We start from the raw sequence: 288358 nt of genomic DNA on the forward strand, positions 1-288358 counted from the left end.
TCTGAAATGAAGATCCTCGGCAGCAAATACAGAAGTCTCCATTGGTGATGTGGTATATTGAAAACTGTTACAATTTCAAGCTCTCTTTTAAACCTTAAGGGATTTCCTAGTCCTGCTTGCAGGCCAGGAAGTTCTGTAGGGAAGAGTGTAATCAGAGTCAGCCTGCAAAGAGCCAACCTACAGCAAAGTGAGGTGACTTGTGCCTCTCTGTTTTAAAGGGGGCATTTTGCTTTGTTATCTCTATTCTTGTGTGGTATTCTGCATTCTAAGAAACAGAGAAATGTCATGTTGCAGTCTTCCAGCAAGAGCATTTTATGTTTTTTATCTAACTTCTCCCTTTGTATGTCATGAAACATAACACCAATTGTTGCAAAATAATGGACTTTCATGGGAATGTGGAAGACCACTCTTTCGGGGTGAAATAACAAGAGAAGAGAAGCAAAGCAATACAATTATTCTAATAAATAAAACCTACAAAGCAAATTAACAAACATTTGTATCAAGTTTATTATTTTAGTGAGGTTTTAAACCATTAATGTCATAACCAGTAAACAGATTTCATTATGTTTAGCATTAACATATTATGAAATAACTTGTAACTTTTATAATATTTTATATTCATAAACAATACCCATTAGTTAATTTTCAAGATCACAACGTATCAGTCATACTGGCTATCTTGAATGGAATTTAAATACAACTCCAAAAGACATAATAAGGACTCGTATATTTTACTTCTTTTAATGTTGATGCTTTCTCTATTACACTTAATGAAAACATTCAATTAAGCAAAAATTTGCCAGAACAGAAAATGTCACTGGAAAGTAATGATATTAATGAATTAATTTACTGAGAAATGCAAAGACATTAGCTCATGAATCTCTTAAAATTACCAAAGACTAAATAATATCATTAATGGATTATTATTCTTTTTTGGGGATTGTTATTATGAATATTTTTCCTTAAATAAATTATAACTGAACTGTTAATATGTGGATGAGTTGCTTGGTTGGTTTTAAGCCTTTTGTGAATATAGAGGTTATGAAAGATACAGCTGTCTGATCCTTCCTGGAAATCTATCACAACCCTTATTGAAGCTATGGGGAACCCTTACTGATGGAAGACTAGAACCCATCAGAATATGAAGTAATTCAGCCTTTTAGTTCTGTATAGTTGTCTGATTGACTTAGCCAAGGATAACCTGGAGTCAAGGGTTATACTAGCACAATACAGCACAGAAGAGCTTGTGCAATTTAGCAGTAGGAGTTTCCAAAGTGCTTAGCGTTGGTTTCTGTTGACTTCAAACAAGAGCCATGTTAGGGCTGATACCAGATACTTCGGAAAATCCAACCCCTGAAGTTCAATAAAAACCATCAGATTTAGCTGAATATCATCAGTCCAGATTTTAATCTAAGACACAGAATATGCCATGCTGAGTATCTTTTAAGAAGGGGAGGGGGGGAATGGGAGAGTGGAGAACCAAACCAAAAACATGCCACAGTGTTTACAATTACACATAGTATATTTTCAAGGTATGCTACAGCACGTAATCTGAAGCCCCATATCCTAGCAACTGCACATGCACAACTCCCATTGGCTTCCAATGGCAGTTGTGTGCATGCCACTGATGAGATAATCAGGCCTATGAGGTTATTTTCAATGTGCCTTGTGCTTTTTCTATTAGGTACAGAGACCTTTATCTTTTTATCTGTCTTGTCTATTTAGATTCCAAGTTTTTTGGTACAGGGGTTGTTTTCACTCAGTTTGTATGGCATAGTGGGGTCTTGATCTTCACTGGGACCTCTTGGAGCTATCATAAAAAAAAAAAATTCTGTAGGTGACAGAGGACTTGGAAGTACACCTTATGATAAGTGTTCATGCTTGCTTGTCTGTGCCCAGCCAAATGTGCTAGCCAATGAAGTGGGAGCATGGGCACACCTTTTAACTTCACCTCTAACTGGATATAATGCTGTCCTTGGGGGCCAAAAAATCTTACCGCATTATAGGTGAAACTGCGTTATATTGAACTTGCTTTGCACTCCACCGGAGTGCGCAGCCCCAACCCCATGGAGCACTGCTTTACCGTGTTATATCCGAATTCGTGTTATATTAGGTCGCGTTATATCGAGGTAGTGATGTACCTCTCCCTACCCACTTTGTGAGTGTCTGGCAACTGGATATGCAGGGCACATGTAGCTCTTATGCTTAGAGTGAGCAGGACCTGGAATTTTGCCCAGCTACTGTACATGGGGCACAAGGGGCCCTTTGATTTCCTCTCCAGTGCACATCCGGCCCTTAGTTGTTTGTCAGTTGTTTGAGATTCCTAAGAATTAAGTTGCTGTAAAAGTATACATCAGTATTACAAATCTGTTATTTTTTTAAAGTCTAAATGTATTAAAAGCTCCCAGTAATGTGCAATGTATTAAAAGTCTTCTGCACAAGTAACTTAAGCACTATGGGTAATGCAGAGTTCTTCTGAGATTGACCTTTTAAGCTCTTCACAGTGATTTAAAATTGTTTATCCAATTAATATTTTTGGCATGTGTGTCTATGAGTTCAAGGAAAGTACATCTGATGCTACCAATTATTTCTATTGAATAGTCCTATCCTAACCCATCTCCTAGAACTGGAAGGGACCTTGAAAGGTCATCGAGTCCAGCCCCCTGCCTTCACTAGCAGGACCACGTACTGATTTTGCCCCACATCCCTAAGTGGCCCCCTCAAGGATTGAACTCACAACCCTGGGTTTAGTAGGCCAATGCTCAAACCACTGAGTTATCCCTCCCCCCTGGCTCTTGTATTATCAGATACCTAAAAGGACATAAAAGGGATGTCAACATATTTAGGCTGCTTAATTTTTCTAAATTTTCAGAAGCATGTTTGCATATATATGCTTTTGAACTGATGAAGCCTAAATCAGCAAACAAATGCATCAGACTTTTGAAATGCACAGGTTCAACAGATTTTTGGCTGAAATGGGTCATGATTTGCCCAAATTCCACTCATGATTGTGTTTAATTTTGTACAGGAAAAGAAAAATAAAGAAAATGGAACACTGAAAAATACTTATTCCTCCAGTTCATTGAGTGCTTCCCAGTACATTGATTTGTCACTACCAAGCTATTTTAGTGCACATGTTGCTTGAATGCTTTTCAAAATGTGGTTAATAAATGTGTCATTATGCAAATGTTTACTATTATTGTTACAGACTGAATTTGTCTCAATTATGTTGCTTCTCTCCCAACTGCTTGCAAAAATACATACGCTATCCATCTGCTTAATAGCTGACTAATGTCACAATGGTGTTTTGTGTTGATAGTGGTACAATAGGTGTCTCTGGTTACACTGGTCTACAATTTTTGAGAAGTCGTCTGCTTCAGAGATAAAATGTGCTATTTATTATGTATTTTGATGTGCTGAATTCAAATATGACAATTAAAACAACTGAGTGGCTACGTTTCTAAGATATTTAAGTTTTTACATTTTATGTCTATGTATATTGTGTAGATAGAGTTTTAATCATAAATTGTAAACCTAGATCTTGTCATGTGTTTATGGTTGCTTTACATGATAATATTTCACCTGTCCTGTTTATGTAATACTTTAAAAATCAGCAAAAGGGTTATATTTATATATAAATATAAATATAAATATAAATATAAATATAAAGAAATAAATAAAATTTATTATGAAACAAAAGGCAAAAAAATATTATGTACATAGTTTAGTCCTATTCAGTGTCTACTCGGTGCTTCTTGGCTTGTCTCTTGTATTCATTAAATGAAGCATCTCCTGTCACCGTCCAGCAATAGCGTGCAAGCACTGATGGGCTCCATTTGCCCTGATAGCGTTTCTCCATTGTTGCAATGTCCTGATGAAATCGCTCGCCGTGCTCGTCGCTCACTGCTCCACAGTTCGGTGGAAAAAAATCTAGATGAGAGTGCAAATAATGTCTCTTTAGTGACATGTTGCAACCAAGGCTTTTGTATGCCTTGAGGAGGTTTTCCACCGACAACCTGTAGTTGTCTGCCTTGTTGTTTCTGAGAAAATTTATTGCCACTAACTGGAAGGCTTTCCATGCCGTCTTTTCCTTGCCACGCAGTGCATGGTCAAATGCATCATCTCGAAGAAGTTCACGAATCTGAGGACCAACAAAGACACCTTCCTTTATCTTAGCTTCACTTAACCTTGGAAATTTTCCATGGAGGTACTTGAAAGCTGCTTGTGTTTTGTCAATGTCCTTGACAAAGTTCTTCATCAGACCCAGCTTGATGTGTAAGGGTGGTAACAAAATCTTCCTTGATTCAACAAGTGGTGGATGCTGAACACTTTTCCTCCCAGGCTCCAATGACTGTCGGAGTAGCCAATCTTTCGTGATGTAGTGGGAATCTCTTGCACGACTATCCCATTTGCAGAGAAAACAGCAGTACTTTGTGTATCCAGTCTGCAGACCAAGCAAGAGAGCAACAACCTTCAAATCTCCACAAAGCTGCCACTGATGTTGGTCATAGTTTATGCATCTCAAAAGTTGTTTCATGTTGTCATAGGTTTCCTTCATATGGACTCCATGACCAACTGGAATTGATGGCAAAACATTGCCATTATGCAGTAAAACAGCTTTAAGACTAGTCTTGGATGAATCAATGAACAGTCTCCACTCATCTGGATCGTGAACGATGTTGAGGGCTGCCATCACACCATCGATGTTGTTGCAGGCTACAAGATCACCTTCCATGAAGAAGAATGGGACAAGATCCTTTTGACGGTCACGGAACATGGAAACCCTAACATCACCTGCCAGGAGATTCCACTGCTGTAGTCTAGAGCCCAACAGCTCTGCCTTACTCTTGGGTAGTTCCAAATCCCTGACAAGGTCATTCAGTTCACCTTGTGTTATGAGGTGTGGTTCAGAGGAGGAGGATGGGAGAAAATGTGGGTCCTGTGACACTGATGGTTCAGGACCAGAAGTTTCATCCTCTTCCTCGTCTGACTCAAGTGAGAATGATTCTGGTGCATCAGGAACCGGCAGTCCTTCTCCATGGGCTACTGGGCGTATAGCTGATGGAATGTTTGGATAATGCACAGTCCACTTTTTCTTCTTTGACACACCTTTCCCAACTGGAGGCACCATGCAGAAGTAACAATTGCTGGTATGATCTGTTGGCTCTCTCCAAATCATTGGCACTGCAAAAGGCATAGATTTCCTTTTCCTGTTCAACCACTGGTGAAGATTTGTTGCACAAGTGTTGCAGCATATGTGTGGGGCCCACCTCTTGTCCTGATCTCCAATTTTGCAGCCAAAATGAAGGTGATAGACTGTCTTAACCAGAGTGGTTATACTGCACTTTTGTGATGCAAAGGTCATGTCACCACAAACATAGCAGAAGTTATCTGCACTGTTCACACAAGTACGAGGCATCTCTGCTCACTTTGGCTAAACAGAAATGTATGATTTCTAGAGCTGATATAGGGCAATTTGTTCAGCAGAGTGATGTAAGCTTCGTTATGATTGCATCATCCGTGACTTCTAGGAATAACATGATGCAATTCATATCATGTATGACACAATACCAGCTTCAGATTGCATCATTCATTGTTTTGCCTAAAAAGCAAGTACTGTCCAAACCCAGTCATAGATTTATTCATCGATCCAGTCAAAGATGTATTTTAGTCATTTCTGGTTTAAATTGAGATCCCTTCCCTTTATAACTCACTTATCCTCCACCATTCCCAAGTCAAGGGTCGTATATACTGACCCAATAGCATATCTTGAAAACTAGAGCTAATCAACAATTTGAAGCATCATTTTTGTTCTCAGTGACCCAGAATTAGTGAAGTTTACTACATTTATTTCAGAAGCATTTTGGCTGTAGAGCAGTGTTATTATTTCTGTTTCCTTTGGGTACTGAAACAATTTTTCTATGAAGTTGTGACAAAGTGGGAATGTTCTTAATATTTTCTCTGTGTGTACCTTAGTTTTCCCTATGTGTTACTTATTCAGGTATCTAGGTGATGGGGGAAAGGGTGTGTGATCATTGCAGAGACCCGTAGAGGGCAGGTGTGACTGCCAACTGACTGCTTGGGCACAGAGAATTGCTGACCGTCTGTATCTTGGCAATTGATATCTGGGGCCCATCTCCTGCAAGAATCAGCAGGAGATGCTGGAGAACAAAGGGAAAGGTGCAGACTAGGTAACCCTTTTGCCTGGGAAAGGGACAAAGGACAGCAGAGGAGTAAAAGGGGTGTCTGAGCTGAGCTGCTGGAAGCAAGTCAGTCTCCCGATTTGGGACTCAAGAGGGAGGGCCCAGGGCATGGAGGGGGAGCATGCTCCAGTCCTGTTTAAACGTGAGGTGCCAGTTCTGTAATGTCCCTTGTAAACAAGTGGCCTCCTCCCAGACACCCCCTTATGGTAGCCCTGCAAGTGGTCCCTCATGGGTTACCTAAAGGACTCTACTTAAACGAGATCCCTGCTGGGGCCACTTTATTGCAAAAAAACTAATGCAAATAGTCTAACACAAAAGTTCCAGAACCTAGTCCATATCACTGCAATGTATATAGTCCTTGTTCTCACCATATCCCAGCCTAGCTTCCATCAAAGCTAGGCTCCTTATCTGTCCTCCACCGTGTCCCTCTGCCAGGATGGCCCTGACAGTCCTTCTGGGGTGCAACCCTGCTCTTCCCATCAGGAACTCCACTGCCTCTTTGTTGGGATCATCCTCGACAGGGGAGCATCCCCCACTATCCTGGCCCTCTGATTGTTTCTCTGGGTCTGGGTCTCTAGCAAGGAGACATCAATGCGTAAGGCCCTCCACTGCTATCCCTTCTTTCTGCCATCTCTGGCCCTTGATTCCAGCTCTCTGGCTTAAAGCTGGCAAGTATCTCCCTCTCTGCTGCTGCTCCTCCTACCTGCAGCCCTCTTTAGCCCTTGGTCTCTACCTTGGGGACGCAAGCCAGGAAACCCCTTGTATGGCTCCCCTGCCTTCTTCAGCCATTTTTATTTTTCCCTTGTGGGCTTGGTAAAAAAAATTACTTTAATTTTAAAATTACCTGGTTTACCAGAGTTCTTTTCATAATCTCTTACTCCTTTACAATGACACACTGATGTCTCTCAAGCACTTCATGTACTTAGTGGGAAGCAATGTCCAAATTAAGACTGACAAAAGAAAATCGGCTACCTGATAGCTGGAACTAGCCAGTAGAGCCCTGCATTGGGACTATTGTTGGATCCCACTCACACTATTTTGGCAGCGGGTTCCTGAGGACCTGTGAGATCCCAGTCTCACAGCAGGGCTCTACTAGCCAGCCAATGAAAATAAGCATCCTCTTTCTTGAATTCCCCTATGGAACAGGTGTCCCAGGCCCTTACCTTCCAGTGAAATCAAAGCAAACTGGGAGCAAACAACACATTACATGATCAGGCCCCAACTGGGTTTAAGTAAAAACATATCTTGCATTTCTTGACTTTTTAAATGTGCAACTTGTTCCTGTAGTGATCTTCATAAAGTTCAATAGAGGCACACAGATGGATCTCCAATATCCATGGCCTATCTTCTCTCCCACTGATGTACAGTAGTAGTATTCATTAGACCTCTTCTATGCCAGAGTCATAACCTTATTCTCAAATTACAGATTGATATTGAGAAAGGAGGTATGATCCCAGAATGAATTTTATATTCAGAAGAGAATTCAGGAAATGGAATATTGTTTTTAGGCCCCTTTCTTATTTAAAAGAGAAGTGACTGCTCAATAATGCATTTTCCCCTCAGAGTTCACCAAGATCCTAATCTGCAGGAAATTTTAGGAAACATTACAGGGCCCAGTCCTGCTCCCACTGAAGTCAATGACATAACCCTGGTTAACATCAATGGGAACAGGCTTAGATCTGCATGGTATTTTTATAATGCCCATGTCCTTAAATTCCTGCAGAATCTCATAGAACTAGATATATTCACTCTTTTAATGATCTTCAGTCATTGTAGCTACTTCAGCATGTCCCACTTCCTCCCCCTCTGTCATATCACCAGGGTTAATCAGTTATTGGATTACCGCAAGAATCCATTAAAACCCAGGACAATCCCTGCTATGAAAGGACATCTGATCACATAACATAACGCTACTAATTCTTGATCTAGTAAACCAATCATGAACAGATCAAGAAAAGTTAAATAGAAATGTTAAATACAACAGTGCAGCCATTTATCACCAACCCATGCATAAAGCAAATATAGTGCTACTAATACTCTGGCAATCCATTATGCCTGACTTTTTGTTAAACAAACAAACAAACAAACACACACACACACACACACACACAAAACTTGCTACTACTGAAAGAGGACAATAAAATCCAATGTACACAGCAACCCTCATTAACATGAAATCCTTGGGGCAGGAGAAGTAGCAAGAACATGATAAAAACAGGGCTGTAAAAGCATGTGCAGCATTTCTTTTTCATTCTTTGCTTTCTTTAACAAAATAGAGAGGAGGGGCATTCAGGGCCAGGCATATTAATTGATGGTAAGTTTAAAAAGGAAAATAAGGAAGTCTGAAGTTTTTCCTCAGTGTATATTAAAGGCAAAGTTTAGGTCAGCAACAAAGACAACTTTTATATAAAGAACTTTTTTATTTCCACCTCCTTGTTAATAGAGAAATATTCCTGTCTATTTACGTATCCAGCTAAACCAGCTCAATGATCAAAATATTTATTTGAAATGGGAAAACTTCTTTAACTGCAGCAAAGTACCAATGAAACTGAAAATGGTACAAGAGACAGGAGTAAAGCTTTTTTACGTGAACAGCATATGTATTCCAAATGAAAGTTATAAATACAAAGTGACATTCAAAAGAAATGCCTAGTGAGAGGCTGAGTAACTGGGATGGGGTGGGGGGAGGAAGAGGGGAGGGAAAATAGGAAATTAGGCTTTTTCTGTATTTATAGCAACTAAAATTCTCTTTTGTAATTTTTCATGTTCATTGGGCCAGAAAAAGTGTGTGATTGAGTCTATAGCTGAGTGTTTAGGGCCTACACCTGGGATGTAGGACTCCAAGTTTAATTCCCTGACCTAATGACTATTTATCTACATGAAGTGGAATGGCTTCAACAGGAGCCAATGAGAAAGCCCCATCTTAGAATATCTCATCATCCAGTGGGGCTAGGGTACTCTTCTGAGAGGTGGGAGATGTGGGTTCAAATCCTTCCTCCAAATCAGAGAGATTTGACCTCAGATTCTTCTGAGAATGCCTACAGATTGGGCCCTGCAGGTAAGATAGGTAGGGGAATGCCAGGTCTGAAGATCTCATGGGGGTTAGGCATGAGTTAGGCACTAGGCATCAGGACTTAGATGGCCACTGGAAGACTAAGGAACCTAGGGAACTTTAGTACTGGAAAGTTAAATGTCATGGGAATTTAGGCACCTAAAGGGTTAGATGGCAGCTGCGCAGGGGTTTTGAGGATCTAAACTTTGGACTCAGGCTATGTCCCTCCCGTCAGCATAGAGCAGCTACACGGGAGATCTTACAGCAGAATAATTGAACAAAGAATAATTGAACAAGTAAGGCCATGTTTTGAATACTGTCCATGTGCCATTTTAGAAACCTCAGGCCAAATTCTGCTCTTATTTACTCTTATGTAAATCCAAAATAATTTAAACTGGTGTTAGATTTGCACTGGAGTGACAGAGAACAGAAACTGACTCCTATTTTTCTTCTTCTCTCTCCATATTCCCATCCCCTTACTTCTTACTTTTAAAGAAAGAGAGATAACAGAAATAAGAATGATGCAGAAGAAACTAAGGGTACGTCTATACTTACCTCCGGGTTCGGCGGTAAGCAATCGATCTTCTGGGATCGATTTATCGCGTCTAGACAAGATGCGATAAATCAATCCCGGAAGTGCTCGCCATCGACACCGGTACTCCTGCTCCGCGAGAGGGATACGCAAAGTCGACGGGGGAGCCTGCCTGCCATGTGTGGACCCACGGTAAGTACCTTGTAATTCGAACTAAGATACTTCGACTTCAGCTACGTTATTCACGTAGCTGAAATTGCGTATCTTAGTTCGAACTGGGGAGGTTAGTGTGGACCAGCCCAAAGATAAGTTGCATGGAAAAGGCAAAGTAAGGGCCAATCCAATTTATTCAAAGACTCCAAAGGGAAATAAGATTGCAGACAGTTTATGTTTCTGTGCTTTTCTTCTTCCCCATGTAGCAATGTCACTGGATTATGATGGCATAGTATTTAGTGTATCTCTAGTGTATGCTTTTTAAGTAGTGAATTTGGGTGTAAAGCATTTGAGCTGACCATTGCAGGTAAATCTAGTGTACCAGTTATGCAAATGACAAAGCGAAGTTGTTGGGTTTTTTTTTTTTTTTTTTTTAAACAGGTAACTACAGTAGCAGTTGCAACTACCGTCTTTTGATTTTAGCACACATTATGCATCTAAATAAGTGGTGCTTATAACAAGGACCAAGTTATATTTAGATCAGTGTTCTAGTCTGAGGCTAAATCACTAAGCGAGGACAACAAAAAGTATTTACAACTCAACATACCAAAATCTCATAAGCTGTTCAAGAGATTTCAAATCAACATGGTGAAAATCTCAGGCAATCAGCTATTCTTGGGATATCTGCCATCTCAAACTGAAATCTGCAAGATTGTATTTGAGAGAGAGGGTTTTTTTTTTTCCATATCAGAATGAGAACCAAAGTACAAGTTACTAGTTTTGGATAGGATTCAGAAAAAAACCCATTAGTGGCAAGTGAGGATCTGGTGAATGACCTCTGAACCTTGCTGGGGTTTGTATTTGAGCTTTCATTCTAGCTCTGTACATACTTCTATTATCTTACTATCATATGCAAGGGAGCAAAGCTTTAGATGCTATAAATGACAGTACACCACATCTCCCAATAGTCCTTAATGGTTCTATGTGATTGCAAAGCTAAAACTACTAATTTAAATTCCAACCCCCCCCCCCCGCATCTTTGATACATCTGCTTTGCTTTAATATCTAAACAGTTTGACTACTTCAAAACCAGTACAGTACAGAAGCTCCAAACAATCATCATTCCCTTTCCACATAATTAAAATACATTTACCTGCAGAACAAATGATAATGAAACCTGCTTGTTCTAATTAGCATTTTATTAAATGAAGGAAGAATTATGGATATGCTACATTCCCCCATCACAACTTCAGGGAGCAGATGTAAAGGTGAAGGGAAATGGGATGCAGTTAATAGCTGATGCTTCCTTTACACTGATTATTTTGACCCTGGGGCACAGAAACTAAAAGCATTTGCCATACAAAGCACAGACATCAGGTTTTCTCATTCCAGAAAGCATATTCTAAGCAGCAGGGCACCAGATCCATTGTTTCAGAAATGTCTGAAATCTGTGAGTCTATAAAAAGTGAGTTTGTCATTTTTAAAGGGGCACAAATCGTAATGATGCAATAAACTCTCCTAGCAGCGTCCATCATGAACAGGGACTTCAAACAGCTGAGGTCAGGTATTCCCCCCGCCCCAGAACTTTTGATGTAAAACAAACCAACCAAAAACAACTCAGATTCTTATCAACAAGAAAAAAAATGATTGAAGGAATGAAATATAAAATTAAAGATAAATCTAATGTAAAGGGGAGGGAAAGAAGGATAGTTTAGAGGATCTAATGTACAATGTATATTTTTCACTGAGCCCAGTTCAGCTTTCTGAGATACACTAAGAATACATGACATCAATGGAAGCTGCATAGTTGTAGATAAATGCAGAAATGGACTATGCGGACCACATTCTGATCTCAGTCATACTAGCATAAATCCAGAGCAGTAGGTTAGTGGAACTGAGTATGGAATCATACCTGCAAGATTTACCACTGTTCAATGTTAAATAATAAGAACTGGTTACTGGTTGTCACTGGTTAGGAAGTTTGAGAGGATTTTTGTGTTACTTTGGAGAAAATATTGAAAAGTAGGTCAGGTATCACAAATGTAACTTCCGACAGCTAGTCAAGGAAAGGGATCAACTATTCTAGGTAGAGGTGATCTTAGGTGTTCACAACTACTATTTACTGATGGCCTAAAAGTCTTTGTAAAGGTGACTTGTCTCTGTGGAAGTTATTCTTCTGCAGACGTTACAGGCATTTCAATAACTTTTAAATACATTTTGATTATGCATATCCTTTAGAGAACTACAAATTAAGGATCAATTTTTGGCAGGTCCTTGCCTGAAAGCACCAGGTTTCTTTGAGGGAGGGAGGTATCCTGCACAGGAGCTGGCCAGCTTCAGACCCCTGCATTACCCTGTTTCCTATCAGCACAGCACAGCTGCCCACCAGCTGAGAGGACCATGTGCTGCACCTTCTTAAGGATACGTGCAATTGGCATGTTCTTCCTTCACATCTGTGAGCCATGTGAAAATTAAATTCCACAATCTGAATGTCAAAGGTTTTTTGGGGTGGACATATTATAAGTTGCTATATTTTATAATAAGAGAGCATTGAAGCAGCTGATTTTGGAGATCCTCCCCCTCTTTACCCTAAAATTTGAAAGGACTTTACAAATAGACCAAAAAAAGGGGGGAATATTACAAATGGATAAATAAAAAATAGTTTACATATGAACTTTAACAGCTACTCTTTAAGAACAGGATTACTTGTGGCACCTTAGAGACTAACATTTATTAAAGCATAAGCTTTCGTGGCCTACAGCCCACTTCTCCGGAGGCATATAGAATGGAACATATACTGAGGAGATATATATACACACACATACAGAGAGCATGAACAGGTGGGACTTGTCTTACCAACTCTGAGAGGCTACCCTTTAGCTTACTAAATAAAGGCCAGATCCTGCATTTCTTGCCCGCTCAAAACTTGAATCATCTACCAGTGGAAATGTTAGGCACCCAAGTAATTTCATGAGTGGGCCTCCTAGCCCTTAAAAAAAAACGGTACTTATTGCATGCAAAATTAAAAAACAGTTAATACAAAAGCCAATATAGAGCAGAAAATGTTTTAAGAAAAAAAGCCAACAATACTAAAAGTTAATGTAGTATGTCTGAAACAGCTGTGTGTGTGTGAGAGAGAGAAAGAGAAAGAGCGCGCAAGACGGAAACTGTTTAGAAAGAAAAACAAGATAAGCTTCTTTTAAAAAACAGATCCAGTGGCCTATTCTAGTTATATTTTTTTGTTAAGCCACCAAAAGTGGTAAATGAGAAACACCATTATAAATTAATCTTTCAACAGATGTTGTCTGAAACAAAATAATTATTCTGATTGTTCAAGAACAAAGTCTAGGAACTAAATAGGTAACATTTTCTCACTTGAAAGTATGAAAATATAATCACTATAAAAAGAAAGCACTTTTTACAGCAATGGTCTAACAGAAATGCTGACAATAGTGATCCTACAGCATTAAGGGCTATTAGTGTAGAATACTGTAGTATGGTTTAGAACGAATGCTTAAGATGAAAAGAAATCAATAAAACATTTTAGTGGAATGTATACTTGAGGCTATTTTTTCCAAAAATAACAGAACAGCTCTTTTATACCAAAAAAGGTGATTGTCACTTATACTGTAAGAAGGAAGCATAAAGAAAAAACAAACATAAAAGCACTCAGAAAAAAAGCTACAACCTTTATATAGAAGTTAAAAATAAATCTCTTTTAATTTTGAGTATCAGCAGCTTCCAAAAGAGGAATGCAGGAGCTGGCAACAGCAGATCATATAGTACTCCAGTGATTAGAATCCTACGCAGATACAAAATGTGTATCCTCATCCAATCTATGATCTGCAAATATGGTCCATGGATATCCGCACATTTGCAGAGCTCTACCAATGAGGTTTTTTTACAAACAACGTGGTAGGATTTGCAAGAGGGATCAACACTGGCCCAATTTGCTGCCATTGACGTTCTATTGCTTTTGGAACAAAAATTAAACTCCCCAGAACTTAAAAATTATTGATTTGAGATTCTTCCTTCTTTTACAGATTTATCAGCATATGAATAAAATGCATACACTCATCCACCCCTATTATCCATCAATGCACTGATGAAAGCTAGATCTCTTGGGATGCTTTCTGGGTGAAGAAAAACAATGTATTGTCCTTACTTTATGGGGTCCAAACAAAATAGTTGCTATACCATAGATAGTGCAATGCCATAATTATTTCTTTTTCAGAATGCACAGGATAATATTGAGTCACCTCAAATCCTGTGGTGTGATAACAGTTTATAAATGTTCAGTTTTTAATAGTGGCCACTTGAAAAGTGCTGCTTTAAGTGTGTGTCATTTCTCTCTCTGCATCCTCAATTGTGAAGCCAGCTCAACTTCTTTGGGCTTTAGTATGGAGGCTAATGCACATATCTATGAATTGATGTTACTTCTACCTGGCTAAACATAGTGAGATAAGGTAATGACAAAAGCAAACCTGAAGAAATAAGATCAATGTTTGGTGATGTGAGCAAAGAGGTGGTCTGCAAAACTACTGATGGATGAAGAGAGGAACACAGAGAAACTGTGCAGAGAGTATTTGAAGCTTGGGAAGTAACTTTTCTTGTGGTATCTTGACAACCTATATAGCATCTAATCAATAATTATTTCTCTTTATATTGTTATGCTGCATTTTACACAAAAATAAAATCAGGCAGGAGGTCTCCAATTTGTGGCTCAGCCCTTGGAGGAACTTGATTTGAACAATATCTGCCTTCTATCTATCAGACATAGAATATCAGGGTTGGAAGGACCTCAGGAGGTCATCTAGTCCAACCTCCTGCTCAAAGCACAACCAATCCCCAGACAGATATTTTTTTGTCCCTAAATGGCCCCCTTAAGGATTGAACTCACAAAGGGTTTAGCAGGCCAATGCTCAAACCACTGAGCTATCCTTCCCCCGATCTTATTTCATCTTCTGGAAGTTATTATAATAATTACTTAACCTTTGTGTAGGGTGCTTTAAATAGCAAATAAAACCACAGTGAACTCCTGAGTACACTGAAGTCAATGGGAACATGGACAAGATATCCCCTATAGTCTCTGCTTCAAAGAAATTACAATCTAAACTGATCATGCCAAGACAGGGTACTGGGAGAGAGAACAGCCAAGGAAGGAAGGAAGGAATACATTTGAAGAAAGATATGATTCAACTATATATCATACCAAGGTTGACAGTCTTTAGCTACGTGGTTATATACTATTTCCCACCCCCACAGGACTCCTGCCTTGTTCAGTGCATAGAATGGACCAGCTTTGTGGATGAAGCAGGGTTGTGTATTGAGTGAGGCTGTTTGTAGGACCCCTGCTTCATTTGTTGAAGAAATTGGAAGGTTGCAGTGAACGAGGCAAGGGATTGCAGGAAAAGAAAATGTGATCTGATGGTTAAGAAAGTTATTTAGCTTAACAAAGAGGACATTAAGTGTGACTTGATCAGTTTATAAATACCTATATGGGGAAGAAATATTTGATAATGGGGCTCTTCAATATAGCAGACAAAGGTATAATGAGATCCAATGGCTGGAAGTTAAAACTCGACAAATTCAGAGGGGAAATAAGGAGTATATTTTTAACATTGAGGATAATTAACCACTGGAACAATTTACCAAGGGTTGTGATGAATTTCCCAGCACTGGCAATTTTTAAATCAAGACTGGATTACCTCCCCCCCTATAAAATATGCTCTAATTCAAACAGGAGCTATTTTTGGGGAAGTTCTATGGCCTGTGTTATGCAGGTCAGACTAGATTATCACAATGGTCCCTTCTGATGGTCCAATCTATGAATGCGGCCTCAGAGGACTGGTTTCGATCCCTACCTCTGCCACAGAGTTCCTGTGTGATACTAGGCTGGTGTTTAACTAAAATTTTCACAGGTGCTCATTACTGATGTGTTCCTCATTTTCATGTGTTGCACATTTCCAATGTGAAATATTTTGGGCCAGACTTGCAGAAGTGCTAATCACAACTGCAACTGAGGTCAACTGAGCTGTGATTTGAACTATAAAAGTGCTATAAAAATACAAATTACTCAGAACAGTTTCCAGAACTCCTATTGTGGAAGCACAACTACACTCCATTCCTTACAGAGAGTGATCCTTTAAGATCCAGTCTAATCCTCTGTAAATACATCTTAACACTTACATTCTTCTACCCAGTTCCTTCGCTTCAGTAGTACTTTCTTTGTATTGAATAATCTTTTGCAACTGGTAAATGAGAACATGCTTAGAAATAGTGACAACTGGTTGAAAAAAAAAAAAGGCGGGGGGAAGAGAATCACTAAATATTTTCCTTTTTATTTATTTGTGGGCACTGAGATTTTAACATTTGAAAAAATTCAACCAACTCTAATAGTAACAGTATTTAGAATCACAAAATTCACTCACTGACAATCAGGTAAAGAGGTTTGAAATGCATGTATGTGAACAAGTTTGCACCAAGTAAAACATTTTTTAATGGGAAAAAAAAACAAATAGTTCTAATCACTTGAAGCCCAATTTTGACACCCTTAACAACACTGGTTAGTACTTCTCTCTGCAAATAAACCCATTCATTTCAGTGGGACTACTCATGCTGTCAGGTACTAAAGATGAAAGAGCATCAGAATTAAGCCCATTATTTTAGTTCAGAAGTGGAAATTAGGTATTCAGAACAATGAGCCTGATTCTCTTTTCACGTCTGACAGCGCAAACCCAGAGGTTAATTACTGCATGGAAGTCAATGCAATCTTACCATGTATAAAAACAGGTGTAAGTGAAAGGAGACTCCAGAGCCAATATTACATTGCTCTGTATGGAATTAAGGGAGCATTAACTACTGCATAAATGACTAGTCAGAGACTAGCAGTCAGGCCACATTTTCAGCGTTGTGCATCCTTGTAATCCGTTTATTACAAGATGGAAACTTGCACTTCAGACCATCACCTCCACTAGGCAGCTCACTAGCTTATACAATCTTCTGAAACAGCTACGAGTTTCCAGTAAACATTGCATCAACCTCTTGAACACCATTTTCTGTTAGACAACTGATTTTGTTGGTCTGTACGTGCTTCACATGTTTTACTGTATTAAAGAAAAAGAATACTGTAATAATGGGAAAGCCAAGTAATACAAGGATCCAAAGATTTCAGGGGTTTATAGTGATTAGAGAAGTAGGAGCAAAAATTCACCTTTCCAGTTCCCACAGAGGTCCAGTATTGCATATTCTCCACTCTTCCATGCACAGTACTCACTCATATGAGTAGAAGCTCTGAGCATGGACCAAGTACAGATTATTCACTGAGAATAAGAGAATCACAGAGTGACTCAGAAAGGAGAATTTTTATCTCAAAGCTTTATGAAACAAAGAGAGCAACCAGGCTATTTGAAGAAGGCTACTACCAATCACAACACTATAAGACAAACTTCAGCCCAGGAAAGGCACAACAAAGCATGTTAGATCAAATAATTTTATACAGGGCTCAGGTCTGCTGGCTTTGCTCTCACACACCTTTAATAAGAGCATTTAGATTTCTAAAATAATGCATTTATCCTTTAATCTTGCGTACCTGTACGTTAAGAAATTTTACAACGCAAACCAATAACTTATGGACTCTACCCACCTATCAATCTGGCAAGACTAACAAGTACGAAACCCTATTGCCCCACTAGGGAATAGGAAAGGTCTTCAGTTTTTCCAAATGCAAAATGTACTTGAAATTATGTTAATTTAGATTTGTGTGTGTTATCATAATTCATAGTAGCCACAGTATTTTGCACAAGTGACATTTAATTAGCACATTACTGTCTATACACTAAAAGCATAAATACATATACAATGTATTTCTTATTGTTGCCTCTAGTAGTTTAAAACAGTCTTTTAACTGCTTCCTGTGAACCAAGTCTTGTAGTCTTAACTCAAGCTAAATTCCCATCAGATATTTGACAAGTTGAAGGAAATTATTTTAACATTTTGTGAGAAGATAGTGGTCAGGCCATGTTAGCAAACCCAGAGGCAATTCTGCCAAAGTAAGGGGCTGCAGGACTGGAGCCATAGGGAATACTTAAAAGAAAATAAGAGCAGAAAATCATTCAATTTTTCCTTTAGGGGCTAGCCTCTGGCTTTAGGCAGAGCTTTCTACCACCCCAGGAGTAGCCCTGATGGGCATTGTGTCATGGAGTCACCACTGTAAGTCACAATGCCTCCCCTGATTCCGCCTAACTCCTGCGAGTTCTATACCAGTAGTAAATTATTCCCCCCAGCGATGGCTTAGCTTACAGGCTAGTGAATAGTGGTGGTGGTGGTGCCAAGGCACAAATTATTCCTTACTTAAAGATCATTTTTAAGGCGTTAAAAAGTTTGTCATCATTACAGAATCCCCACTGAGTAACACACTAACAGAAATAGGGCAGGAATACTTTGGTGGCTTGAATCCCAAACTTTACATTTCCTTTAATGCAGAAAGAAAAGCCACTTGATTTATTATAGCAGAAACAGTGGAAGTTAAGAGTCTAATTCAACCCTGGAATAAGCAGATACAACTCCTATTGACTGCGCTTATGTCAGGTTGAACTTGATCCTAAATAGTTGATATTTATATTATTATGATAAGATCTGTTCACCATGAACCAGATTGTGACTTTGGACATACCTGCACAGGGGAGTAATGGGGAGTAAGAATCTGCCCTTTGAGCCCATGTGTGCTACCTGCACCTTAGGTCCCAGTCACAAGAGTAAAGGGGTGCCATGCATGCACATGGCCAGAGAGTGGCAGAGAATGAGTAGAATCTTAATTCTGGCCCCTGCAATGCAGTAAGCACTACAGCTGAGTCAATGAACAGGGTGTCAATTTGTTGCCGGTGTAGACTCAAAGCAAATATTAACTCCCTCAAGTTAGGCAAAAGCAGGAAGGGAACTGTGCTTTGAAGGGATGTCTTTATGACTCAGTATCTCCTATGTCTACTCTTGAGTGCTTCAGTTTATGCACCACCCCTTATACAGGCTGTGATTAAGGTCACTATTTATTTATTTTTGTATTCTTAAAAAATACAAATGCTCATCCAAGGTTCCAGAAACCAGATTTTTAAAGGTATTTAGGTGCTTAATTCCCATACCTTTAAAATACAACCTAAATATATCTTTAAAAATCTGGCCCCGGGTACCTTAACATAATTAAAATCACACAATACATACAATTAAATTAAACCTCAACAGCATTGAAATCAGCTCCACAGAAACTTGGCCATCCAGCTAGCCACCTACCCCCATAATCTGGGAAGCATACCCCCAGCCTTCTCCAAAGACGCAAGCAAACATTTATTTTGCAGCGTGTCAGGAAAGCCACCATATCAAGGGTATTTTGGAGTCCAAAATTTGGACCAAGCAGGGAGCAAGTTCTAGAACCCTGGAGCCTTCTCAGAAAACACTCTGCCAGCTGCTCCATGAGGTCATGTTGCATGACAGTACTACATCTTATTGTGGTAATGTACATACCAGTATCGCAATAAGCTAATTGCCAGTTTTTACAGCTTTCATAGTTTTCAAAGATGTAAATAGTATTGCTGACAGCATAATCAAGACTCTGTAGATATACCCCCACACAGATGACACACCCCAAAATATTAAGTGAGTCCCACAAGTATGACATCTGAATTCTTAAGTGCTTTATGCAAAAGTTGGGTGCTCTCTTAAAGGACTGACCAGATGCAGTGGTACATTCACTGTGGTTTAGGTAGCTTAATGTAGCATTATGGAAAATAGGCAGCCTGTTTGTAATGTCATCTAATAGTATGAGAAAAACTGAAAATAATTAATTCAGGTGCAATCTGGTAGTGTTAAGACAGTGGCAGCTTCATTAATTGAGATCCCCAAACAACTGAGTTGCCCAATATCACTGCCTTAGCTCAAAGCACTGTCATTTTCCCTCCATTTTGAAAAATGATTGATAGTTTAGAACTCTAGTCAGCAGAAATATGATTTCACAGGTGCCAGCTCTGTAGGTTTCATGGTACAACAACTGGGAAAGGGGTATAAACCAAATTCTGCTGACTTTTCTTTGGCACATATAAATGAGATCAGAATCTGACCCTGACCAATAGGGAGAGGATCATTTTCTTTTCTTTCACATGACTCATTTTGTTATTTGCCAAATTAGAAAGGAAAACAAAAGCACTTCACTGAGTAAAAATCTAATGCATAACCAGCACATTATTTAACTATTTTATTCCACAGAACAAATATAAATGGAATATGGCAGCAGGTTAAAGTTCCCAACCCATAGAGAGATTACTGCTAAATTCAGATGGTGTCAGAACCATAACTAAGAATTTCTTGAGTTTTAGCATCTATATAGAGTTTTAAACAATTTTTTTGTTTTATTGTCATTCTTTTAAAGGACCATATATTCTCATTATTTATCCTAACTTTTTTTTTCTCTAAGATTATATTGTAGCAATTTTCAACTCTCCTCAAAATAGGTAGGGGCTACATTAAGCATGCCTTAGACTAAATCTAATTTTCTGTGGCCAAATGAAAATAAATAAATCTATATATCTATCTATCTCTCTCTATATATAGCATACCAGTGCTAAACCTAACTGTTCTGGCCCCTAGAAGAACTCTAGGTGCACGGAGGGTCCTCTAGAGGTGTAGAGCCACCATAGTTGCTGCTGTGTCTTCTATTTGTGGATGAAAGCATAGGGAGTGATATTACAGGGAAGCACCTGGCCGGGGCTTGTGTAGATCCTAGGATTCCTGGCTGCTTGGCAACTGGCACAGATTAGGGCAGCCTCTAAGCTCCAGGGGACCAGTCTGGTGTAGAGCAGCCATAGGATCAGAAGAGCAACAGTAGACACCTTTGTACTCCACTTACATTCTCTATTGAGATTTATTATTGTGACCCACATTTGTGATTATTATGATGACATTTTGTAACTTAAAGAAAAATGAAACCAAAGCTTCCAACCCTACCTGTGTTCATTTGTAAATGAATCATGCTAACTAGAGGGCATTAGTACTATTATTTGAACTCATGTTGCTTTAAAGCTAAAAGCAACATATTTTTCAAAACCTGGTATACCATTTTGCCCATGTAAAAACAGAGCAATACACCCTGAACTTTGGAAACGTTTCCATCTAGATCCAGATCTGAACTTCACAAAGAAATGACAAGATCTCCACACCCTTGAACTTGGATCTATCCAAAATAAAATGGTGTGCCTTGAGCAGAGACAAAAACCTTGAAAAAAAGGAATGTTAGAAGGTGTAGGAGAAGTACTTCTTTACAAGTAGCATTATGTTTATAGGAGGAGAAGGAACATTACAGAGATTAGGATGAAAATGGCTGAAGTTTAAAACTTAATATGGATGTAAGGCATAATCCAACTCCCATTAAAGCTACCGCCATGGTTTTAAAGGTATTGAAAGAACAACTCCCACAAGTCCATTGATTGTATATGAGTTAGACCTAAGCCACAAACCAAACTGAGGAACAGTACCTTTGAATATTTGGGGGGCAGATGAGTGGAATAATTTAAAAATTAAAAAAAGTTACAAGCCATTGAAAAACAGAGCAAGCTCAGTAGCATCCGCTAAAATGTTATCAGAGCTTAATAAAGACCCATCCCTTTAGGATATCACTGCTCGGTCCCCCTGCCTGACCTGGTGATGAGACTTTGGCATACAAAGGGGCTGTTGCTCTCATGTTGCTGCTGAGAAAACAGAGAGACTGAACACAAATTGTAAATCATCTGTGGCTCTGCAAAGGAGTGACAGAGGGTCATTCATTGGTTACGGTTTAAACTCATGCTGAATCTGGAATAAAGTATGCTTGTAAGCTTAGATACAATCAAGAATTTTAGTATGTACTATATTTAATTAAAATCCCATTTATTTAAGGTTCCTGTTAAAGCTGGCAATTTTAAATAAATTCCTGTACATATGCACTTTTATGATATAATTCAGCATCATTTAAGTGAAAGATTTATGGATCAATTAATACCAATGAAGGAATGCTATTATATCAGTGTATAATCAGCCATGGTATGGACAGGATTTTGATTACTTTGGTGACTTTAATGCTTATTTTTGTCATGATGATTCTATATGATATAATGTACTTGGCAAAAAATGGTAAGATGAACAATGGCCTACTGGACGGCATGTGTCCAGTACCATCAAGTTATTACAGACACTGTCTTCTGATTCCATGACAAATATAAAACAACCTGGATGTACCCTCACTCATGACACTGGCATCTGATCAGCTGTGTGTTGGTCAGAGAGCGGGACCTATGAGATGTGTGCATAATTTAGGTATTTTGCAGAACTGATTACTGGACTGACCACCATTATGTCTGCTCAAAACTTTCCCTTTCTATTTGGCTGAAAATGCATACAAGCCTATCAGTTAAGCATGTAAATATTCTCTGGGTGAAAGATGTGTCAATTGCTGAACAATTTTCAACATAGCTAACTACTATTTTAGAAATTCTTCCAATAATCAGTGATTATTTCTCTGCCAAATGGGTATCCTTATTAGACACAAATCTATAAAATTGCATGTACAAAATGTAATCTTGCAGACTGGTTCAACAATAATAATCCTGAAATACTGAATCTTCTATGCCAATCGACAAGCACATACTGCACTCTTAGATGACTCACTTTCTGAGTTGGAAAAGGCCAGCTATAGGGCAGCTTGCAGTACGCCCCAGTACAAACTCCACCAAATGCAAAATATGTGGTTCGACTGTGAAGCAAATGAACTATAGGCCCTTGCTGATAAACATGACTCCAAAGGTTTCTACGATGTGATCAAAGCCGTGTATGGCTCTATCCTCTCTATCTTGGCATCACTTACAAGTGCTAATAGTGAATCTCTCATCACAGATCACACTGCCATCCACCAACAGTGGCCTGAACATTTTAGTGAACTACTTAGTCATTTATCTACTGTTTCTGATGAACTGTTGGTTTATGTCCACAAATTCCCCACATATGTACTTGCCAATCCACCCAAATTAACTGAGGTATTGAAGGCTGTTCTGGTCCTGATGTCATTCCAGCTGAAGTTTTAAAACATGGAGGAAATCTTCTCATTGACAAGATTTTGATTTTTTCTTACATGTCTGGATTCAAGAAATTATACAGCAACTACTGAAAGATGCTACCACCATTATCTAGAAGTCTTAAAGAGCAACTATAATAAAGACTATGGTGTTTCTTTTCTCTCTGTAGCCAGCAAGATTTGTGCACAGATCCTCCCTGCCCACTCCTGACCCAAGTCATTGACAAGGTTCTATCCAAGTCACAATACAGCTTTATGTTCAGTGGAACACTGTTTATATGATTTTCATCATTTATCAACTACAGGAAAAACATCACAAACAGCACCAACCTTTGTACATCGTGTTTCTTGATCTAACCAAAGCATTTGGTCAACTGCACCATCCTCCAAAAAATTCTTGCTAAATTTGGCTATCCAGACAAAATTTATTAACGTCATTTGGCAATTCCACGAAGGCATTGCTGGAAGAGTTAGTGTTGATGGTGATCTAGCAGACCAATTTCCAATCAAAATGGGGTGAAGATAGGATGTGTCCTTGCTCTTAGCCTTTTTAGTATATCCTGTCCTGCGACACTAGAGGTGATCCTTTGTGGCTCTTCCGAAGGTCTCTTTATATGCCTCCACACTAGAAAGTTTTTTTGAGTTTCCCCATTTGCATGTGAACACCAAGGGGATAGAAGCATCGATCCAGGAACTACTCCATGCTGATTATTATGCCTCGACAGTGCACTCTGAAGCAGCGCTACAAGATCTTACAAACTGCTTTGCTGTGGCAGCTCATAATTTTGGCCTTACCATCAGTCAAACAAAAACTGAAGTTACATATGAGCCAGCTCCTCAACAACCTTACCAAGATCCTTCAATAAGTTTGGAAGGTATCTCACTCGAAGCCATCCAACAAGTTTACTTATCTTGGCAACATGTTGAGCAAGAAAGTGACAAATTGACCGCAAAGTGGATATGCGAATTAAAAAAAAGCCAGCACCACACATGGTCACCTTTATCACAAATAGGGAAACAAAGGGAATTGGTCTACAGACAAAAATCAAAGTCTGTAATGGTGTTGTCCTCATGACATTGCTCTATGGTGCAAAACATAGACCTGTTATCACTGGCACATTAAGAAGCTTGTCAGTTTCCATTTGCGACACCTTCGATGATTTCTGGGCATCAAATGGCAGAAGCATGTTTCTAACACCGAAGTCCTGGTGAAAGCTGGTTTGGTCAGCATCCAGGCTCATTTGATTGGTGCCTAGTTGTGATGGCCTGGCCACATAATTTGTATACCTGGCACCTGTTTATCAAAACAAGGTATATACCAAATCAAGCTCTGCTGATCATAAGCATGGAGGGTAGATGAAATTCCTCAAGCAAAATCTGCACAAAATGAACATTTCTGACTCTACCTTTGAACAAGTGGCAACTGTATTGTATGACACCACATTGTACGGGTGGGTGGTCCATGATTGCATCAAGCAGCTAGAAATGCAGCTCCAGACATTGAAACAATGTGCCGCTCAATCAACACAACTAGGCAGATGACTCTGTGGCCAGTACGGGAAACTGTTGCTCTTCCCAAATTGGTCTATGGAGTCATGCAAAGACCCACGAGTACACACTATGATTGCCAACATCATCCCAAAATTGATGGGACTAGCATCCTATTGTCACAGGCCCAAGGACTCCCTCCCTCAGTGGGTCCCATGGGGAGGCAGATCACCACTGTATGTTGCCAACGCAGTTGCAAGCATCGCAAGGCATTTCGGGGGTGGGTCAAAGGTATAAGTGAATGTGGAATGGAAGATTCCTTTGCAGGTTGCGAGAGGCCAAAGGGGGAAGAAGGAAGAGAGCAGAGAACGGGTTAACTCAACACTGTAGCTCAGTCCAATAATAAGACGCTACACTGGTCCCAGTTCAAGGTCACTGCGCCAGATGAGAAATTATTATTTATTTATTAATAAAGCTTTAAAACTTAGACACTTGGTGTGTTTCGTCATCTCCTCCCCAAAAGATCCTGTGGCCTCAGCCTGATCACCTGACCCCTCAGTCAGATTGGTAACAGAAATCTGTCACAGTTTTGGTGGAGAATTGCAGTGTGGGGGGAGCCCTGCGGCGCACACCAACTGCCTTGCCCTTGGTATTTGATGTTTGCTCTGTCTGGCACTGTTGGTATTGCATGTTGGGAATTTTATATTTAAAGGTGAGCCCCACCCTCAGTCGTAGCATGACAGAGAACCAGAGGGAGGTTTAGTATTCCTCTCTCCACCCCGGTTGGTGGGGGAAGGGTGCAGGTGGGTCTACCCCGGTCGTAAAAGTACCGGGCAGTAGAAGGTAGGCTTAAAGACCCTTGCTCCACACAACAAGTATCCTCAGTGCATATGCCCTCAGTCGTAGTAGGACTGAGTTGAAGAGGAAAACATAGGGTGTCTCGCTCTGCCCAGGAAGGGTTGTGGTGTATGTACCCTTGGTGGGATCAGACTGAGTGATACAGAGAGAGGCTTAGCGTCTCTCCCTCCAGCCCCACAAAGTGGGGGGGCGGTGAGCATTGTAAGCCCCAGTGCCGATGTGGGCAATGTAAAAATCTCAAGTAATTAAAAGACCTTCAGAGTTGTACTAAGGGATTGTGACAGCATGCTCAGGAAACAAGGGTACAGCTGTGGACTCGGGAGTCCCGCAGTCGTGGGCGATGGCATCAACAATGGGTTCAAGGCCGGACTTACGGGCATTAGGGACTGTGGACATGGTAGTCCTGCTGCCCGGTTGGCTGGGGTCACGGGAGGCAGATGGACCTGATGCCCAAGCCACGGGTGAGGCAGCAAAAAGGGACAGAACCCTGTTGCCTCTTTCACAGGGGGGTGAGGACCTCTCCTGGCTGGAGAGGGCTCTCACCAAGGTGGGATACAATCCCTGGGGTTCAGTGACGGATCTTCAGAAGAAACTGCAGACTTGGCAGGATTTGTTGGACCTGTATGCTGAGTATGAAAAGCTGAAGGGCAAAAACCTAGGGGCAGCTGGGGAATTAATTTGGACTGCAGCAGCCATGTGGTATCATGTTGTCGGGACAGAAAGAGGAGTTGGGGGAGAAGGGACGAGGCGTATACCTGACAGCTGATGGAAATTGAGCAACTGAAAGCACAGATCACCAACCAGGCAGCAACCCAAGCCTATGCCCAGGACAAGTTGCAGGCCTTGAGACAGGACTTCCAGGTGGAAAAAGTGAAACGCACCAGTCTGGAAGCACTGGCTAAGCAAGTACCTGTCTTTCAAGGACTTGTCAAAGATTTAACCATTCATGCTCAGCATACGCCACAATGGTAGTGTGGTTGCCATGAAAAGAAAATTAAACAGTTAAAATGTCAATTGGCCGTGTGTTTGGTCCAGGTGGCGAGCCTGGGTGGGAATGATTTGGGTGACCGTTGTGAGGGCTTTGATCTCTCCCTTTGTGAGGATCCTCAATTTTGGGCAGAACCTTGTTGCACCCCTATAGCAGCCCTCATTAAGGCTGAGAAGAGGTCCAGTGGGTAAAGGGGGAGAAGGTCGTATGTACAGCTCCCCCAACTACAAAGAGAGCACCCTGTGGGGTGATTATGAAAAAAAAAGGGACCAGGGGGGTGGGGGCTAGTTAAGGAGCCCACCCTCCTTGCTAAGTTGGTAGTGGAACAAAGCCCATGAAAAGGAACAGTTCAACAAAAAAGCAGGATCGGGCCCAGCCAAACAGGCAGGCAGCAGACAAAGAAATAAAAGAATGGGTTGAAAGCCCTAAGGGCATAGTGGCAGGAGTAAGAAAGAAGTAAGTGCAGACATGGGGAATTTAAATCCGTAAAATAGTACTTGAAATAGTAAAATCTGAGTTAATTAAGGTCTCATTTTGGAAAATAAGTAATTTAAGGAAAGAAAGTAAAAAGTTAACTCTGTAAATGCTGGAGGAAACTAAGCAGTTAAAGGTTGTAAAAATGTTTTTTAAAAAATTCTTGGTTTCTTTGCACCCATTCTGAAGGAAAAATGGGCTTTTTTCCAAAGTAATGTCTGTAAATAAGCCAGGCAAAAACAAAAACAAAATCTGATTTAAATCATTTGACTATAAACAATTTAGTCAAATTTGCTAAAAAACATAAGGGGTGTCTATTGAAACGTAACTGCCCCAAAATGAATATAAATGTAATCTATGTACAGCTGTGTAAAAATTAAAGCAGTGTAAGAGGTGTTAAAAAAAATGAACAAAATACATTGGTTTTGTTTTTAAATAATACCACTAAAATCCATTTAAATATTTCATTCAAAGTTGCAAAACCAAAAAATGTGTTTTGCCGAACTCAGTTAACTAGAGTGTTGTTTGGCTTTGGTATTTGGCATTTAACCCTTAAGGGGTAACTCGATGCTTTACGAAATTTTAAATGTTTTTAAATAAAGGCCAAAGTGATGGCTGCAGCAGGGCAGTCAAAGCCAGAAAAATGGAAAAAGACTTTAAATTTGTTTTTTGGTAACAAAGTAGCAAATAAAAGCTGTGGTAAAAATTAAAAAAAAAAAAAACGACAGTGCCCCACACTGAGCCTTAAAGTGGCTCTGGGTAATCAAACTGTCACTTTGCCAAGGGTACATAAAAATTCTGTAAGCACAAAAAAAAGTTACACCTTATGTAAAAATTAATATGGCTAATGTTAGAAAAATTAAATTATAAAAAAGTGCATTTCCCCAGAACATTTGCAATGTATATTGTAAAAGGGGTAAAAGAAATGCAAAGCTACCATGATACTTAATTAAAATCCTCTGAGGGCTCCAAAGGGAGCCACAAAAGGTTGTTTTCTCCTTTTCAAATCACTGTGTGTTTTGGAAGCAGGACTTAAAAGTTAAAAGTAATCAAAACTCTGGTAAAAGTTAATTGTGTCCCTTTTAAGACAAAGTCTCTAACCTGCAAGCAAGCCAAAAGGCATCTGTGTTAATACAAATTACCTAACTAATAAAGGTAAAAGCCATTAAAACCTGGTCTGCCTATGGAACAAACACAGGAAAATATGGGGGTAATTCCTCTGTTTTGCCTGCAATCAGCAAGGGTATTTGTAAATATATATTTTAAGCAAGAACCTGCCACCCCGAAAGGGGTAGAAACATGGTCTTTTTGTCTTTCAGAAAATCAGAAAAAGCTAATACCATCTGAAGAGCAACCCAAAATACCATGAATTTACTGTCACAATAGAAATTGTGTTTTGTGTTCTATGTTTTGTCTTGCGTTGTTTGTCTTGTTGCTAGCACTGTTGTGTAGTAAATGCTGCAGGGAAACATCCTCAAGTGGCAACAACATATTAGGAAAAATTGGTTTTGGAGCAGGGATTATACATATTGTAGACCTGGAGGTAATTACAAATAAATTAAGCTCTCTGTCCCAGCTACAGGGCAGCCTAATACAAAAACAAATTGGAAAAAAGGGGCCACTCCCAGGAATCAAAATGGACAGGACCCTATGCCATAATGGACCGCCTCAGCCCACTGGTATACCATAGTAAAAACAATAAAAAAATTAAAATGGGTACATGTTTTACAATTTTTTTTTTTTTTTTTTTTTTTTTTTTACACACACAGAAAAGGATTCCTGGAATTCAAAACATAAAATGCTGCTTAACCACTACCACTTCAAACCCCATAAAACCTCAGTATAAGAATAATTTGGGGAAGATATCTTGGGGAAGCCCACTGCCATCTCTCCCCTGGCCAAGAATAATTCCCCTACCACATCCTTTTAGTCATCCAATAATGTGGGATAATCTTTGAAAATGATTTATTCTGGACGTCTAGTGGGTGGGTCCGTACTCCATTGTAAATCAGATCTCCCCAACAGTGTACCAGTTTCAGCTACCAGGCAAACTAAATTGGGCGCATGCCAATTAGCTCAAAATATATGTTTCTCCCTAGGTTTCTGGCCTTGGCTGTGAACCAGCCACCTGCCTGGACCATCCAGGTTTCCAGCTATCCATGGGATTATCTAAATAATTACAATTATAAGAAGAAAAAGTACCTCCAAAGGCTCTCCATGGTTCGAGCCACCGATGGGGTTTGAGCCACAGTGTGGCGCAAGACTGGAGGGGAGGAGCCATGGAGGCAATACATAGTTCAAATAAACACAGAAGGGCCACAGCAAAATACCTGGTGGGTGGCCCCGGACCTCCCATGGATCCCAAAGGGGCAGACCCTGTTCCTCATGTGGTGGCCTGAAACAAAATGGAAGATCCTTTGGCAAGCAACAGTAGCCCCTGATCCCTGGATGCAATATTGTTGTTGTGACGTCTTAAACCAAGAAAACAACATCCATAATGAAAGCCCGGAAGGGCAGGAACAAAAAAAACTAATAATGTACAAAATTTATCCTCTGTGCCTCAGTTTCCCCAATAGAAACATTTACGATGTGTTCTTTCTTTTTTCTTCTTCTTTGCTTTGCTAACAGAACCAGGCAGTAATAACGAGAGCCCAGGGACACCCTAAACAGGAATGGTGGGACTGCTCTTGCTGCTTCAGGCCGCAAAATTAATTAGTGTAATGCAATGTAGGTATGGTGGCACATGTCTATGGGAATCCTTGGGTGTCCGATGCTTTTATCCTCCTTTGTTAATTTTACCACTGTTCAGAATTGGCCAGTAAAAAAAAAAAAAAAAAAAAAAGGTTGATTATTCATTGGCGGGGGGCAAGTGTGGCTTAGCATCCTCAAAATGTGGCATCACGTATTGCCTGACTGTTTTCCCAGGGGAGACCCTGCCAAGAGCCTCAGGTCTGCCAGCCTTGTGTGTCCCTCCCCAACTGGATCCCAGACAGGATCAACCCAGAAGGGCCCCACGCCTCCCCAGGCAACGCTCCGTGGAACAACAGTACATCCCATTGCCACCTAAATACCCCTTCCAAAAGAGTTTGTATCCATCTGGGAACAATGGCCCCTACCTTTGGAGAAGGAAGACCTCCATCCATACTGTCAACGTTTACGGTTCCACTGGGAGGGAGAAATCTGGAAAAGGTGGCTCGAGTGGACAACCAATGGGAGGGTACATGGAAAGGTATTCAAGATCACGGAAAAATTTAACATGCCATCCGAGTCAATGCTCCACATTGACAGCTGGCATCAAAAGGTAATTGCAATGTTAGCCCCCAAGTGATGTACAGTTCAACCTAACCCCCACAGTCCCAAATGTTGGTATATCATGCATATCACTCACTTATCTGCACACGTGATCCACCAGTGTGGGAAGGTAAATATTACATGCCCCAAATGATTTCCAGCACCTTTTCTAAATTGTAGCCTTCTCCGTTTAGCCACTAGTCTCCAGGAAACAGTTCTTGGAAAGCACCTCCACATCTCTCCCCACCAACGGTGATGGCAGATGTTACCTGCCACTAAATGGGAGGCAGCCACTCAACACTGGACCCTCCTAGATGCCACCTTGGGAGCTTTAAACATTTACCTGCCCCTGACACGCTCTCAGGTCCCAGCCTTCCTTCCCAATTGTACCGGGGGGTGGGGGAGAAGCACCCTCCAACTCACTCTCCTCAGGCATACGGTGTCTTTGTCCCCCCTGGAAAAGGCGGACCATAGTGGGCTCCTTGTGCAGTGGACCATGAGAAACAAGCAGTTAAAATGATTAAAAACGGCCATGGGACTGATCATAAGTGCAAAACTCACCCACCTGTCAGTGGCCACCGCCACCCTCAAACAGACTGCCAAATTGGCCCTCCACATGCGAAATACCTTGCAGGGACTGATTAAGAACATAACTGAGGCCGGGAACCAACCAACATTGAATTCGGTATGTTCCCAGCTGCAACAATATTTTACCCAACAAGTCTGTAGCATTTGCGTGCTATATTGCTGTGTGTGTAAAAGCACAATAGTAACCCTAGGCACCATGTCAGAGGGAGGGTGGAAACCGAAATGGTGACCACTCACAACAAAATGTTGATTCGGGGTCAAGGAGGGGGAGGGGGGCGACTCTCACAGGCCCAAGGACTCCCTCCCTCAGGGGGTCCCATGGGGAGGCAGATCAGCACTGTATGTTCCTAATGCGGTTGCAAGCATCGCAAGGCATTTCGGGGGAGGGTCAACGGTGTAAGTGAGCGTGGAATGAAAAATTCCTTTGCAGGTCACGAAAGGCCAAAGGGGGGAAAAGGAAGAGAGCAGAGAATGGGTTAACGCTACACTGTAGCTAGCTCAGTCCAATAATAAGATACTACGCTGGCCCCAGGCCAAGGTCACAGCGACAGACAAGAAATCTGCAGAGCTTATCTCACTCAGCCACAGACAGCCATAAACAAAAAAAAGTACATTAAACCGGGACTGCAAAGATGGAACACACAGGCAAGACGACAAGGGCGGGGAGCAGAGCTGCACGTCCCTGGAACTCAGGCAGATAGTGTGACAGATTTCTGTTACCAATCACATGGATGAAATTTTCAGTAGTAGTCACCCAAGTTGTGCAAGCAAATTAGGTGTGTGAGAGCACAGATGTTTGTGGGAACAAATATGCAGTTGCAATCATGTTTATGCTTTATGCAATCATCTGTTTTGAACATGCAGGGGTATGTTCTTCATACACAGTTACCTCTCTGTACTCCCACAGTAATAGGAACTTTGCCATTGACTTTAGTAGGAGTGGGGTCAGACCTCTGGAACCTGTTTGCATCATATATGCCTAATTTGATATATTGACCCTTATTGGATCTACAAACCCTATGCATTTGGATCACCCACTTCCAACTTGCCTCAAAATAGCCTATATGCTAGCTAGTGTATGGGGGGAGAGGGGACGAAGCTTAATACATTTAAAAACAAAATTGTAAGTATCTATCATTTTCTATAAATTTTGTTTTATTGCTACAAGAATGTATTCATGTTGTGCCACTTCTTCTCATTATAATGATTTCCATGAGACTACATTCATGTGGTGTCTTTTTTCTGTTCTAATTATGTTTGTTATTAAAAGGAGGCACCCACTTTGTGATGTGTAGCGCAATCTAAAACTAACACTATTAGCTGGTGCTAATTTAACAATAGAAATGGGATTATCTGAAAAGGTTTCAAAGGTGAAATCCTGGCCCCAAGAAATTCAATAGCTAAACTCCTATTGACTTAGATGGGGCAAGATGTTATCACATTTTTTTTAAACACTTTTTAAAATGTATTGCTTTGCAAAACAAACAAGCAGAGGAAGAAAGAAAAAACATGAAACCTACTCAGAGTGGTCTAGAAATATGTTTTCTTAAATAAAAAGGTTTATTTTACACCTATTGACTTGAAAAATAAACCTAGTACCCTGTTTCCCCGAAAATAAGACAGTGTCTTATATTAATTTTTGCTCCCAAAGATGCGCTAGGTCTTATTTTCAGGGGATGTCTTATTTTTCAGAAATGAAAAATGCCTTATTATCGGTGGATGCCTTATTATCGGGGAGGTCTTATTATCGGGGGGATGCCTTATATTACAACGAGAGGCAAAACTGTAAGTAGGCCTTATTTTCGGAGGATGTCTTATTTTCGGGGAAACAGGGTATGACCAGTCCTGGACACACCACCACCAGAGCTAAATCAAGCCAGTGTATTAAGAACCACCATAGTTTACTGTATTCACTTGGCTTAGAAGTGTCCTTAACTAGTAACCACCCATACCTATTAGCCATATCTTTACCATGCAGTATTTAATAGAAGGTGCCTTTGTTTGGTAGCTGTAGCAATATTAAAAGAGTACACAAGTATGATACTCATTATTAGTAACATTTAGGCATCAGTTACCACCCCAGTTACACATTACAAAAAAATCAAAAATAGAGTTGAACTCCCTGTCCCGATTACATATTCAAAAAAAGGCTAATATTAGACTCTGAAACTGTGTACGTACATTTTGTAAACACACTGGTTATATCCAACTAACCATCTAGTCCAATATCCTGCATCTGACAATACCCAGTACTCAGTGCTTCATAGGAAGGTGCAAAAAGTCCCACAGTGGACAATCATGGAAAAAACTAATCATAAGAATAGTTTCTTTCTAGTCTCTGTTTGTCTGTGGTTGGCATATGCCACTTTTTAATAGGTAAAATCTCTCTGGTGAGGGGGAAGTACCCCTCTCAGGGAAAAAAAAGGAGCAGTCTGCCAGAGCTTCGAAGAGCCATCAGCCATGGAGGCTAATTTCTTAGGGCCAGTTAAAGCCCCTGCAGAATATTACAACAGTATTGACATTCAGATTTGCTCTAAGGGCTTGCAAATTGTTCTAACATAAGAGTTCATTTCAATATCTCTTGAATTAATAGTGAAACAGCTCACACATATACATCAAAATAATTGGTTATACAGTCCATAGTTGTATGTGAATAGTAAATGCACCAGTTCTTTTGGAACTAGGCAAATGTATGTGAGATTCATCTGCAGAAGAGAGTGCAAACTATCAGCCTGAGGGATGACGGTGCAATATTTTTGCAGTAGACAGATATTTTCATATTTTCTCTGATGTAATATTTGTTCCATTCCTGCACATGCCTTGCATCAGTGTTCAACGTTCTATGGTAATTTGTTTTATGTCACAAAAGGAAAAATTGTGGTGATAACTCTTTACCTCACAATTTTTATAATTTGATATGGCAGACACTACCACTGTAAAAGAAGCCTATAGTAATATTGTGGCTAGCCATCATAATAAGTTTTGCATATAATTAGGTGAAATTAGAGAAGTTAATTCAAACAATTAGGGACAAATCTTGACTTGAAATATGGCCCCTTTGCACCACACCTAAATCTGCAGCTGAGAATTTCACTGGTGAGGGGAAATAGTTGGCTAACGTAAGTTCTATTTCACCCGCTCTTTGATCTCCTGGCAGAGAGGAAGTGTGGGAGCGCTGGTGATTTCCTGCTGCACAATGGCCTCTTGGAAGCCATTACTTAAGCCAACCTAGAGTTACACCACAGACAGAACCAGCTTCTGAGTGCCTTGGAGTCTAGATAACCAGAGCCACCCTTTACACAGAGCTCTGACAACTAAAGAGCTGACCCCTATAAAAGCAAAGAAAAAAAGGAATACAAATTCTGCTCTCATTTATGTGCTGTAAATCCAGACTAAGTCCATGCCATCGGAGGAGTTATTCCAGATGTACACAATGTTAATGAAAGAAGAATTGAAGCCATTTTATTTTACCATCCAACATGTCAATACTTTCTTTCATTTCTAACAGGGAGTTTCGCAAGGGAGTTCTCCAGGTGAAGGAGGAGCAAATACAGGACCCTTGCGGTAAGTGACTGTCTGTAGTGTGTGTGTGTTTGTGTTTGGGGGTTACTTGCTGTATTCTGAGCTTGTGTTTGTCAGTCTGTTTGTTTGGTTGATTGAAGGACCGTGTGCTGTGGCTGGCAATTGGAAGCTGTGAGCTTCAAAGGAAGGTCTGAAGGCTAGAAGCCTCTGGTAATTGGCTGCGCCTTAATCAGTGGCCAGGGCATTCACCCAGGCCAGGGCTTTATAAAGCAGTGCACAAGCGACCAGGGAACTTTTGCAACCAGGGGCTGCTAACAGGGAGTTTCGCAAGGGAGTTTAGAAGGGGAGCAGGAAGGGAGCTTGGGTCCCTTGCCGGTTCTATCTTATACCCTTTATTCCACTTAAAACCTATAAACCAAACTACATTGAAAACTTCTTGCTTTAAACAACCCCTTCATTAACTAGGAGACAATGCAGGCAAAAGCCCAGCTGCAGAGTGGGGGCTATCCAGTTTATTGCACTGAGTGTAGCATGTATGATTACCTGTCCTGTGGGTGGGTGGCGTATGTGTGCATTCGGTGCAAGGAGCTCCTGGCCCTCAGAGACCACATACGGACTTTGGAGGCAAGGGTGGCCGAACTGGAGGAGCTAAGGGAAGCAGAGAGGTATGTTGATGAGGCTTTCCGGGACACTGTAGCATTGTCCCACCTCCGGTCAGACAGCCCCTGCACTGTTGAGGAGGATGAAAGGCCCAGGGAAGCAGAGCAGTCAACAGGAGCAGAGGGAAACCTTCCCATAGTTGGGACCCTTCTTCCAGAAGGTGCTGGGGTTGCCTCTTGCACTGAGGTTACCTCTCTGGGGGAGGAAACTCCAGTTGCTAGGAAAAGGCAGGTATTAGTATTGGGAGATTCGATCATTAGAAACGTAGATAGCTAGGTTTGTGATGACCGGGAGAACCATATGGCGACTTGCCTGCCTGGTGTGAAGATTGCGGATCTCTCGAGGCATCTAGACAGACTTATGTGTAGTGCTGGGGAGGAGCCAGTGGTCGTGGTACATGTAGGTACCAATGACATAGGGAAGGGTAGGAGAGATGTCCTGGAGGTCAAATTTAGGCTGCTAGGGAAGAGACTGAAATCCAGAACCTCTATAGTGGCATTCTCAGAAATGCTCCCAGTTCCATGCGCAGGGCCAGGTAGGCAGGCAGAGCTTCAGAGTCTCAATGCATGGATGAGACGATGGTGTAGAGAGGAGGGGTTTACATTCATTAGGAACTGGGGAAACTTCTGGAATGGGGGGAGCCTATACAGGAAGGATGGGCTCCACCTAAACCAAAGTGGAACCAGACTTCTGGCACTAAACATTAAAAAGGTTGTAGAGCAGTTTTTAAACTAGGAGATGGGGGAAAGCTGACTGCTGCAGAGGAGCATGTGCATTGGACAGAGACTTCTCTTAGGGGAGAGACTAATGATAGAGAATCTCCAGGTTATAGTCAGGAGCAGAGGATGGAAGAGGATAATGTAAGGGCCAGATCAGATGATAAACATTCACATAAAAAAAGAATCTGACACATCAGAAAAGGGCAGACAAAGAGACAGTGACAAGTTTTTAAAGTGCTTGTACACAAATGCTAGAAGTCTAAATAATATGATGGGTGAACTAGAGTGCCTTGTGATAAAGGAGGATATTGATATAATAAGCATCACAGAAACCTGGTGGACTGAGAGCAAATCAATGGGACACAATCATTCCAGGGTACAAAATATATTGGAAGGACAGAACAGGTCATGCGGGGGGGGGGGGCGGGGGGGAGGGGGCGGCAGGGGAGTGGCACTATATGTGAAAGAAAATGTACAATCAAATGAAGCAAAAATCTTAAGCAAACCCGCACGGTCCATAGAATCTCTATGGATAGAAATTTCATGCTCTAATAAGAATATAACATTAGGGATCTATTATCGACCACCTGACCAGGATGGTGATAGTGATGATGAAATGCTAAGGGAAATTAGAGAGGCTATCAAAATTAAGAACTCAATAATAGTGGGGGATTTCAATTATCCCCATATTGACTGGGAACATTTCACTTCAGGACGAAATGCAGAGATAAAATTTCTCGATACTTTAAATGACTGCTTCATGGAGCAGCTGGTACTGGAACCCACAAGGAGAGAGGCAACTCTAGATTTAGTCCTGAGTGGAGGTCAGGAGCTGGTCCAATAGCAGGACCACTTGGAAATAGTGACCATAATACAATAGCATTCAACATCCCTGTGGTGGGAAGAACATCTCAACAGCCCAACACTGTGGCATTTAATTTCAAAAGGGGGAACTATGCAAAAATGAGGGGGTTAGTTAAACAGAAGTTAAAAGGTACAGTGGCTAAAGTGAAATCCCTGCAAGCTCCATGGGTGCTTTTTAAAGACACCATAATAGAGGCCCAACTTCAATGTATACCCCAAATTAAGAAACACAGTAAAATAACTAAAAAAGAGCCACCGTGGCTTAACAACCATGTAAAAGAAGCAGTGAGAGATAAAAAGACTTCCTTTAAAAAGTGGAAGTCAAATCCTAGTGAGGCAAATAGAAAGGAGCATAAACGCTGCCAAATTAAGTGCAAGAATGTAATAAGAAAAGCCAAAGAGGAGTTTGAAGAACGGCTAGCCAAAAACTCCAAAGGTGGTAAAAAGTTTTTTAAGTACATCAGAAGTAGGAAGCCTGCTAAACAACCAGTGGGGCCCCTTGATGATCAAGATACAAAAGGAGCGCTTAAAGACGATACAGTCATTGCGGAGAAACTAAATGGATTCTTTGCTTCAGTCTTCATGGCTGAGGATGTTAGGGAGATTCCCAAACCTGAGCTGGCTTTTGTAGGTGACAAATCTCAGGAACTGTCATGGATTGAAGTGTCATTAGAGGAGGTTTTGGAATTAATTGATAAACTTAACATTAACAAGTCACCGGGACCAGATGGCATTCATCGAAGAGTTCTGAAAGAACTCAAATGTGAAGTTGCGGAACTGTTAACTAAGGTTTGTAACCTGTCCTTTAAATCGGCTTCTGTACCCAATGACTGGAAGTTAGCTAATGTAACGCCAATATTTAAAAAGGGCTCTAGAGGTGATCCCGGCAATTACAGACCGGTAAGTCTAACATCTGTACCAGGCAAATTAGTCGAAACAATAGTTAAGAATAAAATTGTCCGACACATAGAAAAACAAACTGTTGAGCAATAGTCAACATGGTTTCTGTAAAGGAAAATCATGTTTTACTAATCTATTAGAGTTCTTTGAAGGGGTCAAACAAACATGTGGACAAGGGGGATCCAGTGGACATAGTGTACTTAAACTTACAGAAAGCCTTTGACAAGGTCCCTCACCAAAGGCTCTTATGTAAATTAAGCTGCCATGGGATAAAAGGGAAGGTCCTTTCATGGATTGAGAACTGGTTAAAAGACAGGGAACAAAGAGTAGGAATTAATGGTAAATTCTCAGAATGGAGAGGGGTAACTAGTGGTGTTCCCCAAGAGTCAGTCTCGGACCGATCCTATTCAACTTATTCATAAATGATCTGGAGAAAGGGGTAAACAGTGAGGTGGCAAAGTTTGCAGATGATACTAAACTGCTAAAGATAGTTAAGACCAAAGCAGACTGTGAAGAACTTCAAAAAGATCTCACAAAACTAAGTGATTGGGCAACAAAATGGCAAATGAAATTTAATGTGGATAAATGTAAAGTAATGCACATTGGAAAAAATAACCCCAACTATACATACAATATGATGGGGGCTAATTTAGCTACAATAAGTCAGGAAAAAGATCTTGGAGTTATTGTGGATAGTTCTCTGAAAATGTCCACGCAGTGTGCAGAGGCGGTCAAAAAAGCAAACAGGATGTTAGGAACCATTAAAAATGGGATAGAGAATCAGACTGAATATATTATTGCCCTTATATAAATCGATGGTACGCCCTCATCTCGAATACTGTGTACAGATGTGGTCTCCTCATCTCAAAAAAGATATACTGGCACTAGAAAAGGTTCAGAAAAGGGCAACTAAAGGGGTTAAGGGTTTGGAACGGGTCCCATATGAGGAGAGATTAAAGAGGCTAGGACTCTTCAGCTTGGAAAAGAGGAGACTAAGGGGGGATATGATAGAGGTATATAAAATCATGAGTGATGTGGAGAAAGTGGATAAGGAAACGTTATTTACTTATTCCCATAATACAAGAACTAGGGGTCATCAAATGAAATTAATAGGCAGCAGGTTTAAAACAAATAAAAGGAAGTTCTTCTTCACGCAGCACACAGTCAACTTGTGGAACTCCTTACCTGAGGAGGTTGTGAAGGCTAGGACTATAACAGAGTTTAAAAGAAAACTGGATAAATTCATGGTGGTTAAGTCCATTAATGGCTATTAGCCAGGCCGGGTAAGGAATGGTGTCCCTAGACTCTGTCTGTCAGAGGGTGGAGATGGATGGCAGGAGAGAGATCACTTGATCATTGTCTGTTAGGTTCACTCCCTCTGGGGCACCTGGCATTGGCCACTGTTGGTAGACAGGATAGTGGGCTAGATGGACCTTTGGTCTGACCTGGTACAGCCTTTCTTATGTCCATCACATTAACATATCACTCTAGTGCCAAAACCAATACACTGATTAAACCTTCACAGTCCCTAGTCTGCAATCCCTTTGTATGGGATATCCTTCAATGAAAGTTCCACATGTAGAACAATTACATCATCAAGCCTAGAATAGTAATTCTTTCTGTATGTTTTATCTAGTTAAACTCTGCAATAATTGGAAAACAGTTCATAAGATTTTTTTTTTTTTAAGTGCTGAAAGCTAGTTACCTAATCAAGTACTTAGACATACTTGTGTACATCAGTGATACTTACACTTTTCATACTATGGACCACTTCTTGTGGAATCCTTCCTTAGGTACCTCCACTCAAAATCCCAGTTGCAATGTCATGCCTTCTCTACACTAGATATGGCATTTGGTTACACTAACAAGAATAGGACAGAATGAGGGAGATCAAATGAAAAATAAACTTGCTTTATAGCAATAATATATTGCTGCTTGGTTACATCCACCCATAAAGTCTGGGGTTTTTTGTTTGATTTGGGTTGGGTTGCGGTTTTTTTGAATGCAAGTATTTATGGGTGAGATTTCAAAAACAATCAGTGTTTACTTAGCTCTGCCCCCATTGGTGTCAATATGAATTTTGACATGAACTTCAGCAGAGGCAGAGTTAAGCCTCAGCACATTTGAAAATCCCATTTTATATTTATTAGGGCCTAATAGAATTGGTGAAATCAGTTTTAAAAAGTGGATCATAGATAATTTGATGAAGAAATGTGACAAGTTAGTTCACTCTGGACAGTAAGAGCAGAAACATCAGATGACTTAACAGCGTGGACAGCAAGCAGCTGTAGTGGGCAGTCAATGTTTCCCCATGAATGTTTTTCTCACCCAAGAGGTGAGAGGTAGTGAGATGTCCTTTCTTCCCCAGACAGAGGCATTTTGAAAGGGAGAGGGATGCTCCTCCAACACAATGAGAGCGTTGGGAGGAATTCCCTCCACCACATGCTCAATTATTGCCAGGGAAAAGAGTTCAGTGTGTCAAGAAAGAGGAACCCAGAGCAGTGCCAGTTTTGGGGAGCAGGAGATAAATGTAATTGGGGTTATGGGTTTCCTCCAGATGAATGCATGGAGCTCCAGGCATGGAAGCAGGAGCAGGCTAGGGTTATCAAGCATGGCAGAGACCATGATACTAGCAAGAGTGCTAGATGCTGCCTTATTTAAATATAAAGGCTTCACCTTTGAAATTTGGGGATTTAAATGCTGAACAGGGAGGTGAATTTTGATAACTGAAATAACTTGCTCATGCTTTCTTTAGCACAGTTATTCACTGGGGAAAAATAGCTGGATAAAGTCAAATTTGGAAGCACTTCTAGAATAGTAGTGAATGATTGACTTACATGAGAAAATGAAGCATGTCACTTATTGGATTCCTCATACTGATAAAAAATGAGTTTGTAGAAAGAAAGGTACCAGTTTATAGAAAGCATGCATGCTCAGAGTAAAACAATCAAAAGTACATTTGAATGTAAAATTACAGTCATCTCCGCTATGAAGTTATGTTCCATGTTTTAAACAATACGGTGCAGGCTTAATGAATATCATTTTTCAAAACACTCAAACTTTTAATTGCTTTCTTTTCAGCTTCATTAGTGAAATGGCAAATCTTCAGTCTTTCAAAATTAGATGCAAAGCATCCTGCCAGTTTGAGTTAAGAAACATGTTACAAAAGTCATTAACTGAAGAGTCAGACATACTGCTTTTCTAGTATATACAGGTCCACAGTAATTGGTGTGCCAAATATTACTGCCTTTAAATAAGGTGAGAGGATGCATTTGTGCATTGAGAGCCTGATTCGCCTCTCACTTGTTCAGGTGCAAATCAGGAATAACTACTAAAGTTGGTGGAGTTATCCCATTGTAAAAGCAATGTAAGAGACATGAGAATCCGACATTTACACTGATATCAGATCATACAGTTTTATGTATTGCTATTTATTAATTTGTTTGAGGGTTTCTTAGTCACATTAATAGAATGAATTCAGAATTAAATGAAAACCAGTTGGACAATGTTTTGCCATCACTGAACTGAGCTTTCAATTAGCCTTCATTCACTCTCAGAGGTCTCTAACCACCATAGACATACTGCTTTAGTCCTCTCTCAAGATGGGATATGGGTGAGCAACTGCACCCCTAGCATGCTATAGATGAGAACTCTAGATTAGCCCTGGGTTAGGCTATCATGAAGACTGATAGGCATGGGCCAGGAGAGAGGTTTCTGGATAGGTGATAACAGACAATGGCCCCCAAACCCTGTATTGTGGAGGGGAGCTGCCAATAGTCCAGTGCACAGATTAGTAAAGTAAGCAGCATTTCAGACCCACTGCCTGCCTGTTGGTAGAAAGAATAGATTTAATCCCGTTCTCTACCCACTCACCCTTTCTCAGTTTCTCAGGCTTTGAGTGGGGATGGGTGAATTTCCTGCATGGTCACCCAACCAAACTCTCCTCTCAAGCACAGTGGGCAAAAGCTTACAATTATCTTGTCACTGAATGTGCACACCTAAACTACAGAAATTCAAGAATGTTAATGAATTTGGAATTTTTTTTTACTGTTTTTAAAATTTAAATCCATGTGTGAAGGACACTTGCAGATAATGTTCAAGTTACTTACAGGAGCTGTTTACAGGTGCTTTTTTTCCCCTAGTTACAGACAAGTGGAATATGAGAGAGCAAGGAGTGCACAGTGGTTTATTCTTTACTAAAAAGAAAGTAGCAAGAAGACAGATTGCGGCAGCGTAAGCCAAGCTACAGCCAGTTATGAAGTAGAATTATAGAGTAACCAAGGATGATAGGGAGTCAGAACATTTTTGTCAAAATGTAATTCTGTCAAAGCCAAAACATTTCACAGAGCTATATTAGTTTTGACAATGTTGTTGAGAAGGTTTGAGGTCCAGGGTTCTCTGGTCACTTTTGATGAGCTAGAGAAAGAGAAAGAGAGACGCCCAAATCAAAAACCTGAGCTTTCTTATCCAAAAACAGTTGTTTTGACAGAATACTGTTTTGCAAAAATGTTCCAAACATTTTGGTTTTGTTCCAATGATGAGTGGAAATAATTTTTGAAACCTTGAAATTTGTCATGAAACAGAATTGTCATTTTCTGGCCAGCTGTATTTGCTCGACATCAGGTGATAGCTAATGAGGTATTCAGAGATAGTTTCTTAAGAAAGGATTGGCAGCTCACCTTCCTTTTGAACCTGAATCTGTGCTCTATCACCTGCATACTGATTAACAGGGATGGAAGAATCTTAAAACCAAATCTAAGGAGAAACCAGCAATCTTCTCCTTTGTTCACTCAGTAATATCTAAATAGAATTATTGTTGTGTAATTCAAGTGAATGGAAAAATGTATTTTACAAGAGAGAAAATAAGCTGAACAAATCATTTTAAATATACTGTTATATTATATGACCCTTGAAGGTAGAAAAATGGCAGGTTGGAATTTCTTGTGGTACATCCCGAACTGCATCTTTCAGCAGTAAATTCCAACTCTTTCCTCTGGCCCATCCCTTCTTCCTTCCATCTCCCTTCTGTCTCTTACTCCTGAACATATTGGACACAAAATAATCATTAAGGAGGAACCTGAACATCTTCCTCTGTGACTTCATACTGTAATTAAGAGAGTTAGTAGCTAAGCAGGGATCAGCAATGTGTCTATGGTAAAAATTTTGAGGTCTGTGGTAATTTTTCAAAAAAATTGAATGACTGAATGACATACCCCATCCACCCCATGTCCGTCACTAAGTATGGTAATTTTGTCAAATGTCCGTCACATAACATGGTGGTGCTGACCCCTGTAGCTAAGTTGTTGCAATTATGGCAAGATAGTCCTTGGATGCCATTCCAGGGGAAGCTTTATATTGAGAAAGGAGAGCCTGAGAGCACCAATCCCCTCATCTTCTCCTGGCTAGTAAATGGGAGGCAGAGAAACCACTTCCCCAGGCACACTCCACATGTTCTTTCAGGTGCAAGGGGTTCAGCACATACTGGAGTATGTCTGTGTGCAAGCTCACACCTCTTCACTTCCCTTCCTAACAAATGTCCATCCCTGTGCTGGTCTGACCAGACTTCTCTCCTGATAAGATAAGGAGGGGCCTGATACACTGGCAGCCTATTCAGGTAATTTTTATTAACTTGTGCTATCACTGTATGATTGATACCACAGGAAAGTTTGGTTCTGCATGGCAAGAAACAAAAGCAATTTGTTATCCATTATAATGGATCTTTTTGTAAGACATACTAAGTTTTAATATACTAATAAGCATTTTCTTAACTCCTTTCTGAAATGTCTTTCAAATCAGATTGAGAACCATGTCACTATTGCAGACAACACCTTTGTAGCACCATCACTGAATTCTCATTAGGACTGCCAATACCTGCTGAATGCAAATTCTAAACACTCCATGCAATAGGAAAATGATATCCATTAATCTATTTTCCTGACCTAAAACTGAATTTATGGCTCACTGCTGCTGCATATGTTTAATGTCCTGTTGAAAATGAATATCAATCATTTGTATGTATTGCAGCTTTCTAGAGCCAAGGGCAGCCTTCTGTTTTGAAGAGCAGTTTCAATACAAGATATAAGATGTTACAAGCTAACTTATACATAAATATGTACACAAATTAGTTCGTAACATCTTACATCTTGTATTGAAACTGCTCTTCAGAATAGAAGACTGCCCTTGGCTCTAGAAAGTTGCAATATGTGCAAGTGATTGATATTCATTTATCACCAAGACATTAAACGTGCAGCAGCAATGAGTTGTGAATTCAGTTCTAGGGAAAAAAACAAACCAAACCAAAAACCAGACTAATATATGACTAAATACACATATTTTATATATGGTGTAATTACACACTCTGTGCTCTTTGGTGAAGAATTTACCTTTGTTTTTTAATGAGTTTTTAATTTAAAATTTGTTCGGAGTAAAAGTATGCATTTGCTCATGTGTATGAAAAAACATAACATTCACTTGGTGATTTTGCTCCATTAACTTTTTCTCAGGTCCACATATGGAGTTCTGGTTCTCTACCTTGCACCTATCAAAATATTGCAGGCAGTAGCTCAGAACTCATTCTTGGCTGGGCTCCAAACTAAAGTTGAAAGAAGCTGCTATATATTCTCTGAATTGCTCTAATCCTTACCAGTCATGTCACAGATTGACTGAACTATCGGACGCCCACAGATCTTTTAGGAATTGAAAGCTCTCTCATTCATTGTAGAGTTCAGACTACTGAAACAATCCATTTGATTCATAATTACTGCAGCCTGAGCTATGTTGTTTATTAGGATATATTGTTTATTCTTTGCTGCAGTCTTGTAATTGGTCTTGTTTTGCTTGAATGTTTCAAATACAGACCAAAGTGGTAAGGATATGTATAGTCATTTAATTTTTTCAGATTATCCTTACTTTCTATGAAAAGGCACCTAAAGAATAAGTGCCTGAATACCTCATAAATACTGCCTTTGATCCATACTAGAACTCTTACTGAAGTTTATGGAAGCTGCATACATATCCTGATCAGAAGATGAACCAAAGGATTTTATGGTCAATGCTATCTCAAGCAAACTAGCAGCCAATGAGGTTGCAAAGATTTTCTAAAACATGAATAGTACTCCATTTCCTTTTGACATTTTTAGGTCTCTCCTCACCTATTTTACTGGCCTTGTGAGGTAGTATGAAATGCATAATATTCTTCAAGAATTTAGTACACAGGGGGAAAAAAACACTCATCTCTCTCTCTCTCTCTCTCTCTAGTGCTAGTAGTTTATGTAGAATTTTTTTTAACAAGATATTGGAGCTTCCAATATATCCAGGGAAGCCTATGGTCTGTGCACTCCTCCTTTAGCACAGGTGATTTACATGTAATTTGAAGTTTGTCGTATCGACATATGGGTGCAATTTTGCTCTCTCCAGTGTTCTTGTGTGTGGATTCAAGTCACTTTGAAAAGAAAATGAAACACAATGGTAAGAGTAGATTGGAAAGTGTTGACATATATTGTCAATAACAATTTAAAGCAAGCACTAACTAAACTGAACAGAAAAGCAATGACAGTAACGACAGGTGCAGAGAAAAGATGTAGTATATAGCAATTGAAAACTGAAATGGCAAAGAAGGAGTTCTAGTTGTGTCAATGGTTTGACTGAACAATGAAGTTCAATTCTTGTATCTTCCTTAAACCAGTCTGTTAGAAGCACTGACAAAGAAGCAGGTGAAGTTCACAAAATTTAATTAATTTGCTGCAGAAAAACAAATATAATCTGGCTGAGGAAGTGTTACTATACTTGGGGAACAAGCAAAATTGAAACAATGTCAAAGGATTTATGTACTGCTGTTTGTTTAATTAAGTGTTGTCTTTTCAGATGTTTCTCTAGATTAACTATCTGCTGTAGGGACACGGAATAAATTTCAATAGCAAAAACAATACAAATGACAAGCAAAGCAGTGCAGGTTTTTCCAGAGATTTCATATTACTAGGTGTAATGAGAAACATTTCAACCCAAATTAAAAACTTTACTTTTTTCTCACTGGTTAGACACAGCAGTAAAGGTAAGTCTGCCAATGAACTGCAACTTATTTACAATGAAATGATCAATCCTATTAACTCTATTTCTAAAAGGGTATCTGTGGCAGTGAAAAAACAAAACAGCAGGACTGGCCCACTGCTGTTTTGCTTTGGGGAATCAGGAAGCATTCAAGGAAGACAACAAGTACAGTATTGGATAAAGGTACGTCTACACAGCCTGTGGAAGTGAGCCTCCCAGCCCAGGTCAACAGACTTGGTTTAGCACGGCTCAAGCTAGCACTCTTAAAAATAGCTGTGTAGACATCACTTTGAAGTTGAAGCCGAGGCTAGCTTCAGAGCTGAAACTTGAGCCTGAGTTGCAGCTTCAAAGAGTTATGTACACAACTATTTTTAGAGTGCTAGTGCAAGCCCAAGTCTGTCAACCAGCACTGGAAATCTCACTTCTGTGGGTGGTGTAGACATGGCCAAAGTATGCTGGAATGTTCATTTCCCCAGGAATCAGTGAAAATGGTGGATGTTTTCTTCAATTAGATGATTCTCTCTCTCTCTCTCTCTCTCTCTCTCTCTCACACACACACACACACACACCCCTACCTACCTTATTAAGGTGAAATTAAGGTTGCATGTACATCAGTGGTTTGGGTTTGAGTGTACATTCCCTTTCAAGAATATTAGATATAGAAGAAAACAGAAAAAAACAACAAGACATTTAGAAATGCAGGAAACACAGAGCTGAGGAACCATTTTTCGAACAATGTAGACAAACTATTTTAATTCTACCTCATCTTGACCATGATCACTCCGCATTACAACAATTGACTTATTTGTATCACGATGGATCACTTCAGTTTGTTCAGTGCTTGGAACAAGGTGTCCATCCTGACTGAGGAGTCGGGGTGCCACTATAATAATATGTATGTTAATAAGTCTTCAAGCTCTCCCCACCACTATTGTCATTATTTGAAGCCTAAAATAGGCTAAGTAGGTCATTTATTGAAAGCTTGTATTTCATAATCCACATCACCCCAAGGCAGCAGTGGAAAGGTTATCCTTTTCTAGAGAAGAAAGCGGAAAAACTGAGAAATATCAAAAGAACCTACTGAGAATTACATGTTCACCTATTGTCCTGGATCAGCAGATAAAAATCAGGTTTTGCCAAAGGATTTATTGTAACGATTTATCATACAGCCATGGGAATAACCCATGGGACTTGGTGGGAGGGGTAGGAAGTAATAAGACTACCCTGAGGAATAAAAATAATGATCTTACAAATATTTTTAAAGAGCTTCTCTTCTCAATATAGTTGCCTAGAAGCAAAGGGCTACAGCTATCGGTTTTTGTTGTTGTTGTAAGTAAATAAAGTCTGTGTTACAGCAAAGCCAAACACAGGAAACAGAATGGTTACAATCCTCTCAAGTTATGGAAAAAGGACAGAGGACTGAAATCAGTAGAAACACTCCAGAGAGGATCAGTCCCAGAGTAATCAGTAAAAACCAATACAGAATACATTTGATCTCAACTGTTAGCTTTCTGAAGGATATTAATTGCTAGTGTCTCTATGGCTTTTTCTCCAGAACTATTCTCAGTCAGTAACAGCTTGGGGAAAAAAATTACAAGTATAAAATTCAAAATGGGAGAAACTGAAAACACCGATATAAACAAAACAAAGTTCAAAAGACACAAATTACTTTAGAATAAGCTAGAATGAAAACAAGACACATGAAAACTCTCCCTTTATTTTATAGAGTGTAATGAAATTTACAAGGTTCTGATTCAAAGTCCACTGAAATCAACAGTGACTTCAAGAGACTCTAAATTTCCTTTCTTCCACAGTTTTAATACATCTGTAAGAAGCAGAATAAAATAAGAATTCTTTTAATGAGCTGCAGGAGAGGATTGTGTATTTATAGTCTGTGTCAAGAATGGATGAATTGACTAAGGGAAAGAACCATCCTGCACCTCAGATTATTTAAAAAAAATAATAGAAGAAATAAAAGACAACAAAAAATGTTAGATTTAATACACTCACTCATAGGTGCTGACTCTGTGGGTGCTCCAGGGCTGAGAAAAATTAGCAGGTGCTTAGCACCCACCAGCAGCCAAACTCTCCCCTCTCACCCATCCCCCAGCACCTCTCCCCCGCCATCAGCCCCGCTGATCACTCCTCCCCCTCCCAGCACCTCCCGCCCACTGCAAACAGCTGTTTCGCGGCATGCATGTTGGCTGCAGGAGGGTGGGGGAGGAGCAGGGACAGGGTGCACTCGGGAGCAGGGGGCAGAAAGAGTTGGGGAAGAGGCAGGAGAGGGGTGGGGCCTGGGAAGGGGGGGGCACCTCAGGCACCCACCAGCTAGAGGGGAAGTCAGCATCTATGAATTTATCGTTCCCTAATTCTCTACTATCTCTGCTGAGATTATCTCAAAGGTTCATCAGGTCCATCAACCTATACTGTACCAGCAAGTGATAGGCAGTGTGTAAGTATCTACATGGGGAACAACTATTTAATCATGGGCTTTTCAATCAAGAAGAGAAAGGTGTAACAATTCAATGGCTGGAAGTTGAAGCTAGAAAAATTCAGACTGGAAATAAGGTGTAAATTTAACAGTGAGTAATTAACCATTAGAACAATTTACTAAGGATCATGGTGGATTTTCCATCACAGACAATTCTGAAATCAAGGTTGGATGTATTTCTAAAAGATATGCTCTAGGAATTATTTGGGGGAACTTCTAGAGGAGGTCAGATTAGATGATCACAATGGTTCCTTCTGGCTTATGAATCTATGAATACAGAGAGGACAAAAGCTGCAAATCAAGTTGGGGTGGGGAAAAAGAGAAGGAAAATAGTAGATGGGACAAAGATACTGGTGAGACTGGGATTGGAGGAGGTGGAGGAGAGAAACTGACTCTGTCGAGGGGCGGGGGCGGAGCTGGGACTGGATGGGCAAGGGGACTAAGATTGGTTTGACAAGCCTGGGAGTCTGTAGCTAGGAGAATGGGACTGGAACAAAAAGTCAGCAGTGGGCAGGGCTGGCTCTAGGCACCAGCAAAACAAGCTGGTGCTTGGGGCGGCACTTTTTTAGTGGTGGCATGGCCAGCGCCAGAATGCCGCCCCTAAAAAATGTGCCCCGGCTGCCCTAGCTCACCTCCGCTGCTGCTGCTCGCACGCTGCTTCTCCCCCTCCCTCCTAGGCTTCAGAGCCTGGGGGGAGGAGGGAGGGCTGGGGATTTGGGGAAGGGGCGGAGCTGAGGCGGTGCCGGGGGTGGGGTAAGAAAAAAAATGGGGGAGGGGGGCAGCCAAAATTGTTTCTGCTTGGGGCGGCAAAAATCCTACAGCCAGCCCTGGCAGTGGAGAAGAGACAGGACTAGAGCAGGTTAGATGGGGCAAACCAGAAGAGAGCAAGATTTGATGGCGGGGAGGGATGCAGAAGCATTTGTGCTGACTAAAGCACACTTCCCCATCCAGTGCTTGGAACGGTATTTAAGTTTCCTGAGTCTCAGCATTCCTCTACTCTCAGCAAATATCTGTGAAACCCACTAGCAAAGTGTCTCTCTCTTCCCCTCTAGTGCACAGAATAAGGTAGGGTTCCGGGGTGGGGAAAGAGGAAAATAGTATGTGATCATGTAACCAAGGACTATCAAAATGCACATGCATAAGGGTTGTAAACAACAACCACCACCTCAGTTATGGTATGTCCTAACTTTTGAGTGCTTGACTTTGCAACCAAATGTTATTTTAATGTAGTTAAATGTGTAATAAGTATATAATATATGATTAAGATAAGGTACATTTAGTAGTTGAATGTTTTTGCCTTTATTTGTGTGTAGATCTTAGTTCTTCTGGACATTTTGATGATCATGATTCTACTCCCTTTGATGTCAGTAAGACTTCTGCCACTGACATAAATAGGTCCTTCGACACCTTATCTAAAATCTTCATCAGCTCATTTTACTGAATTTTCAGTTTGCTTTTCCAGGTTTAGATAGGCTCTGTTTGTCTTCCAACATGCCTTTTCATTTCAGACAGTACTGCTATTCATATGCGAGTGTGAATCTCTTTTCAGAATGCTCAGAAGTCATAACATTTGTGTGTGGTTTTTTTTTAAATTGGCAAGGAGAAAACTACTACATTTATTTTATACTAAATTGATTATAACTTAACATTAGACTGTATTCAATTTTAGGGAAGTTGTTATCTCAATGATTTGACTCATTAAACGCACCTCCATTTCATACACTAATGAGTAAAACCTAGAAACAATACTGATTTTCCCTGAAGAGTCTCACTAATTTCCTATCCTGCTAGGAAAATCAAATGTAGCACAGAGCAACTTACTGTAGTTAATGTCTCTAAACATCACACTGTGCATCAGATTACAAATAAAACCATCAGTAGGAATATTGCAGAGAGTGATCATATGCACTGTAAAAAAGCCCATTCTTTTTCTTCCAGACTCAAAATGGAGATTAATATGGTAGTGCAGTTATTACAGTGGTCTTGTATCCACCCTTTTCAGCCCAGGAGCCAAAGACATATTTCCAAAAAGTCAATGGGACACAAACAGTGCATTGGAGCAGATTGTCTGGGCTATTCTGCCCCCTTTGTACAGTTCAGGTGTCACATAGGAAGCAGAAGATGCATGCACGTTTCCTGCTGGGGACCCCTCCAGTGTATGGCATTTCTCAGTGGGCCCAGAGCCAGTGTATTTGGTGCCTATACTACTCATCCTGTAGTAGCCACTAGTGCAGGGCCCACGTCACAGTGTGTGTGTGGAGTGGGAGGGGGGCGCGAAGGAGGAGTGTCTGGTGTGCCTTTGCTAACACAGAAGCTGGGTGTTGGTTCTTAGTTTCTCTTTTCCTCTCCCCTGGGCTTCCTTTGGTGACTATGTAGAGGTGAGGAGGCATTCTTTGCTAGATGCTCCTATAGGCTTAGGTAGTACCAGTCAAATGCCTATTCTGTTTCCTCTGAAGCTCCTAAAACCCAACTGGAAGGCAATGGAGATCTCTCTTCTCGCTCCCCTGCAATTGCTTGCAGCAGTGTTCAGAGAGGAAATTTCTGAGCCGCTGCAGCAGAGAAGGGACAGCAGATGAGCAGAGCGCTTCCAGGTGACTCTGGGGAAGGGGAGGGAAGCAACTGGGGACATTGCACACCATACCTCCTTTACATGATTCAAAACACTTCAGTTTAAAGTCACAGGGGACAGCTCCTGGAACATGTTCTGAATTCATAATCAAGTACAAATATTCTTGGCACAGCTACCATCAAGGACTACAATTTAGAGCCTCCAGGACCACAAGCAACCCCTCCAGGCCACAAATTGGATACTTCTGATCTAGTGTGTTCACTGCATGTTTATACACTCTGTCAACCATTGTAAGATGTCATATAGCATTGAAGCACACATGATTACCAAATATCAGAGGGGTAGCTGTGTTAGTCTGAATCTGTAAAAAGCAACAGAGGGTCCTGTGGCACCTTTGAGACTAACAGAAGTACTGGGAGCATAAGCTTTCGTGGGTCAGAACCTCACTTCTTCAGATGCAAGTAATGGAAATCTCCAGAGGCAGGTATATATCAGTGTGGAGATAACGAGGTTACCAAATGATTACCAAAGTATTCTGCAGCAAAGAATGTAGGAATCAAAGCCATGGTTCCAGGAATCTTACTCATGAGATATCCAAAAGAGCTGTAAGTTAGATATTCTTTAATTACTACTAAAATGTGGACTAGTCTATGTACTTAGTTACATGCTACCTACAGTTAAGTCACTAGCAAACATTCTCTTTTCACTTGTGTATTATGGTGTATGCCTATGGTAAACTCAATTTGTGAAACAGAGACAACATATATAGTGAGTGAGTGATCAGTTTATGGAGATAAGTAGGAGAAACCCCATATAGCATTTTCTTCCATTAGGTCCATCATACAGCTCTTCAGTGGGACGAAGATTCATGCTTAGTGTAATGCAGTTCATTATAGAGGACTGAAAATAGAACTATTGCTTATACACCTGGTCTGACATACTGAAATCATATCATGATATAATTCTTAAGAAAACAAAGCTGTTCTATATTACCATAATTATCATTGCAAGTCAGCTATTGCTAGAAGTTTATTCTGCAACTTTAAGAACGGATGAACTTTAGTATCATTAGTGACAAAGTGGTGAGTGAATAGGCTATTAATAATTGTGCGTCCAAATATCAGACCCTGGATCTCTCTCCCACAAGTGATCTGGGAGATCACTCACTTAGCTAGGGACTGGCCTAATGGCATTTTTACTTAGCCCCACTTCCAATATATTTGAAGCCAGCTGAGTTTCTCCATCCTGCATCTTCTGGGGTAAGCCAATTGGTCCACTCCCCCACGTCCTGCAGCCTCAGAGAGCAGCAAGGTAAGATACTCTCTTCCCATTATCCTTTCTTCATTAATTTTTGGGAGCAGACAGCTTTTTTATTAGCAGTAGGTGGAGTGAAAAACATTGCTACTCTTTCTGACTCCAGTCCTGCATTGCTCCTTTAAGTCTGGGATTGCAAGCTGCCTTTAGAATGCAGGAGGTTAAAAGGAAATTCTATTCTCACATGAACTCATTTTAGTCTATGAATTCTAATTCATCGCTATTCTTATATATAATGAATTAGAGATATTTGAGCTGTTATGGGTTATGCAGCAATGGTTGGCTTCCTTATCTTGTGACATACATGGACATGATTATAGTTTACTGGCTTTCCTATTAGCCCTCTATTTTTTTCAAGCATTCCCCTAACCATAAAAGGTCACAACCTTATGTTCACTAGTCCTGTCAAACAAATTTAAACATCTGCAAATATAACCATAAAAAGAAATGTAAACCATTAATTTATGTTCATTCTGGATAATCCCTTCTACACATCTCAATGTCCGGTAAAGAGAAATCAGAAAAGTATTAAAGAGTGGTCATATGAAGTATATAAATTAAGCAGAAGTTTATCTAATATAAAGCTATAAACATAAGTTTGTATTTTCAGCACCTGAGTATTTAGTAAACCTGTGTGTAGAGATGGTCACAGAACATACTACTTCTAGAAATGCAGCAGATGCACCATGTATAGATTACTCAGGGTGTTAGATCTGTATTTAAATTTGAGTCACGTCTATTAAGCCAGTGTACTTTTGTTTTGTTTGTTTTTAAACTTTTTAATGCTAACCGTAGCAGCTCTCTTACAGGTGCTCTTTAGAGTGACCCAGAGTTTTTGGCAATACTGGTTGAGCAAATGAAAGATTGCCAGGGAAGAATATTCTTATACAACTTGACTGAAAATATCTGGATGGTCTACAAAAAGGCAAGGCAGTTGTTTCCCAAATTTGGTGGTATGGCAGCATGTTCCTTTACAAGTTAGACAGCTTACATGTTCAAGGGGACTCATCCGCACCCATGATTTTAGATGCATGGTCACTTGCCCTCACATGGGGCAAAATTGAAAGAGTATTTACTTCTGCAGGTTACAAAGCTAAATATCTAGTTTGTAGGTTCAAGTTGTGTACACATATTCTAGCGTCTGTAAACTCAAGTGATTGTGGGTGCAACATGGTTGGTCAGACAGAGGCTTTCACTGAAAATTTTGCCCTGAAAGATTTTTATTTTAAAAAACAAACTTCCATCATTGACAAGGATTTTGGCGGTATGTGATTTACATCAGGGGAGTCAATGAACTGAAATCAATTATTTTGGTTATAAAATGGATAGTCTTAAAGTAATAAAAAGATCCCATGTATATTTAATCCTCATCTTCAAAAACATGGAATATGCATCAACTATTCTTATTATGTAAAATAGCCAGTCTAATCAAGGTCATTTGTCCTTTCCTCTGAGCTAATGTTTGATAGCGCTGAACAAGATCATTAAACATTCTATAAAAATTGAAGAGCAATTACACCCTGCACAAGAAATGCAAGCTGCCATACATTCTGAGCAGCCACAAAACCTTCACAATACTTGGGTTTCAAGACATTTCCCCTCTACATTATTGGCATTATTCATAAAATAGCAAAATTAGAGAGATAGCAGTTCAAAGGTCCAGTTCAGAAAAAAAATTCAAATATTCAAATGGCTACCTGATACAGGGGTGTCTGCAAAAGGGAGATATGATTTTTCAGAGATGCTAAATGCTCATAATTCATTTATGTACCTAGATATGAATTTAGGTGCCTAAAGGTGGGCAGTCAAGTTAAAATATTTTGGCCAAAGCACCTACTTGTTCAAAGTAGTCTCACTGACAAAATGATGAATATTAGAAGAAATAGAATCCAGAAGATTTCCCCCCCCCAACACTGTACAACAATTATAAATGTTGCTCTAATTTACTGTATTAATTTTTGAAATCAGCGTAGATACTAGAAAAAAAAGTAACCTTTTCCCCTTGCCTGGAGTTCTTATACAATTAATTATTCTTATAGAAGACTAGTCTGTGTGCACAGCACTTTTTCTCTATTAGAAGCAATTGCCTAGCTCTAGTGTACTGCCCCAGTATAGTTTCCTGTCCTTGCCTTTGTTGAGTCTATTAAAATTGGGTGTATTTTCATTTAGGATTTTCAAATTTTGTATTTACTGTCATCTCTAAACTAAAATCTGTACCCATCATTGAACACAAGAAAGAACTGCTATTAGCATTTTAATGAAACTCTTTATATTATCTGGACTCCTTTGGCAATAGGAGAGAAGTAATTGAAAAATATGCAGGGAAACCTATTTACCAACTGAGGAAAGAAAAGGAGATTGTAGGTTGAGTTTGCCAGAATGCCTGAAAATCAAAAGATCCTGTTTAAAATAGATTGGAGTAAAGAACCATATATATGTAAATTTAGACAACATCCTAGCCTAAGGGGAAGGGGCGGACTTTCTTTATCAAGGGAATGCACAGTTAACGTGTAACTGAAGAAAAAAATGAAAGGATGATCTGGATTCTAATCTTACTTAAACCCTTGTACATCAGGATTAATTGCACTAAAGTAAATTGTGTGGTGCCAATTCAAAATGTGCATAGTCAGATCAGATATAGGCCCATACCTAAAAACCAAAAGGGAACTGGAGAACAGCAATGTTACAACCCTGGGTACTGCTCACTGACAGGAAAAGCAACATAGTTGTTGTTCCGATGATCTATTAAAAAATCAACTAAGAATATGGTTACAGAGGCAAGCCCCAGCAAAGAACCAGTTCTCAGCAGCACATTGTCTCTAGTATTCGTTATTTTCCTCATGGTTAATTTTGTAGTGGAAACAACTACAACAACCACCACCACCACCACTGAATCAACTGTAATAAACAGTTAAAAATACTAGTAGACACATTAGAGAGGCCTAATACAACTACATGCAGACTAATTATAGAAATCCCAAGACCGTTGCAGACATCCCCATTTCAACACTATTATGTGTCACCAGCCACAGTTTCAGGTCATGTACATAACCCAGAACTGGGGTGGGTGGGGGTGGGGGGTGAGAATGTTCTGATGCTCGCACAAGTCATTCGTTTTCTTTGGAACCTTTAAAAATGTTCAAATTATGTAAGGTCACACAGTATATACATTACAGTAGGTTTTGATTAGAAGTGTGGAAGGAGCATTTTCATTCTTTCCTAGATTTCTCTCTTCCTCCAAAAAAGGAGAGAGGAGTTCTCATCAGAAAATTAGAACAGAGTAAAACATTTCTGAAGCAAATCTGTGAAGTCACCTTTTATTTTACATGACATAACTCACCCCTCCAGAAAAGGTACTGATCAATAAGACATTTTGCTTAAAAATAGCTATTGGTGTTACTGAAGTTTAGTTAATGTTTGTTGGCTGGTTTTCATATGCCTTGTTAAGCCCTTCTTCCCCACCCTCAGGTACCTCTATGGGGCTATGTTAAATGACAGCTTCATTGAACTCAGGATCTACAAGGTACAACATAATTTTTACATTCTTTAATAATTGTAACTTTATCTGTTTATTATATACATATTATTGACACAAGCAAATCAACTGCTTCATTTAACAAACATATGAATCCGTCCACAAAGAGAGTACTCTGAAAGCACTGTGATATAAATAGGATTGAGACTATGAGCATCAATTAAAAATACAATGTTGAGAAATGTTATGTGGAACAATAGGGCAAAAAAAAAAAAAAAAAAAGGTAATGGCAGTAATTCTGCATCCAACCTAGAGGCAAAGTTATCAATGAAAAGAACTGGGCAAAAAAAGCAGTTACATTTCAATGAACATTCTTTAGAGCTTTTAAGGTCCTGACATCATAGTATCCTTGGAAATCAGAGTCCTTCCATTTTTCATATATTGGACTGGCCCCATATGAATTCACTGAAACTATTTTCTTGCCTCTTTTGTGGTTACATTCCATTAATATTACTTCAAAGTGTGAGCCACCAAAAATACCCATAGGGAGCAAATTTTAAAGGTGCATATACAAGAATTAACAGATGCCAAATTTTAAATTACAAATGTACGTATTAGCACCAGAAGAGCTTGTGCGTTCATCCAAACAGAGCAAAATTTTGTCCAATATATCTGACCTATCACAAGTAAGCTATGCAGCTTAAATTTTGAATAGTCATGATCAAACTATAAAGTAAAAATATTCTCAAAGGTGTCATTTAAATAAGTTTGAGCAAGTTTCAATACATTTGTAGATATTCTGTGAGTTGAAAGAAAGGCCAAACTCGCTGAATAAATTGCTAATGGCAAATTATTCACTCAGTTCTCATGACAACACACTATGGACAAGGATAGCACATTGAAATGAAATAGTTTTATTTTTATATTGCCTTCCCATCAACATCCTCAGAGCTGTATTTCAGAGCATAAATAAATACAACTTGATGCTATCAGTTATACTACTGCCATAAAGAACAAATTATAAAAGGGGTTTAATATAGTGTGATGGTGTGAAATCGACCCTAAGGCCCCAAGCTGCCTAGAGAGACTGCGTGAGACATAGCCAATCAGGGTCCCACAGGCCCATATAAAAGAAGTTGGAGGGCTAAAGTGAGTTCAGTCTGCTTACAGGGACCAGGGGAGCAAGAGGTGCTCCTGGCTGGCTGCAGGAGCTGCAAGGGCCAAGGCAGGTAGTTGCTGGCAGGGACCGGGGGAGCAAGGAAGGGACTTGACAATAAGGCCTGCAGAGAAGTGGCCCAGGGAAACACAGTTAGTTAAAGGGATATGGCTGCTACTTAGAGGGTTCCTGGGTGGGGCCTAGAATAAGGTGAGCTCAAGCCCTGCCCCCACCCCCAACAGTCATTGGGGAAGTGGCTATGCCCTGAAAGAAGGGAATTTAGACAGGCCCAGGGAAGGGACTATATGTGAAAGTCCAGAAAGGGGGCCAAACTGAGACTGACCCAGCTGGAGAGCTGGGGTCAGAGGACTAAAGGGCAGCAAAGAACCTCCAGGGAGGAAGCCCTGGGGGTGTGACTCCATCCCAGAGCAGGGACCTTTGCACGCAAGCTGGCCAACTAGGGGTACTGAGATAGTCCTCATTCTGAGGAACAGGGCCTGAGCCTGGGAGGCTGTGATGGGCCCCGTTGGACTGCTAAAGGATTGAGCTACAGAACATTGAGGGCATTGTGATAGGCCTGATTGGGCAGTATACCCTGGAAGGAGCTTGTTTGTTTGTTGTGCACATGAACAGCTCTACGGCTGAGTCACTGGACACCTGCCTGATGAGCACAGTGGCCAACAGGAGGCACTATGAGTGGAGGAAATTGAGAAACTGCAGGCATGCACACACACGTGACCAGGAGGTGTTCACGAGAGGAGGGTGCCACCCCATTCAAAGTGGGAAAAACAGATGGATTAAGAATAGAGGAAAAGATGGCAACATTTCTAAAAAGAAAAAAAAAAAGTATACTTTAAAAATGAATCCCATGACTGACAATTTGGTATTAAAGAGACGTTCACAAGGAGTGGCAATGCACTGGAAATACAAACATGCCAGAATAAAAGACACTAGTCTTCTGAAAGATCTCGTAACTGAAGCTTCTCCTCACAATCTTAATACCATTGAGTCTGCAAACCAAAAACAGTTGAGACTCTTTTACACTCATATGTTAAAATAGTGTCCTGTGAATGGATGTGGAATTCAGACCAAGATGCATGGTACCTCCCAGCTAAAGCATCAGTGGTAAACCATAATTTAACTGCAGTCATAGTCATGGTCGGATTTCAGCTAAAAGTGTTATGTAGCTACAGATTTGGGATCCAATTCTGCAATCCTGAGCAGGATTTGTGGTATTGTCAACCCTTGGCATATTGAAATTCCTGTAGAATTGGGCCCTTAATGAAGCATTTGAATTGTGACTGGATTATCCCCTTACTCTTTGGATGTGAACATGTTTTAGTTCAGTACTTTAGTTGACAGCAGTTCTCATTTAGCCTTTTGTCTTTAAAGTGGTGTGCTAATGCATTTTAATTCAACCTGTGGCCGAAAGCTTGACTGATAACAAGTAGGCCTGCTGCAATGGGAGCGAACCTCAGAAAAAGGTGACGTGCAGGAGACCAGGTTAAGTACTGTCAATTCAAATGCCCTGGAAGAGCACAGCTGTCTTGGTCATGAAGATTATGATGATGGTGAGAGACATTGTTTAAGAGGTATCTCTGGCCCAGCCTACTAAGGGCTTGTCTACACTGGCAATTTACAGCACTGCAACTTTCTTGCTCATGGGTGGGAACCCCCACACCCCCCAAGTGCAGCAAGTTTCAATGCTGTAAAGTGCCAGTGTATCAGCGCTGGTAGCTATGCCTCTCATGGAGGTGGGTTTTTTAGAGCACCAGGAGAGCTCTTTCCCAGTGCTCTGCCGCAACTACAAAAGCCATGTTAAAGCGCTGCTGTGGCACTGCTGCCACGGCAGTGCTTTAGTGTTGCCAGTGTAGACTAGCTTTAAGGGCTCTGAAGATCAAAACAAGGACCTCAATTTGAACCCAGGAGCAAGTATATAGCACAGAACACTGGGCTAATGTGTTCTCCTCTCTTGAGTTGGTTAGAAAGTGGTCTGCCTCATATTGTGCTATCTGGGACTTCTTCATGGTATGCAGAGTTAGCCCCTTGTACAGTGCATTGCTGTAATCAACCCTGGACGTGATAAATAGCGTGTCCGGGTCCACATCCCACAGGAATGGACATAACCTCCAAACTAACTGAAGATTGAAAAATACATTTGTGTCTGTTGGAACTATATCAGTATTCAGGATTAGTACACAAGGAGTCTGAGACTGCCTTATCTTGATAAGAAGGTAGATTGCCCAACCAAAAAAATTCCATACCCTCAGTTAATGGAGAAGCTATCACTTGGGAAGAGAACACTCTCTCTCTCTCTCTCTCTCTCTCTCTCTCTCTCACACACACACACACACACACACACAAACCACCCACAAAAGCAGCAAAACACAGATGCATTCAGCTAGGACCACTGTCAAGGTTATGTTTTACCAGAGAGGGGGAGGAGGGAAACAAGGGTTGATCCAACAACCTTGACAGTGTCCTTTTAATTTAAAGCAATTTTGCATAGATAAAAGAACTAGGAACTATTCAAAATGATTAGTGCTGTAATTAAAGAGCTGAATTACAGTCTGTTGTTCTTAGAGAAATGTGAACAGATGGTACATATGTTACAAAGATTTTAGTAAAACGAGGTGTCTAATTAGTTCACTGCTAATAGTACTTGCTTTACAGAATATATGAAACTTGTGAATTAGATATCCACAGGAATCAAATAATTTTAATGTAAATGTATATTTTACCCTCAGGGTACTACTTTCTGAATTTGAGTGAGATTCTTGAGCTGAAGGAACGTGATGCCCAAACTTCACACAGAAACCTTATAAATAAGTAAAGAGGGATTTTTTGGATACATGGGGATGAAATACAACATTATAATAAAATACTTTAAATGGTCACTGTCATTTCAGGCACCAGATATTTATAATCATATGTAGAATCCAAGACATTTCTCATGACTGTTTTTACAAAACAACCATGGTTAAAAAAAAAAAAAAAAAAAAAAAAAAAACTACATATAACTTAATATGACTTTTCTATATTCAACTTTTATGATTTTATAAGCCACAGGAGAAAAATAGCCACAGTTTATCAATAAAGCTGAAAACTTTCAGACACTACATTCAGTAGCAGTCACTCAGCTAGCACAAGAACCAAAAGTTATTTCACAAATCATGGGATACATTGTCACCTGCATAAGACAGCCTGCACAAAAAGAAATGCCACTGGAAATGCCATTTGGTTCATAGAGTTTCCTGTGAATTGGCCTGTTGGAAGTGGGTAGGAAGAAGAGACAGGGGGTTCAGACCTCTAAATTCATGGATGCCCAGAGATCTATGGGAAATCTCATACATCTCAGAGCATTTTGGAGGCCCTTGACATCCATACAAAGGCACAGTGTTAGTACCCCAGGTTCCCACACTCAGAGCTGCACAGCTGTCTCAGAAATCATGCTCCCTTGTAGTCCTCACCAATGGGCTCCCTAAAACCAATTTCAAGAGAGGTGGGTCACTGTCTTACAGAGTCAGCATTGTTTTATGTAAGGAAAACCCATGAGTTTTGGAGGAAGGGACTGCACTGCAGAGGGCAAATGACCTCTGATCCCATGGAGCAGAAAACCACATTGGGGCTTGGAATTAGGGGAAGTGCCCAGGAGCCACTTTTTATTTCATGCCCCTATGCCACACCACATGTATCTAGTCTTGCTAATCTCTGTTACTGTAACGGAGGGGCTAGGCTGTACTAACAACACTGAGGATGAGGATACATGGATAGAAAGTACTGTGACAAAGTTCTGTCCTTGACTCCATGGGTCCAGCATTTCCTGACAGATTTTGCTAGCCTCAGAGGCTCACTGTGACCCTCCACATAGCCCTTCTCTCTCTAGAGGCAAGGGTCACAGTCTACTGAGCCATTTTCATCATAAGTCAGCAAGGGAGGTGTGGAGAAGCAACCCTACCTCACACAGTCTCTGTTGTCTCCCAGTATCAGTGATTAATCAGGGAAGGGAGGGGGGAGCCCGGGCCCACCCTTTACTCCAGGCTCCAGCCCAGGGACCCTAAAATTAGCAGCTATGGAAACTGACTTTTTGGAAATAGGACATGTACAATACCCTGGGCCACATCCCCACAGCAGCTCCCACTCAATATCTTCTTCACAATTACCTCAGGGCCTCCTTCCTTGCACCTGATATAGACTTGTACTGCTTCATTCCTCCAACAGCACAGCTCCCTCCTATAGCTCCTGTCACCCACACCTCACTGACTAACTGGGAGGCTTTTAACTAGTTCCAGCCAGTCCTTGATTGGCTTCAGGTGTCCCAATCAATCTAGCTATCTCCACTGCCTTCTAGAAGGATCTTAATTGGCCCCAGGTGTCTTGATTAACCTGGAGCAACTGCCATTTGGCTACCATGGTACCAGGGATTTGTTTAGCCTGGGGCTAACATACCTGGGGCTAACATACCTGTTCCTCACTACTTTAGTGTAGCCATCTGGCCTTGCCCCATCACAGTACATGAACTCAGGCTATATTTGCTTGTGTTCCATTATAGACAGTGATCCCCCCCACCCACAAAATTGCAAAAGAGAAAACTATAGGGAGACATTTGTAAGCATTTAAGAGGCCATTAAATCAATGATTAGCAAGTAAGGTGCATCACTGTATCTTTAACCACTAAAAGCAAATAAATAAGTGCAACACTGAAATGTTTTTTCCCTCCGTAGTCAAGTGGTTTAATGTCCCCCTCCCAAAACAATGGGATGATAGAGCATACATAAAAACAAGCCTAAGACACATTTCTATCACTAGGAAGGATCCAGCAATTTGATTTGTTGAACATATCAAAGTGCTTTATAATTTACATTGGCAATTCATGAATTGCCAGAGAAAATATAAAAACAAAGGGGTTAAAAACTTCACTGAGCTTCATCAAGTTATTTGGAGAGTTAGATCAGGTTTTCATACAGATTTTGCACCAATATAACTCTCTTGATTTAAAAAAAAAAAACCCACCATGCAAAACATTAACCACCCAGTACCATGATGGATGAGGCCATACCATCATTTCTTGCCATTAAGGACTTGTCTAAACACAAAAGTTGTACCACTGTAACACTATCGATACAAGAGTGCTTATTGTTGATGTAGCTTTTTCCAGTATGTGAAGGGGAATAAACTATACTAATATATTAAGGCAGCATACTACTGGCATAACTGCACAGTATGGGGGCATTGTACCAGTGTAACTATTTTGGTTAAAACAAAAAAATCAGATGCCTAATTAAAATAATCATATGAGTATTTTAATTAGGAATCTGAATTTTTTTTTAAACCAAAAATAGGGATATGAATAGAGCCACTGAAATCAATGAGGCTTTTCACGTGCTGAAAGTTACATGTGCCTACGTGGCTTGTTGAATCAGGGTTTTACTTATGAGACATTACTTGCCAGTAACATGAGGTGCTTCTACAGCCAATGAGCTGCCCATAGCTCCTTTAATTATTTTTACAGGAGGAATTTTATTTGATTAAGGTGTGCCTGAACTGCAAAGTTCAAGTATGTTCATATCAGTGTTTGATTTGGCCCATTACAGAAAAGAATTAGCCATAAAGTTGAACCTAGAGTCCATTCCAAACTGCCATGAAGCTCTCAGCACAGAACTCGCAGCCATGGGTGGGAGGGCGCTAAGATGACTTTAAGCCACCTTTGCACGGTCACGTTTCTGGGCTGCTATAAGGCCAATATGGCAACCGGCACAATTTAGAGAACAACTGAAAGCCGAAAGTTGCCTAAGTTACAGCAGCCTGGCTCTGCTCCAGCCCGTTGCTCTGACCCACCTCTCCTACGCCACAGCTTCACCCCTAGCCTACGCCTACACTGAAGTTTGCAAGGGAGTACTCAGAATGACAGTCTTCAGCTAGTTTTCTCAGTTCCTACAGCACAAAGGGAATTATCCCCTGCCTAAATCTGAGGCTTTTAGAGATTCCTCACCCTGCTCTAACCCTTTTCAGGGACTGGAGTGAGGATGGGAAACTTGCCGGTGGTGTCCAGATTTAGGGATTAGCCAGCGTTTACTTTCAAATCTTCATAGGAGTCCTTGAACCATCTCAGTTTGTCACTAACATCAAGGACATCGCCACATATTTAAGAACCATATCTTGTAAACAATCTACCTTCCATACTTCACAAGGAGTTCCGCTCCTCCTGCCCTTACGACTTTGAGGAATTGAAATGGACTGCCTGTTTTGCTGATTTTAGGCATAATGGTGTTATTTTCTGAAACACATGAACATTGATGGCTATCCTTGCACACTACTAGTTCCACTGCAGTGAGTGGGCAAGCAAAGATAAACACTAAGACCATGACAGTAACGATACTAGTAAAAGTGCTTTGGATAATCCCTTTCACCTCACACTTTTTCAAAGAAAGCTGAATACTTTGCTAGACTGATCTCTTATCAGAGGCCCAACCTCCTGTCAACTGTGAAAACAGGATTATAAAGTCGAACTGGTAGCCTGTGATTCACTGCTATTATGATTGGAATTACAAGAGGAAGAAATAGCTACAGGAACTCATCCTCTGGCTAGGGTTGGACATTTGCAAGTTCCAATGTTTCTCTCTCTCTCTCGTAAAACTAATTCAGAGGCATAACGTTATTTGGATACTTCTCCAAACCAAAAATTAACATATGGCACTATACAACTTGAATGTGTACATTTAAAGCATGCCACCATCCATTTCTGGTGGTTTTCTCCACATTACTTACCTACCTTACACACACTGACTCCCTATACATTAACAAAAATATATGCCGCAAGCAACATACAATTATTATATAAATCACTCACACAGGAAACTGCAACTGCAACCCTGCCTATTCAGCTCCAAAAAACAGCTTAATGGGATCCCCCTTTGTGGATAGTAGTAGTACGTTCCATATCCTATCTGTGGGCCAGTTACTAGAAGGCAATATCATTCATGCACTACCTTGCCCACACAACCTGCTGGCTGCCCTGTCTCCCACCAACCAGTAGATGGGTCACCCATCTGCTAGTGGTTGCATGATTTACTCCCAAGGAAGAGCAGAGTACATCAAGAACTACAGTGGGAGGTAAGGCAGGTGATAATGCAGAAAAACAGATGACTAGTTTCTAAGGCTCTGGCTGCTTCTCTTCCTATTCCAGACAATAAGAACAATTCTGCAGTGGAAGGATTTGCAGCTGTCCTCACATTATCACAAAGTCTTGCATATTCCCCCACCCTTCTTTTGTTAAAGTCATAAATAGAATTAGAGGGACCAGTAGGAGATCTAGCCACCAAACCAAATGATGTGGGACTTCAATGTTCTCTAACCAGCTATTGTAAGACATGAGTGAAATTAATGGATGTTAGACATCTTAATGCCTTTGAGGATCTGGGCCAAATGCATTATTTTTGTCTCAGCCACAGAAATCTTAAACACTATAATTGTTTACAGTTTAACTACAGCAATACTATTCCTTGGTTTGCCAGTCGACTCGGGGTCCAAGAGCTTTTGCTCTACTGAAAAGCAATAAAAGACACTGTGTTATGTAATTGGATTCGCATTATTACATCCCAGCCCTCCAGAATTCACCATGAAAACTGCAGCTTGACCATGTAAGTGATTTGTAAGGCTTTGACATCCCACTATCTACTACATAAAGTTTAGTGGTAAATAAATTGCCTTGATAATGGAAACTACGATAAAAGTGGCACATAATCCTCAAATACCAAGGAATTCGGAGTCACAGAAAAAGGCATGCTGTCTTGCTGCTACATGTTGGCTACAAGTAGCTTATCAGAAAGGAAGATTAGAGTAAATAAAGTTTAAATCCTATTGTCAATGCTTATTGGATAAATCATGCCTTTGGGTCACAAAATATCATGCACTAAGGGTGAAATCCAGGAACCAGTGCTGAGCTCAAGCAAAGAGCTGTGCATTAGTTAGCTCTGTGTGGTCTGAAGGGAAATCTAATCCTCCCTTTTGGGGCCACAGAACAGATGCACAGCTGTTCTATCTCTAACTAGGCTCACATCACCGTTTCAGCTGCTCCCCATAAGGCTAATTCAGTCCAATAGCTGAGAGCCTTAATGGCCTTAACAAGGAACATACCCTGCAATGGAGAATTCTCTGAATGCCCACTCATCCCAAAATACTGACTCTGCCCCATGCAAAGCACACATAGGCTATGTGCAGTCTCCTCAAATCCCATCCCTCCTTGCACAAGGAACTACACTGGCTCTGCTGCCAGTGGGATCTCGACAACTACAGAAACGGAGCCTGGCTTTGGCACTAAGGGGGAAAGTGCTCTGCCTAGTATTAACAAAGCCTCAGTTTGCATGGCTGCAAATGATTTCAGCCACACTTTCCATCCACAATTATTTCCATCCACTGTGTTATAAAGTTCTTCAAGAAGTGTAGTGATGCCACACTTCCTGTGCACTCCAGGTAGTCTTTGGTTACCTGTGACACATTTCTCAGTGAGTTATTACAGGATACCAGGAGTGGAAGGGACAGCGTTCTGGAAGAGCCAGTGAGAGAGGTAACATCAAAATAGCTATTACAGGGCCTGTGTAACTTCAAGTAACTTCCCCACAAGCCCTGAAAATCAGAGGAAAGGCTGACTATGCTGGGAAACAGTTCAAACAGCAATTTGAGCTGTATATGAAAGCCACAGGAGCAAATAAACTGGACGATGAGCAAAAGATTGCTCTGCTCTTAACAGTAGCAGGCACAGAAGCCCTTGATGTACATAATGCATTCTAGATGGGTGGTGCTGGTGGGGAGAGAGGGGAAGGCTTTGCAGGAATAATTAAAAATGTTTGAGGATCATTGTCTCCTTAGGAAGAAGGGAAACAAAGGTGCTACTCATGATGGATGTGTGTTTAGGATGAGAACACAGAATGAAGGGGAAACCATAAATGAAGGAATCACAGACTTAAAACTGAAAATTCAGTGAATGTGGAATATTGAAAGATGCTCTCATTAAAATCAGATTCTCCTGTGGTGTAACAACAACAAGAAGAGTCTGAACAGTTACTAAGTGAGATGGATGACTAAGTGAGAAAGGGCAAAACAGACACCAAGCAGCAAAACACATAGCGAAATGCACAGAGCACATGACTTCCTCTAAACCAGCAAAGGAAAAGTTCACAGAAATTAAATTGCTTGAGGACAGAAACATGGAATGCAGGAAACAATGCCGGCAATGTGACAACCAGCATGAGTATAGGAAATTACCAGCATTTGGGCACATACATAGAAACTGTAATAAACCAAACCACTATGCAAAGAACAGCAGGAAAGTGTGTGTTTGTCGTACATTGGAGAGGAAGAACTGTTCTAAAGCACAATAAGGGAGGAGGCTGAAAACTCAAAAGAGGAGCTAATTTAAATGTACACAAACGGAACTTGACACAAGTAAAAATGTAATAATAGTGACTGAAACAGAGATGTAAAGAGCTCCTAAAAGTAGAGGAGTCAAAACTTTCTATGAAAGAAGAATTCCAGTGTCAAGAGACTGCACACTGACATTTAATACAAAATGTGAAATGATAAAACAAGAGCGCCTGGGATGCTACACAAAGACTGGCAACAAGTCTTGGGCCTACACATGTGAGGTGCTTGGTCTCGTTAAGATGTATATCACAGTCAGAAAGACAACTTAGTGCCAGATATCAAAGTATTAATAGCATCATTTGAAGACGCTATAGGGTCTAGCAGGTGCGAAAATGTAAATTGAAGACAATGATTTGGGGCAGCACTTCCACTGGAGTTCAGGAATAACTGAAATGTATGAAAATTGTGAGAGCTAATAACCCTAAACTGAATAAGGCCGAATTCAGTTTCAAACAGTGGAAATAACATACTTGAGAGAAAGAACAGGAGTACTTGTGGCACCTTAGAGACTAACCAATTTATCTGAGCATAAGCTTTCGTGGGCTACAGCCCACTTCTTTGAATGCATAGAATGGAACATATATTGAGGAGATATATATACACACACATACAGAGAGCATGAAAAGGTGGAAGTTGTCTTACTTGGGAGATACACTGACCTCCAAGGGAGTCTTGCTTGATTAATCAAATATTCAGGCAATACTGAACATGCCGAGGCCTGAAGATAAAAAGGGAATTCAAAAGCTGCTAGGCGTGTGAATCACATCAGTAAATTCATACTTCTCTTAGGTGAGCTGTGCAAGCTGTTGAACTATTGCCTCCACTGTCCACAAGAGCATGGGCTTGGATACCAAAGCAAGAAAGTACAATAGTTTAAAAGCACATTCTGACTTCAGCTCCAGTGCTGCAATTTTTTGACTCACTAACAGATATTAAACTCTTCACAGATGCTTTGTAAGGAGGTCTGGGGGTCGTACTATTACAGTATCATGGAACTGATTGGTTGCCAGTCTCACATGCATGAGACTATGAAAGTCACCGAGAAGATCTAGGCACAAATTGAAAAAGGAACACTAGGTCTGACACACAGCTGTAAAAGTTTTCAAGACTTTTTTTAAATGGTCCTAGCTTCAAAGCAGAAACTGATCACAAACTACTGATTGCTATACACAAAAAGAGAATTGGAGAAGCACCACCAATGATGGAGTTCCAACCTGGGCCTGTTTAGTATTAGCAGAACACTCAATACATAGCCTGATGATCAAGAACAAGCAACAAATATACATGTGAACATGATAAAAGCATCACATACTGCATCTCCAGGCACATAGGATGAATTGGTGACAGAAACAGCTAAAGATGAATTGGTACCAAAGATAAGTAAAGGAAGGGAAAAAACCACCCCAACACTTCCCACTTGCGTATTCCCACTACAGAAATGAGCTTTCAGTCATCTCAGGAGTGCTTTAAAGGGAACACAGCTTATGGCTCCCACAGTGAGAAGAAAGAAAATATTGGAATGAACATTGAGGGCCTCTAGGAATGACCCATTCAAAAAGGAAAACTAGAGAAGTTTTATTATGGCCATAGATGAATAGTAATATCAAAGAAATTAAACAGGTGTGGACCATACAAGTAGCACAGAGATTCCCAGCAGTGCTACCATGCAAATAACTCACAACTCTATGGTACAAAGTTGGAAATGACATGTTCAGCTCAGGAAGACACGATCACCTACCTGGCAATAATGGACTACTTTCCCATAAGCAGTCACACTTAAAGATACCACAGCAGCAACAGTTATCAGGGACATTAAATCTGCATTTGCATGTCATGGAATTCGAAGGACTGTAATAACTGATCCTGGAGTTAGCTAAAATGGACAACTTTCATCATGAGACATTTAGTCCCAGATATCCTCAAGTCAACAGATTAACTGAATATGGAGTAGTTACCCTGAAGAACTTGCTTGAAAAACCAATGAATGCAAGAGAAGATCCATACTTAGCCCTTGTCAAATATAGAGTTACACCGCTGCAGTGGAAAGTCACCCGCTGAACTTCTTTACAATAGACGTATAAGTGCTCAATTACAATATGGGACAAAACACAAATGATGACTAAGGAGAATGAGGGAAAAAAGACGGGGAAAGTACAATCAGACAAAATATTACAATAAAAGGACCTCTTTCTCAGTTAAAAACTAGACTCATTGAGAATTTGACAAGATAGGCACTGGCCAATCAAAGCTACAGTGATGAAATAGGAGTCACTTCATTCATACTCGGTTATCATAAGTGAAGGCAAAAATTTCACAAAGAAATTGTAAGTATTTGCTCAAGATACATGATGACTGGGCTGAGATAAATGAAGTCAGAGCAGACACACAAGTTGGGAAAAAAACCAAAAACTTACAAACTGATCCTGTTATTGACCACGAGTCTGTTACAAAGAAGGATTTGTCTGAAGAGGGTTTACAATACAGCAGATCAGCAAGACCGCTAGAACGTCCTAAGAGAATGAACAAAACATGTTAACATTGTGTTAAAGAAACCTAAACAGTATATTTATGCTCCAGTTCTGAATAATTTATAGGATTTTACAAATAAGTGTGGCATTCAGTAAAATAAATGGAGTATGACTGTCAGGGAATTAAAAGAGGTGGCTCAACCATTTCTTCATCTACCTTTAGACATATGAAGGCTTATATGCAAATCCAGATTAAGTTTACTGAAGTCTTAAGTGATCATCATGCACCTATATCAGGATAGAAGTTTCAGGTCCAGGATAGATTATACAGCAGTGCTCAAGATTTATTCTCTCAATCTCTCTCATGTGCATTAATGGGCAAATCCTGCCCCGAGGTGAAACTTATGCATTCCCACTGTATAGGGGAATGGAGTGAGGCAAGATCTTGGGACACTGTGTGTTCTTGGTACAACCTGAAACCCAGCTCCCCAAGGGCTCCCTGTACAGCAGTTCTGAGGAGCGAACCAAGGAATGGGCAGGCCTGAGGATTTGCTATTGCATGGATATTCAGGTCCTGCCTTCATGTGGAGGGGGCATGCTACTCTATGGTAGTTATTGTGCTGTTGCTGGTTCATGGCCTTGGACATTCCTCCACCTTCCTCTTGTGACACTGGCAGGCCACATGCCAGTTCTTGCCCAGGCTGCAGGCATTAGCTAAGAAGTGACAACCTCACAGCTGGAGACCTGACCAAGTCACACTGAATGTTAGTTTTGCTCAAAATAGATATTAGTCTTATAAGAAGGTATTCAGTGTTTAAACTCCATGAAATTCCACATGCATTAATCTAATACCTTATAACATGGGATATAGATAACATTAGAATGTTTGCTCTGTAACTGTAAACCCCCTAGGAGGGGAGCATTACCAAGTGTGAAATACTAGGAAGTATTTTTTCACACAATACAGTCAACCTGTGGAACTCCTTGCCAGAGGATGTTGTGAAGGCCAAAACTATAACAGGGTTTTAAAAAGAACTAGATAAATTCATGGAGTATAGGTCCATCAATGGCTATTAGCCAGGATGGGCAGGGATGGTGTCCCTAGCCTCTGTTTGCCAGAAGCTGGGAATGGGCGACAGGGGGTGGATCACTTCATGATTACCTGTTTTGTTCATTCCTTCTGAAGCACCTGGCATTGGCCACTGTTGGAAGACAGGATACTGAGCTAGATGGACCTCTGGTCTGACCCAGTATGGCTGTTCTTATGTCCTAGTTTGCCACAGGAGATTCTCTCCTGCCCAACAAAAAGGTCCATAGACACCAGACAGATAATTGTGGAACATCAGAGGACAAAAGTTTTTTGATTGGTTCCTCACCCACCCAAAAAGATGAGACATGCACATGAACTCATCCCATCATCTTGAACTCTGGGGGAAGGGAACAAAAATCCCTGAATAGAAGAAACTACATCTTTTTGGCTGTTCAAACTCTGAAGGACTGGAGACACCCTCCCCACAGGGTTGCCTCCTGGGTCTGCCCTGAAAGACACTTTGAATTGACAGATCACTACAACTCTGTCACTCTTAGGATTTAGATGGTGACTCATCTGTGTGCATATGTTTGCTTGCTTTAACCTATAAATAAATCATTTCTTTTTCCTAATTAATAAACCTTTAGATAGTTTATTACAGGATTGGCTACAGGCATTGTCTTTGATGTAAAACCTAGGGGACCAATTGATCTGGGGCAAATGACTGGTCTCTTGGGACTGGAAGCAACCTGAATGTGGTGTGATTTTTGGTATAAGTGACCATTTATCACTAAGTCCAGTTTTATCTGGGTGGTGAGATAGACTGGAGAGTTACTCCACGGTAAGACTATTACAGTGATCCAGGAGTTCACATTTGTTACTGGCTTGGTGAAATCTAATATAGAACACTCCACCAGTCTGGAGTGTCTGGCCTGTTTTGGACAGTCTGCCCTGAGGTGGGCACTCACAGATATGAGTCAATCCAGACAGCGTGACACCTCTAACTGAAATTCCCATTGCCCGCTTGGGATACTCGGGCTGGGGAATGGGAACTAGATTTGCCCCAAGTCATAAAAACTTTAACGTAGAACAACTAAAGGATTGACCATCAGAGATATTCCTCCCAACATCCATGCTTTATTGTCAGTTATAGTGCAGATCGCTGAAAGTAGTAATTTGAAGACAATCAATGTAATGCACATTGTCCTGATTGTACTAACAACAACTTTTGAACTGTCCATAGCAATTTAAATAAGAACAGGAACACACACAGTGTATAGCTGATCAACATTTTCTGAAGCATTAGCAAATCTCATTAAAACAAAGTCTGTCGTACTGTAATCTAGAACTGGAACATCACATTAAAACTCAGGAATGTTTCCCTGTTCCTGGAGGCCTGTTTATGAGCAAATTTCTCCCTGCAAAGGAGACTTTCAAAATTATTCCTGAAACTCAACCCACATTTGTGTGGTGTGAACTTTTTAAAAGGTAAAAAGCATGATTGGCAAACTAGCATTTTCTTCTAAATCTGTAAGAAGTGAAAATCTATTACTTGTTTGATTAGCTACTGCTTAATGAACTGGGCCCAATGTTAAAAGAAATGCATTTCTGAAAATGGCAGAGCAAGTTGGTTTGCTATAAAATATGTAAACACTACTGAAACAGTGGGAGAACTGCACACGGCATACTTACAATTCATTAGTGAGGCATGGCTACACCAAATTGAGCTTTACACCATCCAGTTACATCAGTAAAGTTACAATTTCAATTTATGTAGAAGTGTTTGTGTATTCAAAATATAAGGAAAAACATTAATGGTATTTCAAAAGAGAACACTGGGAATTTCAGGAAGCCCACACAGATGTGCACTGAAAATATAATTATGAAAAATTGGTAGGGAGTATGGTCCAATGCTCAGAACTGGGCACTGGGGGACAGGACTCTCATTCTATTTCTGGCCCATCTATTCACATGCTGTGTGACTTTCAGCAGCTCAGTTAACCTCTCTATGCCTCAGTTTATTCATGAGGGATACTACTACTAACTTACTTTAGAGATGTTGTCATCATTATTTCCAGTAGTACCTGTGGTGTGCTTGGTGCTTTTCAGATCAGAAGGCAAAGAAATCACTGCCTTTAGGAGCTAACACTGAAGACCGAGACAGATGGTAGTGGGACAGGCATGTGCCCCATTTCAAGTTTATCAAAAAGGTAGCAGCAAGCCACTTTCAACAACAATCTTTGTCAACAGCCTAAAAATTTCCCAGATGGCAGTACTGGTTTCACTGTTAGATCTGAAAGTCTTGGACAGAAGATAGATCCAACAGTATTAATGGAGTCAAAGATTCTACCTCTAGTAAATTACAGCAGTTTATGAACCCTACTGCTTCTTAGGGGACCCAATGAGACAAAGATGCTCCTGGGAACATGAGTTCTGGTGTCTCATATTAAAGGGCATAGAGGTGACAGAGAGCCTTTTCCAAATCCATGGTGGGACCCACCTCGAGTATTTTCCACACCTACAGCATTCCTTTTAGTTGGACTTTATTTACTCAGTGAGGTGTAGAAGGAAGCTGCATTGGCTCAGATTTTGACAGTTTCCCTGGTGGCATTACTAGCACAGGCCTTGAGGCCAAGAGCTGATATCTAAAGGAACTGTACAGCAAATGAAGATTTCACTGGCATCTGTCCCCATATTGGAGATTGTTTTCTCCCTCTAGTCATTTGGTGCCTCTTAGGATCTGCTGAAGCCCAGACCATTCTCCTATTGTTAGTTTGCCAGAGATTAATTTCCCAAATATGCTATGTGACACCTCAAAAATGAGCTTTCACACTAAATCTCAAAGATCAAATGAAATTTATTAAAAGAAGCTTCTAGGACTGTTTTTCAGACAAGTGGCAAAAGAGCATTAAATAAAATTTCATAACATGACTAACACCTATCGGTTTTAACCCAGTATCTCAAAAATGGATTGCTAGAACCCTCAAAGTTGAGCAAAGCGTCTGCAAACACACACATTTAACATGATTTTTAAAAGAATCTGGGAGAGGCTGGAGAAAGGGCAAAAATCAATTTTCTAATGGAAAGCATCTCAACCTTAACTATAATGGGCTACTACATTTTAATAATGAGAAGTTAAAGGATGCAGTATGTTAACAGAGATTTTACATTTAGAACTCTGGGTTCTATAGCCCATGAGGGAAATGAAGCTATAACACAACAGTAAATCTCTTCTCAAAGGAGTAAGGAATAATAAGATGAAGTGGTAGAGACATCTCAATCTTGCATCATAAGACAGGCTCCTTGCTGCCCATGCACAGCAAAAACAAAAAATGCAAGAAAGCGCATAATGAATTTGATCATTAGACTCTTGAAATAATCCACTCTGCATCCCTATGGATATTGTGATATTTGAATAAAAGTTTGTCTTTCCTGAAAAGTTTAGAGAGCAGTAACCTATAGAAGAATCCTTCATTGGACTTTCCTCTCCACTGCTGAGTTTGCATTGTTGCTGAGTTAATGACATACAGAATTACAGAGATGAATGGAAGTTATTGACCTGCGCGCATCAGCTTGCTGAGAATGACATTATGTCCCAGGAATTCATACTACACTTTAATGGTTCACTGCAGCTCAAAACCTGAGTGAAGTATCTGAATTAAATTTAGGTAGTGGCATGATTGTCAGTTTGAACAGTTCAAGCTTATCAGAGCATTTACATGTAAAAGCTTCGGTAAGCTTGAAATCAGCGATTTTGGCCATGCATTACAATTTAACAAAACACTTAGATTGCTTTGGAATAATCCCAGTTGGTTAAAGCCTAAAAACCAATGTTATACGCAGCACTAAAACAAAACAGCTATTGTCTTCCTATTACATATTTGTTATAAACCCATGATATGAATGATCTTAGGAAACATTTAATGGAGGATTGAACAATTTCATCATGCACAGAAAAGAACAATGCTGAGGAATTCATCAGCAATTTTTAATCAATGGTTTGTCATGGGATATGTCAGCAGTGACATTTTGCTGGACCTGCATCTCTCCCCCTTCGTCTTTCTGCCCTCCCCCCTATCCCCCCATTATCCAGATGATTTGGATTTTAGGTTTCAAAATAAAAGTCATACACCATGTGATAATGATGGGCAGTTTCCTGTGACTGACTAGAGTATAATGTTACTCTGTTTTTACTTAGACCCAGATCCTTTAAAATATGTAGATGCCTAACTCTCCTTGAAATCAATGGAAGTTAGGTGCCTAAGTACTTCTACAGGAAGAAAGGGAAAGGCCACATAGATGTAAGTGAAATCAAAGCATCCATGCTCCATGGACAGGTTGTAGTAGATATAGACCTAGCTGCAGTATGCATATATGAAAGCATGGGTCAAAGACTGGATGGACTATTGCAGAACACCCAGAAACTATATCTGCGACAAACCATACAATATGCCTGCCTGCTAGATAAGGGAAACTGACATGATCACAACACACCAGTACACTCCACTCTGTGCTGGTTACCAGTTAAAAACCAGATGCATTACATTGTTCAATATCAACTGGACCTTGTCTAGACTAGGGGAAAAAATAAAGTTTTGCTGGGGTTTCTGTTTTTGTTTAAAAAAATTAGCTAATGTGTTTTAATTAAGAGCTATTTAAATGTGTTCCCATCTAGAGTAGACAAGCTTTAATATTTTTATAGACATATTCCCTATGGTAGACTATGACCTGCTAGCACATTTTAAAGATGCTAAAATCTGTCTACACTAGATGCTAACATCTACCAGTATTTCCCTTCCATTTCCTTAGGCCTTGTCTCCTCCATTGTCAACTACCATCTCCTTTTTTCGACCCCTTCTTGATTATCTCTGGTTTCATTCCGCCCTTCCTTTCCCCTTTCCTCCTTGGATTACATCCCAAACATACTGTTGCTGGTACCTTTCAAGGTACACCTTCTCATTGCTGTTTGAGCACTTAAAAAAAACCTCACCTCCTGATTAGTGGAAATATGGTGCTGGTCAAAAATATACTTTAAAATAGTGGACATAAAGCCTAAGTTTGCTGGTGACTCTTATCCATGCAAAAAGAACTGCTTTTGAGAAGCATGAACATCCATTCCATTTTTTTTTTTTTTTATATTTGTAAAGTGCCAGATCCTGCAAGGTGCCCTGAGTCTCACCGGAATCAATTGAAGTTGAGGATATACTGAGTACCTCCTGCCTCTAATGCATGGAATTTATTTAAAGTGGGTCTTTTCTGCAGGAAAGCAGACAGTAAAAACAAAATCCCTGATGCACCTGGGATTCTTGCTATCCATTCACAAACACAGCTATGGTATTTGGAAACCTGCCCATCTCTGCCTTACTGGAAGTCACTTCAGGAGGAAAAAATAAATAATAGAATCACAGGTTTCAGAGTAGCAGCCGTGTTAGTCTGTATCCGCAAAAAGAAGAACAGGAGGACTTGTGGCACCTTAGAGACTAATAAATTTGTTAGTCTCTAAGGTGCCACAAGTCCTCCTGTTCTTCTTTTTAATAGAATCACAGAATATCAGGGTTGGAAGGGACCTCAGGAGGTCATCTAGTCCAACCCTCTGCTCAAAGCAGGACCAATCCCCAACTAAATTATACTTTCAACCCACTTGTGTAACTTTTCAATGTGATGTTTCATCCACCACAAAGGCACTGAAAATATACTTGAAACTCATATCAGCCTGCTGTAAAAGAATTTTTAGGTCTATCTCCCCTTGTAAGTATTCTCACACTTCTTATCAAACTGTCTGTACTGGGCTATCTTGATTATCACTTCAAAAGTTTTTTTTCCTCTTACTTAATTGGCCTCTCAGAGTTGGTAAGACAACTCCCACCTGTTTATGCTCTCTGAATGTGTGTATATATATCTCCTCAATATTTATTCCACTCTATATGCATCCGAAGAAGTGGGCTGTAGTCCACGAAAGCTTATGCTCTAATAAATTTGTTAGTCTCTAAGGTGCCACAAGTACTCCTGTTCTTTTTGCGGATACAGACTAACACGGCTGTTACTCTGAAACCTATAAAAATCATGGATTCCATCCTACATCTTTTACTTAATTAACTCCAATATGCGTGGATTACGAACAACGATTTGGAATGGTAATAATGGAATTGATACCATAGTGGCTTTCTTGGTATGTATTGTACCTGCAGAACAATCCTATCTAAAGATGAAGCAAGTCATATAAATCCAGCAATAAAACTCCAAAGCTACTTGCCTTGAAATCTACTTCACAAAAACTGTACAGTAGCTGTTCATGTCAACTTGCAAAATTAAGGTTTAATGCTTACATTAGAGTTTAAGGACCCTGTGACAGTGTACCCCATAAGGCTTCATGGGGGTGCTCATAAATGTATGTATGATATAACTGGAATAAGGTTTTGCTACATATGTCATGTAACATATCTATGTAAAGGTTATGATCTACTGGTTATGTTCATCCTAGTTGTATGCAGGCACCATTTGTGTGTTCACAGTTATGAACACTGGCTGTATAATTGCTTGATTTCTAAGTAGCCTTAGTTAGAACAGGTCACTTCTTGGGAAAGGAATGTGCAAATTAGGTGCTCAATCAGGAAGCACTTAACAGACAAAAGAGCTTGGAAGACTCCAATCCACATAAGTCTACCTGAGGACATTCAAGGTAGCATGTGGGTAATGGCTACTACCTGCAAGTCCTGAGTCATGCATAGGCATGTGACTTGCCCATGTGATTCCGAATCTCCATTTTGTGACTGGATTCTACACAGGGTGAGGAGGGGGTCTCCACCCACAAGAGAAAGTCTATATAAACCCCTGGTAGACCCCTCCATTTGGTCTTCAGCTGGCTAAAGAAGGAGCTTCTCCACCCTCCCCACCCCCACCAGGATACTTAAAGGAAACTGAAACAAAGGACAGTAACTACAGGGGGTGAGAGTAATTGCTGGACTCAGGCTAAAAGGAGATTAGTCTGTAAAAGGGAGCATTCTGGAACTGGTGAGGATCTTATCTATATTTAGTTTAATTAAAATAAAATACGCAAATCTATGTCTATTTTGCTTGGTGACTTACTTTGTTCTGTCTGTTACTACTTGAAACCACTTAAATCCTACTTTCTGTATTTAATAAAATCACTTTTTACTTATTAATTAACTCAGAGTATGTGTTAATACCTGGGGGAGCAAACAACTGTGCACATCTCTCTATCAGTGTTATAGAGGGTGAACAATTTATGAGTTTACCCTGTTGAAAGCTTATACAGGGTAAAACGGATTTATTTGGGTTTAGACCCCATTGGGAGTTGGGCATCTGAGTGCTAAAGACAAGCACACTTCTGTGAGCTATTTTCAGGTAAACCTGCAGTTTTGGGGTAAGTAATTCAGACCCTGGGTCTGTGTTGGAGCAGACGGGAGTGTCTGGCTCAGCAAGACAGGGTGCTAGAATCCTGAGCTGGCAGGGAAAACAGGAGCAGAGGTAGTCTTGGTACATTAGGTGGCAACTCCCAAGGGGGTTTCTGTGATCCAACCCGTCACAGACCGATACTGAACATGTCAGTCCGTGGATGGGTTGCTGTGCCTGCAGAGATGCAGTTAAGCCAATGAGGTTCCATGTGGATTCAGCAGTCCTCCTGTACACTGACAACCTAAACTATCATATAGCTTAGTTTTGATCAATCAAATCATATTCAGAAACCAAGACCTCTGGACTCTGTTTTCAAGGGGAAAGGTTTGTTTTATTTGAGGGGGGAGGGAGGGGTTGAATGTAAATAATTTACATTTCTCTTAGTTCTACTCCCCATTTTGAGAATCTCAACATTCTGCAATACCCAAGAACCAGCATCCACAAGATTTCAAGTTTGTATGGCCTGGAAGACCAAATATAATTTTGATCACACTGGGCTCTTAAGAAAGAAAAGCTATAGGGCAAGAAGATCTAATTACGGTGACAAATTCTAAAGTTACAAGATGGATGATAAGCAGAACAAATGGAAGGTTCAAAACATCCAGACTGTATATTGGATGAGACTGGGGAATAGAGAAATTTGGGGGATTTAGGAGATATCCACAAGATGTTCTGCAGCATTAGAATAGAGATTTTCTTTAGCATCAACTTCTATTGGCCATTCTGAGACAAATTCAGCCCTTATGAATTATATTACATGGAGCCAAGGAAGGCCAAAGAGCAGAGGTGGTCTGGGACAAGGAAAGGCTGGAACAGAGGGAGCAAGAAGGATCAGGTTTTGTGAGGGACAGAAGCAGAAGGCCCTGCAATCACTAGAGGATGCTCTCCTCAGAGCCCAGAATTGAACCCAGGATTCCAGAGTCTCAGCAATCTTCTGTTGTCAGCAAAAAAGCTTGAAACCCACTGACAAAATATGTGCCTCACATCCTCCACATTGGCCAGCCACTAGAGGGAGGAGAAACTAAAACTGCTATCAGTTGTCCCATTAGCCCAAATGACAGATGTATGTGGTGAAACTAAAGATTCTAACACGGGTGAATAAGGTGGCAGTTAGTGGGGTTCCATATGATGGACATCCTGTTATTTTCAGGTTGCCTTAAAAAATAAATAAACAAACAAACTAGCAAACTACATACAAAAAGTTACATTTTAAGATGTTAAGATTGCAAAGTATTCAAAAGTTAGGAAATGTCAGAATTAAGGCTGCCCATTCAAACCTTAATTCAGCCCCTTGTGAGTATACCCTATGATACAGTCTTTAACTGTGTGATCACATACTATTTTTTTCCACAGGATCCCTGTCTCATTCAGTTTACACTAAATGTTACATAGTCACATGGAGTAGATACAACCTATTAAGCCCATACAGCACTGGACCAGCTCCTGAACCACTCCTGAAACAACTGGCATATCTCTAAATGGAAATGCATAGCAACTTTTGAACAAACAATACACTCATCCACCAAAAAGCTTCTGAGTTAAAAAAGTTACTGATGCATGCCTGAAATGCATGTACAGTAAAAGAAAGGAGGTCATTCTTAGGAGAAAAGAAAAATCTGCATTAATCAGAAGTAATGTACCTCAAGATCATCTTGTTTACTCCATAAAATATGAATGGACGTGGCTTCTTTGTGAACCAAGGTAAAAGGCAAACTGGATTATACTAACCCAGTGACATAGGTATACGTCTTGATAGAGACGATCTAATGAGCCTGTACCTGGCCTTAGCAGACTCTGCAATGGAGGATTAAGTTCCTGTGCTCAAGAAACACAGGATCTACTTGCTCTTACTGCCCTCAGGACATAAGAGAATCTAAGGAGGCAGGACTATGTTCCCACACCCATTATATACGTATTCAATAGCACAGCACATCCCATGTTCACCAGAAGGGATTGTGCCTTCAAACTATCCATTGGAATACTATTGTGCCATACCATCCTCTACCTCAGGGAGGGTTGTATACAAAATATACAATCTGACCTCTCTATCTCATGGCATTATATATGGTTTAAAAGACTGAATATTAAAGAGCATTAACCTCAGTAACAGAAAATTTTATTGGCTCCAATCAAATTAAGCAAGATTGCTTTTGAGGGCACATAGAGCATATGAAAGCAAGCATAACTCATTCGAAGTCACCATTACTTTCCTGGTTTAACAAGTACCTTGAAAAATAAGTGGTATCATCTTACCAAATAGTTACACTCCCTGCAGCAGTGAGGAACTGCCAAAACAGATGGGTACTACTCAGTTTAGAGTCTTCAGAATGAATTATATAGAACAGTTATAGAGAACAATGTTGATAAATACCCTTGCACACAGGGAGAAGTGAGTGGTATTCAATAAAGATGACAGGCATGTCTAAAAGATTTAAAAGAGTACGAAGGAAAAACAGCACAGATTATTTTGACACTAATAACATTTAATGAGTCATAAAATCCAGCCTGAAAAATTATTTGTTCGGATCTGATTCACAAATGCATGCTATGTACAATGTGTCACAGTGTCATTCATAGTTATGAATTTACAGTGCTGAAAGAAAACAAGCCTAATTTTTGAGACATTATTTCTCCTTTCTAATAGCTGATGAAAAAAAAAATAAAAAAAACCTTTCTTTATGCAACAATTACGCATATCCTAAAACTCTTGCAGGCCAACCAATACCTTCCTCGTTAAGAATTAGAGCTGGTCAGAAATTTTCCAACAAAATGTTTTTCCATTGGAAAATGCTGATGCAACAGAATCAAAATGTTCTATGGGAACATGTTGATTTCATTGATACCTGCCTGGTTTCCTACCAGCTCACCCACCCAGATCCTCACAAGCCCAGCTAGCCGGCTGATAGGGAGCTGGGAGCCTGGAAAGCCTTTGGATCCTGAACTCCCTGGGTCCTCAATACCCCAGACTGAGGCTTCTGGCTCTCTACCAGAACAGGGTGCCCCTTTCCTCAGCATCCCGGAAGCCCTGAGAAACCAGGTTACCAAGGCACTGAGCAGCTCAGGGAACCTCAAAAAATGTTCCAAAAAGATCTGAGCAAAATGCTGTTTAGAGTTTTTCTAAACAAACTTCTGGAATTCCCAGTTCACTGGAAAACTCCATTTGGTATTCTATTTCTGAATTTTATTTTAGAATTTCAGAATTTCCTATGTAAACAAGTATACTCACCACTAGTTGTCCCGTTGTGGCCAGGCTTGGCATTGCAGATCTCTCACAGATAATTGATCCAGCACTGTGGCAGTTCCTTTGCCTGGTAATTCAGCCCTTCAAGCTGGGTCACCATCTTTAGTCCATCTCTTCTGGGATCCAGCTGTCTCAAACTAAGAGTACAAAAATGTCTTCAACAGAAACAAGTCCTTTCACCATCTCTGGGGCTTGTCTTCAGCTGAACCTGCAGCCACCTTGCTGGGCATGGTAACCCTTTCTATAGGCATGTAATCCCACCTTCCTTGGAACTAGTAGGGGAACTCAGTCCCAACCTTGACTCCAGGTTCCAGACCAGGGCCCTGTACTAAACAGCTATATCTGCTCCTTTACCTTTGCTGTGGTTTTCCCTTGCCCACTTTCTACCTGGTCTCAAGTTTCCCCTCTGGGCCTCCAAGTCACTTTCTTGACTAGTGAAGGTCTCTCCCAGGGCCTCCCTACATGGTAAGCTTTTCCACTCACCCCTCCACACACAGTCTCTCTCCTTATCTGGAAAACTTCCCTTATTGTTCTGAGCTTCCTGCCTATTTCTCACACTAGCTCTTTCCCCAGCTGGGCTTTATCACCTCTTAAACCTGGGCTCTTTCTGGGGAATTTCCTATTCCTTCTCAGGTGAGGCTCATTCAATCAGGTTGGCTTAGCCCCAGGCTCTCCAGCCCCTGGGGTAAGCCACCCTGTTACACTGTGGAACAGAAATCCAGTTTTTAGTCAACTCTATTAAAGACAAAATATACAAATGGGCCTTAATTTGGCTTCCATTTGTACAGGTAGTTTGTACCGTGCACAAAAGACCTTCACAGGAACTTTTCAAGCATTAACATCCATGTGGCAGTTGATAGAGTCTAACAACTACCAAATAGAGGCTACTTTATGACAGTTGAGCACTCCTTACTCCAGCAAAATCCATGATGAGGCCCAAGGGAATTTTGTCTGAGTAAGGAGTGTGGACTAGTGTCCTCAAATGCAACAAAATCTCCAGTAAAAGTGCATGGAAACCAAAACATTCTGCACTCATTCAGAAATATAGACTTTGAAATTAAGGAGAGGCTGAACAAAGTTGGGAGGAAATTGGAGTGAAATGTCCCTGGGCAAAGATATTATTTTGCTTCTGCATTTCTACAGAACAGTATGTGTGTGAGGGAGGGAATAGAGGGGGTGTCATTGCAATTGCATTCAGAAGTTCCACTGCCAAAAACCAGGACTTTACAGGCTGAGATTAAAGTCTTAGATAAGTTGTTGTCTATGGAAAGCACTGCAGCAAGGCAGGCTCTGCTCCTGCCTTTCTGCACCACAGAAACTGGCTCAGACTGTACTGATAGCATATGGACTATGCTGTGTATTTGAGTTCCATCCTTCAACATGCTTACAGGCCTGTGAAACAGTCTATTTACAATATCCCCTATGGTTTAGGCCATCTCCTCAGAATATGAGAGAAGCAAAAGTCTCCCTTCTCTGAGGCCTCTGTGAGGTTACACTTAGCTAGCTTTGTTCCCCTACCTCTGGCGCTTTGTTCCTCTGCCTCTTTATCCCACTAGGCTAATGGACTAATGTGCTCTTTATCTCACCCAGTTCACGAGCCTGATTATCTAATTACCTCAATCAGCTTTCTCTGGGGGGAACTAGCTAGTGTCCCAGGCTCACCTCCCCTAAGCAGGGCCAGCTCCAGGCACCAGCCGACCAAGCACGTGCTTGGGGCAGCACCTTGGAGTGGGGCGGCGCTAGGATTTGTATTTATTTATTTATTTTGGTTCGGCGGCGGGGTGCTCGGAGGGGCGGGGGCTTGGCACAGCACGTCGCTCAGAGGGGGGGCGGGGGCGCAGCGCTCGGAGGGGGCTTTGGGCAGTGCGGCACTTGGAGGGGGTGGGGCTTCGGGCAGCACGGCACTTGGAGGGGCGGGGGCTTGCCGCGGCGCGTCGCTCAGAGGGGGGGCGGGGGCTTCGGGCGGTGCTTGGAGGGGGCGGGGCTTCAGGTGGCAGGGCGCTGGGGGGGCAGGGGCTTGCGTGGCGCGTTACTCAGAGGGGGGCGGGGGCTTCGGCCGGCGTGGCGCTTGGAGGGGGCGGGGCTTTGGGCGGCACAGCGCTGGGGGGGCGGGGGCTTGGCACGGCGCTCGGAGGGGGCGGGGCTTCAGGCAGCGCGGTGCTCGGGGGCGGGGCTTCGGGCGGCACGGTGCTGGGGGGGGGGGGATTTCAGCCGTGCTGGTGGGGGCAGGTTCGGCTGCACGTCGCTTGCGGGGGGTGTACGTCGGGGCGGCGCTCTTCTTTTTTGCCTGGGGCGGCAAAAAAGTTAGAGCCGGCCCTGCTCCTAAGGAGGTGTTATTCTCCCCAATAGGTCCAGTGTATTAGTAACTCAGGTGAAATGCAGATGCTAATTCACATTACCCCTGAACCATTTCACTTTTCTGTTGCTGAAATAGGGCTGTGCTGATTTACACTCACATGATATGCAAAGATTTGCCTACCCTCTTCAAAGATGTCCATGCTGATAGGCACTACAAAAACTAAAAACTAATTTCCCCCTACTGTTACTCACACCTTCTTGTCAACTGTTTGAAATGGGCCATCCTGATTACCACTACAAAAATGATTTTCCTCGTGTTGATAATAGCACACTTTAATTGAATTGTCTCGTTAGAACTGATCCCCCACTTGGTAAGGCAACTCCAACCTTCCTTAGAGGTTTTTAAGGTCAGGATTGACAAAGCCCTGGCTGGGATGATTTATTTGGGAATTGGTCCTGCTTTGAGCAGGGGGTTGGACTAGATGACCTCCTGAGGTCCCTTCCAACCCTGATATTCTATGATTCTATGATCTTTTCATGTACTGTGTATATATATCTTCCTACTGTATTTTCCACTCCATGCATCTGATGAAGTGGGTTTTAGCCCATGAAAGCTTATGCCCAAATAAATTTGTTAGTCTCTAAGGTGCCACAAGTACTCCTCATTGTTCATGTTGATAGTATTAATTTAGTCCTAAAATAATGCATGCTTGTTAAAAATGCAAGGCACATTACAAAATCAGCATGCACAAAGTTTATTGGGCACATTGGAAAGTGTATCACCTGGGAGCTGTTATTTCTTGCAGCCCAATTAATAAGTGTTAATATCTGTCCTCATTCTTCATCTGAAAGGTTTAAACTGCAAATCATGGTTGTCATTTCACTTTTATATCATTGATATTGCAAGGTGCGGTCCCTGCAGGCAAAGCACAGGAAGGAGATGAAGGATTTGATGGTCATTTTAGCTCAGACTTATATCTCTGAAGGAAAACAATTTCCCTCTTTACTCAAAGGACACTTACAAGCAGTGCTGGATTTGTAAATACAGATGACCTCAAGATTCATTGTCTATCTCTATTTCAATAATGAGTTTGAAACCATCTAGCTTTACACTGAACACCAGTGTAAATTAGGAGTTACACCTGGAGTCAGAGGGTCTGATTCTCCACTACCTTGCACTTGTGAAGTCATTGATACCTATATGTCTGTGCGATAATACCAGTCTGACTGGCGTAGACAATTATGCAGGTGTGATGCAGTTGGGAACCAGACCCAGTATTATTGAACCCATCTTAAGTGAAATCAGAATTAGGCCCATTGTTCTGATATTAATCACTCATCTTTGACAAGTGCTGGGAACCCAGAACTTCCTGACTTCAGTAGGACTTGTTGGCACTCAACATTTCCATAGGACTTTACCCATTTAGCATCCCTTTTCCCTTCAACAAACTTCAGGACAATCTGTCAAAGATCTGTCCATTACAGAGCACTAGAGAAGTCAGCTGTAAGAATTTTATATTGTTCCAACGTGAAACCCACTTTTAAACTGGTTTCAGAGTAGCAGCCATGTTAGTCTGTATCTGCAAAAAGAACAGGAGTACTTGTGGCACTTTGCTTGCCCCTGTGTAACTCTGATGGAGCTGGGAGATGTGGAGACAGTGTCTATCCTCTGGGAAAGGAGTGATCTCAACCAAGAGCAATTAGGGCAGTGCTAAACATACTTTCCCCTCCCTCCCTCACTTGCCTTCAGCATGTGAAGGGAGCTACTTCTTTCTTTTTCCCCTTACCGCCATTCCACATGCTGCATCTGAACCTGGGCTCCAGAGCCTGTCTGACTTACCACTGCTGCCATTGGGCAGTGGGGGTAAGAGTGGTGCTGGGGCCAGGGCCGGTGCAAGGAATTTTTGCGCCCTAGGCTAAACTTCCACCTTGTGCCCCCCCCCCCCCCCCCCCCAGCTAATGCCACCCCCCCTAGCACCAGTAGAAAAGAGGAATGGGTTGGTATTTCCAGTCAGGGCAGGCCTGGCAGTGTAGAGGGATATGGCCTTTATACCCACTGTCAGGTGTATATTACCTGGTGCCATTGGTGCCTGTTGAGTTCTGCACTGGAACAACCCGCCAGGTAGTTAGAGATGCATTATTCTGGCTAATTTTAAATAGAGTTGCAGCCTCTGCATTTAATCATACCATAGTGTTCACGTCTGATTGTTTCTGTGTCCACATCAACGTTTTTCCTTCACTATAAAATGTGCAATCTAACCCTTTTCTGGCTTAAATATGACACCTAAGAACAGTCATTTTCCCATTAATAAGCTGCCTAGTAAACTGGTACATGCTGTACAACCTGTCTCAAACTGTGAACTTTTGGCTTGTGTACAATGTCTGCTCTTTTCAGTTATAAATCATCCAGCATCTGATGTACAGTAGCTTTGAAAGAAGTGTCATGATTTATATTTTAAGTACTAAGGTAAACCCATCAGCGAATCAGCTGAGAAGTAAGATTCTCCCAGGAGCCAGTGTGGACAGAAAAAAATTGTGGGATCAGTGTCATAATTATTGTATTTGCTAAGCAATTATTAACTATTTCTTGGTGACACTAAATCCACATGTTGTTTAAACCACACAGTATAACACAAAGACATTCTAAACCCTCAAAAGGTCAATGTCTTGACAATCTAACAAGCTCCTAGATTACCTATTCCAGCCTTTTAAGGTAATTTTTTCAGTTCAATGGCCCCATGTATCAACTATGGTAATATTAAGAAAGCACGTATTCTCTACATTTATTCTCCTCCGAGTTCTGTTTCCCAAGACCTTAAAAAATCTTTTATTTTACTTATTTCCACTCAGTAGCAGGCAAGAAAAAATTGTTTCCAGTTTCTTGATTGCCTCTAATTTCCAGACAAGCCCATGGGCTGACCTGCTAACTTACCCTCTATAGCGCTGTCTTGATTTGCTTCACTTAGTGGAAAATTGATTTTAAAAATGTAGTCAGAGAATGAGGCTGCAGCACAGCTGATGCAGGTCTGCCAGTTTCTGTCTGATTTTAATGTGGCTCTGCCAGAGTGCAGAGGTCGGCTTATCCAATTGTATTACTGGGTCTAAGTTTAAATATGGCTTTCAGATAATATATTTAGAAGCACTGCAACATTGGTGGAATTTTTTAATAAAAAATCCTGGACAACTGAACCTCATGGGTAGAGCTATGCAAATAACTGATATTTTCAGTTCAAAAATAAAACTGTTTCCAATCGCCCCAACACCATATTTTTTTCCAGAATTTTCAGCAAATTGAAAAGTCACAAATAATTTCATTTTAGGTCAAACAAAAGGTTTCATTTAACCCCAAACTAAACATTTTGTTTTAAATTCAGGCATTTTTAACCTTTTTAAAAAAAACTGGCAAAAGGGTCAGAGTCACAAGGGGACTTAGGCACCATCAACATTCACAACATAGAGAAATATGTTATACCCAATAGCCCAGTGATGTTGGCATTCAGCTGAGAGGTGGGAGACCCGAGTTTAAATCCCACTTTGGAACAAGGAATTTAAACCTGTCTCCCCCTTGCTAGGTAAGTGTCCTAACCACTGAGCTAGAGAGTATTCTGGAGCAGGTGTCTCTCATTCTCTCCTGTTACACAGTTTTACTTTGTATAAATAATTCAATATTCACTGGAATAGGGATTGGATCCGAGGAATTCTCTCCTGACCTAGGCAAGTGTCCTAACCACCAAGCTACAGAGTCAATCTCAATGACAACATGGATGCCAGTTGTACCTACCGCCCCTTGTGAATCGATCCCTAAAATCAAAATGGTTCATTTCAGAAATGTTGAAACACACAAACAAACAAACAATTAGTTTTGACATTTTCCCCCCTTTTTTTTCCTCCAACCAAAACAATTAGCCACAATTGACATGAAGTTGCTCAATGTTTTGGTCAGCCCAAATCCGCATTTTTTCTTTTAGAAAATTTCAGATAAATCCCAAAATTCACCAAGTTCTACCCAGGGGTTCTATTGTTGGTTCTATCTCTGGCCTTATGTGTGACTGTGGGCAAGTCACTATAATCTCCCTGCCCCCTGTCTCAGTTTCCCTTTCTGTCCAAAGGGGATAAAATGCCTCCTTTGCAAAGTGCAATGAGATCTACGGATGGAAAGCATGATATGAGCACTAGATATTAATTATTACAATTACATTTGAAATTCAAACAATTAAGAATCTTTCAATTACTCAGCAGTATCTTGCAACAAATGACAAAAACTAGCAATAGGTCTAAAATTGTTCTCTATCACCCATACTGAGGTTCACCTTCTTCCAAGCCTCTTTAACATCTTGTTTTTCTTATGGTAATCCCTCCCTTACTGATCTCCATTCAGGCCTCCACTATAGACAATGTCCCATATTTTAATATATTAATCTTATTTATATTTTAGCAAGGGGCACTTTTGGGTGCTAACTATCTTTTCGAGCTAGAATTGCCTATATTGATGTTGCTTTATCTGGACATTATAAACTGGTGTAATGGAATATTAAGTATAGATAATGTATTGGGGGGGGATCTATAAATTATGTGGTCTCAGGAATCATACTGGGTGCAGGAGACCAAGCCAGCAAATTATGGTGCAGGATAGAGGCTTGTATGTAGCTTTGTCATTCTCCAGCTTCTGTCAGGAAAACTGTATTGAGCCCTAATCGTGCATACAATTATTGTGAAAGATGGGACCTGATCCAAAGCCCATGGAACTCAATAGTAGTCCCAGCGATTGACAGAAGCTAACAAATGAAGAAAAAAATAGACTGTATTTGTTTATAGACACAATACATGGTTTGACACAAATGGGATGATTCTAGATAGTGAGCAATCTATTTATATATATTATGTATATTTTGCTGTGATGTAACAGATAGAGTGCAGATATTTGTTATTTTAAATAAACTATGCTGCACTGGAAAATAATGTGTCAGAAAAATTAGAAAATATTAATCATTTTTAATTCAGGCTCCTTGCTAAATTTCCTGTAATGAACTAAAAAAAAGAGATCGAGTTTTTAAATCTTTTTCATCTAATCTGAATTAATTGTGTTTCAAAAGAACATACAGTGTAAATGTAGTTCATATCACAACATAACTCTCAGCAAAATACAAACCCATCTTCAGGCAACACAATGAAACAAACAAGAAAAATGGATACACTATAGGTCACCTCCCTAGTAACAGACTATATCCTAAAGTACTATGTCAAATGACTATCCATAGTGTTTAAATCCTTATAACACAAAGAATGCAACGCAAAAGGGACAGTTAGATGACTGTATCTTAGAGCAAAAGAATGATCCACATTATATTTCATGATGAGAATAACATTCTTTCCATTAAAAGCAGCAAAGAGTCCTGTGGCACCTTATAGACTAACAGACGTATTGGAGCATGAGCTTTCGTGGGTGAATACCCACTTCGTCGGATGCATGTCGGATTCTTTCCATTGATTCCTCTTCTTCCTTTTATATTTTTGATCAACCAAAGAATGTATTTTATAAGTGAGAACCCTAGGTTATGTTATTTTTTTCTAAACCTATGTCTGCGTGTAGATTGTTCCATTAATTCCTATCTAAAATGTACTTTCTGTAATTATGCAAATGTAATGCAAATAAAATTTACTTTCTGTAATATGCAAATATAGGAATAAGATTTTACCACGGTAAACAAACTTATTGAAAACCATCAAAAAATACCTGCAGGGGTATCTATTTAATAAAATGTCAAGTTACATTTGTTTCACCAGCTAATATCCACAAAGGTGTATATGCTGTAGAGCCCCGGATTGGCATACATTTTCACACAAGTAATCCTGCAGTTGCTATATAAAGAAAATAAAAATGAGGGTTGACTTTACATTTAGACCCTGATCCTGCAAGGACATATGTAGAATATATGCCCAACAATCCTCAACATAGAATGCTTTTAGAATCTACAGATAAAAAATGCTATACGAGTTAGGTATTATTATTATTATTCCATTTACAATTGAAAGAATTAAGAACATTTCCTTTACTTTGCAGCATCTTGCAATAAACAACAAAACTGTAATTGCCACTAGTTTACAATGGCCTCCTAGAAACCACTGTAGCAGCTAAGAGTAGCTAGACTGCAGCAGTAATCTGACCACTGGCTACATCCCCATTATACCCACATATGCTAGAGCTGCAAGAGGGGCAGTATTCTGTCCAATAGGATGGAAGAAGTTGGGCACAGAAGGTTGATATGGGGTGTAAATCTTTAGAGTACGCTAAGGAAAAGAAATACTAGGAAGAATATAACTCTACTAAAATATGACAGCAGTTTATAAGTTGTCTATGGCTAGAGCAGCAGACTAAAGATACAGGGTATGTCTACACTACGAAATTAGGTCGAATTTATAGAAGCCGGTTTTATAGATATCGGTTTTATACAGTCGATTGTGTGTGTCCCCACATAAAATGCTCTAAGTGCATTAAGTCAGCGGACCGCGTCCACAGTACCGAGGCTAGTGTCGACTTCCGGAGCGTTGCACTGTGGGTAGCTATCCCACAGTTCCTGCAGTCTCTGCCACCCATTGGAATTCTGGGTTGAGATCCCAATGCCTGATGATGCAAAAACAGTGTTGCGGGGGTTCTGGGTACATGTCGTCAGGCCCCTCCCCCGCCATCAGAGCAATCGCAGACAATTGATTCGCGCCTTTTTACCTGGGTTACCTGTGCAGACAACATACCACGGCAAGCATGGAGCCTGCTCAGCTCAGCTCACCATCACCATATGTCATCTGGGTGCCGGCAGACGTGGTACTGCATTGCTACACAGCAGCAGCTAATTGCCTTTTGGCAGTAGACGGTACAGTATGACTGGTAGCCTTCATCGGCGATCTGGGTGCTGGCAGACGTGGGGCTGCATTGCTACACAGCAGCAGCTCCTTGCCTTTTGGCAGTGGATGGTGTATTAAGATTGGTATCCGTCGTCATCATACTCCCCAGTGAGTTCAATCAGAGGCACCCGGGAAAGTTCTTCAGCAGATTCCTCTAAGAAATACTGCACCAAACTTTCCACTCTGGGCATCTGATTCTTGAGGATGATGGCTATCAGTCATAGTACATCATTTTCTGCCAAGCACCCAGAAGATGCCGATGGCTATCAGTCATGCTGCACCGTCTGCTGCCAGCTTAAGATGTAAAAAATAGATGGACCAGATTTGTTCTGTATTCATTTGCTTCACCCTCCCTCCGTGAAATCAACGGCCTGCTAAACCCAGGGTTTTGAGTTCAATCTTTGGGAGGGCCATTCTGTGTGACAGTTGTTTGTGTTTCTCCCTGACGCACAGCCACCTTTGTTGATTTTAATTCCCTGTACGTGTACGCCATGTCGTCAGTCGCCCCCTCTTTCTCCATCAGTTTCGCGCCTTTTTTCAGACCAGACGCCATAGCACTGGTATCATGGAGCCCGCTCAGATCACCGCGTCAATTATGAGCATTATGAACACCACGCGCATTGTCCTGGAGTATATGCAGAGCCAGGACATGCGAAAGCAAAACCAGGACCAGCCGAGGAGGCGATTGCAACGCGGCGACGAGAATGATGAGGAAATTGACATGGACATAGACCTCTCACAAAGTACAGGCCCCAGCAATGTGCAAATCATGGTGTTACTAGGGCAGGTTCAAGGCGTGGAACGCCGATTCTGGGCCCAGGAAACAAGCACAGACTGGTGGGACCGCATTGTGTTGCAGGTGTGGGACGATTCCCAGTGGCTGCAAAACTTTCGCACGCATAAGGGCACTTTCATGGAACTTTGTGACTTGCTTTCCCCCGCCTTGAAGTGCCAGAATACCAGGATGAGAGCAGCCCTCACAGTTGAGAAGCAAGTGGTGATAGCCCTGTGGAAGCTTGCAATGCCAGACAGCTTCCGGTCAGTCGGGAATCAATTTGGAGTGGGCAAATCTACTGTGGGGGCTGCTGTGATCAAAGTTGCTAGGGCAATCAAAGACCTGGTGATATCAAGGGTAGTGACTCTGGGAAACGTGCAGGTCATAGTGGATGGCTTTGCTGCAATGGGATTCCCAAACTGTGGTGGGGCAATAGACGGAACCCATATCCCTATCTTGGCACCGCGGCACCAAGCCATCGAGTACATAAACCACAAGGGGTACTTTTCAATGCTGCTGTAAGCAAGTCCTGGTGGATCACAAGGGACGTTTCACCAACATCAACGTGGGATGGCCGGGAAAGGTACATGATGCTTGCGTCTTCAGACACAGTGGTCTGTTTCGAAAGCTGAAGGAAGGGACTTTCTTCCCAGACCAGAAAATAACTGTTGGGGATGTTGAAATGCCTATCGTTATCCTTGGGGACCCAGCCTACCCCTTAATGCCATGGCTCATGAAGCCATATACAGGCAGCCTGGACAGTAGTCAGGACCTGTTCAACTATAGGCTAAGCAAGTGCCGAATGGTGGTGGAATGTGCATTTTGATGTTTAAAAGCACACTGGCGCAGCTTACTGACTCAGATAGACCTCAGCGAAACCAATATCCCCATTGTTATTGCTGCTTGCTGTGCGCTCCACAATATCTGTGAGTGTAAGGGGGAGACATTTATGTGGGGTGGGAGGTTGAGGCAAATCACCTGGCTGCTGATTACGCACAGCCAGACACCAGGGCGGATAGAAGAGTACAGCAGGGCGCGGTGCACATCAGGGAAGCTTTGAAACCGAGTTTTGTGACTACACTGTGAAACTTCTGTTTGTTTCTCCTTGATGCCCCCCCCCAGTTCACTCTACTTCCCTGTAAACTAACCACCCTCCCCTCCCCCCTTCGAGCACTGCTTGCAGAGGCAATAAAGTCATTGTTACTTCACATTCATGCATTCTTTATTAATTCATCACACAACCAGGGGGATAACTGCCAAGGTAGCCCGGGAGGGGTGGAGGAGGAGGGAAGGAAAAAGACACACTGCAGTTTAAAACTTTAAAACTTTAACACTTATTGAAGGCCAGCCTTCTGATGCTCAGGCAATCATCTGGGGTGGAGTGACTGGGTGGCCGGAGGCCCCCGCCACTGCGTTCTTGGGCGTCTGGGTGAGGAGGCTATGGAACTTGTGGAGGAGGGCTGTTGGTTACACTGGGGCTGTAGCGGCGGTCTCTGCTCCTGCTGCCTTTCCTGCAGCTCAACCACACGCTGGAGCATATCAGTTTGATGCGCCAGCAGCCAGAGCATCGACTCTTGCCTTCTGTCTGCAAGCTGACGCCACCAATCATCTTCAGCCGCCACTTGCTCTCTTCAGCCTGCGATTCACCCTGCCACCTCTCCTCTCATTCATATTGTGCTTTTTTGCACTCTGACATTGACTGCCTCCATGCATTCTGCTGTGCTCTTTCAGCGTGGGAGGACATCTGGAGCTCTGTGAACATATCATCACGAGTCCGCCATTTTCTCCTTCTAATCTTCGCTAGCCTCTGCGAAGGAGAAACATTTGCAGCTGGTGGAGGAGAAGGGAGAGGTGGTTAAAAAAGACACATTTTAGAGAACAATGGGTACACTCTTTCACGTTAAATTTTGCTGTTCACATTACAGAGCACATGTGCTTTCATTACAAGGTCGCATTTTTCCTCTTATATTGAGGGCCTGCCGGTTTGGTGTGAGAGATCACTCACTCAGTGCCAGGCAACAGAATTCAGCTTGCAGGCAGCCATGGTAAGCCACAGTCTTTTGGCTTTTTTAACCTTCATAACATGTGGGAATGGTTTCAAACAGCAACGCCCTCATTTCCCATACCAAGGACCCATTGGGTTGGCCATTTAAAATGGGTTTGCAATGTAAAAGGAGGGGCTGTGGTTTCCGGGTTAACATGCAGCACAAACCCAACTACCCCCCCGTCCCCCCACACACACACTCAATTCTCTGCGATGATCACTTCACCCCTCCCCCCACCACGTGGCTAACAGCTGGGAACATTTCTGTTCAGCCAAGCAGGAACGGGCACCTCTGAATGTCCCCTTAATAAAATCAACCCATTTCAATCAGGTGACCATGAATGATATCACTCTCCTGAGGATAACAAAGAGAGATAAGGAATGGATGTTGTCTGCATGCCAGCAAACACCAGGACCATACGCTGCCATGCTTTGTTATGTAATGATTCCAGACTACGTGCTACTGGCCTGGCGTGGTAAAGTGTCCTACCATGGCGGATGGGATAAGGCAGCCCTCCCGAGAAACCTTTTGCAAAGGCTTTGGGAGTACATGAAGGAGAGCTTTCTGGAGATGTCCCTGGAGGATTTCCGCTCCATCCCCATACACGTTAACAGACTTTTCCAGTAGCTGTACTGGCCACAATTGCCAGGGCAAATTAATCATTAATCATTAAACACACTTGCTTTTAAACCATGTGTAATATTTATAAAGGTACACTCACCAGAGGTCCCTTGTGTGCCCTCAGCGTCTGGGAGCACACCTTGGGTGAGTTTGGGGGTTACTGGTTCCAGGTCCAGGGTGATAAACATATCCTGGCTGTTGGGGAAACCTGTTTCTCCGCTTCCTTGCTGTGAGCTCTGTTCATTGTCTTCATCATCATCTTCCTCATACCCCGAACCCGCTTCCCTGTTGCGTGTTTCTCCATTGACGGAGTCAAAGCACACGGTTGGGGTAGTGGTGGCTGCACCCCCTAGCATCGCATGCAGCTCCGCATAGAAGCGGCATGTTTGCGGCTCTGCCCCAGACCTTCCGTTTGCCTCTCTGGCTTTGTGGTAGGCTTGCCTTAGCTCCTTAATTTTCACGTGGCACTGCTGTGCGTCCCTGTTATGGCCTCTGTCCTTCATGGCCTTTGAGACTTTTTCTAATATTTTGCCTTTTCGTTTACTGCTATGGAGTTCAGCCAGCCTGATTTGTCTCCCCATATGGCGAGCAGATCCCGTACCTCCCGTTCGGTCCATGCTGGAGCTCTTTTGCGATCCTGGGACTCCATCATGGTTACCTGTGCTGATGAGCTCTGCGTGGTCACCTGTGTTCTCCACGCTGGGCAAACAGGAAATGAAATTCAAAAGTTCGCGGGGTTTTCCTGTCTACCTGGTCAGTGCATCTGAGTTGAGAGTGCTGTCCAGAGCGGTCACAATGAAGCACTGTGGGATAGCTCCCGGAGGCCAATAACGTTGAATTCCATCCACACTACCCCAAATCCGACCCGCAAAGGCCGATTTTAGTGCTAATCCCCTCGTTGGAGGTGGAGTAAAGAAACTGGTTTAAAGGGCCCTTTAAGTCGAAAAAAAGGGCTTCGTTGTGTGGACGTGTCCAGGCTTAATTCAATTTAACGCTGCTAAAGTTGACATAAACTCGTAGTGTAGACCAGGCCAAAGATAAGAGTACGTGTACTCATATAGGCAGTATAGCTAAGGATTTCTTCAGTAACCCACGCCCCTTTCATGTTAAACTCATAGTAGTATGTTATACTGTTCAGGATAGTCAATCTAAGTAGGCAAATAGATTAACTGTCATTATTCTCAATAATAATAATGACTATCAGACCTGCTGTCATAATTGGTGTAGTTAGAACGTCCTCTGAAAAAAGAGTTTTATCTTTGAATTGCTTCCCCTTCGCTAAATCCTATACTGAAGTAAACAACGTGCCAATGTGATACCTTTTTCTCTGCAGATTCTCTAGTGCATTAATTCTAATTCATAATACATTTGGAATGCTGTTTGCCAAAACAAAAACAGCTTTTTGTTGTCCCTGATGCCTTCTCATAGTAACGAGGAGCCCTCCAGTGCATACAAGAGTTAAAGAAAATTCTGAATTCTAAATACACTTTAAAAAATATCCTATTGATTTATAAAATGTGTACATTGACGTAAGATGCAGCCCAGGGAAGAAGAAACACCCTACAGATTTGGGTTGAAATTAAGGATGAAGTTTCTTGCAAAAAACGGTCAAATAAAAACTGTCAAGAAAGTTCCTGTCCCCTCAATACATTATGTACTGAGGTTCTGGCTCCAAAATCACTCCCAAAGCCCACAACAAATGACTCACAAAAGCTCATATCTCTTGTATTCTCTCACAACAGAGTAATTCCTTGTATCTGAGCCTCTATTGACTGGGCTCAGTGACAGACTTTTCACCGAGGGCAGACATTTTTAGTAGCTTCTCAGTTCAGCAGACACTTTTAGTAGTTCCCTGCTGAACACTGCATGGGGACTATACACTTCAGCACATTATGCACTGATAGAAAAATTATTCTGTGGCAATTATCAGAGTGACAATTGTGCATCTTTAGGGGGTTGAGAAGGATTGATAACACTGCTCTACAGCCAAAATGTTTCTGAAATAAATGTAGTCAAACTTTACTAATTCTGGATCACTGAGAACAAAAATGATGCTTAAAATTGTTGATTGGCTCTAGTTTTCAAGATATGCTATTGGGTCAGTATATATAACCCTTGACATGGGAATGGCGGAGGATAAGTGAGTTATAAAGGGAAGGGATCTCAATTTAAACCAGAAATGACTAAAATACATCTTTGACTGGATCTATGAATAAATCTATGACTGGGTTTGGACAGTACTTGCTTTTTAGGCAAAACAATGAATGATGAAATCTGAAGCTGGTATTGCATCAGACATGATATGAATTGCATCATGTTATTCCTAGAAGTCATGGATGATGCAATCATAACGAAGCTTACATCACTCTGCTGAACAAATTGCCCTATATCAGATCTAGAAATCATACAGTGTCATGCTCTCTTATTTGTCAGTGTTTGATTTTGCAAAGGGACACATTTCTGTATAGCCAAAGTGAGTAGAGATGCCTCATACTTGTGTGAACAGTGCAGATAACTTCTGCTATGTTTGTGCTGAAGTGATTTTTGCATCACAAAAGCGCAGTATAACCACTCTGGTTAAGAAAGCCTATTACCTTTATTTTGGCTGCAAAATTGGAGATCAGGACAAGAGGTGGGCCCCACACGTATGCTGCAACACTTGTGCAACAAATCTTCACCAGTGGTTGAACAGGAAAAGGAAATCTATGCCTTTTGCAGTGCCAATGATTTGGAGAGAGCCAACAGATCATACCAGCAATTGTTACTTCTGCATGGTGCCTCCAGTTGGGAAAGGTGTGTCAAAGAAGAAAAAGTGGACTGTGCATTATCCAATCATTCCATCAGCTATACGCCCAGTACCCCACGGAGAAGGACTGCCGGTTCCTGATGCACCAGAATCATTCTCACTTGAGTCAGACGAGGAAGAGGATGAAACTTCTGGTCCTGAACCATCAATGTCACAGGACCCACATTTTCTCCCATCCTCCTCCTCCGAACCACACCTCATAACACAAGGTGAACTGAATGACCTTGTCAGGGATTTGAAACTACCCAAGAGTTAAGGCAGAGCTGTTGGGCTCCAGACTACAGCAGTGGAATCTCCTGGCAGGTGATGTTAGGGTTTCCATGTTCCGTGACCGTCAAAAGGATCTTGTCCCATTCTTCTTCATGGAAGGTGATCTTGTAGCCTGCAACAACCTCGATGGTGTGATGGCAGCCCTCAACATCGTTCACGATCCAGATGAGTGGAGACTGTTCATTGATTCATCCAAGACGAGTCTTAAAGCTGTTTTACTGCATAATGGCAATGTTTTGCCATCAATTCCAGTTGGTCATGCAGTCCATATGAAGGAAACCTATGACAACATGAAACAACTTTTGAGGTGCATAAACTATGACCAACATCAGTGGCAGCTTTGTGGCGATTTGAAGGTTGTTGCTCTCTTGCTTGGTCTGCAGACTGGATACACAAAGTACTGCAGTTTTCTCTGCGAATGGGATAGTCATGCAAGAGATTCCTACTACATCAAGAAAGATTGGCCACTCCGACAGTCATTGGAGCCTGGGAGGAAAAGTGTTCAGCATCCATCACTTGTTGAATCAAGGAAGATTTTGTTACCACCCTTACACATCAAGCTGGGTCTGATGAAGAACTTTGTCAAGGCCATTGACAAAACACAAGCAGCTTTCAAGTACCTCCGTTGAAAATTTCCAAGGTTAAGTGAAGCTAAGATAAAGGAAGGTGTCTTTGTTGGTCCTCAGATTTGTGTACTTCTTCGAGATGATGCATTTGACCATGCACTGCGTGGCAAGGAAAAGACGGCATGGAAAGCCTTCCAGTTAGTGGCAATAAATTTTCTCGGAAACAACAAGGCAGACAACTACAGGTTGTTGGTGGAAAACCTCCTCAAGGCATACAAAAGCCTTGGTCGCAACATGTCACTAAAGAGACATTTTTTGCACTCTCATCTAGATTTTTTTCCACCGAACTGCGGAGCAGTGAGCGATGAGCACGGCGAGCGATTTCACCAGGACATTGCAACAATGGAGAAACGCTATCAGGGCAAATGGAGCCCATCAGTGCTTGCAGACTATTGCTGGACAGTGACAAGAGATGCTCCATTTAATGAATACAAGAGACAAGCCAAGAAGCGCTGAGTAGACACTGAATAGGACTAAACTATGTACATAATAGTTTTGTGCCTTTTGTTTCATAATAAATTTTATTTATATAACCCTTTTGCTGATTTTTAAAGTGTTACATAAATAGAACAGGTGAAATATTATCATGTAAAGCAACCATAAACACATGAAAAGACCTAGGTTTACAATTTATGATTAAAACTCTACTATCTACACAATATACATAGACAGAAACAGTAGCCAATCAGTTGTTTTAATTATCATATTTGAATTCAGCACATCAAAATACATAAGAAATAGCACGTTTTATCTCTGAAGCAGACGACTTCTCACAAATTGTAGACCAATGTAATCTTTGCTGTGTTTTTCTCTTATCCTATAAATGTGAGAGAGATACAGTAAGATATACAAGAATTCTGAAAGCACCTATAAACATATAAGGGCAAATCCTGCTATCTTTACTAAGTTAAAAATTTCCACTGAACTCATCATCATTTTTATTTATTTATAATTTTTTTACAGTAATACAGATTCCTTGATCTGAAGATCTAATTTTAGGTGTGATAGAATGAGTGGGATTAACAAACAGTAAGGAGCAGATGGGTTGAGAAAGGACATGGGTTGCAGCAATGAGATCATATGATTAAATCACTTTGATCAAAAGTAATTTAAAATAGAATAGTAATTCATAGACTTACTTCTTATGGGTATCAAAGACAACATGAGTCTTAAAGGGGTGATTTGAATGAAGAGAGGTCAGTGACTTTGCAGGTCACAGGAGGGAATTAGTTGACAGTTTCCCTGAAGAACTGAGAAGTTCTGAATTTGACCCATAGCATATAATTTGATGGGATCAAGGAATTTCAAGTATTTCACTGTGATGAGAATGAACTGCTGGCAATTATACAGGAATAATTTCTGATTCTATTCCTTGACAAAATAACACTACCACCTCGTAATGATGATTTGATTCTGGGCAGTAATAACTGTGCCTTTTAGATTGCATTTCATTAGTTTATCATTTAGATCAGCTTGAAGTTGGTCAGTTCAATTAAATGAAAAATTGTCCCTAAAGTGAATTTGCATTCCAAAGTCTTCTTGTCAAAGGAAATCTTCTTATAGACAAGAGCCTATCACCTCATCAGTTACTGGCAGACATGACCTTCATTTTGCAGAAGCCACTGAGGCACTCATTTAGCCGAAAAAGTCTTTGGTATTTATTAGCACTTGACCATTTTTTCCATCTGAGTTATTATAACCACTGAACAAATGCTTTAGGTTAGTGGGAAAACAGCATCTTCCTTTTCATGCAGGTTAGAGTCTGAATTTACCACAACATCCATCCTTGTGTGTTTGTATGTGTGTGTAAAAACTGCTAAAGTGTTCTACCTTATGAAGTTGTTCTTGGCACTGATCCCAGATTTTGAGTTAATATATTCAGTGTTTTCACTTGTTATGCTCTCCTTTACTGTTTTCTTCTTTGGCAAGTTTGCTATACATATGACAGGGCTTGCAATTCCTGAACATGACTCAGTGCAATGCATGTTATCTCATTAGTACTCATTTCAGCTTTTTTGTTGCTGAGCTTCTTTTCACTTTTGGTTAGTGGTCCTCTATATTTAGAGATGAAGTTGGATCCAAGAGATGCTCTGTAAGCCAGTCTTGATTTCCTCCACACAAGTCGCCAGCTGGTGTTGCTGCACCCATTCCTTCCCTGCACCAGGAGGAAATGGGTAAACTGTTCTAGGGCCATCATCTCAGCCACTTGGACTCCAGTTGGCATCTCCAGTTCCAGCCATCACCAACAATAGTGCCGGAGACGATGGGCTACCACCCTCAGTCTGGCCCCAGGTGGGTATTGTTCCTGGTGGAAGCGTTGGTGGTATGTCCCTCGGCTAGTGCCAATCTGGTCTGAGATGGCTGCCCTCATTTTCCCATAGTCCAACACCTCCTGGGAGTCTAGGTTTTGGTAGGCAGACTGGACAGGCCCTATCAGATATAGAACCAGGAGGGTAGCCCAGGGCTCTAACGACCACCGAGTGGTGGTGGCAACTCACTCAAATGTCAAAAGGAATGCTTTGGGGTCATTGCTGGGTCCCATCTTCATGAGCCACATGGGAAAGCCAGCCAAGATGTTCTCAGCATCTGACCCCACTGGGGTGCAGGATGGTGCTCTGCCCAGCCGCAGTAGTGCCGCTATCTGCCAGAACAAGTGCTTCTTCTGTGTCTGGTGTTGGGTGGCCAGCTCCCATATCATCTGCTGCTGTGCAGTGATCTTTTGTAGCAGTTCTGTTTGGTGCTGCTGCTGTTGCGTCGCTTGCTGTTACTGACTCTCTGGCAGCTACTTTATAACTTTGTCCATCTCCTTCCCAATCCAGCTCGACAGAAGGCAAACAAAAGAAAAAGGGGTGTCCTATCACCGCTTTCCCTCATTCGGGCCTTTTAGCAAGTTCTGGCATTCTCTGCCAGTTGTTGCAAGGCACATATACCCCATCACCCCCTAGAGGGTGTTATGGCTCTGCAGCTAAATCCAACAGACTGTTTCTACTCTCAGGGAGGTATAGCCTAATGGTCTGAATCAGGGAGGCTGCTCTTAGAGTCAGGGCAATATGGCCTAATGGCCCAAGTAAATGGGACCACCCTTTAGCACAGAGCGGTACAGCCTACAGGCCAAAGTCAATGGGGTCGCCCTTCTGTGTAGGGCAGCATTGCCTAGTGGCCAGAGTCAATAGGTCTGCCCTTCGGTTCAGGGCAATATGGCCTAGCAACCAGAGTTAATAGAGCTGCCCTTCTATGCAGGGCAATGTGGTCTAGTTGCCAGGCAGGGCCCTACAAGTGGTGAGCGTATCTGCCACCGAGTCAACAGGGATCCCTCCAAACCACGCTGACTTTGTTCCTGGTTCCACAACCAGGTCAATGTCTGGTTCCGCAGGGCTACTTCCTACCCTGTCTTCATGCTCCATAGTCCACAGGTCCCCTTGTTCTCCAGGGTAGTTGTCAGGTGAAATTCCTGAGGACTCCTTCCTCTCATGGGTTCTGCAGATAGCCAGATATTCACCTGGGTCTTGGCAAACCTGGCCTCTGTAGTCTGAGGCTCCAACAGCTTTCAGTAGCATCTTGCAACACATGTCCTCTCTCCACCCCGGTCAGGGCAGACTGAGCTGAGCTGTTCCCTTGTATACTGTGGTTCCAGTTGGAGCATGCCCAGCATGGGCGAGGGCACATTCCTTCCTAAGCCCACAGTATGGGGTTAACCAGTTCAGGGCAGATATAACATCTACTGATCATATTTCAGGACAAAATCTAATAAAAACATACAATTTGGCCTCTTATCAAAATGCAAAAAAGACATTCTCCAAAATAGAGCTTGTGACGGGTTGGACCCCACTTCTGGGGTTTCACTGAGCCTCCCCTGCTCAATCAGCCTGGGTTTCCTCTCTTTGCTTTTCTGAATTAGGATCTCCAGCCTCTTGCAGCACACACACACAGGTAGGGCCATACTCCGCTGCAGACACAAACTGAAGTCAGCTCTGTGTGAGAGGACTCCCCCAGCACTCATGTGTTCATCCCTTTTTGGGAGATAAATGCAAAATAATACTGTCTTGCACTGTATAGAAAAATCTGCCCAGAACAAATCCACCCTTTTCCTCCATGTGAAGAGAGATGTGCACACTTCTTGCCCCCCCCCATTAGAAATTGCATAAACTGGGTTTTATTATAAACAAGAAATAAATTTATTAACTACAAAAGGTGAATGTTAAGTGAATATAAGAGATAACAGACAGAACAAAGCAGATTACCGAGCAAATAAAACAAAGTACACAAGCTAAACTCACTATACTTAAGAAACAGGTTTCAAATTGTAATTTCTTACCCTACATGTTATTTTAGGCAGGTTGCAAAATTTCTATGGTTCAGAGTTCCAGTTATATTTCTTTTCAGACTGGACCCCTGTCTCAGTCTGGACTCCTCCTTTGCCTTCCCTTCAGGTGGCTCCAGCATTCTTTCTTCTTGGGCAGACAGACCATGGAGAGGAGGAGTGCCATTTGCCTTCCTCCCCACCCTTAAATGGGATTTACATAAGGCGAGAGTCCTTTGTTTCCCAAACTTGACCCGCCCCTTCCCTTCCAGTGGAAAGTTACAAGAAGTCTCAGGTAATGTTTAGTATCAGGTGACAAGACCATTTGACCTAATAGTATCACAGTTATGTCCCCGGACAGCTCCCAGGAGGGAGAGAGATTAGTATCTTCACAGTCTTGTTGTTTCTTCCTGATGGCTCCTCAAATCTGATGGCCTGTCATCTGGTAGGTGTATTCTCAATACACACCCAGCTGTAATTGTTACAGAGTCCATAGTCCTAACTTTAGATACAGAAATGATACAGGCATACAAATTGGATAATCACATTCAGTAAATCATAACCTTTCCAATGATACCTTACAAGACTCACCTTGCATAAAGTATATCTCAGTTATTTCATATTCATATCATAAGCATATTTTCATAATGAATATGGAGTGAAACGTCACAGAACTGCCACTCACATGTACTCAAGCCCTCTCCCAGAAATCTGGGAAACTATATACACCACCCTGGATGCTCTGATGGGCAATTCTTCTCCATTTACAGCCACTGTTGTACAGGGGTTACAACTAAAAGAATATTATTAGGGGAAAAAGAGGGGAATAACAGAATGAATTTGGGAAAACCACCAATTAACAAATTATCTGAAGTAAGACTCCCACCCTGCAGGGTGTTTTAACAGAAGACCCAACCTCACTTCTCCTTTGGCCATTATGGGTGGCTGATGTGTTCTGGCCACTTCCTTCGTCCCCAGATCCCTACTCACAGTTAGCTGTCCTGGGCTGGAAAAGTCCAAGGATTCTAGTAGGTTAGTGCTGCCTGGGGGCTCTGCCACCTGACCCAGCTGGAGTGATTTCAGCTTTAATTGCTGGGCATAGAGGCCTGCACCAGAGTCCCTTGGGTAGGCCGCTGTTCTCCCTTGACTTCAGCACAAGCTGTTTAACTTCGGCACTGCTCTGCACCATCTATCCCCTAAAAAGTGCTGCCACTGCTCTGTGCTGTCCATCACCTTGGAGAAGCTGTAGCTGCTACCAATGGAGCCCATGCCTATCTGCAGTTCTTAAGCAGCTGTCAGCAGCTCCTCTTCCCGTTCAGCAACAGGTGACAGTACTGAGCTCCCTCTTTTCTAAGTCTTCAGGCCACAGGACTTACATGAGCAACATCCCAATTCCAAAGAAATGCATCTTAGCAGTTCATCCTGCAAAATGAAAGTGAATTTACAAAAAACACAGCCCAAATGAATTTACTTTCATCATGAAGACTACAGACAAACGTTCCTAAACCATATCCTACCCCACAAAACAATATACAATGATAAAGACACTTTTTAAACGAAATGTAAAATATAGACCTTCTGCAAAGCCTTTAAAAAATAAAAAATCCGGTAATTCAAAGGTTTTAAACTCCTTAATGGGTACATTTCCCTTCACCTATATCTCTAGAAATCTAATAGTCCAAAACTTTTAAAAATAATGGTAAACTAATACATATGTTTTTATGCAATGGTTATCACTAAAAAATTCCTTTATCACACAGTAACTTGTAGAAAATCCAATTATACTACATTGCAGTGTTTTATACCAAATGGAATCTATGCCACCTAATCAGATTGCTAGGTGAGCGACAATTTACTAATGAAAATGAAAGGCCATGATTCCACAAAGCATTTAGGCACAGGATTAAGTCTATTCTTAATCAGTAAAGCCCATAAGCATATGCTTAATTTTAAGAATGTTTTTAACAGGTAAGGAGATGCTTATATGTCCTCCTGAAAAGTGCTGCTTTCCTGAATCAGGGCCTTAAACATAAGCTCAGCTTTAAGCATATATTGAAGTCCCATGGATTTCAATGAGAATTAAGCACATGCTTAAATATATACTTAAGTGCTTTGCTGAATCAAGACCCGAAACAAAAAAATGAAAGCTGCTCATAAGCCAGTACTTTTTGCTAGAAGTACAACCTACTACATGGAAAATTAACATTTGATAAACAATGGACTCTGTATATGGTTGTGCTGAGAACAAACATTCTGTTGTGCAAGTGTAATACAATTGCCACTAGATATGTATAGCACCAATAACAGTCAATGATGGAATAGCCTGTTTACTGCATCAGCACTCATACTACACAACAATAATTTTTTCATTGAACATTTAGTGTTACCTTATGTAAAAGAGGCAATGAAAATAAATGTTGCATTGATATTATATAAGCTCAGTAATGTTAAACACTATTAGAGGATTAATATCTACTGTTTTGAAAATAAATATCTTAGCTCATATTTATGCCCCATATGTACATTGGCACTTACATAATAGTAGGAGGCTATGATAACATATCTGATCAATTATTGAAGATATTTGTAGAGTTTACAAGATTTAAAAGATCTTCTGAATGATTAAATGCCTAGATGGACCCTAACCAATTCAGTTTCCAGACTAGCTGTGTCTGCCTTTTGATGTTGAGTCAGCTTTCAGAAGTCTTGTCCAGAGGTGCCATACTTCCAGCAAAGACATCTTAATCTCATGTTGTGAAATTGTTAAGAGATTTTTCTTTCTGGAAACATTACTTCTTGGAGCAACAACTTCAGGGGATTTGTCTACTCATTGCCCAAGAGGTTTGCATCTTTGAGAAGCTTTTTCATCCTCAGTGTCTCTGGGATCCCTAGATGGCATTGTGGTCCAAAATCTTGTATTTTCCCAACTGTATTCGGTAAGCTATTTGTGGTCATTTCTCTGATGAACCATAGTTACTCGGACTGCTACTAGATTGGGTCACTGCAATGGGTTATCCATGAAGAGCATTCAGAAGCTACAGCAAAGTGTCTCTTTGCCCAGTATTCAGGACAAAGAACTAACTTCCCATTTGTGGCTGGGATCAATAATGGACATTGATCTTTAAAGTCTTATATAGTTTGGTTCCTGGTTATCAGTGAGACCGCCTCTCTCCTTATGTGTTACAAGCAGTGAAACACTTTTAATATCAACAGCCGAGTTTCAGTGTTTGGGCGCTCAAGCCCTTGTCTGCAAAACTGACCTGTCTCTGGTCCCCCTGAGTGTGCAATGCCTTTTGAACTTGACAACTAGACCATACTGAAAAGTTTCTAATTTCTGAAATTTTGCTGGAAGCATTTTGCAAAGTTTTGATTTCCCCCCCTGTTTTTCAGCAAGCTTATAGAATGAACAAAAATTTGACAAAACACTTTTTTATTTTCTTTATAAAAATGTTTTATATTTTTCAACCTGCTGTATTCAGGACAGAGAGTGAGGTCCATCACTTTTTTCAGAAGTTGGGGGGGAGGGGCCTTTCCAGTGTCATTGTGAGGTCAAAGTCTCTAGTGTGTACATTGTTCAATGAGTTGTTATATTTCAAAATCTCTACTATTCCTAGAGTCTTCTGTGATAGGCACTTTTATAAACAAACAACGATAACAAAAATTAAATTAGAGATGAAGCAAAGCCACAAAGTTTGAATCCAGACCCAAACTTCCTCACAGCTGGAGGGGTTTTGTATCTAGTGTTCTGGTTCAAATCAATCTTCTAGAGATGGGCCTAAGCAACAGCCTTTGGATCAAATTCAGATTTATTTCAAACATATATATAAAATAAACAACCAACCAAGCTGGCCTTCACCACTTTGGAGAGCCTATGGGAAAGGCTGTTCAGTCACCAGCTATTGTCCCTTATCTAAGCATAACAACATGATTTTTTTTAGTTCATTAATACTCATTTCATTCTATTTTGCCTTTACAAGTGATCTCCTTTAAACAGAGCTCTAAGTTTGTTTACAACAGATTTCTAATTTTAATTGCTGTTATTGTTTGCACACACCATTTTGGAAAAGATGAAAGGAGAGTTCCCCATTGTCATCTTTGAAGAAGGCAATGAGGAACAGTGATGTATGTCTGTCTGTAGAAGGATTTGGTTAATCCTTTTCCTATCAGTAGTCTTTGAGTGTATGCTAATATGTTAATGCTCTGTTGAAAGAGTGTTTATCTGACTGCAAAGAATTTGATTTGGGTATGATGGCATTTCAGTTTGTTTGCAAGACTATCCTTGTAATCTAAAATATTGACTTGCAAAGCTGTAATGTATACATAAAAAAATTAATAGTTTGGGAAAGATTTAAGTGAGTGTTGTATGATAACTGCCAGGTAGAACTAAACATACTTTGTTGCCAAAAACAAACAACAACAAAAAACAATGTAATGCTTAACAATATGCAATTTTTTTGGTCTTTAGTATGCCTTAGTGATGATTTCAGTATCTGGCAATGTTGTCTTTATTATATATCTCAATATATGCAACTTCTAGATGTAAAAATTGCCACTACTTTAAGATAGCTTTGTATAATGATCAAACAACTAAAAATATGTTCCCTAACTCCCTGAGTTTATTAAATTGGTCTATATTTAGGTCTTGATTCAGGAAAGCAACCCTTTTCAGGAAAGCGCTGTTTTACTTCAAAAGAACATAAGAAAGGCCATACTGGGTCAGACCAAAGGTCCACCTAGCCCAGTATCCTGTCTTCCAACAGGACAGTGGCCAATACCAGGTACTTCAGTGGTAATGAACATAACAGGTAATTATCAAATCATCCATCCCGTCGCTCACTCCCAGCTTCTGGCAAACAGAGACTAGGGACACCATCCCTGTCCATCCTCACTAATAGCAATTGATGGACCTATCCTCCATGAACTTATCTAGTTCTTTTTTCAACCCTGTTATAGTCTTGGCCTTCACAACATCCTTTAGCAAAGTGTTCCATAGGATGACTGTGCGTTGTATGAAGAAATACTTCCTTTGGTTTTAAACCTGCTGCCTATTAATTTCATTTGATGACCCCTAGTTCTTGTGTTATGAGAAGGAGTAAATAACACTCTTATTTACTTTCTCCACATCAGTCATGATTTTATAGACCTCTATCATATCCCCCCTTAGTCATCTCTTTCCGTAACTGAAAAGTCCAAGTCTTATTAATCTCTCCTCATATGGAAGCTGTTCCGTAACGCTAATCATTTTTGTTTTCCTTTTCTGTACCTTTTCCAATTCCAATATATCTTTTTTGAGATTGGGCAACAGACCTGCACGCAGTATTCAAGATGTGGCTGTACCATGGATTATTATCTATCCCTTTCTTAATGATTCCCAACGTTCTGTTAGCTTTTTTTGACTGCTGTTGCACTTTGAGTGGCTGTTTTCAGAGAACTATCCACAATGACTCCAAGATCTCATTCTTGAGTGGTAATGCCTCCTCCCCTCCTCCCTCCGCAGGTGTAGCAGCCGCCTCAGTCTGCCACTGGCGCTGCTCCCTTTGTTTTAGCCAGCAGTGGCCAGTGATGGAGTGCAGTGTGGAGTGACAGGGCAGCCCGGGATGCTCTGGGGGAGGCTTGTGGGGGCGGCAGGTGGGACCAGGGAAGAGACCCAGCCCTGAACATTGGTGGAGTCAGATCCCCGTGCCCTGAATATTGCTGGAGCATGGGCACCATGGGCCCATGTAACTCGCCGCCCCCAATTGTTACTCATTTTTAGGTTGATAGACAAAAATCGTAGCCCTCCTATTTTAGATCTTACCTGCCATTGTTGGTGTTTTGTTCTAGAGACTTCATCTGAGCTGGATTTCCCTTATTGTTTGGTATCTATTTTGCTGTATAAAAATAGAAAATACTCTCTTTGTGAAGAAGAGATGTCTTCCTTGGAAAATGTGTCTGATATTGTGCCAAAAACTATAGTCAAAGCTATTAGGAAAATGGAAAATAAAATTGATTTATTTACTGTAAGAGTTACTAGAATAAGAGCAAAAATAGACTCTCTGCAGGGGCAAGTAAATAATAATGCATCTTTCATTCAAATGGTTGCCACTAAAGCAGACTGTTTAACTGAAGACTCTGTGATGCTTATGAAATGGAATGGATCAGTGCAGCCAGGGTACGCCATTGAAAGCTTCCTGCAGCGAAGCCAGTGTATGATAGGTAATTGCCATGTTAGAAAGATGAAGTAAAATAATATATAAGGGAACATTTCTTCAGTAAAGATTTGATAAAGCAATCAATTAGAGATCTAACAGACTTTTAATATCCATGAACTTCTTTGCAGAGTTGTTACACTGTTGACATACTGCAAGAATAATAAATATGTATTCTTAGAGCCTGATGCCATACCCTCATAGGCACCAGCTTTCCCCAGTGGTGCTCAACCCCCACTGAGCCCCAGGCCCCTCCCTCACTCTCTACCCCTTCCCCCAAACCCCGTCCCCCACCCCGCCCCTACTCCACACCTCCTCTTCTCACCCCTGCTCTGCCCCACCCCACCCAGTTTCGCCCCCTCCCCCGAGCACACCCTGTACCCACTTCTCCCCCTTCCCCCAGTGCCTCCTGCACGCTGTGGAACAGCTGATCATGGCAGGTGGGAGGTGCTGGGAGGGAGGTGGAGGAGTTGATCGCCGGGGCCGTTTGCGGGCGGGAAGCATTGGGGGAAAGAGGGGCAGCTAATTATTTTCTGTGGGTGCTCCAGTTCTGGACCACCCACGGACTCGGAGCCTATGCCTACCCTTACTCACAATGAGTAGTCCCACTAATATTATTGAGAAAAAGCTTGAGATCAAACCCTTTATGCTGGAAATAAGGCATCAATTTTTAAGAGTGAGAGTAATTAACCATTGGAACAATTTACCAGTTGTCATAAGACCATAAAAATGGCCATACTGGGTCATACCAATGGTCCATCTATCCCAGCATCCTGTCTTCTGACAGTGGTCAGTGCCAGATGCTCCAGAAAGAATGAACAGAACAGGGTAATTTATCAATTGATCTATCCCTTGTTGTTCAGTCCCAGCTTCTGGCCTTCAAAGGTTTAGGGACACCTGGAGCACAGGTTTGCATCCCTGACCAATTTGACTAATAGCCATTGATGGACCTATCCTCCATGAATTTATCTAATTCTTTTTAAACCCAGTTATACCCAGTGGATTATCCATTACTGACGATTATTAAATCAAGACTGGATGTTTTCCTAAAAGATCTGCTCTAGGAATTATTTTGGGGAAGTTTTATGGCCTGTGTTATACAGGAGGTCAGACTAGATTATCACAATGGTCCCTTTTGGCCTTGGGATCTATGAATCTATGTTAACACAGGGGTTCTTGAGGTATGGAGTGTTGGAGCTTGATCCTCCTTTCTGCTGCCATGAGCTCAGAGCAGACATTGCTACTGAGAAGGCACTCACTTTGCAGCACTTTACTCGAGGATTCTGTTTCCTTACTGGATGATTTATATTGCTAGTAGGAGTGGTTTAGAAATGGTAAGTATTTTGCATTAAAAAATCTGAAAAAAATAAAAATCTTAATATTTTTACAAAAAATTTTCACAGACATTTTCAGTTTTTCATTGAAATAAAAAAAGAGAAAATTTTAATTCAATTTGATTAAAAAAACATCTTTAAGTTTTTCAGTTTGGATTTTTCTCCCTTTTCTCTTTGATCAAAGGGGGGGAAAATCTCCCCTTCCTTCTAAGAAAACAAAAACAAAAAATAATCTGAAAAACTTGTTTTGATTCAAGTTTAATTTTGTTGAGAAAAAAACAAAACATTTCTATCAGAGAATTTTCCTTTGAAGATTTGCATTTCATTTGAGAAGCCATTTTTCATCAAAATAAAAAAGATGAAAAATGTCATCAACATTTCATCAATGCTAATAACTTAACACAGAATTTGAATATTGCAATTGCATATTCATTCAGAAGTTAACTGAATTAATTAAATTAGAGTGTTCATTTTAAAATTAGCTTTTTGAACTAAAGTTATCCCTATACAGAAGACCAACACTAGTTCTAAACAATATGTAAATCCCACTCATGCTTTCAATATAGCTCTTAAGAAGGACTTATGCGGTCCATAGTCCTTATGGAAGTTATCTGAATAGGAGTGAACGTCACCTTTTGCGACTATTCATTCTAGTAAAGATAGAACACTGAAGTGGCTGAACGTAAGTGCCATAAATCTGGTCAAATTGGAAGTTGTTCTCCGCTCTCACACAGATTTACAGATCATTTAGTAGTTGCTGAGCTCCTAACTCTTATCACTCACATTATTTTTCTTCACAGGTGTCCTGTTTTCTTTTACCTACAGCGTTTTACACAATGTTCTTTTCCCATCTGTTCTTTGCTAGGACCACTTTTTCCTCAAAACCCTCTTCTCTTTCATTGTGATGATAAAAAAGCATTAAAATGCATTTACTAAGCTTAGGTTTTCTGTAATGTTCGTTACTTACTATTTCTCTACTTTTTTAACAAATATCAACTTGAATCAAATCCCAGATTAAAACACACCAAACTTTAGGGAAATCCAGTCCAATTTTTAATTCAAACTTTGTTGCTCAGGTCTATCTCTAATTCTGAAAAGATAAACACATAGGAAATATATTTTAAGAATCTTGAGATATTTCCTGTAATAAGCAACAATTAAAAAGTATATTTTTCAATTAGAGTAATTCCTTGAGCATCAATAAGTTATGGTCCCTCAGTAGCTATTAACCAAGATGTCTTCCCCATGCTCCAGATGTCCCTAAACCTTTGATTGACAGAAGCTGGTACCATTCTGTTTATACCCTCTGAAGTTTTGGCACTGTCCTGTCAGAATAGAGGTTACTAGACTAGATGGACCATTGGTCTGACCCTGTATGACCATTCCTATGTTCTTAATCATGGGCTGATATGATTAGACTCTAGTCTAAACATCTTTGGGATTATTAAAATGTCTCATAGGCAGCTACGTGCTACATTTCAAGGGAAGAACAGTAAAGACTTATCTTATTTAGTCAGAAGTTTAAAGTGGTTTATGGGTCCAGTGCAAAGGAACATGATGCAAGTGCAGCTGATTCTGAATGAAATCCTTCTTCTTCTTGTGTCCTTTTTCTGCAGTAATAGGTTTTTCCAGTGTTGGGCACATGATATGGCCTGGTCTGTGGCCCTGGTGAGGTCTTCCATAGTGCATGGCTCCTCCAGGAGCTAGCAGTTCAATTGACATACCATGATACTGCAATATATGACCCTGAGAAGATTAGAAGTGACTACAGTGTTCTGGGAGTGAAGGAGTTGGGGGTGCAGGTGGGGTGCTCTCATTGATCCTTCTGGTCAAGGGTAGGGGCCCAGGCAGAGGCACACATTCTGGAGGTAAATACATAGCTGCACACATGGCATGACCAAGAGGGTTTTGGCTGCCTTGATCATGGGATACTGTTCTGAGAAGGACTACTGAGCAGAGAAGGGGACTACCTATCAAGAAAAGGGAAGAATATCTTCAGATACAGACTGCATAGGAGAGAGAGAAAGTATAGTAAGAGGCCACCCTGCCTTAACCAGGAGATCTTCAATGACCTGAAACTCAAAAGAGAGTCATACAAAAAGTGAAAACTTGGTCAAATTACAAAAGATTTATATATATATAACTTTGTCCTCTGCCTTGGTGGGTCCTGCGCTTTCCGGCAGATTTGCTTGCCTTAGAGGTTCACAGCCCTCAGTTTGGCCACTTTTGCCACTGGATCAAACCTGCCATTCACTCAGCTAACCTCACCACTGGCCAGCATGGGGGAAAGGGAGGAGAACAATCCCTGCAGTCTCTGTTGTCACACCTAGTGGGTCGGGGACAGGCCAGAGACCTTCCCCTCTGATATGACTCACAGTCCAGGTCAACTTCTCGTGTCAAATAGGGAGTTGGGGAATGCGGGGGAACCCGGCCTGCCCTCTACTCAGGGTTCCAGCCCAGGGCCCTGTGGATTGCAGCTGTCTACAATGTCTCCTGTAACAGCTGTGTGACAACTACAACTCCCTGGGCCACTTCCTCATGACCTCCCCCCAGCACCTTCTTTATCCTCACTGCAGGACATTCTTCCTGGTGGCATTTGTATTCCTCCGTCCTCTAGCAGCATGTCCTCTTACTCCTAGCTCCTTACGTGCCTCTCCTTATCTGAAGGGAGATCTTTCTTTTTAACCAGGTGCCCTGATTAGCCTACCTGCCTTAATTGGTTCTAGTGGCTTCCTAATTGGCTCCAGATGTCCTAATTAGCCTGCTTGCCTTAATTGGTTCTAGCAGGTTCCTGATTGTTCTAGAATAGTCTCTGTTATTTTACCCAGGAAAAAGGGACCTGCTTAATCTGGGGCTAATGTATCTACCTTCCACCACTCTCCTGTAGCCCGCCTACTTCCTGGATCCCAATAGGACCACTCTCCTGTAGCCATCTGGCCTGATCCTGTCACAATATATATATCTTTTGTAACATAAAGAACACCTCAAGCATATAGGAACAAAATTTAAAAGGCCAAAACAGAAAATGAGATTAAACTATCTAGTGGTATAAAGGGTAACAAGAAATACATGAGAAACAAGAGGAAGACCAAGGACAATAAGGAGGGAAAGACAATAACAGAAAGGGCAGCAATGGCCAAAGTGTTAAATTCCTTTTTGTTTCAGTTTTCACCAAAAAAGTTAACAATAATTGGATGACTAACATTGTTGAACATCAGTGTAAATGGGATAGGAGATGAGGCTAAAATAGGAAAAGATCAAGTTAAGAATTAGATAGATAGTTAGATGTCTTCAAGTTGGCAGGGCCTGATGAAATAGATCCTAGAATACTGAAGGAACTGGCTGAAGAGCTTTCTGCGCTATTAGCAATTATCTCTGAGAACGTTTGGAGGATGGGAGTGATCCCAGAGGACTGGAAAAGGGCAAATATAGTACCTATGTAAAAAGGGGAATAAGGACAACTCAGGGAATTATAGACCAGTCAGCTTAACTTTGGTATCTGGAAAGTCAATGGAGCAAATAATAAAACAATCAATTTGTAAGCACCTAGAAGAAAATACGTTAATAAATTACAGTCAACACAGATTTGTCAAGAACAATTCGTGTCAAACCAACCTAATATCCTCCTTTAGCAAGCCTTGTGGATGTGGGGGAAATGGTAGATGTGGTATAATTTGACTTTACTAAGGCTTTTGTTACTGTCTCACATGACCTTATCAATAAAAAAAAAACCTAGAGAACTATATCCTAGACAAACCTACTATAAGGTGCATGCATAACTGTCTGGAAAACCATACTCAGAGTAGCTACCAGTGATTCACAATCAAGCTGGAAGGGCATATCAAGTGAGATCCCACAGGGATCGGTCCAGTTCTCTTTAATTTCTTCATAAATGATTTAGATAAAGGCATAGAGTACACTTATCAAGTTTGCACAGTTACCAAGCATGGAGAGATTGCAAGCACTTTGGAAGACAAAAGTAGAATTCAGAATGATTTTGACAAACTGGAGATATGGTCTTAAATAAATAGGATGGAATTCAATAAGGACAAATGCAAATTCCAACATTTAGGAAGGAATAATCAGTTGCACAAATAAAAAATGGGAAATGAATGCCTAGGAAGGAGTACTGCAGAAAAGATATGGGGGTCGTAGTGGATCACAAACTAAATATGTGTCATCTATGTAATACTGTTACAAAAAAAGCAAACATCATTCTCAAATGTATTAGCAGGAGTGTTGTAAGCAAGACACAAGAAGTAATTCTTCCACTCTACTCAGCACTGAAAAGGCTTCAATTGGAATACTGTGTCCAGTTCTGGGCATCAAACTTCGGGAAAGATGTGAACAAATTGGAGAAAGTCCAGAGGAGAGCAACAAAAATGATTAAAGATCTAAAAACATGACCTACGAGGAAAGAGGGATAAAACTGGGTTTGTTTAGTCTGAAGAAGAGAAGACTAAGGGGAGAAATGATGACAGTCTACAATTATGTAAAAGGTTGTTGTAAAGAGGAGTATGATAAATTGTTCTCTTTAACCACTGAGGACAGGAATAGAAGTAATGGGCTTAAATTGCAGCAAGGAAAATTTAGGTTAGATATTATGAAACATTTCCTAATTGTGAGAATGGTTAAGCACTGGAACAAATTATCTAGGGAGGTTGTGGAATCTCCATCTTTGGAAGGTTTTAGGAACAGGTTAGACAAACACCTGTCAGGGATTGTCTAGATAATACTTAGCCCTGCCTCAGTACAGGAGACTGGACTAGATGACCTATTGAGGTCCCTTCCAGTCCTACACTTCTATGATTCTGTGGTCTGTGTTTCACCATAGTCACATTTGTCTGGGTCATTGAAGTAACCCCACTTCTGCATATTGACTTTTGACCTGACAACTCTTGTTCTGAGGTGATTTAAACATCTCCGGGTCGATCCATCCTTCTTTGTGCCTGCAGGAAGGCCACTGATGGGGGGCAATAGCAGGGAGTGTTCATGTCACCCCTTGTCAGCTTCTCTCAATCTGAGTCTTGCTGAACACCTACCACTACAATTCTGAATTAAGTAAGGAGACAGAGAATTTGCTCATCCCAATTATATAATTGTGTCACCACTTTAACATAGCATTAAGAGTGTGCATAAAATCTGATGGTTTCTATCAGACGATGTGGTAAATATTTACAGCTAAATCTAAATTGAATAGCAGTACCCCATGTAATTATGTATAACTCTTTCCTTGTTCCATACTGCCCACACCATGAAAGGGGAAAATCTAATGAGTTTGTAAAAATCAGTTTAATCTAAACTGGGACCACAAACACTAATGTGCCTTAATCATAATTATGAGATAACTGCAGAGTTAAGGTTGTTTGGGTGCCTTAGTTGTGGTTTTCCATCCCTTAACATGTTTGGATTTCTTTTAAGTTTAACCTTAACTCCCTTAGTTTAACCATGCTTCCTCGGTCTACAAGCATTATTTTTTCAAATAATTGCAACATCCCTATAATGTTTTTTACAGTAAGTTATTGCTATATACGTTCAACCTGTCCTCCATCTTACTGTGTATTTTGTCCAGGAATAAAAATAAAATGTATAGGAATGTGTATTCTATATGCCATTTGGTTAATTGAATCAGCAAACCAAAAAAGTGTTCAAATTGGCTCAGAATTTCTGTCTTCGTTGCCAAAATATGTCCCAAAGTAATTGTAAAAGTTAATCATCAAAATCATTGGATGAAAAGCACTGTGGGCCTAACATTGTCACCCTCACTGACCTTTGAGTTCTGTGGGATTATTCACAGAATAAAGGTAGTAATGAATAAATGAATGAATAAATAAAGATGTCAGGATCCAGCCCTAATATTATTATAAAAAAAAAACCCTAGGGATAGCTAAATTGCATATTTCCACAATGGCAATGTTAGCTGCAGTTTTTTAGGGTAAATGTGTCTCAAAGCAACATGCTTTCAAAACATTCTCTATCAACAGGCTGACAATTCTGGAGGAAGCAGGCTTTCATAGAGACAAGACACTGTTACTTTGTTCTCCTCATTCAGCATTGCAACTACAGCACTGCACTTCACTGTATGATAAAAGGGACATACTGCTAATGTTTCATTCTTGGCTATGTGTAGGTGATCATGTGGGAGGATAGCTGTCTGTCAGAAGCAGAAGTTGCCTATAGAAACCGTAAAAATATAAATATCTTTGTGCTGCCTGGTATGTGCAATGCACAAAGTGGGTAGGATTCAACCTGCCACTTTAGGCACCTAAGTCCAAAATTTAGATGTTTCAAAACCCCTGCTCAGCTGCTGCCAAACCCTGTAGATGCCTAAACTCCCTAGGCACCTACATTTCCACTGGCAAAGTCCCCTAGGTGCCTGAATTACTGCTAATGGACATACACAGCTGCCTCTGACCTGACACCACCAAGTAGCTCAGCACTTAACATACACCTAAACTCCACAAGGATTCACAAACTGGCATCTATCTTGCCTTTAGGGCCACATCTGGTGGACATGTTCAGAGGCTGCATCATCATCCTGCCTCTGTTACCCTTTTATCCAATACCACAGTACTTAGAGCACTTACCCAGGATGTGAAAGAGCTGAGATCAAATTCCCTCTTTATGTGATTCAGAGCAGGGACCTGAATGCAGTTTCTCCCAGGTGAGTGCTCTACCTGTTAGGCTATGGGGCATTCTGGGGTACACCCCTCTCTATCACTCCTGTTAAAGAGATTTCACTTTATATGAAGTATTTCAACACTCATTGGAGCAGGGACTTGAACTGAGGCCACTCACCTGTGCTATGGGAAACCCAGCCAGTGGCCAACACAGTCACTCTCTCTCATGTGTGCCATGGCTATTTAAATATTTATTAAAAACAGAAGAGCTTTAGCAGGAGAGCTTGATAGAGGCCCACATCTGAATACCCTATAGCCAAGTACACTCACCTGGGAGGAATGAGACCTACAATCTAGTCCCTGCTCCTCTCAGGCAGAGTGAGCATTTAATTCCAGGTCTTCCAGATGAGTGCTCCATTGGGCTGTTGGGAAAGAAGGGGGCTCCTCCTCAGTTTTTCATGAAAATTGGTTGACCTGACTTAGGCATCCAACTCCAGGAGATGGTTTACAACTGTGAATCCCAAGTGGAGGAGGGTGCCTCCCTCCAGCCTGGAGTTAGGCATCAAGCTCCCCGTAAGGGACAGGGATTAGGCCATATCCTCGTCTTCAGCATTTCCTACTGGCTAATGCAGGCAGCTTCCAGCTCAGCATGCTGGTTTCTGTCACTTTTTTAGGCAAGCATTGCATTGAGAACCTGGATGCCTAACATGGGTGTGTGAATTCCAATTGGCGGCAGGCACGGCACCTAAACGTTAGGCCTTGCGATGCTAGCCTAAGCCCCCGTTGGGTATCCTAGCCAATGTTTTCAGACTGTAGGTGAAGTAAGATAGCAATGTTGACATATGAATCTTTAAACAAACTTTTGTCAGCACATAGTTTAGCAACAGGAATGGACTATCACTGATTATATAACTCCAGTTTAACATTAGTAAAGTAGTTTAATGTGTCCAATATCTGTTCACCCCTTTGATTCTCTTCTAAAGAATGGCAGATGATTTTTTGCTAAACTGAAGGGATAATCCCACCATACGAGCCATCACTTCAGGCTTTTTTTTTTTTTTAATGTAATGGTTGTAGTGTATACCTTGCACCTATTTGGCAACTTACCATTTAGCCATGAATGCACTTATCTGAAGTAACTATCCATTGATCAGTGTCACAAATGTCATTTTTTTCATCCATAAACATATTCGGAATCAGTTTTTTGAAAAGTCTCTCACTAGCTAATTATGCTGTAGTAAAATAAATTGGAAACCAGATGTTGTACCTTTACGTTATTAATATATTTCAAGATTAATCATTTTATGCTAATGTGGAGTAGAATGTACCAATGAAAATGATCTAAGCACTCCACTGCGGTACTGCATTTTCTTATCTTTCTGCGTGACTCTATAGTCTAAACAAACATACGTCATTTATAGCTCTTCTGTCAGAGAACCCAAGCTGCATTGTTTCAGAGAATGTTTACTTTCAGTGATTTCTGAACATGATACCAAATAGCTCCAGATAGAAATGGATTCACACAAGGACAACACAGCACCATGGGTTGTTCCTTACAGAAAAAGACCAACCTTGAAAGAAATATTGCTCTGACACTGGTTATTGGCAGCGGAATATTAATTATGACGGACCAGATCCTCTGTTGCAGTGAAAATGCAGTGTCCAGGTCAGCAGGCAAAGTTGGTTTAAAGCTCATCTTTCTGCTCCCCTGTACTTGGTACTACTCTGTGCATAGCCATTCCCCTTAGCTGTTAGAGCTGCTGCAAGGCAGGGAAAAGGGGTTGTGACTTAAGATAAGATGGAGTGATTGGAAATGGCCAAGGCTGTTCTAACTTACTTTGTGCTGCAACAACCATGAGGGGATGAAAACAAAACCAAAGATTAGTGTGGCATAAGGACATCCCAGCCACTCCCCTTTTTCCTACAGCTATACCCCCTTTTCACTGCTACGCCAGTACCTGGGAAGGTGTGTCGCATAAGAGACTGTTCCTTGGTGTTGAATCACTGGAGCTCACACTTATATTGGAATATTTAACTGCTCCACTAGGAAAATATGCCTTTATAGGCGTTTTGGTGACATGATGCAAAGTGACTGCACTATGTGGTCCACACAGGAAGATCTGGTCGAATATGCTGGATATATTATCATTTGTGACTAGAAAGTGAGCAAGGTAAAGAGTCACAGCTTCATTCATTGTGGTACCAATTCTCAAAGATAACCAAGGGACCAATTCAGTTTCCACTGAAGTCAATAGAAGTCTTTCCATTGGATAAGGTCCTAAACTGATATGAAGATACACCTCTACCCCGCTATAACGCGGTCGTAGGGAGCCAAAAATCCCTACCGCATTATAGCTGAAACCCCGTTATATCGGGGTAGGGGAGGCAGGGCTCCGGCGGTGATTTAAAGAGCTCCGGGCTCCACTGCAGGGATCCCCAGGCCCTTTAAATCACCAGTGGAGCCCCGCTGCCACAGCCCCAGGGTAGGGGTGGCAGGGCTCCAGGGGTGATTTAAAAGGCTCCCCGCAGCAGCCGGAGCCCTGGACCCTTTAAAGCGCTGCCAGAACCCCGCTGCTACCGCACTATGCGCGAACCCGTGTTATATCGGGTCGCGTTATAGCGCGGTGGAGGTGTACATTCAGAAGAACAGAGACTCAGGCCAAAAATATAGAAACTACATACCTTATACATTACATGTCAAGTTTTGTACATATGGTATTATTACTCTGTCTGCTGGTCCAGTAATTGTGTTTGTAAGTCATTTTAAAAAAACAACTAATCAGGATATATGTCAGTATTTAAATTGTTTGAGAAAAAGAAAGACCATGTACTTTATTACCTGCCTAATACCAAGTTGCACAAAGAAATACATTTTAAAAATTGTGGTTTTCAGTTAAAAGACAGAAGCTTTCCATTTCCCTGGCGAAGTTTTGCAAGTAATAAACCAAGATATTTTTTTCCTTCCATGACTCATAATAAATGGAGGAGGAAGAGGTCAAGCTGAAGATCAGAGATGAAGCAGAGCTCACTATTGACTGGGCCAGCTGATCTTGGTTTGAATCCACATGATCACCAGAGCTTTCTATCATGTGGAGGATGATCAGGGAAGGAAAGGATGATTAAACGGAAGTCTAAAGAATATGTTCAGTAAATATTTGCTCTAACTTTTCTCCCTGTGCAGTTTATAGCACTTCTGTTTATTGCTGTGGGAAACTGGCTGTAGAAGCGAAAATGATTTGGTTTGTTGGCATGAAAAATATGCAAAAGATTTATAGGCCTGTTCCTATCCCCATTGTAGTCAGTGGCAGAACTCCCATACTAGGACCCCCACCTCCAGGAATTTCCTCCCATATAGCCAGAATCTAGCTGAAACACACCCTCCCTTTTAATGACCACCTGACATGTTTTCACAACCCTCTGGGAATCATGACCCTGGGGCTGAGAATCGCTGAAACATTCTAGCACCTTTTCAGGAGTCCTAAGCAGTAATGTGGCAAGGGCAAGTCATGCCTGACCAACCTGATTGCCTTCTATGATGATATAACTGGCTCTGTGGATATAGGAAAAGTGGGGGATGTGATATATCTTGACTTTAGCAAAGCTTTTGGTACGGTCTTCCACAGTATTCTTGCCGGCAAGTTAAAGAAGTATGGATTGGATGGACTATAAGGTGGATAGATCGTTGGACTCAACAGGTAGTGATCAATGACTCGATGTCTAGTTGGTAGCCGGTATCAAGTGGAGTGCCCCAGGGGTCTGTCCTGGGACCAGTTTTGTTCAACATCTTCAGTAATTATCTGGATGATGGGATGGATTGCACCCTCAGCAAGTTCGCGGATGACACTAAGCTGGGGAGAGAGGTAGATACGCTGGAGGGTAGGGATAGGGTCCAGAGTGACCTTAGACAAATTGGAGGATTAGACCAAAAGAAGTCTGATGAGGTTCAACAAGGACAAGTGCAGAGTCCTGCACTTAGGACAGAAGAATCCCATGCACCGCTACAGGCTAGGGACCGACCGGCTACGCAGCAGTTCTGCAGAAAAGGACCTGGGGATTACAGTGGATGAGAAGCTGGATATGAATCAACAGTGTGCCCTTGTTGCCAAGGTGGCTAACAGCATATTGGGCTGCATGAGTAGGAGCATTGCCAGCAGATCTAGGGAAGTGATTATTCCCCTCTATTCGGCACTGGAGAGGCCACATCTGGAGTATTGCATCCAGTTTTGGGTCCCCCACTACAGAAAGGATGTGGATAAATTGGAGAGAGTCCAATGGAGGGCAACAAAAATTATTAGGGAGCTGGGGCACATAACTTATGAGGAGAGGCTGAGGGAACTTGGCTTATTTAGTCTTCAGAAGAGAAGAGTGAGGGGGGATTTGATAGCAGTCTTCAACTACCTGAAGGATGGTTCCAAAGAGGATGGAGCTTGGCTGTTCTCAGTGGTAGCAGATGACAGAACAAGGAGTAATGGTCTCAAGTTGAAGTGGGGGAGGTCTAGTTTGGATATTAGGAAAAACTATTTCACTAGGAGGGTGGTGAAGCACTGGAATGGGTTACCTAGGGAGGTGGTGGAATCTCTATCCTTAGAGGTTTTTAAGGCCCGGTTTGACAAAGCGCTGACTGGAATGATTTAGTTGGGGTTGGTCCTGCTTTGAGCAGGGGGTTGGACTAGATGACCTCCTGAGGTCTCTTCCAACCCTAATCTTCTGTGATTTTATCTGTAATGAATGTCCTACCAACAACTTGCTGATCAGGTACAAACTTATGTAGATGCTAGTCTGTAGCCTCCCTGCCCCGGGAAGAGCATCAGGGGGCATAAACGTTTATAGGAACAACATAGGCCAGATACAGGAAGGGGCCCACTGAAAATTAAGCTCGTAGTAGACTGTCGTTTGACTGAGAAAATGGGGATCACTGACAATATTTGAGTTCAAGGTGGCTTGGCTTTGTACTTCATGAAAACATATTAAAAGGCTCAAAGCCAACAGTGGAATGAGTTGACAAAGAATAAATTGTATGTTATAGAGAAAAAATAGATACCTGCTATAATATGAAATACACCAGAGAACTATTCTGACTATTATGGCCCCAGTGTGGAAGGTGAGCGAGCAGGAGGATTTGAACTTAAGGAAGGAGTTATTTATTTCCTTTTTAATGCAGAGTTTGTTTATACTGTGAGTTACTATGCAGCAAACCAGGGTGTGACTCTTCAGTGCACCAGCGTGCTGTGAAGTAAGATCCCGTATGGACACTGTTATAGCACAAGCAGTAGTATACTGTGTACTCTAGGACTTTCATTGTGCTGTAGCAGCATCTGCACAGTGAATTACTGCATAGCAAGCTGGTGTGCTGCAGATTCACACCCTGGCTTGCCACACAGAAATTGCCCTGTAGACAAGCCCTAGAAAGGAGTAAATTCAGACACTGGATAAATTAAGATTTATTAGTTAGATTATCCTAGTCTGCTTTATTTGGAATATGTACAGATTCTGAGCAATAAACCATAGAAGAATTGTAAATATATTATCATAATTTTCATACTGTGTTTCATTCATTGTTTCTGTTCTACCAGTATGATAGCCGAGTTTCTAAGCTCTGCAGGCTCTCTGCAAAAACACCAACTTTTTTCAACTGGATATGGGTTGTTGTATACTAATAATCATGTAATTCTAACGTGAACTACACATATTACAGGTGAACTGAGAGCATTAAACAAATTCCAAAAGCCTGTATAATTTTAGAATGCTAACTTATTTTTTAATCTTAGAAAATGTTATTGTAATTTGAGATCTAACTCAAGTATGTGCACATCATTCAATAACCAAAATACAAGCCAAAAATTTATATTAAAATGTCATTAGAAAGCACTGCTAGGGGATGAATAATAATTATTTGAGTAATGAGACTATAATTTGTTTCATACTACACCAGTATAGCACTTAAAAAATACTTACAAAAACTACTAACATACTAATTAGAGCCTAAATACAAAATAAATCCTTTCAAATGCAAGGCCAAGCCTTAAAGTAGCTATAATCAAAAGAATATAGATGTACTTTTGTTTGCAACATTAATAAAATGAAATGGACTTTTCATATAAAGGTCATATTATACGATTTATGCAGTATATATAACATAGAAGCCTAACTTAGCAGATCTGTGAGCAATGAAACGGCAGGAGCAAGGTTTAAAATATCACAAAAATACGTGATTTAGGCAATATTTTCAGAACTGTTAATGAAGTGCAATGATGGAAGAAATACCAAGAAGTTTACAAACACCTTACCAGCCATGCAGATCCTCCGAATAAAGTATGATCTCTCCAACCAGCTGATTTGTGCCACAGCAACCTATTTCAATTCCAGTTGCAACATTAGCTAATTAAAACTGGTCATTTGCAGTCATGGGTAGCATCCTCTTATTGGTCATTCTCACATAACACAAGCTGAATACTGCAGTCTTTCTGCACCCAAAATGCCAATTGACTTCAGTGGATATTTTAGGTATGTAGAAAGGTGAAATTCACCCCAGTGTGGAAGGTGAGCATGAGACCTTCTGAGTCAGCTAATGCTTTGTTGCAAATATTGGATGGGGGACAATGGGTTGCAGATGGAACACCACACAGCAGAAGTGGTCTCTGCACTTGCCCCTACATAGACAGGTGCAAAAAAATCAAGAACAAAATACAAGAGGCATAAAGGCCACCTGCACCTTTAAACTGGATTCCATGTTCCTAATCTCCCCCATTTCACTCACAGAGCCCAAATAGTTGGGTTTAAGGAGTGATTAAGGGCTCAAATGAGAATGATAAGAAGTTAGATTTGGACAAGGGGTTTTAACATATATAGCAAGTACCATTTGTTTTCACAAGAAAAGTGGAGGACAGGGTTATGGAAGAAAAATGTCTACATTTATCCAGAAGTGAGAAAAAGGCAATGATTTCATTGTGAAATTCCTAAAAGCATGGAAATCACAGAAATGTCTCAGCTGCAGAATGAAACAAACAGAAGTAGATGGAGGTGAGAGGAGCAGTAAAATGCCTGGCTGTGAAGTTAAGCTCCCTGGGCCAAGGGCCTGTCTTTATAAATACATCTGCAAACCACCAGGCATGCCTATGACCCTAGAGCAATAATAAATAAATAATTTAAAGCCAGGGAACAGATAGCATAGAGAGGGTAATTTCCTTAGTTCTCTGCAGAACCCTACTACCCACCAACAAATAAAGAACTGGCAGCAGGTGTTCACAGTGGGTAGGTTAGTACCTTTGCATGTTTAGTCTGAATTAAAAATAAATGCTATTGATGTAAAAATAAATGAACCAGAACTGGATTACAGTGATGCCAAAGGCAGAATTTCACAGCGTAGTAGGCTTATAGGCATGCTTATAGGCATGATCAGACAGAAAATGAATGATTAAGAGCTGGTTGTTTGCTTCGTTTTCAACTGTTTTCTCCATTTTTAGGGTAAAGTTTTCAAAAGTGCCTGAGTGACTTAGAAGTCTCAATCCCATTTTCAAAAGTGACATAGGCATTTTGGCATAGCCACTCAGCGTTGCAAGGCCAAGGTGATCTAGACAGCCAAGTCCCATTGTCAAACACAACTTAGGCTCATAAATGCCTGTCTCAATGAAAGTCATTGGGATATAGGTGGGATTCTACTTTGCCTCCAGCATTTATAATAGTGTTAAAAATATTTTAAAGTGGTTTTAATTTATAATGGGGAGGTCACACTCATAAGTTTGCTGTGTGAAAGGGGTCACCAATACAAAAGTTTGAGAACCATTGCTCTAGGCATTTTTGAAAATGCCATTAGGCACCTATCTGCATATTTAAGGACCTAAAGACATTTAAAACACAGCCACCAGCTCTTAAGTCACTTAGACCCTTTGAAAAATGTTATCCTTGTTCCACAAGTGGTCCCATTGAAGCCAATAGGGCCACTTGTAGTTCATTATGAATAAGGACACAAGAACTTGGCCTTACAGGGTGTGTGTGTGTGCATGAAGAAGGTCATTTTGCATGAGGAATGTCATTTTGTACTTCAAAACAAAATAAAATATAAAAGCCAATTAAAATACACACAAGGTGGTTTGGATGATGAAGAAACAAAGCAATGAGGGGCTTAGCAGAATCACTAGGACACTTGCTGTGAATGAAAGTTCGGCTCATCTGCGTTAATTCTTATCCTCCTTTATATTTCGATGGGAAAGTTGCAACCCACTTAATAAGATACTTTTCTTCATGTCTAAAAGACAGTTGTTAAACAAAAACATTGCAGCTCACTGAAGGCAGGAGCAAGGCACCTCCAGGCCAGTAATTTAATAATAAATCCTTATTGAAACTAAATATATACAAGAGATTCCAAAGATAGAGAAAATGATTTTAATGAGCAATTATGTAATATAAAAAAGCTAAAAGAGTAAATGACACTTGTGCTATTATTCTTCTGAATGACATGTTATTTTCAAGAAGTCATGCCTGAGATTTTTGTGCAAAATGGTCTTTCTAAGGTTTAATCTGATACACATGATTTGCTTTCTAAAGGAAGATATAAAACACTACACAATTGTGCTACGTGTCAATAGATTGAGACTAGGCCAAGTACTCAGAAAGAAAATTGGTCATAATTGGCTGAATTATAAGCCAAATTGTCTTCACTCACTTTTGCAAGCAAATCTTCGCTCATGCAAAACTTGAGTGAAATCAAGTATTCACACCTGTGCTTTGACACTCACTGGAATTGGTTGTGCAGCCATCTTACAAGTTATCTTGCTGTGGTCTGGGAGTGAACCTGCTATAAGAAAGAACAGAGAAACAGAGTTGTTGTAGCCGTGTCGGTCCCAGGATATTAGAGAGAGAAGATGAGGTAATATCTTTTATTGGACCAACTTCTGTTGGTAAGATGCTTTAACTACTTATGCTAAACAATCTGTTTCACTTTGTATTTAGCTGTGGACTCTTTTCTAGTAATGATAACACAGAAGACAAGGATAGGTGAACCAGAGCACGTAAAGTAACAGTCACCCTAGCTTTCATTTCAGACCTGAACTGAACCTTCTGTTCAAATCATTTTTGTTAAGTTTTAAAACATATTTTTCATTTGCTTAAAACTCCCATAACATTAGGTTTTGAAGGGAGCTGAATTGCAGAGGTGACAGATTGCTGCGCCACAGTAACTCTGATGCTTATATGTCAAGGTGGCAATAAAATGCCCAAATTCACCAGATAAACTTATTCTTCATGTATAATTGTAATCGGTATAAGATAGAAATTGAATCAGAAAGTATCAGAAATCTCATGAGAGTGCCTGTTTTGCAAGATTCCTACTAGGGTGACCAGATGTCCCGATTTTATAGGGACAGTCCCGATTTTTGGGTCTTTCTCTTATATAGGATCCTATTACCGCCCCCCCCCCCCCATCCCGATTTTTCACACTTGCTGTCTGGTCACCCTAATTCCTACCTACTTTTGCAGAGGTTCAAATAGTTCAGATAAACTGTTGAATTTTTGGGTGCTTATCCATATTATAACCTGAAACCTCTTGAGGTTTAATCATCATTAATTAAATAGAACAGCACCCACCAGACTTACATGTGGGACCAAAACACAGGTGCTGGACCTGTCTGAGTCATCCTCATATTGGCAGATTTCTAGCTTGTTTTCCATCCACAACTGAAAGGGTTAAGGGCAATGACATCACAAGCTTTTCCAAGAGAGCCTAGAGGCACTTGTTTGCCAAAATTAAAATCCCAGTCTGGCAATCCTACTCCAGAGTTCTAATGAAATCGGACTTTCACATTGTGAAAACCTCCATAGAGATTCCCATAGGGCTTTGTACTTAGCATCTTCATATACATGATTCTTCTTTCAGAGCTCATCTAAATGCCATCTTTGTATCATACTTATGCCAGGAGCAATGAGATTTATTGCTCCTTAACATCATTTAAATAATTTATTTAGCTGTATTTTGTCTTTTCTAAGAATGTGACAAGTGACCTGAAAATAATTTGCCTAAAATAAGCTTTCAAGGCACAATACCCATTTGTGGATACAATACACAGTAATTCCCTTAACAAATTCCACTGTAAACTCATTACATGTAAGTTAATAGTAGGCGTCTGACTTACTGACTGACATAAAGGTTATCTTTGGTCACATTATGAGTTTCCTTTGCAACTGTGGGGGAAATCCTCATGCTTAGAAAAAGATAATGTGTTTGTGAAAAAGCAAAACTTCACTCCTGCCCTCAAATTATATCTTAAGGGAAAACCCTGATCCCTCCTCCAAGCTTGTGGAGGAACCTCAGCAAAGAAAGTTGCGCAGGATGGAGCTCTGCTCACTACAACTCAGCACCTAGTCAAGGTAGAACTGGCAATGGGTGAAAAGCAAAGACCAAAGGATCTGCTCCTAACCAAATCCTTTCAGAGCATCCATGGAGTCGGGGGAAGAAGTTGCCATGGTGCATAGCTGGCACTGCCCACTTCCATGCCACCTCCCATTCACAGATCCACTGTTTGCTCCCTTACATTCGCCTAAGCAGAAGGGAGTATTTTTCCCTCTGTCTCAAACGCGAGCCTTCTCATGGACGCCTTATGTGTTTTATTAAAACATGACTTATTTCACTTCACCTCCTTCTGCATCTACTTCCCCAATTGTATATTTATGTAAATCCCAGCTGTAGTTCATGTGTTCCCTCAAAATACATCCAGTGTGTGGGGTGCTTTCCATTCCCCTCTGTCTCACTGATTCATGTTAAAAATGAAGAAGTGTTTTAGTATATATTATTTTTAAGTTTTAGCCCTGCCCTTCACTAATGTGCAGTGAATCAAGCAGTAGTACATAGTTTTTGTCAGTAGCTTGCTTTTCTGGAACTTGTGATATTTACCTGCAAGGTGGTATTGAACAAACATGATTGTTACAGCTAAGATATTAGTATTTAAAATGTTACGGATGAATGGTTCTGTACTGCCTTTGCATGCTAAAGCATGATAAGCAGGGCATTTCTGAGTGAGAATTCTCACCAGCCATTGGTGAATGTTTGAGGTTAACATTTGAAATGCACTTCCTGGAGAATTAATTGTATTAAAACATAAAAATAAGGAAAGCAACCATTAATTTAGTGGGTAACCTGGACATGGTTATGAGAACTAGTGGACATCAATGACAATCAAAAAAAGTTGTCTGCACATGCGTCCAGAGTTCTATAAACAGAGGCCAAAATGGTCAGTCTGGGTTTCTCAACTAAGGCACCTACTTCCATATTTAAAGAGCTTTGCAACCTTAAAGTTCATTAAAGTCAAGCCCTCAAAAGTTATGAAATGCCAGAATTAAGGTTGCCTGTGCAGCTCAGTGGGATGCTGAGTACTGAAGCCAGGAGCCTGGAAGCCCCAGCTTTGCAATAGCCTGGCTTCTAATTGCTGGTTCCTGCATAGGCAACCTTAACTCTGGCATTTCCTAGCTTGTGAGGGCTTGACTTTACAATCTTAACTTTTTTTTTAAGATTCATTTCTTACAAACCCCCAAAATTTCATACAAAAAATTAAAAGAATAGTTCAACTCTTTGGCTTCATATTGGCACCTACATGGATCATCAGCAGAGCTGGAACCTTTAGATCCATTGTACACATCTCTGCCACTCTAACTAATGGATAGCAATAGTAGTTGTTGTCTTCAGCCCTACAGGGGGAAGGGATATTTTCCTGATCAGTTCTGACAAAAAAGGAATGGTAAAACAGATCTTGGGTTCTGTTATAGGCTTTGGAGGGGAGGGTGCTCCCGCAAGCAAAGCATAGATACTTCTGCCCTTACTGAGACCCAAGGTCTCCTTGGAACCAACTGGCAGAAAACTTAATGGGTGCACAGGGGTTTACAGGGAGCCCCTGGATCTGAAGTCTACATAATAGTGCGCCAAAGTGACCATGTGAGGTCTCTACCAACATCCAGTAACACACCGGCCACCATAATTATTTCAAATGTATGTATAAGTAATATTTAAGAAGTTATGTATTTAGTCTGGAAAATGTGTTCTTAGAGCTCTGAGTTAAAAGCAGGTCACCAGGAGGTGACAGGTCTTGGACAAATTCTGTTCAGATAGTGGGTAAAAGATGCTTCTTTCCCTTTGTCTCCCCAAGTTAGTATTATATGTCTCATAATGTAAGCCTCTCTGGGTACAGAGCCAGATGCTGATTAAAGGATTGCTAGGTCGGTAAGAAAGCGGGCCACAGGGAAGAACAATCAACAGGGGATTAGGAAAAAGAAAAAGGACTGTCCTGATATATCTAAAGGGACCCAGAGACACTTTCATCCTTTACCTTGGAGATGAAGTGCTAGCACATTCTGTCTTATGAAAGGAGGGTCACAACCTACCTGGATGGAAAATGCTGCAAAGACTTTGGGTAAAGAAAATGGTCTTGTGAGTTAAGTCTAAGGTCTGGGAGGCATGTTATATTTTACATGTAATCAATTGTTTCCAATATTTCTGTCTACTTGTGATTTCTTGACTCTGTTAAATAAACTTAGACTTGTTTTCACTATAAGCAAATCGAAGTGGTGTGAGTTGAACAGAGAGGTGATCCTGAGGAAAAACTGGCAAGCTAAGGTATACAGTTGTTTTTGGTGATAGTGGATCTGAGAATTCAGTGAGTGCCAGTGAAATGGGGGCATATTGTGTAGGGTCCCGCAGGGATCTGTTCTCCATCCAGTTCTATTCAATATCTTCATCAATGATTTAAATTCTAATTCTATTCAGTGGCAGAGCCAGAACCTCGTGTGAACTTTGGTAGGTCACTTCATCTCTCCATCCCTTTGTTTCTTCTTCCATTGTGTCTATCTTGTCTAGTAAGATAGAGTTCCTTAAGCAAAGAGCTGTATAAACACATAGTAGGAGATAGCACCTAGCACAATGGGTCCCGGAGCTTTGATTGTGGCCTCTAGGGCCTATTGTAAGACGAGTACTAAACAATATGAGTGAAGTGGCTGCATCCTTTTCATATTTTTGGAGGTAGAAGAATCATTCAAAGGACATTACAAAACATTTTCTGGCTGTTGGGTAGATTCCATTGATATCAACTTTCAATCTTAATGACTTCTTAAAGAAGCATTTCATTTGCCAATATATTAGTCCATATTTAATTACAGTGGTCATGGAAGTGAGGCTCTGGAACAGCATTATCTATAAACAAACTGTATTTTTAGTTCAAGATTTCCTTCAGTTCTGCCTGTTTACCTCATTCTTGAACTACCATGTGCTTACTTTGCAATGCTGGCTATCTCCTCGGGTAAAACAAGCACAAGGGCTAAGCAAGTAGAGTATAAACAAATTCTGTGTAGAAAGTGAGTGAAGGCCCATAAAAAAAAAACAAAGCTAGACACCCAGAAACACTGTTCAGTTCCTCTCCAACAGTACAATAATGTATCTGATACATTAGGAAAAAAAAACCCCACTGATTACAATTGTTTTTTAATCCAGAATTCCAGGGGCAATAGTTTAGCATTGAAACATGAGACAATCCAATCTCCTAGTCTGCACCTCAAATTCAGAGGAATGTCTGAAAAGGAAAATCTGAAGAAATAGATTGGTAACAGTAACATGGTTCACAAAGCAATTGATTCTGCTGCTCTTTTCAATCAAAGCTTAAACTAACACGATGTCAGAACAACAGAAGTAATTTTCTCTTGTGCTGGTGGATTTATTTAGGCATTAGCAAAAGATCTATTATATTATAGTTATGACAGAATCTGATGAGCTATAATGATTATTTAATTAACAATAAACCCTTTCTCTGGTGAGAACAACAGAAAAGTCTGATTAGCTTTGGTTGGAAAATTAAAATATACTAAACACTACAAAATCTGACAATGTCCTGGGTGAATTTAGTGGCTTAACAAAAAATCAATAGGATATAGCTTTTTTCTGTTTGTTTGAAGCAAAGATTCATTTAAGAGGGTCATTCAAACAAAATTGTATTGCATGTCTCTTATTGGAACAAGTTATCTGATGAGCTCTGTTTAGTTTCAAGCCCACTTCTCCATTTTCACTTAACTCCTTCAAAGCTAAAGTAGCGCTTTTTCCCACAATCTTATTTTCACACCTGTAAAGACCACATGGTCCTTGAATACTTGCTACAGGAAATCTCCTTGGAAATATATATACCGTTGCTACTTACAATCTTCTCCTATCACTCCGATTTCTGGAAAACAAAAATATTTCCATTTAACATAAGTCAGTACAGGGATCTTAATAAATGCATCAAAAAATTCAGTATGTGTCTGCTGTAAGAGTTGATCAAACAACTGTTAGATTATACCATTGATTGACTTACACAGTATATGTTTCCCAAGTCTTAATTCGACTCAGAATAAAAAAACTACACATTTTTAGCTCAGAAATAGTCACTTTTGGTTGGAAGACTGAAGACAGATTCAGCAACACTATACAAACACAAAACAGCTTAGGGACAGGAAATGAAAAAGAATATTCTATCTAATTAAAGCAGAAGGGAATGCTAAATGATGGGAAATACAAGCTACATATGGCTGTAAGAAAATGTATCTTTCAGGCAGGGTTATGAAAAAGGTTTGTATGGAACTCAGAACTCACCTAAATTAGCAATTACACTGCTACCTTGATATAACACGACCCGATATAACACGAATTCGGATATAATGTGGTAAAGCAGTGCTCTGGGGGGGGTGGAGGGGGCAGGGCTGCGCACTCCGGTGGATCAAAGTAAGTTCAATATAAGTTTCACCTATAACATGGTAAGATTTTTTTGGCTCCTGAGGACAACGTTGTATCTAGGTAGAAGTGTACTTATTAAAATTTCTATTTTTAAATAGACAGCCATTAATGTTGTTGTTGTTACCATTTGATCAGGAATCTTGAGATTAACTTCAGCATGAAGGGGGAAATATAGAGGAGAGTATAGGCTACATTTTACAAGTCTATAATTTAAGAGGGGACATAGACTGGTAAGCAGAGGGGAAGCAAAATCCTTTCAAATCAGTATTCCTGATTCCTGAGCAGACTTCTGTTTATCTTCCAGGAATCTCTCTAACATAAGCCACAGCTTTGTGGAATTTCCAAAGAGTTTCAGTTTAAATCTTTGCAAACAGGTTTGTGCACAAAAAGTTGGGGTGTGAGCCCTCAGCTGTGCCAGCATTCCCTATCCTTGAAATATAAATAGGTAAATCATTTCAGTTCCACAATGCCAGGCCTTCAGCAAATTGTTAAGAAGGACATTGTCCAGCAGGTAAGGTATTGGACTATGATTCGGGAAACTTAGATTGTATTCCTGGCTCTTCCACTAAATGGGTTGTAACAGCCAGTCAGTGGTGGTGCACTTTAGCTGTCACAATGATGCTAGAAGTGGCATCCTGCAGTAGTCTGTTTGTGACAGGCCTTCTGTGATGCAGTCTCATTTCATAAAGTTATTTGAAATTACAATAAAACTCAAAAATGCAGTAAATTAAAGTGGCTTTTTTTCCTGATGGTGCTTCTTCTGTACAGGGGGAAGAAAATGAAATGATAAGCCTTATAAATCGAAGGCTTATGTGACTGCAGGCGGTCCACTTTTCCAAGAATCCTGCACCACATACATATGGCTTAGAAGCTGCAAAGCCTTACAGCTAGGTGAGGGGGTATCTAGTCACATCCTGAGGGCAAATTCATACAGTTGCCAGGGTTTTGGTTTCATAAGTACGTAAACTTAGAGTTAGTTATAAATGAGGAGGATGTTACTTACAATGAAGACCCAAGAAAACCTAGGGCTAGCCTGAGGAAATGAATCAAGTGATGGAAATAAAGAAAAACATATTGGTTATATCCTGCCCTTGATCAACACATAGGACTACCTCCAATATCAACTGCAGAGCAAATATAGGATATGACTTGTTGTGTGGGTTAGGGATGAGTGTCCACTTAAGGGGCAGGGGAAGGGGAGGTATGTTACCTGAACTGGATCCACAATCTCAAGTATAGGAACAGGGAGATGAGGAAGTATTTTTAAATACTCAGAGAACATATCTTCAGTCACTAAATTGGAATTTTCCAGACAAACATATGGACAGAGGATAATCTGGTGTCAAAGAGGAAGAAATCATAAAGAACTAACCCTATGGAGATAAGGAGAAAAGTAAACAGAAAATAATGATTAGACCTGAAAGGGAATGGGGCAGGTTACTCCCAAATGACCAGTCATTTACCCCAGGTCAAGTGCATGCTAGATCTCTCACCAAAGACCATGCTTGTAGCCAATCCTGTAATAAAGTAATTAAAGATTTATTAAGTAGGAAAGAGAATACGTTTTTTTAAATCAGGTTAAAGCAGGCACACATATACACACAAATGAGATACAGTCTTAGGTTCCAAAAGATGACTGTAACTGCTATAAATGTACAAGCTTTCTATGTCCTTTAGGACTAACCCAAGCTAAACAGCTGGAGACCTTTTCCTCATGCTTAGAAACCTTGCCCCTCAGAGTTCAAGCAGTAGAGGGATAACAATTTCTCCTTAACAGGGATTTTTATTCCCTTCCCCCAGCATTCAAGTGGTGAGGGGATGAGCACTTATGCACATACCCTCTTCACAGGTGTGAGGGAGCAATCAACAAAGTCTTTTGTTCACTGATGTTCCACAATGGTTTGAGTGGTGTCTATTGACCTTCTTTTTGAGGGGGAAGAGACAAAACCTCTTGTTAAAACACTTGTTAATGCTTCTCCCCTGACAGAGTGGATATACAGTCTAAGCAAACATGTTTCTAGTTACAGAGCAAGCACTTAAATGTTACTTATAATATCTGTATCCCATGTTTTAAGGTAAAATTAATACATGCAGCATTTCATAAACTTTAAACACTAAAAGCATTCTTATAATTGTAATATGTATTTTATGAATACTAAACATCCAGGTGAGTCAGACTGGTTTCCACTTATGCATTTGTCAGTGTTTAGTGAGGCCCAGTGGCCTTGGCATGAGCTGGCACCTGGCCTGCCAGCATCAGAGGTGGCTGGCCCTTGTGGAGTGCCTCCTCATAGCCTGGGTTGGCTCTATGATGCCCTGCTTCAATTTCCCTTCTTGGACACCTCAAAAACTCCAGATTACAGTCCAAAGGTGATAAACACACTCATCTTCTGAGGTGCAATTTATTTAGTCCTAACACACTTTGATTCCTACTCCAGTTCAGAGTCACTCCACCTTGGGTAGGGAGCCCCCATTCCTGCTTCCTGAAGCTGGGTCACATTTCCTTTACTCGCTGAAGGCTTCCCAACACCCCTGACATCTGTTGTAATAACTGGGCCTAAAAATTTACTGTAATTGTGAGTTCAACTGTGGGAAAGTGGATTAAAAGTTTATGAAATGTTTCAATCACATATAATGATAAATGTTAATGGGAAAAGGTGCAAAAGGGAAACAAAGTTTGAATTAATCCAAACAAAAAGGCCTCCTGATAGAATTCAAGGACTGTGTTAAGATCATGCCTGGTAAAACGAGAATTGTGGGACCAAAATCAGAGAACTAAAATTAGGCCTATTTGGTGAACAAAATGATGAGTGGATAAGCTATTCCATCCATCGCTCCTTTTGGGGAAAAGCTGGCTACTGCAACACTGGCTGGCAGAAAGGGGAAGGAGCAAGATTCACCCCCATGGCTGCCACTCCCACTCTTCTTCGGATTAGGCCAGAAAGAGGGGCCCATGACACCATCACTTCCAGCTAAATTCCAAACAGTATCTGGGATGTGAGACTTTGTGTCTCCTTCTCACCCTCCAAGGGTCCACTTTCTTCCCCTCCTCCTGTCTAATAAGAGTCTCGCTCAACACTCCAAGACTGTGTATTTTTCAGCACTGCTGTAAGTCGGTGACCATGAACAGGCAGCTAGAAGCAATGCCAGCCCGACACTGGTACGAGTTTGCCCAGGTCTTAGAGTGGCTAATGAGACCATGGGCTGTGCCTGTGCCTTTCAGCAGTGAGACAACAAGTGAAAGTCAACACCAAAGACAGAAGCTGTTCTTTCTAGGTTTTCTGTTCTTCTCTTTCCCCTTGTGTTTGTGTGTCTGTCTGTCTTGCTTTGTATTCTATGAAATAGAATTGCACTTTAACAACAGCAACTATGACAGATCCAATCCATCTCAAATAACATTTTCTCTTTTCCAAAAAGAACAACTATTACTATCTGAGAGACTGTCAACTAGGGAGTTTTCCTTCTAAAACCTCTGTCCAGTTAAAGGGTAAAGGAATAAGGGATATAGATATAATGAAAGTCTTACTTAATACTTCACATTTCCAGTGTGGTCCCGCCCTTTATCATCTCTAATAAAAGGTTGAAAAAATATTTTAATGGTGTTTGCTGGGGGTATTAAACAAGCTAAGGTCTGTATACCAAACCCTAAACCTTGTTTAAAACTGTTTAATGTTGGACAGTTACAGGGTCACGTTAACACCTTTAATGCTTTGGGCCCCGTATTCAATCTAAATTGCTTTAGGAGTGTAATCCCAGCCTTCCTAAGTAGGGCAACTCCCCTGGTCTCAGGGTCTTCCCTAAAGGCGTCTCTCTCACTCTCTGCAGTTTCTCTATAGTTTCCTCAGCTCCCACCCCTTCTCTGCAGCTTCCTGCTGGTCTTATAGGGAAATCACTTGATTGCTGCTCAGGTGTGCCTGCTTAGTAACTAGGGTTGGCTGGCCTCAGATCTCTGGTCATTAAAAGGGGCAAGCGGCCCTGTTACACTCCTCGATCTCTATAGTTCTCACTTTCACCTTACATTTAGCATTCCAGGAAGCCCTGTATTACCTCCCCTCACTAAGTGGGGGAGGGAGGAGGAGCCACCACGTGCTACTAGCAAATAGGCAAGGGCACTAAACCTATTGGAAGGTCACTGGGAGAGAGTAGAGTCATGTAGTTGTTGCAAGGATTGGGTGGAAGAAGGAAAGGAGCCATTACCAACTTGGGAGCTGGAGAGAATGACACAGAAAAAGAGAAACTTATCTGAACCAATTTGTAAACGAACAAAGGATTATGTTGTTTAATTTTAGAAGGTAAACAAAGATTCGTCCCACTTCTTACTTTATTTGGACTAGACTTTGAACTTCTCATATTGATGTAGTTAATGTCATTAAAAAGGACAGCTTATTTTTCCTTTTAGGAAACACGATGAGCAAATTCAGAGATAAAACTCAGTCAATAAAAGAGCACTTCCTTTGCAAATTGTGGATAATTCTGCAATGACACAAGATTAACTCACGGGGAGCAGAACTCTCTCATATTGGGCCAGCTTCTGGCCCTTGCTCTGGCTACTTTGCCTCCTCTTAAAAAGCCTGTGGACACCTCTTGTACAAAGGGAAAACCCAGGCTGCACAGAGCCCATGACAGCTCCAACCTGACCCCCAGGATAGGAAAGGGATGGGTGTGTGAAGGATGATTCCCAGCTACCAGAAGGGCCCTTTGGGTGGGCAACCAGCCATAAGATGAAGCAGCCCTAAGGTGTTCCAATTTACTTCAGGGATTGGATTGTTGTCCAGCTGTTCCCTGGATCTGCAAAGGTGGCTTAAAGCCACCTTCCCCTCCCCACTCTAAATACACTTAACTTGACTAAAGAATCTGTCCTTTCTGTTCATCTTATTAAATTCACTCTATGTAAAGAAAAACTTATCTGATTTAATGGGAAACTTTGCTTCCCAAAACCAAACTAATTTGTTCCTTATATGCCTACAAAGTCAAGGCATCTTTTTTCCCCTGTTACATCTTCATATTTAATTGATGTGTATCAAAACAAACATTTCTGGCAGAACATCCAAGGATCATTCCAAAAGAGTCTAGCAAACCATTCTGATAACTGAGCCTTCAAACGATAAGAGGTTACATCAATCAACAACACACAGCAAGTGAAGAAACTATTTACCAAAAATCCTTGTGTCCTGTTATAATTACTTGTCAATTGGTGAAGCAATAAACGATTGCCCCTTCAAGCAAATAAATATTTTGCAGCAAATGCTGCACATTGTTCCTGCCACAGCTAAGAATAGCTATTAAAAATTACATACCAGCCAGCTGTGTGAAAAATAAGAGCAAAACTGAACATGGCAATCAGAGGTATTATTCTGGAGTTATATAAGTCTTTTAGATGTGTTGTTCGGTGAAGTACAAGATTCACGATGGACAAAAATTCTTAAAGACTTCCTTTCTTAACAAATACCTGTGCTATAAACAGCAGTGGAATTCAGCTGCTAGAACCAAACTGAATGCATGGGAATGCTTCCATTCTCATTTAGTCTGATCTTCTATTATATGAGGTATTGGGCCTCAGTCCTGCTTGTCTTGAAAATAACTGAAACGCTAGCAATAAGGCAAAGACAATATTAATGCTTTTAGGGACCAATCCTGCAATTGAGTGCATTTGCCTCCCACTGAATTCAACAGGAGTTGAGGGCACTTTGAACCTTCATGGCATTTCTGCAAAAATGATAGATGACGTTTATTTTCACAATTGTGTCCATAAATGCAGTGAAGAAATTCTTGGGACATAATGTGCATGGTCCAATTTCCATTATTGTTTCTTGGTATGGAGGAGATAATGGGTTAAGAATCTGATCCAATCCTGCTCCCACTGAAATCAGTAGTAAAGCTCCCATTGAATTAGGGGGGAGCAGGATCAAGCTGTATTAGCTTTATGTTTCCTTGTGGAGTTTGAACAAAGAATTTCTCTGATGGGGGGCACTAGAAAAGATCTGGTTAGGACTCTTTGATCCAGGTTCTACACCCAGCCTCAGAAAAGATTAATGCAGCTTGTGGGCTGCTCAAACATACATCAGCTAACTACAGCCCTTGAAGGGCCATTTACCAGTGAGAAGTCACCAGGGAGCAATGCCTACTCTATGCCCATTGCGACTGTCTCACACCAGGTAAATCCCCAGCAGGTGAGATCTGGAATAGCAGGAGCCAGCAGAGCCTATTATTTCTGAATTATACTTGGGGCCCAACATGGTCATCACAAAATCTTGCAGAGGTTCCACATCCAAAGCTGTGGAGCCGCAAGTTTTCATAGGAAGCATTTATTTACTATGTAGTTACCATCAATTATATCCACATTTTCTAATAAACCCAGTCTGCTAGCAGGGGAGAAAAGGGGAATTATGACTCACTTTTAATCCCTCCTTCCCCCCCCCCCCCCCCCGCCCAAACTCTAGTCCAAGGGTAGGCAACCAGCGGCACGCAAGCTGATTTTCAGTGGCACTCACACTGCCCGGGTCCTGGCCACCGGTCCAGGGGGCTCTGCATTTTAATTTAATTTTAAATTAAGCTTCTTAAACATTTTAAAAACCTTATGTACTTTACATACAATAGTTTAGTGATATATTATAGACTTCTAGAAAGAGACTTAAAAATGTTAAAATGTATTACTGGCACGCGAAACCTTAAATTAGAGTGAATAAATGAAGACTCGGCACACCACTTCTGAAAGGTTGCTGACCCCTGGTCTAGTCTCTGGGCTCTAACACAACATAGGGACACCAGATTTAACTTGTTATTAAACATTAAATTTTTCTTTTCTGAGATCTTTTTCTTATTTCTCACCATCAGCTTGCCTTATGCAACTTGTGTTTATATATAATTTCTTGAAGAGCTCCCTGCCTGTGGAGAACCATTAGCAGCAGGAGCAGCTCAGAGATAATCAGGGGGTTGGGTAGCAGAAGAGGCTATTTAGGAGGCACCATTTCCCTGCTGTCATTTGCATTGGTGAGGCAGCATGACAAATAACTGAACATGAGCACTACAAAGAGGCGGGCCCACACCTGCCAAAGCAGCAGCAGCACACACACACCCCTGGGACATGCCTGAAGCTGCCAGAGCAGTTGTTGAGAGAGCCAGGCCAGGCTCCCTCCCTCTGCTGAAATTTTCCTTTAGTTTTGTTTCAAAAATTTCCCACAAACAAAATTGAAAAAACTTGAATGAAAAAATGTGTGTGTTTGAAAACTACCATCTCTAAAACTAATATAGGGAAATATTAATAAAATAGATAAAACAGAGAGAGAAAATAGAAGGGCAAAAATAAAATGTTAAAGTAGTAAATAAAGGTTTAAAATAAATTAGGAAAAACAGTAACAGCTTAAAACAGGAAAAACAACAGAGATATGGTCTTAAACAAGCAAGTGGCTTGAGGTGTTGTTTGCCTACCTTGCCTTTTCAGACTGAAGCAATGCAGTTCAGGAACTGTATCTTCCTCTGTCTCTACTGCTCCTACTTCAAAGGTATGTTGGTCCCAGTCTTTTCTGGGGTCTTAGGGACTAGCTCAGTAAGAAAATCAACAATAATTTGTGGTAAAATTGTGCTCAGTTATTAATCCTGATCTCCATCTCCTCAGATAAGAAGGTTGGCCTAGGACGGGAACTGGGGGTCTAGTGGTTAGGGCAGACAGAACTGGGAGGCTTGACTCCAGGGTTCTAGTCCCAGCTCTGGAAATTGAGCACTGCATAGAACAGGATTAGGGCTGTAGGGAAAGATCTTTAACCAAAGTGTAACTGGGTTTAAAAAAGAATTAGATAAGTAATGGAGGGTAGCTCCATCAATGACTATTAGCTAAGATGGTCAGGGATGTAACCCCAAGCTCTGGGTGTCCCTAAACTCTGACTACCAGAAGCTGGTAAGGACTGCTTCATATCATTTGCTGTGGTCCCCAAGGCCAATGAAACAGCACTGATGGACTCAAAGGAAGATGAGGTTGGAAATTTTAAAGAATGGACATGTGAGGGAATCCTTCTTCCTTCTAAGTGAGAAATAAGGGAACCCATGGGGGAACAAAATTAAAAACCCATACAATATAAATTCTCTCTGTTCTTTTGACTTGGATCTTATTAACACGTGTTTGATTAAAAGCTCCTCTGATTAGTGAAAACTGATGGTTCCCAGCCAATTCCTGCTGTGAATTTAACTCATGATAGTCTCCAGTCCATTTGCCTCAGAGTTCAAGAGTTTCACAGATTAAAATGTGTTTTGGATTAGCAGTCATTAGTATTGGTTAGAAAATCATTTGAAATTTAGACCAACAAGCAATTTTTGCAATTGAGAGGAGCAGGAGGTCTCAAATATTTCCGGTGTATTTCAAGTCATTTTGCTCAATAAGATACATATGTTGTTTTTAACCATTGAATACTTTGGGGCAAAAATTATACTCCATTTCCATTGCTGGCACATTTCAACCACAAAAATGAGTTATGAAAACACCAAAAGTTGCTATTTTATGAAATAGCCATCTTTGACATGGTTAGAATTTAAATGCGAGACTGTGGTGCAGCATTCAGAGATGCAGGCTGTACTTTTTTTTCTTTTAATAAAAAGGTTTAGTTATTTTTACTTTTCAGTACAAACATCACAACACAAAAAAATGAAAAGTATAAACCTAAAATTACCATCTATAACATACAGCACCATGTTAACATTCATATGCAACCATCATTTTTATCAACCTTAATTTGAAACTATAAAAATCGAAGAGCCAGCCAGAGACTCCAGCTGATAGGAGCGGAAGCTGCCAAAATCTTCTTTGGTCCTTTGGAGACCATTACTACAGTTATGAATGGACTTTCTCTGCCCTGAGCTAATTGGCTGATTTTCTCCAACCTTTTCCCTTCTCTCCACCTCCCTCATGTTTTCTTCGCCTGAGCATCATCTTTATACTCTTCTTGCCTTCTCTTTATCTTATTGCCTCCTAACTAAACTCACAAAATAAAAAATAAATAAACCAACCATGACACTTACATGCTGCTTGCTGTGATCACTTAGTTTCTTCTGCTTATATGCTCTACTTCTTCCTTCACCCTGTGTCAGTCCTGTCTATTCAAACTGTATGCTCTTCAGGGCAGGGACTAACTGTTCTATGCTTGGAGTCCTGCGTCCATGACTAGGGCTCCCAAGCACAACAGAAATAGAAATAATAAATAATTCAGTGCTTTACAAATAAGGGGACAACACAGACAAGGTAGGAGTGGGATGTGTGACAGCAAGGAAAAAAATGAAGTGAGTGAGGAGTCAAGGGTGAGGAAGAAGAGGTCTGGACTGGCCATGGAGCCTTGGGGTTCCTTAATTAAAATGTTTCTAAAAGCAGAGTCCAGATTTCTTCAACTTGTACAGTTGATCCCTGTGGCAAAGGTGGCCCTGTCTTTGGCCACTTGGTCAGAGAAGTCAGAGTACCATTGTTGTATTCTGTACCACACCCCCCTCCCCCCCCCCCCCCCCCCGATATTGGCTTTTTTATATGGGGTCGGGGATGAAAATAGAATCTATTGGACACAACAATCCATATTCTCCTGGTTGCCATTAAATAGAAGATATTCTTTTCTCTGTAAGGTAGGATGAGTATCCTGAAGGCCCCAATATGGGGTGATCAGTTTCATTAACTTTCTTTCAATTCCCACCCATGAAGGGGTGTTACTGTTTATGTATTGGAATCACAGTGCGAGGCTGGGACATGATACAGACAACAGCATAGTTCTTTTAATAAGAAAGTGGAAGGCCATTGCAAAACAGAAGAACAGGAAACTAGTGATAACTTGAAGTATTTAGTGTTTATAGTAGATGTATTGTTTTCTATACAGTTAGGACAAGATTCTGTAATGCTTTGCTGTAGCTGTAGTCAAATGCAACTGTGCAGAGAGCAAAATAGCCACAAAATAAGAGATTATGGTGGCTAGTTCTGCATACAATAGGAAATCAGGCACTTTCCTTGGTAGCAGAAAGAAAAAAAAATGGCATTTGTAGCCCTATCTGCACTTTCCCAACCATGGTCACAATTTGATTACTTATTTAAATTTAGGCACCTACTTCTTATCCACATTCACGGGATAATCTCGCAATTTATATGATCATGGGGAGCAACAACTCATCAACTAGCGACCATCCAACTATGTTGTTTTAAGACAGTCACCTATGCACATGTATACAATCAGAGAAAAAAATAGTGTGAAAAACATTGCTACAAAAAAAGTGAGGTACAAATGTACCCCAAATGTGTTGCACTGTTATCCTGCATTTTTACTAGTTCTATATACACATTTGCTTCTAATGAGTATCTTTTATCGTAATAGTTAGCATATGATAATTGATAATGCATTGCAGTGACAGTGGGTGCTGCATATAGTCATTCTAAGGTAGAAGGTACTCGAGGAAGGTTGGCCCCTTCAAATCCAGGCTTGTTAGATATATGCAACAGAGTACAGAGATGATGGCTCTCTCTGCCTGGCTTTTTGAGGGAATTTTTTTTTTCCAAGGTTTTGAGCTCCAAACACTGCAGACTCAGGAGACTTTCGAGGAGATTCTGTGTTGTGCAATTCAAGATGGTGAACAAACGGGCACGATAGTCTGCTTCTGACCTTAAAAAATGGATTTGCAATCCTGAAAGTGAGTCGTGGTGTTATAACCATGTATTAGGTGATAGTGATTTGTGCCAGATCATGTTGAGAATTGCTCTGAGAATGAAGACCATGTTCCTGTTAATAGCCGGACGTTAAGGGTCTATTACAGGAGTGGGTGGGTGAGGTTCTGTGGTCTGCAATGTGCAGAAGGTCAGACTAGATGATCATGATGGTCCCTTCTGACCTTAAAGTCTATGAGTTGGAGATAACTTCATCAGTATTCAGCTTGCTGAAGATCTTCTCAGAAAAAATTGGAACAATCCAATAAAATAAGCCAGATATACCCAGTGAGATGCATCCACATCTCACAGAAAAAAAAAAAACCCTCAGTGTTCAGGTTTTCTGGGTTACTCACCCTGGTTTCCTATTTGTCAAAGAAGGAAAAGTCTAAAAATGTTATCCATGATGCATCATGACACGATTGTGGAAGGAGACAAAAAGAAAGCCTACAGAATTCTCCACTACGATGACACTAAAAATGGTGTCAATAACCGGGGCCATCTTACAATAATGTACTCCTGCAGGTACCAGATAAATAGGTGGCCCGTGGTTCCTTTCTTCAGCCTGCTTAATCTTGTTGGCATTGCAAGTTTCGTCATTTGGGTCAGCAACAATCCTACTTAGCACCTCACTCAACCAAGTGAAAGAGGGAGCTTGTTGCATGTAATCTAGGAGAACAACTCAGACACACATATAAAGAGAAGAATCCTTGGCACTCTTCATCTCACCACGCCCATCAAAGCAGCACTCTGATCCCTGGCTACTGCCCAAACCAGTCTCCATGGGATCACTTAGCAAACTCTGTAGTGGTCACTGCCACATTTGCCCAAAGCAGCTGACCTGAATTGCCATAAACAATATGAAGAACACAGTGAATTTGTATGTGCTGATAAGTCCACATTGATGCTGATGTGTCAAAATTGCATATAGGCTCACACTGAATGAGACTCCTGCTACATCTTTCAATTTGCTAGTTAAATAAAGGGTGGTTGTTTTTTTACCTAAGATATTAACGAGTTGTACTTAGTTTCAAAACGCATTTGGGGGACAAAAATCCCCCATACCTCAGTAATGTAACTTTTTTCATGAGACTGGATGAAGGCTAAGTGGTCTGATTTTCAGAAGCTTTTCATCTTTTCTCATAAGCCATTTCTTCTACCAGCCTCTTCATATTTATTTATTTGGTTCTTCTGAGTTTCATTCAGTCTGCAAACATTTTTCTGGTACTGAGATCGGTCAAAATGATTGCAGAATGTTAGGTGTGAAGCCAGAATATGTTGGACTGTAATCCTCCAAAGTCCCTGGTGATGTCTCTGTACGACACCACATTTTTGCTTGATTTATATAAAACAGTTTGAAAACTTGAATGTCCACTGAAACATGGAAATTTTACATGAAGCACCAAAGAAAATATTTAAGATCTACATACTATAACAATGAAATGGAGTACTTCATAATATTTTAAAACGATACAAGAATTTAAACATGAACATTGGTAACATTGGGTTTGAAATAGATCAGAACATCCATGAGGGTAACACATGAATAACATTCTAGGGGCAACTATGCTGCAAACTCTGGATTGGGAAATCCTGAATAATTGAAAAGAAAAAGAGAAGCTCTACAGCTCTTAGCCTCAGCAGCCCAAACACCATAGAAATATCAATAGAATTTACATGGTTAATTACTGATACTTAACATCTTTGACAGGATTTACAGTCTTTGATATTTGCTGTGCCTATGCCAACAGCACACTCATAAGTATTCTCAGGAAAGTCTACTGGTATGACTAGAAAAGTACAAGCCATGCATTTTTCCTGTGCTATAGAAAATTTAAGCAATACAGCAACACGTTTGCTTCAGCAAATCCCGGTAAAAGTATACGCTAAGAGGCATAATGTATGTGTCTCTCTCTTCATGTGTCATTAATGTGTTATGAAAGAAACAAGAGCTGTTTGCTAGAGCTGGTAGAAAAATTCTGAAATTTTGCAAAAAATATTTTTGCTTTCTTTTGACAGCTAAGAGTGGTCAACATTTCTCAAAAATGTCAAATTTCAACAAAAGAAAATTGAGAAAAATGGTTTGCATTTTCAACCAGCTTTACTGTTCACAAACTGTAGAGATCAAAGTGTATCCTCATTTGTCAACCTTTGCATAGCCCTCACCCTTCTACTCTGCCTGCTCCTTACCTTGTCATACAATCGCTTCCATGCCTTTTCTTCCATCTGTCCTTGTATGTTTGGTATGACCCTGAGCACCATCCCTATCTTGTCCATGTTTAGGTTCCTCTTAAAGTCCCAGTTTTGCTATGCTTCTTACAATGAACTTCTTACAATGAACTGACTTCACTTATGTTGCCTACTGTTGTTCCCCTTTCTCTAGCCTCTGTCTGTCCTTAGCTTGTGAAATTATCCCTTTTGGGTGTTTGGAAAGTACCTAGAAGATAGTGAGTGCTATCATAAACAAACAGAAACAACAACAACTGCATGAAAAGTACTCAAAATCATGAAATGCCAGAGTGAAGGTTGTCTGCAGAATCTCAATGCTCTACTGTAGTTTTTTTATGCAGTGATATAGTCTTCAACTACATAATCACATGTTAATTACCCGCACCGTATCCCTGCCTCATTTACCACTTAAATTGGATATGTTTTTTCATCTTATTTATCATGTGGCCACCCTAATTGATTGCATATGCCTGTAACAAATCTACCACAGCCACATGAAACCATCTCCGAGTTAAAATGTGAGCTGTTCAACACAAGCATTTTAAGGCTAGAAATTACAAAGGCCACATTTAACTGCTAATAGTCTCTTGATAACTTTAACAGCTATAAAATATATGATTATACAGCCTAGGCTTGAGGTAATTCTCTAGAATTATTATGTATTCCATTTAATTAATGAGTTGTTACTCTTTTTGATGGTTGTTTTTTCCCCTACTAAAGTCACTGACATCACTACCCTGATTTTTTGTAAATTTCAATTCTATTGAATGTATATAAAGATGAATATACATACCTAATCTATGGCCCTGCCTACAATAGAGAAATTCACACTGGCACAACTACATTGATATAAAGCAAAATAAATTAAATGCTTATGTGACTTACTGGCTTTTGAATATTTTAACCCATAGTCACTCCAATGCAAACCCCTTGTTTAGAGACACTGAACTGATGTATAAATAGGTGTTGTGGCTTTCAGTGTTCCTCCCCATCAGCACCAGAGGGAGGCCATTCTGCCTCGCTACGTCACCTAGCAGCTGAGAGCTAACCAACAGGGAATTAGCAAGGTAAATCAGTAAAGAGTCTAAAGGCCTGGCGCCTTGGGACAGGGCAACTGGAAGTCTTTAGCCAGCTCCCTGGCTGGGCCAGACACCCACCACAGTCAGGCTCAAGCCCTCTGGGCAGGGCAGAGCAACAGCAGTCTGTAGCCAGCCCTCTGGTTGGGGCAGGCAGCATCCAGACACAGGCCATCTGGCCTACGGTGGGTAGGCTGCCACCCCAAGGGTGGGGTTGGTGACAGAGGGTAGGGGAACCCGGGACCAGTCTACTTCACCATGTCCCAGCCCAGGGCCCTACTAGTGGTGTGGAATCCCACCACTGGGTCAGCAGGGATCCTGCTGAAACATGCTGACTGTGGTTTCAACAACACAACCAGACTAATATCTGGTTTCCCTGAGCCACTTCCTACCCTTACCTGTTCATAGGGCTTCATCATTCATGGGACATCAGGCTCCTCAGAGTACTCAGCAGTCAGCAGTTCCAGCAGCTCCTTGGAGTAGTTGCCTGGTGGCAGCTCCTCAAAGTATTCCTCCAGAGGCAAGGGTTGGGTATGGCTCAGTCCCTGGTTCAGAGGCTGGCAGCAGCATGCAGCGCCTTCTCTTGCACTCCATCAACTGAGCTGGAGGCCCTGTCTCTTATACTTCCTGTTCCGCCCCTCTGCTTCCAGTGCAAGGGACAGTCCTGGCCTTGCTCCACCCACCCGGGGGCATGGAGCGATTCCTCCCTGTCAGCCTCAGAGGGAGGCTACTCCACATCACTACAATACGGTTTATACTTGTAGAATTAATCCAGTAAATTAATGATGTAAACTGCACCACTCTAAACCCATTTTACATTGGTACATTTGGGTGACATAGTTAAAGTAGTGCAGATTTCTCTAATGTAGATAGGGTATACATCCATATACAACTCCCTTGCCAATAATTGTTAGCTTTGAGTTAATGTCACCAGAGGGTATCACACCAATGAAAACTGTAAACAAGGAAATAACCAATCAAGTCATTCAACACCTCATCTATAGTTCATTCATCTGATGACATTGAATAATCTGCATCAGATTTCCTTAAACTAGTAATAATTTGAATCTCTCGAGGCTACTTCTCCTATGCATTCCCCTTGCTACAGTGTTTTCTCACTTCCTCAGCGCTGACATCTGTCTACTGCTCGCAGGAGATCTCTCTTATTCTCAGCAAAATCCAGATCTTTAAATGAGATTTTTAAAAGCCTTCAGGAAAAGCAATTTTGCAATTTGAGACTGAGACTTGGATAGGCTCTCATTCACAGAAAGCCATGATGCCAGTATATTATAAAGTGGGTGAAAATGCTTCTGTATGCATAGCAAGCCATTTATTGATCTTAAACTAGCCTTTATAAGTAATTCATGATGTCTGACTTACACTATACATAAAATTGAGTAATTCAGGAGGCCAAATTTCTTATTGCATCTGACATCTTTAAAACTGACTCTATCCCAATTGCCTTTCTTTTTAAATAGCTGTTATGAAATAACTTGTAAGATCAGACATTTGATCTTTAGTTTTCATTCATTTATATCCATTATAAAGGATGTGTGAAGAATTGTTTTTACAAAAAGATGACACTATCTTCCAAATCTACCTCATGCCAGTTGTTTTAAAAGAGAGATTAATAGTAGATATATTTTACTGCAACAATGTTTCTTGACCGTTTCTCATAATGACCCAAACACTAAGAGTTTTCCCAAACTAAAAAGCTTAATTTAAAAAAACAGGCTAGGTTGCAAAGTCACAACAATGTAGTTGTTACCTATCACCTCACATGTATACCAATACTTACGTAACAAAACCCAAATACTTTTGAGCAAGGTAATAAATAGTTACGGGCAATAAAACAAACACATTATTCCAATCAAGTATAAATAAATGCACATTGCAACCTCTGTACTGAACATTTTCATATTCCCAGTTTTTATTGGCTTGGGAGATATTTACTACACATGGGACAGAGTTAAGATTTTTGTCAGCTGTACACTTGTATACAAGAGGGAATAACAGCAGGCATGCAGCAGCTGTGTAGTCCGGAGAAGGAGAGTAATAGCAAGCATGCAGGATTGTGTGCTCTAGAAAAGGGCATAGATAGGGGGCATGAAGAGGCTGAGTACTCGGGAGGCAATATGCCTTCTGGTGCTTTCCCTCTGGAGCAATATGGGATGCATCTCTGATGTTTTGTGAATCATCCAGACCAGTAAGGGGTTCTGTCACGGCCCTGCCCTGTAACCTGGGGGTGCCTTAATGCTGTGCTGCTATGGCTCAGATCACTGACGCCAGTAGCCTGCCATCAAGCACAAGGCCTCACCCTGCTTTCCACCAGCCTAGTTACTCCTTGCAGGTTGGCACCAGAATCCCTTCCAGTCCCGAGTCTCCCCTAATCCACCCTCCCTGCATTATTAGCTATGAGACACTTAGACTTTTCAACTCTGGTTCATCATTCTCAAAAGCATGAAACCAACCCCTCAGTTATCAGTTTACTCTAGGCATACACCCGCCACACAGTTTGCACAACAGAGACCAGCTTGGGGTAAAAAATAAGTAAAAGGTTTATTTAATAGAAAAACCACAGATTCAAGGATGAAATAGTAAGGGAAAGCAAATATATACAAGTTACACAAAATAAAGATGCAACTTCAGGCTTTCCAGTTCTGTATTACATAAAATCCCTTTTCTAATACAAGTTACTTATTGTAAGTGACCATTTCTCAGCATCGCCCCCTAGCCAAATGGAGGTGGTGCATAACATTCACAGACAGGCTTTTACACTAGGGTGACCAGATGTCCCGATTTTATAGGGACAGTCCCGATTTTTGGGTCTTTTTCTTATATAGGCTCCTATTACCCCCCACCCCCGTCCCGATTTTTCACATTTGCCGTCTGGTCACACTAACTGTCTCTCAAGTCCTAGATGCCAAATCTTGCTTCTAAAAGGTGTGTGTGTGTGTGTGTGTGATTAATAGTTATTCAGAGCTTGGAAATCCCCTCTTAACCCAGGAGGATGTCTCAATGTCTTTCAGTTAATTCTAAAATGTCCCATCATCATCTCTTCTTGGCTGGACAATGGGTCGCTACTTGGAGCAGGTTTCCTGTAAACCTCTGTCTTGGCAGGTGCCCTTCCCTGCTGTGAAATTGTAGTGTGGGTTATGAGCACAGTTTTCAATATAAATGAATCTATGAATTTACAACCAATCTGTATTCTTGTGTTATAATGACCATCAAGTTCAGAAAATTACTAGATTTCATAAAAGACCTTACTCAATACACTTAGTTTTATAGAATAATAATACAGTGTGCAATCAGTTGGTTTAAGTGCTCATATGGGGGGTTTAAACCTTCCATTCTCCCCTTGGGGTGTTTGGACCCTGATTGTCACAATACTTTGCTATGGCTTGTGTGCAGTTTGCCCAATCTAGACATGTTCCCCTTACCCCACCCCCACCACATTTGTTTAGAAGTTGGCCCCAAACTGGACAACTCCCCCACCAAATCTTTGGGAAAGTTCAGATTCTGATCTCAATCCATTTCTGCACTTTGCGGTTTAGGGCCATCTCTCCCTTCTATTTTCTTTTCCGGTGGCAACATATCAACTCAATGAGGCTGAATATGTTTATTAAACTTAATCATGTGGAAGATATTTCTCACATTATATATGGGACATCATTTTTCAATGGCTAATTCAAAACAGCCTATGTTTCTGAGAACTCCCACTGAGTTTCTGCAAACTGTGTGACATAATAATAGTTTTTTTCCCTGAATAGGAGCTCACACCTTAATGGAGCTATACTTTAGTTCACTCACCCCATCTCAGCAGGAGTTCCTGGAAAATAAAGCAAAAAAGAACAGGTTACACAGGACATGATTATATTTAGAAAAATGTTGTAATCCTGCCTGTGTATTAGTAAATAATACCAATGCAGTACTATAGCACATTATTAGTAGTAGTAAAGAATACACTGCAGTACTGTAGCACACTATATCAGCAAAACCTACATACTGAGAGATGATCATTTGCTTGGTGAATTGTTGGGATTCTCTTCCTCCAAGATTTTTTCTCATTAATTACAAATAGTTTTGTTATTTCAAGAGTTTCTTTAATGCTAAGATTGATATGCTAGATAGATAATGATAAAGGTTTGAATTGTAGCTCCAGTAGTGTCTTGCAAAGGCAGGTTAAGAAACCTAGATGGTCAATCTCCAAATCATGTAGAAAGATCCCTCTGGAGTTAGAAGCATTGGCAAATGAGCTATTCCCTTCTTCCATGACTGGAATTTTTTGAATTGGGAATGAGACATCCTGAGAGAGAACATCACAAAATCTGTGAGTAATGGATTCTGTGTCATGAAGGCCACGTAAAGATTTCAGTGAAGATTAAGTCTTGGAGCAGGATAGGGTGAGGGGATTAGGGAAGTGCTACTCAGACATTTTAGGTGGGGGAAGCAAGGCGTTCACAGCTTCAAATAGTGGCTAGAGAACAGGCTGGAAAAATAGCACAAAACTTGAGACTGAAGATAGCAAGTCATGAATGAATTTGGTTCCAGAGATTGCCCTTTAACATCTTGTTTAAAAGTCATTCATTGGTTTGTTGGTTGTGGGGTTTTTTTTTTTTTTTTTGGTCTTCCCCTCCTCCCCCAGTAATTTCATTCACTGATAAATCAATACACAAGTAAGCCATTTGCTGAATCAGGTTTGTGCTGACGGAAAAGCCAGAATGATCCACATGTCAGACTACTATTTAAAGAATGAAGTCTGATACACACGAAAGACTGTTTAGTTGGTTGTTTCAGGAATCTCTTCTTCAGCTGCTGGCTCCTGACATTCAGCTAAAGAAAGCTATCAAACAAGTATCAGCTGTAATGCTTCCAATCCCCTTTCTTGCTAGTTTATTTCTGCTTCATACTAAAATTGCCAACAGTCACTTTTGAAAATTATATTATTTTAGGGTTTTGTAGAGCACAACACCAATCACAGCTGGAATGTTTGACTTGATCCCTGGGCCACTGTAAACACACATCCTCGCCTATAGGGCTCCCCCACTTACCCAGACATGGCATTGCAAGGAACTTGAACTTTTATAGCCTTCTGGTGGCCATTTTCTCAGCCACAGTGACCAATCCCAGGCTCTTCTCCAGACTCTCTTACTGGATCTTTTGTGCCTCAGTCCTGTGGCACAATCACACAACAGTTCAGTCTCCTTCCAGGGTAAGTAAAGGTCCAACTCAAAATCCAAATCAAATACCTAAACTAATAGTCCTGCCCTACTGAGGCTCCACTAAAGTCCCCCATTTCTTGGCCCCATCTCCTGCAGAACTTCTCTTACCTTGCTTCTTCTCCAGCACTATTCCCCTACTGCCTTCCTTCCCCTGGGATTCCAAGAGCTTTCCTGAGGGATCTCCCTACTGCAGACCTTCTTTTATAACTCCTCTACCCCTCCTGGGCTTCTCTCCTAGTCCTTTATCCTCATAGACCCTAGCCTAGAAGTCCCCCATAGGGTCTTCCCAAAAGGCAACTCCCCTTATTCCTCCCCCAGCTACTGACTTCCCAGTTCTATTTAAGCAGAGGTCTCCCTGCTTCACCATCACAGCTGGGATCAGTCTTTCTAACTGGTGACCCCAGCTGGATGTAATGGGGCTTAATTAGCCCTTATGTTGCCAGCTTATCAGTGAGGCTGTGAGATAGCTAAAAAGTCACGAGTAAGGCTGAGCTCAGGTTGCCTCAAAGGACCAGCCAGCCTGTGACAGTCATATTCAGGCCTACTTCAGTTCTAATAAAGTCAGTGGAATTAAGAGCTACTCTGGATTAATTAGATTTTTATAAAACCCTACGTTTTTACCATTCGCTACAATCTACTTGATCACTGAAACAGTTCTGCATTCTGTTGTAATCTGGTCATATCCTTCCCTTTCCCAACTTTCATTGGGTCTGATTGGGTGGCACTATTTTGGGGTAGATACACCTGTCCCATGCTGTATTTAGTGAAGGTTGCCACAGAGCAGTATAATTTCACTGGTAAAAATGTATCTCAATTTAGCCATTTTTTACTAGTTCAATATGCCCTGAAGTCCTTGCTTTTTACCACATTTGTTAGTGACCACAAATTAGAAACTGAAAACACAGAGTAATTTAATACTTGTCATGAATTTTCCTGGGAGAGATCTTGAAGAGTGTTGATCCAGAAGTAATTAATTTATCTTGGAAATAATGACTAATTGCTATAATAAACTATGCTAATCTTTCAACAATAATGAATATCACTACAGTGCATCCCTGGAAAATACTAACTCTGAAGCCTCACCAGTTCAAATTAAATCATCATCCAACATAATGACAGCACACTAGAGATCAAATTCTGTGCAGGTGGGTCCAGAAGCACTTCCACTATAGCAGAGCTGCCATGATTCTTTTGTATGGATAATTCGGTACTTTTTAAACACAGTTTTTATAGCAAAGAGGCACTGTTATCAGCAAGCAAACCAACCATGCAGAAGAACAAAGAATAGGAGGGAACATAGATATTTTAAAAATAAAATAAATTGGCAAATGCCTCTAAAAATAGAAAAATTCCTGAAATCTATAAATAGGGTCCTACCAAACTCATCATCCATTTTAGTCAGTTTCACAGCCATAGGATTTTTAAAATTGTAAATTTCACATTTTCAGATATTTAAATCTGAAATTTCACAATGTTGTAACTGTGGGGGTCCTGACCCAAAAAGAGGCCATAGGGGGATTGCAAGGCTATCGTGGGGAGTGTTGCAGTATTACCACCCTTACTTCTGCACTGCTGGTGGTGGTGCTGCCTTCAGAGCTGGGCTCCCAGCCAGGAGCCACAGAGCTACCTGCAGCCAGGGGAGGTTCCTGGGGATGGGTCTGACTCGGCCCCAGGAGCAGCCCCCCTGCAGGGGAAGAGGAAGTCTCGTCCCTCCTCAGCCCAGCTGGGACTAGCATCTGGAAAACGGTGCAGTAAGAGCCCCCAGCACTGCCCCTCCCCTACACCAGACAGATTTCATGGGGGAGTTCAGATTTCACAGTCCGTGATGCATTTTCATGGCCGTGAATTTCATAGGGCTCTCCCTATAAACACCCAATGCCCACACAACCCCACCAAAATTAAATTGTCATAAAATGAAATGAGGAAAACAAAAGCAGATGTTTTCAGTTCCTGCAGGAAAAAGAAAACCCTGAAGTCTCCAGCATACTCATACATACATTAACTCCATCTCTCTCATTCAGTAACACTCACTTATTGTGGGACAAATTCTGGGCCTCATTTCTGTGACAGCATAGGGACTTGCAAGCCCCTTGCAGCAATATAAACCTCCCTCACAACAGGTCACCTGACAACAATCAGTCCCAGGGCACAAAGGAGGAAGAAGACTTCTAGGAGGGTGTGGGGAGATATCATGCAAATAAGGTCCCCGCTGACTTGTCTTCTGCAGATTCTCACCCCATTTAAGACCCATGAGAGTTACTGAAGCTCCTGCAAGACAGAAAGGCAGGGATTAGAGTGTGGTCTCCCTGTAGGATGTGTGTGGTAGAGGCCCTCTCTCTTTTCCCCCAATTTCTCAAAAGGGAGTATTTCTTTGGCTCAGTGGCCCAAGGTTCCAGCGGATAGTTCTACAATGGAGCTGTCAAGCCAGGAGCAGGCTCGGGCACAGTGGCCTGTCCTATCCTTGCCACTCAGATTGTAAAACAGAGGATGCATGTGCCCTCTCATTGACCTAAACCTGTAGAGGTTCTCCACCATTAATTTTAATGTTGCCCCACTCATTTTCCTTTATGTCCATACTATGGAGACTCCTTTCTTACATATGCACAAGCAAATCAAAGTGATCTCCATGCCCACAGGATGCAGGAATTACCCTTTGTGTCAGGTAAGAAAAAATGTGAAGTAGATTCACTGATAAGTGGTGCAATATCTAGTATGCTTCTGACACTACATTAAGAAAATGTGACAAAAGTTCTGGTCCACGTACTTTTACTGTGCACATTAGGCAGATTTACTCAGCCTTTGATACTGGGTGAGCTAATCAGTAAGAAATACATATCATCCCAGTTCCTGGACACAATCGTGTTGTATTGCACATTGCAATATTTTTACTCAAACTGTTCTGTAATTATATAATTAGTATAAATAAGTGGCATGTTCTGTCCATCATCATAACTTATGGAAAAATATCGAGTTCTGTTGATAGGATCTGGGACGATGGAATACTTTGTTATGATGTGCTATTCATTATGGTCATAGTAAAAATAAAAGAAAAAACTTCAATCAAAGTTTGAAAATGACAAACAATAATAAAATAATTTATAAGAATCCGGGTCAAGATTTTCAAAAGTGGGTGCCTAAAATTAGGTTCTAATTTTATTTTTAGACACATAAATAAGTGGCCTGATTTTCAAAGTGGCTGAGCTCCCAGTAGCGCCTGTTGAATTTAATGGGGGGAGATGAGAGTTCAGCAGCTTTGAAAAATCAGGCCACTTATTTATGTGCCTAAACATGAAATTGAGAAGCTAACTTTATACTTTTACAAATATTGGTCCAGATTTATAATCCAGCTAAGTGCAAGAAAAATTGAGAAAAAAATCTGCCATGTTATCCTTATATTCTTTACTTTCATCAGATGTTTTGCATATGTCCAGCAGGGATAAGCACTTTAATCTGAATTCTAGTCTGAGGATTCCTCTATTCAAGTGACATTAGAAACCCTAAATCCAAATATCTCCCTATTAGAAGTTCAGCCTATATTTGCTCCTCTTAGCATGACTTTCCCTGAGAACTGGCCTCTTTTAGCTGAATAGCTGGAATCAATTCACATCAAAATATTCTGCTCCCTCAGCATTATTGATATATAGGCTGTTTAAAAAAAAATTCTTCAGTTTGCACCTCCACAGAGTCCAGGTAGTACACACCTAGTCTGATGCTGCAATAGAATGACATGGGTGACACAGCACCACCACAAATTAAGGTGCAAAGGAGAAGCAGTTGTGAAAAGTTAGCCAGCCTTACTCAACCAAATGTACTACAAAATCCAAGACATCTGTTGTAGAACTCATACCATTGCTTTTACTTGCTATTAAGTAAATAGTAAGAAAGTTGGCCTCACTTAGTTCAGTTGGGAATGCAGATGAGGTAGCAGGGCAGGTACTCAACAAGTCTTACAACATGCATAATGAAGAAGTTAGGGCTCATTCAGCGGTAAGTTAGAGGAAAAATGCAGTGACTAGGAGCAGCTGGCACAGATATAGCGCCAAAAAACATTTTCACCTTTACTAACCTGCAGATGAGCCCTCCTGTCCTCCATATACACGTGTCCATGTCACATGATTGGACAAGACTAAGTGTGCTTGCCACACCTTCGATACTCACAAAGCCCCATAGTCACCAACTTCCTTCTTTCCCAATCACATTCTGCAATTTCTGTGCAGTCATTTGCTGTGAACCAATTCACACGGAAAGTGTTACGTTGTGAACATAAGTTATGCTGGTGGTGTCCACTTTAGGCCTGACTCCTAGCATCTCCACAGAGTCTAAACAGGTCTTTTTGGAAGGTGCGGATTCCCTTTTTTACTTCGACTGCTGCTCTGGCTGCCATATATACTGATTGATTCTTATGGTCATCAACACACACAATTACTTTTGGGACACTGATCAATAGTAATCATATGTAGGGAACAGGTTTGTTCCCCAGCCTCCTGGCACACAGGCTAGTTCAAAGGTCTGAGTACATCATTCACATCTAGGACTCAATTTGCACACACAACTGTTATGATGACAAAGTGCTGGAATGAATAGTGACAGCATTAGTAGTAACATTCAATAAATGAATCTGGCAAACAGATTTTATACCTCTCAGCAATCCACCTGGCTTGGACAGTATTTCTACAGTTACTCCCTCTTTCCATCCTGCCCCCCCTACACTTATGCACATTTGCTACCAGCCTGGCTGATTCTCACTCTAGTTCCCTCACCAAGAATATTGGAGTGGAAAAGGCAGCCATAGGCAGTAAAGCATGTAGAGAGTGAAGCATGTTATGGACAACACTGAATAATTTCTTGGTGGGAAGGAAGGATTGGATTGTGTACTGCCTGGATGAATAGCCTCAAGAGGTGCTGTCACAGCCCTGGGAACTGCTCCCTAGAGCTGGCAGGAGCCAAAGCTAAAGGGGAAAAGAAGGGCTGTTTTGCCCATGTATCACAATATTAGAGTCATCCCCAAAATGTTCACAAACCATAAGAGGAATACAATTGATGGGGGTAAAACTTGGAAAACTGAGTCAAGCTTACACTATTTTCGCCTTTATTTATACAGTTTGAGACAGAATTATTGTCACTTATAGTGTCTGGACATACATTTATTCCAGACAAATAACAGACAAGATGGAACTGATAAATGGGACCAAGTTATCACATTCCAGGGCTCCAGAAGTCTTTCCACCTTCCAGAATAGTTCTTGCCTTCTCTGATATCCTGGTTTGGTCCTTCAGTCTTTGTTTTTTTCCAGTTTGGGCCCATGTTCACTTAGATCTTTTACACATTTTATATTAGAGATTACTTAATCTTTATCCGGTTAGCTTTTAATATACCAGCTCTATGGGTTTCATATATTACACAAATGCAAGATTCAGTTATGCAATTTCTGCATTTTTTTCTGCTTGTTTTGCAGTTTCAGTGTCATGTTTTTCTGTCACATTGTCCTGGATCTTCCCAGAAAAGGTGGTGGTTGTTTTTTAAAATCTCTTACTTGTATCTTCCAATACAACATGTTACCTTTGTTTTGTCAGCAACAACATTTTAAGATGATTAGCAATTCTATGTAAAAGAAGAATTGGCAAATCCATACTCACGCCAGCAAGGCCTTTGTCTAAGTGTCAAGTATCAGAGGGGTAGCCGTGTTAGTCTGGATCTGTAAAAAGCATGCGTCTGACGAAGTGGGTATTCACCCATGAAAGCTTATGCTCCAATACGTCTGTTAGGTGTCACAGGACTCTTGGTCTAAGTCACGGGACTCTTGGTCATCTGTACTCATTCACTATCGATAATTACAAATAATTAAAAATATAACTATCAAAGCCCTTAATCTTACCATTAATAATAGTCATTTTATATTTCAATCTTATAAATCAGTATATGTACGTTATCCTGTGCTACCCTTTTAACATGGGGGTGGTGGGAATTATGGAAAACATGGTGGTTCTTTAATATTGATATTATCTTCTTATCTTATCTTCTTTAAAGATGCATTTTTCATTCAAATTCCAGTTTTGTTCATCAATCATTACAAAGAAACTTTATTAGAAATTTTCCAGTGAATGCATTTTGAAGGATGTCTCAATTTAGGACCTTGATATTTAATTGCTTTTCAAAAGGTACCCCACCACAATATTACATCCTAGTATTTGGGCAATAGAACAAAGTGTTATAGCAGGACAAGGATGTGGTCAGCATGTGCTAGGTGCAGAAATTTCAATGCATTTCAGCTATTCAGTGTGGTTTCTTCGTATACTTTGTGCCCTTCAGAAATACACATGCCTTGAACTATATGCTGAAAAGCTCGTTGAAAGATGGGGAAAGACGCAGGCAAAATCCTGATCCCACTGAAATCAATGGTAAAACACCCATTGACTTCAATAGGGCCAGGATTTCCCCATACTCCTTTTTTGTTTTGTTTTACACAGAGCAAAGACTCCCTACTATTTTATACCTTTGAAAATGCAGATTTCAATCCTAACCACATTGTTACAGATCTGTAGATAGAGCTAGAGTGTGCCCTGCCTCTGAGCGGGGGCACAAAAGGAGAGCGAGCGAGAGAGGAAAAGATGCTGGTGCCACTGGCCCCCATTCAGGAGCCCAACAATCACCACAGACCTTATGGTCTCCTGAACACAAGTGCTGAGAGAAGCTAGCAACTCCAACAGGGCAAGGATTAATGGGGACAAGACAGTGCTCTTCAGTGGAGTAGAGCAGTGCCTGTGTTCCCTGTGGGCGCGGGAAAGGTCTATGTAGGATGTCTAGGGGGGATGGAACAGCTTCAATATGAGAGATTAAAAAAGACTGGGACTGTTCAGTTTGAAAAAGATATGACTGGGGGGGGGAGACATAATAGAGATCTATAAAATCATGAATGGTGTGGAGAAAGTGAAGTGTTGTTTACCCCTTTACACAACACAAGAACCAGGGGTCAACCAATTAAATGAATAGGCAGTAGGGTTAAAATAAACACAAAGAAGTATTGCCTCACACAGTGTGCCATCAGCCTATGGAACTGTTGGCCTTCATAACATCCCTAGGCAACAGGTATAACTGGCTTAAAAAAAGAATTAGATAAGTTCCTGGAGGACAGGTCCATCAGTGGCTATTAGCCAAGATGGTTAGGGACTCAGCCCCATGCTCTGGGTGTCCTAAATCTCTGACTGCTAGAAGCGGGGACTGGATGACAGGGGATAGATCGTTCAATAAATTATTCTATTCACTCTGTCAGAAGCATCTGGTACTTGGCCACTGTCAGAAGACAGGATCCTAGGCTAGGGGGACCATTGGTCTGACCCAGTTTCTTATGTTCTTATCCCTCCAGTGTGGCTCATCACTACCTCTGACAGAGAGCAGTGCTCATAAAGGACAATATAGCACTAAATGTGACAGCTGAGCAATTGTTTCTATCAGAATAAAATAACTGCTATTAATTTTACCACAGTTGAGGCCTCTGTTATCTAGTGTTTAGGCAGTTGCAGACGTAAGATCTATTTTTCTTGGGTGGCCTTGTATGCAAACTTTATCACATGTACAAGAATCAGCTTTCATTCATGTGTATTTGACATTCTTGTAATCTTTAATGGTGCAAGGGCGCTGGCAGTAAAATAAAATAAAACAATAATAATAAAAAATCAAGGTAGGTAGACTGAGTGCTTTTCAAGCTTCCTGAGGCTTGTTTGCTGGGATTTATGACTGCTAATTAGTCCTCCTCAGCTTTGATTTTAAACTTATTTTTATACTCAAGTGCTTTGAGGTGTTATTTCTCATTGGAAGCTGCCTGTATTGTGGAGAAAGATAATGTTTTAAAAGTCTATCACAAACGTAGGCTGCTGTCACAAGTGCCACTGCAATATTTCATTTTTATTTCTATCCGGACCAGTTCATACAGGTATCTCAATGACTCCTAAGTCAATGATTTTATCTTGTGAATGATATGTACAAATATATTTTTAAGCAAAAATGTCGTGGTGTTCAAGCAGTCCAAGTTTTATTACTGTGGAAAAAACTTTTTTCCTTTAACAGGGATATGTTAGATTATAGGAGCCACCCACTGGGAATCTGACAACTTGTATTGTATGGGACACATCAAGATGCAGTGTACATTTGTCATGAAGATCTGCCTAAAAAAAGAAACAGCACGCTGCCATGAAAATTCACAATTTAAACACTGCAGGATATTCATAAATAATAATGTGACAGCATATACAAATGGGGAATAAGTAAATTCTACCTAAGAGTTATAGGGAAAGAATGCCACTTATATGGAGACAGAATAAACGCTTGACCCACTGTATGGATAATATAGGTTTGTGAGTGCAGGTTTTGAGGGGTGTGGGCTAGGCCCAGAGATCTGCTGCTCTGTGGTTCTTTCAGTCCCATGCCCCATAGCAGGGATATATAAAGGTCCATGAAAGCCCTGGGCACCACTTAATTTCCAGTGAAACCCTTAACTCAAGGCTTAAGCAAAGCAATCATTAAGGGTATGTCTACATGGGGATAAAAAAAAAAACCCCACAGCTGTCTCAGGTCAGCTGACTTGGCTTGCAGGGCCTGGGCTGTGGGGCTGAAACATTGCTGTGTAGATAGACTTCATGCTCTCAGCAATTTTTCAGCTCCAGAGCCCGAGCCATGCAAGCTCAAGTCCGCAGACCCAGGCCAGCTCAGCTGCACGGCTTTTATCCCCAGGTAGATATTCTCAGTGTGACTACAGGCTACATTTACTGTGATAAATTTCACCTTGAATATAACAAGCTGCCTTAGTAGCTGTGATTCCCAATATCAAGCTCTAGGTCCAAGTTTTCAAACCTGGCCTCTGAATTTACAAGTGGAATTTTTTGCATGTTAGTTTTGGGGTGCATAATTTTATGCATGTAATTTGTGTGCCCCAATACATGAAAATTTGCAAATAAATGCATTTTGCAGCTGTAAGTTTGGTAGTTAGCTGCTATCAGTCTCAGCTTGGGTTGTGCAAAATTACTGGTCAAGAGTTAGCAGCAGGTTGAGGTCCCTTTGAATGAGACAAAAACCCAGCAATGGTTGTAGGAGGAGAAGGGGACAAACAGAATGACAAGGCAGGCATTACTGGAGAAGTAGAGAGGAGGAGCGGGGATGTGGTTGTTTACAGGGATCAGGGCCGGCTCCAGGCACCAGCTGAGCAAGCAGATGCATGGGGCGGCCAAGGGGAAGGGGCGGCACGTCGGGCTCTTCGGCGGCAATTCGGTGGAGGAACCCTGTCCCTCTTGGAGGGAAGGACCTGCCGCCGAATTGCCGCCGAAGAAGAAGAAAGTGACCCGGTGGAGCTGCTGCCGATCGCGATCGCAGCTTTTTTTTTTTTTTCCGCCACTTGTGGCAGCAAAAACCCTGGAGCCGGCCCTGACAGGGATAAATAGGAAGGAGCAGAGTTAGGTTAGGACGTACCAAAATGCTGTTGTAAATTTAACTATTGCAGGTGGTGAATATCATTGAATGGTATTCCTTTCATGAAGAACATTAGAACAGGTGTAAATCACTGGTCAGGGTGTGCTATCAGTCTGATTCACAGAAGAGGAAAGTCCATTACGATCGCCAGTCAGAGAGCCATATGTAAGCCACTGGTCAGTGTATGCTGTGCATCCTCTTTGTGCCTGATCCACAGAGCAGGAGAGTCTGTTATAGCTTACAGCTGTTAACTCTCTCCAATTTAAGACGTTGTAGAGCATTCTTTTAACTCCAGAGGTCCCTGATTCAGCCCTCAGTATTGGTTAAGATGGCAACAGTCACAAAGGCACAGTTCTGGTCCTAAAATTACCTAGCACATTTAGTCCATTTTTCAGTTGTCAATTCCTTCCAAGAAAATGAAATTATTCACAAGAACATTTGGCAGTAGATGAAGCAAGGAGCTTTAACTTGAAAAAGTTCTAATTTTCCCAGCAGTGAACACATGTATTAAAAAGATCATACCAACACGAGGTACACCAAGCCCAATGTGCATTCCAAGCAGCTATCTTTGTTGTTCTTTAGAGATCATGCATTCCAAGTATTGCATAGTAACAAGCCTATATGATTAACTGATACTAATATTTAAAAAATAAAGGAGATGGCTAGTATTGAATATTTTATAAGGAACACTTGGCCATATAAGACTGAGGTCTGCTTTTCCTTTATTTTATAACTGTTGTTTATTTTGGCAGGAGTTGGGAAGAACCAACCTACGTGGATTACTACTAACTTGTATGTAAAATGTTTCAATAATTAAGGTTGCTAATAGCTGACACAATAAAGGCTACTCTGAACATCGGCTCAAAATAATGAGTAGCCAGCTTTAGCCTTCTCTGAACTATTGAAGAGTATATTGTTTAGTGCAAGAGGTTCTTTCTCTATCCCTCATAGATAAATAATAGTAATGTTAAATGAATATCCATCTTTTTATGGTTCTTGCCTTTGCAGCACTGTTCCACAGGAATGGTTCTATCATCTAACCAAAGACAGTTAATCATTCCCCCGTAAGGAAGTTGATACTGGAATTTCTGGGGCAGTATATAAATGTTACAGCACACATCAAAGCACTGCTTGCTTGTTAAAGCCATTTATTAGTGTTACATTATTTATTTAGAAATGCCTGCAAGTATGAATAGTACTGCTTAAACTCTATATGATATTATTATTTTTTTAAGTATGCTATCGCCATGCCTATTTAGCTTTTACAGCACTAATGAGTTTAACGACTAAAACTATGTTCTGCTTCCTTTGGCCCCATGATAAGCATTTTAAGCAACAAAAGATTCTTGAATATAAGTAAACAATAAACTTACAATAAAACCTACTGATACATAACAGAAAAAGAACAATTTCTGCAATAAAACCTCAAGGTTGGTAGAACAATACAGCAAGTACTGTGTATGCATTGATATACTTCCAGATTTGTTAATCTTGATTTCAGAAACCCGGCACTGCTTCATCTTTTGATGTCAGACTCAAACCCTATCCATAAAATGTAATAAAAGCCCTGCAATACAGACTTCATATTCTGGTTGCAATGGATATTTGAACACTAGAAGTACAAGCTTATGTATCCAGAATTCTTTTCCAGATCACAGCTATGTGGGAGTCTGAATCCCAAAAGGAAAAAAAAAAGCATGCTTAAGATGTAGGCTCTGATCCTGCAATGAACTCTGTACAGGCACCTCAGTTCACCCATGCAAAGCGCATTGACTTAGTCAATCTAGCTTAATTCACAGATCTTCACTTCTAAAAATAAAACAAACAGGTTCAGAATAAAATGGTTTGAATTTTTTAAAAGCTTTTTGTTGGAAGTCAATGGTATATTTTCATTTGAATATATAGCTTTCTTTTTGTGTAACAAATACATTGTGATTGCTTATATTTCACTTAGGCAGTGATCCATCAGCTAGTGAGACAGATAGTCAATCCAGCCCATGCCCTTTTTCTCTGAAGTAATTACTTAGATAAATGGAAGAGATGTCACTGTGGAAACAGAGAAGAGGAAGATTTTATTGTTATGAGAACATTTCTGATTTTTCTCCTTCCCATGAATCATAGCATAATTGAATATGTACCTGCATTTTAGGGTACGTCTACATTACCCGCCGGATCGATGGGCAGGGATTGATCCAGCAGGGGTCGATTTATTGTGTCTAGTCTAGAGATGATAAATCGATCCCTGAGCGCTCTCCCCTCGACTCTTGTACTCCACCGCCGCGAGAGGTGCAAGCAGAGTCGATGGGGAACGGCAGCAGTTGACTCACCGCAGTGAAGACACCACGGTAAGTCAATCTAAGCATGTCGACTTCAGATACGTTATTCACATAGCTGAAGTTGCATAGCTTAGATCGATCCCCCCCAGTGTAGACCAGGCTTTAGTTAAAAAACCCATCTCAGATCATGTGGTGACTAACTCAGCTTTTTATTATTCTTTCAAATCCAAAGATTCACTTTGACAGTCATTTGTACGCATGCTTGACTAGTCAATTTAGAAAAGTTGAAGTGCACTTCTGTTCTGAGAAGTGACTGTTTAATAATGGCACCATCTAGCTCAGTGGATCTGCTTCCTTTGTGTACTCGGTCATATCAGCTTAAGTACTTCACTGACAAAACAACAAACAAGCTTTTACTGATTTTTACTCCTATAGGCACTGGAGAACCAATATACCTATCCTTTTCCTTTCTGTGCATTATGAACAGATTTCTTTATTAAGAATATAATATAGTATAACCTAATACATTTTTAAGAGGACATGTCATGGCCAGGTCATGGGCAGCTGGAACTGGTAGTCAGAGCCAGGGTCCACAGTCATAAGACAGGAGTCAAGAGTCAGCTAGGGCAGGACACTGGGAAGTCAGAAGCAGGAGACAAATTGGAAGTCGGGAACCAGAAGTCAGGAGCCAGGAGTCAAGCCAGGTCAGAATGCCAGAAAATCAAGCCAGGAAAGCAGGAGCGGAGAATGCAAGGCATACAGTCCAGAGCAGGATGGAGCCCAGTTGTTCAGACAGTTTCCTGTTCCTGCTGGTGGCTCAAGTAAGGCCAACAGGCCAATTAGACGGTCTGGGACTCTATCAATTAGACCTCAGTGGCAAAGCCTCATGGTTTTCAGTGAAGCTGTTATTAGCAGGCTGCCAGGTGGAAGGTTAGAATGTGGCTACTCTCCTGAACCTTATGGGCCTGGGTTTGAAGTGTGTGGTCATGAAAGGACAAAATTTGAAGACATTGGGGTTGCACAGGTGCAGGGGCGGCGAGTTACATGGGCCCACGATGCCCAGGCTCCAGCAATATTCAGGACGGAGGCCCAGCTATACCAAGGTTTGAAGCCGGATCTCTCCCCCAGCCCTGCCTGGAGCGTCCCCCGGCCCTTACCTGCCGCCCCCTGTGTGCCTTCCCCGGGCCCCGGAGCGTCCCTGCCTGATTAAAAGCAGGCGGCTGCCCTGCTGCTCCGTGCTGCTCTCCTTTGCCTGCGCTGCCACCTAAGGCTAGGCTACAGCACAAGAGCAGGCTGAGGCAGCTGGCAGCTGCTGCTGCATCAGAGGAGGGGAGGAGGTGCACACATGATTGGCAGCCCTCCCCTCTCCAGCACCCAATGGGAGGAGACGCTGGAAGAGACCTCTGGACCTCACTCATCTGAGCAGCTGCTGGGGCTTCCTTGAGTGTCTGACCCTGTGATCCTGCCCCCCCCAGCCCGCAGCCACAGGGCAAGGGGCAGCCCCCTTGCCCCCAGGCTATGGTCTGGGGCAGCAGGCTGCAGCAGGGGAGGAAGCCACATGTGATGGCAGACCTCTCCCCTTCCAGCACCGACCCACCATAGAGGAGGTGAGGGGGCTTCCTGGACCTGAGCAGCTGGGGCTTGGATGAGTGTAGTGACACCCTGTCCCCTCCACCAGTCACTGCTTCTGCCCCACCCTGGGCAAGGGGCAACCCCATCCCCCACTCCCAGTGAGGCTACGGTGAGGGGCAACAGCTCTGGGGGGAGAGGGTTGGGGGGAGTCCTCCTCTCTGGCCCTAACCCTGGGGCAGCCTGTCTGCACCCCAAGCTCCTCATCCCTGGTCCACCCCAGAGCCTGTGCCCCAGCCAGAGCCCTCACCCAAGGCACTCCAACCCTCAGCCCCATCCCTGAGGCCCCTCCTGCACCCCTGCCCCCGTCCAGACCCCTCACCCAAACTCCCTCCCAGAGCATATCCCCCACACCCACTCCTCCTTCCCCAGCCAAGACCCCACACCCCAACTCCCTCCCACAGTCCATCCCCTGCACCCCAACTGCCTGCCCCAGCCCAGACCCCATGTCCCAACTCCCTTCCAGAGCCTACCCCCCACACCGAAACACCTTCCCAGAGCCCACTCCCTGCCACAGCCTAAGCTCACATCCCGCACCCAAATGCCCTCCCAGAGCCCGACACCTCCCCCTCCCACACCCAAACTTCCTCCCAGACCCTTAGGGAGGTGAGAGGGGAGGGGCGCGACTCGGACCCATTCTGGACACCACCAAAAATTATACAAACCTGCTGTCCCTGCACGGGTGTCTGCAAAACTTTCATTACTTTTGAGTTGTGAAGAGGAAAGAATCTAACCTGCCTCTTGGAGACCCAGCTGAGTTGGCAAGGCTAGCAATCACAAAAACACTTACTTGTGATCATCAGACATAAAACCGAGTATATGGTCTGTAGTTTCAATGATAACTGGCAGATTGATAATGAGACCAAGTTTGGGAGGCCAGCCACTACCAAATATACAGAAGTTCAAGTACATAGGTTTGATAGTGCAAGGTAAAGGTGAACTCAACAAAAACTTATAAGCAGAATAGGAAAGGAGTGAGTTGAGTTATCTGTGATAGGAGAATGCCTATCAACTTGAAAAGTAAGATCTACAGGACAGTAATTAAGCCTGCACTTTTGTATAGTTCTGAATGCTGGACACTGAGAAAGAGACAGGAGCAGATCCTGAATAAACATAAAAGGTTGTTACAAGGAGGAGGGAGAAAAATTGTTCTTAACTTCTGAGGATAGGACAAGAAGCAATGGGCTTAAATTGCAGCAAGGGCAGTTTAGATTGGACATTAGAAAAAACTTTCTGTCAGAGTGGTTAAGCACTGGAATAAATTGCCTAGGAAGATTGTAGAATCTCCATCATTGGGGATTTTTAAGAGCAAACACCTGTCAGGGATGGTCTAGATAATACTTAGTCCTGCCTTGAGTGCAGGGGACTGGACTAAATGACCTCTTGAAGTCCCTTCCAGTTCTATGATTCTATGATGCTAATAGAGAGGAAATTGAAAAGTTAAGATGGATGTTTGGAGTTACAAGTATGTACCATGTTCGGAATGAAGTGTGAACTGTGAACATAGTACCAAATATAGAAAAGCTCAGGGAATCCAGGTTTAGATTTGGGCATGTGAAAAGATGATCAGAAGAATTTATAGGAAATCAGAGTGGAGGGTAACAGAAGGTTTGGAAGACCCAAAAACTAGATGGATGGATGTCATACAAAAATATTTAATTAGCTGTAGTGTTTCGGAGGAACTGCTTCAAGACCGAATGGAATCGAGAAGGAGGACTTAGAAGGACTTAGTCCCATTTAGATAAGACTAAGGCTAGAAGAAGATGAGACTTGGGAACTGAGTACAATTCACAAGAAAATAATTGCGACAATAAACAGGGAGCCCCTGATGCCACTTTCACAAAGTCACATTTTAGAAAAGAATCGCACACCAAGCTCTGACTGGGCTAGCTGAGGTCATATATACCATATCAAGGGGAAAAAAGAGTTAAAGCCCCATTGCAGTGATACTGAACCAGTGGCTAAAGCCACATGTGGCTCCTCAGGGATTTAAATACAATTCTAGCAAAGTCCACAGGTCTGATGGAGTCTGCTCTCTTTTTGGCCCCTGGCACTCATCACCAGAGCACTCCCCTTACTTCCTGAGGAGTGCAAGGCAGTACAGGGAGAGCTGCACAAGTTCAACAGAATCAGCCCCCTTCTGAAGGTGCCAGTAATTTAGCATTATCAGCATCCTACCACTGAGAGATGTCTTTTCATACAGCTCTTTGGAAAATGATAGCTACATCATACTGGTGGCTGAAGAGTTAACACAAAAAACTATTATATTTTTAAATTGCATGTGGGAACACCACACATTTTAGACACGTGCTGCTTATTTGATTTCATCCCTCCTACACATTGCATAGAAACTCTAAAAGCAACCATGAGAAGTATTGTCAGATAGAAAACCTGGACTGAAACTAGATATAGCTGATCCATAATAACGTAAACAGGGAATGAAGTCAGCAAAATAATTAAAATAACTACAATATATAATGGTGAGTAACACCAGTGAGCACAGCTAACTGCGAGGCAAGAGACAAAATACTGATTATTTCCATAAACTAGCAGATAGTTCTGTATTTGCAAATCCTGCCTTTCCCCTTACAGGGTCATAGACCCAATATACAGGTTCCTAGCATTGCAGGCTGGTGCAAAGTGTGATACAATCAGTGGCTGTGTAACATTCAACAGCTGAACACATACAAGTGTCATACGGGGAGGGCATAGTAGCTGCAAAAGGCAATTGTAACTAGGGTAAGTGTCTTTCAGCAGGTTAAGGGAGGAGGAAGATTTCATTTCCAGCACCAAGGAGAAGAAAATTTGGCCACTATTTCTGCTACCTAAATCATTCTTCCAGCTTCAGGGGTCATTTGGTATATAATGGTATTTCCTTGGGAATGTCTATTGGGGAAAAAAGGTTATTCCTCCTATACAATTCTGAAGAGAGTTCACATCCTTGAAACAACAGTGTGTCACTTTGAACATTCATTTCCACCCCTTATAGCAGGTGAGTAAGAATAAGTCATTCAGTTATTCAGCCCTTGTCCAGGTTGGAAATTTTGACATCTACAGATCAGAAGCTTACTATTAGAGCATGGCACAAAACAAAAACAGGAATCGAACCCCTCCGTAGTCAGGGCACAAAACTATCCATCTTTGGTTTCCATATGCAACTATTCACAAGTTAAATCTGACATTTTTGTACTGATAATTTGATCCAGTATGAAATTTTCCATTTCTGGGCAAGAGTGATTTTTTTGTGGATTTGGATCAGGCAGAAGTTTTCTATTTTCTCCTTTTTCATAGCAAACCGTTTTACTTGGGGGGAGGGAAAAACGACTTCCTGCCCTCAGTAAGGCTTTTTCCACTAAACTCTAGTGCTGAATTTATGCTACAGCTTCAGTTTTACTTAGTACACAGGTACTGATTTGCTCAAATTTATGGAAAATGGTGATCAAGGCAATAGTTTCCCAAATTTGAGACTAAAGGTGTCAGCATGAAAGCTAGATATTGGTACAGGTAATAAAGTTTACCTTCCTAACTTTTTCATACTTGTTACCTGGCCAACAGCAATCTACATGTCAGATTTACCTCAGAGTGTCAAGTTCTCTCAAGAATAGATTACAAATCAAATACCCTCCTATTATTATTTATTTATAATAGAGGCCTGAACTGAAATGAGAACCCCACTGAATTAGGCACTGTTCATACAGAAAGCAAGAGAGAGTAATTTCCACCAAAGAATTTACAACCTAAATAGATAATTCAAAGGGTGAGAGAAAGGAAATATCCCCATTTTACGGACAGGGACTAGGGCAGAGAGTACTTAAATGTTTAATCCAAGATAATATAGGAAGTTTGTGACAGAACTGAGCCCAAATCTTCTGAGTCCCAGGCCAATATCTTCACCATAAGACCATCCTTCCTCTAATTTTCTCATCTGTAGCTTTCTTTCTGTTATAATCCCTTGAACAGAAAATGCAGGTGTTAGAAGTTCTAAACCCAAGCTCCACATATATTTAAGACTCCAGCTGGAAATAGAACAGTGCACATCTTTGTCCTTTACCATATGGCCCTTTTACAAGCTGAGAGAAATGCAGTTTGAGTGGCAGCCTTTTTAGCCCTCCCCACACCCATCAACTAGCCAGTAAGATGGGAACAGACAGTGATGGGGAAGGTAGAAACATTGGACTACAGTCAATCATCAGAAACATTACACTTGAATCCTGGGAAGCAGACAAAGAAAGTAGTCTAGTCTCATCTCAAAGTGTAGCACCAGAGAAGACTATGCTAATAGCAATTACTTGATGGTGCTTAGCTAAGAGCATGTGCCTCCAAATCCGAATATGAGCTTGAGAAAATATTTCTTTAGAACAAGTTAATAATGCTTCCATGAACAAGATTAAGAATTGCCAAAACCAACCTCAGAGAGAGCTCAAAACAAATAGATTAAATGCATAACTGTGATTGTACTTTAATAAATGGCACTAAAACAAAATTATCAAAGGAAAACTTTAAATGATTCCAAGTGCCAATGTGCTCAGGAGCTTTTTTTTTTTTTTTTTTTTAATAGTTTTGATGTGTTACAAAATGGAGAGTTAGACTTTGAAAACATTTGTTTCACAGCAATTTATTCATAATCCTATAAGAGCAGATTGTTTAACTAAATATAAATTTTGATCAACTTCCAAAAGAGCTGTCGGAGTATTGAGCAAATATTTATAACAGGCCAAAATGGCTTTTTAATATGTCTATATAAAGTAAATTTCTTGTGCAATAATTACACTGTCACCAGAGTGTATTTTTTGTGTCTTGCTAATTGTGTACGTGTTAAGAGATTAATTTAGCAGCACCTCATCTGTTAAAGTTTTTCTGTTCACTCAGATTTTGGCTGAAAATGTTGCCCTCAAAGGTAATGAGTTCACCTACAAAAGTCAGTGTTTGGTACTGCAGGCACAGCATGGTGAAGAATCAGAGAGGGCCGTTCAGAAAGGGGAAGAAAATTGGCTGCATGTGACCCCTAGAAGAAGAAAGAGAACCCATATACCCCCAATGCAGATAGAGGTAAGAAACCATTTTCAGACTCTCTGCACGGGTACTATGGCAGAGAATGGTTTGGAAGAGTCATCTGAGGGAAGGGGTCAGAAGGAGACCCCATCGACCAGAAGGACGGGATGCATTGTCTTAGGGATGGGGGTTCCATGACCACCACTACCAAGACGAGAAGGGGGTCGGGGACTCCTCCTAAAGGGGACAGAGTCCATCTGCCGTCCAGACCGGGAAACTCGAGAAGTGTGCTGCTTTCCTGGAACTAGAATTCAGGATGTGACGGAGTATCTGTCAGATGGAGTATCTGCCTGGAACTAGAATTCAGGATGTGACTGATCAAGCCCTTGGATCGCTACCCCTTCCTACTTCTCCACGTGGGCACCAGTGATACTGCCAAGAAGGATCTTGAGCGGGTCACTGTAGACTACATGGTTCTGGGAAGAAGGATAAAGGAGTTTGAGGCACAAGTTGTGTTCTCGTCCATCCTCCCTGTTGAAGGAAAAGGCCCAGGTAGGGACCATCGAATTGTGGCGGTAAATGCGTGGTTGCCCAGGTGGTGTCAGAGAGAGGGCTTTGGATTCTTTGACAATGGGATGTTGTTCCAGGAAGAAGGATTGCTAGGAAGAGATGGGATCCACCTAACGAAGAGAGGGAAGAACATTTTCGCAGGCAGGCTTGCTAACTTAGTGAGGAGGGTGTAGCAGTGAAGACTCACCCCTGCGGCATCTCCTGCTGGTCGTCTAGGGGAATTAGCTCTGCCAGCCTTGGAGTGCCCTCTGCAGGCCGGTGATCCACCTTGCCGCTGGCCCCATGTCCCTCCCAGGATCCCGGTGCCCTTTCTCTGGGTGCTGCCCCCTGGCAGTACCCCCTCCCACAGTTCTGGGTCTCCCCCTCCCAGGGAAACCCCCACCCACTATCCCCACCTCGCCTCAGTATCAGGCTACTGCCAGTCATCGTCTAGCCCCCGCTCCCTGGGGCAGACTGCAGTATCAGCCTACTCATCACCAGCAAGGTTGGGTTTGGACCTGCTGCCTTTGCCTACCCCTGGGCTGCCCTCTGCAACCCCCAGTACCTATTTGCCTTATGCTAGGCCGCAGCCTGGGGCTTTCCAGGCTGGAGCTCCCCGGCTCCTCCGCCTTTCCCCAGCCCTGCTCCATTCAGGTACCCTGTCTCTAGCTCCCTGCAGCCAGGCCCATCTCCCTCTACAGCTAGAGAGAGACTGTTTGGGCTTCTGGCTCACAGCCTCTTATAGGGACCAGCTGGGCCTGATTGGGGCATGGCCACAGTTGTTACTGCCTTCCCCAATCAGCCCAGGCTTTCCTTCCCAGCCTCAGCCCTCTCCCAGGGCTGGCTTTAACCCTTTCTGAGCCAGAGCGGGTAACCACCCCACTACACAGGGCTTTAAACTAGGTTCGCTGGGGGATGGAGACCTGAGCCCTGAGGTAAGTGGGGAAGTGGGATACTGGGAGGAAACACAAAAATGAGGGTGCAACAGGGGAGGCCTCCTGATTCAAACTGAGAAAGTAGGGCAATTGGCTAGTTATCTTAGGTGCCTGCATATGAAAGCAAGAAGCCTGGGAAACAAGCAGCAAGAATTGGAAGTCCTGGCACAGTCAAGGAACTATGATGTGATTGGAATAACAGACTTGGTGGGGTAACTCACATGACTGGAGCACTGTCATGGATGGGTTTAAACTGTTCAGGAAGGACAGGTGGGGAGAAAAAGTGGAGGAGTTGCACTATATGTAAGAGAGCAGTATGATTGCTCAGAGTTCCAGTATGAAACAGGAAACAAAGCCTGTTGAGAGTTTTTGGGTTAAGTTTAGAGGTGAAAGCAACAAGGGTGGTGTCGTGATAGGCATGTGCTATAGACCACCAGACCAGGAGGATGAGGTAGATGAAGCTTTCTTCGGACAAATAACATAAGTTTCTAGATCACAGGCCCTGGTTCTCATGGGGGACTTCAATCACCCTGACATCTGCCGGGAGAGCAATACAGCAGTGCACAGACAATCGAGGAAGTTTTTGGAGAGTGTTGGAGACAACTTCCTGGTGCAAGTGCTGGAGGAACCAACTAGGGGCTGTGCTCCTCTTGACTTGCTGCTCACAAACAGGGAATAATTTGTAGGGGAAGTAAAAGTGGGTGGCAACCTGGGCAGCAGTGACCATGAGATGGTTGAGTTCAGGATCCTGACAAAAGGAAGAAAGGAGAGCAGCAGAATATGGACCTTGGACTTCAGAAAAGCAGACTTTGACTCCCTCAGAGAGCTGATGGGCAGGATTCCCTGGAAGGCTAATATGAGGGGGAAAGGATGCCAGGAGAGCTGGCTGTATTTTAAAGAAGCCTTATTGAGGGCGCAGGAACAAACCATCCCAATGTGCAGAAAGAATAGCAAATATAGTAGGCAAGCAGCTTGGCTGAAAAGAGAAATCTTTGGTGAGGTTAAACACAAAAAGGAAGCTTACAAGAAGTGAAAACTTGGACAGATGACTAGGGAGGAGTATAAAAATATTGCTTGATTGTAGGGGTGTAATCAAGAAGTCCAAGACACAATTGGAGTTGCAGGTAGCAAGGTATGTGAAGGGTTTCTACAGGTATGTTAGCAACAAGAAGGTCAGGGAAAGTGTGGGACCCTTAATTAATGGGGGAGGCAACCTAGTGATAGATCATGTGGAAAAAGCTGAAGTATTCAATGCTTTTTTGCTTCAGTATTCACAGACAAGGTCAGCTCCCAGACTGCTACACTGGGCAGCACAGTATGGGGAGGAGGTCAACAGCCCTCAGTGGTGAAAGGTTAAGGACTGTTTAGAAAAGCTGGACATGCACAAGTTCATGGGGCCGGATGCAGTGCATCGAGGGTGCTGATGGAGTTGGTTGATGTGATTGCAGAGGCATTGGCCATGATCTCTGAAAACTCGTAATGATCGGGGGAGGTCCCGGTTGATTTGAAAAAGGCAAATATAGTGCCCAACTTTAAAAAGGGGAAGAAGGAGAATCTGGAGAACTACAGCCCTGTCAGCCTCACCTCAGTCCCTGGAAAAATCATGGAGCAGGTCCTCAAAGAATCCATTTTGAAGCACTTGGAGGAGAGGAAGGTGATCAGGAACAGTCAACATGGATTCACCAAGGGCAAATCATGCCTGAACCAACCTGATTGTCTTCTATGATGAGATAACTGACTCTGTGAATATGGGGAAATTGGTGGACGTGATATACCTTGACTTTAGCAAGGCTTTTGATACAATCTCCCACAGTATTCTTGACAGCAAGTTAAAGAAGAATGTATTGGATGAATGGACTATAAGGTGGATAGAAAACTGGCTAGATTGTCGGGCTGAACAGGTAATGATCAACGTCTCGATGTCTAGTTGGCAGCTGGTATTAAGCGGAATGCCTCATGGGTCGGTCCTGGAGCCGGTTTTGTTCAACATCTTCATTAATTATCTGAATGATAGCAGATAGTTCGCAGTTCACAGATGACACTAAGCTGGGGGGAGAGGTAAATATGCTGGAGGGTAAGGATAGCATCCAGACTGACCCAGACAAATTGAAGGATTGGGCCAAAAGAAATCTGATGAGGTTTAGCAAGGACAAGTGCAGAGTCCTGCATTTAGGACGGAAGAATCCCATGCACTGCTACCGACTGGCTAAGTGGCAGTTCTGCAGAAAAGAACCTGGGGGTTACAGTGGACGAGAAGCTGGATATGAGTCTACAGTGTGCCCTTGTTGCCAAGAAGGCTAATGACACACTGGGCTGCATTAGTAAGAGCATTGCCAGCAGATCAAGGGAAGTGATTATTCCCCTCTATTCGGCACTGGTGAGCCCACATCTGGAGTACTGCATCCAGTTTTGGGGCCCCCACTACAGAAGGGATGTGGACAAATTGGAGAGAGTCCAATGGAGGGCAATGAAAATGACTATGGGGTTGGGCACATGACTTATGAGGAGAGGCTGAGGAAACTGGGCTTAAGTAGTCTTCAGAAGAGAAGAGTGAGGGTGGATTTGATAGCAGCCTCCAACTACCTGAAGCGGGGTTCCAAAGAGGATGGAACTAGGCTGTTCAAAGTGGTGGCAGATGACAGAACAAGGAGCAATGTTCTCAAGTTGCCGTGAGGGAGGTCTAGGTTGGATATTAGGAAAAACTATTTCACTAGGAAGGAGGTGAAGCACTGGAATGGCTTACCTAGGGAGGTGGTGAAATCTCCATCCTTAGAAATGTTTAAGGCCTGGTTTGATAAAGCCCTGGCTGGGATGATTTAGTTGGGGTTGGTCCTGCTTTGACTTACAGGCTGGACTAGGTGACCTCCTGCAGTCTCTTCCAACCCTAATCTTCTATGAATTTGTATATGTCATGAAGGATTTGTATGAGTGCAGTTGGTGTTCATGCAATTTTGCACCCATGACAGAACGGTTTGATCCCAGTTCCATATTCTGCCACTTTTATTCATACTGACATATAATCCATGAGTAGCTCCATTGTTTTCAGTAGACCTACTCATGGAATTAGGTACTACTCCACATGAATAAGTGTGGCAGAATCTAGCCCTTATTATGATGATCATACCATTTCTCCAGGGCTGCATTTCCTAAACTTTTGAAAGCTGAGCTCCCACTTCAGGACAATTCAACTAATCACACTCTCATTAAGCCCTGCCATGTACTGTTAAAAGGCCTAACAAAAATGAGTGTAGATTTTCATAACATGATGTGACACTGAGCCAAAAAGGGGTTAAGCACTAGCAGGCTAACTGACCCAGATTCAACCTTTAGGAACACATTAGTAGATAATGATTGTGGGGGTTGTGTGTTTACAAATATATTGTTCGAGGTTGACAATGTAGCCAATCTGTTACTGTCTATCCCTGTATTCTGTTAATTCAGAAATCAAAAGGAGATGTTAACATTTAGATGAACCATGAATGTAGTAATATCAATGGCTTTATTTCTTTTTAAAATATGTAGTAAACTATCTGTAAATAGCGGGAGATTGGCAGTTGCCTTATGCTAATCTATTCAGCTAATTACTGGTGGTGCTAAGGAAATAGGAGATTTTACTTCAAAGTCACAATGCTTCACCCAAGGAACACCTGCTGTCAAGAGATTGCCAGAGAACTATAAAAAGAACTCTTGGGCCCCAATCCTGTTCTCTCAGATCTACTTACGCTTTGTCAGGGGAAGTTTGAGGCCTTGTCTACACGGCCACTTTACAGCACTAACTGAAAACAGCTACTCTTATAGTGGAATAAGAATGTCCATAGGTGCAATTATACTGATATACCTGAATCGTTGGTTTTCCAATTATACTGGTATGGGTTCTCTGAAGGCAAGCTGTGACGTTACCTGATTACAATATGACCATATAGAGCATTGTTGCAACCACTGTTATATATTTGCAGCAAATCTTGCACAAAGGTTGTAAAGTGAGGTGCCTATGAAAAGGTTATGATGTGCTGGTTATGATTATGCTATCTGTATGCATGTATTATTTTTGTATGAGAAGTTACAGGTCTGTCTCCATCTTACGTTCTGCAGTCAGCGCCTAAAGCGAAAATTGCATATAGTCAAAATTACATTGAGTGTAATGGCGGGCGGAATCGCCCACACTACAGAAACAGTATTTAAATTGTTATTTTTCTCTCTTTTTTTTTTTTCTGACTGCGTAAATCTGAAATCGCTCATGTTAAACGTGCCTAATATGCGACAGACCTGTATAAGTATTGGCTCTATACTTGGATTTCAAATGTTTGCTCCTGGGGTAATGCCCACAAGGTAATGCCCAGCACATCTTGGAAGGATTGTTCAAATTAAGTGGCTCATCAAGAACATTTAGCTGACAATGGACTATGGGAGATGCCCATCTACACTTAATGGAATTTTCTGCTGTGACTAGGCGAAATGCATGGACATGGGACTTGCCCACGTGACTCCAAACTCCATCTTGTTGTTGTAATTTTCCACAGTAAGAATAATGGGATGTCCACCACATGGCAAACGCTATAAAAAGTCCTGGAAACACTTCCATTTTATCTTCAATCCTGCTTCTTAACTCTGGAGGAACTTTGCTACAAACTGAAGCTCTGAACAAAGGACTGAATGACCCATCCAAGCTGTGGATGTACTCCAGAGATATGACCTAAGCCAGCCATTTAGTCCATCATTGCTACAAGCCTGAACCAAGAACTTCACCATTACTGTATGTAATTGATTACTTTAACCAATTTTAACTCTCATCTTTCTTTCTTTTTATGAATAAACCTTTAGATTTTAGATACTAAAAGATTGGCACCAGCGTGATTTTGGGGTAAGATCTAAGTTATATATTGACCTGGGTGTGTGGCTGGTCCTTTGGGATCAGAAGAACCTATTATTTGATGAGACTGGTTGTAAAGAACCACTCATCTCTGAAACCAGTGTTTTTGTGGTGATATAAGAACTGGAATGCCTGAGAAAACTGCCTTTATTTTTTCTTGTTAGCCTGTGTGGTGAAACAGGAGTTTACTTTTGTGGCTGGTTTGGTATATCTTATAAAAAAATAACCACCAGTTTTGGGTTGTGTTTGCCCTATTTCTCAGCAGTCTGTCCTGAATTTGGCATCCTCAGTTGTGACCCCTAAGGCACGGTTACACAAGCCCTTTGTCAGGATCTACACCTCGTGTCAGGAGTCAGTGACATAGCACAGAAATAGCAGCAGAGACAGAAAACTGGTCATAACTGTAGCCAACCTAGCTCAGTATTCAGAAATATTGTGACTGTATAATGCAGGGCAAGTCTAGTTTTACTTTCCCAGTCTTTGCCTCTAATACCTTGCAAATGTATTTGTCAAATAATGCTTGTTATTTCTCTGACAGCAGAATAACTGCCAGTGCTGTATGTCAGTCAGGTGTTTTCCACCTGGTTTTTCAAGCGAGAATCAGGGAATGTTGCCAGGTCATATTGATTCTGAACCAAAAATATCATGGATTTTTCTTTCCTCATGCAGCACTCTGTACAGATGGCTAGCCCTGATTTTTTCACTATCCAGGACTTGGCCAATAATCAGAAGGAGCTGGTTTGGAAAACAAATGGATCTGATGACCTGTTTGGACACAGATTCTGCTCTGCTGCTGACAACACTGAACTGGGCCACTGTTTACTAGTACCTAGTAACTGAAAGATAGCATTCAGACAACTTTGATTTTAAGTTAAGCCTGCTGCAGCAACCCTAACTCAGGTCCTTTGTAGCCAAGTAAATTGGGCTTGCACAGCAGTCAAGATTTGTTCTAAAATCAAGAGAAAAATGTATGTGTTTGGTTTCACATTATACTGGAGTATGGTGTGCCCAAGTGTACATTTCTGTGAGTACATAGGAAGAAGAGCGACGGTGCAAATTAAAGAAACTGAACACAGACTACAAGGGTTAAAGTGTTACTGAGGCTAGTTGAAACCCAACCCAGATCAGACTGAAGTGATGCTTTTAGTGGGGGAAGCAAACAGAGGAAAGAGAGATACTGTCTGCACCCAGGGCCGGCTCCAGGCACCAGCCGAGCAAGCTTGTGCTTGGGGCGGCAGATTCCAAGGGGCGGCATTCCAGCCGCTCTTTTTTTTTTCCTTTTTCTTTTTGGTTTGCTGCTCTGGCCGCCCTGTAGGGAGCGGCGGCGTGGAGGAGGGGAGCACCCTGCAGCAAACTCGGCAGGGCAGCCCACGTCCTTCCCTCCCAGCCGACTGGAGCGGTGCAGAGCCCTGCTGAAGCCCTGGCCGCTCCCCTTCTCTCTCTCCGCCCCCACTCCCTCCCCCTCCCCCCACTAGACCAGATGTGCACTCTGCTGCACGTCTGCAGCACAGGGAGTCCCCCTGCACCCTGGCTCCATTTTGTTTTGTTTTTTTCTGCTTTGCTGTTCCGGCTGCCCCGCAGGGTTGTTTTTTTTCTTCCTGCTTTGCCGCTCTGGTCACCCCACAGGTGTTTTGTGTGTGTGTGTGTGTGTGTGTGTGTGTGTGTGTGTGTGTGTGTTTTGCCACTCCGACCACCCCGCAGGTGTTATTTTGTTTTGTTTTGTTTTTTGCTTGGGGCGGCAAAAAAGCCAGAGCCGACCCTGTCCGCACCCCATGTTTGGAGGTGCCCTTGTTAGATCCTCACTGGTGGTTGCATGGAGAGCAGCATTTGTGAAGACTTATGCTTGGCAAAAAAGTTGCTCTTTTCATTTAGATGTGCTCATCCATGCCTGTCATAGTTGGATCACTATTGTGCACTCTACATTGAGCTTTGTCTTAGGACCAGTCAGAAGCTGAAAGCACAGCAAGATGCAGCTGCTCACTTACGTAGTATTTCACACAGAGAACACATTACATCTGGGCTGTGCAATCTGCAGGGTCTGCAGTTAGTTTCTACATATATTTATATGTATATCTAAGTAGCTTTGGCTCAGCCAACCTGACAGGCTGCTTTCCTCCTCAAACAATTCTGAGGCAGCCACAATCTGTTTAGACATTTTTTGATGTCTGAGTGGGCTTCTGGCACAGCATTCTTAATCCTAGGATCTGGAACTCAATCTTTCTCTCTGTCCTTTGCTCTGCTAGAGATCAAATGTTCTGACCTTAGGACATGCTACAAGATTGATATATTAATCAGGCTTTTCATAGACTTTATGCATTTTTCCTTAGGTATTCCTTCTAAAATCTGCACATGCTTTAAGAGACTGTTGATCAGTACATTTTTAAAAAAAAGTCGGTTGAAGTTTATTTTCCTTCACAGAAAATGAAACTGCTTCAAACGTACACAAAGGAACCAGAGGAAAGAGTGGAATTACTCTGTGATCACATCTCACTCATCTGTCAGCACTTGAAATTGTTTGGAACTAATTAAATCTCAATATCCCATTTTTAGCTCTGCCTCCAGCATTGGAGATTCCTGCTCAAACTTATATTCTATTTTTTCTTCACAAGGAAAGAATCCAAATGTGTAAAATGAACCTTTGATTACACTGTTAGCCTTGGTCTACCCTACAAGTTTAGGTCGAATTTAGAAGCGTTAGATCGATTTAACCCTGCACCCATCCACACAACGAAGCCATTTTTGTTGACTTAAAGGGGTCCTTAAAATTAATTTCTGTACTCCTCCCCGACGAGGAGATTAGCGCTGAAATCGACATAACCGGGTTGAATTTGGGGGTAGTGTGGACGCAATTCGAGGGTATTGGCCTCCGGGAGCTATCCCAGAGTGCTCCATTGTGACCGCTCTGGACAGCACTCTCAACTCAGATGCACTGGCCAGCTAGACAGGAAAAGCCCCACAAACTTTGAATTTTATTTCCTGTTTGGCCAGCGTGGCAAGTTGATCAGCACAGGTAACCATGCAGAGCTCATCAGCAGAGGTGACCATGGAGTCCCAGAATCGCAAAAGAGCTCCAGCATGGACCGAACGGGAGGTACTGGATCCGATCACTGTATGGGGAGATGAATCCGTGCTATCAGAACTCAGTTCCAAAAGACGAAATGCCAAAACATTTGAAAAAATCTCCAAGGGCATGAAGGACAGGGACCTGCAGCAGTGCCACATGAAACTTAAAGAGCTCAGGCAAGCCTACCAAAAAACCAAAGAGGCAAACTGCCCCTCTGGGTCAGATCCCCAGACATGCCGCTTCTATCATGAGCTGCATGCAAGTCTCAGGGGTGCCCTACAACTATTCCACCCTTGTACGTGGACTCCTGCAAGGGAGTCTCACGCAACAGGGATGAGGATTTTGGGGACAAGGAAGAGGAGGAGGAGGAGGAGGAGGTTGAAGATAGCACACAGCAGGCAAGCAGAGAAACTGTTCTCCCCGACAGCCAGGAACTGTTTATCACCCTGTAGACATTACCCTCCAAACCTGGGCTCCCAGACCTTGAAGGCAGAGAAGGAACCTCTGGTGAGTGTACCTTTATAAATATAATACACGGTTTAAAAGCAAGCGTGTTTAATGATTAATTTGCCCTGAAGACTTGGGATGTATTCGTGGCCAGTAAAGCTACTGGAATGCAGTCAAGCAACATCCGTTCTTTATCTCTCTCTGTGTTATCCTCAGGAGAGTGAGATCATTCATGGTCACCTGGTTGAAATAGGGGAATTTTATTAAGGGGACATTCAGAGGTGGCCGTTCCTGCTGGGCTGTGTGCCAGTGGCTGAAAATAAATCATCCCCGCTGTTAGCCACGTGGTGGGAGGAGGGGTGAAGCAATCATCCCAGAGAATTGGGTGTGTGTGGGGGGTTAGTTGGGTTTGTGCTGCATGTTAACCCAAAAACTGCAGCCCCTCCTTTTAAATGGCCAAACCATTTTAAATGGTCAATCCAACTCTCCCTTTTTTTCCTCCTGCAGCTGCAAATGTTTCAACGCTCCCCCTATCATCTCCGTCCCAGAGGCTAGCGCAGATAAGAAGGCGAAAAAAATGCACTTGCGATTAAATGTTCTCTGAGCTCATGCAGTCCGCACTGAAAGATCCCAGCAGAATGCATGGAGGCAGACAATGTCAGAGTCCAGGAAAGCACAAAATGAATGTGAGGACAGGATGGATGCGCAAGAGGATAGATGGCTAGAGCAAAAGGAGCAGTGGTGGCAGCGTGATGAGAGGAGGCAGGATACAATGCTGAGGCTACTGAAGGATCAAACTGATATGCTCCAGTGTATGGTTGAGGTGCAGGAAAGGCAGCAGGAGCACAGACCACCGCTGCAGCCCCTGTGTAACCAATTGCCCTCCTTCCCCAAGTTCCATAGCCTCCTCACCCAGACACCCAAGAACATGGGGGGGAGGGGAGAGGGACACCCAACCACTCCACCCCAGAGGACTGCCCAAGCAACAGAAGGCTAGCATTCAATAAGTTTTGAAGTGCAGTGTGGCCTTGATCTTCCCTCCTCCACCACCCCACCCGGTGCTTCCCTCCTCCACAACCCCTCCCAGGCTACCTTGGCAGTTATCCCCCTATTTCTGTGACTAATTAATAAAGAATGCATGAATTTGAAACAACAATGACTTTATTGCCTCTGCAAGCGGTGATCGAAGGGGGGAAGGGAGGGCGGTTGGCCTACAGGGAAATAGAGTGAACCAAGGGGGCAGGTTTTCATCAAGGAGAAACAAACAGAACTTTCACACCGTAGCCTGGCCAGTCATAAAACTGATTTTCAAAACTTCTCTGATGCGCAGCACGCCCTGCTGTGCTCTTCTAACCACCCTGGTGTCAGGCTGCACGTAATCAGAGGCCAGGTGATTTGCCTCAACCTCCCACCCCGCCATAAACATCTCCCCCTTACTCTCACAGATATTGTGGAGCACACAGCAAGCAGTAATGACGATGGGAATATTGGTTTCGCTGAGGTCTAACCGAGTCAGTAATCTGTGCCAGCGCACTTTTAAACGTCCAAATGCACATTCTACCACCATTCTGCACTTGCTCAGCCTATAGTTGAACAGCTCCTGTCCAGGGTGCCTGTGTATGGCTTCATGAGCCATGGCATTAACGGGTAGGCTGGGTTCCCAAGGATATCTATAGGCATTTCAACATCCCAACTGTTATTTTCTGGTCTGGAAAATAAGTCCCTTGCTGCAGCCATTCAGACAGACCAGAGTTCCTGAAGATGCAAGCATCATGTACCTTTCCCAGCCATCCCACATTGATGTTGGTGAAACATGCCTTGTGATCCACCAGTGCTTGCAGCACCATTGAAAAGTATCCCTCTCGGTTTATGTATTGGCTGCCTTGGTGCTCCGGTCTCAAGATAGGGATATGCATTCCGTCTATCGCCCCATCACCGTTAGGGAATCCCATTGCAGCAAAGCCATCCACTATGACCTGCACATTTCCCAGAGTCACTGCCCTTGATAGCAGCAGCTCAGTGATTGCGTTGGCTACTTGGATCACAGCAACCCCCACAGTAGATTTGCCCACTCCAAATTGATTCCCTACTGACCGGTAGCTGTCTCGCATTGCAAGCTTCCAGAGGGCTATTGCCACTTGCTTGTGAACTGTGAAGGCTGCTCTCATCTTGGTATTCTTGCGCTTCAGGGCAGAGGACAGCAAATCACAAAGTTCCATGAAAGTGTCCTTATGCATGCGAAAGTTTCACAGGCACTGGGAATCATCCCAGACCTGCAACACTATGCGGTCCCACCAGTCTGTGCTTGTTTCCAAGTCCCAGAATCGGCGTTCCACGGCATGAACCTGCGCCATTACCACCATGATGTCCAAATTGGCAGGGCCCATGCTTTGAGAGAAGTCTGTTTCCATGTCCTCATCACTCTCGTCACCGTGTTGCTGTCGCCTCCTCGCCTGCTTTTGCAGGTTCTGGTGCTGCATATACTGCAGGATAATGCACGAGGTGTTTACAGTGCTCATAACTACCGCGGTGATCTGAGCGGGCTCCATGCTTGCCGTAGTATGGTGTCTGCAGGAGAGCAGAGTGGCAGCAGAAGCGTGACGATGGTTTGCAGCCCTACTGCACCGTCTGCTGCCAGCAGCACCCAGGACACAACAGCGGTGGCTGAGCTGAGCAGGCTGCATGTTTGCTGTGGTACGATGCCTGCGTGGAAAAAAGGCACAAAACTATTGTCTGCCATTGCTCTCACGGAGGGAGGGGCGACTGACGACATGTACCCCAAACCACCCGCAACAATATTTTTGCCCCATCAGGCAGTGGGAGCTCAACCCAGAATTCCAATGGGTGGTGGAGACTGCGGGAACTGTGGGATAGCTACCCACAGTGCAATGCTCCGAAAGTCGATGTTAGCCTCGGTACTGTGGACGCACTCCGCCGACTTAATGGGCTTAGTGGGGACACACACAATCGACTGTATAAAATCGCTTCCTAAAAAATCGACTTCTATAAATTCGACCTAATTTTGTAGTGTAGACATACCCTTATTTATGAATTTGAACAAATAAAGCCCTTGATAAGGCACTCACTATAATATTCTGCTGCTTATTCACTTAGCTGGTGTAAAATGTGGATAAGAAATGCTGTTTAAGAAGTCTTTACTGCAATGCTATACTCTACTTGGCAACAAGAAATTTACCTGGAATTAATCTTGAGCACACTGTCAAAGCAAGAGAGTGATAAGGAATTACTCTGAGAAACCGCCTACTAGAGCGGCATGTACCTAGAAGCAACAGCATCAATACATCCATCACAGCTCAAATGTACATTGAACCAATGTAAGTGTCCTTGTTGCTATAACTATGTACAGGATGATGATGATGCGAACTCCATTGGGAGACTAATTCTGCCCTCACTTATACCACTCTTTCATTGATAAACTCCATTTGCTGTAATGGAGTCAACTCCTGATTTATGAGATCAGAATCTGGTCCATTCAGTAATAAAAGACAACAAGTATTTCTGCACTAACTGAATGTCTTGCATCCAATCATGGTGGGCCAAATGCTGATCTTTATTATACCAGCATTGACATCACATAGTTTCTCCAGGTTTCAGAGTAGCAGCCGTGTTAGTCTGTATCCGCAAAAAGAAGAACAGGAGTACTTGTGGCACCTTAGAGACTAACAAATTTATTAGAGCATAAGCTTTCGTGGACTACAGCCCACTTCTTCGGATGCATAGCGAAGAAGTGGGCTGTAGTCCACAAAAGCTTATGCTCTAATAAATTTGTTAGTCTCTAAGGTGCCACAAGTACTCCTGTTCTTCTTTTTATAGTTTCTCCAGGTTTATACTGGTATATATCAGAGCAAAATTCAGCCCATGTACCCTATGTCAGTCCATTTACTGTTGCCTTAGCATTAGTGCTGGTCAAAAATTCTATCAAAACTGTTTTTCAGTGGAAAACTGGGGTTTTGACTAAATGACATTTTTTACAAGTATTTGCTTTCTGCAGGAAATTTTTTATTTCATTAAAAAACACCTGAAAAACAAAAATATTTCAGCCAAAATATTTTGATTTAGAAATGCTGCCATGGTGCCTCGTTAAATGTAGTTTGGTTGCTTCATATTCCAATTTTCTTGTATGGTCCTGGCTCCCCTGCCAGACTTCATCTCTCACAATATGCTATGGGACTCCCATGATGCACTGCTTCCCCTCACTCAGAGAGAGCCTCTCTCTGGGAGACATAGCCCAACCAAAGAGAATGACTTATGGAGAAGAACAGGACCCTGAGGCAAACTACAATTCCCATGAGACACCACAGCAGCATTTCCAGATCAAAATATTTTGGTTTCATTTTTCACCTGAAGTAATTTGATATTCAAATTTCTGCTACAATTTGAAAATTTCTACAAAAGACATTTTCCAAACACCTCTACTTAAGAATAAAAACAAAATAGCTGCTTTCCCTAGGCCACCTTCCTTTTGTGCTCACAAAACTTTCAACAATTTTTATCATCTCGGGATTAGTGGAAGACAATTGGGATCACACTATCTTGTATGTCCCCTGAGTTAGTCCATGTGTCTCTGGCCTGAGCAGGTAGAATGCTGCCATGCAGCCACCACCTGGTACAATTGTATATTCCCCACTCACTTACCCAACTTTACCAAATCACTTTTGATTGCAAAAATTCAAATTTGACCCACACAATTTGCTGCTATTATTGACAGTCACTTTTCAGCTGTGAAATTACACATTCTTCTGAATTGCTTGTAGGTTAGTTTTCTGTATAACATAACCAGGTTGACACAGAAATCCAGTTTATGTTACTTGAGTGAGAAGTAGAGTAACCCATCAGTGGAGGGATTGCATACATATATCTGATAGTTAAACTCCAGCAATGAATTTTTGATGCTTACATTCCCAATTCTGTCCTTTTGATCTCTGCTCTGAACTTATGTTATTGCAACCCTTAAGTGCACACAATGTTCCAGTTAGAGTGTTATATTATGTCCAGACAGTGTGCTTGGCTCTTTGTCAACATGGATGCACTCAAAGGCTTGTAAAAACTTGCAAGGAAATCTTGCAGAAAAACAGAAGGTAGTTGCTGCCAAACATTTGGTTTAAGAGTACTCTCTGCACGCATGCCATTGGTCTCTCTTCTAATCTGTATTCCATTTTATGCTCCCATTTAGATTTTAATCCCTGTACTATTTGTTGGTCTCTAGCCTCATTAATTTAATTCCACTACTCAAACCACTTATAGCTCCTTAAAACAAATCTGTACATATTGTTCTGTACTGGGTTGCTCTGTTCCTTTGTGCTTGTTTCATCTCATCACATAAATATACACACATTCTCAAATCATGGGCAAATATGGGCAGTTTTGAAACTGCATTCAATCCAGGTTACTTATAGCCAAGGTGAACAAAAGCTAGGTCTAATATTGACTCCTGAGGCAACACTTCTTATCTCTCTGTAAATCTGTATTATGTTTACCAGCATGCCCTACATTCTACTTACAAAATAGTCTATTATTCATTCCAGTAAGTTTCCCTCAGACCATGCTTGAAGACTCTGTAAGGCATTGTTTTATACAGCAATAAACTCCTCTGCAATATAGTTATTTCTGCAGTTTTTCCTCTTCAGTAAGTCTATATAATTAAAATAGCTGAAGCAAGTTTGTCATGTCTGAGCCTTTCAAAACTGCATGCCAGGTATCTAAGCATTCTTAGTTCCACATTACATTGGCAAAGGCAAAAAGTAAATGTTTTGTAAAAACAATAAAATGATGAGAACATTGGACACACTGCACCCTTGCATATCAAGTCACCTATTTAGGTGCTTAGGCCTTGGCTACACTGGCGCTGTACAGTGCTGCAACTTGCTGCGCTCAGGGGTGTGAAAACGCCCTCCCCCCCCCCAGCGCAGCGCTGTAAAGTGCCAGTGTGATCAGAGCCTGCAGCGCTGCACGCTCACTTGCAGTGCTGCAAGCTACTCCCTTCGGAGAGGTGGAGTACATACAGCGCTGCGAGAGCTCTCTCGCAGCGCTGGCAGCACGACTACACCCGTGCATTCACAGCGCTGCCGCGGCAGCGCTGTGAATTCCCGAGTGTAGCCAAGGCCTTAGACAGTGTACTGGGAACCAACAGCTGAGCCAGGACTCTGATCAATTAAACACCAATTAACTCCCAGGGGCAGGACCTGACTCTTCCTAATTAGCAGACTAGAATGGGCTGGGGAGGAGTACACAGCTAATTAGCCCATTAAGGCAGAAGGTATAGAAGAAGGTAAAGGAGGAAGGGTTGGAGGGAGAGGCGGGCTAGTGAAGCCAGAAGCAAGAAAGAACTGTGGGTGATAAGAGCTCTTCCCTCTCCTCCCAGTGGCAGGAGGAAGAACTAATATTGTAAATGCTGTGGTGGGAAGACAATGTAAATAAACACCACCATGTAGGCCTTGGCTACACTTACCCGGTAGTTCGGCGGCGAGCGATCGAACTTCTGGGTTCGACTTATCGCGTCTAGTCTGGACGCGATAAGTCGAACCCGGAAGTGCTCGCCGTCGACTGCGGTACTCCAGCTCGGCGAGAGGAGTACCGCGGAGTCGACGGGGGAGCCTGCCTGCCGAGTGTGGACCAAGGTAAGTTCGAACTAAGGTACTTCGAACTTCAGCTACATTATTCACGTAGCTGAAGTTCCGTACCTTAGTTCGAATTAGGGGGTTAGTGTAGACCTGGCCCTAGTTTGACATCTGAAGTCTTTGATTAGTCTGAGAAGACAGGAATGGGGCCTAGCCTCATCATAGTGCATAAACCAGATTTAAGTGCTTAGCTTTAGGCCAATTTTTTTAAAACTGGGTACCTAATAACCCAAATAACTGACTGAATAGTTGAATGCATTTAAATGTTACCTACATTTACAGGTTAGAGGGGAAAAATGAAGTTTAGATCTTTCTTCAAGTCTTGAACTCTTCATTATTTTGGATCATATGCTGCAGGGCAAACAATGTAGACATTCTGATTTATGCTAAGGCAATATCTGACTGTAGTAATCGTTGTATCTTATACTGAAGTCAGTGCTAAGTGTGCTCACTGTTTGTGTTCAGATTATCTGTACCTTGTGAAATGTGATTGTCACAAATCCTTTTTCTTTTGTTAAAAGCTCTGAGCATGCACAATGTGGACCAAATGTTTCCTGATGTCTGACCAGAGTCAGATTGACCCAAATGCTCATGCGCTTAATAAAAAGTGTTGTTGGAATTTCTCTGTGACCAACCTGTAACCAACAGTAAGTGGATCAGTGCTGTCTATAGCGGGGGTTAGGTTGGCAAAGCTGTATCTCTGAGGGGTGTGGATTTCTCACAACCCTGCGAGCTGTAGCTATGCTGATGTAAGTTTCCAGTGGACCAGCCCTTGTTTTTTTTAAGGAAAGCAGTAAAGGCTTATGGTTTTTGGGCTGGAGATTCATAGTTCAAACTCTACTCATGACCCAAATGGATAGGGCATCAGGAGGGTCATACTTAGTAAACAATAAAGTCATAATCTCAGAAGAAATCAGAGGGTTGTTGAGGATAAGCAGAGATGAGAAGCAGGGTCAATGGAGGAAAAGAAGCTGGATGGGGCAGTGGACATTTACATTGTACGGAGAATTTCCAACATAGGGATAACCATGGTGGGCTCCTTCCCCTCTCCCTCAGTTCTGAGGGACTGATCTAGCACCAACTGAAGTCAGAATCTTCCCATCGCCATCAGTTGAAACTGGATTGGGCCCCAAGCATCTCACTGTAGAGACTAGAGCCAAGACCATTTTTGCATTTACTTATGAAGTGAGAAGTGCATGCAAGAAAGATAAATGTGGTCTCTAATGGTGTAATAAGAAATAGGAAAAGTGATTTAAAAACTACAAAAGAAAGGAGAGAAAATCCATTATAGGCCGGACTATGGCCCCTGCACGGGTAGGTACTAGGGAGAAGATGCAGCTGTGCAGAGAGAGGAGAGCCCACCTCTCAACCTCTGGTGCCTTCATGCTCCAATTGTTTTGAAGAGTGAGGAGAAAATGGCAGGATCCTTCCATAATGAGAATGGGAGATACTGGTTGGGAACGAGGGGACAACATTTCCCTAAAGGGGGAACACCACAAGAAAGAAGAGAAAGATTCCCCAGGGTTCAAGGTAGGAGAAGATGACAAAAACACCCTGAAGTTTGTAGAACAGACTTCCAGTTGGTGGAGAGGGATGAGAGAAGGCCCTTAAACAGGAAGGGTATTGAATGCTTCTGGGTGGGATGGAGGATATATTAGGGAGACCGAATGAACCCCAACTCCACCCCAAGAGGGCTACTCCAAGAAGTGCAGATTCAAGGGAGAACAGAAGAGCATGGCTTCTCTAAAAGAAAGACAGGAAAGAACACCAAGCTTTCAGAAATTCTGGGGGAAAGAGAGGAACCCAGGGTGAAGGAAGAAAGACTCAAAGGGGAAGCAAGGTTGTAGGCGTAAGAAAGAGGAGGAGGACAGGAAGAGAGAGGACTGAGGTGGAGAGAACTGACTAAAGATGAGTGAGATGCTTTGAGGAGCAAGTGAACTGTGACAGGCCTACACCAGTCATAAAGAACACTCCAACTACATTGCAGGACACAATGAGTAGTGAAAGGGCAGTCAAGCCTCCACCCAATCCCAATCCAGCTGCTCCTTCCTGCCCAGCTATATGAGATGTAGGTGTGTGCGCATACCGCATAGCTGCTTAGAAGAGTTTGCTTCCTATGTATGCACAGAAAATGGTGGTATGCTGCAGCAGTGCACAGGACTACTCTCTTATGCCAGTGCAGAAGAGGTCACTCTCTAACCCTAAAGGTCTTAGAAGTCTACCCACTTTTGTTCAGCTGGCTAACCACTCTTCAGGTCCATTAACTGAAATAGCTGTCAACACTGCTGTATGAGACACAATTGCTCTCCCATAGTGACAGTCACTGGTGAGATGAACAGGAGTGCAAAATTTAGTCACTGATGAGATTAAAAGAGATTGCACAGAGATTTTCCCTGTTTTTCTCTTATCAAAGAATTTCCCTGAGCTTCAGGTATACCCAAAATTCTAGCATATCTAAGAATGGGTGTCTCTTTGTTTGACAAATTAATACAAGTTATATACCTAGATAAGCAAGCTTGTTTCCTTTTTTGATTATTATTTGTGATTTTTTTATACAAATCATGCTGACAAATTTCATCCAAATCTGAATGTATTGAGATTTTGCTACTCTGTCCTTCTCTATATAGAGACTCTTGTACTGCACTCATCACCATAGCAGTTGAGTACCTTCCAACAGAGCGGTTAAAAAATGTGACTAATCTGTCAGGTGTTTGTTCCCTCATCTCCCAGAGGGAGAAGTGTGTACAATAGAGTGTTTTGCTTTAGAGTGGAATATTGCACACACTGTTATGTGCTTATGTGAGAAAAATCAAGGTCAAAGAAATGTGTTTTTCACTTAGAGTGGAAGGTGTTGAGGTTTATGATGGTCCCGATTCTGATCGCCCATAAGAAAGAATCAGGAATCACAGCAAAAAAACAAAAACAAAAACAAAAAAACTATCTTTATACACACAGCAGCACTCAGGAATAAGTTTACTCACGTTTGATATGATGGGAAACCTATGCTAAACTGAAAAAGCATATAGAATTTCAGTGAATATATATACAGAAGCTCACTCTCCTTTTCAGGATTTTGATATCTTTTTAAGACATGAAAGTGTGAAGCCCAATGAAGTCATCCCATTTCAATAAGGGGCATTGCTCTAAAATCCTTACTGGTTACACAAATTTCAGTGGCTGCAATAACTCTCTTATTTCTTGCCAGGTGTGTGTTTAACTCAAACTGCCAAAGTGGAACTGTTTTCAGTTCACAGGGAGGCCATAAAACTTAATGTGGGCTCTTTTTTAAAAAGACCTATTTTCTTTCTCCATAGAACTATACAGCTAGCTTAATTCAAGCAACCACAATATGCACTTTACTGCAGATCTTTCCCAGTGACCTCAAGCCTTCATATAGGAGTCATTTTCTCTAAGGAAAAAAGTCTGTCTTACCACTGGTTTAGTCAATATGCTCTCAGAACACTAGTGTCTGCCAAATGTGCTGCACTTTGTTAAATAATCTGGAGTGATTTTGTTATGTGAATTATTTTCCCACCAGTAAAGCAATTTCAGACCAGTTAATTACTTCAATTTTCCTGTGGCTTAGCAATGGAAAAGAGATTTTTTTTTTCTTCTAAGCAAGCCTTTCCCTGTATTTCATATTATTTAATAACAAATATTTTACTCTTATATACTGTCTTTGAATGCAAGAATAATTTGTGCTTCATAAACATAGGCTTGGCATGTATGGCAGGTATTATACCTCCTTTACAGATGCACAAACTGAGACACAGTTCACAGAAAATCAGTAAAAGGGCAAGGAATCAAAATGAGGTATTCTGACTCACAAAAATATGCAGTGGCAATCTGTAAACTTACTGTGGTTCCTCAATTGTTTTTACACTTAAGCACCTCTATTTTGCAATTTTTCTGCTATAGTCTTCATTGGAAGACTCAAATTGCTAAAACAGATGGAAGAATTCTAGTTTGTTTTTGCCATTAAGAGTTTGTAGTAAATATATGTGGATGCATAAGTATCCTATTTATCATGGCATTATTTTTTCTTATAATAAATTGAAGGCAGCAAGGTCAAAATTTTCAAAAACAAATGCTATCATCTAGGCTCCTATATTTATAGTTGGGCATCTAAGTAAGAGGCCTGGTTCCCACAAGTGCTATCCCCTCAACAGTAGAAAATGATATTTAGGTGCAGTATTACCAACTCCAACCTTTCAAAGATTATCTCTTGCCTCAAGAAATTATGAGATTTGCTTTAGAATCTTGAGATCTTAAATATAACTTTTAGCTCCTTTTATTTGTTCTCTGGTGTTGGAAACTTTAGAGTTCCCATTGGCATGAAACTCCACTGCATTGAGGGCTGGAAACTTACCTTAAAAAAAAAGAACAAAAAAACCCCCACAAACCTGAGGAGCTGGAGTTATGAAAACACCATCAAATATTGCAAAGGCTTGCAATATCACAAGGATTGAGAACACTAGGTAGGTGCCTAAAAATAAATTTAGAATCTAACTTTGGGCACTTGAGGTGAAATCCTGTCCCCATTGACGTCAGCAGCAAAACTCCCATTGACTTCAATGGGGCAAGGATTTCACCTCAAGTGCCCAAAGTTAGATTCTAAATTTATTTTAAATAGATTTATAGGCACCTTTATAGGGTCAACCAGGCAAGAGAAAAAAAATGGAGTAAGAGTTTGTATGTTCTTCAAAAGTCTTCAGATTTTCTCAAGGGAAGATTAACTTCTGTGGATGTGTTCTAATGCACACCTCTGTCATGACAATGGATTATAGCTATTCAGGCTTTATCATGAAAATGAGAGCAAAAATATGCTAATAAAGTACAAAATCAAACATTAAAATAATTCTTACTGGAAGAATTCCTTATTAAAACAATCCCCAAAACAAGATTAACATTTATAAAGAAATATGTAAAGCTATTATCTATTTTTGTACCAAAAACTCAATTTCCAAACTGCCATCTTAGAACTAGAAAGCTCTGTGATCCCTTGGGGTTTTGGTTTTTAAGCTTGATGATTTTCTGTTAAAAGGTTTCTTTTTCTAAAAGCAGAATTTTTGATGGTAAAAACATTATGGTTCAGTGCTAATTCATTTTACTAATTAATATCAGGCAACAATTATTTATTCATTGCACAGCTTTATATGTACAATACAGCTTCTGTAGCACCACCTCCATTTTTGTGTAGAATAATTTTCCTATTGAGTAGGTATTACCCAAAGTGTGTTTTGCATATTTCTAGTGAAAAACTAATTAGGACTTTCAGCTTATCAGTCAGCAAGTTTTTCTTCTGCATTTAGTCTTTGACCATGTTGGTCTCATTCAGGAAAGCTCCCCGCGAATAGTGAGACAACTACATACCTTTCACATGTTCCTTGTTTTGAGACATCCCTCATTTTTGTCCAAAAGTTACTTATATTCCACACAAATATAGTGCTCCCTCACTTCTATTGTTAAAAATTTCATGCATCAGAAGTTAAGAATCATTAATTGAGGTTACCAAAAGTTGAAGAAGGGAATCCTACAGTCTAAGCATCTTTCTGCATGAATAATTATGGTGTATACCTCATTGCAATACTTTGTCGTCACACTCTGCATCTCACATTATGACTTTTTCAATAAAAATGTATAGACAGCTTGTTCTCGCTAGGTATGTCTACACTGCAATCATGGGGTGCAATTGCTGCTTGTGTAGACATACCCAAGATAGCTTTAACCTAGCTAGCTCTGGTCAGGTACCAGAGCAGGAATGCCCGGAACAATGGGTAATTATTTGGACAGGCCACCTGCACTGAGACCCATGCTGCCACAGCTTTGCTGTTCCAGTACCTGAGGTAGCTAGATTAAAGCTAGCTCAAGTAGGTCGATGGGAGTTGCAATCACATACTGCATTGTAATGCTGCATTGTAGACATACCCTCTGGCCCTCATTCAGCAAAGCTGAAGGACTTGGGGCTTAACCACGCACTTAATGTGCTTTAGGACTTTAGGAATCCTGCTGTGATTCAAGTCAATGGGAAAACACACATTCATTTTAATGGTGCAGGACCAAGCCCTTAGTGAATTGGGGGTCTATGCTTATTTATAGACAGAGACCTTGCAAAAATGAATGCATTCAAATGTAAGTTTAAGCAGCACCTTCTGATTTATTTGCTTTTCATGTTAGGTGGGGGTTTCACATCTTGATACTTTCTTGTATATCATTTCATTGTATGGTCCAGGCAAAGATTTTTGTCATGTAGTGCTGCAAATAAAAAAGACAAACATCTACTTATTTGAAAACATTATTTACAGTGTAAAATACAGGCTCAGAATTTGTCAGTTCATTACATGATTGCTTTTACTATTGCTGTGTATATTAAATAAAATTCTTTAGTTCCTCAATTTATTAACAGGTCATTATGTTAAATCTGTAGGCACTCATTAACAAATTTTGAAAGCCAAAATATATATTTACCATACAATATAATAATAGTCAGTAATTAAGGTAATCAAAGTCTATTAAGTCTTAATTTAAGTGTTTTGTTTCCTCAATAGCAGTCTCAATTTTTATTTTAAGTAAGCAATATAAGTGTCTCAATTTCCCTCTGATGTTCATGATCAAAGGTAAACGATAGTAAAAATATTGTGTGTTCATCTTACAAATGTTTATGCTATTGACTTCAGGTGCAATTTAAGGACCTAATACTACAATCCCTTCTCAAGCAAAGTTCCCATTGATTCCCAAGGAGTTTTGTCATGACATGTAGGACTGGGCACAAATTGAGTAGTAGTTTATTCTATTGCTCACATTTATTCCGAAACTTAATGTTCAGTTTAATAACACTTTATATATGGACACAAAGTTCTTGAAAGTTTGGTCTATGAATATAGTTGCATATAGACGTGACTGTGCATGCAAGATTTGTTGTAATATGGTTTGAACAGCAGCTTCATATTCAACAGCAACAAAGAATTACCAGCTGTTTGCTCCTATATGCTTATATATTGTAGGGGCAAATTAAGTGTCTATTTTTGAACATTTTGTCCTGTATTTCCATGCATAGTGTTTAAGTGCTATCCTCCTCCCCAGCATAGGCATGATTCCTCTTATAACCAATGGAAGTAGTGAAGTGGGAAGGTAGGTGCAGGGAGTGTGTACCACTTGGCATATCATAGAGCTGTGCTAGGGACTTCCTCTACCCAAGCACATGCAAGTTTAGGAGAGGGCTGGTTAATCTGTGACTAAGTGGAGTCACTGACAAACTCTACTGTGAGGTGGGGTCAGCAGCCATGGAAGCTACTGAAACCCTGCAGCTGTAGTAACAGCAACTCTGCTATCACTCCAATCAGTGGTGGTAGACTATTGATACCTCTCCACATTTTTAAAATACATCTGTAAACCATTCTAGAGCAATGCATTATACCTTTGTCCCCAAGAAATCATTAGTCGGAAAGATTCCCTGGCACAATCCATTAGTTCATCAAGGAATAAAAGTCTACAAAGTAGACAACGACCTGAGTGCTGGTCATCTCCACAAGATTTCTTATGTTCTTTGGGCACAGACTTCACAGAAATTCTCTCTTATGGTGACTCAGATGCTTATACTGCAGGAAAACAGAAATCATTGCACTCTCTCTGCACATCAACAGGACTTGTATAGAGAGTGCCTGCTATGTCCTAAGCCTTTTTTTTTTAATTTTCCCATTCACAGCATCACTCTGAGTCACAATGAGAATTTGGATTCTTCTCAGACACTTAGCAAAAACATAAAACTTAGCCTTGAAAATGGTAAGTGCACAGAATGAAGGAAACCACAAATGAAGTGAGTCAGAGCCACTCACACTTTACTCCCCCACAGACTTTGCAGGTCCTTCTGCTTCATGTGCCAAGTCTTTGAAAAACCTTAGGTTTCACTGTCCCTGAAATTCAGCCTCTCTATTGAAATCTTGTATTGCTGGTAGCTCTTCAAACAACAGTGAAAAGCGGCAATTATTGCTTTTCTTACAGATTCCCCACAAGCAATTAGAAATTAATAATATGGCAGTGATAACTGACTGTATATAACAAAAGGTAACAGCACGTTCTTCCAATATACTTAGCCACAAAGCAACAAAAGATTTTAGTCCATTTGAAACTCTCTGCTTCTTTGTTCATCTCAGGATAGGACTGGAGGCCATGAAAACATCACTACAGATACCCAGCTATAAATAATACCTATAGAATAATAAAAGGGAATTTGAATGTATCTCTAAGTACTGTGCTAACAAACTTGATTATACTGAACACACTATCCATTTTGTCAGATGGTTTCTTTCTGCATTTTTGTAGCATTATAAGGTCTGTTATTATTTGAGCTAATTTGACGAGTCCATGAGGATGAAGGATTGACATATGAACAAAAGTTAAAATGCCTCTTTTTAAAAATGTATATTACAGAAGCCAACTCACCAGGGCTCGCAGTTGGCTGAGGCTCACCTTATAGAAGCAGCATTCACCTGTTGCTTTTCTGCAGGATTTCTGGAGCTTGCAGCTGGTAGGTCTGAATACATCAAAATGTACTGGTTGGCCTGTGTTCAGCATCAGGTGTTATATAAAAGAAACGGGGTAGAGCTGAGCAACTTGCCTTCTCACCTACCAGCAGCTGGGTCTACCTTCTTCTCCAGTGGCCTCTTAATCTCCTCCCCACACCAACAGCTGATGGAATACCAGGCAGAGCAGAAAGAGGACAACAACAAGTATCATCATTGGAGTTGGCAGCAACAGTAGGGAAGGAAGCAATTTTGGAGGCCAAGGTGATCCTATAGCCTGCCTACTTCTCCCATATCATGGTTGGCACAACAGCCAATGTGCACACATCAGGATACCACGAAGTCAGGGTCAGGCACCAAGTTGCAGGCAGCAGGCAAATAGAGTTGGGATTGAGATGGGTCAGGCACCAGCTTATAGACAGCAAGCAAATAGAAAAGTGATAGATAAACCAGTCTAGGGTCAACAACAAGGCAAGGTCTGGAGTAAAAGCAAGCAAGTAGACAGCATTGTTGCTCAGACAGCTCCCGATGATGGCTTCCTGGTTTATATAACAGCATAAGACAATCACTGGGCTGTGAAGGGCTGCCACTCAGGCCCTGCTGGGTAGTACTTCCTGTAGAGCCTAGCTTCACAGGGTCCTGCAGCAAAAAAACTAGCCTATGCTTCCAGTGGTGAAGTGTCAGCAGCCCAAAACCCCCTGTAGTCCCAGGTTTGAGCTCTGCAGGGTCTTATGCGGGCATGGAGACCTGGCTGTGGAACTTTAGCTAGCCTCATCCCCCTCACCCTTACACACCAGTGTGGTGATTTGCCCAGACCATTGTTAGGGTGGAGGGAAGAGTGATCAGAGCACAAGTTCAGAAGGTTGCAGGGTAGGTACAAGATTCAGGGGCCAAAAGCAACCAAACCAGTCACTGGCCAGCTGTAGTACCTTGAATTCACAGTTATGCCTTTCTGCAAGTTGGGTCACTGAAGCAGAGGCCAGATGAGGGTAGCTGCAAGGAATAGCAGGAGTCAGGTTGGTCCCTCACACATCCCGCTAGCTGACTCAGAAGTATATTTTGTTATTCAAGGCTATCCCACTGGATCAGCAGTGCTGGGTATGGGGTCCCTCAGCAGTAACAGGATTCATGATGCAGAATAGTCGGCAGAGGAGGGAAAGGGCAGCAGCAAGATGGACATGCAGAGAGCAGCATCAGTGGGAATGCAATATGGGCCTGGGCTAGCGCCACAAGCAAGTTGGAGCTGAGAGCAACAGGAAAAGGAGAGCACCACCAAGGGTAATAGGTAGAGTGAAAGGGGACCCTACTTCTTATCAGGAGAATAAGCCCTTCACATTGTGCAATGATTGGGAACTAAGATTAGGTGACAGACCTAATGGCTATGCTCTGCATGAATAGTCCCTCCCTGCTTGGCACTGGTATCATCCACTAGATGCTTTATGATGTTCACATGGAGTGCAGCAGCTCCACAGGTTCCCGCCCCAGTAACATCACAGCAGGAACAATATATGGGTGTCTGTGACAGGTCATGGCCCTTGCTTCTGTTTTCTCTTATAAATGACTCTGACACCGCTTGTCTGTAAACACTACTGTGTATTTTATTTGTGTTTTTATCATCCACCATCCTTTCAGACCCATACAGCAATTCTTGTTACAGTGTTGTATGATCATAAGAGATTGCTCCATGCACAGATTGCCCTTTACCTGGCCCTACTGGTCTTCCACCCTCTCCATCTTTCTTTTCCTTCCCTTGCATGGCCTTCCTGTGCTCCTTTTCTACTCTTGCAGTTAACAGGCTAATTAGTTCCTTAGCTCTCTCCAGCCCAGGCTGATCTAGTAATTAGCTATTCCTTCCCTCAATCAGACCCTGGGGTAGGGGTTGTGGTAACTAATTGGATTTACAGTGAACAGGGGCTGGTTCAATTGCTGGTTTTGAGCATTCTGTCAGGGGTCCAAGCAGGTGCTTGACTGAGGTTTCTGCAAAAGGGAACACAAGAAACAGGATTTTTGTTCATTTTATAAATAGACGAGTTACACTAAAAAATACCTGAGACTGTTACCAATTTCTGCTCCAAATGGGAAACGACTTGTAAGGTCCCCCCAAAATCTGATCCTGCTTGGCAAAGGGGTAACAATCAGTGACCTCCTCTCTGCTCTTTCACAAGGCTGTGGAAGAGGATGGGGATAGGAACAAGTGAAAAAAAACTCAGATGTCCTAAAATTACGAAGTCCTTAGACCACTGCTTAGCAGCCTCTTTCATATCTGTGAACATGCTTTGCAAAGAGTACTCCTGATAACTCACTTTAGTTGATTGACTATGGCCAGCTCTGATGCTCATCACTGGTACTTCTGGTGGAGTAGCTTCTCTGCCTACTCTACTACTGCACCCTAAGGGATTAGAACCATAACACACAACCATCTCAGACTTGTAATTGCTCCCCAGAAGGGCCTGCTCTATTAGCTTAACCACTATGGTCAGTTCAGTCCAAGGAAATAATTTTCTAAGGGTTTGTCTATACTACAGTAGCGACAGCAGCACAGCTACAGTGCTGCAGCTGTGCTGCCATAGTTCAGATACTTCCTACGTTGACAGAAGGGATTTTCCCACTGATGTAGTTAATCCACTTTTCTGAGAGGTCATAGCCAGGTTCATGGAAGAATTCTTCCTTTGGCCTAGCTGCGTCTACAGTGGGGCTCTGGTCAGCATAACCATCTCACACAGGGCACAAAATTTTTCACAGCCCAAAGCGATGTAGTTTTTACCGATCTAATTTTTAGGTATAGGGCTGGTCTACACTAGGAATTTACTTTGGTATAGCTGCGTCTCTCAGGGGTGAGAAAAATCCATACCCCTGAGAGATGTAGTTATACCAACCTAACCCCTGGTGTAGACAGCACTAGGTCGATGGAAGAATTCCGTCTTCGCCGACAGGAGATGATGTCCCATTGGCAAAAGTAGTGTCTACACCGAAGCGCTACAGCACACTGTAGCATGTTAAATGCAGATATTCGGCTAGAGCAGGCCTGAGACCAGAATTACAAGGAAAGAGGAGAAATACGTTTGGCTATTTTCAACTTGTAAGTTTAAAATCTTACTGTAATATGAAAGAACTACAATGTTTCTCAGTAAGTTATTTAAGCAATGAATAAAACAAAAAAGCACCTGCTCAGGGTCAGTGCTATAGAAACCTGCAATGAGCCCAGACATTTAAATAAGTAATTTTATCACTTCTGCCTTACATTCATGTGCACAAAAATAGCAGGGACAACAGCAGCAATGCCATAAAAGTAGCATTTACAGGAGAAACTAGAATGTATTGGAAGGGTTTGACTCAGCGTGTTTGTTAATTTCATGATATAATTTCATTTAACTATAGTATTGTTCTGGTGTCTTTTTAAAATACATTTTCTTGTTAAATATTAAATCACTAAATAAAATGAGAGAAAATACCCAAAAGACACCAGAACAATACTACTATAGTTAAATGATATATAAATAACTGTTTATGCTATTTGCCTTCCTTCTAGAGATAGCTGGTAACTTATTCAAGGGTAATATGAGTCATTTCTCTTCCATACAGATTAGCCTCACAAAAAGATTAAATAGTTATGTATTCTCGTTAGGCACAGTAATCTTTGGGCTCATTTACAGAGTCATGAGTGTGCTCATGATAGTTCAAGCACTTCCAAACATACATACGCCACACATTATTTTGGATTCCTAAACATTCTATTAACCACCTGTAGATTGGAGCTGAATAATCTGAAAAGGGAAAGAAGAACAAAGGCTGAACTGGAATCTAGCATTATTTGCATGCCGGGAAAAAGACACATTCTTGGGGGTTTGATAAAAGCATGTAGGTATAGGGAATATAGCAAAACATTTGAAGCAAGCAGAAAGAAAAGAGAGTTTTCAAAAGTAACATTTTTAACCAGTAAATTTAGTCAAGCATGGATTAAGATTAAATGGAAAAGAGACCCACGCAAATTTCAGGGCCAAGATTTCCTTCCAGATTGTTCCTTAATCATCCTACAACCGGAGTCTTCCTTATTGTCCCCATTTATGAACTCCATTTCCCCTTTTTTAGCCCACTTGTCTCTTCCCGCAATCTCTTGCCTGCTCGGGCTCTCGTCTTGATTTCTCACTGATGTACTAATGTGTTGTGTCATCTTAGACTATCAAACTTGATTACAAACATTTGTGTTGTAAAAAGCAAAAGAAATAGTATTTGTCAATTCACCTCATACAAGTATTGTAGTGCAAGCTCTTAATCATTAAAGTTGAACTTACAAAGGTAGAATTATGTAAAAAAAAAACTGCATTCAAAAATAAAACAATGTGAAACGTTAGAGCCTACCAGTCCACTCAGTCCTACCTCTTGTTCAGCCAGTCACTCAGACAAACAAGTTTGTTTACATTTGCAGAGATAATGCTATCCGCTTCTTGTTTACAATGTCACCCAAAGGTGAGAACAGGCATTCGCATGGCACTGTTGTAGCCAGTGTTGCAAGATATTTATGTGCCAGATGCGCTAAAGATTCATATGTCCCTTCTAGAGCTGTCAAGCGTTTAAAAAAATTAATCGCAATTAATTGTGCGATTAAAAAAATTAATCATGATTAATTGTGAAATTAATCATGCTGTTAAACAATAATAGAATACTATATATTTAAGGATTTGGGGATGTTTTCTACATTTTCAAATATATTGCTTTCAATTACAACACAGAATACAAAGTGTACAGTTCTCACTTTATATTTATTTTTATTATAAATATTTGCACTGTAAAGTTGACTTTACAAATGCAGAATTATGTACAAAAAACTGCATTAAAAATAAAACAATGTAAAACTTTAGAGCCTACAAGTCCACTCAGTCCTACTTCTTGTTCAGTCAATCACTCAGACAAACTAGTTTGTTTACATTTGCAGGAGATAACACTTCTTGTTTACAAAGTCACCTGAAAGTGAGAACAGGCATTCTCATGGCAAGATATTTACGTGCCAGATGTGCTAAAGATTCATATGCCCCTTCATTCTTCGGCCAACTATTCCAGAGGACATGTGCCAATGCTGATGATGGGTTCTGCTCGATAACGATCCAAAGCAGTGCAGACCGACGCATGTTCACTTTCATCATCTGAGTCAGATCACCAGCAGAAGGTTGATTTTCTTTTTTGATGGTTTGGCTTCTGTAGTTTCCGCACCAGAGTGTTGCTCTTTTAAGACTTCTGAAAGCATGCTCCACACCTCGTCCCTCTCAGATTTTGGAAGGCACTTCAGATTCTTAAACCTTGGGTTGAGTGCTGTAGCTATCTTTAGAAATCTCACATTGGTACCTTCTTTGCTTTTTGTCAAATCTGCAGTGAAAGTATTCTTAAAATGAATAACATGTTCTGGGTCATCATCTGAGACTGCTATATTATGAAATATATGGCAGAATGAGGGTAAAACAGAGCAGGAAACATACAATTCTCCCCCAAGGAGTTCAGTCACAAATTTAATTAACACATTATTTTTTTAACGAGCAACATCAGCAGGGAAGCATGTCCTCTGGAATGGTAGCTAAAGCATGAAGGGGCATCTGAATGTTTAGCATACCTGGCATGTAAATACCTTACAATGCCAGCTACAAAAGTGCCATGCAAAAGCCTGTTCTCACTTTCAGGTAACATTGTAAATAAGAAGCCAGCAGCATTATCTCCCATAAATGTAAACAAACTTCTTTGTCTTAGCGATTGGCTGAACAAGAAGTCAGACTGAGACGACTTGTAGGCTCTAAAGTTTGACATTATTTTGTTTTTGAGTGCAGTTATGTAACAAAAAAAATTAACATTTGTAAGTTGCACTTTCACGATAAAGAGATTGCATTATATTTCTTGTCTGACATGAACTGAAAAATACTGTATCTTTTATCATTTTACAGTGCAAATATGCGTAATAAAAATAATATAAAGTGAGCACTGTACACTTTGTATTCTGTGTTGTATTTTAAATCAATATATTTGAAAATGTAGAAAAACAACCAAAAATAGTTAATAGATTTCATTTGGTATTCTATTGTTCAACAGTGTGATTAAAACTGTGATTAATTTTTTAATAGTGATTAATTTTTTTGAGTTAATCGCGTGAGTTAACTTCGATTAATCGACACCCCTAATAATTTCTGAAGGTTAATATAAACATCCAAAATTCAGATACTATTCTGGGGCTCATCTGAGTTTCTGGAGCATATACACACATACATCTGTAGTAGAGACAGGAATAAAACCTAGATCTCCCAAATACCAGGCTCCGTCTCTAAGTACAAGGCCAGCCTCTCTTTCCTACAGACACATACATACACATACAACATTCAGAAACCTGATACTTTCTACTTTCTCTTCATGAATTATAATCATCCAGATGTTCAAATTCATCTATCCAGAAACTTCCTCTTTAGAGAGGGTAACTGCTCAACTGATTACTTAGCAAGGTGAGGTTTTTTGTTCATTTGTTTTTTCTCTCTCTCCTGTTTAATTTATTCATTGACCTAAATACAAATGGTCTCCAGAGCTTGTGTTTGTGATAAACAGTGTTTCTCCAAAGAAAACAGTGGACACTCCTGAGAACCCAGCCTGGAGTGGCCCTAGCCGTTTTGCTAGCAAATGCAAAAAACATGCCCCGCCCCATGACTAAGCAAAAAAAGAAAACCTGGAGTGGAAGGAGGGAAAAAAGCCAAGTGGCACAGCAGTTTCTGTATCCTAGAAGTTGGTGCCCAAGTGACTAACTGCTCCCCCACCCCTTAAATCAGCCCTGAGCTCAGTTCTCTTATGATTACATTTCCTTTGCTTCCTTTTCATTAAAATGTATACCACATCGCTCTTTTATGTGCTATAATACAGTGTATTAAGAATATTCTTTGCAGATAAAAAGTATTATTTTCTAATCAAAGCAAGTTGAGGAATGATGTTGTGAGGGGTTCCCCAGGGTGCAACCTGGAACTGGGATACTGCTGAGCCCCATCTTACCAACCTGGGATTCCTCTCACACTGTGATGCTGTGACAAGCTACAAACCTCTCCAGGTCCTGCACTTACACAGCCATCCATAGGCTGTACATCCATGTAGCATCCATGAACCAACAATAGAGAGGCTCCAGCCAATCCCCCCAGATCCCCAACCTAGGACCTAAGGGCTGTACCACCTTGCCCTGATCAAAAGCCTGACCAGTGTAAGTACCCAGTCCACCTCTCCCTCAATGTGGAGAGGAGATGCACCAGCTCTTATTCCTGAGCAGATTTTCCAAGCACTACAAGCCAAAATGCACTGTTTTAGGTAAAATAAAAAGCAGATTTATTAACTATAGACAGATAGATTTGAAGTGATTATAAGCAATAAGTGTACAGCTCAAAGTTGGTTACTTAAGAAATAAAACAAATTCACAGTCTTAGTTCTATAAACTAAACAGGATTTCAATCAAGCAGTGTCTTACCCTGATAGATGGTAGAGTCTCGTAATACACAGGCTGGGATTCTCCTTCCCAGCCTGGGACCACCTCCCAACAAGTTCAGTCTTTGTTCTCTAGATGTGTTTCCAGATGCTGAGTTGTGGGGGGAGTGAGGCCAAATGATGATGTTACTTCCCCCTTTTATAGCTTCTTCCAGCTTGCTGGAAACATGTATGTTTGTGATGTGGCTCAAGCAGTATCCATTGTCTATGTGCTCCCTCTGAGAAGTCTTCAATGGATACAAATCCTGTGATAGTCCTTGGTAGTGTGGATTCCCCTTAATGGGCCATCCACGCTGTCTGGCTACTCTGTTGTTGTACCTGAAAGGCTGGTTGTGGGTGTTTCAATTTCACAACATATTTCAGTAACACACAAATAGCAAAACTTCATAATTTCACATATAATTATAGCACCTACAATCCAGCAGGATACTGATGTTCAACAGACCAAGACTTTTGAAATGATATGCCACAAGGTATACTTTGTACAAAACATATTATTTATGACAGTGGTAAATATGGGGGTGTCAGGGTGTTGCTTTGGGGTACAGAGTGTCACAGACATAAAGCCAATAATCCTATACCTTGAGTTTTACTCATCATGGTATACTTACTGTATACACACGCACAGCTAGCAGCGCACCGCAGGGATCATGGATTCTTCTACTGCACCTCATCTGCTTTTTTAAATAGGACACAAGGATATTCCTCCCTCCCTGGCCATAGGAAAGCCAAGGAGAGAGCATTGTGTCAGGCAGAGTCACACTTTATGTTAAGATTCCATTAATACAGATCTTATACAGGGTCAATAAATGATTGATAGATTTTTTAATAAATGGTTAATTGATTGTTTATAGAGTCAAAGAGGTCAATAGACCACTTATGACTATAGCTTATACACATCAATAACATCATCTAGTGATGTGCTTGTAACCATTTATAGCACCTACTACTCGTCTGCAACATACTCAAAATGTGCATAAATCGTTTATTAACCTTTTATAAAACATTTATAAAGGGATCCTTAATATAAACTGACTGAAGATTTAAACATGTAGAATTAATTTCCTTAGTATTAAAACTCTTTAATCTCAGCTTGATCATTTAACATTTTTTATTGAAATGTGACAAACCCAAGCTGCCATTTATTCCCATAACGTGAATGTGAACAAAAGAGAATTTTGGACAAATAATATTATTTCTAGATCAGTTTCCACATAATCCAGCTGATTTTTTGTGCATATGTCAGGGTTCCCATTAGTCCTTCTGGTCAGGTGCCAACTAGGTTAATTGAACTGATTAACCCCTTACAGGTAAAATGATTCTGTACCTCTGTCTGTACCGCTGGCCGGGAGGGATTTTATGTTACTGCATCCATAAAGGTTGTTACCGTTCCCTTTATATTTATGACAGCATACATGCCCATGATCTTTTCACACTGAACTGGAAAGCAAAACATTGTTCTGAAGAATACCTACAGTGGGCAATTGGCTAAGGATATATATTATAAACTTACAATTTAAATAAGCTCTTTGAGACAGGAACCATGATGTTGTTCTGTGTTTGTACAGTGTGTAGTACATTGGCATTCTGGTTCATGATGGGGACTCCTAGGCACTATCACAGTACAAAAAAATAATAAACAGATAAGTAGTTAGTTCTGTCTTTTACTATTGAAACTGTATTCCTTGGAAAATATAGCACTATAAAAATAGACAAATAAAATAGCTTTGGTTCTCTGCTCTAAAGATCTTTATATCATTATTTCATGCCAGTAGCTGCTAGGTTATATCATTTTGAATACTGATTACTAGTACCTGATTTATCTGACCCACAGAAGAGTGAAGTCACACATGCACAATATAATGATCCTACATGGAGCTAGGCAGGGTCATTGAATATTCTTTGCAGTAAAGCTTGAGTAATTGATCATTGCATAATCTGTGTTTGTCCTTTACTGAAATATGCAATCAAGAGGCCCGATCCTGCAAGTTACTGAAATCAGGCTGTCTTGTGAGATTTCCAGTGCTTCCTGATCCAAGAGGAGCCAAAAGTTCAGTGAACGCAACCTATCTGAGGGGGTTTGTCTGGATTAGGGAAAGAGGTTATGGTTATGTCAATTAATTTACTTTTATGTCATGTAACTAACACATCCTAGCTAACCCTGACCTTTTCCCTGGCGTAGATGCAGGTTAACACCTTTTATCTTGATTTAGTTGGTCAAGATTAATTCTAAACTTCCCCTAAAAGATGACCTCGATTAACTAAATTGAGATGAAAAGTCTGTGTTTGTGTCTACACTAGGGAAAATGTCAGGGTAATTTTCATATGCTAGCTAGCCCTAATATCTATTCCTAATCTAGACAAAACCATGGAGTTTCAGTTCTTTTTTCAGTGCTGACCAAATCTCCTCCTTGCCTCAATACCTCTAGCTAAAAATGGGGATAATGATACTTACTCTCCTTTGCAAAGCATTATAAGAAGCAGGGATGACAATATTTGCATAAGAGCCAAGTATAATCATTTTATTATAGAAATATTCAAACTGCGGTTCCCTGAGCAGTAGCTGGTGGTCCACAGAGAGCTGGCTATTCATCTGCTGCTGACTCTCTTTGTTTCCAGCTGCTACATCACATTAAAAGACAGCTAAAATAATTCAGTAAATACATTCCAAACATTATTTTTCCATATGAACAATCACTGTTGTTCCACAAAATTTTATGCTATATAGAATGGGATGGGGAGATGCCCATGAGACAATCTCTCTATTAAATTGAAGTCCATGCTTGGATAAAATGGAAGAATGTTTGTATTAAAATAAATAATCTGATTAAAATAGCCAACAAAACGTTTTAATGAAGTTTGCCAATGTGTACATAAAATAAGGACAAATCATACCAATACTAAATAAAAACAATCAACTAAATGCAGGACAAAATGAATGGGCCCTATATTATGTCCTGGACTCACCAAATTTGGGCTTTGGTGGACCACCAAAGGGAATGCATTCAAAGATGGAGCCCTTCAAATAACAAAGCCCTGCAATCAGCTTTGGATAATATTACTTGAGGAACTGACAGCAAGGACATGCCAGCTGGCCTTTACTGTTGCCACATAAAATAAGGAGAGAAGAGGGGTTTGTATACCATGGAGAGCTTTCAAGATAGCATCCGAGAGAAAGAAATATGTATGTTGTGTATGGGGAGGTGGGTGAATGTTGGGGGTTTTTTTTGCTTTTTTTCAGTTACACTGACATAGGCCACAATTGCTCTGGGACCAAATCAGGACAAAATATGCTCTGAAAATAAGGACTTTTTTTTCATATTCTTCCCACCCCCAGTTACATTATAGTGGAGCAGTAGCTCTGATGTAGTTAAGATTGAGACTAGTTTACTCTAATGCTTTTACATGTGTTCTAATAACTTGGGGTTTTATGATCACTCTGTGAAAAAACAGGAAATAATGCACAATGACATCAATTGTCATAAACAATCCAGTTATAACATTCTTGGTAGCCCCAAGTGAGACACTCAAAAAATCAAATTAACACAACTGCCAGGATATGCTGAAGACCATTAAACAGAACAAACTGTAATTTGAGTAGTTGGAAGTATAAAATTATGAACAAGGAATCTATTAATTCAATAGTAAAAGTTAAAGATCAGTTGAGTGAGTATGAGATTCAAGAGACAAAGAAGATATAATATTTCATTTGATAGAAGCCTGGAAGGCCAAATTCTGATTAGCATGCACCCATGTAAATCAAGTGTAATTCCACTGACATCAATTGTGTTACACTGGTGTAAAACAAGTGTCAGTGTAATGAGAATCAGTCTCATAAAATGTAAGTATGTTTTTTTCAGGACTATGTGTATCAATTGACTGAATACGTTCAAATATTCTACACACTAATCTCTTTTGGAAAAATTAAACCGTGGTTTTACAGGTAGTCTCTTAGTCTACGTCTACGCCACATGTACATGAAGCTACATGCTGCAGTTATAAGTGTCCACACTGCAGAGTGTAGCTACACAGCTCAGTGAAAGACTCTGGCAGTGGGAGAGATGGCAGGGAAAAGCTTCAGCAGCTCACCACTGCAGGACACTTTTCCTGCTGCCTCTTGGCTGCCAGAGTCTTCCCTTGTGGCAGGAGAAGGCTCTGGCAGATGGAAGCTGGTAGAGCCTTTCCCCACTGCTGGAGCAGGGAAGGGCTCCAGCAGCAGGGAGCTGGTAGCACCTGTCCATGCAGCTGCTTCCCCATGGACAGAGCCTTCCCCTGCTCTTTCCCTGTAGGGGTTTCTGTGTTCTACTTGCCTATGCCACGTCTCACCTGCTACATTGCTATGTATACCCTTGCTAGGGGGGCTACACAGGTACGTACACTGCACACCACTAAAAGTGATATGTGGTGTAGATGTAGTCTTAAAGGAATTGGTACAGGAAGTTAAAATTTAAATAGTGTTTAAAAGTTAAAACGAAAAATATCCCTCATTTCTTTTCCAAGTCAACACAGAGATTAGTGAATTTAAATTGTGGATAATAAATGAGTAGCATGTTGGTGATATTGCCCTGCTAGAGGAAGCTTTAGCAGGGATGCGCTGAATCAGCATGTCTCATTGCTGCCCTAGGCCAGTATTCTCTCTAGCCAGCAACACCTATTTTGAGCAGCTGTGCTGACTGGCTGAAGGAAGAATGAGGATGGCTGAAACTGTTGCAACCCTCCCCCAGGTAGGCTTTCCACCAAGGGATGCTCTGTGGCAAGCTCTGTGCTAATTTCTGCTGACCCTGAATGAATTGGAGCCATTAAATTTTAGAAAGGCTAGAGCAGGGGTAGGCAACCTATGGCACGTGTGCCAAAGGCGGCACGCAAGCTGATTTTCAGTGGCACTCACACTGCCCGGGTCCTGGCCACCGGTCCAGGGAGCTCTGCATTTTAATTTAATTTTAAATGAAGCTTCGTAAACATTTTAAAAACCTTATTTACTTTACATATAACAATGGTTTAGTTATATATTATAGACTTATAGAAAGAGACCTTCTAAAAATATTAAAATGTATTACTGGCACACGAAACCTTAAATCAGAGTGAATAAATGAAGACTCGGCACACCACTTCTGAAAGGTTGCTGACCCCTGGGCTAGAGAGAGAAAAATGGATGAAGGGGAAAACTGCTGATCATATAAAATATTGGAGAGCTTTTGCAAATTATATTGTGTCTTACCCTAATGAAACAGCTGCAACATTTTTCTCCTCTATATCCTTAGGCAATAGATAACTTGATAAGAAACTAGTATAATTTTCAAAATGTACCACTGTTAATATGAGTGCATTTTATTCGGAGATGCACCTAACTAGTAGGGAATTTCAGAAGAATCTATTTTCCATATTATCTTTCATAAAGCATTTCCCATTCTGTATATAATGGAGTTTCTGCAAAACTGGAATTTTTTTGCAGAAAAACATCAATTTTGCAAACAAAAATTGATTTTCTGTCAGGCAAATTGAGGGAAAATATTTAGTTTTAAGTAAGTTTGACCCAAATCAAAATATTTTGGTTTGTTGAACTGACCTAAAACATTTCATTATGAGACAGTTCAACATTAAACTGCATTTTCCTATGATGGCATATCACCTCCGATGTCCCCATTCTCTCTTTTGGACCTGGCTTCCTGGCCAGACTACATCCCCATGCTGCCATGCAGTGTCCCTTCTCACTGAGTAATGTGGTACATCATGGAAATCACAAGGCTGTGGTTGAATCCTTGGTAAAGTCCTGGGCAAAAACAAAACAACATAAAATGAAAAATAATGCATAAAATTAAATAAAACAAAAAACTCACCCTGCAGCTGCCGCAGCTGCCGCTCCAGAGGCTCCTGTCCCAGCTCCCTACTCCAAGTGTTGAATCCTGATGCACAGGGTCGCAGCACCGCTCAGGATGGACCCAGCTGCCCCTCTATCATGATGACAGAGGGGGGCCAAATTTGAGTGAGTGATGCTCAGACCTATGCCACTCACTCAAATTTGAGCCAGTTGCCCCCCATCATGATGAAGCCAGGCCAACCCAAATGGTACTGCTAGTGCCAGGTCACTTTGCCCGGAATGCAGAACTGGGTCCAGTCCCAAAGAATAGGAGATGCCACTGCAGGGTGAGTGTGGGGTTAACTCCGTCTGCAACCCCATCCCCCATTCCCTGGGGGCAGGATTTGGACCCCTCTTGGGGGAAGTACCCAAACCCCTCCCCCAGGATCACCCACTCCCCCAGGGAAAGAGGCGATGCCCCTGAATAAATAAAATAGATAAAACATAACACAACATTCTTTAAAAAATCAAATGAAAAATTATAAAAAAATAAAAAGAATTTCACGGGGCTCTGCTCATGGGAAATATAGTCCAGCCATGCAGCCTGGATCATAGGGGAGACTGGGGGCATTGGGCAACCTGAACTGCAGCTGCCATGAGGCAATGTGCCACAACAGGGAAGTGCAGTTTAGCATTGAACTGACTCCAAACAAAATTTTGACATTTCTGAATTGACATTTTGGAGCATTTTGTAGTATGACAATTTTTGATATTTCAACTTTTCATCCTGACTCAGGACAAAAAACAGATGTTGAAATATCAGAATTTCCTAGGGATGGAAATTCTAATTTTCTCTTAGTTAATAAGACCAACTATAAAAGTGTCATTTTATTGGATAAGGATAGCACAATGATTTTTGCATGACAGTTGAAGTGAGATGAATGGTCTGTCCACTTGAACATATCTGAAGGGAGCAGAAAGAGGCTGCAATGAAGAAATTATTCTCCAAGGCTATCTGCAGCGAACTGAGGTAGGGCAGTGGAGACCTTGTGTTAATGACAGATAAGGGGAAGAGAAATAAAAACGTAAGGAACTCTCTGGACACATGATATCTTGGATAATCCCTTTGTTCCTTTCTGTTGTATATTATAGTTAATTGTAGGCTCAGTTACAGTGTTTGAAAAATCATTAGAGAGAAGGAAAACCTCACACACTGTACATGCCTTACCAGAGGGATCGCTTCAGAGCACTTACATGTAGTTGCCAAGACTGCAATTGATTGCCCAGTAGAGTCTCTTTCCATTAAATCTGTTGCTGTATCCTGTCTGAAAGCATGGAACTTGTATCAGAGCTTTATAAAATAAAGATAATCTCCCTTGACAATCCCTGAGTCCGAAGCTTTGTTTCTTCTCCATTATTGCCTTAAAAAGGAATCTGCACTAGTTTATTAGTTATGGGCCATTTAAATGCAAGAGATTCAGGTGCTATTGACACCTTCTTTCAAAATATAATGGGAAGAATAATAGGGATTCTTTATTACCAATGAGATTGAAACAAACATTTAATATAAATTCCCTGTAAGAAACCATGACGTTGCAAGCCTCTCCCAGTAGGCAAAGGATGACTATCTACAACAAGTGTTTCTACAGTATTGCATGCCAGAAAAGGATAAGAACATAGGCAAAACACTTACAGAATATGTCAGAGTAGTAGTTTGTGTCATTTAGGTAAAAGAAAAAATGCTGCCAACAGAAGAATGAAGGAATCTCATACATTATATACACCACTTACCCTTTTGGCCTATTAATGGCAAACAACTTAACACCGTAGTAGTGTTCCTGCAAAGATGAAGTTAATTGCCATCCCTCTGGTATTTTCCTCTTTTATACAGTGTAACCTTTGGGGATAGGGAGCATAATTTCCAAAACCCTATCCAAAAGATATTACTAAAGGACCCTTTAGAAATTTAGTTGAGATGCCTTTATGAAAAAATCTACTAGAGTGTAACAGGAAATTATAACTTTTCTATGGGTATTTTGTAACCTGCAGAAGGAAGATGATTCTGTATTAAATTCTATAAGGTTTGAGAGGGATTTCCATAGACCCCTATAGGTTTAATCACTAAACAAAAGGTTGTGGGAAATACCACAAAAAGAGCCTCTTTTACAGCATTTTCAATACTTGCACTTATGACTCATAGTTGGAGATGTACAGGTGTGTGGATAAAAAGGATTAAGTGCCTGATCCTTCTCCCATTTATTTCAGTAGGAACTGTGAACTTTCAGCACCTCCGAAAAATATCAAACCACTTTTAATTAAATGTAGATTTAGATGATTCTCTTTAAGCACTCTAGTTTGAAAATTTAGGCATACGGTAATAAAGCTGTTTCAAACTTCAGGAAAAGTTAAGATTGACTTCAAATTTTGAACAAAGTTTGGGTCAGTTCATCATTAATCAAATTGCTTTATTCACCATTACTCTCAGACACTCAACTCACACTTTCGGGGATTACAGGCAATTTGAATTGCCCATTTGTCTGAGAGTATTTTGGTATTACTTTAAAAATAGTATGCAAATGTATCTGTAACAACACTACCACTACCTACCAAAATGGACTTTCAAATTCTCGTGTGCACCATAATGTCCTTCACCTCACCCACTTTGTCTCTCTTATATCCTGGGACCAATATGGCTACAACAACATCACAACCAAAATGTCATGTAGGCAGATGAGAAACTGACGAGAATAGACCATTTCCAACTTTTATCACCGATCTTTTATAAGTAATTCCAGCTCTAAACAACCCATAAGGTATCTGAATTCACATATCTTAATGCTGCTGCAAATGCAACTTTCTGCATACATTCTGTGTTCGTTTCTACTTGCTGCCACCCACTCTTTAGATTTTAAGGGCCAGTATCTCTGATCAGTTAAAGCGGCTTTGTGCAAAGCAGCCTTAAACACTGGGTAACTGGCTAAGGGGGCATTCCTCCAGCATAGAAGAATCTTACAGTAACCAGGGTCACCAAAAGGGAGGCGGAGAGGGGCAAAAGCTGCCCTCCCCCGAGCTCCCAACATATTTGGTAAAATTTTATCTGTGGCTGGTAGTGGTGACTACCTCCTCAGTGACAGTGTGGTGCTGAGCCAGTGGATCTCCTCCCACTGCCCGCAGAGAATAGCAGCAGTGGAGGAGTTCAAGTTTCTACTGCTGCTGGCTGGGCCGTGTTGCCTCTCTGGGGTTCTCTGCATGCTGCCTGCAGTGGAGAGGGGATGCCAAGGAGTTGGAGCTGTCTCAGGAGGTGTCATGGGGAAGGAGGAATGCCAAGGAGCAGGCTCTCGGAATGCCAGTTCCGAGAAGAGGATGGCAGTCGCCTGGGGAATGGCATTGCCATTGCCACACCTTTTATACTGTGCAGCCTGAACAGGCCCCACCCAGTAACCCAACTCTACCGCCAACTCCTAGTAATGCCTGAGGCATGGGGTGGGGCCTGTGCAGGCTGACTCAGTCCCTGGTGTCTCAATGGAGTGAAGGGCCCAGTCCAGCTGCCAGAGGGCACTAGCTTGGAGTGGAGGGATGGCACAGAAAAGCACCAACCCTGACCAGCAAGTCAGGTTTGTGGCTCAGGATTAGATCTGGTAAGACCTGTTCCCCTTCCCCCCTTGACCCACCCAATTCCAGCCCCTAAACCCTTTCCCCCACCTTGGGGACTCTACTCCAGTCTCCTCCCTCCACCACTCACACTATTTGGTAAAATTTCAGGAAACATTCAGTAAATGTTTTAAATTTGACTCTGCCTTCCTGAGACCCCAGATGACATAGGGCCTCTAACAGCTCTGACATCACACCCTTCCCAGTCCCTGTTATGGAGAATGTGGACAGGGAAGAGCAGCTCCTTGCACTTAGCTGATCTCTAGCTGCTAGATCATCCCCAGTGGGCCATTAGCAGTGGTTTGAAATAGAGTAACCCTTCAGGCTTCTCTAATTTACACCAGAGACCGGACCAGCACCAAGCAGCCTTGGGATCAACAGAGCACAAATGTGCTTGAAACCATCTTTGGCTTCTATTGTGTCTTTTCCTTTTTGCAGAACAAACATATTATGAAGGAACCACACAGGGTGTGTGCATATCCAAATAACCATGTTTAATACCTATACACAACATGCCTCACCTAGTTATATATCTAGGTGGGCTTCTTGTTGCTTCTGGAACACTGAAGACAGTGAGAGTCAATAGAGGCTCATAAATCATTTAAAGTGATACTTCCATGTTCCTATGTAATACAGTCTCTCCCTCTGTATTTGCTCCTAGGTGAACTTGGCTGGCTGGCCTGTTTCCTAAAGTCCGCACAAAATGTAGCACTCACCACATTCTAGGTCACAAGAATAGTCAGAGATGACCAGTGTATCAAGGACAGTTTGATAACCAGCTCATCTGATATCTCCTACACTGATTTTAAGGATCCTACCCTTCTTTGGAAAAGGCAGCATAAACCATAGTGGTTTGATAGACTTAGCATTTTCATGTCCGTTTTATAAAGAATTAATGCACATCTTCTCAAAACCCTTTGAAAATAAGCTCTGGTTTTCATCAAGAAATCTATATAGCAATTCTTTTGTTGCTGATTCAAGTTGGCAGTATTGTGTCATTAGAGTTACCTCAGAGTTGAAGAAACATGTTCTTCCCCATTCTACTACTCCTTCTGAACCAAAACCATTTTTCAAGTTTTGATAATTATATGACATATATCAGCACTTTCCCTAGGAACATTCTTCACATTTGGCTACATCCACAATAGTCCTTATGTATTTGAATTTTATCCTTAAGTAATCTCTACACTATCCTTTACTGATTAGAAGAAATACTTACTTCTTTCTGTGCTACCAACTTTTTATTTCGTATGATGCCAGTCAAGAATCTATATAGCACGTCATCGTGATCATCTGTCTGTAGCTAAAAGGAATCAAAAAATCAAAAGCTAATATGCATTCAGTCAGAATACATGCTGCCCTCGATTCCACATTCAATTAATCAATTTCAGTTTGGAATGTTACTGTCTCCCATTTCAGTACAGTTACTCCATCCATATTCACATTCCTCAAGGAACAGTTTTGCAACAACGTATTTCCCCAATCTGATATAAAACTGCCTGCCACGTATCCAACTCAAGCCTAGTAACAGTCAATCATGTATCTGAAATAATAGTACAAGATATACTTTCAGATTCAGAAAAACCCATTCAAAGTCCTAAGTTTGCCAGATCCTAGTTTTTAGGTGCAAGATTCACATTCATTCTCATTAAGTTTTGCTCATCAAATGTAGATTATTCTCAAACTATGAGGATTCATCTTTCTTTCACTAGCATTTCTTTATTTTCCTTTGACCTCAAGTGTCTTGATTCTTATTCCCCAATTTTTTACTATGCCCACTGTGACGGATTCCCTCCGGGGTGCCAGCTGAAACTGGGGTATCATTGAGCCCTCTGACCCACCAGTCTGGGTGCCCTCTCACACTGTGCTGCTGTGGCAAGATGCAAAGCCATACAAGCTTGCACTTTCACCAGCATTGACCCAGGTAGGGACACACCCAGCTTCCCAACCTAGGACCTGAGAGCAGTACAATCCTGCCCTGGTCAAATCTGGTCAGTATATGGGTTTAACACCTGAATCACCTCTCCCTCAATGTGAAGAGGGCCGCCCACACTTGTGATAACCAAGCTGAGATTTTCCCCAGATACCTTAGTCAAATGCACACTGGTTTGGATTAAAACAAAAAATAAGTTTAACAACTATAAGAGGCTAGATTTTAAGTGATAGCAAACAGATCAAAGCAGATTACCTAATAAATAAACAAAACTGCAAACTGAGCTTAACATACTTCTCACCCTGAGTGATAAACGGGCTGGCAGATTCTTAAGGCACAAGTCGCTTTGGCTCTGCAGCTTGGATTTCCCAGGTTTTCATACCCGGGCTAGAAACCCTCATGATCTCATTTCCCCCTTTTATATCTTCTTCCCAGTTGCTGGAAAGCTCTTTTGCTGTGACCTAGTCAAACAGTTCCCAGTGTAGTGCTCTCTCTGAGAGGTTTCTATGGTACACAGTTCCAGGGCCGGCTCTGGCTTTTTTGCCGCCCCAGGCAAAAAAGTCTCCAGCCGTCCCCCCCCCAGTCCCCAGCGCGGCAGGGGAGGGCAGCCGGAGCCCCGGGGGGAGGGTGGCGAGCCCCGGCCGGGGCTCCGCTCTCCCCGGCGGCCAGGGGGAGGGCGGCCGGAGCCCTGGGAGGAGGGCGGAGTGCCCGGCCAGGGCTCCGCTCTCTCCGGCGGCCAGAGCGCCGGGGGGAGGGCGGCGAGCCCGGCCATGGCCCCGCTCTCCCCGGCGGCCGGAGCCGGAGCACCGCACCACGCCGCCCCCCTCCAGGTGCCGCCCCAAGCACAAGCTTGGTGGGCTGGTGCCTGGAGCCGGCCCCGCATAGTTCCTGGGGTAATCCTTGTGCACTGTGTGCTCAATAAGCCACTAACATTCATTGGCCTTTTTACTGTTGTATCTGAAAGGCTGCTTGTGCGTGTTTTCAACATGTTTCAGTAACACATACACAGCCAAACTTCCTAATTTCACATACGATGATAGCACATGCAATCCAATGATATATTAATGTCTAGCAGATCAAGACTTTTAGAATAATACGTCACAAGGCACACTTTGTACAAAACATATCCTAATTACATGACAGTGGTAAATATTGGGGTGCCGGAGTGTCACACCCACAACACTTTTATATTAGATTTTATTCTAAGATCAAAGATTTGAGGTTTAAAAAAAACTGTATTGGAAATGGAAAGAAAGGGAGGCCATCAAACAAGAATGAATTAGGCTTGCAGGGAAAAGGTAAGGACACTAAGCAAACATGAGTAAATCCTGGCAAAAGAATTCAGGAGACCAATAAGAATATTTAAATTATATAATTATATATATATATATATATATATATATATATATATATATATATATATATATATATATATCAAGGGGAAAATGTAGCAGACAAAGAGTTCACCCATTAATAAATATATTTATTTTTACTTCTTTAAAATGCATCCCTCCAAAGTCTTGGTCTCTTATACAGAAATTATTTATAGCAATCTAAAACTATATAATCAGATCAATGTCCAAGACGAAAAGCTCTCCCAAACCCACACCAAAATGTAAACTATCTGCCATCCATTCAACTCTTCACTAGGCACCCAACCCTCACCCACCAACAACCTGGCACAACAGATAAATGTTGACATGTTACCTGGACATCAATCCTTTTGTACTCAGTGGAACCTACTGTTTAAACAATTTTCAGGGTTGAGGGCTAATGCACTGTAATACCCTACCTCCAACCCCATCCCAAATGAACCAAAGAGACCTTAGCTCAACCACCTCAACTGATTGCAAATGCTAAAGCCTCACACAAGGAAAGTGGAGGGGGACAAAATTAATGATAACTCAGCAGTAGCTGAGACTCTGGAACCCTTTTTTTTCAATTTTCCTTCAAACTTAAAGAATGTAAAAGAGGCAAGAACAATAACTCTTGAGAAGCAGCAGATGAGGATTAGGAATGCTTGAAAAATATAAATATAAGCAAATCAATGCTAAAAACAGAAAAAAAAGTCATTTACCTGACCCAGTTGGCAGAACATGAGAGTCTTGATCTCAGTAGCATAGTTTCAGGCTCCCTGTTGGGTAAGGGGAGGTTGACACTAGATTCTAGAATAACTTTCAATTATTATGCAGGATGTCAGACTAAATTTTTCCTAGAATGGTCCTTTCTGGCACTAGAATCTGTGAAAATCCAGTCTGGATGACATGCAGCCTATGACTTTAAAAGAATTAACAAACAACTTTACTAACCCTCTGACAATTATTTAAAAAAAAAACATGAAGACTTGTAGGGTACAGAAGAAGTGGAGAACAACGCAGTATGCACTTGCAGCAAATGGAAGAAGAGTGATGCAGGCAATTGCCAATTATCACTAACAGAGCAATGGAAAATTCTTTGAGAGAGAAAAAAGCAATTTGAAGATTAAAACTGCAGCTATATTACTTACATGAATATATGTAGCATCTAATCTTTTTTTATTCTCACAAAACTATTTGCCTCAATAATTTATTGTATTTGTGTTGTTCTCCATCTCACAGGTTGATTAAATATACAGACTATAGCATTTAGTATTTTTTGATTAATTAATTAAATGGGTGATTTTGCACAGGTCTCTTCACAAAGTTAATTCTTTTCTTATTTTTTATTCTTATTTTTCTATGTGTGGTGTTTAGATGCTGCCTGTATTATTAGAACTGGGAGCACTGGCTGTTGGGAGTCTGAAAGGACAGGAAACAGGAAGGAGGGGGGAGGAGTTGAGGAGGCTGGGAGAGTTACAGAGGGTGTGGCTACAGTTTGGAGAAGAGACTTGCACTGTAAATAAAGTTCTGTTGAAGTTGTTAATACTTTGCCTGGTGGAAACAACATTTTGGCAACGAGGATGGGATCTTCTGCCTCTGAACCCACCTGCAGCCTTTCTGCAAAGCCCACGTGAGCCTCCAATTGCTTTTACTGCCTGGATCCATATGTCTGAGACTTATCTGCTTGCAATCAGTGCTACAGAGATTTCTGAAGTAAGAAAGCGTGCTCTGCTAATCCACTGCCTTGGAGCAGAAGGGCAGTGAATATTTTACACTTTTCCCCTTGCAGATGATAAATATGAGACTGCACTCACTGCATTAAAGAAATTTTTTGTGCCAAAAGTGAATGTAGTAGCTAATCACTACAGATTTCGCCAGCGTGAGCAGAAACCAGGGGAGACTATAATGCAGTATATGGCTTCCCTGAGGAGTCTGATTGTAACGTGTGACTTTGGGAATATGGCAGATGAGGAGATTAGAGACCAGCTCATTGAGAAAACAACAATGCTTCGTGTAAGAGAACGCTTACTTCTAGAACCACAATTTACACTAGAAAAAGCAATAACCGTTGCTACTCAGCTTGAGTCAGCTACAGCTGAAGCCAAAATAATGAGCCAGGGTACAAGAGGCCCAGTCCAGGCTGTGACTCCTTTGCAGAAAAGTTCACTATCACTGCAGACAAACAATTGCAAAAGGAAAACTAATGAAAGCCACTGAATCAGCGAATGCAAAATACAGTAAAAGCATGCTTTCGCTGTGGATCCCCACAACATCTTGCAAGCTACATGGGATGTCCAGCAAAAGTAGCTCAGTGCAATCATTGCAAAAAGATTGGGCATTTTGCTAAAGTATGTCGCAGTAGCCAGTTCAATCAACAGGTGCATGCAGTTACAATACCAGATGTTACTGTGCTGAGTGTAGACAAAATCACTACTGCACATATTCCAGAACAGATAAAGTGCACTGTAAATGCAAATCACACTCTATTCAGCTAATGTTGGACACTGGCTCAGCAGTATCTATACTACCTGATTCCATCTATTTGCATTACTTTAAAGATGTGCCTCTTACTGAACCCAAACTTCACTTGGTATGCTATTTGAAAAACCATATTCCAGTACATGGCTGCCTGCCAGCAATAGTTACTGTTGGTGATCGCTGTGTAACTGCGAAGTTCTACATTGTCCACAAAGGCACTGCTATCCTTGGCAGAAATGTATTAGCTGCTTTAAATCTCAGGGTAGTGAATGGACAAATTGATCTTCCTCAGCAAAGCACTCTTGCGGTACACACACCAGTTTCAGCTGGGACCCAACTCCAGGTTGAGGAGAAACTCGGCTGTGCTTATGGGTTTCTGCATAAAGTTACAATGCGGAATAATGTGTTGCCTGTACGACAGAAATTACAGTGCTTACCATTTTCAGTCAGGGAAGCTGTTTCAGAGGAACTTAGAAAACTTGTTCAAAAGGACATTATTGAAGAGATTAACTCCTTGGAATGGGTTTCACCTATAGTTGTGACGCAGAAGAAGGGTAGAGACATTCGCCTTTGTGTGGACTTAAGGGAGCCAAATAGAGCTATTGTTATTGACAGCCATCCTCTCCTCACATAGAGGAAGTATTTGCAGAATTCCGTGGAGCAAAGATGTTTTCTACTCTTGATTTGCAAAGCGCATACCACCAGGTTATGTTGCATGAAGATAGCAGAGACCTCACAGCATTTATTACACGAGAGACTATTTCATTTTAAACGTGTTCCATATGGTCTCGCATCAGCCCCAAGTGCCTTCCAAAAAATGATGTCATTGATTCTGAAGAATCAACATGGAGTTCAGTGCTATTTGGATGATATTATTGTGTTTGGAAATACTACTGAGGAGCATAACAATAACCTGAAGTCTGTACTAAACTGCATCAGCAAAGCAGGCCTCAAGCTCAATAGGTCCAAATGCAAATTTAGACAAACTGAACTCTCCTTTCTGGGGCATACAATTTCACAGGCTGGACTGAAACCTGATCCAGATCATATCCTGGCAATTTCAAATGCTCCTCCTCCAACAGATTTGCAAACCTTACGTTCCTTCTTGGGTCTTACCTCCTGGTATGCAAAATTCATTTCCAATTATGCTTCTGTCATTGAACCGTTACGAGAATTACTACGGAGAAGTTCAGCCTTAGTGTGGACAACGGATGCACAAGTTAGTTTCGAAAGGGTGACAGACTTGATTGTACATAGTTCAGTACTTGCATTATTCAGTCCTGCATTGCCCACAATTGTAACTACTGATGCTTCTGATTATGGACTTGGGGCTGTCCTCACACAACTTCATGAGGACAACACAGAGAGGACTGTTGCATTTGCTTCAAGGACACTAAGTAATGCTGAGAGAAAGACAGTTGAACAGAACCAAGCAAAGTCTAAGGCTTTCACAGACAAATGGCGGGGTGCTAAGGAACCAAAGTTTGAGTGTGGTTCCTTTGTTAAAATACGAAAACCTGGAATCTTACGCAAAGGGGACCATAAATTCACAGCTCCTCTTAAAATCATAGAGAAGAAGGGACCTTACACCTATCGACTTTCTGATGGGCGGGTTTGGAATGCTTCTTATCTTGCACCTGCCTATGCACCAAGAGGAGATTTTGCCAACACCCAGTCTGCATTGGATGACTTCACTGTAGAACCAACACAACAAGACATTGAACTGGAACCGGGGCTTGAGAGATGGCCTGTCAGACTCAGATGACCACCTGCCTGGCCTAAAGACTATGTTATGTAGTATCTACAGTGTTTTCAGTGTAATATTCCTGCCAACTGTATAGAGTCTTGTTTCATATTTGTTTCTGGGGTTAGAACAACAATGTTTATTTTAATTTGGAAAGTTTCTTAAGAGAGGAGGGAATGTGGTGTTTAGATGCTACTTTAATTATTAGAACTGGGAGCACTGGCTATTGGGAGTCTGAAAGGATAGGAAACAGGAAGGAGGGGGGAGGAGTTGAGGAGGCTGGGAGAGTTACAGAGTGTGCAGCTACAGCTCGGAGAAGAGACTTGCACTGTAAATAAAGTTCTGTTGAAGTGTTAATACTTTGCCTGGTGGATACAACACTATGCTAAAGTGTTGAGGTATTTTAATTTCAGCACATACAATATAAACCAGTCTGAAGTACATGCCATGCCAAAAGAAAGTAAAATAAGAGACTGTAAAATGTGAGTAAAACTAAACTGTGCAATTATTATGAAGGAAAAAGAGGATGAAAAATGGAAAGACGAGGAAGAAAATCTGGATGGTAGGAGAGAAAGAGTGTTGCAATTCAATAAGCTACATTGATATTTGCATTTTTGCCCATTTCCACATATTAGTTCCACAGGGACCAGATATTCAATAGCATGTGGTGCAGCAGTGGCAATGATTATAAGCAATCCCATAATAAAGCACCGAAGTGATAGTGCTTCCTATCAGTATATAGTGCACTCAACTGACATTGCAACAGAACTGATCCTGCAAAATGTTGAGCATCACTGAAGTTAATAAAAGCCAAGGATGCTCTGGAAATGCTCAACTTGCAGAATCAGATTCTAGGGGCCCGATCCTGCGTGCACAGAACTCTATTGCAACACTCCCATTAATTTCAGTGGACGAAGACTGTGTCTGTTTAGGTCTTAGTACAATGGGATTCTGAACTGGCTAGGACCTTGAGGTACTGCATAATACAAACAGTAATAATCATGGGTGGAGGATCTAGCCCTAAGAGCAAAAGCTGTACAAGCATCTTAATTTATATCAAAGATAAACTATGCAATGTAGTTGTAGCTGTGTCCGTCCCATGATATTAGAGAGACTAGGTGGATGAGTTAATATCTTTTATTGGACCAACTTCTCTTGTTGAGAGAGACAAGCTTTCAAGCCACACAGAGCATAATACTTTCAAAAGATGGGCCTAGGAGCTTAAATTCATAATACCAGATACTAAAAATCATGGACTGAATAGGGACACTGGATTTATGGCTTATTACCACAATCTGTGACATGCTAACTCCCTCTTTTTGTCCTATGACTGCAGAGGTTTTAACAGGCCACTCTACCTTGAAGGGTCCCTTAGAATATCTGCTAACTCTTATGCTAAACAATCTGTTACACCTTGCATTTAGCTGTGATGCTTGGAGTACCTTTCCCAGACCTGAAGAAGAGCTCCATGTCTCTTGAAAGCTTGTCTCTCTCACCAACAGAAGTTGGTGCAATAAAAGACATTACCTCGCCAACCTTATCTCCAAACATGAACCATGAAAGATTTGATGGGATATAGTTGTCAAGCACCTTGTTTTCTGCGGAACCTTCCAATTCAGAAGCTTTGCTTAGAATGCCTTGTAGGTTTAATTTAATTATTGTAGTACTGACCTTTTTATACTATTAACAAATAATCTTTTATCCCTCTAGACTAGTCTGTTTATTACATTTTTCTACTCACATCTTAAAGCACATTGATTTCCAATTACCAGTTTATAAAACTGCCAAGTAATCTTTGTCAAATTACTTTTTTCCCCCCAAGCAGTTTAAAAAGTATACAGGTCAACAGAGGTAACTACAGTATTAATTAAAAGTTACAGGGGGAAAGGAAGGATCCAAGAAAAGCAATGACTTCACTCATCATAAAAACAAGGTCACTAGAATGTCCTGTGCATTCATCTTATTTGTCTTTATAGCTGTATAAAGATAGTTTCTTAAAATATGATGAATCCACAACACACAGATATTCTTAATCTTTAAAATGGGCCAAACATATAAGAAAGTTTGTAAGAAAATACTGAAAGAAGAGTTTATAGTCTGGGAACAGTAAGATTTCTTCAGCCCAGTATATGTTTACATGGTTACTGATCCTAAGTACAAAATGTCTGTTTTTTCCAACTACTTTCATGATACAAAACCGTCTTGAAGAGAAAGGATAGTCTTGATCTTAAGGCACGGGACAGGAATTGTTTATCTTAACAAAGAAAAGATTAAGGGGTTATTTCATCACAGACTAATTGACTATATGGGGAACCAAAGTTTGATAATGGACTCTTCAGTCTAGCAGAGAAAGCTATAACAAAATCAGAATTTGAGATCCCCAGCCATTGTGTTTCTGGATAGAGACCTGCATCTCTCTCTCTTCTGCCTCGGGTATTTCCAGGCTGCACAGTTCCCTACCTTCACTGTGTTAATCCCAGCAAAGGCCATCTGCCTAAACAGACCTGTCTGTTGTCTCTTCAGACAGAGACAGGTAACAGGTTTACTTGCTGGAAGTTAGAAGGTACTACATAGCACTCCTGTGAAAGCCTACTTTATTCTTAAGGTAAAAAGCACTATAGAAGAAAACATATTACATAAACATAAAACATATTAAAAACAATAACAGAACCTACACACATACTATATAGCTTACCAGAGATCACCCCTAGCAGGGATAACTCCTTCAAACTCCCATCTTAGGGAAGTCCTTGTGGTCACCAGTTCAACACAGCTTCAACTGAGAACAAACCCACTCATAACAGGTTTAATCTACCCTTTATAAAGTTTGGGGGTCTTTGATCTGGATTTCCAAAAGCAGGTTAGCAGACAATGGGTTTTCATCACCAGGGTATAGCTTCAAAAGGGATTCGAAGTGAGTCATTTGCATTCCCCGCACTTTCTAGGAAATTTACTTCAAAGGTATTGTTCCAAAAAGCCCTTTGTGGTTCCTAATACCTTCCTGAGATTGCATTAATCTTATTTTCCTGCTAAAGAAATTTCACACAATCTCACAATAGTACATAAACTTTAGCATTTTAATACAAGAGGAATTCCAAAGATGTTAAAACTAATTCAATTATAAGGTTTAATTTAATTTAATAAAGTTCATTCCAGATATTGAAGGATATTGTCAGTCACAATCATATCAGTTGGAAAGTGGTGTAAGAGAAGGATGCTTACCTGTAAGAATTTTTTTAAGATCATTAAGACTATTGGACATTTATTTCCTTGAATCTCTCTTTACTTAGTACAAGGGAATCTGTCTTGAGAAGTTATATATTATTTAAACATATTTGTCTAAAATAAATGTTTATGTAGTGGGGTGATCACCTTGCTCTGGTCCTGGAAGGGTACAAGCAGTCCTGGAGAGGGCTGCAGCTCTGAAAGCTGGGCTGATTGGGAAAACAGCTACAGCTGTAGCTGGCTTAATAAGGGCCCAGCTGGCCCTTATAAGAGGAGGGAGATGGACCTAGCTGCCTGAGTGCTAAAGGGTACTGGTGTGAAACAGGCCTGGGGAAGGCCAGAGGAGCTGGGGCGCTCCGGGCCAGCAACTCCCCAGGCTGCAGGGCCTTGTACAAGGCCCCTGGAGGTACTGGGTTGCAGGGAAAGGCAGCAGGTCAAAACCATGACTGAGGCAAGTTGGGGATAGAGGGTTGGGGGTTCCCCTGGGTGGGGAGACCCTGAGACTGAAGGAGTATTGCCAGGGGGAAGCACCCCAAAAGACGAGGGACACGGGGGCCAGTGGTAGTGGGACACTGGCCTGCAGAGGGCACTCGGGAGGCTGGAGATCCTAATTCCCTGGAAGACCAGCAGGAGGCGCCGCAGCGGTGAGTCCTACCCTGTGACAGTTTAGTATTGTGGTCTGAAGATGTGCTTCTGCAAACAAAGTATGGGTAAAACTCCATTAGAATTGAAGCAGCATTAGGTCCACTAGTTAAATTATAATTATAAATTAATTATAAAATTACACCATTAATGCCTGATCTGATTACCACTGAAGTCAATGGACAGTTTACGTTGCATCACGACCAATGGTGGTAAGCTTTTCTGGACAGGAATCAGGGCTTCTTATATGTTTGTACTTCACCTAGAATAATGAGGCCCTATTTGTCATTGACTCACATATTTAAAACAATGCCTACGAACTCTCACATTATATGTGATTTAGTTGGGGTTGGTCCTGCTTTGAGCAGGGAGTTGAACTAGACCTCCTGAGGTATCTTCCAACCCTAATCTTCTATGATTCTATGTTCATCAACATTTTGCACACACAGTCTATAATCCATGCCCCAACATGGGGCTAGGGCACTCTGCTGTTGGAATTCCCATATTTTAGATAAGACAGTAGTTCTTCAGGTGACCAATATTGGTTTCAAACATTATGTGGCACTTATTCTGGAACAAAGTAATTATTCATCCTGAGTTCTGGACAAACTCCAATCCTGATAATGTGATCCTGCCTAAATCCCCCTGTCATAACTATAAAGGGAAGGGTAATAGCTGTCCTGTGTGCAGTACTATAAAATCCCTCCTGGCCAGAGACTCCAAAATCCTTTTCCCTGTAAAGGGTTAAGAAGCTCAGGTAACCTGGCTGGCATCTGACCTAAAGGACCAATAAGGGGACAAGATACTTTCAAATCTTGGGGGGGCGGGGGGGAGGTTGTTGTTTGTGTTCTTTGTTTGGGAGTGTGTTCGTTCTCGGGACTGAGAGGGACCAGACATCAATCCAGGTTCTCCACATCTTTCTAAACAAGTCTCTCCTATTTCAAACTTGTAAGTAAATAGCCAGGCAAGGCGTCTTAGTTTTCCTTTGTTTTCTCAACTTGTAAATGTACCTTTTACCAGAGTGTTTATCTTTGTTTGCTGTACTTTGAACCTAAGACTAGAGGGGAGTCCTCTGAACTCTTTAAGTTTGATTACCCTGTAAGGTTAATTTCCATACTGAATTTACAGAGATGATTTTTACCTTTTTATTTAATTAAAAACCTTCTTTTTAAGAACCTGATTGATTTTTCCTTGTTCAAGATCCAAGGGGTTTGGATCTTGATTCACCAGGAGTTGGTGGGAGGAAGGAGGGGAATGGTTAATTTCTCCTTGTTTTAGATCCAAGGGGTTTGGATCTTGATTCACCAGGAGTTGGTGGGAGGAAGGAGGGGAATGGTTAATTTCTCCTTGTTTTAAGATCCAAGGGGGTTGGATCTGTATTCACCAGGAGTTGGTGGGAGGAAGGAGGGGAATGGTTAATTTCTCCTTCTTTTAAGATCCAAGGGGTTTGGATCTGTATTCACCAGGGATTTGGTGAAGGTTTTTCAAGGTTTCCCAGGAATGGAATCCATTGAAATGGTGGCAGCAGAACCAGAGCTAAGCTGGTAGTTAAGCTTAGAAGTTTTCATGCAGGCCCCTACATTTGTACCCTAAAGTTCAAAGTGGGGATCCAGCCTTGACACACCCCCCCCCCCCTTTTTTGTTGTTGTTGTTGAACATAGTATTCTTCTTCACTTTTGGTCCTAATTTTGTGTGTGTGTGTGTGTTAGAGTGCAGTGCTACATAGTTGCTGCATTTAAGCTGAGTTTGGCTCCACTCCTGCAAGCTGTTCTGCACAGGTAGACCCCCTTCACCTGCATGTAGCACGAATTAAGTCAGCTAAGCTCTGCAGTGGGCACATGAATCTACCTGCATGGAGAAACTTGCCAGATTGGGCCTATGTTTGTCAAGCTTGTTGAGCTGATCCTGAACAAAACGCTTGTGTAAATGTAAGTAATTGGTTTTTGTAATTTAGGTGCTTGCATTTCAATAAAGCCTTTCATGGATAAATATCTCAAGTGAGGCATGCCCAAATATGTCCAGAAGGAGGCATTCCCCTTCTGGTGGGTCATGTGCCCTGACTTTCAGGCAGACAGAAGTAAAGAAATATGGTTTAAATACCTTTAAAAACCCATACTACTAAAGGCTTGATCTGGAAGCAGACTTTGATATGATCAGAGAGAAGGCATAACAGAAGTGCAAGGCACTGTTTTCATGTAGCTTTAGTTCCCTTTGTGTTAATGTACTGTATACTTATGTACTGATCAGCTTTCTCTTGTCCTCTCCCCTTCCTAACTGAATTCTTGCATGTGTTTGAGTGGTAGATTAATAGTTATCCCAACAAGCAGCTCCTCCCAACACCTCCCATGGTGCAGGTACATTACAACTGAAACACCAGAAACTGGTGCACTAATGAATCTGATTTAATTCAAGCTTTAGTCTTATCAAACACAGAGTATCTGTTAATTGTGTATAATCACTTGATCCTTATCCAGAAAGCCAGAGAAAGCCCTCTACTTTAGAAAAAAATTAAATTTTTGTGAAAATAATTTATAGTGAATGCTTTAGAATTTATCTATCTGATATTACATAAAATATAGAGACATTAAGTGAAAATATTTAATATGAATAAATATTTAAAGGATGGCATTACCTTCAAGAGTACATTTAAAAATATATAATTTTTTAGTTATGTTGGTTAGATCTTAGAAAGTTCAACAGGAAATTTGTTTTCAAACTGAACTTGCACAATACAAAGGACACAGTACATTGGAATTCTTGTAACAGTAGTTTTTCCTTAGTTCTGAATCCTTTACCATGTGCACCTTCCCAAATGAAATTAAGTGTAAATGTGTTACTACATGTTTAGCATCAGATTGTGCAGTAACATTGACAGCAGGATATGCTGCTAGCACCAAGTTGTTTACATGAGACATCTGCATTTTTTTATTGTTCATATCTGACATCAGTGTTGCTAAGGAACTGAATTTACTCTGCTTGTTAATGGACCAGTCCTGCTAAACATTATACAAAATAGTCTTTGTACACAAACTGACTACAATAGGACAAAGTGGATAAGGTAATATCTTTTTATTAGACCAACTTCTGTTTTATATCCAATTTAAAAATATTACCTCGCCCACCTTGTCTCTCTAATATCCTGGGGCCAACATGGCTACAATAACACTTTATACTACAATAGGACAACTCACATGAGCAAGAGTTCCAGGATCAGGATCTATGTGAATCAAATAATTGTTTGTGCAACAGTGTGAACAACAAAGAAAAGACCTGCTATTTTGAGAAATCAAGCCCTATTCAATTAAAACAGTATAAATGGTTTTTCTGTTACCTCAGGCTCATTTAGCTTGAAAATGACTATTTTCTACACTGACAATCTGAATGTCATTTACCATGAGACTGGATGAATGATTTCAGATACCAATGATATTTAATTTGAGCAAAATGACACAGGAGAAAACTAGTGGCATCATCCTTTTTTCCAGTGATTATTTAGCATTATTATTCTGTGGTACACCAGTTCTGCTTAAGTTCTACAGTTAGTACAAAGGTGCTAGTGAAGAATTACAGGAAAACAGAGGGCACAAATGTAGAACAAGGCCCAGGAATTCTGCAGCATAGAGTGGTTTCTAGATATGTCATGACCAAGGGTTCTCACGCATTTGCACAATGAGGACCACATCTTAACAGAGATTGCCTTGTGGACTTCTCATCTCCTACTTACAATTGCATGGACTATCTTGTCTCCTATTGAAAATTGCATAACATCTGTGTTAATTACAGAAGTTGCACTCATGGAAAACAAGAACATATTTTTAATTGGGATTAGACTGCTGAAAATAAAGAGGAAAGCTAGTATATTGTGACTAGCCAGCTCTCCATAGACCAACAGCAGCAAGTGTGCTTTGTTAGTCAGAATATTAAGATTATACATTGATGCTCTGCTAATTATTCATGAAAATTATGTATTCAGTTTGCTAAATAAAGACTACTCTTTGTAACTAGGATTAAGTGAATGCTAGAAAACATTGCTATGATATTCTGTGCCAGTTAAATATTGCTATGATGTGCCAGTTGAGTTACTAAATGGATTCACTTTTGACATTGTCATTCCCTTTTATCTTCACTTCTCAAGAACAATAAGATCAAACTGAATTTCATGTTCACATACTTGAATAATTTTAAAATAATTTTAAATGCGTGTTTACACCAGAAAGTAAAAATAATCACCCAGTCAGGGAACATAATCACATTTCTTATGGACCTATACAAATAAGTATATCAGATCAAACAGCAAGGCACAACATACATGCAACTTGTGAAAACTTTCATCAAATATCCTAAATGTATTTGTTGTTAGAGATTAATAGCAATATGTTCACAGATATTGTGCAAACAGAGAGAGAGGTTAAAGCCATCAAATAAGTTATTAGTTATGAACTATTCACTAGTTCTCTTTATAACCTAAGGAAGAGCAATTGTTGTTTTTTCACAAACTCATGGGGGGAAAAAACTCAAATAGAAAGTAATTGAAACTATGTAGCCATACTATACATACCATGAGAACAGTAACAAAAAAGAGGGAGGGAGTCTCTTCCACTACAGCCCCTATATGCCATTGCTCAGTGTATAGTGACCATAAAAGCCCCACAGCTAGCTGGGGAAGAATTCGCCCATAATTAGCATTGAGTAGGGCCACCAGACATGCATGCCTAGGATGGGCAGCTATAATTTAGAACAGCCCCCCAAGTTACACTGGGGGGCGTTTTAGCCCTTGGAGCAGCCCCTTGTTGGGATGGTTCAAAGATGTGGTTGCGTTGTGCTTCCAAGAGGTTTAGCCTAGTATCTCACTGATGAAAGACTTAACATCCTGTGGGTAACTAATTCACTATCGGAAGCAAGTTAACATCCACTCAAAATATTTATTGTTGTTCCATAATACCTGGTCATATAACTTTTATCGCTGCTCAGTAATGTACCTCTTCATAGCATCATGAATTTGGGAATTTAACTCATCCTAGAGCATGAAATGTGCTCAGAAAGCACTAAAAAAATAAATGTATATATAATTTTTGGCAGGTTTTCAGTTAATTTTGACATGGAAACCACATACCTGTCATGGAAACCATGAAATGACTTATGGAAATGCAAATCGGTTAGTCTAACGTGTTCATTACTGGGTATTTTCTAGAACTATTCCAAACCACCTGCATAAGCACAGAGGAGAATACCAAGAGTGTCTATTGGCTAGAGGACTGGATTGATAAGTCTCTGTGCTCTGTTTCTGGCTCTGACACTGACTTGCTACACAACCTTGGACAAATCATCTCACTTTTTGTGCTTATTTCCCCTCCCGCCCTTTGCGTGTCTTGTCTATTTAGAATGAGCTCTTCAGGGCAGGGACTGTGTCTTACTGTGCATTTGTGCAGCACCTAGAACTATGGGGCCCTAATCTTGGCTGAGGCCTCCAAGCATTACTGTACTATAAATAAGAGTAAGAATTCTGAAGGGGTCAAGGGGTCAATCAATCCTTAAAGCAATTAAGACAAGCACAACAATTGTCTGTATTTCATCATCTTACATGCAGGGTGAGATTGTGGATGCTTGTAAAAGCTGAATACTCCATAACTATATCTAAGTCAGTTTGAGCTAGTGGGTATTTAGCCAAGTTATCAACTTATGTATCCAGTAACTTTTTCCCCCTATTTTTTTATCATTTAGCTATTCTTAAATTCTTGGAATAAAGCCCCATCATCCATCAAAATCAGATTAATACCTTCACTTCTGAGACTCCCATTTCCCAGCCATTGGAAGTTCCACCCATAACTTTTATGGTAATCACAACTACATATCATACTGTATGTTCCAAAAGCTTTTTGTAAAATAGATGACTACTCTGTTGTGGCTAGCTCTGACCGTCAAGATTTAATGTTGCCAAATGGAGTTATGATGGAATGGCTCTGTCCTTTTATTGACCTTTTTTCACCTTTCTCAGACACGTTCTATATGTCTGGTCTGATCCATAAACAATTTCTTATTCATTTTAAGCAATATTTTAAAAATAGACAGCTTCTCCATTGTTGTTCGTTTTTATAGCTCAAGGTTTCACAATCTACTTTTTGTCAGTCACAGAGCTGCTCTACTTCCTTTCCTCCCCAAAGTCTTCTTTTAAGGCCTACTCTTTCCTTACTCTGTTTCTCTTATTGAAAGAGTGAAGTGACAAACTCTCCCTAGGTTCTTTTAATGGCACCCGTCAGTCTAGTATTTGAGCACTTCCTTATATGGCTAACTCAACTGATCAGACTCCTGGAGATCTACCACTTAGGGCAACAGCAGGGTTGTCTGACAATTAGGGGACTAGTGGATCTAAGGCCATTCAACGGCAGCCAACAAGCATGCCCCATTAAAGACAACGTGTAATGTGTAAGTGTGCTGCAGATCCCAGAGTTGCAGGAGGAGTGGTGGCAGCAAGGGTTGAGCCCTAAATGGGCTGGAACTACTCTAGGCCTCCTGGGCCTTGCTTCATGTGGCCTACAGGCAACAGTACCCAGGAACAAGCAGGGTTTTACAGACCTCTGAGAGGCTTATTTCAGAAAAGTCTCTCCGGAAGCAGATTATGGGGGGGCTTTCTTGTAAGCACCTGTACATTACAGGGATGCTATCCACTTGAAGAAGGAACTCATGAAGCATATCAGGACCAACAGCTCTACTCTCTGTGTTTCTCCAGAACAGAAAAGTGTTTCTAACCAATTTGGGAAGCTAGATGTTAGAAAGAAGTCAGAAATGAATGGATGCTTTCTGCATATGAGCAAGGAGGAAGAGGGAATGAGTCAGCAAAAGGGAACACATGGCAGTTCTCATACAGTTCAGATAGGAGTCAGCAGAGTGCCTCCTGATCCAGTACTTGTAAAATAATTTATTCCACCAATAATATTTGATCTTGAATACCCTAAAACATTATTCCAATAAACTATTTGACCAATAAAACTGCAAAATACCAAATACTGTTCAACCATCTCTGCCCAAAATCAGGTTCTTATTTTGTAAATTATTAGTAGAAGGAATCTGTCCATTATATTTGTAAAGAACCATATATACTTATGGCGCTGTAGCTTGTCACTGTTCAAAGCCTATATATGGTTGTCAAGGCTGTATCCCCACTTTGAACTTTAGGGTACAAATGTAGGGGCCTGCATGAAAACTTCTAAGCTTAACTACCAGCTTAGGTCTGGTCCGCTGCCACCATCCCAATGGATTCCCTTCCCTGGGAAGCCTTGAGAAACCTTTCACCAATTCCCTGGTGAATACAGATCCAAACCCCTTGGATCTTAAAACAAGGAGAAATTAACCATTCCCCTCCTTCCTCCCACCAACTCCTGGTGAATACAGTTCCAACCCCCCTGGGATCTTAAAACAAGGAGAAATTAACCATTCCCCCCTTCTTTCTCCCACCAACTCCTGGTGAATACAGTTCCAACCCCCCTGGGATCTTAAAACAAGGAGAAATTAACCATTCCCCCCTTCTTTCTCCCACCAACTCCTGGTGAATACAGATCCAACCCCCTTGGATCTAAAAACAAGGAGAAATTAACCATTCCCCCCTTCTTTCTCCCACCAACTCCTGGTGAATACAGATCCAACCCCCTTGGATCTAAAAACAAGGAAAAATCAATCAGGTTCTTAAAAAGAAGGCTTTTAATTAAAGAAAAAGGTAAAAATCATCTTTGTAAAATCAGTATGGAAAATAATTTTACAGGGTAATCAAACTTAAAGAGCTCAGAGGACTCCCCTCTAGTCTTAGGTTCAAAGTACAGCAAACAAAGATAAACACTCTAGTAAAAGGTACATTTACAAGTTGAGAAAACAAAGGAAAACTAAGACGCCTTGCCTGGCTATTTACTTACAAGTTTGAAATAGGAGAGACTTGTTTAGAAAGATGTGGAGAACCTGGATTGATGTCTGGTCCCTCTCAGTCCCAAGAGCGAACAAACTCCCAAACAAAGAGCACAAACGAAAACTCCCCCCCCCCCCCCCCCCCCCAAGATTTGAAAGTAGCTTGTCCCCTTATTGGTCCTTTGGGTCAGATGCCAGCCAGGTTACCTGAGCTTCTTAACCCTTGGATTTTGGAGTCTCTGGCCAGGAGGGATTTTATAGTACTGTACACAGGACAGCTGTTACCCTTCCCTTTATAGTTATGACAATGGTGAACATTGGGAAGGATCTCAACCTCTTATGCTTTTGAAAACCAGGGTTTTCAACAGTATTAAACTATTTAAAAGTTGCCATAGAGAAGGAATCCATTGATCCATTATAGCATGAAAACAGTCAGTCATATTCTTGAGCTCATATTTGGATTTATCTTAAATATTTAATTTGCTCAGATTACAGATAGGATGATCCAAAAATCACCTTGCCCATTTCTATACAAAGGACAATCCATACCTAAATTAACACCAGAGACAGTTTGTTCTTTTACAGCCACAGAGATTCCCATTGATTGTTGTGGTCATCTTGGTGCTATGAACAGCTGAATACCCACCATCCCCCTTGCCAGAATGTCAGTTACCTCACCAACAGACATTATCCGCTGTTATCCTCAGCTGGTTGTTTCCTGCACCTGGAAGTTTAATAATGATCTATGAGGGCTGAAATATTTGGGGTTCAGACTGGAGAAGACATGGCTGTTAAGCAATCTAGAATCTGACCCATACGTTCATGTTAAACCTCTTACGCAGAAGTGCTGTGACTGAGGCCAACAAATATAGCTTGTTTTAGGACACAGCCACCAGAAGGTTCCAGCCAGCTGATTAATCCAGACTGCCTCATCCCTGTAACACTTATTTTAATCAATCGCTGTGTTGAGGGTGTTATTTTCTTTGCAGGTAACATCCAAGAAAGGTAATTTCTGAAAATTAGACTTTCTTCCCTTAATTAATTGGGTTTGAGCATATCTGTTAACTTCAGTTCAGATTTCCAGTATATGCATAGATGGCAATAAATGGATAATATTTATTGAATAGCATTTAATGAACAATAGACAAGATTATTTTAGAAAATGTGTTGAGTAATGTTTTAATATATTATTATATGCAAATAATATCTTTAATATGGCAGTATGTTATTTTTCAAAACCAAATATTTTTCTTTAGTCCCTCACAGTGGTTTTTGATTATTTATGTAGTTCCCTCTCTCCCCCGCCCCACCACAAATCACCCCCTTTTTATGGATTTTTTTTGCCTTGAGGAGAAATTCAATTTCATCCATGATTAAAATGGAAAGAAGAGGTTACAAACAATTGAACAACCCTTTTAAAAATGTAAAAATAATATTGTACTGACAGTGATAAATTGCATCTGGCTTTGGCATTATGAGGAGTCAGCTCATTCCCCTTAAAGCCATCACTTATTTAATGATACATTTAATATAACTAGTTCTGTTTAAAATAAATACTCATACTGTGAACAATGACTATTTCATAATCGTTCATTTCAGGCAATATAAGTCAGCCTTGTGGACAAACTTTCAATGCTTTGTTCACTATCAGGTTTTTCCTTAAGGACAAACATTTGTTAATAAAAACTCATTTGCATTCTCTCTCAGATAATGAATAAAATGTCAGTTGTTCAGAACTAGAACAAATGTTCATTAGCACTGTTCAGCAATATTCACCCAGCTCTAGACTAAGCAAACCATACTTATGGGGATACTTCTCACTCTTTAGATTCTTTTGCCATTACCCTCATACTATATACACAAGTTATCTAATTGTATCACAAGTTAATATGGCCCCATAATACATATTCATTGCAGGGTAGCTTTGTTTTCATTGGAATCACAAAATAAAATGTCTATATAGTACATAGAGCATGCCATAAGAAGGCACACAAAAGAAAATACAGTACATAAACACTTGTGAATCTATACATAGATCTAAAAGATGATGCTCCAGGCACATTTTAGAATCAATATGGTTGTGCAGTAACTCCTAAGGCTCCCAAATTCCACTGGGTAATGGCCCTGAGGTCCCTGGCTGGGGGCTGTGCATATGGTGGAGCTTCCCCAGAGTTATGGCCCTTGGACGCCTATCCCAGGACTTCTAGGCTCCCAGCTATGCAGTAGAGAGCCTGGAAACCCTGAGCATCCTGGCTCAAGTCAGGGTTCTCAGGGCATCCAGGATCTCCTGCTAAAGATTCGGGTGCTGAGCCCCCAGTTACAGCTGGAGTACCACAGCAGGGAGCCAGGAAAGCCTAGCATGGTCAGGCCTCCTCAGAGCTGAGGACCCTGGAAGCATGGGGTGCCCAGCAGTCCATCAGGAAACCAGGCAGGGTCCATCCAAATCCTTGCCTATGATTCAACAAAAGTTAGTCAGACATGAGAGTTCATTAAACATGTTGGTTTGATGAATCGGCATTTTCCAATTAAATGGTTTTGTTGGAAAATGGTCAACCAGCTGTTATCCCAGCAGATCCCATCTCAAGTAAAAGCTGCTCCAAAAAGCATTAACATTCACTGAGTCCCTACATGTCTGCTGCTGCACAATCAGGAAGGGACTTGCTAATTACAAAATCATTTCTGAAGGAGAATGGGAGGGGGAAAAAAACCGCATGGAAGCCTCAGCCCTGTGAGTAAAGTGCCTTCTGGCTTAAATCCCTAAGATCTGTGACATGGGGAGGCCATGATTCTTGCCACTACACCTATCTCCAAAATTTCCCACCTTAAAGGACTGTTGCTTGGAAAGACCAAACGGTGCACTTTGTGTGTCCCTCTGGCCCTCCAGCGAACATTTCTATGTGGACTGGGACAATCTAGACTAAGTTATGTTATCATGGGAGTTACCTTTCCCGGTGTTATGTTTTATTGTTAATTAGGCATCCATGTTTTAAAATGGAATGACTTGCTAATTCTAACTGCTTTATTTTTAACAGGTATATCGAAAGGGATTTAGTAAGCAATAACTGACTGATAAGATTTAGAAGGACACAGATAAGACCTTAATATTCCTGCTATTTTCAGAGATGGTGAAGTCACTGGGAGTTGCACATGCTCATTCTTGAAAATCAAAAACATTTTATTCCAAGTACTTAAATATGGCTTTGAGCCAAACTTCAGACATCCAGATTTGAAAACTGTGGCCCACTTATTTGCCTGTGGTGATAGATGGCTGCTGAGGTACAATATGTAATTAGGGTATAGGACACTATAGGAAAGCTACAGCTCTTGAAGAAAGTAATGTATTTCAAGCTTTAGTATAAACTCCAACAAGAACTGCAGAGGTAGTCCTAGGGATTGGTGAAATGTGTTGATTAAAGTAATAAAAAAAAGCAGTGAAATTTGGTTTTTCTCTCAAAGCTAATTTGAGCTTTCATGCATACTTTTCATTAATCTTCTCAGAGATGCTGGACAGACTACCCTGGAAAGTGAAGTTGTTTGTTTATCCATTGAACAGGTACAGTATAGGCTTTATCAGAACTAACTTCTCACCATGAACCCACCAATTTGCCTCAATAGCCAACTTCTAGCTGTGAGCAGGTCATTCAGTTTCCAAAGTCAGGCAATCCTTGAACTCTCCAGTGAGGCTGCCAATAATTACAGTAATTTAGAGCCAGTTCAGGTGGATGGATCTGATGTGGCCATGTCCACATCGAAGTGGACTGTGAGCACCAAAACTCTTTTAATAAAGGTCACCAGACATCAAACAGATGGTGAGGAAGTTTGTCCTTAACTGAGTAGGCCAGATTTGAACCAATGATCCAGCAATGAAAGTCTCAGTCCAACAGAGTCCCTGAGATATTCAGTCTTCCAACTTAAACCTTTGTAAAACTTCAATCAATTTTGGATAAGTATCTCCATATTATTAATGCTCTTTAATAACACAATTTCCCTATCTTTACTTTCACTTTAGTGATAACCTGTTAGTTCTTACCTTTTCTCCTTAAGTTGTCAAGTGGCTGATAGCATTTTAGGGTATCCAACTTCCACACAGTTACTGTCCCTTGCTTTTCAGCTCCGAGGGGATCTCATCCTGGTACTGCAGGGTCATAGCAAGCTCAGCACACAGATCCTAGAAGTCTCCTTCCTCATCTTGAAATTCTGCAGCTAAAATCAGTTCATTGATTTCTCTAGTGTAGCCAAGGTCTCACTGTGAGAACAGCATCAGGGGCCTGATTGTCCTACAACAAGGGAAAAGAGGAGACTCAGGACCTGCTCTCTAGAGGAGCTGAGCACTTGCAGCACCCACTAATTTTAATGAGGGTTTTGGATGCAAAGCAGTGCATTGCATTATGATTTGTCCTAAAGGACCTCCTGTTTTTAGAAAGTGAGGGTCAGCATCTAGCAATCAAATCTCTTGATGTAAATCTGACAGTTTATTGCAACAGAGGGTCCTGTGGCACTTTTAAGACTAACAGATGTATTGGAGCATAAGCTTTCATGAGTGAATGCCCACTTCATCAGACGCATGTCAAGACGAAGTGGGCATTCACCCACGAAAGCTTATGCTCCAATACATCTGTTAGTCTTAAAGGTGCCACGGGACCCTCTGTTGCTTTTTACAGATCCACACTAACATGGCTACCCCTCTGATACTTGACAGTTTATTGTTCCTCACTAGTGATGGAAGGACACAGTGTCAGATTTGATTTCAGTTACACCAGTGTAAATTAGTTCAGAAACTGGCCCAGAATGCACATAAGTAAGTAGCTTTCTAAAATACTTGATTTAAAGTGTTAATTTTATATTTGTTGATCATTAATAGGATATGTGTTGCTTTCTTGCCAGCCATATAAAGATATTTTAAAAGAAAAATCCTTGTAGGTTTCTTTTGTCAGTACTACATTCAACAAGATGGAAACTATGCTTGTGCACCACTCTCAGAATACCAGAGAGCCTATTCATTTATTGTGTTATGAAATGTAGAGTTTCATTTGGTGGTATTTCTCCACAAATGGAAAAATGGCTAGATCTCAGAGGACAACAGCCACCTACTTTAATTTTTATAATTCCATCTTTAGGTTGTTCGTACATTCCAGCTGTCACCACCATCTGCATTTGTACCTGACAAATGTGTTTTATACTCCTATCAGAAACCCAAAACATTTTGAAGCACCCTGTTCATTCTGGACACTAAACTGCATGATTGCCTGGAGAGTCAGATGACATTTCCTAGAGAGATAGATGTCTGTTCATAAACAAAACAAAAATCAAATGTCTTTCCTCAACCTCAAAAATCAAGTTGTTCTACTTCATATCATCATCAGCAAAGGTTAATAATATGATTTGTCCAGAATATGTTTTCCTGTGCATGTTTATTTCCTTTTTCCTAATTCTTTTAAGCCTCACTAGAAGAAACACAAACTGTGAGATTGATGATGCTTGGGTTCAAGTTATAACCTGTGATGAAATAAAATACAAAACTTAAAATAAAAAACCTCACACTACAGAAATAGAAAATCAATGACCAAACAAAAAAACAAATACGCCAACTCTGCAAAAAAAAAAATTAAATGCTATTTTAACTCTGTGGAATCATTTTTCTCAGGGGTTTATCATTTCTATAGTAATTGAATTCAGTATTACAATATATTTGTTTTAGATAAGTCGCATAAATAATTTAGTTTAGGTTGACACTATAGAAAAGAGCAGACAGAAAACTTTGACAGAAATACAGCTGGCAGATCTTCAGGTGAAATTACCTGTCTCTCACTCACAAAAGACAGTAATATGCTGCACATTGACATTGATTATATCACCCAACATGTTGCAGACATATCAAGAGACTTCCCCCCCATCTTTCATAATGATAAAGGAATTAGTTCATCTCATCAGCTACAAGCTGAACCCTCCCAAGCAGCTGTTGCTGATGGAGAAGTAGACACCAGGGCAAATTAGTCTTTTGAATAGTTGAATTGTCTATTAAAAACAATCTGAAAGGTTTAGTTCATGCTTTAATCCAGATTTTAGTCAAATTCAGAGGTCTTAAACTATGATTTGCGTTGAGCTGACTGGTCAGATTAAGGCATACACAACATAGACACATGCTTAGAGCCCAATTTGGGTGGGGGCAGCAGCCCAACCTCTGGCTGGTCTGATTCAGGTACTGGAGCAGGAGCTGGCCCAACAGCAGCAGTGAAGAGCAGCAGCACTAGCTGCCCCACGCCTCACTCAGGTATGGCCCCTTGGCCCATTCATCATGTCATGGGGTGGGCCAAAATTGAGTGAGTGGCATTGCGACCTGAGGCACAGGGCTGCTCAGATTTGGGCCCATTGCCCCTCTGTGACCCAAATCAAATTACTGAAGAAATGGAGGCCCTGAGGGTGTGTGTACATTACAATGTAAGTGTGGGCTCAGACACAGGCTTGATGCCAACCCCACCTTCCATCTACACACAAATCTGTCTGACTTGGGCCAGTAAACCCTCTGGCCTGGGACCTAGGTCTGAGGCTGAGTCCCACTGGGACTTGGGACCATAATGAATCATTTTGCAGTGTGGAGGAGTTTAGGCCCAAGCCCCCCACACTTGTGCCACAAGCCCATGAGCCAGCAATCCTTGTCCTTTCTATCCCAAGACTAGCCAATCAGCTCCAAAGACATGGAAGAAACCCCCATGGTTCAAGTACAGCTTCTCATCATTTAACCCTTCTGTTTTTTTTCTGACCGCTGAACTACAGAGTGAACTTTGTGTTAGCTATGGGCACCTACAAGACAAAGTGCACTGCTACTATGGACACAGGCCCATAGTCATATTTTGCTTGTGCGAGGCAAGCAAGCCGTTCTATTTCAGTAAGAGCACCAGAAATTACCATGTGTACCAGGAAACAGAGGACAAGCTGGGCCTATAAAGGGCTGGTAGTGGGCAGCTAAAGGAGATTGACTGAGGCATGCTGTGCCATGGGGAGGAAAGGCCCACACTAGAGTGGAGCTAGCTGTGGTAAAGAAACAAACTTCCATGCAAAAGCCTGGGTGTTGCAGTGCATGCTTTGGAGCTGGGGAGATGCTGGGCTCAGTAACAAGTCCCCAGTGGTTCATGATAGCCCAAGCATCCAGGATAGTGACCTTCTGCCCCTGAATCTAACATAGCACCAGAGGGGAGCCAGCTGCTGCCGGATTAGGCTAGTGAAGTGACTCCGGTGCTCACACCAGTCCCCAAGGAGGCTTTGCCAATGGAGTAGCTGCAATATGTCCTGGTCCGTAGTCAGAGGAGGTGTTTGACTCTCCCTGGAAGAGCTGCACACCACAGATCTAGCAACAGAAGAGGCAGAACTAGCCCTGGAGCCTGGTAAGTTTCTGACCAGGTTTGTTGTTATTAATATAGGAGTGGGAGAGATGTCTGGTTTATGACCCAATGCTTATTTTATAACAAGCTGCCTGTATCCCTGGATGGCAGCATGCACACCAGTGCCTTGGCATCATCCCCTCCTGCCTCCACTACGAGGAATTCAGAATGCAGACCAGGAAGCACAAACAGCACTTAAACAGGCATTTAAAAATATTTTTTTACTTGACACTTGCACATTCTTAGAGAGTCGTGTTAGGGTGTTAAAAGTAAGAACCTTAAATTGCCTTCCCTTTTAGTACACTTCATCATACATATCAGCCATGCCACAGTGTAATGACACCAGTAAACTGTACAGGGGGTGGGAGGTTTGAAATATAGTCCAAGGGTGATTAAATCAATGTCCAAAATATGGCTGGGGAGTTGTATGCAGTCCAGAAACATGCAGGGAGAAATGTGCAGTTCCTGAGAGTCTGTATTATGTGCATTTGCATGCAGTCCATAGGCAGATGTAGACAGAGCAGGCTGTATTGTAAACCAGAGGGAGGTAGTAAACCCTGTGGACACTGATGAAGCATCCTGTTGATATCCCCATGAATTCTGACCCAACCCCAAGTGCTGATGCTGCAAACTTTTCCTGTAGTAGGAATTACAGATAGGTAGTCAGTCACATTTTTGGAGAAGGCTGTATTTTCCAGGCCCTCCTTCGTACAACACGAGGGCATGCGACTCAGATGTGTTGTTCAGTCAAACCTCTGTGGTATGCACATTTGGCTTGCCACCAGTAGTTTGCAATAGAATGTCCCTGTGCCATTCAGGAATCTTCTGGATCATTATGTCTTCTAGAATGTGGAATGCCTGAAAGGATAGAGAAGACTTAGGCATGCCCCTGCTCCCCACCCAAGGCTACAGTGGTCTCCAATTTTTAAACATACCATTTGTAAATTCACCTTACTGCTGTTTGCGTACTCTTTTTTCATTCTGTTTTACTCAGTCGTGTCCACGGAGCTTCTGAAAACTGAAATGTTCCCCCTGACAATATACTGAAGCTGAGTTTTACAGAGTATCATTTTTTGACATTGAGATTCCACAGGTGCTCTTCTCTGTGGATGAACAGAACTTTTTTTTTGAAGTACTGAGATAATAGTGTACAGTTTGATGTCTGCTTTCAGATCCTTCCATCTCTACAGGCCCTTCTACTTCTGCAGCTCAGCCACACTCCAGCAGGAGCCTGGGAATGGTCAAGGAGCAGCCTGAGAAGAAGCATTTCCATGATGAACTAATAGTGGATATCCTGGACAAGGCCAGCAAGCAGGTACCAATACCAAAGGGAAAAGAATTCATGGCAAGTAGAAAAGGCACAGATAGGCTGCAGAATGTAAGGAGAGAATTACGGCACAGTTCCTTGAGCAGGAACATCACTTGAGGGAGGAAGATTTATGTGAGAGATTTCTTGTGCCAGTGGCCACAAGAGTCCAAGCTTCTGCTGCACCCACACCACTACATCCTGAATTCCCCTCCCCCCAGAAACTACATGCTGCAGACCAGCAATGCATTGGACAGTTCAATGGTTGGATTGCCGAGACGATCAGCATTTAACAGTAGCAGGACAGGGCAAATGAACCCCCTGCTGGCCTCCATCCTCCTGCAGCAGTGTCAAGTGCAAGCTAAACATGTAAGAAAGGGAAAGGATAATGGGGGAGCAGAGGACACACAGAAGTAGGGAATTTCTTTGTTTGCACTGATTTCACCATTTCTCACTGTTCAATGTTTGTGTTATGCACTTTATTTTATTTCTGGTTTTGATGTTGGTTTATTAGTGGCATGTTGGTGTTTCTTTGGAAGCTGGCCTGCCTGACCATGTATTTTGTAATATATCCATGTCCATAAATAAACTTTCTGGATAAAATAAAAGACTACCATCACTGCATCATACCACATAATGAATATTTCTTCAAAGAATAAAGATAGACATGATAAGGTACAACTGGGAAGTTGTATCCCACCACAATTTCTCAATTAATCTCTTCACATTAATCCATAATGAAAATCTACAGTTTGTGTCACACAAACCACCCCCTTCCCACGCTGTATAAGCAGTTCTCTCATCTGCAATTAACAACTCATGAAAATCATACAGAATTTGTACTGTACAGCCACAGTACTTCATTTACTGTAAAGACAGCAGTACAAATACAACCATCCATAAATGTACTAATCTCCCTCAGCCATTAGTCCATGAAAGTCCATAATGTGAATTTATAAAGCAACTCTGATTTGTTGCCTTTGAGCATCCTGCTCCAGCTGTGACAGGTGCACTTTCTGACTGAATGTACTGGTTCAGCAATCAAGTTTTTCCACAGTGCACTACGAACAAAAGGCTAGAGAGCCTACAGCTGAGGAAAGCACTAGGCAGCATGGGATAGGCTGGTTTGAGTCAGATCTGTGTAATGCAGTGTGGACAGTTGAACACAGGATCAGAAATTCTAACGGGAGGGTCAATATTCAGTGTGGACACTCATGCTTCGGCTTACAAACACCAAGCCTGTAGACTTGGGATCCACAGCCCCTGGACTTGCATTGCACTATAGACATACACTCATAGGTTAAATGATTTGCAAAGGTTCAAACAGTAAGTCACTGGCAGAGTCATGGACATAATTCATACCCCATAATGTCCATCCAATGTCCTAACTTCTAGACCACATTCATTCCCTGAACATCTTCTCCAGTACTTAGGATAAACAATGAGGAGTCCTTGTGGCACCTTAGAGACTAATAAATTTATTTGGGCATAAGCTTTCGTGGGCTATAACCCACTTCATCACACCTTCTTGTTAACTGTTGGGAATGGGCCACAGCCACCATGATTGAATTGGCCTCGTTAGCACTGACCCCCCACTTGGCAAGGCAACTCCCATCTTTTCATGTGCTGTATATTTATACCTGCTTACTGTATTTTTCACTCCATGCATCTGATGAAGTGGGTTATAGCCCATGAAAACTTATGCCCAAATAAATGTGTTAGTCTTTAAAGTGCCACAAGGACTCCTCGTTGTTTCTGCTGAGACAGACTAACATGGCTACCCTTCTGAAACCAGTACTTAGGATGTTACCAACCAAGGTGTGTTTTAGTTTACTAGGCCAACTAATGAAGTGTACCACTGCTCTCTTCGGAACTTACATTAGCACTACTTACATTAGAACACATCGATGTGAAATAGACAGCTCAGCAATGTAATCTAAACATTAGATTATATGGCAGAATTTGTCATGCTATAGTACATAATATACTATAATGTACTTAAGTTGATCCAATACCTATATCTTATTGTTTCAGTTTTAAAGAAACAGCACTTTTTAGAAGTTTTTTTAAAAGCTTCGCTTTTTAAAAACACTAACATTCTACAGCCAAGCTGTCAACATTTATATAGCTTTTGAGATACTTTTGCAGGAAAAAAAGTGAGTGAGCCACTCAATGCTCTGTGTCTGTCAGTGCCAGGAACCATGATTTTAATTTGGCAGTGAACTATGCTTTCCATGTTTAGGCAATGCTTAAATCATAAATGATGCTTGTCACTTTGGGTCATTTTGTTCTGATCTCCCTTTTTGCTGGTGAATGTTTGTTTCTTGATATTTCTATTGTACTTGAATTAAAATACATTCTTGGTGTTTCAGTTCTCTATAGTATTTTGTGTAATAAAAGCTTGTCTACTGGTTTAGTTGCATTGGTTTAGTTAAACAGCTTCAAACTTCTTTATAGAGATTTCTATTTCTCTTTAAAAGTGTCCACATCTTAAGCCCGTTCCTAATAGACTTAAGCTAAACTGCATTAACAAAAATAAGGGTACGTCTTCACTACCCGCCAGATCAGCGGTAGTAATCAATCTATCGGGGATTGATTTATCGCGTCTTGTCTAGATGCGATAAATCGATCCCCAAACGTGCTCCCCGTCGACTCCGGAACTCCACCAGAGCGAGAGGCAGAAGTGGAGTCGACAGGGGAGCCACAGCCGTCGATCCTGCGCCGTGAGGATGTGAGGTAAATCGATCTAAGATACGTCAACTTCAGCTACGTTATTCTCGTAGCTGAAGTTGCGTATCTTAGATCGATTCCCCCCCCAGTGTAGACCAGCCCTAAGAGTGTCCACACAGCTTTTTTGCATTAGTTTAACTGAATCAGTTTAAAGTCATACCTTGTGTTAAACTGGTGCAACTCCCATATTGGATATTTTATTTGGAGCTACTCAAATAATAGTGTAAACTATGTCCATACAACAATAGCTCTCCAATAAGCACAGAAGATTAGCCATATCAAACCAAACCCTATCAGACATTCATTGACATTTCATGTTATGTCATTCTCAGCAAGCTGTGTGCACACACTTAGTAAAAAGGTTTCCACTGAAAATATCCATGAAATCTAGTGTTTCTCTCTCTGAGTGCTACATAAACTGAGTTAATAATTCTAGGTAAAGCAATTTTATTTCCATCTAGTCTTATACACACTGATCTTTGTCAGATCTTCTTGATCACTAAAGGGACTTTGGTATCTAACTGCCTCTTTAGGTGCCTATGTCCAACATTTAGGCGACACTGACATAACACCACTGTTTAGCAGTCACCTATCCCTGTAGGCATGTCAATTTCAGGTGGTAAGCATGCACAAAACTGGGTAGATCCTGACACCGCCAAGCAGCTTGGAGCCTTAGATCACGCCTAAACACTAGCAGGATTCTCATACTATGTGTTCCCCTGCCTATCTTATCTTCCCCTGCCTGATCTGGTAAGCACACTCTGAACACACCTATCCCTACAAAAGCCAGCCACAGGCAAGAATATATTTGGGACTGGGTGGTATATGTATTATTATACCCTCCATCCCAGTGGGCACTTTCTTGAGGTGTGGATGACCCAAGTTTGAAGCCCATCTGCCTGTTTTGGAGCAGGGACTTGAACCAGGGACATCTGTCTCCTAGTAGCATGTCCCAACCACCAGCCTATTGAGTATTCTGAAGCAGATGTCTCTCATCCTCTCCTGTTGATGCTGTTCCATGTTGTATAACTAATTAAATATTTATTGAAGCGTTGAACCTGACTCTCTCAGATCCTCCTGGAGTACCTGAACCACTGGAATATAGATTCATAGATTCTAGGACTGGAAGGGACCTCAAGAGGTCATCGAGTCCAGTCCCCTGCCCTCATTGCAGGACCAAATACTGTCCAGACCTAGACCATCCCTGATAGACATTTATCTAACCTACTCTTAAATATCTCCAGAAATGGAGATTCTACAACCTCCCTAGGCAATTTATTCCAGTGTTTAACCACCCTGACAGTTAGGAACTTTTTCCTAATGTCCAACCTAGACCTCCCTTGCTGCAGTTTAAGCCCATTGCTTCTTGTTCTATCCTTAGACGCTAAGGTGAACAAGTTTTCTCCCTCCTCCTTGTGACACCCTTTTAGATACCTGAAAACTGCTATCATGTCCCCTCTCAGTCTTCTCTTTTCCAAGCTAAACAAACCTAATTCTTTCAGCCTTCCTTCATAGGTCATGTTCTCAAGACCTTTAATCATTCTTGTTGCTCTTCTCTGGACCCTCTCCAATTTCTCCACATCTTTCTTGAAATGCGGTGCCCACAACTGGACACACTACTCCAGTTGAGGCCTAACCAGTGCAGAGTAGAGCAGAAGAATGACTTCTTGTGTCTTGCTCACAACACACCTGTTAATACATCCCAGAATCATGTTTGCTTTTTTTGCAACAGCATCACACTGTTGACTCATATTTAGCTTGTGGTCCACTGCAACCCCTAGATCCCTTTCTGCCGTACTCCTTCCTAGACAGTATCTTCCCATTCTGTATGTGTGAAACTGATTTTTCCTTCCTAGGTGGAGCACTTTGCATTTGTCTTTGTTAAACTTCATCCTGTTTATCTCAGACCATTTCTCCAATTTGTCCAGATCATTTTGAATTCTGTCCCTGTCCTCCAAAGCAGTTGCAATCCCTCCCAGTTTGGTATCATCCGCAAATTTAATAAGCATACTTTCTATGCCAATATCTAAGTCGTTAATGAAGATATTGAACAGAACCGGTCCCCAAACAGACCCCTGCAGAACCCCACTTATTATGCCTTTCCAGCAGGATTGGGAACCATTAATAACAACTCTTTGAGTACGGTTATCCAGCCAGTTACGCACCCATCTTATAGTAGACCCATCTAAATCGTATTTGCCTAGTTTATCGATAAGAATATCATGCAAGACCGTATCAAATGCCTTACTAAAGTCTAGGTATACCACATCCACAGCTTCTCCCTTATCCACAAGACTCGTTATCCTATCAAAGAAAGCTATCAGATTGGTTTGACACGATTTGTTCTTTACAAATCCATGCTGGCTATTCCTTTTCACCTTACCAGCTTCCAAGTGTTTGCAGATGATTTCCTTAATTACTTGCTCCATTATCTTCCCTGGCACAGAAGTTAAACTAACTGATCTGTAGTTTCCTGGGTTGTTTTTATTTCCCTTTTTATAGATGGGCACTATATTTGCCCTTTTCCAGTCTTCTGGAATCTCTCCCATCTCCCATGATTTTCCAAAGATAATAGCTAGAGGCTCAGATACCTCCTCTATTAGCTCCTTGAGTATTCTAGGATGCATTTCATCAGGCCCTGGTGACTTGCAGGCATCTAACTTTTCTAAGTGATTTTTAACTTGTTCTTTTTTTATTTTATCTGCTAAACCTACTCCTTTCCCATTAGCATTCATTATGTTAGTCATTCCTTCAGACTTCTCGGTGAAGACTGAAACAAAGAAGCCATTAAGCATCTCAGCCATTTCCAAGTTTCCTGTTACTGTTTCTCCCTCTTCAATGAGCAGTGGGCCAACCCTGTCTTTGGTCTTTCTCTTGCTTCTAATGTACTGATAAAAAGTCTTCTTGTTTCCCTTTATTACTGTAGCTAGTTTGAGCTCATTTTGTGCCTTTGCCTTTCTAATCTTGCCCCTGCATTCCTGTGTTGTTTGCCTATATTCATCCTTTGTAATCTGTCCTAGTTTCCATTTTTTATATGACTCCTTTTTACTTTTTAGATCATGCAAGATCTCGTGGTTAAGCCAAGGTGGTCTTTTGCCACATTTTCTATCTTTCCTAACCAGCGGAATAGCTTGCTTTTGGGCCCTTAATAGTGTCCCTTTGAAAAACTGCCAACTCTCCTCAGTTGTTTTTCCCCTCAGTCTTGATTTCTATGGGATCTTACCTATCAGCTCTCTGAGCTTACCAAAATCCACCTTCCTGAAATCCATTGTCTCTATTTTGCTGTTCTCCCTTCTACCCTTCCTTAGAATTGCAAACTCTATGATTTCGTGATCACTTTCACCCAAGCTGCCTTCTACTTTCAAATTCTCAAAGAGTTCCTCCCTATTTGTTAAAATCAAGTCTAGAACAGCTTCCTCCACAGTAGCTTTTTCAACCTTCTGAAATAAAAAGTTGTCTGCAATGCAGTCCAAGAATTTGTTGGATAGTCTGTGCCCCGCTGTGTTATTTTCCCAACAGATATCCGGATAGTTGAAGTCCCCCATCACCACCAAATCTTGAGCTTTGGATGATTTTGTAAGTTGTTTAAAAAAAGCCTCATCCACCTTTTCCACCTGGTTAGGTGGCCTGTAATAGACTCCTAGCATGACATCACCCTTGTTTTTTACCCCTTTTAGCCTAACCCAGAGACTCTCAACACTTCTGTCTCGTAGGTCCATTTCCACCTCAGTCCAAGTGTGTACATTTTTAATATATAAGGCAACACCTCCTCCCTTTCCCCCGTCTATCCTTCCTGAGCAAGCTGTACCCATCCACACCAACATTCCAATCATGTGTATTATCCCACCAAGTTTCAGTGATGCCAACAATGTCATAGTTGTATTTATTTATTAGCTCTTCCAGTTCTTCCCGCTTATTACCCATACTTTTCGCATTTGTATATAGGCATTTAAGATACTGGTTTGACCTTGCCTCCCAGTTTTGCCCTGACCCTCCTTTCTCTCTGCCATTATAGCCCACGCTCCCTCTTGTTTCTGACCCATCTCCCAGGTCTCCATATTCCTCACTTACCTGTGGGCTTTGCTCACCTGTCCCCGTCGAACGTAGTTTAAAGCCTCCTCACTAGGTTAGCCAGTCTGTGTCCAAATAGGATCTTTCCCCTCCTCGAAAGGTGAACGCCATCTCTGCCTAGCAGTCCTTCCTCGAATAGCATCCCGTAGTCGAAGAAGCCAAAGCCCTCCTGGAGACACCATCTTCGCAGACAGGCATTCATCTCCATGATGCATCTGTCTCTGCCCGGGCCCCTACCTTTGACAGGAAGAATCGAAGAGAATACCACCTGCGCTCCAAACTCCTTCACCTGTACTCCCAGAGCCCTGTAGTCACTCTTGATCTGCTCAGTGTCACACCACGCAGTATCTCTGGGGTTTGTTTGTTTGTTTTTTTTGGGGGGAGGGTGTTGTGCAAGAAAGGACTGACATGGGTTAGGACCTAACTACAGGACAGAGTTCATGGCTGTGAATCCTGAACAGAGGGAGGCATCTCCCTCTAGCCTAGAGTTAGGCACCTTTCCTCAGTATTTCCTACTAGCTCCTTTAGGCAGTTCTCAGCTCAGCTTGCTGGCTTCAGTGAGTCCATTTTTTTAGGTGCCTACCTCTACCCACATAATGCATTGGGAAGCTTGGACTAATTCAGAGCTGTGAATTCCACTGGGCAATATGTATTGCAATGCCTAAATCCCCTTTATGAATCTAGCCCCAGAACCGAATTGCAAATGCCCAGCAGGGAACCCCCTGTTAGAGGCATTTCCATGCTACTGCTGGGCCCTGCATCTCCACCATCCAGCCCCCAGTTCTGAAGGAAGAAGGGAGCCTTTTCGGAGGTGGAGGGGTGGGAACACAGCAGAGCTCTGCCATGGAAATCCTCCTCTGGTTTAGAGTCCTTTAAAGATCCTAAGCCACTGGCAGAACTTAAGCTACCAAGCAGCAACTACAGCTTTAAGTTGCATTGAGGCTACAGATGGCCCTGAGAACTGAGGAACAACCTAACTGCCGCCCTCCATGCCAAGCTCATCTTAGTGACAACCTTCTGTGATATCACCATTTGGATTCTCCATGGTCCTCCAGTAAAAATAGGGAGGCAAGGACTTATTTTTTCTGCTTGAAATAGAAATATCATGTATGTAAATTTTAGGCCATCTGTACACATTGTAAAGATGAAGAACATGAACCAGATTCTATTGTAGTTTGGGTCAGGCTTTCAAATCCATGATACTGGAGTGAGTTCAAAATTATGCAAAATGTGTTTGCCTATCTCTATTAGAAACCCTAACATAGAATTTCTTGACAAGCTTATGTGACTCCTTAAAAAAAACAGGACTAAAGAAATGGAACACTAGAAATCTGAAGGGCTCTTTTCAGCACCATAAAGACACAGCTTCTTTGGAGCTTCTCCAGCATTTTAACTAGATAAAGCTCCACACTTGTCAAGTGTTGATATGATAAAAGTACAGATTTATGAAGCATATTAGATTTATAGATTTAGAAAGGCATTAAAATATCCACAGAATAAAAGAGATGGTTCTATTAATCATGTGATTATGGTGCAGACTAGTTTTAGCAGCAAGAAAAATCTTGAATGTTGCCATCCTGGTTGAGTAAGAGGTACTATTTAATTCAAACTCTCTCTAAGGCTAAAATATTGAGAGTAGAATTTAGAAAATTAGGCTGTTTGTCAAAATATGTATGATTGGGTGCCTTAATTTTTGGTTGTCCAACTGAGCAACTACTTGCTATAAATCAGGCCCTGTTAAGATGTCTCCAGTTAGGCATCCAAATATTGAGAGACCAGTCACTTATGAAAATCTTGGTCAATGTCTTCCTCCATTTGTTTGCCAGACTAACAGATAAGGCAATAAGTTGTTTGGAACTTTGTAATCAGTTGTACATTGGAAAGTATTTGCTAGAATGTCACCTGCTAGTGTTCTTGTATAGATATTATAATTCAGCAGCTTTTTCCTCAATTTTCAAGTCTCTCCCCTTTTAGAGGGTGCTTATGTGTGGGAAATGAGGGTTCAGAACACAGAAGATTGATATGAGATGTGGGAACTATTTTGCAACCAAATCCAAAATCATAAATATTGAATCGAGGTTTTGAGTACAGAACTGAAAGCCCCAAACTATATGCATGCAACTTTTAGGGTCCAAAAACCCTTGCATAAAACTGAAAGTTGTTTTGCTGTCTCTAACCAGGGACATGTTTTTTCAAGATGTGATTTTTTGTATAATGAAACTTGGGATGTCAAGTCATATCTGGCTTGAATAAACCCTTAGAGTTAATATTGCAGGTGCAGTTCCAGAGCTCAATCCTGCAAGGCTCTGTACAATCCCTGCACATGCATTCTGGCACCAGCTGATTATCTGATCCAAAATTTTAATTTCTTCCTGAGGCACTTAATCTGTTTTTGTTAGAACTTTATCTGATTTGACATGTCAAAATGTCAAAAAGGAAACCAAAAACCCCCAACAGATTGCATTTAATAGTTACTTGGATAAATGTCATTTGAACATGAACTGATGAAAACTCTCCTGCTATTCACAGCACAATATTACAAGAGAGCATTCCGGATTTTGCTTGGTGAACCAACAAACAGATTAACAATAAATGAGAATCTCAGAGGGCAAGCAGCCCATTTATAACTTCCTAGTGGGGCTCCCTAAATAACGCAGGGTTGTACAAATGGAGTATTAGAACTCTGGAAATTGGAAAAGAAAAATATATTAAAAAGGCAAGAGCCCAGCGTTGAAGTCCATTTCTCAGAATGATGAACAAAAATGCATTTTCCAAAACTCCATGTTAACATAGTCCTTCTCATTAGCAAGACTAAATGTAAATGCATATTTATTATGATTAAGTGAATATTAAAATGGCTTTGCACAATGTATTCACTTCCAGTAAGTGGTTTTGCTTAATTCTATCCAATCTGAACCAGCTATTAATATTGTAATCTCCACCTTCAGGCGATTTATAAGCAAAATTGCTCTTTTAGCTTTATGAAAAATTTTCAGCACCACAGAATATTTCAATGAAAAAACCCTCAGCACTATGGTCAGGATGGGAATGTCTGCACAGTTAGATAAACTTTTGTGAAATATAGCCTACCAACACAGCTTAGACAAACACTATTGATCATGCTGAAATGCAGCATGGAAGAAAAATTACAGAGCAGCAGTATTAAGGACAAAAGCATTGCCCACTAAAGCTCCAATTACAGATTTGCCAGCTCCACGTCAGTGGGCAACAAAAACAATCTGCACAGCATAGCCTGTTTGCTAAATATCTCCTTTGGTCTTTTCACTATCACACCACAAAAGCACAATCACATACACCACCACCACTCCCCTCATCTCAGGAAATGCCAGACCTTAGAAAGACAATGATGCCCAACATGAGACAAATGCCTCTCTTCTCTTGGAGAAGAGTACAGTAACTGTAGAGAGCACAGTAATTGGTTTAATCTGAGCTCTATTACAGTTGTAAGTATTGGAGTTACTCTGTAACAGGATATACCAAACCCCTAAGGTGCCAGTAATGTGTAGGTGTACATAAAGCAAGAGATAGTCCCTGCCCAAAAGAGTTTATGTTCTGAATAGACAAGGCAGACGGGTGAGAGATAGGAAGTATTGTTTTATCCACATTTTATAGATGGCGAACTGAGGCACAAAGGGATTAAGAGACTTGCCCAAAGTCATACAGGAAGACCGTGTCAGAGTGCAGATCACTGGATGGACACTCATTCTACAGTAGTAAAAATCCAAATAAATAAATAAATAATATTAACAAGCGGGACTGATGTCTGTGAAGTGGAATGTAAACTCACTCACACACATTGTCTCTCTCCACTCTCCCCTGCTATGGGTTCAGACATCTCCTAGGGCCTTAACTGATGGCCTGACAAGATTGCAGTTGTATTTCTTTGAGATGGCAGGATAGATTTTTATGAGCAGGGAGTTAATCTAATTGTGGATTGGAAACTATGTTATAGTCACCTTCCAGAGTAATAACACAATGCAGGCATTTGTCAGTTTTGGTCTTTACTAAGATAAAGAATATGAAATCTGATTCAAATGCTGCATGTATGCTGGACACATTCATTCTGTTCCCATATACAGCATGCCTAATATGATAATGCTTACCTTATCTACTAGGGTAATGACTCTATAGTTGTGAGCCTATACCATGCTAGTCCAGCCCAAATGCATACAAAATTTATTTTTATATCTGAGAGTACATACACATGAAGCCCTGCTTTTCTTTTTTAAAGAAAGAAAATAATTGTTTTCCTTGTTAATTGGAATTTTCCCCTTTATATTCTAGATAAAGAGTTTCAAGCCACTCCCAGCACCTATGATTTCCTTTAAAGTCAAATCTTAGTTTCAAGGCCACATCTAATCTTGATTGCATTGACAACATAGAAAAATAAACGTTTTCAAAAAACAAAAATAAATTATAAACTAACAAAACTACTCAAGAATCTCAGCAATTCAGTTATATTGCCTAGCTAATCACACTTGTGCTGGGAAATATTTATGATGTATTTCCAATATAAAACTGAAGCTTTAGCTTATTATTATTGTTACAGGACAGGAAAAAAGTCAGCAAGAGTTCACAGCTTCTTAACCATTTAAGTATTTAGGATTGCAGAAAGTAACAACAACAAGGGATCGGTCTTGCATGCATATAAGCACTTGAGTGTCTCTACCATCTTGAGTCGTTCTATTGACTACAATGGTACTATTCACATGGGGCTCAGTGCTGCAAGGTACTGAGCATACTAGCCCCAAGCCAGCATAGCACTTAGCTCTGACATAAATTTAAGTCTGTGAAAGTCAATGGGGCTACTTATATACTTACGGGGCAAAAGAGTGTTTTGCTGGGTTGGGGCCAGAATGCTCAGCACCTTGCAGGATAGCTCACAGAAGACTGATCCAAAGCCCATTGAGGACAATAAAAATCTTACCACCAACTTCAACCAGGTTTGGATTATGCCCATGATTTATAAAGCTATTCACATGTTAAACTGCTTCCTGGATCAGGCTCTGGAAGATAAAAGAATGTATAACGGGGAGGAAGATATGGGATCAAGCGTAGCCAGGGAGTGACAATTAGCCCAACAACATATAACATTTATTGAGTCACTATTTCTATTTTTAGAAATTCCTCCTTCCCTTTTCTTTCTTAGCTTTTATTATCACCTTTAAAAATCTGGGCCTATGTATTTAGGCATTGCTCCAGTCAGTGTTGCACAGCTAAAGGGAAGGGTTTTCAAAAGTTCCTAGATGACTTTCGCTGGGGTTTAGGCCCATTTAAAAATCCCAAATTTAGAAGCCTAAATCCCACTAAATTTTAATAAGCATCAAAGAGCCTAAGTCACTTTTGAAAACGGGACTTTATTTTGCTCAGCATTGCATAGTCTAAGTCTAAATACCTTTAGAACTGTGGGCCTTAGCTAACTAGTGAGGTTTGAGGAAAATGCATGTATCGGCAAATATAAAGCTTTTTTGGACTTTGTGAAGATGATTTGAATGTCTTTCGCAACTAGGTTTTCAGGCTTGCTGAATGGATGTTATTATTTTGGATACTATTATTTTTTCTGGATGGATTCAGAGTCGCTTACGTCTTCTGCAGAATAAAGAGGAAGTCATAAAAAACCATGGCAGTTTTATTTTTATATAATGGTTATGGTCAGGATTGTTTATTGGTAACTTACGGTTTATCTTCAACCAGTTTTGCCATATTTCTGTATTTTTGTGCACACTCCTACCAATGTCAGGAATTGTTTCACTAACTATGGCCATGTCTACACTACAAAGTTGGTCAAATTAAGTTATGTCAACATACAGCCAGCTACTTTTGTATATTGCCTAGGCATGCACATATTTCAATGCATCAGTGCTGTCCCTACTCATCACAAGTGATTGTGTGGATGGCAAATACAGTGCACCACAGCTATGTATCCCAGGGTGCTCCACACCATCAGCTGGCTCAATGCCTTGAGACACATTTTTGCAGTTTGAGGGATACCAATTATTCACCCAGAGATTTCTGAGAAATAGGGTTCAAGTTCCCACGATGTCACATTCCCATAATACTTGTTCTGTTCCGTAATATTTGCACCATTGTTTAAATCTCTCACAGTTGTATTTGCTGCTTTTCAGTGTGCATAGTCTCTCCAGCAGAAGCATAGACCGTGCAGAGCAAAGTGTAGTTTTAATAGACATGGCTAACACAGGAGGCCAAATTCTCCTATATTAGCACAACTTGAGTGAGTACTACAAATGGACTTTCAACGAGGAAGATGTGGAGATGTTCAAATGCAATAAATGATAGACACAGCAAATAAAATGACAGGCTGCTGCTAGCATTCACAGAGCAGCTCCACATGATGGATTGTCTCTTCTGGGTCCAAGAAAAGAGAACTGATTGGTGGGATCACATCATAATGCAGGTTTGGGATGATACGCAGTAGCTGCAGAATGTTCAGTTGCAAAAGGCCACATTCCTGGATGTGTGTGCCAAACTCTCATAGGATCTCCAGTGCAGAGATACCAAAATGAGAGCTGATTGACAGTGGAGAAGTGAGTGGTGATCACACTCTGAAAGCTTGCAATCCCAGATTACTATCTGTCAGTGACCAATCAGTTTGGAGTTGGAAAATCCACAGTGGGGACCATTATTCTCCAAGTATGTAAGGCTGTTAAATGTATTCTGTTGCATAGGACTGCGACTCTCGGTAACATACGGAAAACAGGACATAGATTTGCAGCAATGAGGTTCCCTAAACTGCAGTGTGGCAATAGATAGCAAGCATATCCCTGTTCTGGCACCACCCATTTTGCCAGTGAGTACATAGCATGAAAAGCATCCCTTTCTGGTTATGCAAGTGGTGACCAGGGATACTTTTCACAGCAAACCTGGTGGCTGAACTTTGTGACTTTGTCCTCAACCACAACTATTTCACATTTGGGGACAATATATACCTTCAAGTCAGCGGCACTGCTATGAGTATCTGCATGGTCCTACAGTATGCCAACATTTTTATGGCTGACTTAGAACAACACTTCCTCAGCTCTTGTCCCCTAACGCCTCTACTCTACTTGCACTACATTGATGACATCATCATCTGGACCCATGGAAAAGAAGCCCTTGAGGAATTCCACTATGATTTCAACAATTTCCATCCCACCATCAACCTCAGCCTGGACCAGTCCACATAAGAGGATCTACTTCCTGGACGCTACAGTGCTAATAAGCGATGGTCACATAAACATCACCCTATACCGGAAACCTACTGACTGCTGTACGTACCTACATGCCTCCAGCTTTCATCCACATCACATCACACAATCCATTGTCTACAGCCAAGCTCTAAGATACAACCGCATTTGCTCCAAACCCTCAGACACAGGCAAACATCTACAAGATCTCTATCAAACGTTCTTAAAGCTACAATACTCACCTGCTGAAATGAAGAAACAGATTGACAGAGTCAGAAGAGTACCCAGAAGTCACCTATTACAGGACAGGCCCAACAAAGAAAGTAACAGAACGCCACTAGCCGTCACCTTCAGTCCCCAACTAAAACCTCTTTAGCACATCAAAGATCTACAACCTTTTCTGAAGGACGATCCCTCACTCTCTCAGATCTTAGGAGACAGGCCAGTCCTTGCTTACAGACAGCCCCCCAACCTGAAGCAAATACTCACCAGCAACCACACACCACACCACATGCATCTGATGAAGTCGATTTTAGTCCGCAAAAGCTTATGCCCAAATAAATTTGTTAGCCTCTAAGGTGCCACAAGTACTCTTCATTCTTTTTGCTGCTAAGACTATGACTACACTCCAAATGAGGCAGCCACAGCCTAATAGGAAGCAATCCAGTAGGGGGTGTAACTTGGGGTAGACCAAGTGGTCCAGACACTGCAACACTCTTTTAGGGCCCTGGGTAAGAACCTAGTGAAGTGGGAGGGTGCAGGTCCCCCTTCCCCCTGTCATGACAGAACATATAGCGGCAGAAGAGGAGACACACAGGGAGACTGTGGCCTGCTGTATATGAACTTGCAGGGGCCCTTCTAGAATGAGCAGATGGAGAGAACTGTGAAACCACTGCCTGACCTCTAGGCCAGCTGGCTATCAGGCTGATCCAGTACAGGGATCTAGCCTATATCATGCTCTCCTGGCTCATGAAGCTGTACACTGGCTACCCGGAGAGCACCAAAGAAAGATTCAATTAGCAGCTCTGTAGGCACAGGCATACATCCTCATTATCATAGCTGTGTGTTGTATACTGCATGTCTGAGACAAAGGCTACTGCCAGAGTGAAGGGATGAAGTAGATTGTCTGCTGAATTTGAACAGCAAGACACAAAGATTGTTAAACCAACTGGGGGCTATACAGCTGACAGATCTTAAGACCATGCAGTCACTTTAGCTTTGGAGCAGGGCTGGCTCCAGGCACCAGCTGAGCAAGCTGGTGCTTGGGGCGGCAGATTGTTGGAGGCGGCATTCTGCCCAATCCTAGGGCGGCACGGCTGCTTTTTGTTTTGTTTTGTTTTGTTTTTGTTCCGCTCCGGCTGCCCTGTAGGGGACGGCGGCACGGAGAACCAGAGCGCCCTGCAGGGCAGTCCTCTTCCTTCCCTCCCCGCCAACCGGAGCGGAGCCCTCGCAGCAGGAGGCGGCGCAGTGGGAGGGGCCGTGTGGCAGCGCCTCTGCTCTAGCCGTGGCCTCCCCCTTCTCTCTCTCTCCCGCCCGCTTCCCCCCTCCCCCGCCCGAGCCGGTCCCCCTGCATCCGCGCTCCGGCTGCGCCGCAGGTTTTTGGTTTTTTTTTGCTTTGCCGTTCTGGCCGCCCCTTTTCTTTTTTGTTTGTTTGTTTGCTTGGGGCAGCCAAAAAGCCAGAGCCGGCCCTGCTTTGGAGTGCCTCAATACAACACTGCTCCGCAGTTCAAGCCATGGCAAGAAAAGACTAGTCTAACGGGGAGGAAAAGGTGTGTTCTAGTGGATGGAAGGTTTAAATGTTGGGCACGCAAGTATGAGTATAGTGAGAGTGAGGTGAATATTGTCAATATTGTCACAGGCAGTGGTGATTTGGGGTGATCTCTGAACTCTTGAGGGTGACAAAGGCACAGAAAACCCAGCTGCTACTGACATCCGGAAGCTGCCCAGACCCATATACTACTAGCCTGTTTACTGCAGTGTGCCAGCAGAACTCATCACAAAGCAGCATGGGAAAGTTTCCTGTCATGGAGGAGGAAACAAAACTGCTATCCCTAGAAATCTTCAGGAGAGGATTGCAGAGCATCTCCATGAAAGTTTAATTGAGATCGCTCAAGAAGATGAGAGATATCACCATTCAGATAAATAAAGTACTCTGGTACTCTGCCACATCCCCTCCCATCCCCCTTTGCCCAACAAGGGAAAGAACTGAACAGCAGATGCTGACTACCTTGGAGTTTGTTCTACATCTACCGAGCAGAGCACATGGATGTGATGTGGATTGTGTGTCTTTAAGCATGTGGGACTCACCCCTGCGACACCTCCTGCTGGTGTCTTGGGAATTAGCTTATTTCCAGCCTTGGAGCACCCTCTGCAGGCCAGTATCCTGCTGCCGCTTGGCCCCGTGTCCTTCCCTGGACTCTGGTGCCCCTTTATCTGGGGTGCTGTCCCCTGGCAGTACACCCCTCAGTTTCAGGGTCTCCCCACCCCCTATCCCCACCTCACCTCAGTCATAGGCTACTGCCAGTCACCAACTTGCCCCCATGCCCTGGGGCAGACTGCAATGTCAGCCACTCATCATAGGCAAGGTTGGGTCTGGACCTGCTGCCTCTCTGCAACCCACTACCTCTATGGGGCCTTGGATAAGGCCCTGCAGCCTGGGGAGTTGCCAGCCTGGAGTTCCCCAACCCCTCTGGCCTTTCACCAGCCCTGCCTCACTCTAGGCACCCTGAGCTCCCCAGCAGCAGAGAGACTGTCTGCTCCCAGTCCACTGCCCTCCTATAAGGGCCAGCTCTGGCCTGATTGGGGCATGGCCCAGCTGCAGCTGCTTCCTCAGTCAGCCTAGTAGCTGCTTTCTCCTGCCATAGCCCTCTCCCAGGGCTGTTTTGAACCCCTCTGGGCAGGAGCGGAGTGATTACCCCGCTACAGTGTCAGACTGCCATATAACTTTTTTGATTTTATTCTCTAACATTTCATATTCTAACATAAAAGTAAAGAAAGCAACCAAAAGCCAATGGCCTTGTTCTCTAAACTTATAGATGGGATGAGCACCATTTTTAAATGGGGAGAAGGGAGGGAGATGAGATTTTGGGTGAGAAAAAGGTTAAAAATGGAAAAGACTATAAGGAATAATGCATGTACACTTCTATCCCTTCACCACCAGGTACAGCTGTATTCACCTGGTGGGCCAGGCTTGACTCCACCAGGGTTTCAAACAACCCTGGCTTGCTGCAAGGTTTGAGTCCTCTATATCATCTCCGCCACTCCTGATGTTCGAAACAAGGGTCTCCACCTACAGATTATGCAAAGTGCCCCAGTCAAATGTGGAGTGCTGATGGGATCCCTGCCAATTATGGGATGCAGGTTCCATTAGAAGTGGCAGATCCGTGGGGTAGCACCAGATTTGTTGTCCTCCCTTGCCTTCTGGTATGCCTCAAAGTTCCTTTGCTTTCATGTGGCACTGCTGCTTATTCCTATCATGCCCTGTTTCAGCATCCTCTCTGCAATCTGCACATAGATGTCAATATTTCTATGGCTGTTCCATAACTGTGCTACCACCGTTTTTTCTCGCTACCGTCCAAGGAAATCCAGGAACTTCTTGCCTGCTCTAGGCAGAAGCAGATCTAGCAGCTCTGTGTGTGAAGCTGGTATGGTCAGATGAACACAACAAAGACGAAGTGGAAGGTGTACTCACCAAGGTAAGCAATGAGGGGAAAGCATGTCAAAAACATGTGGGAGGTTTTAAGTAGGTTCAGCATGGCTGTGTATTGCTCAAGGAAGTGACATAAGCATCCTGTTACAACAATGCAATAATGTCAGCAGGACCCAAATTTTGGTGTAGACACACTATGTACACCTACATCAATACAAGACAAATTAGGTCAACCTAACTTTGTAATGTAGACCAGGCCTATGCCTTTCTAAAGTAGTGTAATTATAATAGTACAAAAACAACATGTTAATATTTTTGCTTTATCTGTTATCATTTTTTTTGTTTTCTTCCAGACACACGCTCTTTTCCAGGGCTGCAATGCTCTCGCGATGGTCCAACTGTGCATAGCTAAAAAATGATGTCTACACGGCAATTAAAAACCCACAGCTTGACCATGCCAGATGACTTGAGCTCATAGCCCTGCAGCCTGAGCCCTATTTAATTGCAGTGTAGACATTTGGGCTTGGCTGCAACCCGAGCTCTGGGAAACCCTCTCCCTCCGCACCTCTCAGGGTCCTGGAGCCCTGACTCCAGACCAAGCCAGAATCCAAATATCTACACCACAATTAAACAGTCCCTTAGCCCATGCCCTGTGAACACAGGCCAGCCTCAGGTTTTTAATTGCAATGTAGACATGCCCTATATTCCTTCCAACTTTCTCACTTCAGTAAACATGGTGTTGCCTGACGTGTACTCTGATTCAAGAAAGCACCTATGCATGTGTTTAAGTTCATCCCTATTCAGGACAGTACTTCAGCATGTGCTTAACATTAAGCACAATGTTTAAGTACACTTTTTTCTGAACATAAATCAAGAGAGTACTAATTAGGTCTCAAGCTTTTTAATGACTATTAAAGTCAATGATATATGACTGATGAGCAGAACAAAAATTAATCAGATAGCCCATTGAATGAGTGTAGATGTGATTGGAATATACTCCTATGAGCCAAGAACCCAGTAATCCATCACAGGTAGAATTAATTGTTGGATGAGTATTTGCCTAGTGATCAAATTGAGTTTAAGTCCTTCCCGTTGTTCAAGGTATTCTGCAAAACAGATGGCTTTATTTACAGCATTGTGTCATATTAAACCAAAAAACAACAACATTCAAACTTCACAGAGACTGATAGCAAATAAAAGTTATCATGTGACAACTATTCTTGACTTATGTACCTGATGTCAGCCCATTTAGTTGTTGACAGGTGGCAACATAATAATTAGCATCCTAGATAGGTTTTGTGAGAATGAGTTAGGCATCTGCCTATACCCCACAAACAAGAGGGGGGGGATGATTTTGTTTAGCCCAGCTGTTAGAACACTAACCTGGGATACAGGAGACCCAGGTTCAATTCCACCCTCTGGCTGAGGGGGACTCTCACAGGGTGGATTGAGCCCTTTAAGAAGGATTTGGTCCAGCCCACCTGTGCCTTGTTAATAGCCTTTCAATGGGGCCATCTGGTTTTTATAAAGAACCAGATGAGGAAGCCATGGCAAAGAGTGAGAAAGGCTTCTGTAGGGAGGATCCTATGATACCCAGGGAGTTTTAAGGCTATATGTTAGGGAGGAGGAGGTGTCCAGGTTAAAGTGGGAGGGGAGAAGAACTCTGGCAATAAAACCAGACCTGACGGAGGGGTATTACTGAACAGAAAAAAGCCCTTAAGTTTGAGGAGTCCAAAAGGGGAAACTGAAGCAGGAGACTGCAGAACCCACCCCAGGACAATCTCTCCCATTGAAGCTCTTCTACTGTGGATAAATGATTAAAGAGTCACTGGATGAGAGAGAGAGAGAGAGACTGTAGTCTAGTGCTTAGGGCAACCAGCTGCAAGACCCAGTCTCCCTGCTTCAATCCCTTTTTCTTTATCACCCACATCAGAATATTCCATAATTCAGTGGTTAGAGCACTCTCCTGAAAGTGGGAGAGACCCCCTCTTCAAATCCTCTTCCTGCCCCCACTCTCAGGCAGAGAGTGAGGAATTGAACTTGGGTCACCACATCTCAGATGAGTGCTCTAACCACTGGACTAGAACTTCTAAGTGGGGGGGGGGGGAGAAAATCAGGTCATCTTCTGGGTGGCAGATTTTTTGAATAGGATCATATCCAATAGATGGCCTCTGAGCATGCCTATAGGATCCGGCCCATGACAGGCAGCTGAACATATCTTTCCCTAATTCATGATCACTCTGGGGAGACAGGTGTCTAAACAGCTAGAGTCAGGCAGCAGTGTGCATGCCCAGAGGCAGAGACTTTTACCCTGATATATTTAGGCATTGACTTAGTTTAGGTGCCCACAGAATTTGGCAGGAGTTTTGTGGATCACCATGGCAGGGCCGCCCCCGGGGTGGGGGAGGGGAGTGGCAAGTGGGGCAATTTGCCCCAGGCCCTGCAGGAGCCCCCATAAGAATATAGTATTCTCTAGTATTGCAACTTTTTTTTATGGAAGGGGCCCCCAAAATTGCTTTGCCCCAGGCCCCCTGAATCCTCTGGGCAGCCCTGTACCATGGAGCCTCAAACTGGAATTTAGGTGCCTAAATCTGGAGTCTAGGAACCTAAGTACCTTTCTGAATCTCATCCAACCCTCCACATTTCATTTTATACACACAGTATTTTGAAGAGTTAGTCTCCTTAGTCCTCTTCTTAAAAGAGATGGAATCAGAGTTCCCTTGTAAATAATCTATTTATCCTATCTTGGTTCTTTACCATGCTCATCACTGGAGCAGAGAGCCTTCCAGTAGCTCAGTAAGCAATATGACTAACATCTGTTTGAATTCTCATACTCCCTGTAGGGGGAGAAGTATGGTAAGTGGAATGTTTTGTTTTGGTAAGGGACTTTTGTTTTTTAAATATATCTGTTCAAAGTAGACTTTTGGCAAAATTTCTGATACCATATTACATTATCTTCGGGCACATCTAATTTAGGGCCTGATGCTGCAAACTTTAATGTGTTCTACATCCAAATACAACTTAATTCTAAATTAAATGGTGATTTAAAATCCCCTCAAGGGCCCAGTTTTGCTACATATACTCATCCACTTCTACATCTTCCTAGTATTATTTAAGACTGTTTTCCACATCTGTTTTTTGTCTTTTTCTGTCTGTTTTTCTTACTTAGTAGTTTACATATTTCCTCACTTCAAACTAGTTTGTTGTCCAAGTAAAGGAAAGCCTGTTTCTACAACCCTTACTCATAGAGTGTAATACTTTACTCAAAACTAGTTTGTGAAGGGTGACCCTCACCAGCAGGGTCATCGAGTGGTCAGACAAGGTTGCGGAAAGTGGTCCCCCTTCCCTCTATAACTCCATCCTGAGGGGTCAGTCCCTTCTCTTATAGTTCAGCCCTCCAACCAGGTCCCACCCCTTTTGGAGTATACAAAAAGAGAAGTTCAAAACAGAGAAGGCGTTTGTTGCCCACAAAGTTTTAGTGTTTTCTCCTTAGCTTCAGGACTTAATGTCCGGACCCATGTGCATTCAGGGCTTTCACAGCTGGATTCCCCACAGATGGGTAGACTCTTTATTATCCCATTTTTAGGGGTTGGTAGAGAATCCTAGCCAATCCTCTCCACTGCGCTTTAATCTAGGGCCCAATAGTAGGCCATTTAGTTCTGCTCCCTGGATTACTTCCTACCTAAATTCCCCTTCTGCTCCCTCCCCAAGGTAAGTTTAAAGCACTGAACAGAAAATAAAGTTTGACCTTTCCTAACAATCACTACTCTCTCTTTTGGTCAGGTCTCAGGCAATTAGAGGTCCCAGGCTGTGACTTTCCAAGAGCAAAGATCTGTGCCCTTCTACTGCTTGTCTTCTTGTGAGCTATGCTGCTTCTCCTTTTAAGCTCCACCTCCAGCTTGTGCAGGCTTTGCTGATGTGGCTGGGTAGGCCACCTGGCCTCAGAGCTCCTTCTTAACCCCATGTTCTCCAGTGTGGTGTTTGTATACCTCATCACAAAGTCCTACTAAAATGAAATTAAATGTACTCTGGTGCAATTGATTTTGAATAATTCCACTGACTTGCACAGTCACCAACATGCTGAGAGGAATTTCCTTATGTTTAGCCACCCTGCTTGGTTCTATGCATGTACCACACTGCAGAGGTGCAACTACATGAAAAAAGTGGGGTGTGTGAAAATGAAATGAACAGGGGAATGAAAGGGTGGGGAGGGAGCCACAACAAGGGAGACATTAAAAAGATAGTAAAAAATAGGAGGGTGGCATAAACCCTAGTAGCTATGGCTATCCTACTAAGTGATCCTGAAGCAGTTAGTATTTATATTCCAGAAGGAAGAAGGAGGAGAGCCAAGGAAAGCAAAGAGCTAACAATCCTCTGAAGGCCTTTTCCAATTGTCCTAGCTTGTGAGGCCGGCCAGTCAAGCTTGGTAGGATTTCCAAACAGCTCCTTAAAAGCCTGAGGTAAGGGTGGGTATCCTGAGCTTGTCCAGTTCCTGAAAGTGCTTTAAATGGGATTATCATACAGCATGCTTGCATCAAAGCATTCCATAATAAACAGCCTTTCTAATCAGGGCCTGATGCATTATTTATTTTCTCAAATTAACAGTCATATCACGTGCAAATTAAAAGCAACTTGATTCATCCCATTATGTTTATAAACAGTAGCAAGTGCAGTTATTATGGGAATAACTATGGGGGGGGAAGTGTTTATTATGGAATACTTAAAGTAGATCCCTTTAAATACTTTTATTTTTCATTGTTAAAAAAATCCAGCTCATTGACAATCCAATTACAGATAGTATGGTAGCACTGCAATCAAATGCAAATTTTGCCATAAAATATACAGTTTTACTATAATAATTGCTTAAATTGTCCTTTTAAACTGTAAATAAACACCTCTAATATACATACTTCAAGTAACTCAAATTAGCAGTTTAAAAGGACTGCTTTCTATTGTCTGTGTAATTGTAAAAACTGTTTGATTTGGCAATAAACAAAATGTAAGGAACCGAATTGGCTGTGATGCAAATTTATTAACTTTAAATGTAGTATTTATCATAGCTAATTTGAGGAGGGATTATGCCAGCCATTGGCATATAAAATATTCAAGATGGCTTAAAATTGCATTCAACTATGTCAATTCACAACTACACTGCTCTGCAAAATTGCTACAATGAGGCACTTAACATTCTCAAATCATCTTTGATAGTAAATACAGGTTTTCAGGAGGGTTATTTTAAAAAAGGAAGGAAGGAAATGTGCGTTAAATTATTCAAATTGAACAAAATCTGTGTGATTACTATGTTCCCCACACACACTTCTGGATATTCTATAAAAGTCAAGACCACGCTATGCCTTCATTAAAAAATAAAATAGATCGAGCCTTTTCATTGCAGAAGTAGCCTTGGAAATGTAAGCTTAGTGTTGCTACTTTAGAACAAGTCAAGATGGCTCATGTAAAGATACAGGAGCCCAGCCTGTAGAATTCTTTGAAAAATTTAACATAATGGATAAAGGAGCACTAGTGATAGTTTATTGAAGGCTTCCCAGTGCTTTTATGAAATACTCTCACAAGAAGCTACTTAGGAAAACTGGTAACCATGGTGAGAAGTAAAGTCCTGTCATGCATTAACACCTGGTTACATTATTGGAAATAGGGTGACCACATGTCCCGATTTTATAAGGACGGTCCTGATATTCGGGGCTTTTTCTTAGATAGGTGCCTATTACCCTCAATCCCCTGTCCTGATTTTTCCACACTTTTTATCTAGTCACCCTAATTGGAAAACAAAGTAAATATAATCAATGTTCATCTCGGAAAGAGATTAATAACAGTAGCAATCAGCACTTAGGGCCATTATTACACAGTTTACTTAATTTAGAAGTGAGTTTCCAGAATACTGAACGTTTCAGATTTTGCTTGGGTAAGAAGGAATATTGTGATGCTGTACAGAAGCTTAACACAGGCAACTAGATGCCACTGAGCAGATGAAATTCAAAGAGTGCCCCGTGTTCATTTCAAGATTAATTTCAAATTACTCATTCAGTAACTCTGTGTACATTGAGAGGTTCTAAAGAAGCATACTGAATCCTTAAATGAAGGAGGGCATGATCCCTTGGAGACAATTGGAATAGAAGTGATTTTTAGTTTTAGTTTTATTGGTACATAGCCAAAGATGTAAAATAAACCATAAAATTCAGATCTAGATCCAAATTTCAAGCCACCCATAGTGTGGAAGCATGCAGATTTGGTTTAACCCACTATAGGGACAGGAGTCAGTTGAGAAATAGGGATCCAGTTTTGGGTTGAGAGTCTGAAATACATCTACCACTGCCCTGCCAAAGATCAGTAATGCTCAGGTGCATGGTTTTGGTTTGGAGCTCCCTTTATACATGCATCTGAAGAAGTGGGTATTCACCCATGAAAGCTCATGCTCCTATATGTCTGTTAGTATATAAGGTATGTGACAAAGTTCCTCCTCTATCTTGGTGGGTCCTGCACTTATTGGCAGATTTTCTTGCCTCAGAGATTCACCATGTGGTTGGGGAACAGCCCAGAGATCTTCCCCTCTGGAAGAACCCACAGTCCAGGTCAATTGGGAGGGTTGGGGGGAACCCAGGCCCACCCTCTACTCCAGGTTCCAGCCCTGTGGACTGCAGCTGTCTATAGTGCATCCTGTAACAACTGCATGACAGCTACAACTCCCTGGGCTACTTCCCCATGGCCTCCTCCAAACACCTTCCTTACTCTCACCACAGGATCTTCCTCCTGGTGTCTGCTTGTGCCTGTGCCTCACCCTCCCACTCACACCACAAACTGAAGTGAGCTCCTTTTAAAACGCAGGTGCCCTGATTAGCCTGCCTTAATTGATTCTAGCAGCTTCTTCTTAATTGGCTCCAGGTGTCCTAATTAGCCTGCCTGCCTTAACTGGTTCTAGCAGGTTCCTGATTAATCTAGTGCAGTCCCTGCTCTGGTCACTCAGGGAACAGAAAACTACTCATCCAGTGACCAGTATATTTGCCCTCTACCAGACTCCTGTACCCCACTGGTCTGGGTCTGTCACAGGTGCCACAGGACTCTTTGCTGCTTTTACAGATCCAGACTAACACAGCTACCCCTTTGATACTTTATATATAATGTTAGGCAGAATCAGGATTTTAAGTGACAGAGTGACTCCAGTTGGGCATTTAGCAGAGGAATGAATTTGAGTGACGCCTCTAGCACAAAGGAAAGAATTTAGAGTGGGATTTATGAAGGGCTTTAGGCATTGCAATGCTGAGTGTCACACCACCTAACCAAGCCCTAGCTGTGCCTTCCCAGCTATATTGCTATTGTTAGCCAAATCGTGTCCTGCTGCCACCCATCTGCTGGAGTCTTTCCCAGCTGCAGGAAAAGACTCCATCAGTGGGGAAAGGCTCTGGCAGCTCCTCCGGGCTGGAGCATTCCCCCACCACAGGTAAAGACTCCAGCAATAGGGAAAGGTTCTTGCAGGTGGGAGGGAGCAGGGAAAGGGCTCAGCCTTTCTTTGCTGCCTCCCACCTGCTAAAGCCCTTCCTTACAACAGTGAAAGGCTCTGGCAGCAGAGGGCTGCTGAATTTCATCACTGCCTCTCCCCTGCCAGAGCCCTCCATGGATGTGTAGCTATACACTGCAGTGTGGATGCGGCCTGCCTTTCACTGTGGCATGTAGTTACATGTACCCTACTTGCCACCAGAAAGTGGTGTGAAGTGTAGACATAGCCTTAGGCCTTGGCTACTCTTGCAAGTTACAGCGCTGTAACTCACTCCCCATCCACGCTGGCAGGGCACTTACAGCGCTGTATCTCCCTGGGTACACCGTTGCAGATACTCCACCTTCCCGAGAGGAATAACAGCTGCAGCGGAGTGGCTATGACTCACGAGTGTGAGTGTAAACACTTGCAGCGCTGTACTAATCACCTTGTCAAGTGGCCAATCCTCTCCATTGTTGTGCCTGGCTGCAGGAATGCGGAAGTGCCGGTTTCAAAGCTCATACCACAGAGAAAAGCAAACAGTTTGCAGCTTGCTTTGAGTGAGTAAATGAATGAGCAGGGGGCCGGGAGTTTGGAACTTGCAAAATAGAGAGCTGACATGCTCCAAAAAGCACTCTCTCTCCCCCCACACTCCCTGTCACAATCCACCCCACCCCCCGTTTTGAAAACCATGTTGCAGCCACATGAATGCTGGGATAGCTGCCCATAATGCACAGCTCCCAACACAGCTGCAAATGTTGCAAGTGTGGCCACACCACTGCGCTGGCAGCTGTCAGTGTGGATAGACTGCAGCGCTTTTCCCTACTCAGCTGTACGAAGACAGTTTTACCTCACAGCGCTGTACAGCTGCAAGTGTAGCCAAGGCCTTAGTGTTCAAGGAGAGGAGAGTTAACAATCAGAGAAACAGACAGTGAAGTGGCTGTTAAATAAAGGTGCATGATGGCATCCTGAAAGTAAAACCCGTGTGCAGCTTTGTAGCTGCTTTTGCTAAATTTCTTCAAGGTGAAAAAGACTTGTGTACATGGGGGCACTAAATAGAAAGAAGTGACTGAATCTCAATCTATACATTCATTTCCCATTCAATGAGAAATCTAGAAACTCAAATTTGACTACTTGGAAGCTTGAAACATAAATTAATGAAAGGTATACAAAAAGACAACAGATGCTCATTTTTATACTCTCATAATACATAAGCAAGGGGGGGCTCTCATTAAAATAATAACAATACAAAACATAAGTGCAATTAGTAAAAGGAAATACTACTTTACACAGCATCTAACTGATCTATTCAACTTACTGCCATAGGCTATAATTAAGACAAATAGCTTGGTAAGATTCAGAAAGCATTAGTCAAGTACTGAATAAGAATGGTACTGGCATTTATACTGACAAGAACAACATGGACCATCTATCTTCATGTTTTATAGTATAACAGGATTATTCCTAGTGTCAGGATAAAGTTACATACATACACACTGATGCAGTGCTGCATTTTAGCCCTGGTGGTGCATTCTTGGGAATTCTACATCATATGATACATTCATTTGATTATAGGACATGGTCTGCTCTAGAATTCCTACCATCAAACAAAGTGCTCCCGTTAGGATGTTATCACAGAATTAAGCTACGTATATTGCATTAAACAAAATTAATTTAATTTTTGCAGCATTAGTCAAAGTAGTCAGGAACTGAGCACTGGTGCTTCTTTCCAAGAGAAGCTAAGTTACTATTTCTTTTTCAGATTAAACATTTAAAAACATGTCTTACTGTTGCACTTCAAGAATTAAAAAATGATGCAAAGACAGAAAGGATTAAATGAAAAAGTTATGTAAACTACAATTTAAAAGAAAAGGGGAAAAGAATAAAAACCATGAATTTGTAGGTCTTCTTTGACTGATCTGAAGTTAGCCCCTCGCTAATTACATTTAAAAACAAAGTAAATTATTTCATTTTTAGGGAACATTCCATATCTGAATAGAAATGTAGAATATAAGGGAATATTCAAACTCAAATGAGTTATGGGGTATCAATAATGACTTTGGTTACAATTGAGGATACATCAGAGAATCAGTATTCTATTTCCCCTTTATATTTTCATTTCAGGGGGCAACAGATCAAAATAGAGAGAATCATACCATATTGCAAGTGCTTGTAGTTTGATGAATAATTTGCTTTGGCTATCAAACTTCTGTGTTTAGTATCTCATGACTGAAAATAGGTCATGATGAGTCCAAATGATTGTGCCTTCAAGGCCAGTTCAGAATAAAATTTTTACATTGTAGCTAGAGTGAACCCATAAGACATACTGAGACTTGTCTGATTATATTACTTTGCTTGAAACTGTAAATGCATTTCCTTTTTTAACCCATTAGGCTCCTCAGGTCAGTTTCTGCCCTTGATTACAGGTAGCCTAATTCAATGTAAACAGTAGGATAGCATAGGTTAACTGAGGGCAGAAGTTGGATTTACATGTATAAACTGCTTTGGTATCTTTAAAAAAATAGCTTGTGTCAAACTAGAATTTTTCTTCTCTATTCCTCTCTTTAGAGTTTGACTAAATACTGCTTATGCTTCACACAGTGAATGTAAGTCAGCCAGAGATTGCCATTGGAGAATTTCCCTGGCAGCCGGGCTGCCTCCTGCACCAGAGAAACCTTCCCACTCCAAGAGTAAGGAGAAGGAGGAGGCATGTTGGAGGTTGGTCAGAGAAAAGGCACAGGAGAGAATGAGTGGTGGCATGGAGAATCAAGGTTCTATTCACCAGGATCTCCACCAGCATAAGGAGCTTACATCAATGGTTTAAGTTAACACTGCTCCTCTCTACTAGGGCCAGTGGATGAGAATAGCTCCCAGACATTTGTCCCCTTTTCATTGCTTACATTTATACTATATCTTTGGGCATATCAGGATAAATTGCAACAGCACATGATGATCAGCATTTGTTTAGTTCCTTTAACCATTTGAATCTGCCACAGGCTTTTCCCTAAAAGCCTCTTGTCTGCTACCCTCCACCAAACACACCCACCCAACACAGCACTATAATTTTGATCCTTTACAAGTAAGAACACAATCTGTTACTACCCAAATGAGGAAAATCTCTGAAATGTTGAACAGAGAGATACTTTGCCCTTAAGCTCCTGACAGCCAATAATACCATTAACATTAGATGCATTCATTAATAACTTTGCTTAATTGTAGTCTAATTTTCTAAAATATAGTCTAAGCAGGAGGTCTCAAAGGGCCAAATCCCCAGGTCTAGTAAGGCTGCACTTGATGTAAACAAGAGGTATAAGAAGGAGCAGCAAGTTGGCTCTAAACAACCCTTCTGCTTCCTCAATCTTTGGCCTGACTGGGTGCTGAACTGGTCTGTGGTATAATTCAGAGCAGCCTAAAACCTGCTCTAAGTTATTTCTGCTGGAGAGGTCTCTTCCTGGCTGGCAGATCGGTCCTGTGATTACCAGAGCATAGTGCATTCCTGCACAGTAACTCTTGGCCAACTCTCCTGCCAAATTCCTGTGCCTGTGGGGAATGGACAGTGTCTTGCTGACTACACTGGTTTACACCACCCAGGGAATTTCCAGCTGCTCTCTGTTATCCCTTGCTTCCATCTGGCTATTCTTTTCACTTTTCTCTGGCAGTGTGAATGGGGCATGACTATGGACCGGGATCTGGACCAAGGAGATCAAACTCAGCAGGAAGTTTGAAAAGGTAGCAACAAGTTACTTCAGAAACAGACTAACTTTGCTGGACACAAGTCAACCTAACAAAGTCAGAGTAATTTAACAAAACTATTTAGGCTCTGGTGTTTAAAAAAAACATTTCAAAGCAATTTTGCATCTATTTCACATTGTGAGTTCTAGTTGTCCATTTATGTAGGCAAATTCTTAATTTAGGTATAGAACTGTGCTGGTAAAATAGGTATAGAATTGCATACACTTTTGAGAAAGATGCCCCTTATCTTTGCTGTCAGGGAAAGTATTGTGCTATTTTTCTTTTTTTTTTTTTAAATGGGAAATGATTTGAGATAACGGCATTTCATTGCATTAATTTACTTCCTTGATATTCAGTGTCTTTGTCTCCTTTTCTCCTTTTTTCATATTGAAAATTGTAGCCTCTCTCATTTTTGAATAATTGTTTCCCTTTATTCTTTAAATCTGTGCTTTGGTTATCTCTGAAATGTTTTAGGATTGAACAGTTAAAATGAAAGTAAGGTAGGAACTGCAAAAATTAATGTTCCAACAAATACACTGAATTGTCTGCATTGCATAGGCTGTATGTTTTATTATAATGTTTTACTGTAGTTGGGGTGGTAATGTCACCTATTATTAAGGGTTTCTCACACTTGCTTATTTTCAGTAGCTTAGAACTTTTGGCCAAACTTTAGGTGGATGTTTTCCACTCTGGTGTCTGCCTCACACAGATTTTTTTTTTTAAATTGAAAAGCAAAAAATTGTTCAGTCATTTCCAAGATCAAGACTAGGGAAAAATATATTGTTTTGCCCACGTTAAAAATAAATCCTGGTGACCTCTTGTTTAAGAAGCTCCAGAGCCTTTATGCTTTGGAGCAGGGACTTGAAATTCAGAAGGAAGTAGCTTTTCTGTCATGGATGTGCCTTTTGCCAATCCCATGACAATCGATCTGAAGTTGGCCACATTATAAGCTTTTTTTAAAAAAGCTCACAATTCAAATATGCTCAGCAGAGACTCGCTAGAGCTTCACAGCTAAACTCTCAGAAGATTTGGTCTGCACTAAACAGACTTCATCCCAGGGTTGAGGAGAACCTTCCTTACAATTGCAGCCCTGGGCTCCTGTGAGCTTGGCTGGGGTTGGGCACTGGAACAGAGAGCAAAGAGCCTGATTCTCCTGTGCTCTCAGTTCCATCCCTTGCTGCACCCAGGCTGTGTGGAGGAGGAAGTTGCCTGATTCAAACACACACAGGACAATACGGACCTAGAGACAGAAATAATAGATTGAGAGAAGGAGATTGGGACTGGAGGCTGTCAGAGGATGGATAGAGAGGGAAACTGGGACTGAGAGTTGAAGTAGGGGAGAGAGTGGGACTGGCTGGGCAAGGACACTGAATCTGTGAGCTGCAGAGGAAAATGGGGGGGATGGACTTGGGAGCCACTAGGTGTGTTTGGAGATTTAGATCAGAGGAGGAGTCCAAGGGAAAACTGGGCAAGGAGACTAGGAACCAGTGAGGCAAGAGGAAGGAGGTGGATGAGGGGAGACAGATCTATGAAGAAGCTGGAGTTCTGGGGGAGAACTGGAAATGGCTGGACAAGAAGATTTGGACTCCCCATCCAAGTCCCAAATAGAGAGACTAGGACTGGCAGGGCAAAGAGACTGGGATGAGAAGCCAGAGGAGTAGAGACTGAATTGGTTAGGTGAGGTGAATGGGACTGGGCTGTGGAGCCGGAGGGGGAAGAGACAGGGTTGGGACATGAACAGGTTGGAGGGCACCTGGCAGAATGGGTTCTGCTTGGGGAGCACAAGTTGCCTCCAGAGCCTGGAACCCAGGATTCCTGAGCCTTACCTTTCCTTTACTGTAAGCGAATACCTATGAAACCCACTGGTAATGTGTCCCATCCCCTTTCAGTGCTGGTCCATATAAAGGATGACAGCTATCAGTTACTCTGTGAGCGCAAGTGAAAGAGGTCTGTGTAGTTCATCTAGAGACTTTCTGACCCTGCTGATGACCCATATAGATGTCAATATGGTACCACATGAAGGAATTCCCCACCCCCCCGTCTGCTTTTTTTTTAAAGCACTAGTAAATTACACCCAAAAAACTACATGAAAAGAACATAATTAAGGATGTGACATTTAACATTCAAAAGTGAAGAAATGCCAGAATTAAGATCGCTTATGCAGCCTTAATTCAGCCCCTTTGTTCACATGCATTATGATACAGTCTAATTACATGATCACTTATTTTTTTTCCATAGGCTCCCTGCTTCATACAGTGAAAAGAAAGGATGTATCAGGGTTGTGTAGTGAAGAAGACTGTTGTCTATAGGACTCCTGCTTTATTTGTTGCAGAAGTTGGAAGGTGTGTACTGTTCATAGTAATGGGGGCAGGCAGGTCTAGGCCCACCCACGCAGCTAAGCGGGAGGAACCACTAGTCCCAGGCTACAACTGGTTTCTGGGGACAACAAATGAAAAAACAGGATCTTGACTGAGGTCAAAGATTAAAAATTGAGGGAGCTAGAGGGTGCCAAGCAGAGAACTCTTGGAAGATGTGCCCCTATTGTGGTTGCTGGAATACAGTGGGCCTAAGCCTGCCCACAGCTAAAGTGCAAGGGGGAGGGGCCAGTGAACCCAAGCCACAAGTGAATAGTGGGGACAGCAAATGACAAAAAAAGATCTGGAGTGAGGTCAAAAGGTTATTATGAGGGATCGAGAGGGGACACCACACAGAGAACCCTTGGAAGGTATGCAGTAAATGAGGTAGGGGACTGCAGAAAAAGAAAGGTTGATCTCTTAGAAAAGGCAGTTGAATGCTGCCCCGGAGAAATTGGAGTCTATCCTCACCTCTGCTGCATGGTAGGCAAGTCACTTAAACCAAACTTTTGAAAGTTAGTCACTAAATAGCTTCAAGTGAAGACAGTGGGAACTGTGTTTGAATATATAACATGCTCTATAATGCTACATACTACAGCTGGTCAAAATATTTGACAAAACATCTTGTTGAGATGTGTCGATTTCAACAGAAAGGTTCCTGAGGTGGATTTTCTTAGCAATGAGAGAGACTTATAGTGGAAATCTTCTGAAAAAATGGGTTTTCATTCAATATTGGAATGAAAACAAAATTTCAAAACCTCAAAACATATCTTTATGAAATGGCATTGTTAGTCTCTGGCCAGCTCTAATAAGCACTCTGAAAAATCAGGTCCTAGGTATCTCAAATTAAGCATCCAAAATTAGTGGATACTTTTAACTTCAGTTTCCCATCTGTAAAATGGGGGTAATACTTACTCATCTCACAGGGTTTTTGTGAAAATTAATATTCATTAAGCACTCAGATACTATAGTGATGATCACTATGGAAAAGCCAATGAGAAAATGAATAATTCTGTCCTTACAGCAAGGTTTGAATAGTGAGGATAAACACACCATATTTAACAGCTGCTCATTAAGTGACCCCTGTCCATCCTGCACACTGAATAAACCAAGATCCTGTGGAAAAATAGTATGTGATTATGTAATTAAAGTCTGTATCATAATGCATACAAATAAGAGGGCCAAAGTAAGGTTGCACAGACAACCTTACTTCTGGCATGTCTTAACTTTTGAATGCTCGACTTTGCAACCTTAGTATTTTTAACATAATATTTATGTAAAATAATTTTAACATGTTATGCTAATCATTTAACCAGAATAGTTATAGAAAATGCTATAATATATGCAAAGTATCCAAGTTAAGGTTGTTGTTCTAACTCATGTGTTGTCTGGTTGTGTAAATTTAGATTTGTAAATTTAAGGATGATTTAAAGGGCGAGGGTTGGAGGCAGGGGATTGTTTGGTTAGTTGCTTTGGATGGATGAAATTCCTTCAGTGTTTTTGTTCAGAAATTTATTCTCTTTTTTGTTAAGAAAAACTCAATTTTAAGCCTGTTTGTTGCTTTTCAGAAGTATCTCATCCGTCATAGCTATTGTGCACTGGGCTCCTAAAGATACTTACAGTACTTTATTACAATAACTGTTTTGTTATTTGAGACATCTCTTCAGCTACTTACTCTTACAACCCTGTGCAGATGGTATCTTTAAAGATAGGCAGCCAAATCCTCAGTGGGTGTAATCAGTATAATGCCACTGACTTTAGTGGAGGTTTGCTGATTTACTCTGGCTGAGGAACTGCACCCAGCAAATTACTGTAATTTTGCTCCTTTGATGGTACCATCATGTAGGATTTTCATTCATCCGCCCACCTTGCCTCAGAGACTGTCTCTCCTATTCTTGAAGCAGCTTTTCTGCAGATATTTCTTACATTTTTTGGAATGCTTTTCTGTTTACAAAAATGTCATTTACCCATGTTATAGTACAATCTACTAACTCTTGAATTTGGGATCTCTTGCTGTCGCTCTTGAAAGGAACTGACTGAATGTTCCAGAGCTTCTGTATAGCTGGAGCATACTTAGGAGAAAGGGGTGAGTGCCACCCTGCAAGTCTACAGGTGCATTAGAGGCCAAAAAACTCAGAGCTGGGGGAGTGCCCTCATGACTCATGCCAGTTCCGTAGCAGCTCTGCTGATGAAGGCTTGTTAAATCAGCATGTCTGCTAGTTTTCCTGCCTATGCCCCTTCCTTACCAACTCTACCTACAATCCCCCATTGGAGGGAAGACATTACTCTCTGAGCTCCCTTGTCACACACTCACAGCCCAGTTAACTTGATGGTGCCAGGATCCTTTGCCTGGGTGTACAGGCTGAATCTAGACCATTGACAGTCCATTTGATTGCTTAGGAGTGGAGAGTTAGCTCAAGAGATAGTTACTTCCTTAAATTTAGATGTTGTTTGTAGTAATTTTCAATTGTTTCTTTTAGAAAGGAGAGAGTTAAGAGAAGTAGAGCAAAAATCCAGCTCACAAAAATAAACATTCTGCTTAAAATGACTGGGTTCCACAGGGAGCAGATAAACCAGATTTCTACTGTCCCCATGCACCATACATTACATGAATTCCAGCTTTCATAGGTGAAAAGACATTTTTGCTGGATTTTTCTTGCTTTACTATATGACAGTTCATGAATGACAAAAATATTCAATACATTTATGCTGTGCCTTTATTTAACTTATATATCCTCCTTACTTCATGTACTAGCCTTCCACCTCTCACGATGTTAAAATGTAAGACACTGTTTAGTATGAAGTAATGACTGAGATTCTTATAAAAATGCAATTTAGACTGAGCACATTTTTCACACATGCATTTTGTCAGTTTTTCTCAGACTATTTCAAATATGCTTGCAGAAGGATGTGTCTCCCCTAAACATCTGCAGCTTAGGATCCTGCAGAAACAAAAAGCATGTCAGCGGTGTCCCATGTATTTACGTACCTAATCAAGTATTCCAAAGAATATTACATATTTGTATAAAATACAAAATATTTAAAGTACTTAAAGTACATGTCAAAGGTACTTCACACATAAGTAACTTTATCAGCAAGTACTTATTCAAAATTGTTTTTAAAAAACCTATCACATCCCTCCCAACTGTCCCAGATTCTGGCTGGCTGTCCCCCAGAATGCACTGGCCTGGCAACTTTAGGCCCTGAGTTCTGGCTGCCAGAGCGTTTTGGTTTTTTTGTTTTGTTTTTTTTTGTTAAAGTTGTCCCTGGGTCCTGTGGAAAGACTCATCCAATACTACTGAATAATCCTTCTGCCAAGAAGGAACCATCTCCAGGATGATGTGTTTGAGATAATACAGCTATTGAAGAAAAATGCCTATTTTATGGAATTATAAATATAAGATTATGTACAGACAGCATATGTAGCATATACACATCTATACACACAATCTAACAGAAAGGAAATGTATATATTTATTTACGTTTCAGAGATTTGTTCATTGTTATTCTATGAATATTTGTGTATATGACTAAAATTTCATTGTTTTCTCTCTCTTCCACTATGTGCTTATACTATTTAGTTAGTTCATATATTGACCAGACAATTGCAAGGAATACAGGAGATTAAAAGTACAAGTATAATGCAAATACTTTCACTTATACAGAAGTATTATTTCCACAGTGTAATTATAAGTACTTCTGCAGTGGTGTTCTTGGCACTTGCACTTAAGTCCTTTTTATCAGTCCTTACTTCAACACTGCATTTCAGAGAGAATAAATGTCAGTCTATATTGAAAAGAAAAACAAATCAAATGGTTATAAATCCAATAAAATGGCCCATAATGTGGCTGAGTAGACTTGCAGAGATCTAGCTCTCATTTACAAACCCATTCTTGATAAAAGTTTTCTTTTGTTGGTCCACATGCCACTCACTAACATGATTGGCTCTAAGCCCAAATGAAACTTCAGTCTAGCAAGTCACTGTCATTAGAGAAAAAAACCTTGATTGAATGTAAAAAATAATTTCTAGAGATCTCCTGCTGTAAAGAAACACCTGTAGGATTGATTGTGTTCTTCCCACATAGGCAAATCAATGAAAGGATGACTTCCCTTTCATCACTCCTTAGTGTCCTCTTCTGCCTTATATAGCATCTCTGAGTAGGACAACATTGCAATTAAAAACCCACAGATGGCCCACGCCAGCTGACTTGGGCTTGCAGGGCTCAAGCTATGGGGCTGACGGTGTAGATATTAGGGCTCGGGCTGGAGTCCATGCTCCAAGACCTTGTGAGGTGGGAGGGTCTCAGAGCTCAGGCTCCAGCCCGAGTTTGAATTTCTACACTGCAATTAAACAGTCCCTTAACCAGAGCCCAGTTAGCCCAATTCAGCTGGCACAGGTTTTCAATTGCAGTGTAGACATACCCCAGGACCCACCTTGCTCTGGATTCGATTAGTGTTCCATAAGCACAGAGCCTGGCCAAGCTATATTAATTATTATTTATTATGTATTATGCCCAGTACCCAAAGATCCCAATGGGGACATGGGCCCATTTGTGTTTGTACAATGCTTAACACACAGTAACACACTGTGGATATGGGGAAAGTGGTGGACGTGATTATATCTTGACTTTAGCAAAGCTTTTGATATACTCCCACAGTATTATTGCCAGCAAGTTAAAAAAAATATGGATTGGATGAATGGACTATAAGGTGGATAGAAAGCTGGCTAGATTGTTGGGCTCAACGGGTAGTGATCAACAGCTTGATGTCTAGTTGGCAGCCGGTATCAAGCGGAGTGCCCCACGGGTCGGTCCTGGGGCCAGTTTTGTTCAACATCTTTATTAATGATCTGGACGATGGGATAGATTGCACCCTCAGCAAGTTCACGGATGACACTAAGCTGGGGGGAGAGGTAGATACACTGTAGGGTAGGGATAGGGTCCAGAATGACCTAGACCAATTGGAGGATTGGGCCAAAAGAAATCTGATGAGGTTCAACAAGGACAAGTGTAGAGTCCTGCACTTAGGATGGAAGAATCCCATGCACCGCTACAGGCTGGGGACTGACTGGCTAAGCAGCAGATCTGCAGAAAAGGACCTGAGGATTAGTGGATGAGAAGCTGAATATGAGTCAGCAGTGTGCCCTTGTTGCCAAGAAGGCTAACAGCATATTGGGCTGCATTAGTAGGAGCATTGCCACCAGATCAAAGGAAGTCATTATTCCCCGCTATTTGGCACTGGTGAGGCCACATGTGGAGTATTGCGTCCAGTTTTGGGGCCCCCAGTACAGAAAGGATGTGGACAAATTGGAGAGAGTCCAGTGGAGGCTAGGGCACGTGACTTATGAGGAGAGGATGAGGGAACTGGGCTTGTTTAGTCTGCAGAAGAGAAGAGTGAGGGGGGGATTTGATAGCAGCTTTCAACTACCAAAGAGGATGGAACTCAGCTGTTCTCAGTGGTGGCAGATGACAGAACAAAGAGCAATGGTCTCAAATTGCAGTGGGGGAGGTCTAGGTTGGATATTAGGAAACATTATTTCACCAGGAGGATGGTGAAGCACTGGAATGGGTTACCTAGGGAGGTGGTGGAATCTCCATCCTTAGGGGTTTTTAAAGCCTTGGCTGGGATGATTTCATTGGTGTTAGTCCTGCTTTGAGCAGGGGGTTGGACTTGATGACCTCCTGAGGTCTTTTCCGGCTCTAATCTTCTATGATTCTAAGGGACTGTCCCTATTCCTATAGGCTTCCAGTCTAAATAGACATGGTAGCAAAAGGGTGGAAGGAGAAACAAAGGCCTAAACAAAAGGACTCACCCAAGGTCATACGGCAGGTCAAGAGCAGAGCTGGAACTAGAACTGCCCCATACACTGGACTATGCTGTCTCACCATAGAGCTTAACATTTAACAGCCGTATGCAATGCATGTAATAATGAAAATGCAAACATCCATGTCAGAGCTAACAACAAATATTAAATTTTACATATGTTGGATCAATGAGACCACACTTACTGACAGATACCAAGCTGAGAAGCACTTTAAGAATACTTTCGTGAGACATACGGACACTACTATTTGAGCCACCTTGTTATAAAAAGGTCACAGAACGGATGGGGCCAAGAAGAACAGCCACAGCAACAAAAGAAACCAAGAATCTTAGATATTTTTAAAGAATGTTTTTTTTTTGGAGGAAATAAATTGTGAAAGTCACTACGGAAAGAGATGCCACATATATGTAACTCCATTGACTTCAATAGAATTCTATCTGCTTATACAAATGGTAAAGCAGGTCCAAAGTTGGTAATCTTTGGGAAAGAAAAGATTTGGGAGGGAACCTGACAGATAAAAATTTCTGTGAAAACTAGATAAGCTAGATTCTTAAAACTGTGTGTGATTGTGTCAAATGTAAGAGTGTAATCTAAAGGATGAATAAACCACCAAGGACAGCAGTAGGAGCAGCTGTCACAAGTCATTCTAAAAAGGCAAGTATTTGTAGAAAGAAAATATTACGGGAAACAAATTTAGATGTGTTTCCTGATCTCCTTCCTCCAGAATATTTCCTACATTGCCATGTCATATTGAGTCCCTCTTTTAAAAAGCAGCAAAGAACTACAATCAGTCTTAGAGTGCATAAATATTTTACAATTTAACTCATGTCTGTTTGATTTATGTTTTCATGTTTGACCAATGGCAGTTTGATTTATGTTTTCAGACTTGCCTTATGCATTGAGTATTTACAGTAACTGCTCCCAAAACTAGAAGAGAATCCTAAAAGAAAGTTAAATTTCATCTTCTGAATGGATATTTAAAAGGTAAGTGCACACTTTGTCCTGAGTTATTCATGGGAGCCGAGGAACTGGAATGTAACCATGGTACAATATGTGCTGTCTAAAAGGGGTTCTAGATTTAAAGATGAGGAAAATGTTTATAAGGACATATTTCCAGAGATCTGTATGTGTCAGGTAGAGGAACTGATGGACATCCCTATTTTTCATAATGCAGTATACTAGGCAGTGAGTGAGATTAAGGAGAGTTTAACTAGTATGTAAGCCAGGGTATGTTTTCATTGACATCTTACAAAGAATGTGATGAAATGTTACCAGCCCTGGTACAAAAATAAATAAATAAATAAATCCACTCACCCACATATATGATGACAATAAAACTAATATTTTACTCACTCAAAACAATTAATCACAAAGGGTAAATGAGTGAGTAGAGTTTTGCAAGACTAGTGTATTACCACCATTCTTTCTTAAGTAATATGTAGGCATTGTAATGTGGCAAAAATATTTTCTAATCACATTGTGGACATTGTTTATTATTTCCTAGGCCTGACACTACCATAAATAAAATGTTATGTGATATGTACTGCAAATGTAATTAGCAGTGGCTTTTATATTTCCCAAACAGAAAATTGTAGCCTGCTTCACAGAAAGAATATTTGCAATTCTCTATAACAGTCTATGAGTGAAATCATGGGCCCCACTGAAGTCAATGGCAATATTCCCATTGACTTCAGTGCAGACAGGATTTCTTGCTATAACTTTATCCTGCCCTTATTACTTCCCCAATCTGTTATGCCTTCTTTCTCTTTGCATCACCACTGTCATATTTCAGTATTTTCCATAACTGTCTACACATCTTTAGATCTGAAACTAGAAATGGCCAGGAACTAGAATATTGCCTGACTCAAGGAGTTGCCCCTGTCCCCCCCACACCCTCATTTCTTATTAGAAGTTCCCTACAGCAGACTTGCTGCTTTAAGAGTTCACTGGAAGAGTAAAAGGGTGGTAGAATGATAATGTTGTTAAAAATTACCATCGCTTTCTTAGACTGGCAATCCCTGGGACATTGGATGGTGGTGTGACAGGTTCGGTCACAGACACCCCCTTAGTACGGTCACCTTACGTGCTGGAATTACCTCTGAGCCTGTTTTCCCTGCCAGCTTGGGACTCCAGAACCCTGCCTTGTTGAGCCAGACACACTAGCCTGCTGCAACACAGACCCAGGTCTGGTCCATGTCCCCAAAGCTGCAGGCTTAACCGAAAACAGCTCTGCAGGTCACCAACCTCCAGCACCCAGACACCCAGCTCCCAGTGGAATCCTTTTGCTTGGCCTGACTGCTCTGGAGGTTAATTTGGACAATTTCCATCATGTCCTTTAACTCCCTTCTGAACCTCTGAACATACTCAGTCACAGGTTCTTCCCTCCCCTTGTTGCAACATTCCCAGGTATCCCTAATGAGATCAAGAGGTCCCCTCACTTTCCTCCCATACGGAAGGTCAAATGGGGAAAATCCCGTGGACTCTTGGGGTACCTCCCTGTACGTATACAGCAGGAATGGCACTAACTCATCCCAACTTTGGCCCCTTTTCTTGACATACATCCGCAGCATGGATTTTAGGGTCCCATTGAACCGTTTCACCAGCCCATTGGCCTGGGGGTGGTAAGGGGCCGTCTTAAGCTGTCTCATTCCACACACCTTCCATAGCTCATTGAACATCTGTGACATAAAATTTGCCCCCCAATCAGACAAAATCTCCTTAGGGAAGCCCACTCTGCTGAATATGGTGAGCAGGGCTCTTGCTACCATTTCAGCCTGTATGTTAGACAGTGTGATTGCCTTAGGATGCCGAGTAGCAAAATCCACCACCACTAAAATATACTTGTTCCCCCTCCGAGTCGGGCACGGCCTAGGACCTACTATGTCCATTGCCATCCTTTGGAACGCCTCCTGTATAACAGGCAAGGGAGGCAGCAGAGCCTTCTGGGGTCTCACCAGTTTCTTCCTCTCTTGACACACTGCACAAGTCCTACAATAATCCCGCACATTATTCTGTATCCCTGGCCAGTAGAAATTCCTCCTCAGCCTGTTGTAAGTCCTCTGTACCCCCAAGTGACCAGCAAAGGGACTATCATTTGCTACCAGTGCTAATTCTCTCAGTGTTGGCTGGGTACAACCAACTGCTTATAGGGTTGGCCGGAGCCTTGGTTCTTCCCTACAGGGGACTCCCTATACAGTTTCCCATCCTCTTAAAAAAACTTCTCCCCTCCCCCTTCCTGGAGTTCCCTCTGAGACACACTTTCTTGTGCCCTCAAGGGAGGGGCCGACCCTTTGTTTAGCTGCAAATTCCTAACAGGCAACCCTTGAGATAGCGTCTCCATCCCTAGGCACTTACTGCATCTCCCCTGCCCTCATCCCTGGGAGCCTGTCGTCCTCAGCTGGGCAGAGGCCTGGCTCTACCTCTCCCATACTTGGAAGCACCCTGCCTTACTGCACTGTCATGTCAATAGGACCCTCCCTCACCTGCTCTGCCAAGGTCCCCGCCTCGTTTCTGGGGATTGCCTCTGAGATACCTACCCCCATGTTCTCTAGGGCAGGATGTGTTAGCTGTTCAGCTGCATCAGACCTGCAGTCATCAGCTAGAACAGCCTCCTCACCGACAGGAAGTTCTCTCTCATCCCCTTCTGGGAACCCCTCACAGCGTTTCTTCCTGTTGTGAATTACTACACTAACAGTCCTGGCTTTGCTGAAAAAATCATTTCCCAGCAACATGTCCGCGGGGATATCCTCGAGCATCCCCACCAGTAAATCACCTTCCATACCTTCCCACTCCATATGAACCTTCGCCAGGGGTACAGGGAATCTTTGCGGTCCCACCCCCTTAATGTGGGCCATCTGCCCCGTCAAAACACTAGCATCTGGAACCACACTTGGTCGAACCAGAGAGAACTGAGCTGCAGTATACCCCCATTCCAGACCTCTGTGCCATCAGTCTTGATAACCTTGATGTGTTCCCTGTCGGCTTCACTAGGCCCCGTGTCCACCAAGCTGGTGTGATAAGAGTGGGAGTGCCCTCTGGGACCTCAGGGCTGAGGACAACTGAGCTAACATGGGATAAGGGAGGTTTACTCTCCTTTAATTTGGAACAGTTGCTCCTCAGGTGCTCTGGGAAATTGCAGTGTAATCAGCTTCTGGGATTCCTTTGTTGTCCAGGAGCCCTGGGGCGAGTAACTGGGCAATGGGGAGATGAGCACCCAGCCTCCTTTTTCCCCAGGGGTAAAACAGTGATTCTGCTTTCCACCAACACTGTACCCCTCTGACAGTGGTTTATATTTAATTGCAGCTTGTGATTGCTCATAAGAGTCTGCAAACCCAGCTAATTCACCCACTGCATCCACCTTTTTGTCCCACAAATACTGTTTTACATCATCACTGCACATATTCAGGAACTGTTCCTAAGTAACCAAATCACACATTTCTTCAAAGCTTGTAATGCCTTTTTCCCTCACCCACTTGTCTAAGAAATCTCTCATTTCATTTACATAAGCCACGTTACTCAATCCAGTCCCCCTCTTAAGGCTCCTGAATTTAACCCTGTAGGTTTCAGGTGTAATCTGAAACTGTTTCAAAACCAATTCCTTAAATATACTATAGTTTGAAGCATCAGCAATAGGCATCTTATTGAATATGTCCAGAGCTCTTCCAGTCAATTTTGCAACCAGAGTAGTCATCTTTGGATCTTCAAGAATTGCATGGAGAGCGCACAGTCTGTCAAAGGTGACAAAATACTCGATAATATCTGGATTCATCATATGATGGACATAACCGTTCCCATTTATGGATTTTTGGGGAATTAGAGCCCGCTGCTGAAGGGTTCTGTCTCTTTCACTCCATTATAGCCAGTTCATGCTTCTGGGTCTCAATCTGGGCTTGTCTCTGGGCCTCAATTTCTTTGTCTCTTAACTCCAGGGTTTGCTGCCTCTCCCTTTCGTTCTCCTCCAGAGCATGTTGTCTCTCTTCTTGAGCAGCTTGTTGGGCTAACCTCTGGACTTCCATGGCTCTTTTGTGAGCAGCTTTTTCCCAAACAAATTAGGAATTAATCTCCATTATTTTTTAATTCCAGCTGCTTTTTATGTTCATTTTCCTTCTCAGCAATTTGCAACTGTGCAATTTTAGCTTCTTCTGAGCTTCACTCTCACCCATTTTGCTTATTTTCTGCCTCTATTTCCCTTACCCGAAATAAGCAAACAGAAAATAACAAAGCAGTAACCAATTTGTCTGTTCTCCAGCCAGCACACTTAAAACTCACTTAAAATCACTACCAGTGTCTCAAAGCAATCAACTATGCACAGATCCTGCTCGACTACTCCACCGTAATGGATTCGGTCACAGAGACCCCGTTGGGACCATCACCTGACATGCTGGAATTACCTCTGAGCCTATTTTCCCTACCAGCTTTGGACTTCCAGAACCCTGCTTTGTTGATCCAGACACTCTAGCTTGCTGCAACACAGACCCAGGTCTGGTCCATGCCCCCAAAGCTGCAGGCTTACCTGAAAACAGCTCTGCAGGTTACCAACCTCCAGCACCCAGACACCCAGCTCCCAATGGGATCCAAACCCCAAATAAATCCATTTTACTCTGTATAAATCTTATACAGGGTAAACTCATAAATTGCCCACCCTCTATAACACTGCTAGAGAAATATGCACAGCTGTTTGCTCTCCCAGTTATTAATCACTCACTAATTCATTAATAAGCAAAAGTGATTTTATTAAGTATAAAACGTAGGATTTAAGTGGTTTCAAGTAATAACAGACAGAACAAAATAAGTTACCAAGCAAAATAAAGCAAAAACACACAAGTCTAAGCTTAATACATTAAGAAACTGATTACAGATAAAATCTCACCCTCAGAGATGTTCCAATAAGCTTCTTTCACAGACTAGACTCCTTCCTAGTCTGGTCCCAATCCTTTCCCCTGGTACAGTCCTTGTTAGTTCCAGCAGACATCTTAGGTGGAAAGTTGGGGTGTTCTCATGACCGGCAGCCTCCTGGGTGTCTGGCTGGTGAGTCTTGCCCACATGCTCACGGTTTAGCTGATCGCCATATTTGGGGTCAGGAAGGAATTTTCATCCAGGGCAGATTGGCAAAGGCCCTGGGGATTTTTCGCTTTCCTCTGCAGGGTGGGGCACAGGTCACTTGCTGGAGGATTCTCTGCACCTTGAGGTCTTTAAACCACGTCTTGAGGACTTCAATAGCTCGACATAGCTTAGGGGTTTGATACAGGAGTGGGGGGGGGGGAGATTCTGTGGCCTGCGTTGTGCAGGAGGTCAGACTAGACGATCAGAATGGTCCCTTCTAACTTTAAAGTCTAGGTGGTACTGTCTGTGGGGTGGTGATTTGCCATTATGGACATCACACTTGCCAAAGATTTTCATTTCTTTGGAATTAAAATCAGATAAAATTCTTGGACATTTTCTTGGCTAAAACAAATACATTCACATGTGAGCTGAGGATGTTGATTGGCTGAGGCTTTTGTCACCAATAGAGCAAGTAGTCTGTCATTGGACTCTTTCCCCTTTATGGAGTTTCTAGGGTGTTCATTTGTTTTGTGTTTACATTTGTCCCACTTCAATCCTCTTATTCCTTTTCCAGCACTTCCTCAAATTCAGAACTGCCGTTATCTTCTGAGGATTCACAAAGGAATACTGGTTGATGAAAGGATGTTTTTCTACTCCCACTATCAGGCATAGTCCATGTTGTAAATGCTTTAGCTCCTGTTATTTGTACTGCATCTTCTTGTGGTCTTTTCACAGTTCATTAAGAAGAGGAGGAGGAAAAAGAACAGACTGTCAGTTCCATCATTAAACTGTGCCAGTAGTACAACTGAGGGAGTAACATGCTCCACTAACTCATGTTTGGCTGATAAACCAGAAAAACCTGGCAAGCCTTTGAGAGTCAGTCACGGACAGTCTGATTGTAGCATTCTATAGAGTGCTTCCACTTTTTCATTATGTTTGGCATTTCTGACCTGTGCTAGAAACTAGAAGCCTGGGGTACTGTGCTGTAAGGATGAGATTTTACCAAGCTACAGACCACATTGAATGAAAATAAAATTGAAATGACAAAATTGCTGATATGTAACGCCTATGTCTATGACATTTAACTTGATGTAATTTTATGTTGGTTGTATATTGAAAGATAGTAAATGAGGTAGTTATCTGAGGTTTCATATCTCTATATCTAACATCAGAAGGCAGTACAAGTACCCTTTGTAAAATCCACAAAGCATACTATTGTAGCTAAGTCACACAATACTGCTGCTTTGACACCAAACAATTTTTCTGCCTTGAACAATACCTGTGACTGAACTGTCCTGGTCATGAGTTCAGTGCACACTTTGTCTAGATAATATGGCATTTTTAAACAATTCATTTTTATATCTAGATATAAAAGCACATTGGTGCTGCTAGTTTGAGGCTATATAGAACCTAACTCAGTAATGGGAACTTGCCTGAGTAAGGACCTCTGCATTTATCCCATATACTCATTCAATGTGCTATATACAATGTTAATCTCAGTAAAAGATGCAGCCAGAAAAAGCCTGTCTTCTAAAAAAAATAACTACTACTTAATGGCCCAATACTGCAAATTTTTACTACCAGGCATCATACTTACTCCCATGCTGCCAGCGAGCTGGAGAACTTGGAAACCAAAACCCTTCAAATTCCACCATAATATCATGGTCCTAATTCTGCTTTTAAATACTCCAGATTCACACTGGGGTAGCAGATCTTAATTTAACCCCATAATTTTTAAAGTGCTTTCAAAATATATTTTTAGAGGGAGAGATTTAAATTAATTGGCTCACCTGATTGCTAATGGGTATATTGTTCCAAGGGGATAGTTGACTTTTCAGTGGGCATACACTACAGTAGGCATATACTACAACCTTCTAAAAGAGAATCACCTAATGTTTCAAACGGGCAAATTGACAATAGCCAGTTCTATAACATTAACCATGAAGGTACCTACCTCTTCAGAGGACAGTGCTTCTGGGGACCAGATCATTTAAAATAGCAGCTAGCACTGCCAGAGTTCATAAGTATGTTGATAAACCAAAATCACTTTCTATAAAGCCAGATCATGTTAAAATATAACTTGAGTTTTCCATATTTAATAGAAGCATGCCATTTGACTCCATTCAAAAGTAACCTTTTCACCAAAAGGTTTGTTGGCTGGTTGGATTTTTAAGCTTACAACCAATTATGGGGATCTTTCCTACAAAAGAAGAATCTTGTTATTCTCATAGCAGAATTTATAGTTAATTCCATAGAATTTGGCAAATATTGCCTGCCTCCTCCTCAGTATTAGCTTGATAAGGATGTGCCCTCCAATACTACCCAGTATTTAAGAATACCACCATCATATCTTAAGATAGTAGGTGATCAAGCCTTTGCTGTGGTGGATGATAGGGGTGGTCTTATTTTTTTTGCGGGGAGGGAGGGTTTCATATACTTTTAAGAACCATGACTAGTTATTACGGTTTTATTATATTTGCAGTGCAACATCACAGAGGGAGGCTGAAGAAATTCAGCATTCATATCCCACATACTACATTACTTGTTTTTTATGTCTGGAGCTTTCAAACTCAACTTTCAAATGCACAAAAGGAACTAAAGAGGAAGCACAGATGGGGGGCTGTATATAAGATGAGCATGCATAGGAAATGAAGGGAAAACCTGTAAATTAAAGAGATCAAAGCCTGAGCAGTTAAAAGGGATGATGAATTAGCAAAAAGGATGAGGAACTAAAATAAAAGCGCTACTGAAACCCTGTTTTTCCTCCAAATGTCTGATATTCAGAGTTGTTGATTATTTACTCCAGGGGTGGCCAACCTGTGGTTCCGGAGCCACATGCGGCTCTTCAGAAGTTAATATGAGGCTCCTTGTATAGGCACTGACTCTGGTGCTAGAGCTACAGGCACCAACTTTCCAATGTGCCGTGGGGGTGCTCACTGCTCAACCTCTGACTCTGCCCCCACTCCACCCATTCCCCTGAGCCTGCCACGCCGTCGCTCCTCCCCCTCCCCCTCCAAGCCTCCTGCACATCATGAAACAGCTGATCGGGAGGTGCGGGGAGGGAGGGGAAGGCATTGATCCAACTGATAACAATGGATTCCTGGGCTGGTCCATTTTGAGAGTACTGTATGGTAAATTGCATGTGTACTGTGTAATAAATGGCACAGAAATATAGACAAATACACACACACAGCAGACTATGTTTACTGGGGGTGCACACTGCATATGTGTAAAATGGATATAACAAAAGGTGACAAGTCCCTGAGGGTAACAATGTATGTACATCTTTGCTGAAGCTCATGGTTGGAGGCAGACAACTAGTCTTCCACATCCAATGCCTCTGTCTGCATGTCATTCCTCTCATCTCATACTGCTAAGACACATCTAGCATATAAAGGGAAATTTAAATTCAGCATTAAGGCTTAAAGAGTTGCACAGCAGGGATTTGATTTAAAACTCCTAATTTTCTTCAGAGGTAGAGTAACCTCCTCCCAATAGCAGTTAATGGAATATTAAAAGCTTAATTTAGATGACTTGCTCCTCATTGCCCATCTGTTTTCATTGCACTTTCCTAAACCTGAATGCTCAAAAACCTAATCCTTAAAAGAACTGCTTCTTTTAACTGTACTCTACTAAATGGATAAAAGTTCTGTTTCGGTAGCATGTAGGGACCTGCAGAAAAGATTAATTTAAGAAAAGTTCAGTGAATTATCAGTAATAAACACCTGTTGCCATTTTTCTCTGTCAGCCAATCATGATTTTCCGAAATTTATTTGTCCTTGAAAAATTATTTGTCTGACCAAATTGCAGCAAAATGGTCACTATGCTTATTATATTTATGTGTGACTAGTCACCTATGTCACAAGATAGTTCTGTTCCCTATGGATGGTCTAAGCTGTCTAATCAGGAGGACTTTCTAGCCAAATCACTGGGGCTGGGTCTTTCCCTGGGAGAGGGAGTGGCACACTACAGGGAGAGAGATAGTAGGCATAAGGAACTTCAGGGCATTTAAATATTTTCCTATTTTGTCCATTAGGATGGGAGATATTCCATTGGCTTCAGTGGGTTTTGTATCAAGGCCTATATTTGGCTGCATTTATGGATACCTGATCTAAAAATACTGTTTCCTAGTGCAGGGAAAGAAAGATCTAAGCATAGTTTATTGGCTGTTTGTATGGAGAGATGGCAGGAGGGAATTTAAAAGTACTCACACTTTCTTCCTGGTTAGTGCTGTGTCCCCATTTCTCCCTGAGTCACTGGAAGAGCTGATGTCCCTCCTCCATGTCAGCAGACCTTTTATGTCCCGCTGGCAAGCGTCCATCTGGCCACAAGGCAATAATATATGTAGACCTATGCCTTAAGCAGAGGTAATTTCATAGTGCATTTTTCCCCAGACACTGAACCCTTAGCACCTGGCTATCTTATCTTACTCTATGCCCAAGACATGTTAAAAGTGTGTCAAAACAACAGATCCTTCTTTTTCTAGAACATTCCCCCCTCCTGCCTCAAACTAGTCTCTTCTCACTGCTGTTCATGAAGACAATTATCACACAGTTTGGTGTTGTAATTGCTGGCCTTTTAACTCTCCCACATATCTTTCATGGACCCCAATGGAGTCAGCACAGAAGTATGATGGTTAGTAAAAGAATTCCTGCTCTTTACTCCTATAGTATTTCCTGAATATAGTAACTACAACTTAGAACCAAAATTTGGCACTCAAATTGTGGTTCTTATTATAAACATCAGAGTAATTGGAAAATTCCACTTAGAACTTTATATAACCCCTTTATGTTCCTGAAAGCACAAGTGTGTGAGTGTGCCTTGAGGGGAACATAAGTGAAGTCTAAGGCACTTCAGATGAATGGCAAATGTGCAATGTCATAGACCTCTTACATGAGTTACTGTTGGTAATGTCTGTCTCTGGGCAAGTCATTATAAATATTAATACTCCAGAAGAACAGCAAAAGGAAACAGCAAGTTGGCTTATCCAGGACTTTCTGAAAGGATCCTGTAGCCAGGTGCTCCAAAGCAATGGTGACTTTGATTATCACAGTAAAAGCATAGCTGCCATGTGGGGATGGTCCAAATCCTCTGCATTGTTGTAGAGTCAAACCGGAATTATTCCCCATCTCTATTCATAATGATCACCTGCTGCTGTAAATCCCATTTTCAGGCCATGAGAGGCTCTCAACATTTCATAGAATCAAACCCTAGATGCCAAAAAACAACTTAGTTTAAGGATTGTGATTAAATGAACTACAATAACACTACTTTCATTTAAATAAAATGCAATTTTTGACAAATATATTCATGCCTGAAGGTAACAAAATTATTGTAAAGGCAATTTACCTTCTCTGTTTGTTGTTTTTATTCAAGAAAGCAACCTAACTAAAAATCGCATCCCTTTTTATTAATAGATATCCTTGTGGACATAGTTTATGAGAGAAAAGCAATAGATCTAAACCCATTTAGATAAGATTTAAAGCTGAAGGCATTTTTAAAAGGGCAGGCATAAAAAGATACCCAACTGTAGCAAATATCTATTATGAGCACTTAGTATAAACTAAGGAAGAAACATTATATAAAATAAGTTAGTGGCCTCTTTAATAATGATGTACAGGCAGAAGGAACAATGATACTTTGTACCATATAAGACACAAGTGTAGATTGGTAGCTCCTTCAGGTAAGGACCTTGTCTTCTTTGCTTGTTAAAATGCATAGCACACTTTGGGCTTTGTCAGAATAAATTAAGGGCCCAATTCACTTTTGTGAATTTACACCAGTGAAAAGCAAGCAAAAACACTATGAGAAACTAAAACATTTTGCACCCACTTTCCACTTATGTAATTATTTACACAAGACGCAGGGCAATGGTGAATCACAGCCTAAATAAATACCTCCAGCCCCAAATATCTGCATTCTGAGCAAATACACGTGTGACACAAAGCAATTAGGGCTGTCTGTAGTGCCTGTCAGATAAATAGATAGAAATCAGTAGCATGCTAATAATCACACACAGCTCATATAACAGTTAGTTGCATGGAAACCTGGCTGGAATCAACTTATTCTGATCTCTTAATAGCAGCCCTTTGTCTTCTGAATTGTAAATTATTTCCAGCCATTTCATTTCTATGAGGCTGAAACAGGTTTTGAATTTTTAATGACTAAAGTTACATGTACATCTGACCAGACACCTAAAGTAAATCAATACAGTGAGAAAAATAAGGGCCTGAGCAAGTGAGCACCTTGTAAATAAAAGGACTCTGCTCATCTGACACGCCCACAAAGCAACCTGGCGGAATCTTACCCTTCTAACTGAAAGTCATTCCTAGAGAACCCATACAGCTAAGTTGCAGCCTGCTACTACAGGGCATAGGGAATTAGTGGATATAGGTAGCTAGATACTCCCTTCATGCCCTGCAGTAGCTGGCTGCAGCCTGGCAAATTGGAGTTTTATGAATAACCTGGAATATTCACATGCCACGCGTCTGATGAAGTGGGTATTCACCCACGTAAGCTTATGCTCCAATACATCTGTTAGTCTTAAAGATGCCACAGGACCCTCTGTTGCTTTTTACAGATCCAGACTAACACGGCTACTCCTCTGATACTTGACTGGCATGTTCATGTTCCCCCCATCATGGAACCCTGCAGAGAACTGCCATAGAGTTCCTTTTCCATGGCACAAAAGGGAGTGGGGGCTACAATGCTTTTGCTCCTCCATCCAGGCAAGCAACCCTTAGGGTATGTCTACGCTGCAATAAAAAAAAACATGGCACAGAGTCTCAGAGACCGGACCAATTGTCTCGGGCTTGGGCTTGGGGGGGGGGGGGGGGCGGCAAAAATTGCAGTGTAGATATTTGGGGTTTCAGAGCCTGGGTTCTAGCCCAAGCCCAAATGTCTATATGGCAATTTTTAGCCCCATGAGCCCAAGTCAGTTGCGGCCATGCCATGGTACTTCATTGCAGAGTAGATATACTCTTAGAGTCTGATCTTCATTTACACTAAGGCCCTGTAAAGGGGGCATAAATTTGATCTACATGTACTTCAATGCCCCTTTACAAGCCAGATTGGTATAAAGAGACCTCACTGTAACTAAGAATCAGGCCCTCAGATTTTAAGATGTTTTCAAAATCCACTTGAGAAGCTTTGGGATAGAGCCCTTATTACATTAAAATTGTTGGAAAGTGCTCTCTTTCTTTTATCAAACTATTTGAAAACCAGAGCTAAAACTGCTGAGTTCCCACCTTCCTGAGACAGACTAATTTCAGCTGCTTGCTTATAAGGACCATAAAGAGCTGATAACATGAGTTTAAAAGTTGAACAAATATATTCCATTTAGGAACAATTCTTCGTAGATTCCATTTTTTCTTTCACTGATCTGAACATCTATATGAAAATATGTTCTTCAAAAAAAGAGCATAAATTGGCCTAAGACTATTGTAATATCATATTCATAGCAATTTCTTGGGGGTGTATGTGACATAGTATGACAGTTTTGAAAAAAAATTCAGAGCTCATGAGACATTAGAAATGAAAGTCAATGAAAACAACTCTATACCTAACCATCTATCACAGTTTGGGGCTTTCACATGGCACTACTAGAGGCAGTAAGATATTGTAATATCTGTTTATCTGAATCACCTAACCCTGCACTTCGGCACCTAAGTCCCCTTTTTAGGTGCCACTGTGATCCAAAAAACCCCTGCCTGGCTGCTGCCTAACCCTGTACACTCCTAAACTTGCTCAGCTATAACTTTTTGCCGTGCTTAATTTATGCCAGGGCAGAGCCCGGGCACCTTTAGACTTGGCAGTTCAGAGGCCTGGCACCTCTAGGTTTGCTTCATCAGTTTTTAATGTAAAAAAATTGCTTGAGGCCCAGCACCTTTTATTGCAAATTAAGCACTGTCCCTACCCATGTTTCTGCCTCTGGGCATGTGCACGGCTGCCTCATCTAGGCATCTAGGTACCCATCTCCTGCCTAAGCCCCAGAGTGATCCAGTGAATCAGGGAAGACAGACTTTCCTCCACCTATCTTGTCTGCGGTGTCTGATCCAGTAGGATGCTCACAGATTACCTACCTATACACAAAATGACAAAGAGGTGATGGTGCTCCCTTATAACCTTATCCTAGCAGTTAAAGTACTCACGTGGGATGTGGAATGAAGAGATTCCCACTGTTTCTCTAGGCCAATTAATATTAATTAGTCAATTAAATAAAGTGGTACAGCTTAACTGGAGAGATACCCATATTAGAATTTCC

General features: G+C 41.4%; 1 long non-coding RNA gene across 1 annotated transcript; it reads right to left on the bottom strand.

The window, feature by feature from the left end:
• Positions 1–189725: 189725 nt before the first annotated feature.
• On the bottom strand, positions 189726–194079 carry LOC135984336 (uncharacterized). The gene is made up of 3 exons (XR_010602274.1): positions 192050–194079; positions 190998–191178; positions 189726–189835 (listed from the first exon to the last, which is right to left on the bottom strand). It is a non-coding gene; the product is annotated as an uncharacterized LOC135984336 (long non-coding RNA).
• Between the last annotated feature and the right edge of the window lie 94279 nt (positions 194080–288358).

This window comes from Chrysemys picta, chromosome 6, assembly GCF_011386835.1.
Source record: "Chrysemys picta bellii isolate R12L10 chromosome 6, ASM1138683v2, whole genome shotgun sequence".
NCBI classification, from domain to species: Eukaryota; Metazoa; Chordata; order Testudines; family Emydidae; genus Chrysemys; species Chrysemys picta.